Below are 276,952 nucleotides of genomic sequence, written 5' to 3'. Positions count from 1 at the left end.
TCACTACTAATTCTGCCTTAGACCGGTCCCTTCAGTGGCGGCATTTTCTGAATATGATGAAGCAAGGTGACTCCCTCCTGCCAGGTCTCTCAGTTTATGAGAGGACCATGCCTACAGGCTAACTTACTCCAGACTTCCACAAAAATACATTTGGGCTTCAGGTAATGCCTAAACCTTTCATAGTCCTGCTGACTTCATCCGACCACTCAGGGATATTCAATATTCATGTGCACGTGTGTGGACATACAGGCGTGGGGCCTAACACCAGCAGTCCCTCACATCTCCCCTCAGACTAACCAGAAGTTAGTGTGTAATGACAGTAAACCTGTACCGAGTTTTGATTACTCAGTTTACTAATTGCATGTGTCGCCACACCCTCGAAAGCGAGACTCCCAGCGCAGCAGTTGTGTTCGCTACGGCTTCCGGTAGATGAGTCACCAGCAGATATAATGAGCTCATCTCTAATTATTATGGCTTTTTTTTTTTTCTTTTTTTAAAGTGGTTTTCTGTGGGGGTGAAAATGGAGACATCTGGTCTTCTAGGCAGCGGGAGAGTTCACAACTTGAACTAGTCCAGATGAAGAAGATGGGACTGGTCCATTTGGAGCGCCTGACCTAACCCCAGCCTGGGCCTTAGGGCCATGTTGGTTAGGTCCTGTAGAAAATCCTGTGGCAGCACTTTGGTCATCATAGGAAGGTGAAAATCCTATTCCCAGCTGAAGCACAGGCTTCCCCTGGGCACAGGGTAAGGTGCCTGCTGGTCCCTGGAAAGCGGTGCTGCATCCCATGGAGCTCGTGCCTCTCCCTTGCTGTCACGTTGGGCTGACTTCCCCTGCGGGAATGCTGCCTTGCCGGAGGCGGGAAGCTGTGTTTTCCTAACTGCTTGTGTCTGAAGCCAAGAGCCTCCTAGGACTGATTTTTGGTGGGGCAGTGTGGTTTGACTGCCTGGTTGCTCCTCTGCCGCAGCAGCAAGTCTCCTTGAGGAACTCCATTCTTAGCAGGCCTCTCTTCTGCTTTGCTTTAAAAATCACACTTGTTTAAGTCCTTGTGGAGGAAAGACAACAGTTTGGCCCAACAGGTAAGAGAGACAACTTGTTTCTGGCCCTGCTGGACAGGCTTGGGGAATTCACTTCTCCTCTCACCCTTTTTCCTGCCCTCCTTGTCTGAAGTGATTCAAACCTGACCAAACCTTCAGGTGAGGACTGTCTCTGATTAGGTGGTAGCTGCACCCTTTCGTGCTCAACAGGAGAGCAAGGCCCTCCTGCCATGGTGGTAAGTAGATGAAGACAGTGGTAAAACCAAAGAAACACCATCACAGGGTGATGAGGGGAAGCAGAGTAGAAGTGGGGATCAGTAAGAAAAAAGTGAGAGGTTTGAGAAGAAGAATAACAAGATGGAGATGTGAAAGCTGCAGAGGAAAAACATCGACCTGGGGAGGCCAACACAGGGGGATGGCACCTCTCCGGTTGCTGCCTCCCAGGGTCGGAGCTGGAAACTGCTGACCTTGCAGAGCCTGGTGGGGCCAACATGTGAGATTACCGGGGGTGAGGGAAAGGAGAAGTGTGGAAGGAAAGACAGTCACAGGGTGTACCTTGCCCAAAAACTTCCTGGCAAGAGCTGCTCCTGGCGATGGGCAGCTGCTGCAGTATCATTTCCTCAAAACAGCAGGAGATGGATGGGAGAAACGTTGAGCCCCTGTGAAGTCAGTGGCTAAACTGCCCCAGGGTTCTGTGGAGCAAGTTGGTCTCTGAGGTCCAGCATGGGCCAGAAGAGGCTTTGCTGTTCCTTCTGAGGAGGTTTTTTGGGGTTTACTCGAATAAGTTGCAGGATGAGCGATGCTACACGTATGTATGTGACTGGCATAAAACAGACAGACAGCCTAGAAGGAAGAAACACGGAGAAAATACCCTGCGACAGCAATGCTAACTTTCCTGTATTGCCCTGCAAAGGGAGCTTATTTGTTAACCGAGCATGGGAAGTTTTAGCCGTTTACCTCATCCTGCAGAGACATGAAGGAGCAAGCCACGCTGTCCTGGTTATTGTGGCAGCTCCCTTTTGTGCTGCATTTCCCTGGGACTTAAAGTTATTTCCTTACCCACTGTTTTCAGTCAGCCTCTCCGGATGCCTGTTACCTTGACAGCCCTTTTTTCTTTTATTTTCGGGAATTAAAAGGCATCAAAAGCTGTCCTCTCTCCCGAAAACAACTGTCACCAGAATGAACACACCAGCCGGGCTGGTGATGAATGGTAATGACTCAGCCTCCATTGCAGATGCACAAAGAAGAGTCGCTTTGATTCGTTCCCGTTTGCCACATCGTCCCTTGATGGCAGCCTCACCTACATCGCCTGCAGGATGCGATGTTCCTCCAGAAACCTGTCCCCCAGGGGACCGTGGTGCTCTTTCCCTCGAGACGGGATAAGTTAACATGGACAAAACCAGCCCACCTCGCATGGATGCCCGGGGCCCCGCCTTTACCTGCTCCATCTTTGCATTTGGAGTGGCATAATTTTGCCCTGCCAGTTTGCATCCCCGTGTCTCAACCATCCAGCCTAACAAAGTGGCTTCCTCCCTGCTTTATCTTCTAGCATCTCAGCTTTCCCCACCCCCCCACTCTCTGTACCCGCAAGAAGTACTTTTATCTCGTTCTTGTTGAGCTGTTCCAAAACACGATAACTTTTCTTTTCACTTGTTGGCTACTGAAGCCCCGCTCCACACCAAAAAAAAACCCCCGAATCAATTTTACAGTCACTGCAAACTCTCACGTGTGTGTTTTTCATATAACCACATCTGATGCTGCTTTCAGAAAAAAGCCACCACCCATCCTCTAAGAACCTGTCAACAAAAAGCAGGGGAGACTGGGGAAATGTCAAAAACAAGGGCGGATCAAGCAAGAGGAGGCAGCTCCTTTAAATCACCCCAACCTTACTCTTCTTCCCCTACAACTTGCTTTATTAGAATTTCTGACCCAGAGGAAAAAAATCAAGTGTTATGATGTTTTATCGTCAGATACAGGACTAAAAGCCAAGACATTCTTAGTGGAAAAGAAGTGTAAAAAATCGTGCCATTTAACACTCCACAAGCAGCAGGAGAGAGGAGCTGGCCATTTTCTGCCCTGCTGTGCTGGTGCAGAAGGGAGGTGTCTTAAACAGCTTCTGCCCTATTCACATCTCCTCCTGCTCCAGCACAAGGAGGCTTCCCAAGATACAGAAATTTGTGTGTCAGAGGGTTAGTGAGTGTCCTGCTTTGTTCTGGGGCTATTTTGGGAGTGAGGATTGCATTTTGGATGGATAACCTACACAGAAAACAAGGAGGATAAAAAGAGATAAAGGAAGGGCAGATGACCCTAAGGTGGAGACAGGACGAAGGAGAACATAGGAAAAAGTGGTTGACACCAGTTACTGGTCAGTTTGGGAAAGGGAGTGTTCACATGGATTTAAAGTACTTGTAAAAGTTTTGTTCTGGATGTTGCTGCAGTTTCAGTTCTCCATGTAAACATCCTCAGAAACCTGAAGGATGGAGTTACAGTAACTTGTTTAGTTGTTAACTCGTTTGCAAGTTACAGAGACTCCAGGGACTTAGATTATATTTAGACAGTCTACGTCAGTGACTGACTGAGCTTAGTATAATTTTTTTATTTGCCAACTCTTGAAACTTTTTACATTTTTTTCACCAAAAACTAAACTTTTTTTTTTCCCTTTTATTAAATAGGGCTATTCAGTTCCAGAAAAAAACTTGGGAGAAATTCTCTCTTACTCTCCAGGAGGAGAGTCAGCAGGCTAGGACAGTAGAAGACATGACTCACTCCACACAACTTCACAGACTGTAGGAGCCCTGTGCACAAATCTTCATGAGGCTATAAAATACACGCCGTGTATTTCAGAAAGCTGAAAAAAGGGCAGGCTCCAGGACTCGTTCGCCCAGCAGAGAGGACAGTGGTTCCCAAGGACCGCCGTACAGCATTAGAAAGTGGAGATGAGCTGGGTGTATGAGCTGGCCTCTGGGAAAACTGCACTCTTGTGCCAGGGAGGTTATGGTGCCAGTTTGGGATGTAGTTCAAGGCACTTGAGCTATGGAAAAGCTATGGTGGCTGAAGAACCACAGGCTGTTTCCCCTAGACCAGCTGGTGTCCATGTACATCTTAGACACCTCGGTTTGGGGGCTTGGGTGGAGGTCTGTGTACAGCCTTGTACTTAATGACCCAGTGGACACACACATCACAGTGAGCAGGAACCGTGACATACGTGGTGTTGGTGCCCTGCTCTCTCCCTTCATGTTCCCTGCCACGTTATGAGCAGTGAACCCATAAAATGCCCCAGCAGTGAGTTGTATGTGTGTCCATTCAGGCATGTCACTGCAATCCACAACACCCAGCACATCCCGCCAGGCCCATCAAAGGTGACTTTGGCTTCCTTCTTCTGCTAAGAGAGCCATTTTTAATTCCAGTATCACTTGGCCTGTGAAAGTAAATCATTACCTTCTCATAGAAAAATACTATTTCAGTTCAAAGGGAGGAAGCAAAACATCCTGGACGAAAACCTTACAGAAGGAATATAATCTTGAAAATTGTACTCAGTAAGTAGTTTCCAGTGGTTCATTATCAAAAGAGAAGAAAATGGTCAAGTGTGATTTTGTAGGGCTCAGCCTTGGATCTGGCATTATTCAATACATCCTTTAATATCCTAGATGATAGAATGGATATGATCACAGTCATTATAACTGCAGATACCAGGCTGCCCAGGAGTGTACGTACACTGTGGGACAGAATCAAAATTCAAGCTAATATTGACAAACTGGAGAAGCAGCCTGGAAAAAATTAAATGCAAGAGAGCAAACTGTGAAGTACTATGCTTAAGCAAGAATAACCAACCTCATAAATGCAGGCTGAGGGATGGCTGCTTGAGTAGCACATTTTCACAAAGGAGGCTGGAGGCCTCCCAAAAGGGATTCAGCAATAACAGCTGAAAACAGAAGACAAGGTGCCATCAGGTGTGATCAAAAGCAGAGATGCGAAGTAATTTGGTCACTAGGGTTAGCAAGGCCTCCGCCAAGGCAGGACAAGGCTTTCAGGCATCTCAGTTCAAGGAAGTATAGAGACCCTTTGGGGATGGTCCCGAGGGGAGCGATCAGACTGCTGAGAGGGCTAGAAAACAGGAAATTAAGGAAAAGATAGGAGGAACCGGAACCACTTCATTTGAAGGAGAGAAAATGAATACAGGAGATAAGAGCAGTCTTCTTCAGGCCCTCTTCTCCACCTCTGTGGTGCACAGGGAGTCATGGACTTAGACTGCAGAGTGGAGGAAGCAAATTAGGAAGCAAATTAGGTAGCAAACTAGCAGAAACTAGAAAGAAGCAAGTTAGGAAAAAAAACTTTCCAACAGTCAAGACAGTGAAGCAGCAAAAGCGAGTGGTTGGGTGAGTCAGTGTTTAGTGAATCAGAGCGCTGCTTGAACTTACAAAGCATCCGTAGAGCTTTTGAAGAACAAAGTAGACAAGTAGCTATTGGGAATAATATAAGAATAATTGGTTCTGCCTTAAGGAAGGGCAGTGGGAGTAGGGGATCTCTTGAGGTTAGGCTCAATGCTATTTTGTTAGAGAAGCTATTGAGTAATGCTGGATTTCTACTTGTTAGATTTATTTCTCGGTGACGCTTAGCTGAGTGCTAAGTTGTCCCACTGCTTAAGGGGTTCAGCACATTCCAGTGGCTCTTGGCTGGGGTGGAAATGTCTTTGCTGTTACAACCAATTTAAGCATCCCTACCATCTTTCTCCTTCTGTAAGAAAGCTTCACGTCTGGTTGCTTTTGCCTTCATTCTTTCTTCCTAGCTATTTTCACACCTATTCCCCTGTGATCCAGTGAGGTCATTGTCATCAGCAAAGACCAGATGACGGATTTTTCATCCTTTGATAATTAAACCCCATGGGTTTCTCTTAGAAGTATTTCAGATTGACTCCATAAATTCTTAAAGAGAAGCGGTCCGCATAAAAACATGCAAACTAGCTGAGGCTAACCCTAGCACAACCAAACAAATATGCTCAATCCCACTAAGCATCAAAACCTTGTGTCTTAATAAGGGTTACACATCAATTATATAATCTTTTTACCAATTTGAACATATTCTAAAATCAACCAGAGAGGTCTATACCATATTCTAATGCCTATGCCCAAGCCGCAAGACATTCCAAATTTTCTTTACCATAGCGTTTGTTAATCAAATGTTTTTTCCCCCAATACTAATTTTCTTGGGTGTTGGAGGTAATACAGGGGAGAAACTCATCTATATTCATCCATATGTCTTACATCCCAGGCAAAGTACATTGCAAGTTGAGTCACAGTGCTATTTTGTTAATATTTCTGTAGAAATAGGAGTTCCCTTTCTTTCCCTCCAGGAAGACTATTAGAAATGGAGTGAAAGCTCTGGGTCATTTATTTTAGACTCCCAGGTCACATTTGTCAAACAAATGGTGCCTGTAGATGAATGCCTCTCCTTCACACTAAACTAATTCTGCTTGTAGACTATTCAGTTTTGGGGTCTTTGCTGCTCTTTGTTGTGTACCCTGTGTTTCCAGTTTCTCCAGCTGCTGGAAGGAGTTTAGGAGTTGGCCTTCTCAGCTTCTTCCAGCTCCAACCAGCACAGTGTTTGTTGTGCTGCTGGGTGACGGCTCTTGACAGTACTGACCCCAGGCATTTTGCAAGACAATGTTTGGGGTTTTTTTTCTGCCAAAGGAATTTTTGAAGACATTCTCCCGTATTCCCGCAAACTGTGGGTAAGATGGGCAGCTTCAGTTGTGGGATGGCTCGGACCCTGCCTGGGGCAGCTGCAAAAGGAGCAGGCGTGCATTTCTTTAAGGCAGTCTTACTTAGCTGCTTCCATCAGCAGGACACTGTCAAGTCTCAGCATTTCACCCTTGCCCACAACGTATTCTCTTGATCAGTCCCTTGAAATGCTATAAATTACTGTTTAGCACAATTCTGCATCTCTCTTGCAGAACACCACTTAGCAGGGTCTGGCAGACACAAGGAATTCCTGCTGCAAATAATTCAGTTCCAGGCAGAAGTATGAAATTCAGACCATGCCTTTGCCTTCCAAACCATGTTACAGAGAGGGTTCAAACACCACAGGTCCTCTCTGGCAGGGTTTTCTCTATCAGGCTCTGTATTTGCAAGAGCTGGAACAGCCCTAAACCTTGAGCCTCCTGTGTGTTGTAGGGACGCATCACTTCATTCTAGCTCACACAGGTAACTAACTGCAAAGCTGGTGTGACACCAGCTTCACCACAGGCTGGAGACACCAGTGAGGAAGTTTGGTTTCTAGCCCAGTCTGTTTTTTGTGAAACATTTGCTGATACTGGTCCTGACTTTGATGCTCTCTCCCAGGCCGTGTGTCACTCACATCTGGTACCAAGGTCCCAGGGGAGTCTGAGCATTTAAGCCCAAGCTTAATGGCAATACCAACACTCAAGCTTTTGATGCTTCCCCAGTTGCTTGTTCCAACCCATGCCCTGCAGGTGACCATGGCACAGATAGTAGTGGGGCTGTATTAAAACCGGAGCATCTTGGTTTTAGAAAAATTAAACAGTTGGCTGCAGAGGATGGAAAAGCTCTCTTCTATTGCCTGTTTTTCATATGGTGGCAGAGGAGAACGTTTTTATTAAGGATGCAGAGCTGAGATGGGCCTATTCTATTCTGGCTTTCAGGCAACTTTCCGAGAACTTTTTCTGAAACACGTCCCCGCTTTGTCTTTGCAACCTCTTGGTACATCGGTGCCACTCTGGGATAAAGTTCTCCGAATAATTGCAACAGCAGGATTTACTTCTCCTTTTTCTGAAGCCCTAGAATAAAAGCATAGCTGAGAACGGAACCTGTGGTAAAGGAAACTTCACCGCAAGGGATCCCCGCCCTGCTTGCCTTCCTCCTTGAGCAAGCGGTACAGGGCATGCGCGGGGTCTGGATGTGCACAGGGCTGGTAATAGCTCTCCTGGAGGGATTGCTTCATTTTGACTCCTATGAAGTAGGACAGAAAAGAGGATTTTTTTTTAATTATTTTTTTTTTTAGCACAGTGTCTCACTTTCTGCAATTTGTTGAAGTGATTAGCAGCTCAGAAATAGTTTCGTGACCATAGCAGAATGATTTGGCATTTGTGTTTTTGGTTGCTTTTAACTGAAGAGAAACACTTTTCTCTCCCCTGCAAAGCACAGAGGGTCAAGAGAAGGGATGTGGATTTGGGGCCCATGAAAAGAAAGAAGTGAAGAGCCACATCCATATCTTCCAGTAAGAAATTCTAGCAGCTGGGTGGACAAACAATGATAATATTCATAGAGTATCTTAGAATGAGGAAATCCCTGCAAACATTTACATGCATCCGCAATTCCCTACTCCACAAAGGTGCAGTAGTTTAAGATGGGAAGTAAAGAGCAGCTTTTCCACCTTCAAATGATGTATGTATGTAAACTGGTTGCCATTGACCATGGTATCCTGAACAAATTTCACTCGTAAAGCATATCTAAAGCCTTCCACTGACTGTACATGGAGAGGATTTTGGTCCCCTCCTGCTGTATTGCTGCACTAATACTTAGCTGGCTGAGGAAAAGCTCACCACCCACTGCATCAGTGTTTCTTCAGCAGCCTTGATTTTGTTAATCAGACTGTCTTTCATCCTGGCCTTGTTTGCTAAGAGAGCTACTTCAGAGAGAGCTGCACAACACAGAAAAATAAAAATAGCAACAAGAGTTTCAGCAAAATGTGGCGCTCCATGCTATTACTTTTTTTCCTGTTTGCATCTCCTGAATTTTCTTTTTCTAGCAGGCTTAACTCTTCTGTAGAGACCACTCCATGCACACATATTGAGGCTAGTGAGAGGTTCTCCTAAACAGTGGTGGAACATGGAGTTAGCTTCTCAAAGTAAATAAAAAATGGCTCAGTCTGAAGTACAAGTGTTAATGGGCTTTAGTATTTTACACCACAGGCAGTCCAGAAATAATATTCATGGCTGAGAGAAAATAACATGAGCTGGCCGAAGGGAAAATGAGAAACAAACTAGCGTATCCCCATGGGCAGACTCTTTGCTCTAGTATGGAACGGTGCTGTGGTTGATCTGACGGTCTCGGCACAGGCTGCACTATTGCAGAAGAGGCAAGGAATTGGTGATAGCAAAGTAGCGCCTTACACTGAGCGACAAAGCAGCTGCTGTGGAAGACACACCGGCATGCCCTACTTCATGCTCTCTGCACGGAGAGTGCTACAGTCTGTGAAAAAGCTTTAAGGGGTGGGGGGAGGAGGAGTATATTTTATCTCAAATTGATTTGAAGCTGCCCACCCAGTTCTGGAGACAGGCAGAGAGATGCTACCACTCGGGGAGGGCAGCAGGGATGGAGGATCCCGGGTGCGGGGAGCAGCGGGCACTGCCCAGCATGCAGCAGCTCGCCTTTGCCATCGCTGCAGTGCGAGGGCAGAGCCCCAGAGAGACCCTCTCCCCACCTCTCACCGGGTGCCTGCCCCCCACCATGGCACCCTGCCCTCCAGCTGGACCCCGGGCTGGTGGGGGACAGGGATGGGAGCCCTCCTCCCTGCTCCTCTGCAGTGGCTGGGCAAGATGGGAATAAAATACCAAGTCAAAAGAAAAAAGGTTAATTATTTTTTTTTTCACCGTGCGTCTTAGCAACAGCACCTACACGAAGATCTAAGTATAAGATCTTTTACCCCCCACCTTTCCAAGTAATTAGCATGCTGAAATACAAGCAAGAAACAGGATGGCGATGTCAAAACTGAAGCGTAGGAAGCCCATTTCCTTTTCGCAAGGGTTTCACCGTGTGGACCGAGCTGGCTGAGAACAATTTCTGAACCTTTCCCCTCCCCGTGGAGAATTGCCTCCGCAGCAGCTTTGGTAACAGTCCAAACCCTCCTGCTTTTGGTGACTGGCGCTCTCCCGGTAGTTGATGCCCCGAAGGTCTCGCATTTTCAAAGTAAGAAAACCTCAGCCCCCATGGACTGCTCTCCAGCGAAACTAGGTTGCTCAAAAACATCTGAGAAAGAAAGGTAGAGAACGAAGGCTGCCTGTTTGAAGTAGATAGGCTGTCTTTTGGAGCAGAGCAGAGAAGAAAGGCAGCTGGTGACATATTCAGTGCAGCGCTGGCTCCGTCTGAGCCAAATTTTAAATTTATCTCAATCTGGTCTCTGAATCTTGCTGGCAAGTTTTCCGGTAAATTTAAGACTTAGAAGAGGCTAAAGAAAGATGCTAAGCAGACAAATTTATGTTAGGGTTTCCAGGTGTGGCCAGCGGTGCCTGGGAAGGGAAACTGTCCTTGTGAAGCCAGAGGCTGCTGTGGGAAACGTGGGGCGATTCCCTCCAGCACTACAGGTCTCCCCTGCGGGGCAAAGCCCCCCGGCTGAAACACAGCCAGGCGTACGTAGCTGGTCATGAACCAAACCTGGTTACACTCATGAGCTGACATTCAGGGCTTGCATCTTGACTAAAGAATAGCGTGAGTCCAAGCCCTCTGCTTTTGCTGTGTTTTCCTTCCTAAGAGCAAATGATGATTTGATATTTTTTTTTCTCTTAGCATCCAAGCAATGTTATTTCCACCCAGAACGTTTGCCATTCCAACTCGCAGCCGATGAATGGAGCAGACAAGGCGAGGCATCCCCGTGTGGGGAGGGTGTCTTTGGGGGTGGCCAGGAAGCTGGAGGTGGGAAGGAAACACCCATGAGCCTCCTCACCCAAGGGTTTAAGAAACTGAAATCTCCAAGGAGTTTTTCCTCTTAATTTCTTCATATTTATTGAGATTTGCCCTCCAAGTACCTTCCCTGACTGACAGCCTGACTCTTTTTCTTCTCTCCTTGCTCCACGCTGCCTAAGGCCGACTCAACCGAACTCCTCTTCCCAGAGTGCCCACTTGTCCCTGTGCCGAGTCTGGGGACTTGTGAGCGATTAAAGCAAGCCAAATGGTCTTGTCTTGAAGGTTGTCATGAAATCCCCTCCAGGCCCCACTTACTTTAGCGATGGTCAGCAATACATCACTGCTGTGCTTGCAGGCCTAGCTCTGTAAGTGTGCCTAGGTAAGGCTGGTTCCATTTTCAAGGCCAAAACTAAACTTTTGAGGCACGCAATAAGCCTGCAATTAAGCCTTTAGAGTAGATTGCATTTCAGAAGATGCAATAACTTGTGGAATGAATCACCAAATTTGAAGCCGCCAGATATTTTTTTTTCCTTAGTGGTCAAGGTTAAACATGAGAAAAAAGTAACTCAGTGTAGGAGGATCACAAAATATGTTAACGGCATAACAGCAACAGAAGGACAGACCCAGCCCTGTGAATTTGTGGGTTTTAGTTTCTTAATTGCTTTTCTCTCTCTCGGGAGCTATCAGAACAGCAATACACTGAGCTTTTAGCCCATGCTCTCCTGTTCCTTCATCTCAGTCTCACCCTCAGCCACAGCCAAGTGACTCTGCCTTGCCCTAGCAAGCTTGAGCAAGCAAGGGTGAGCAACCCTTGCTTGCTCAAGCCCTGTTTTCTGAGAACAGGGAAGGCAGAGCAAAGCTGTGCTGCACAGGACAGCCTGTCAGACCCGACTGCAGGCAAGCTCTCACCCCTCCATTGCTTGCTCCACAGCCCAATGAGTGGAGAAAAACCATCTGAGGCAGAAACGTGTGTTCCTCGGTGGCTGGCCCGTGCTGGTGGAGAGGACTACTGCAAGAGCTGGTGAGCTTCCTTGACCCAGTTGCCAGTTCAAACTGCTCTTCCTTAGCTGGCCTTTCCTAACAGACACCGCAGTATAATTACATCCATTAAAAAAACCCTCCCAAGCCACAAGCAAACAGGTCACCAAACCAAAACACTCCACTGCACATGCTTGTCCCTTTGGGAATGGGAAAAGAGAAAAAGGGAGCTATGGCAGATGCCAGTGATGCCACCTGGCATGCCTCTGGAGGGGTGCACTTGCCATGGTCAAGTGCCATGAGCCCAGATGTGAATGTCAGCAGAAAATGGAATACAGCTCCTTGCAGGTTCGCACAGTGCTCACTGAACCTGAATTTGAGGAAAGCCCTTTGAGCAAAGCGCCTGCATAAGGGTAGCAGCCCTTATGCATCAGGGTTATCTTCCGTTTCATAGCCAATGCTCAGAAGGTCTGGTGATGGGCAAATTAGCACGGCCTGTGGATGGCTTTACCTCCTGAACTATGTGCAGGAAAGGCATCACAAAGCAGAGCTGGGCACTTCTCTTGCCTGAGCTGTGTTTAGATGATGCTTTCTGTGCTCTAAAAGACAGGGTTCCCAAGAGCACATAAATATATTATAAAGCAGCAGAAAGCTCAATAATTAATTTTCAGCAAGGAGAAGATTTTATTTCAACCAGAACGACATAAAAAAGCCTTTCGGATTCTCACAGTCTGTAAGGGAAAAGCGGACACGATTCAATCCAAAGGTTGTCATGAAAGAAGCTCAGCCAACAAGATCTGATCCCCATGCAGTGACATCCTGACCATTCAGGAGCAAATGCAGTTTTTCAGTGCTATTTCTCAGTAACACAAGTACCAACTCCAACAACCGGCAGATCCCTTTTCAGTCCTTTTATTTTGCGTTTAGAAATTGCCTGCTAAAGTGTCAGAATTGCAGCAGCCCAGAGGGTCATCCCACTTCTTTCCACCAGCAGTGAGCTCTGTGCTCATTTGTGGTGTCACATCCTTCTCATACACAGCCCACTGGTAGCTGGAAATGGAGTATTTAAAGTGTATTGAGGCAGGAAGAGTTGATATATTATATTGTTGCTACTTTGCATGTATTGCAAACAACTAAATCATAGAATCATAGAATCATAGAATGGTTTGGGTTGGAAGGGACCTTAAAGATCACCCAGTTCCAACCCCCTGCCATGGGCAGGGACACCTCCCACTAGACCAGGCTGCTCAAAGCCCCATCCAGCCTGGCCTTGAACACTTCCAGGGATGAGGCATCCACAGCTTCCCTGGGCAACCTGTTCCAGTGTCTCACCACCCTCACAGTAAAGAATTTCTTCCTAATATCCAATCTAAATCTACCCTCTTTCAGTTTGAAACCGTTACCCCGTGTCCTATCATAACACTCCCTGATAAAGAGTCCCTCCCCATCTTTCCTGTAAATAATTCCTTTGATGAATTGTCAGAATACAAATAGAAGCTCATGAAGGACTTGGCCTGGGGACAAATAAATAACCCTAACTGGGGACAAATGACTCTTTTTACAAGGACTTTGGATAGCAAAAGGAAGTGAGGCAGCTATGCTTGTGTCAGGAAGACACAATGCCTATATGGCATAGCTAGTTTAAGAGATGAACCAACAGAAGAGGAGAGATTTGCTGAAGACATACAAAACCCTCATGAACAAGGAAAGTGCTCCAAAGCTAGTTACTATGAGTACTTTTCTGCATACAGAGGTGTATAGGATTCTAACTGAGAGACTTATAAATCACCTGTACTAAATTTTACTCTTCATTTGTTGTCTTTCACTGCTCAAAACCCAACAGCAGATAAATGAATAACCCTATGTAGCGCACTAATGTAGGGTTTTTTTGTGACTGGGTTTTATAATACTCCACTCTGCTACTTTTTTGGTCATCCCTAGCAAACCCTGCCAAGGCAGTAGCTCAGCAGCAGGTTGAGAGGCACAGCCCACGTGGCAGCCCTTCCTTGCGTGGGCAGCATCTCCTCGCAGCACCCTTCCTCAGCTCTGCCCCACCAGACCAGCAGAATGTTCAAGGGGCAAACCCACTTGTGGCCTAAGGGGCTGAGAGAGGCAAAAGAAAGCGGCGATGGCAGTGTAGCCCCCAGGCCACAACCTAAAAATGCCAATAAAACCTAGGCCACCGTTGAGGTTAAAGCCAGTAGGATTTCACGTGAGGTTGGCATCTCCTCACCAGTTTATCCAGAGGGTGTGGAAATTAGAAACGGGGAGGTTCCCCTTTGCTGAGAATGCTGCAATTAAAAGGTAGTAATAAAGGCCTACCTACTGTGTGACCAACAGCCAGTGGCCGGGTTTCTGCCGCACAGCAAGGAGTGAAGCAGCTGCAGGAACAGGGTGAACTCATACCCATCACCCAGTGAATCCACCAGCAGCACCGGGAGCGAAGCGGCAGTGCTGTCACAGTAATGGCTGCCTCTTACACCTGCTGCTTCTGTGGTAGATATAATAGCTTTTTTACACATTGCTAATAGCCTGGTGATGTTCGTGGTGGGAAAAAGGTATTTCTATTATTTCATACCGGCCTTCTGTGAATTATTATGGCAGCTATTTTAGAACTCATTTCAGTGAGTTTCCTCAGATTTCCCCAGTCTGGAATGATGTGTGTTCCTGTAATAAGGATGCCACTCATAGCTAGAAGGAATTTTTCATACATTACTTATTCATTATTCTATGTGATGAATGTGGGAGGCGTTATGAATCCACGGTAGGAGATCTGGAGATACTCATTTGCTTTTAGTACTACATGATTAAAAAGAAACTCTCTGCTTGCGTAGGCAATGAAGGTATTGAATTTCTCTTATCATTGAAATGGTGAAAAACTTGATTTCTTTCATTTCCTCCATCCAGGAAGCAATGACTGCCAGCACAAACATACAGTGTGATCTGTTCAGGAGATACTCAGTTGCTAGACTAGATCTGTTCTCATCACTTGCAAAACAAAGAGCCAGGAAGTATGCATTTAAGGGATAAAATCAGATATTTAGGAGATAAAATCTGCACAGAGTGTAAAATGAAAGATTTAATCTGAGCCTTACCTTAAAGACCTGGGTTTGTTTTCCTGTCTACTATCTACTGCCCAAATCCAAATGAAATGCTAGAAGACATTACGTTTGTGTATAGGCAACGTAGAGTTCAAAATCACCTGGTTCGGGAATGTCCACACTCAGCGTTCTTTTTCTGCCTGTGACAGAAGTACAGACCTTAATGTCCAGGTGGGATGGTCAGAGGTTTAATTCAAGTTTAAAAGGGGACAAGCGTACATAATTTTGATTTCTTTATAGTCCTACAGTTTCACGTTTTCCTTAACACAAAAGACCCCAAACCTAAAGATCCACAAAGCCCAACCATCTGAAAAACCAGCCAGCCCTTACTGAAGGCCAGCATGCAGGTGGCATTCAGGAACTGCAGGGGCACAGACATATCATGATAACGGCATTGGTATTCCTCAACAAGGAGGGCCAGTACTGAGAGTTTTGTCTGGATGTGGAATAGAGAATGAAAAAGGTGATGATGCTCAGAGCACCACCAGGACCTGCACAGTAGCTCAAAGCCACAGAGATGGGAGAAGCGGTCGCATGGGCATGACCCAAAGACCTAAGAGGTGGTAAGCCTCTTAGGCAGAAGACAGTCGTTCTCCAGATGGCTGATGCATTCATGGTGATTCAGTAGTCAGTCACGGTGGCCCCAGAGACACTGGAGGTGTTACACACCAGCATCCTGGGGCACAAGACTGTGTGGATGTACTGCTGGAAGCATGGCTAGAAAACGCCCAGAGTGCCTCCACCACTTGCACACTCCTACTGTGCCCAGCCCTAGGCTTTCCCTCTGCTCCACACACCTCCCTGCCAGGTCCCACAGCCCCGCCACCACCTGCCCCAGGCAGAAATGCATTTCCAAGGGCCAAGGACTCAACAGTAGGTTTTTTTGCCTAGAGCTTTCCTCTGCTTCACTTGCATGGTTTCACTTCTGTTCGTGTTCATAATGTTCCCTTTAATGAATTGTTGCACTTTGTTTCTTAAAATATTATTTGCACAACTATTTTGCTGACTATCTTAGTGACAAGGAGAGGACTGGTATGGGAAGATCCAGGAGTGTAACACGTCCTTTACTCAGTTGTCCCCGGGAAGCTAGAGAGCCTCCAAGCTGGGCATCCTACGCTGCACAGAAAGACCTACTTTTAATGGCTTGATGCACCAAAAATCAATGCTGGCTGGTGTGGCTAGGGGGTCTCCTCTGCTCCCAAGGTGTGGACAGGCCAAGGAACCATCAGACACAAAACTCTGCAGACTGAAGCTGAGGCTCGAGAAAACGCTAATCCCACCAACAGTAATGCGCCATGCACACAGTTGTCAACATTTTGTTTCTGGGATAGCCTCCTGGGTTTTTCTGAGGGCAAGGAAGCTATCCCGGTCTCCTGCCCTCAGGTTTTGCCCTGAGCCCATCCTGGCGCTTGCAGACACTGTGCAGAGTTCAGCCGGCAAACAAATCCCTCGGCGGGAGGCTTTCAATGAGGTCCCACTGACACTCCTCAGGACTGTCGCCATCTGAAGCCTCACAACCCATGGCGGTGAGGAGCAGGAGAAGTTGCTGAGGGTCAGGGAAGGATGAGGGCTCCATCAACATCAGCTGCTTCCAGAGTAGCTTGTGGAAAGCCACAGCATCACATCCTCGACTGGAGCATCCACAGCCACTGGGTAGGAAACAGCCTCATGGTTGACAACAGACTGAAGGTGGGTGGAGAAATAGCTTTTCCTGTTATGGCTCTCGTTATGGTGGGAAGGGAGGAGGCAGAGCACAAACAGTTGGGATATGTGTATCTTTAATCACCGCAGAATAATTGGGAAATGAAGCCTGGGGATCTGCCCAATTAAAAGCAGTGAATGTTTGAACTATGTGAGAAATAAAAATATATTGCTATAGCTTTCTGAGCACATCTTTACTAGTAGAAGTTCCCTCCCCTGTTATTCGAATAGTGGGAGCTGGTGTTTGACTTTGGTGGCAGGAATTGTGCTGCAAAGACAAATTTTCTATTGCTACATTTCAAAACAATGCCAACAAAAAAGGCCAACAAACAACAACAAAAAAAGGACCTCCAAAATGCCCATGGTGGGAATCCAGAGCTGTACGTATTTTTGGTTTACGGTTAATATTCTTATCTAGGCATACAAAACATAACTTTAAAAAAAGCCAAGTAACTAATACAAACCCACTACACTGGAGAGTGAATGCAAATCCCATGAAATCACGGTTCATGCTCTCACAGTTGTGAGTTGGGCAGAGCTGTGCTGATGCCCTGGCTATGACGCCCTATGAGTGATGGCACCTCGGATGGGGGGTGTGCGCACTGCTGACAGCTCTGGCAGGCTCGTGGGCAAGGGGAGCATCCCAGCGGAGGAAAACTGTGAGCACACTTCTTACATTAGCGCACTCTCGTTAGGCAAACACCACCTTGTGCTGGCTATGCAATCACTTAATCTGATTATGGGCTGGAAATAATGGCCGTCAAGAAGACAATTTATAATTTGTAGGTAAGTGATGGGGTTACAGAACTACAAAAGGAGAGTGGGGCAGACCCATGGCTACCCCAGCTAAGCTGTGGGTACATCCATGCAATATTTTTCCCCTGAAGGAAAGGCAAAAGGGACAAGGAAGGAAGGAATTTGGAGAACTAGTCACCTAACACCAGGTAAATATAAAGCCCCTGGCCCATCTGAGAGCTGGCAGCTGGGTAGAAGACCTCAGAGAGCCACTTCCTTCCAGAAAGAGATGCTGAAATCCTAAATGAAAGTTAAAGTTAACCTGAAGTTGAAAATCTCTTGGAGAACATCCCCAGTAACTTTCTGACAGGAAATTTTGTATCTTGCAAAACCATCTCAGTGAAGTTAAGCAACTTCTGGTAGAGGCAGAAATGACCATCAGCTATAAATGCCACTCAGGCTGAAAACTGTGGTCCTGTGTGGAGTTGGTAGGGCCCATTTCACCAGCAAATGTTCAACAGACACCTAAGTCTCATGAACATTTGACAGCTGAGAAAACTGGGGCACAGATCAGGAAAATATTTAACCAAAATCATCAGACAAATCTGTGGCAGTGAATGGAAAAGACAGATTTCTTGCTGAAGCTACTTGGCAAACTGTCCTTTCAGTGTGGAACCTGACCGTGGCGAGTGTCATCTCTGGTAGCGCAATTGCCAGGAGGTCCCTGTGGGACAACAAGTCCTCTGTCTCATGGAAAACACTTTGCTCCTCCCGGCAGTAAGTTGGTCTTTAAAGAGCAGGAAAAATGTTGAAAGATGACACAATAAAATAATTACAAATTATTGCAGCATGTGCTCAGTTGCCTTATGCAAATCCCAGGGTGTGTTCTACATTGTGTGCCCTCTTGTCACAAAATAAACCCTCAGCTCTTTTCCTTGTCAGCGTATTTTTGTCAGACAAGGAAAATAAAGTGCCACTAAAAGCTGACCGTCTTATTAATGGAATAACTTAAAAGGAGAACGGTTTGGTATTCATCTTCATTTTTTAGCATAACAAATGCCTGATTATAAAAGCAGCCCAGCCAGGCTGGGTGCTGGCTGGGATGGGCTCCCAGCCTGCAACGCATGGTCCAGAGCAGCCACATCTCCCCAGCAGAAGACGGTGTTTCTGCCCCCATCGCCATCCCTGTGGCTCTGGGAGGAAGCAAAAGCCTGGGAGCTCCCCTCCCAGCTTCCCCCATACCCCACAGGGCACCTGCCTCCCCCCTTGACACTGGGACGGGAGCTGCTGGTGGGTGACACCCAACACCAACTAGGACATCAGTTAAGGACAGAGGTAGAGAGGGAAAAATCTAGAAGTGTAGAAAATTAAAATAGGTCTGGAAGAGCCCTGCAGAAGTTCATTCTCCTGCCCCAAGGCAAGACCACTGTAGACAGATATTGGCTAAACTGTTCCCTAAAATCTCAGATGATGGGGATCTGGGCCTTTCCCAGCAGCCTGCCCCACTGCTCCATGGTCCCCACCCTTAATAAAGGTTCCCTGAAGTCTAACCCAGCTCTATCCTGCTGTAGTTTAAGACCAAACATCAATGCAACAATTACCTTTTAGCAAATACGTTGAATTTATGTCCATTTTAAAGGAAATATATTGATTAGGGAATTTTTCCTTACTTTTCTTGAGCAAGATATTTGGGAACCCTTTATTCGCAATAATCACAAGTCTTTCCCCTGGATTCCTTGTTGACAGTCACTTGTCAAAGGGATGACACAAAAGCAAAGATTGACTCAGGAAACAAAAATATTCATGTGTCAAAAAGAATTATGGTTGTGAGTCTAACGTCCCCTTTCTGAAGTGAAATGAGTGCTGCGGTTTCATGTCATACCCTCAGCTTTACAACAGGAATGGGCTGCGGAGCAGAAACAGCTGGGCTTATGTCGAGGGGTGGATGTGATGGGTTGGCCGGCTGGGCTCGCTGTGGGGTGGCTGGCTCTGGGACCCCAACAGGGTGGGCAGCAGGTGAGCAGGCCCCTTGCTGAAACCAAGGCATGGCTGCTCCAGGTACCCCAGCCCGGTGCTGCCTGGCAGCCCACAAGTATCTCTCCCCCATCCCCAGTGCCTCTCCGTGCCCTGCCAGGGCCTCCTCCCGCCTTGTCCTGCCCTGACCTCACAGCTGGGTTTGCACCAGAAGACTGAACCACACCTGATACTTGTTGCTGCCGGGAGGGGAAGTTTCAGATGCTTCAGTGTGGCCACAGCCCTCGCGCTTGGCACTGGTTCAGCTCTGCTGGTTGCCGACCACTCGTGCTAGCGAGTATCTGATACTGTGCTGTACATGAGGCGTAACGGGGAAACAAGCTGCTGGCACAGAGAAGCCGTGTCCGGGTGAAGCAGTTTTGAGTTGGTCTTAATGGAAAAAATCTTTGTGTACATGACAAAGAGGGGCAAAACTTACTTGTGGTGGGGAATGAATGGGGTGATTCAGCTGAATAGCATCACGCATCATCTGTCGCTGGTGGTTGTCTAAATAGCATCACACATCATCTGCTGCTGGTAGTTTTCACAAGCAAAGGAAATAATAGTTTACGTAGGTAAAGGCTTATTAAAACCAGTAATAAAGAAAAAAAAAAAAGGAAAGGCCGAGAGGTTCATATCTAAGTCAGCACTCATTCAGGAATGTGCAGTGCCCAGCTGCAAGTGCTAGAGCACTCCAACTACCAGTGCAAACAGATGATGCTGTGTGGTATTGCTTTCATTAATTGCTGCTTAGAAATGTCTCACTGAGAAAATCAAGGGAAGTCATAAAATAGCAGCAAGTTGTTTATTTGCCTGACTGTCCCAGCAGGGGAACACTGTTTTGCACGAGGTTTGAAATCCCAGGGAGGGCAGGGTGTAAACAAGGGAACGCTCACCCAAGATTGCAAAGTACGGTCCAGCAACCCCAGCAGCCTCCAGGGCAGAAAAACTCTCCTAAGTGAACGTTTTGCTTGATTCCACAGCATCACAGGAGGGCTTTGACACCGACAGAGTCATTCTGGGCATTATTAAGATCATGGCTGAAGTAAAATGTTTTTTAAAACTTTTAAAAAGCCATTCCTGCATGGCAATAAGAGACACGACTAGGAATGACTATGTGGACATTTCTGCGGATGCTTGCTTCACGAGGGCGCTATGCCCGCTTTTTATGGGATATAGGAATAGATTTTCCTCACTAGCGTGTGGTATGGTGGAGCTACTGATGTCTTACTGTGTGTGAGTAATTTCTTTAGTTCAGTGACCGGCTGAGCAAGCAGTGCTCACCTTGCCATGGCCAAGTGTCATCAGCGCTCTGGAGCAGCGAGCTCAAATGCTTCCAAGGTAGATAAATGAAGCTCTCTGCTTTTACTGTGCGCTTTTGTCTGGGACCTTAGTACCTCACATTCCTGCCTGCTCCATGGGATGGCCAGAGGTGCCAAAGCTCTTCTCCTAAAGCCATTTTTCTGTAGGTTTCTTGGTTATAGTCTCTGCCTCCATGTACCTCAACACATCTACACAGGTGCATTTTTGCGTAAGACCACTTTGCTGTGTGAAGCGTTTCATTGACCCAAGATATGCTATGGACGTTTCTAAACAGCCGTACTAGAAGGCGAGCTTCCTATCAAGTGTGCCAATCCCGGAAACTTTAACACAGGCTGTGAAAATAAGTCTCCAAGTGCGTGAGTGTAAATGAATCCCTGGGTTACACCACCTGAGCCTCACCAGGACAAATGTGCCACGCAATGTTCTGTGCTGCTGCAGGAGTACCAGGCTTGGAGAGCCTGGATGGCCAAGAAAGAAACCAGAACAGCAGGTGGTTCAGGAAACAAGTTTATAAAAAAAAAAAACCGTCAAACATGAAATCATCTGAAAGTACATAAAGTTCGTTCCCATTAAGGAAGAAGAGCCCCAGGATCAGCATAAAGATTTGGGGTGTTACATGCTGTTCTTCAGCTTGGGACTAAGCTATGTGCGAGAAGCAGAGGCAGCACAGCTGTGCCTGAGCTGCTGCTGGCGTTTCCAAGCCATGTGGCTGGGAGGCACCACCGGGAGCCGTCTTTAGCAGCCCAGCTGACAAGCGACCGGCAAGTTTGTGTGAAGGGAGCTCAAGCCGTCAACGCCCTCGCCACGCATGGCAGGCATTTCAACAACTGCTGAAGAGCAGCTGCCGGGGGAATTCCCTCAGGACACCCTACCTCTACAGAAAGCTTTTAGGAATCAGGAAGGGACATTTATTACCTATTTTTGTCATTGTATCACTGAGGGACACTAGCTCAAAACTTCTTTTTTATACCAATGTTAGTGTGGCTCTATTGGCAGAACTTCGGGGCTTTTAGACTAGAAAATAATAGCAATCTTGCGTAATATTTATACTCCAAACTAGCTGAAGTTAGAGGGGTCACCTAGACGTGTAACACGTGGTCTGTTAAAGTTGGGTGAGCCAAATTCCAGCAGGTGAAACTGAAGCTGGAAGTCTGTACCTCTCCACAAACTGACTTACTGAAGCAGCCCAGGTAACTTTTTCCTCCCTCTTCATGAAATGTGGGAGCTCCAGACTGCATGGCCTGTGTTCGTAGAGCCTGAGTGTAATTGTATGTAATGCCTGACTGCGATAAAGAATCTTTAAAGACAAGATACATCAAGGAAACACAACGGAGATACGATCAAAATAACTTGAAATTGGAACATTTGAAAATTTGGCAGAGAATTTGCTTAGGAAATTTACATGGCAGGGAGGAGTGTGATCCCCCAAATGCTGGGGATTAAATTTCCAAAATTACAGCAAGGATGTGGAATAACAACTCCATAATATTTTGATTAGGAAGGAAGTAAATAACATACTGCAGGATGCTGCTGCCACAGCACACCCCTTGGCAACACCCTTGTTAAAGAAAAAGAAAAAAAAAGGGAAAAAAAAGGGGGGAAAGAAGGAAATCTTCCCATTGCTTAAAGGTACGTAGAGGTACAATTCAATGCTCAGAAAAGGCATTTACAGGCGTTCCTTCCCTTACCACTGTTTTCCTCCCCGAACCCATCAAACAACAATCTGTGTTTACAGAAACCCAGTTGTAGCCAAGTTGAAAAACTTTTCTTCGAGACCATCACAGCCAGTGACTTTTTTTTTTGGATCTAACTAGTCTAGCAGGCTTTACTCTTTTCCTTTTATACAAATTCTTTACTTTATTCTTCACTCCTTGTCAATCCCATTAATGTTGCACAGACCTTTCACTACTCTAGACTCCCAGACAGTGGGATGCAGTGGCCTTTTAAAGTTTGGAGAGGACAACGTGGTTTTAATGATCCACCTCTGACAGTTTTGGGATTGAGGACATTTGAGACTGAGATTTAAGATGCAGCCATAGCAGGAACTGTTCTTGCTTTGTGGGTTCGCTTGTTCTTGAAACCAGGTCTCTGGGTGTTAAGTAGCCCTATCAGTTCCTCTCTCATGAGTGCCCACCACATCACCTAAAATAGAGAAGTGTCCCAAAGGCCTTGTGTCTGCCCAGGGCACAGAAGGAAGGCGGTGCTCCCGCACTGCAATATCAGCACTCTCTGCATTTGAGTTCTGCTTTCATCCCGCAGGGACTTTCTTGTCCTGACATACTCTAAACCTGAAAAACTAAGGTAGGCCCACAAAAATATTTCTGAAGACTAGACCTGGAAGTAAAATTCCTAACTCTACTAATATTAAAAAATACAAAGTGCAACAGAGAAATTAATCTCATGGCACACAATAATTATCCCATTTCTTATCCCAGTTAATGCCTTAAATGTGGTAACTACCACTCACTCTCCTGTTGTCACTTCTACAGGGGCTAATGACTTCATCACCCTTTATCTGTCTAGCACGCCCCATTACTCCATAGTTACAAGCCACATTTTTCCCTTGAGATGTCTAAATTATTAGTATTATTGGAATAAACTCATTAGTTTTCTGAAGATACTCCTTAACTCGCAGCACACGTGACTTGGAGTTAAAGCCTGCTGCTTCCAACCTGAAGAAGAGTTTCTATGCCCAAACACGTCTTTGCATTTTCAGTTATATCTGCCAGCTGAATAAAAGAAGGTCCCCTTTGTTTTCGTATCACTGCAACTATTAATTTGATACTTTCACTAATGACAGAAGTTTTTGAACCTGTTGATTATCATTGCTAGCACTGAACAGTTTTAATATGGAAACTGGTGAGTGAGTGTGTATCCATGTATCCTGTGAGGACTCTTACTTCAGACAGGGCAACTACCTCACAGTGAGAGAACAGACTTAGAAGATGCTGAAATTCAGAAGAACTGGGTTATATTCCTGACCCCTCCATTATACCGTTTATATAACCAGACATAATGACAAAGTTAGTATTTTGTACCTGGCATCCGGTCCTCCCACAGACTCCAGTAACATACTGCAGCCTCATAGCTTTTTCAGGTTCTCCTCCCTGAGTATTTCTATTGCTAAATATTAAATGTCAGCAGTTAGCAAGTAAAACTACTCTTATAAAAAGGATATTCCAGCAGGATGCCTTCTAATCTAAAAATATCTATGGTCTTATTCTTGACACCTTGAAAATGTCTTTTAGCAATAACTAATATACTTGCAGTAGGTCACTAGAAAATGCACAGGTTACGAGTTATGCTGTCTTTATATCATCCTCCAAAGACAAAGAGCATCCAAAGTTAATTTTACCAGTCCTGAATCCCTCATGACTATTGTTGCAATGCTAATGAAGTTGCAGAGGGAGGAGGGAGGAAAGAGGGAGGAAGGACAATATTTTCCAGAATTACAAGAGTTGTTACAAACCTAAGTTTAGACACATTAAAAGACAGTGAGTGAAGCATAGCAGAAACCTATCACAAAGGTCTCAGAAAGTGTTGAGAAACAAGAATTTCACCTGCTCTCTTGTGTGGTCCTGTGTGCTTATGCATAATGGACAGGCTGAAAAAAAACCACAAACCCAAACCAAAAAGAACAAAGCATGTTTGCACCCACAGTGCAACTTTGGTGGAACCTGGCCACCTCAGTCCACCAGCAGCACTGAGACTCAGACTAGCCAAAGCTCCTCAAAGGTCATAGGCATGAAAATTTTCACCAGCAAGTACACACACACAAGGTTTCACTGTGGTCAAAGAGTCAAATAGAGTCAAAGAGTCCCAAATGTCTCAGCACCTCTCAGACCTGAGACTGTTTTCAGTGTCCCCAGGCAGCAGGAGAAGGCTTCTTCACAGGATAAAGCCATTTGTGTGGGCCCTGTGGTGGTCCCATCCACCCTGCTGTTGACATCAGCGCTCTTCTACTCCCACCGTGAGCCCTTTAATGGAGCTCACACAAGAAAACCTAACCTACAAAAAAATTCCCCCAAGCATCTGGGTCCCCTGGCGGTGCTCGTGGTACTCCTAACATACAGACCAGCGTGCGGTTTGGCACAGCACAAAGCAGCTGTGTCACTTTATTATTCAACATTTACAATTGCCAGGGATGCTGGCCATACCTAAATCCTCTTGTAGCTCTGGGCTTTAATTAGCAATATGTTCAAAATACTTTCAGTGCTTCTAGACGAAAGCTATAGGTGCCTGCAGACAATGCCGGATGGTGACAGCAGCCCCGTCTGTAAAGGGAAATGTAGCTGGGTGTTAATGAATGTCACGGGTACTTAGCATCACTCAAACAAGCTAAAGAATTAACTTCTATCATCGTCTCTTTTTATAGAATCTCTGGATATTTAACAAAGGAACAACAGTGGTAAGTTAATAACAAAAAAAAAACCAGGGCAAGGAAATGTTTAGACCATTTAAAACTTGGGTGAAACTATTGTGGCTAATTAGCATGAAATCAGGAACTGAAAGTAATGAGACCGAAGTCAGCTTCCTCCATGTCATGCCAAAGCTTGACCACAGTAATAAGGAGGCACAAATGGAACAAATGGGGAGGAGCACTAGTGTGAGTAACCCTCCAGTTGCATACCTCTGTGCACTTGATTTCCACCTTTGCAGAAAGCCCTTCCCTGTGCAGGGTCAGGCCAGCGCCAACAGACCAGTGACCCTTCCCTAGTACCCAGTGCTGTTCACTGCTCCAAGCAATCTGCTTTGCTTCCCTCATGCTTTTTCTCCTTTTCTGCCTTCTCAAAATGGGTGTTGCTGTGATGTGAGCAGTCCCTGGGCGGTGGGTACCTGCCGGGCTGCCTGCATAGAGTACTTGCTCTGCAGCTACCAGCAGTAGCCATGCTTCTGCTCCAGCCGGGAGCTGTTATCTTATAAAAATCACAACTCACAGAAAAACATCTCACACACGATGAGAAATGCCTCCCTTGCAGGCTGCCGCATTATCTGAATAAAAATGTATTCATTTATCTTATCCTGCATTTTAATATTATGAGCTTCAGCATCTCAGCATGGCTTTTTTGGCTTCAGTTGATAACTGTGATAATTTTTCCATCTAAATTAAGCCACACAATCCTTAGGAGAAACAAGCAGTCGCATTATGATGTGTATTACAGAAATGTTGAATAAATACTATGAGTAAAACCTTTTGTGATGATGGTCAGCTGCATTTCTTGTCGCAAGAAAATATGAAGGCATTGGGAATATGGCAGGACTTTTTTCTCTGCAGAATCAGGAAGCTTGGGTGGCGGGAGTTGGAGTTGGTCTGCTCGGGCAGTGTAGCTTGGAGGCTTGTTGTTGGTAAGGCTGCTGATGGCTTGTCCTCTTGTTTTCCCCAAACATTTTTCTCTAGACCTGACGTAATGGCTCGGGAAGAGCGTCACAGAGACAAACTCGTCCCTTTGAATTAGCGGGCAGGAGGACACGCCATCTGTGAGGAGGTGGGCACATGTTTTGAGCCCAACAGGGCATGAGCCTGTAATGAAAGTGCTCTCTGTAGGAGACAAACTTTGGTGATCTCTCTTAGACACCTACGCTGAAAGGAGAGTCTATGTAGGATTTGAGAGAGGGCTTGTTTCCCTTTAATTTGTTATTTGATGTGGCTCCACAGGAGATACACCCAACGGAGTGCAGAAACCTTGGCAATAAAAGATTGCAGACAGGACTTCATCTGAGTGAAGATCTGAATCTCCTGACGGTGGGCTCAATTACACAGACTCCTTCAAAGGGGGCAACTGTGATCATTACTAAGAAGGAGGTCACAGCAAGCTTAACCTTCGGCAGAGAGAGCAGGATGTTTTAGTCCTTAGTCCTTTTATGGTCTCATCTAAACCAAGGACAGGGGAATTACACCGCTATTCCTCAGCTTTACAGGGTGGTTTGTTTGGTTTGGGTTGTTTCACTTTAAAGGACATAAATGCCTGACAAATTGTACCTAATTTCTGCATAATTTGGGTGCAGCTGAGTATCAGACCTACCTTGCTGAAAGCCCCAGCCTCCAGAGTACCTTCTTCTCTTCAGGAGATCTAGAGGGAAACTTTCCCTTGGGAGATTTTAGGACTTCGGCTGCATCTTTGATGAACTGATTGCAAGTCCATTGGTGGTCCTCACTTCCAGCACCTGGGAAAGGAGACTTGGGCCCTGTATAGGGGGGTGCATGGCCGCAGGGAGGGCAGGACAGGCTGCAGGCATTTGAGCTGCACCCCTTCCTGGGGAAAATAAGCAGTCACAGCCTGTGGTAGGACCCATGGGATCCAGAAGGAAAGGGAGGAAGATTTATCTCACAGGGCAGGTGGCATGGACCGCTCAAACCCCTGATTAAGTGTTTGCTGTGTCAAAAATGTGCCACCGAAGAGCTGTGACCACTGGACTTGCTCTATATTGTGTTAGTAACGCAAGTGGATTTAGCAGCACACATGGATTTATCAGGCATGCAATTTGTTTGCATTTATTGAGACTTATCCTGCCTCCAACTGGATATTTGCAATACCAACCCAAATATTTATGTTCAGACCCACTTTGTTTCTATGTAAATGAACAGTCCTCATGAAGTAATGGAGAAAAAAAAAAATCACCCCTTATTTTTGGCACCTTCTTTCTATGGAGATCTTGATTGGAGGAGGTTGGTATGGTCACCTCAGCATCTCTGCTCCAGCCACATTGTAAGGTCACCATACCAAGGAAATCACTAGTTGGACACACATTTTTGCCTTCAAGGAATACATGCCCCCCAAATGCCATCTGCCACCACAGCAAGAGGGTTTTCAGCTTCTGCTTTTTAATAACAGCAAGAGAAAAACCCGCAAAAGAGAGCAAAAGCCTTCCACAGGTGCGTACGCTGCAGGATGGGCTATTTTGCAGAGCAGAGAGCAATTTCAGGAGAGGGGCTTTTTGGGGCTGTGTAGAAGGGCAACTCTCCCGCTCCTCTCCTGTGGTGGGTACAGCACCCTCCCAGAGCACCCATCCCACAGCAGCACCCTCCGGAGCACCCTGCCAGCCCCCCAGCACGCACAACGCCTGCTGCCAGCACGTCCAGCTTGCTCACATTGCTGTTGTTACATACACATCGAGCCTGTGCTGGCAGAAAACTTAAACTTAGAAGATTTATAAAATCTATTGTTGCTACTGTTTGGTTTTTTGGTTTGTTTTTTTTTATTTGGGTTTTTTGGTGTTTTTTTTTAAAGTAAATTACATTTAATGAAAATGCCTGAGACACAAAGCACCTTGTTTTCATTTTAATTAGCAATTATGGTTGCTAATTAAGGCAATACCAAAATAATTGTGTCATAGTACAAAAGTAATGCACGTATTTCTCTGTGCCAGAAAAATAAGATTATGCCCTGCAGCCGTAGTTCCAGAAGAGATAATGCTTTACTAATACTTTTACAAGGCTTAATTCAACGTGCGCATGAGAGAGAAGAACTGTGTACCTTTTGATGTATGGTGCAGGACACCATGTCACATAAAGATGCAGAGAGAGATGGCAACAGTCCCTTTTCTTAGAGTTGCAACACAATTAGCCAAAGAATCAGCTGCAAGTGATCTCACATTCCTTGCTTTCTTTTGTTTTTCAAATCTTCTTTGTATGCTAAAGTATAATCTGTAATTCTGTTGGTATGGATTTTCTTTGCCTGGTGCCTTCATATAGATAAATCTTTGACCATTTACTCAGGGAAGCACTCATCAGACAAGACTGATTTCCTGCAACCAACTAAATTGTCTTTTTTTAAGAATAAAAGAAAGGCACATCCTCCACAAAAGCTAATTCATGCAGCATGACCCTTTGAATATATAGTCTAGCAATACACAAATGTTGGAAGTGGCACAAAAGATCCTCGAAAATGCTTCTAATTGATTAATTCAGCAGGGTAGCACAGTGGAAATGATTGATTTTAGCCTACCAGACCTCCCTCTGACCTTTTCAGAGACTCTGTTGATTGGTACTCGAATGAACAAATTTGAATACAAATGGCAGTATGACAATAGCACCCAAATTCTTCAAAGTGAATTTTTCCCATCATTTTCATGTATCAAATTGACTGCAACAGGTTAAAGATGCCCCAAAGAGCAAAACATTCTTAAAAAAAAATTATCTTTCAAAGAGTGACAGCATTCTCGGTAGTAATGATTGATGTCAAATGGCTGATCTGATTGACAAATAATAGGTGACTGTGTTCTTCTTAGACAATGATGAGGCGTAACAAACACGTTGATAAGAACTATTAGAAAGGGTAGGTAAAAACCACAACAGCAGATTTTTTTTGAGGTCATCAAATTAGTTTCCTGTTTTAGCTGGATTTGGTACAGCCTTTGCAAACCAAACCAAGGGCGTGTACATCACCAATGCTTACTTAAACTTAAGCTGCCCTTACTTTGCCAATCAGCGAAAAAATATTAGTTACATGGGTCGATATTTCTACTGCTCAGCTGGAGTTTGGAGGGCAGGTGACATACTGATGCACTGCTGCACTGATGACATACAATTATGAAATACTGAAATGAGAAACAAGAAGGATTATTTGTAGGTTCTCGATCCTCCAGGCTTGGCTCGGGCAAGCTCCCAGTGCAGCTCTGGCCCACCTTCAGAAGCCATGCAGACCTGCTGCAAAAAGAGTGGTTTTACTGCCCTTCTTTTGGCAGGGTAACACTTGAACACAGCTCATGATTTTAGAAATAACCATTTCATTTTCCTTCCAGAGTATTCATTTGAAATATTGATGTGCTGATGGCAAAGAAGGCAAGATGGTGGCTGTGAAGGAGCCCCTCGCTTCAGGGGAGGAGGATCACTGCTGTCTCCTGCCCTGAAGGAAACCTCTTCTTGGTGAACTTATGGCTTTTTGGAAGCTCCTCGGCTTCCCTGTGCCCCTGTCCTGAGGCAGAGCTATTGGCGTGACATGGATTTCACACGTGGACATCTGTGGGGGCAGCTGAGCAGTTGAGGGCTTGTCAGGGTAAGCAGGACACAACCTGGCCCCCGGTGTGAGAGGGAAGGCAACCTTCCTTCTTCTTGGCATGCCTGATATAAAATGAAATACATGGTTTACTTGTGTTTGGTGGGACCTCCTAGATTGCTGAGCGCTACAAGAGGGGAAAGCATCCAAACTTGTGCTCATCAGAGGTATTTAGGTACCTTCTGCTGGTATTTGCAAAGGGAATTTGGTATTTTGACATCTTTTGAGGATCTAAACCCACTGACTTGGTTTCTCTTCACAGCTTCCAGTGGTCGCTGGCTTCGACCAGCTCAGCGATCAGACACAACCTGTGCCATCGGACCCTGCAACTGTGGAAAATTTCACCAAACAAGTTACAAGTGTTTCTTCAGATATTGCAGTCGGGTCTTATTCAGGCTGGCAGGGACTCAGTTCTACAGGCATTTGTTTGTCTCAAAATTTACCAACTTGTTCTCCGCAATCTCAGGTCTTATTTATATATGTATTCAAAATCTTTTACCATTATGACTGCAAAGTAAACTGCTAAATTATTCACAGAGTGTAATGAAGAAGCAACATCTGCCCAAGCTATAAGCTGCTTGAGGGATGTGGCAGTACAGACGTCCCCAGCGAGCACCAAGTGGTCCTCTCTCTGCTGCCTGTCCTGCCCCACAGCCTGCAGAAACGCAGAGCTAAGGTGAGATGATCACCTCATATGCACATAAAACATTTCCTAGCAAATGACCTAAGCAGATGGCATTTCACTTTGGAGCAAGGAGTGGCATAGAATCACAGAATCATAGAATGTGTTGGTTTGGAAGGGACCTTTAAAGGTCATCTAGTCCAACGCCCCTGCAGTAAGCAGGGACATCTTTAACTAGATCGGGTTGCTCAGAGCCTCATCAAGCCTGGCCTTGAATGTCTCCAGGGATGTGGCCTCCACCGCCTCTCTGGGCAACCTGTGCCAGTGTCTCACCACCCTCATTGTAAAGAACTTCTTCCTAATGTCTCATCTAAACCTACCCTGCTCGAGTTTAAAACCATTGCCCCTCGTCCTATCACCACAGGCACCTTCTGGAGAAGTCCATTCTTCCTCACCACCAGCTGGCCCAGCAGCCAGGAGGGAAGGGCAGCATGGCAGGCTCACATAGGACTGCTCTGGACTGGGAACCAAGCATCTCCTGCAGGGACTCCTCCCTGTGGTGTCAGTCACCGGGGCAGGGGTGTCCATGAGGCCATGATGCTTTTCTCCTTATCCTCTGTTCCCTGACAGCTTACAGCTTTTCAGCTGCATGCCAGAGGGAGCCCAGGCTTCCTGGGCTGGACTGATAGTTCTGCATCCCACCTGCATATCACACAGAAACATCATTTTTGTGCAATCCCCTTTAGGTCGCTCTTATTAGGGCCACGGCAGCACACCTCTCATTATTCAGCATCTCCGTCTTCTTGGAGTTGCAAGAATTTCTTTTTTTTCCCCCGTTACAGGTACACAGGAGGCACCACTAAAGTATGTGCCTAAGTCAAGTGTTGCTAGACCCTGTTAGCAGTCAGACACCTTCATGAAATTGTACGCAGGGCAATCGGAAATGGCTTAACCAAGCCTATTACCACAAGCAGAACATTAATGAGCAATAATTAGTTCGCTCAGGAGCTGTGGGATTACCTCATGTGTTTAAAAAGGAGTGGGTTTCTAATATAACACCATTTTTCATTACAGAGATATCATCAGCTAATGATCATCCCAGCATCAAGAAGATTTTGCAGTTTCTCAATTCCTGCTGAAAAACTTGCTGAAATGGTTTGGTGTTCCTAAAGAGCATTTAAAAACCCCATACGCATGTGTAGGTAAAATATTAATTACTAAGTTTTTAAACTATACTGGATTCATCCAGCACTCTTGTACTAGGAAAGCAAAGGAAGTACAAGCAATTACAGGCAAACCGAATTGCTCCGTCTATGTTTTCTTAGAAGTTTTTTTTCCACTTCAAGGGGATTTGACATTTTTGGGTTAGGCTTTAGGAACTCAGTGTGGGAGCCTGGCTTTGTACTGCTACTCCAAACAAGACATGATTCAATTATGCATCAGCCCACCCCTTCCCCAAAACTAAACCCTCTCAGATCCGCAGCTCCCTTCAGCGCAGGTTTTAAATAGAAAGGATAAGTAGGGTAAAGCTGGTTGTGGGAGCTACTTTATCTTCCATATTTTCCATACGACGATTCCCCTGAACAGGCTGGGGTCTCAGGTCCCTGGTTGTGTTTTTCTCCTGCTAGGTGATGCCGACCTCCTCGCACTCTGTGGATGATCAGGAGTGAGGAATGGAGGCACTTCTGCATTGCGGAGCTCTCCTCTGTAAATGGGTCTAACCACTACTGTGCCGAGATTTGGCAAATGTGAGAGATGTTTTAGTGTAAGTGTTCAAGTTTTGTCTCAGATTTTATATTAAATACAAGGGCCTAGTTTCGCTGAAGCATTATAAGGCTGTTCATCTTTCACAAAAGTACATAACGAATACTCCTGCTAAGCAGTTTTGCAAACTTGGTGACAAGCTTATTGCTTTTATTTTACTGGACACTGTTTCCTTAGTACTTGGGATATGTTCGTCTTTTTTTCAGTTTTGTCTCAATGGTCTAAAATCTGGATATTAAAAAAAAAAAAAGAAAATTTGAGCTTAATTTCTTTGTTGTTTTTGAATATGCTAGTTTGCATCCGAAGAATTTACCCCAGCAGTCTGATTTCTGAATCAAAGCAAGTGTTGTAACATTTTTGAAAGGGGAGGGTTTTGCTTGTCACATACATGAAAGCACCTTTTGGTGGGTATGTTGGAGAACAATTGATGTGAAAATTAGAAGTGAAGAGCTCACTTCAAAAAAATTGGCAACTCCAAGTTAAACAAAAAGTATTTTTCAATTTTAATAGCGCAATGGTAACATTTCACTGGAAGTCTGTATTCCTCCCAGAGTTTGTGTGATGCATACTGATATTCCCAAGGCTGTCCATCACTTAGAATGTATCTGCATTCCATGATTTAATACAGATGTTTTACAAATACTTCTGTAATTCGGTGTCTCCTCAAGAGAAACACCTAATTCTTGCGGAGGTACTAGAGCTCAGCCAGGGGCGACTACAGCCCACGCCAGCTCTTGAAGGTGACTTGCAAAGAGGACTTCAGGACCCAGTAGCTTTGATGGAAAAATGCCACCAGCACTCAGAAGCTTTGACAAATGCAACTGCAGTTTATGGCACAGGATCATAATCTGCAAGGGATTAAAAACCACTTCATCATGAACACTGTGCCGTAGCATCTATCCCGATGACAAATTTATCCTGCTTGGGTTTAAGTCTTCATCTGGCAAGACCTAGGTTTGGTTCTGTCTGATCTTTTAAAATATAAGTTACATGCTTCTAACTGGACTTCTCAAACCAGATTCTCAGGGAAATGACCAGTCCGTGCCTGGTGATTATACTAATGCTTTTAAGGCTCTTACGTGTCTTTTGCATTTCTTTAGCCCTGGTGTCCTCCACTCCGCGCAGGCATAATCTGTTGTTCGTTTTCATCACTTTCTCTTTGCTTTCCAGCTTAGTTTTCCAATATGTCACTCCTTACTCAGATCGAAAGGATTAACAGAGCTAAAAAGCTTAAGTAAAGCAGTCATTATATTTGGCACAGGTTCACTGGTGCCTATGCTGTGGATGCTGTAACCACTCTGTTTAAATGATCAGCTTCAGACCAGCTCATTATTTTTTTCAGCTGACTGCTAAACCCTTATCTGTTTTGAAAATAAATTAGCGTTGAAGTTCTCTTTAGAAGATCAGTATGAGGGGGATTTATCTTGACTAATTTTATCCATCTAAAAGTTTGGGGACTGTGCTGTTTTCAGGGAGGAGAGTGGAGGAGGTGAGGCTCACCAGAGGGGTAATTCAGCAGGAGGCAGTGGCATAGCAATACAAAATGTCTAGATTGCTCCATTCCCTTCATCTTCAGCGCAGGAGCTGAGGGTGTTCTGCTCAGACCCAGGGGCCATGCTGTGCCCTCTGCTTGGGAGAAGATGCTGTGGGGCAGTTCCTGTACTCCCCGTGTAGCAGAAGGCTCACGCACCTCATCAATGTACAGGCTAAGTGGCATTTAAGTGAGATCGGCCTAGGCCCACTTGGGGATTTAATTCCTTTGGATTTTATGTAAGCAGATACGAAAGTTATTTAGCGCAAGGCATTAGGTAATGTAGCCTGCTCTGAAGACGTGGGGCTTGTGGGTTTTCCAGATACTGAGCAGACAGGTGAAGTCATAGAATCATAGAATTGTTGGGGTTGGAAGGGACCTTAAAGATCATCTAGTTCCAACCCCCTGCCATGGGCAGGGACACCTCCCACTAGATAGGTTGCTTAGAGCCCCATCCAGCCTGGCCTTAAAAACTTCCAGGGATGGGGCTTCCACCACCTCTCTGGGCAACCTGTTCCAGTCCTCGCCTTATGAATGTAAAAATGCAAAAAAAAAAAAAAAAAAAAAAAAAAAGGAAACATTTGGCTTTTGGACAGAGTTATTTCCTTACATTGCCCCCAGTTTTTGGCAAGTATTATTTTATGCCCAGATGAAACTTGTTGTGAGTCCCACAAGTGTCGGGTGAAGGTTAGTGGCTGCACACTTCCCTTTCAGTCAGCAGTTGTCTCCTAAGGTCAAGGCATCTCTGACAAGGCTTCTCAGGACACCTGGAAGCTGGAGTTGTGTAAGAGTGAGGAGCAGTGGTGCAGTCACAAAAGCTATTGCATCAGCGTGATACTTTTTAACTGATGCTGAGCATGAGATCGCTCTCACTCTGCGTGAGGGTTATCAGATTTGCCGATAATTCAGATAAGAATTCCTAAAGTTTTGTTTTATACAAAAGAATGAAATGGAGGGGGGTTTATATGCTAACTATAAAGCAGAGTATAACCCTTCAAAGGAAGGGGAAAAACACAACAAACAAAATAACGGTTGCCACTGGTTTAAGTTAAAAAAGTTTTTGTCTGTCTTCCTCAGGCAATTGCAGTTATCACCCATTTGCTAGGAATTGTTAATATTGGCACCTGTGAACTATTGCATGTTATTCAAACATTATCTACTACGTTTTCATCGCCAGCTGCCCTGTGAGGGGTCTGCTGCAGCCTCACCATTAAGCTGTCAGGTTCCCCGGCTGTAATGAGTAATGGCAAAGCAGCTCCAGCTTCTCTGAAACACACCTAAAAGTGAATGGCTGGGGGTGTGATATTAAGAAAAACGAAACAAACCATGCAAACGTTCTTGAGGTTGTTTTCAAAGACTTATTGATGTGAAATTCTTGGTATTTTAATTGGTATGCAAAACGTACCTAGAAACCTATTATGATTTTCCAGTCACTGAAGGATCCAGTCTAAGCATGGCACGGCTACAGCGCTAACAAAGGCTCGGCGGGAAGAGGTTTTGCACAGCAATGGGTGAACATTAGTCATACTTGCATATTCTTCTTGCCACACATTAAAGGCCCGGGCAGACAAAGAGCTGTGCCCTGGATGGTTTTGAAATCCATCAATCTCCATCGGTCCTGAATGGACCCCTCTGAGTGGAAAGGCTTTTTGCCCACGCAAGTATCACAGCGTTGCACGGGGCGTCATGCTGCCGGGTACATTACACTATGTTTTCCAAAGAACATTTCCCTGAGGTAAGAGGCAAAATATAGCTCTTGTATCCGATACTGCATAAAGTCTACTCCTCTGCAGGACAGCAATCTCCTCCTCCCTTCCCAAAACAAAACCACCTTTTAAAACCACATTATTACCAAGAATGAGCAGGACAAACAGTACACTTTTTCTTTAATTGCCATTTAAGGGTAGTTTGAAGCCAGGCTCATCTATTAACTTATAGAAGATTACTTCCGTTTACAAATATGAACAATATTTCTGTACTGCTTTCCCTAACACCAGTGACTTGTATAAGTACTTTTTTTTTTTCCTGTGAATGAATTACGAATACCACGAAATATGGTAGCTTTTGATATTGCGCGAGGCTATGCAGTTCATGTACAAATTGAGCTTTTGCCATTTTTCTTTTCCGGATGACATTTTTGTTCCTGGTTTCTTGCTTTGCTCTTAGATTTGGTGGCAATTGATTTTTATTTTTTTTTCACTCAGAAACAAATCGAACTGCACAGCAGACAGTTTCGTGTCTAAATTGCACAGCCAGTTTGGAGCAGAAATAACAAAGGGCTGTTCACAACATTACTCTAGTAGGCCTTGCTGGTGAGGAGAAAAAGTGCCTAACAAAGAATACTTAATGAGATGAGATCAAAGCTCACCATCAATTCTTTGCCCTAAAGGTTACGGGCTGTGAAAGCTCCATGAGCACCAGAAGGATACAGCTTTTTAGGCCCACCCTTCCTGGGCAAACACTACGGCTGGACTCCTGATACCTGGCAATGCCCCGGGATGGGTTTGTGGTGGTGACAGACAGTGCTTCCAAGGGCTGGACCCAGACCTGGACCTCAACCTGTACCCAGACCCAAGCCCAGACCAAGACCCAGCACGGTGCTGGGGTTGGCTGGGGCTTGTGGGATGAACATGCAGATGGGTCCCCCCCGTGTCTTGCCTCCCAGCCCCAGCTGGGATTATGGCTCTAAAGAAGCCACTTAATGTTTCTGCTGCAGCTTCCCCACCTCTTCCCTTTCACCAAATGCTTACAGTGATACCTGAAGAGGTACAGACGGGTCCAATGTAACAGAATAGCTGCAGACACCACCCAAGACCTCGCAACCTCTGAGCACCAGGCTGGCATGGCAAGCCAGCAAAAGCCCTCCAAAATGTTCCTCAGCCATACAGCCAACAGAATTTCCCAATTTGCCATCCTGCGTCAGGGACATACAATCCTTTTTCTCTGTGTGAAGTTTTACATTTTTTTTGTGCAAACCCCATCTGTTACACTTCAGGAAAACCCAGAGGAACCTCCTCCCCACAGATCTCCAGGGTTTTAACATGTGTTGGTGGCCAGAAGCCAAGTACATTTTGGGGAGTAGCAGCAAACAGCTGCTTTTCAGACTCTTCCCAACACAGTTTTAAGATTTGCTTCATGCAGTTCATACTATCAGGATTCAAACTCAACTTCCGACCCTGGCGTGAGCAGGACCATTTAGCCTGCTTTCCTAAGGAAACATTGTACATGTGATGACACTCTGATCATTAATGTTTTTTAACCCACTGGCTGGCTTCAATCAAACCTAGCAGCCAGGCAGCAGTCTTGGAGACCCCAAATTCCTACAAGGTTCATGAACCATACATGGCTAGGCCAAGGTAAATGAAAGAAATAGCAGGTCAACCTATATGAGACCCCAGAGAGCCCAGGAAGAAGGAGATGCTGTGGATGCCCCGCTCCAGGAAAGCTTTGCAATGCGGACAGGGGAGCATCCGGCAGGAAAGCAGATTTCATTAGTTCCAGTATCATTTTTTACAGCAGCAGCATGAACTTGCACTCACTGCCTAATGTCTCCTACAGTACTGGAACCAGCCCTCGCTGCGATGTAAAAACAGAGAGTCAATTTTGCAAATGTCAAAAGCCTCTCAGAGGGCTTCTCTGGTGTGAGCTGCAGTTGCTTTCCCTCGGCCGGAGGGACAGCCACATCCACTGAGGCAGCGAGGAAAATGCTGCTCTCCACTTGAAAACATGCCTTTGTTCAAAGCAGCGGTTTTGCCATGAGCACACGTGCCTGCAAGGAGCTTCCTTCGGGAACTCAGCTGTAAAATGGGGCCACAAGGGCAGGCACAGAAGGACTGCAAAGTCCTCCAGCTGTTCCTTTGAATAACTGCTTTAACTAGAAGGTACAGTGGCAGCCTGTGCTCACAGGGACTTCGGAAACCAGCCAGCAGTAGTTTCCTTACTAAATTTTTTTTTTTTTTTTAATTCTAAACTGCACATTTATAACCAGAATAGTAGCACGTCTCCTGTAATAGCAGCAGTTTTGCTGCAGAGCCTCAGCAGAAGGCAGCTAGGGAGGACAAGCTGAGCCTGGGCATGAGGAACTCGCAAGGAGCAGACCCTCATGACTGGCCTCACCACCAGCCACAGCCACGCCAGGTCACAGAAAGCCAGGCTCCTTCACCAATGCAGGCTAAAGCAATATAATTAAAGATGACAGAATTTATTTCTAGTGACAAAGCAAACACACACTCTTCAAACTGATTAGTATTTTTCAGACTCATTTAAAAAAAAAAAAAAAGAACTCTTTATCCCTCTTTTTCTTCTTTTTCAGTGCTGCGGTGTTTCCCTAAGCTAGAGGCAAGATAAGAAGATGGGCAGGGAGAGATGTGCAAAGATAGCACCATTGTCAACCAAAGAAACCTCCTTCAATTATTCAGAGTATCTGCAGTTCTCAGATTTCCCATTCTTACAGCTTGAGCCAAGTGGTGCTGCATGCATTTGGCAGTAGTTCTTATTAACTCAGAGGACAGCCCGAGTAAGGAACATATGGAATCATAGGATAATTAATGTCTAAAGTGAAAGTAAGGAGTTTCCATATACATTCTCAAACTATCTGCCAAATGCATATTTGTAAAGAGTAAAGAGCTTCAAATGGAAAAGGTAAATGTAATCCTAAACAGGCAGGAAACAGAACTGCTTACTTTCTTCTACTTCATTAACAACTAAAAAATGGATCATAAAGCTCTGGCATACTAAAATAATCACAAAGCTGCAAGCATCAAAACCCAGTGAGGACAGTCAACGGCAACTAGGAAAAGCAGACTTTCTGACATCTAGCAGTAATGTTTTGAATTTGAAAGGCAAACTGGAGTTGAATTCGTGACAAAACAATATTCAAGAAGGTAAATGTGAGAGCTGGGTGTCTATGCTGCAACGCTATGAGCTAGAAAAATTCAAACAGACTTTGGTATCTCTGTGGATAAACTCGGATAATGAAATGACGTGAGCTCTGGGCAAAGGTGTTGGCAGACAGCACACTCATTTTATCATATTTATCCTTTTGCAGCATACTCTGCTGGCATTTTCATTCCAAGATCCCTTTTACAATATATCAGCCCCTTGGTAGGGGAGACCATGCTTCAGTTTGCCAGTCAACCCAACCCATCCTCCTGGGCCACTGTGTTGCACACCCTTAGGAGTGATTCGACACTACAGTTGCCTGAACCAAAGAAATCCTCTCTGTTTCCCCAGTTTGTCATAGATGCGTTACCCTTGCTGAGTCTCTGCAGAACCACCAGCAGCATTTCTCTCTAGGTTCCATCTGAAAAGGAGCCTGAATAAATCAGCTAGAAGTGGCTAGATCTCCGTCCAGCAGCACCTGCTGCAGTATACAAGGTCTGTCACGGAAGGCAAGCCAACTACCTCCAGTAAAACCATGGTGAAATGGTGAATAATGTACCCCATCAGCTTGCAGCAAGGCTATATATACATGAGCTCGGTGATGTGCACAGCTTCTACCAGCCAAAGAAGCAAGAAGGCTCAGGACATTCTCTGCACTGTAACATTTCACAAGCCACGGATCTGGTTATGCTCCTTTCAATCCAACCTTTTTGATTCATGCAGCTGGTCAAAAACGGAGGGGCAGGTATTCTGCATTTTTCCATATTCCCCTTCCAACACACAAACCATCCCCTCTTAAAACTCTCTTAGAAATGTGAAAAAGTCCCTAGCCGTGTTAGGCAGGGACCCTTTCAAACCAGCCTCTCCTGAAGGTGGTCCACCAGCCGCAGGGCTTTGCTCAGCAGGGGCTCCCCCATCTCAGGGCTGTAGGGGACAGCCAGCCATGGCCGTGCCCCTGCACTCCTGCCATGCCCTCAGCAGCCAAGCGAAGAGCCCTGGACCTAGGGATGCGGGTGGGCCATGGGAGCCTGGTCCATGTTGGTCCCGTGCACGTGGTGGGATGGGCAGGAGATGGTGAGGGCGAGAGGGTCGACAAGAGGGAAGCGGAACGGAGAGACCGGACGCGACACTTACTGCAGAACCGCCGCCGCCTGGCTCCGCATCGCCAGAGCCGTGTCCGCACCCAGTGCAGGCACGGGGACAGGTCCATGGCTCCAGGGGCTGCCCGTCCCTGGGGCCACCTGGGACGGCCCACTCCCCGCTGGGCAAACCCACGGCAGCCCTGGGCCAAGCCCCAGGCCGCCGGGAGGATGCGGCGGGCAGCTGCCGAGGCCCTCCCGTCCCTCCGTCGCCATGCCATCTTTTATGCATGAAGGGGACGGCACGTAATTTCATCCTGACTCTCCGCACCCAGTGTGTACGTGAGCTCCGGTGGCGCGGAGGATCCACGGCATCGGTCCCTGGGGAGAGTGAGCTCAGGGGGAGGCAAGGAGCCTGTGGCGTTCCCGGGGTGGGGGAAGGCGCCCGTCGGAGAAACGAAGCCTTTTTCATCCTCTGCGGTATCGGCTGAAGTTCATCCATCGGCAGGTCTACAGGTGTTGCGCTCTGCGTGGAGCCCAGAGCGGGAAGAGGTTCAGGGATATGAGGATGCCCTACAAAAATCCATGTGCTGTCTGGTCACAAGACCATGGCCTGTGTTTGAAACCTCAACCCCGCTGCTGCAATGCGAGGAAACAGGGATGCTAAGAGTGTTTGAGAGCAATAAAGCTTTAGCATGTCCATATCAGTACTGCACTGGTAGGGGGCATCAGCATTTCTTACTGTTATTCTAATTTCACTTTTGATATTACAGTAATCCCCAGAGTGCCACTCATAACCCTGTCACTGCTGTCCGAGGCATTTGTTTCATAACCTGACAAAATGGCCTCTCCACCAATGAGTTGACAATTTAGGCCCCTGATCTCATATGTATAAGCTTTGGCTCAGCAAATGCATTCGTGGGTTTTACCTTAAGTGCTCCCTAGATCACATGAAAGAGATTACTGCACACACACACACCCCCAGCACACCCTTTACAAGACAAGAGCAAAGATAAGAAGTGGGTCTGGAGCACATGAGCTGTGTTGTAAACCCATAGACAGTGTCCTGGACAGCAAGATCCCTGAAGCCTTGCCCTGTGGCAGGTCCTGCTGTGAGGCTACTGAGACCACTCTGTTCCCCAGGGGTCCGTACTGCGTCCAATCTTGTTCAACGTATTCATCAACGACCTGGATGAGGGGACAGAGTGTACCCTCAGCAAGTTTGCTGATGACACAAAACTCAGTGGCTGACACACCAGAAGGCTGTGCCGCCATACAGCAAAACCTGGACAGGCTGGAGAGTTGGGCAGAGAGGAACCTAATGAAGTTCAACAAGGGTAAGTGTAGGGTCCTGCACCTAGGGAGGAATAACCCTATGTGTCAATACTCGTTAGGGGTTGACCTGCTGGAAAGCAGTTCTGTGGAGAAGGACCTCAGAGTGGACAACAAGTTGACCATGAGGCAGCTATGTGCCCTTGTGGCCAAGAAGGCCAATGGTCTCCTGGGGTGCATTAAAAAGAGCGTGACCAGCAGGTCGAGGGAGGTCATCCTCCCCCTCTACTCTGCCTTGGTGAGGCCGCACCTGGAGTACTGTGTCCAGTTCTGGGCTCCCCGGTTCAAGAAGGAGAGGGAACTACTGGAGAGAGTCCAGCAGAGGGCTATGAAGACGATCAGGGACTGGAGCATCTCTCTTATGAGGAAAGGCTGAGAGACCTTGGTCTGTTTAGCCTGGAGAAGAGAAGACTGAGAGGGGATCTCATCGATGATTATAAGTATTTAAAGGGTGGGTGTCAGGAGGATGGGGTCAGACTCTTTTCAGTGGTGCCCAGTGACAGGACAAGGGGCAACGGGCACAAACGGGAACACAGGAAAGTCCATCTCAGCATGAGGAAAAACTTCTTTACTTTGAGGGTGACGGAGCACTGGAACAGGCTGCCCAGAGAGGTTGTGGAGTCTTTTTCTCTGGAGATATTCAAAACCTGCCTGGACACAATCCTGTGCAACCTGCTCTAGGTGACCGTGCTCTGGCAGGGGGGTTGGACTAGATGTTCTCTAGAGGTCCCTTCCAACCCCTACTGTTCTGTGATTCTGTGAAGGCTGGATGGGAGGTTGGCAGGCCCTGCCACATGCACCAGCTTAACGGGAGAGCGGTGGCTGGTGGGGGTTTCATGTTGCCTTGCCATTTGAATCTCATAGTAGGGTCATCCAAAGGGCCATTGTCATCGATTTTTTGTGTCTAACATAGGCAGGTAAATCTTGTGTTCTTATTGTAATGATAGATAAAACCCAGGAGGTGCATTTGAGCTTCATGAAGAATTTGCTTTGAGTCTTGAGTCATTGTGCAATAACTTCATTTTGAGACCTGTCAGAGTGAATTAGCCACATACTGTGGTGGACAACACTGCTGGTGTAACAGAGAGCAGATGACACAGGTTATTTTATCCACTGACATGCTTCTAGTATTCCAATGGGATCATCACCTATTTCTGTTCCTATCAAGAAGAACTCATCATAGGATGCTTTGGGTCTGCTGAAACCATTGATGTACCAGACTGGAAGGGATTCCTGGGTCACCACGTCCAGTCTCCAGCCGTCTTGGCAATCCCAGCATATTTCCAGTCTTTAATAAATTGTGTCTCAGAATTAGGCTTCCTGCCCTCTTTTACTTGAGGAATAAGGAAATATGAGTTGAGGGGACTTTAAGTGGTGAAGAGTCACTTTTTGATTAGAATTCAGCACAGCTGTGATCCCAGTGTCATCAGTTACTAGCAGTGACTCAGATGCACATAATTTACAGCAATAAATGAGATATAACAGCAGGTATGTGTGGGCTGGAAATAGAAATTAGATCTGAAATGAGAAAGGTATGATGGCTTTGGTGTATTTTATGCTTAAATAGTGCTTATAATTGTCTTTTTAGAATCGTACAGACAAATAAATAAGAATAATTTAAAAGACTGGCTATGTAGCATTCAATTTTGCTTGTTAAAGGAAAATACATTACGATGACAAGTATATTTGTGCTGATGATAGCTTGTTTTCTTCAGTATTTGATGTTTGTCCTCCTCCTTTTTATGTTCTTTTTTAAACACAAACACACCCAAGCTCAGAATAAGGTTTTGTAGATACATTTTTACCTTAGAGTAGGCAGAAGTCATCATTTTTACACTTGATTGGCTCCAATTCATTATTATTTTCTAAATAACATTCTGGGTGATTTGCATGCAGTCATCTGGCACCCAAGTGCAAAGGAGACATGCAGAAAGGCTTAATTATGCGCATCATTTTCCACACCGTCCCCCCCTCCAATTTTCCTCCAACTCATTTTCTGTAAATGAATGATGACATGTCAGAGTCACAAGGCAGGGCACCCAGTACATGTGTCTCTCTGTATTTTACTTTAAAATCTTGGTGGAGAGGAAGAGACATGCAGTCGCACAGTAGAAATAGGAACTGCTGAGGCAGTTTGCACCTAGTCGTGTTGCTCCTGTAGCTCTAATCAGCAAGAAAAACCTTGGCAACAGCCAGCAAAGACAACAGCCTTCAGTCCTCGCAGAGTTTCCAAGGTTAAATATAACCGCTCAATCCGATGCTCGTCATTGACCTCCCAGCACAATATGGTTTTCTAGCGGCTGCTGCTATTGCTCTAGAAAGACAGAGGCCTCCTGCAGATCGTGATGGCTACAAATTGGTGCCTGAAGCCCTGACATGTGGCTCTACTAGTTTTTTTTCCCTAACATGCTGCTGATAAACACACTTAATTAACCTTTTCCATCAGCAAAGGGGACCTGTTGTGGGGCTATGGTCCCCCACTTTTTTTAAAGCCTTTGAGATACTCTGATTGCAATGAAAGCAACCATTTTTCAAGTTAGCAAACAAAGCCTGCTAACCGTCACAGCGTTGTACTTTGGCATGTCAGATATGTATTTTGATGTACAGTGGAATTCAATCGTATTAAATGCTTGAAAGCAGTTGATAAGGTATAGTGATGTTAGCAGATGTCAAGAGTACACAGTGCACTCAGTGACAGAGTAGCATTTCAAGGAGAATTTCCACTTAAGCCACTCACTCTGCGTGCTTCAGTGCAATGCTTCCATTAGTTAAATCACTGGGTAACAGGATTTATAGATACTGGGGGGAAGGTGAGGTGGGGGGGGAAGTCAGCATTGGTGCCTCAGGGTACAACCCTGGCCCCTCAGCTCTCATGCAGCGCAGTCCTGTGCTGTTCTTGTGCCACCTACTGACCGGTTCCTCCTAAATTCTGATTCATCGTTTCCCTAAACGGAACATTTTCCAGTTTATTTTTAAATGCAAATATTTGATGTTGGATTTTGCCCAAGCAATTAATAGCTAGTGAATACAGTCAGTCTTCATGTCTTGGTAATAAGCTCTAATTTAGAGCTGAACCACTCTATCCCGCACTAGTTGGCTCAGGAGGAGAAGGATGGGATGGGATGGGATGGGATGGGATGGGATGGGATGGGATGGGATGGTCTGTGTTGTCAGATCTGACGGTGCTTTCTGTACTTCAATATGTAAATTCCCTGCTGAAATCATTATGACTGCACAGGTGTTCAAAAGTGGAAGCTACCTGGAGAGTTTGCTGCCTGTCCATAGGTGCTTTTCATGACATGGCTGAGCTACGGCGAGGGGTTGACCTCTCGTTCCCATACCAGGGAGAGATATTGAAATGCAGGCTGCAGGTCCTCACCCACCAGCTGTGCTAATAGAAAAGTGCTTTTCTTTTGGCTTTCCAAGCCCCTGAAGCCAGGAACTACTCTGCAGAACTAAGAAAATACTTTTGGCTTTGTTATCAAAAGTCAAGGCAATGGCTAAATGAATGTGTGTGTCCCACCTGGGACATTCCTGAAGTGCTTACAAGGTGGAAAACACATACCCTATTTGAGCTGCAAAGCTATCTGGTTGCACCTATCTTGGGTAGATAAAACCCAGATTGGCAGGGTGGCCTAACACTGCGAGTTGCTCTGCCAGCTGCCTTTAACACTTGATAGTGCGTTGGATATTGCTATCGTTCTTCAAATGTTTCTGATAGCCATTGTCTTCCTCGCTCCACCTGTGGCAGTCAACCTTATGAAGGGTTCAGGTTAAAAAGAGTTATTCCAGCCCCCATCCGAGAAGTGACGGAAACCTGTAAAGAGCAGCACATTGATGTGACAAGCCTGGGATTGGGGGTCTTAAATGACTGCGGTGCCAATCAAGAATTTCTCCAGGATAACAGCATCAGTGGACCGTGCAGGCTGCTATCAGAGCAATTAGTCCTTACAGAGCTTCTCGTAATGAAATGGCACCCTTTTCAACGTGTGGTCTTAACGGATCACTTTGCTCTGGGGCCAACACAGCCTTGGCCAGGCCAGGGTGTGACACTGGAGAAGTTACTTCCAGCTGTAGCTTCTACCTCCCACTTGTGCTCTCCTCCAGCTGCACATTTCAGTGGGGCCACGACCTCACTGTGTATTTTTAAAAATATGTGGAAAATAAGCTTTCAACTTTCTTTGTTGCTAAATGGGCTGCCTCTTGCAATTCTTTCTTCAGTAGAAAGGTAAAAATCGGAAGATGGGATGATAGGTTTCTTCACCCTAATTTACAGCATAGTGGAAATTTCATATACTCTTTAAAAGGGATGACAAAGGGATCACACACAAATTTTGTGTTTGGGGACACGATGTTTTCTTTTTAATTATTCAAAGTTCAGTATGTGATCTTAATTATTTTTTTTCCTTGAATTTTACTCGTTGGCCTGTGGGCAATTTCTTCTGAGATTAATTGGATTAATCATTTCCAGAAATCTCAACTGGATGATCACGTATTTACTAAATATTTTTAGAAAATATTTCAGCTGTTGGTAAGCGTTTGGATTATGCCACCAATAAACTTGGCACACCATTGTACTGGAAGAAAGTTTCTCAAGTAACTATGATAGCTTTCTTGTTCTAGGCTCAACTACCCTCCAGGTACACCCTCCAGACAAAAAGCATCAAATATTTAGAATTTAGAAATAAACCAACATTTCCCACTTGTACACATAGATTTGAGTCAGAAACACTGCAGGAAGCTCACCTCTGACAAAAAAAAAAAAAAAGAACATTTCAGGATAAATTGCTGAATTGCTGGCCCAGAATAACAGCAGAAGAAGTAACAGTCATACCTCTTCAAATATTTATCTTAGCATTTTCCCATCAAACATTCAAAATACAGCTGCACCACTTATGGGTCAATAAATATTATACTCAAGGCATAATTCTGTTGTTTCCTTAATCTTTTCCTAAACTTCCCTGCTCTCACTTGCAGAGAGCTACCTGGTGCAGTAAAGCCTGCTCATTCAGCTTTCAGGCTATCTAGACTTCCACAGGTGTCAGAGCTAAACCAACTGCTAAAGCCTTTCAGATGGATAAACTCAGGGTGGATGGGATTGTGCTTTTTAACAGAACAACTCCTAAAACAGGAGCTGCTGTGAGAGCAGAGCTCATACGGAAGCTCCCAGCGTGACTTTATTGTTGTCTTCCTCCTTGAAAAGATGTACCCAGGCAAAACACCAAAGAGCACACAACAGATTTATATCTGGTAAGAACACTTTGAACACTTTATTACAGTGATATAGTAGTTATGTTTTACTTAGAGAATTATGTTTCACTATAAAAAAAAAAAAAGTAAGCTTTTAAAGTGATATCCATTCTCAAATTTACTGACCTGCTTTCTGTCTTTTCCTTTGAAGCCTGTTCCCTTACTTTGTTATTTCAAGTATAATTTCTGATAGTCCTTTTAATCATTTCTTCTACAAATTTAATCTAATATTTCTTGGTTTTAGTTCTACTCTGTATTCTCCTAAATGTTTTTCTTTTCTTATTATTCTTTTTAAATATGTGTTGATTGTTAACACATCACTGTTTTCTATTGCCCTGACTGTATTTTTTTATTATTCTGCATCTTTCTCTTTGAAATTACTTTTTGGCAATTGTGACTCCAGCACCAAACATAACACTCCAGGAGCTTCACAAGGACTATATGGACCAGAAATTTATGTTCTTCTTTTGTATAGTTATGCTTTTGCAAGCATTAGGTTTCTAGTTACAAAGGAAGCTCACACCCTTTTTTTCAGTCTTCACAATTGACTTTCTGTAAGTAAATTTATTTCTTAGGATTCTGATTTCATATTTACATAAAAGTGATTGTTAATATGCTTCAATATTTTTCAATAATATCCCATAGAATAAGGAATGGTTAGATATAACTATAAAATATCTGTTTAACTTAAACCAGAAAAAGAGGTAGCACTTAGACTACTAATAATATCTTTAAAGATGAATTATTATTTAACTTCCACTACCCCTTAAGATAAATTATCTCTTTTAATAGTCCTGTCAGAAGGTGCGGCTCACCTCTTTGAATGGATGTAAACAAAGCTATTACAGCTAATATTATATAGAGTCTCGGTGCAGACATGTGCCGTCATGATTTCTGACTTTGTAAAGCTGATAGAGACCCAATGGCATGATTCAAAGCCAAAGAAAATTGTAAACCTGTATTCTAACCTATTGTGTTCTCAAACTGAGGATGCACAAGAGATCCGGTAGGAGAGAAATAGGTTCAAATTGCTCTGAAGTCTGACACAAAATTTCCTTTCCACTTGCTCGTGACTCAGATGCTTTTACTCACTGACTGTCTTAGAAAAGCATGCCTGATGAAACATTTCTGGGCATTGTTTCTCCCCCCTTCCAAAACAAATGACTGTATAAAAACAATCTTCTAGGCTTATGCCAGGGACTATTGCAGAGAATCAAAGACTTTAACTCAGTGTACTGCTGTGAAGGTGCATCAGTGGTCGTCTAGAAAATACAAAAAATCATTAAGTCTGCGAAGTCATGCTGCAAAAGTAGTTTGCCTCGATCCCATAGGCACATTCATTTTTCTCCTGAAACTGTGAAACTTCCAGGCTTCAAAAGCTGAAACTTGAAAATTACATCCCAAATATTTATAATAAAACTGCAAGAGGAGGTATCCTGTGTCTCCAGTGGAGCAGTAGCATTTACATCATGATGTAAATAAACTGTGAGTTAGGCCTGAGCTTCTCTTCAAAGTGAAGATCCTGGTCACAGCTTTATTGAAAGCCTTCTGGTCTGAGGCTTAGTTTGAAATGTTACGCTGGGATAACTGTAACTCAGAGAATGATAGAAAAACTGAGATGGGAAGGGGCTTCTGGAGGTCACCTGGTCCAACTCCATGCTCGAATCAGGGTCAACTTCAGAATCCAATGAAGTTTCTCAGGGCCCTCTCCAGCTGAGCTTTGAAAAGTTTCCAAGGATTAAGCTAAGAAAGCAGTGCCAGCTACCTAAGGTCCTCTACCTACATTAAATAAAGACAGGCCTCCAGATTTTCAGTCCTGAAAACTAGCAATTCCTAGTTATCACAGACCTATTTTTTAAATGCTAAGGCTCTTCCCCCTCCAGGTATGTCCGTAACCAAAATTGTACCCAAACTCCACGTCACTGTGTTTTCCCTGGGCTGGTCATCTAGAGGTGTCTTGTCCTCTGTCCTCCTTTCAGAGCGTAACCGTGTGTGACAAATGGGTGACACCTCTCCTGTGGGGTGCAGTGGCACAGCCTCAGGTGACCTTTGCTGCTGCTGGCATATGGCATAGTGCAGCCTACCAGGATTTATCCCAGAAGGATTTATTCTACAACATGGATAATTTTTTTTGCTTTTTTTGGCTTTGGTCCAGCGTGAGGAAAGTGGGGACACACAGGAGCCATCTGCATGCCAGCCCTTCACCTGTGGCCAAAGCAAAGCCACCAACTCCTACAGGGGTGTAGGAGTATCTCCTGCACAGCAGGGCCAGGAGAGGAGGAAGGATGCGTGGTGTCCCTGCAGCTGCAGGGCCCCTCGTCTGCCCCTTTGTGGTGTCAAATGGGACCTCCTTGTGCCTCTCTGTCCCTTGCACTGGGGACACTGCAACCCCCCCCCCCCGGGCGCATCTGCTGTGAGGGTTGCCCGTGAGGGTGGAGGATAGTTTCTCAGGCCAGGGTTTTGTGACACAATTTTGATTCATGGCACCTAGGACCATATCAAATATTTTAAAGCTGTGTGAAGCAGTAAGAAAGCGTGCTCTCTAAAGGGACACCCCAGAGCCCAGGTAGGGTAACTCTACCTCAGCTGACTTGCTGGGAGGTCAGGTGCCATTTCCATGGCTCTGCTAGTGCAGCTCTGAATCCCTCCAACACCATCTGGATGGGCTGACAGAAATACAGTTGCGCATGCAAGCCCCACAAATTTACATCGACATGGGACTTGGCATGTGCGAAAGCAAGACATAGTGTTGGAAACATCCAGCCTGTTGCAGCTGAATAGCCTAGTGCTGGGATCAGCCTTTATCAGAGCTCCAAAATGTTAATCAGCTCCTGAGCAGAGGTAACTCCAGCCAGGAGGACTGACTTGGTTGATGCAATAGGTGAGTGGAGAAAGAGCTGCCGTCACCTAGCAGAGAGAAAATAAAGAGAATGACGTGCAAGGTAACGCACACAAGACCTGCAAACGGGGTTGTTACTGCTACCAGCCTGAGACATGATTGATGTATACTGGGAGGAGACATGATGTCCAGGAGGGCTTCTGCACAAGCTAAATGCTCACACAAAGCAAATTTTTCTGTACTGCAGAGTTCAGAACAGGAATTGCTCTTAACTAGGAAAAAGTTTTGAATGAGTCTGTCAGCTTTTAGGTTCATAAAGGTTGACACACACCTGATCTTGCAGCCCATATAGCAACAGAGCTGGGAATCTGTAACAGTCTGACTTCAGTATGCTGTACAGCTTAAAGTATCTTTGACATTGTCACCATGGACAAACAGTCATTTGCATCACTGCAGTGGTTACCCATGAAAAAGTCAGGGATTTTTTTTTTTTTTTTTTTTTTCTTTTCCCCTGGGCATCTCCAAGAGATGACTGTTGTACTTTGGGAGAAGTTGTGCGCTTTGCACAAGCAAAACAGACTGACCTTGAATGAGGTAACACTTTTATTGCCCTTCTGTGAACTAGCCCAGTGCGTTTTTGAAGAGGAGCAAGATGCTTTGTATTTTCTTCCTCACTATCCTCCGTTCTTAGGAAAAGCTTTCAGTCAAAATCCGAAGAAGTTAGACACAGCCTCTTTGATATTTCTGCTCAAAATTAACATTTCCCATGCTAAGAAAAACATTGTCATCTGATATCACTGACACTGGATGAGCAGAAATGTCTGTTTTTTCCCTCTTTCAATCTATTGCCTTGTCTTCCCAACTCACATCCCTGCCTTTAATCTGTTTTGCTTAACTGATGCTTCTTGTCCACTATGTAGACAGTGAGGACATGAGATGATGTCTAACAACCCTTTGAGTGCTTTGTTAGTACAAACCTCAGCACACTGAGTTCCTAGAAGTTAGTGCAATTTCAACAATAAAAGTAAATCCCCATGCAGGAGGAAATGCTGGGTTGAAGTGAGGGGTGTTTCAAGCCCCTTCCACTTCCTTGAGCTAAAAAAACTTTTTTCTTTTTTTTTTTTTTTTGCTAAACCAGAGATTTTAAGAGAATCTCAAAATTTACGTGGCAGTTTTATGGTGGGAGCAGAAACAACATACTGAAGTAGCCAAAGCTCGTCCTATCCCCAGATTATGGTGGTCCTCTCTCACACTTCCTCTGTTCACTAGGCTGAAGCTTGTCCTGAAACAGGCTGATGAGGGGCTGGGGACCCGTGGCAAACAGTCTCAGCAATTTCCGCTGCGAGATCACACTACTTGTGCTCACCCAGGTCTTGCAAATGCTTCCAGGGGAGAAAAATTACTCCTCAAATTCCAGCAAAGGGCTGGGAGTGAAAGTCTTCCAGTGAGACGTTCCTTGAGCTATCCTCTCCCTAAAGGATAGTCTGGCTGGAGCAGAAAACCCCTACCTGACTGCTGGAAGAGGAAAGACTCCAAAAGTAGTTTCTCTCCCTGGAAGATGTGAAGTTTAATAATTCTTAACCATATAAAAACATAAGGGAAAGAGAAAAAGTCCATACTTACGCTAATATTTCTGTGATTCTCTAAAGAGCTAAATAAAGAAAATAATAAAGAAATAATAAAGATAAATAAAATAATAAAGAAAATAATAAAGAAAACTTTGCCCTATAGGGAATGGCCAGATGATTCATAATGCAATAGGATTATTTTTTCTTTAGCGCTTTCTGGCCACAAGGTGGCAATCCTTACTCACAAGAAGAACTAATGGCTGGAGTATTATTCTCAAGCAAAGCTGTACCAAAGTTTACGACTCTTCCCGGAGCAATGGCAGTTTTAGGGAGATAGAAAATGAAAAGGCAGTAAATGCAAGGGATGAGCATAAACCTCAACTGCAAAATCTTCTCCTTTCATCTTGTAAGGAGATCACATGTGTGCTTTGTAGTATTAGGCAGGCAGCTGCACCTGCACAGCTAATGTATTAAATCAAAACTCACTTCCATTATTATTTTTCTGCAATATTTCAGTTTTGATGAGATATGTTAAAAAGTTGTACTCTGTCTCCAACAGGTCTCTGTTTAACAAAGATGTTAAAAGATTAAGAGAAAAGAGAAAGCCCTAGAAGCACATACAGAAACATTTAACACTTCTGAATAACAAGTGATAGAAGAAAAAAAAGTGAGAAAAAAGAAAAGGGAAAGCCGGCCTTTCAATAAGCTCAGCACCATTTAAATGCCTGATAAATAGCTAGGTTTTTCAACAGTGCTTTAATAATGAAAATCCTTGCCAACTGATGCTGTATAAACAGCATTTTTGTCTTCAGAAATCCTAACAGAGCACTAATAGTCCAGCTGAAATATAGCAAAGATGTTTTCCTTTTCACCACAGCTAATGGACATTGAATTCCCTCTAGGTTCTCCAGGTGAACTTTGTTTCCTCTGAGTGGCAGTTTGGCATTCAAGTACTCAACCCCGAATGCTAGCAAGAGAGAATAGTGCTGATTTGCTGATGAGGAAAAATACAAATTACACAGCATATGTAATTTAGTGGTATTCTGAACTGTCTCTTTCAGTTCTGCTATATTTTTCTTTCCTGAGAGCAAGGTTGTCTGTGAATATGCATGGATTTATGCTCCATGGTGTACTATTGCTTACTGGAGGGGAAAGGAGGCATATTTGTCTCCCTATAGGGATTCTTTCCAGGGTTGGGAAAAAAACAGAAAGGGGAGAAAACTCTTTCTGTCCAGTCCACAGCAAAATAATCTCCTAGTGCATCTACACGCTGAAATTGACCCAAGACGGTGCGTTTTTACGCCAGTAGGTATCTCCTGACCTTAGTTAGTTTGTCCTCAGTGCTTCTCATGTCTGTTAGCACCCCTCTGCAGCATGCACAGCCACCAGCTCCACCAGCTTCACTGCAGCGAGTTCCCTCATGTGACAGTACCAGAGCCACAGGAGCCAGCAAGCTGTCACTGATAGCATCAACTGATGGCCACAGGGTCACGCAGGCGCAGCCAGGGTCCGGAGCTTGTCAGCAGGACCCATGATTACTAGTGATGATGCCGAAAACGGAAGAAATCCAGCCCAACTGCTGGACACTTGACTGAGTTGGCAGCCCAAGAAAACACTTGGAAACCAAGCCTATTTCATGGGGAAATCATCGTTAGGCAGTAAACATTACAAGCTCTGTGGAGGGTCTCTGGGGGAGAGCAAGAGCTGCACTTCAGCAAGGGAAATAACAAAAACTAGGTGGGACTTCTAAGGGAATGAGAAGAAAATGAGAATTTAATGCCCTTGGAAAAAAAGCAACGAGTGTCCTAAATCTGGTGAAGCAGGGAGTTCCTTCAGGAGGGATTGCTTTTTATAAATGTTGTAGGGAATTCAAAAGGCTTCCCTGGGCAGCTTCCACTCCCTGCCATTTCCCTCTGCCCCTGTCTGGCTGCACTGTCTGTGCTTGGAGGGGTGAGCATCTCCTGCTGCCTCGCAACTCAGCAGCTTTGGCACGCGTTGTACTCAATGCTCTGGCACGTGTTGCATTAAATCCGTCGGCATGTATTGCATCTCCCCAAACTAACTGGTGTACGTCGTGTGCTAGCGCCTGGGCTGGTCCCCCTTCTGCGTGTGGTGAGGACATCTGGCACATTTTCCCCGACACAGAGGCGAAGGTTTTGTGGCTGAACATCTTTGTTTTGGAAATATGGCATCATGGGGGCCTAATTCCTTTGCTGAGAAAGGAAATGAGTCGATCGGGTGTGTGCAACTGGGAAGAGTGAGGAGGAGCGAAGTCTTTGTGTTTGCAGCGTTTTTTCCTCTCTTTTTTTGTTGAATCATGACTAAATAAATAAATCAAACAATCCAGTACAGCCACAAGACAAAATCTAAAGAGCGCTCTTAATGTGCAGGTAAAGCATAAATAAGCTCTGCCAAATCTGTGTTCACCCTGAGATGCTGACAACACGCATCTCGCTGCTTATTAAAGAACATTAATTTCAGATGCCATCCGATGTAAAACCAAAAATAGATACAGCTACTCCCAGGGCAGCAGCAATAAACTAAAGGTTCACGGAGCTCCTAGCTTGCTGGGAAATGTGCCTGCAAGACTGCCCTTGGAAAGGGCTGCACAGCAGCCAGCCCGGTTTGTGTCAGTCTCAGCCAAGGGAGGAGGTGCCTATACCCTCCCAGGGAGCCCCCCAGCACTCCCTGGGGAGGGGGATGAAACCGTGATGGCAATTGTGGCAGCTCTGTTTGCAGCTGGGGTAGGAGAAAGATGGATCTCCTCAACATTTTTAGAATATTTGGGTTTTTTCTGACGTCCACCTCTCCCCCAAACAAACAGGTTTCTCTTCTCCAAACCCTGTCCTTCGAGCGTCCTGCTGTCACTGCCGCAGAGCCCAGGAGTCCTGCTGGTTTCTCCGCCAGGGCCCTGACTGTGCTGAGGTGAATGCTGAATTAGCTCTTCAACTTCTATTTTCACCCCAAACCACTGTTTGCCACCTCGGCTTCCTCCCAGCCCTATCTGCAAATATTGCAGTATGCACATTGTACTGCATACTCACTGCCTGGGATATTTTTAATGAGGTTGTTTCCGGCTCTCATTCTCCAAATTTTGGGTTTGAGTTATTGCAAGGTTTACCCTTTGTGTTTAAACAGGCTGCAGTTGAAAGAGAGGTAGGAAAAACCCAGGACCATCTGTCTGCTCGCAGCACGAAGAGGGGGCGCTGCCAGCTTCATGCTGCCTTGAATGGAGCTGGTCATCCCGGCTCTGCTCCAGCGCCTGGGGACAGCACAGCCCCGCGCTCCCTACGGACCCCTCCGTCTGCCGCCAGGCATATCTAAAGTCAGATTTGTAATTGGCCTGTGCGCCCATCAGAAACACAACTGTGCTCACCGAACAATTTAATGCCAAGTTGTCTGACAAAGATTTTAGGCTTCTGTTACGCTGACTGTAAATGAGCGTGTGTAACGTTGACCAAGGTATCCTGTTATGAAGCTACCTGGGGATAAGGGAACTCACTTGTCTACCCAGATAAGCTCATCTGTACAGAAAACTGAATAAAGCCGTGCCATGTATACAGAAACACTGCAGGTACATATTTTTTCCTATTGAGGTCACATTATAATTTTTTACTGGCCACGTGATGGTGTATCGAGTCAGTGTGAACACCTTGTAGAAGTTACACAGGTGACCTTTACTATTTGCATCACTTTAGGTAGGTCTTGTCTCTGCTAGGATTCTATGCAGACTTTGTAAAACCAGATCCTTTGGCACTTCAAAAAAAGCCTACAGCAACATTTAGCTATCCCTTTTTTTTCTAAGCCAGTAAAAAAAAGCCGGGAGCCTCTGTGTGCATACTGAAGCAAAGAGGCTTTCTTAACAGTAGGCAAAACACACACAAAAAAGGCAAGTAACCAACCAGGCAAGGCCAGTGGTAGACCATGGTCCTCTCTAGGAAAGGCTCTTGGCTCCCTGTGTCGCTTGGTATCTCCCAGCAAACCCTCTCTTCCTTCTGTGTGCCAACTGAGGCAGCAGCCTAGGTATTTGACATCTGAGAGCGATGGAATTTTCCAAAGCACAAAATTTAATGGGTTGTTTCAAAACAAAAAATCGTTTTTGACCTCTTGCTGGAGAACGGGGAGCTAGTGCTTTCTATCAGCAGAGAGCTGTTAACGCGGTGAAAAGATGACGCTGATTCCTTGATGGCGGCGCAAATGAATTAGAATGAGGGAAGGAAAATTGTCATCTTGTACTGAGCACCTCATAATTTTGCTGTCAGTTGAAGAGCTAAGATTACTGCCAGCAGCAGATAATACACAGTGAAAGGAACCAAAAGCATCAAGTTGCAGGGGGAAAAAAAAAAAAAAAAGACTAGTCTGTGTGCAGTGAGGCAAGGAAAGAAGAAAGGGTAATAAAAACCTGTTCTGAACAGTAAATTAACCACTTAGGGGCAGACTGAAGACCACTAAATGCTACTAGATCCTTTCTGTTGAAATGAAGACGAAAAAAATTAAATACAAGCTCATCCCTGACACTGCTTTGTTTTACCGCACATAATCATAATAAACTGATATATTTGTGCTTTGAGAAATTGTGTTCCAGAAAATGACAGCCAAGGCTGACGACTGGGGAAAATGCTTCCAAAAATCTCTAATCGAATTCATGAGTAGATTTTGAGTCCACCAGGGGAGTAACCGTTTCATAATTGTTTTCAGAGATCGTTTGCGCAATTGAACTTGATGAGAACTGGTGCTCATATGCTAAAAGCAAACTTCAGGCTGATTGTGAAATATGCTGTTCTTGTCATGCTAGTTTATTAAGTAAATAATCCAGAGGAGGAACAGAAATAATACCATTTGACCTATACCACTGGCTGAGAAGTGCAGCACGCAAATTGTGAACATTATGGTCAGCCATATAGTTCCCTATTTGCCAACTTTGTGTCCCAGCCTAAAAAATGCAGTCTTGTTTCTGCTTTCCTAGCTGGGAGGTGTCTGTAACTGAGATCAAAATGTAGCTGGAGATTGGAAACTGCAAATACTTATTCGTAAAATTGTGCTTTGCAGATAGCCAATCATTTTCTAAGTATTAGAGTAATTCTTTTCTAGTAACAAGTACATTCAGCAAGCGTGTGGTCTTTTCAATGATGATTTGAGGTTAGAGAAACGGAATAGTCTAAAGCATTCACAGCAAGTTAAAAGATCAGCCATGACTTTTCTGGAGCATCTGCTCTTTGCAAATACCAACTCAATGCCTGGATATTCTGACTTGTTTTTCACTTGGATTTTCTCACCTGGTTTACAGTACAGCCCTGCAAAGAGCTGTAATGGCCCAGTGGTGTGGGTTAACCCCGGCAGGCAGCTCAGCCCCACACAGCAGCTTGCTCACCCCCCCACCATGCGATGGAGGAAAGAATAGGAGGGGCAACGTGAGAAAACTCGTGGGTTGAGATAAATACAGTTTAATAAGTGAAAAAAGGAAGCAAAGAAAATAAATAAAAACAAAACCAAGAAGAACAAGCGATGCAAAAACCCACAATTGCTCTCCACCAGCTGACCAATGCCCAGCCAGTCCCCAAGCAACAGCATCCCCAGAAAACTCCCCCCCGGCTTTTACTGCTGAACACAACATGGGATGGGATGGGATGGGATGGGATGGGATGGGATGGGATGGGATGGGATGGGATGGGATGGGATGGGATGGGATGGGATGTCATGTCCCTTTGGCAATTTTGGGTCAGCTGTCTCAGCTGTGTCCTCTTACAGCCTCTTGCCCACCCCCAGCCCACTCTCTGGCAGGGCAGCATGAGAAGCAGAGGAGGCCTTGGCGCTGTGAAAGCGCTGCTCAGCAATAACTAATGCATCCTTGTGTTATTATCAACACCGTTTTCATCAAAACTCCAAAACATAGCACTGTATGGACTGCTAGAAAGAAAATTAACTCTGTCCCAGCCCAAACCTGTACACATGATCAAGTGACTATGGAATGTGCCAATAGGGTGAGCAGAAACATCTTAGGCTGATTTTGCTGATGGTGTACCACGGAACTGCAAGGCAGGCTTTCCTTCTGCGACCTCCTCATATTTGTGGCTTATCTCAGGAATTTTACAAGTGTTTTTCCTTCTACTGTTCTCAAAGTGCTCCTTTGGCACTGCTGGCTTGAGGTCATTGCCTCTGCAGCAAAACATCCAGTCGTTTCATTGTACTGGAGAAGTCCTCTGAGCACCCTTCATCATGCAGGGGAGGAGACACAACGCATGCTTAGGCTAAGACTATACTCCAGAAATAAACTGTGCCAGTAAGCATACCCAGCCCCTGGAAAGCAAACATCTGCACTAAAAAACTGTTCTCTGGTGTAAGCCTGCCAAATGCCACCTAGCAAAAAACTCTCCATTGCTGCATAGTGACTAAGATGCTCCACATACCCCTTTGAAGGCCAAGGGAGATCATTAGCCACCCCATGCTCATCCTCCTCAGCACTGAGCAACCTCGCTAGGCCATTCAATTTACTAGTAGAAATACAGCCTTTCCCTTCACATATGTGGTGTAGCGGTCTTTCTCCTGCTTTTTTAAAGCTGCTGATGTGAATTTTACCTCTCCTTTGCTGGGGAGCAGAACACTCAACTGGAGCGTGAAGACAGGCCGGTTGGTTGTTGGCGGACTTCCCTGAGGTACCTTGAGGGCCACAATGAATGGCAAGAACTGTTTCTTGCCCCTTCAGCAAACCAGAACCTGTCACCACGTTTGTTTCAGTGGTGGCATTTTGCCCCAGGTACCAGCCACTTCAGGAATTAGAAATAGGGCTTGGAATTAATAGCCTGAGGATACTATTTTTCAGTAAGACTGAGTAAATGGCCATAAGCAAAGGCAAATCTACTCCGAGGAACATATGCATGTCCACTAACAAAAGGAGGTTGCGTGTGTTGGTGATAATCCTATGGCATAGGATTTTTTTTCAGATTTGAAAAGTGATGATTTGAACCTGAAGAGTAGCACTTTTTAAAATAATTTTCTCCAAATTATTGGTGACATATATGCATCCAGAAAAACTGGTGTGACCTCATCTTTGCTGTGTTAGTCAACCCTTATGTTAACATCCTGTTATGGCCAGCCCCGGATATGGCAATCTCATTTTGCCAGTAAATTCCTATTACATTGCAATATCACATCTGATGCTGTTTTGTATTAGGGACATGCAGCTAGGATGTTCTTGCTGTTTGCTCACATTGCTTTCCCTCTTTGCTGTTTCCTCTATATGTTATTGGTAAAACTTTCCTAAGTTGTTCAGGGATGACTGATGTTTTTCACTTTATTTTACAAAACATCTGGGACACTCTGGATACTATGGAAATGGTAAGGAGACCCTCTAGAAGGATCTCATCCTCACATGGAGCTCTCCTGAAGCCAGAGGCAACGAAGGATTTCACAAGGTGGGTGCAAGCCTGAGTGCAAAAATATGAGACCCCCAAAATAGTACTGAACCAAGCCTAAGAGTACCCCAACCTGTGAAAAAAAGAGACCAACATGTTGTTGATCTTGAACACCATTCAGCCAAAGATCTGTAAATGTTTTATCAGCTTAAATGGGTGCAGGTTCTCTGACTGCATTATGCAGGAGAAAGCTTGTGCAGAGGGAGCAGAAGTGTCATACAAAATATTACTGCCACAGATCATATCAGAGTTCAGATCTTCTGGGTGAAAGGAGGAGACTCCTGCATGTTCTAGCCACATCCTAGTCTTTTCCTAATGGTGGCTGAAATTCAAAAAGCTGGTAGCTCAATGTAGCTAGAAAGCTTTTTGGCATTTGAAATTAACCTGTAATTGCTGCCGGTCTTCTCTGTAGTCACCATATATTCAGCTTTTTCTAGTCCCAAGGCGGTACAGTCCAAGATAACTTTTCCTTCACACTTCTCATCCCTTCTTCCCTGTCTCTTAGGCTATCACATTGTGAGCTGGAGGGTTATGTGTCTCACCATTTAGGCTTAGCACGCTCTCTTAAAGGCTCGTGTTAACATACCACATGGTCACTGACCTCTTCAGAATGTGCTGCTTCTGAGAAAGCTTTTCGAGATTTAAAGAACATATTTTTTGCAGTAGAGGTTGCTAGGTTAATGAAAGGTTTGGGTATTGATGGAAGGGCTGTTAGTAGTTTCTGCGGGGGAAGAAGTAAGAATAGTAAAAGCTCAGAGAGAGAAGCTCAAGCTTTTAAAAAGGAGAGAGAGAATCACGTTCATTTTGAAATTTAGGTCAGAACTACTCCAGATTTATTTTTGTATGGGTTCATTTCATCAGCTTCACTGCCATGAAGAAAATCTCTCCTCTTCTTTAGTTATCTCAGACAGTACAAATAAGGTCTATGGAGTGTGTTTCACCACCTCGGTTCCAGAGGACAGTTAATCTCATGGGGCTGACGGAAACCCAATCAAGGCATGTTGTTTGATTAAGCTGGAGTCAATGGTAAGAAAAAGAGGCTTGATGGGACATCGGACATGACGAAAATCTCTAGTAGAGGAGAAATGGGATTTCACAGACTCTAAAAATGGTGCAGCCTGACTTAGTGACAGGTGAGATGAGGAGCTGCAACACTCAAATACCTGTTTTAAATGCTTTAAAATGTTACATTGCCATTTGGTATCTCACTAAGTGTATTCCACGTGTCACTAGTAATGCCTGGAATAGAATAGAGAAAACAAGGATGCCAGTTTAGGCTGCGTGTTTAGGAATTGTCTGCTTTTGCTCTCTAGTTCCACATCTGAAGTCGTAAAGAATTGTAACAGTGTCTAACTAAATGTGATGGGAGATGCAGAGGATTATGCTCTCACGTGAGAGCTAAGTAGCAGACGCAGATGAGCTCTTAAGAAACAATGATCCTGTTTTTATGCAAATACACCTGCTAAAAACGAATGAGGGAAGAGGAATATGGAAATAGATGATATAATAATACAGCAGAGTAACCTGAATTATTCTGAATAGATTTCTCTTATTAAGATTTTCATGAGGCGTCAGCTGCTCTTTGTAATTCTCTGCTTAACACTACCATCGAAGTATGCCTTATCAAAATATACATCTTTGCCGCTGCATTTGTATTCACCCTATTTAAAATCGAGACAAAATATGGGGTTTTTTTGTGTGCAGGGTACTGAAACAATCGTAAGAGCATACAGCAACCCAGAGTAAAGGGTTTGAAAAGACTCAGTCACAGATAACAGCAGACTTCTTACAAGTGTGCCATTTCCTTTGCCAAACTAGTGATTGATTGATGGAGGACATGTATTTTTCCCTATCAATTTTGTCTCAACCGGTGAAATCCAAAGCAGGCATCCAATCATTCAGCAATATAAGGCGTATTTATTACTGTGCAATTAGCTAGCTACTTGTTTGCTGCTCTTCTTCTAATTAATGTTTCATGTCAAAACATCCCTAAGTCCTGGAACATCTACAAGTTTCTGAACAGATGTGATCAACGTGAGGGGCCCAAATACCACATTTAACGGTATCACCACACACAGGCAATGAACACGAAGATATTTATTGGGTAAAAATTATAACAAACAAACAAAAAACTGGAGAGAGTCCAAAATTGGAAGCACGATAATTTTTTTTTAGCCTGAGTGGAAATCAAGATGGGTGGACTTCGTGTACTTCTGAGATTGGGCATAATTGAAAGTGTGTGTCTAGTGCTTCACATACTTCCATAGAGTGGCAGGTTAGCTGCCTCTTGGTCTTTAAAACACCCCTAATAATTGCAGTGATTGAAAAGTAACACTTCCTTAAACCATACCACTCTTGGAGACACCTGACTGGCTGCTACTGTGGCATATGAGACAGTATGGCCACATTCTGTCTGCATTCATCCAGGGCAGTAAACAGTATCTATGGCATCGCAAAGACGTAGCTGGGGAAGAAGTCACCCCTTTGAATTTGTTCTTAGAAATGCCAGAGGGATGGGATGTCATCCAGAGGGACCTGGATGAGCTAGAGAGGTGGGCCCATGCAAACCTCATGAAGCTCAACAAGGCCAAGTGCAAGGTCCTACACTTGGGTTGGGACAATCCTCATTATCACTACAGGCTGGGGATGATGTGATAGAGAGCAGTCCTGCGGAAAAGGATTTGGGGGTACTGGTGGATGAAAGTTGGACATGAGCCAACAATGTGCGCTTGCAGCCCAGAAGGCCAATTGCATCCTGGGCTGCATCAAAGGAACCGTGGCCAGCAGATCCAGAGAGGTGATTCTGCGCCTCTACTCTGCTCTCGTGAGCCCCCACCTGGAGTACTGTGTCCTGCTCTGGAACCCTCAGCACAAGAAGGAAATGGACCTGTTGGAGCAGGTCCAGAGGAGGGCCACAAAGATGATCAGAGGGCTGGAGCACCTCTGCTATGAAGACAGGCTGAGAGAGTTGGGGTTGTTCAGCCTGGAGAAGAGAAGGCTCCGGGGAGACCTTATAGAAGCCTTCCAGTACCTGAAGGGGGCCTATAAGAAAGCTGGGGAGGGGCTGTTTGCAAGGGCATGTAGCGATAGGATGAGGGGCAATGGTTTTAAACTCGAGCAAGGTAGGTTTAGATGAGACATTAGGAAGAAATTCTTTACAATGAGGGTGGTGAGACTGGCACAGGTTGCCCAGAGAAGTGGTGGAGGCCCCATCCCTGGAGACATTCAAGGCCAGGCTTGATGAGGCTCTGAGCAACCCGATCTAGTTAAAGATGTCCCTGCTTACTGCAGGGGGGTTGGACTAGATGACCTTTAAAGGTCCCTTCCAACCTAACACATTCTATGATTCTATGATAAATGCGACTAGCAAGGCTGGGTCATTTATATCTCGAGCTGCTTTCTGTCCTGTCTTTCATGAGACGTTCTGAGCTTTTGCTGCACGCTGCAAGGCAGCTTCGCAAATCACATTGGATCATCTGGTTCCTCCCACCCCGATGCTGCTCTGCAGCAGGATGACTCCAGGGTGTGACTATGTTGGTCTGACACCTGCTGTTGGCAAATGAAATCTTTCCACTGGCTTCAGCCGGAGTAGGATCACGCTACTGATCACATCATAACATTGATGACACCATACTACTGCTTCTCAGGAAGAAAAAGACTGAGATTCCTCAGTGCTGAAGCCACAATCCAAGTGACAGAGAGAAGTTGGCAGGGAGGACACGCAGCAGTTGAGACTACAAATAGCCTACCTTACGACAGTGTATATGGCTTGGCACCAGCTCATATTGACACCTGCCTTATCTGCAAGAGAAGACAGGATTTAGGTTGAGGAGGAGGACAAGGGCAACAGATCAGTTGGAAGACAGGAATATGTTATACCGTATGTCAATAGAGGGTGTGAGGTGCCACGATAAGTGGCACGATAAGTAACACGATAAGTAACACAATGAGTTAGAATCACGGAATCACGGAATCTTCAGAGTTGGAAGGGACCTCTAGAGATCATCTAGTCCAAGTCCCCTGCTAGAGCAGGATTGCCTAGAGCACATCCCTCAGGGCTGCATCCAGGCGGGTCTTGAAAATCTCCAGAGAAGGGGACTCCACAACCTCCCTGGGCAGCCTGTTCCAGTGCTCTGTCACCCTCACTGTAAAGAAGTTTTTCCGTGTATTTGAACGGAACTTCCTATGTTCTAGCTTGTGCCCATTGCCCCTTGTCCTGTCGCTGGGAACCATTGAAAAGAGCCTGGCTTTGTCCTCCTTAAATCCACCCTTTAGATACTTGTAAACATTAATCAGGTCCCCCCTCAACCTTCTCTTCTCCAGGCTAAAGAGTCCCAGCTCTTTCAGCTTTTCCTCATAAGGGAGGTGCTCCAGTCCCATAATCATCTTGGTTGCCCTTCGCTGGACTCGCTCCAGTAGTTCCCTGTCCCTCTTGAACTGGGGAGCCCAAAACTGGACACAGTACTCCAGTTGTGGCCTCACCAGTGCAGAGTAGAGGGGAAGAATGACCTCCCTCGACCTACTGGCCACAGTCTTCCCTATGCAGCCCAGGATGCCATTGGCCTTCTTGGCGACAAGGGCACACTGCTGGCTCATGGATAATTTGCTGTCTACCAGGACCCCCAGGTCCTTCTCCTCAGAGCTGCTTCCCAGCATGTCCGCCCCTAACCTATACTGGTGTTTGGCATTCTTCCTTCCCAGGTGCAGGACCCTACACTTGTTTTTGTTGAACCTCATTAGGTTCTTCTCTGCCCAGCTCTCCAGCCTGTCCAGGTCACGCTGGATGGCAGCACGGCCCTCTGGAGTGTCGGCCACCCCTCCCAGCTTGGTATCATCAGCAAACTTGCTGAGGATACACTCTGTCCCCTCATCTAGGTCATTAATGAATATATTGAACAAAATTGGTCCAAGTATTGACCCCTGAGGGACACCACTCGTTACAGGCCTCCAACTGGACTCTGTGCCGCTGATCACAACCCTCTGAGTTCTGTCACTCAGCCAGCTCTCGATCCACCTCACTGTCACCTCGTCTAGCCCATACTTCCTCAGCTTCCTAATGAGGATGTTATGGGAGACAGTGTCAAAGGCCTTGCTAAGGTCAAGGTAGATGACATCTACGGCTCTCCCCTCATCCAGCCAACCCGTTATAACATCATAGAAAGCTATCAGATTGGTCAGGCATGATTTGCCCTTGGTAAATCCATGCCGACCACTTCCAATAACTTCCTGTTCCTCTACGTGTTTGGAGACAACATCCAGAATGAGTCGCTCCATTACCTTCCCAGGGACAGAGGTGAGACTAACCGGCCTGTAGTTCCCTGGGTCCTCCTTCTTGCCTTTTTTGAAGATTGGAGTGACGTTAGCCTTCCTCCAGTCCTCAGGCACGTCTCCTGTTCCCCATGACTTTTCAAAGACGATGGAGAGTGGTCTAGCGATAACATCTGCCAGCTCTCTCAGCACTCGCGGGTGCATCCCGTCAGGGCCCATGGATTTATGAATGTCCAGCTTGGCCAAGTGGTCTCTGACCCGGTCCTCCTCAACTAAGGGAAAATCTTCCTCTCTCCAGACCTTCCCCCTTGCCTCCAGGGTATGGGATGTGTGAGGGACGGCTTTATCAGTGAAGACCGAAGAAAAGAAGGCATTCAGTAACTCTGCCTTCTCTGTGTCTTCCACCACTAGGGCACCCATCTCATTCATCAGTGGACCTATATTTTCCCTAGTTTTCCTTTTTCTGTTGATATACTGGAAAAATCTCTTCTTGTTATCTTTAACTGCAGTGGCCAAGCTGAGTTCTGATTGAGCTTTGGCCCTTCTAATCTTCCCCCTGCATAGCTTTGTTATATCTTGATAATCCTCATAAGTTGCTAAGCCCCTTTTCCAGAGAATGTAAGCCTTCCTTTTTTTCCTGAGGTCCAGCCAAAGCTCTCTAGAGTTCTCTCTAGAACTTCCTCAAAAGTTACTTCATATAATTAATGGTTAATGTGATCCATGAATGCTGCCATTCTGAGGACATTTCCCCCTCCACACCCCTTTCTGTGTCAAATGTCTCCCTGATCAATGTCTTCTGAAATTCCCAGTTCCCCCCTGCTCTGTTACTGTCATTTAAGTATAAGCTGTGGATGCTGCAACGCTCCCTGCGGCCACCTAACTCACATACGATCCAGCCCACTGCTGTCATCAGCACTTTTGTCACACCAGAAACTACAACAACTTGAGCGGTCTTTAGAGAAAAAATATCTCCAACAAAACCACATAGTTCCCATTCCCGTGGCAGGCAAATCGGTTACCTTTTGAATGACTTTTAAAATGACTTCATAGATCTTCTGCGCTGACAGCAATGCTACTCCACAACTAGGGTGTGATCCCAGCTATGGCACCCAAGTTATCATAGAATCATAGAATTTGTGATCATTCACACCAAGGCAAGTAACGCGAGGCTAGGAGGCCCTGCTAACATAGCAAGGACTGCTCCGGAGCAGCTCAGGGCATGAGCTGCACCTGAGAGTTATGGGAATGCGACTGAGATCAGGCAGGAAACCCAGCTGAGTCTGCCCCGGTTGTCCCAGTTTAGCTTGGGCACCTCTGTTCCCCTCAGCTGTGACGATGTGCCTCTATCAGTAGGTCAGGAGAGATAAAAGACAATTAAAATTCAACTACCGAAATGACAAAAATCCCCTTTCTGACGGCCTTCACTGATCCAGGTTACAACACAGTACCGCAATTTCTCACACTGGCACAACATGGAGGGTAGTAAATGGCCACAAGTGGGTAAGGATAACTTGGCAGTAGGGGGCTGAACTTCTTCAAGCGTCTTTGCCACTGCAAAAGATGCCTGTGACAGCTGCATTCCCGCTGAACTGACTAACGGAGAGTAAGGGTCACTGGGAAAGGAAGAAAATCACACCTCCGTACAAAGACAGCAAACTCTCCACAGTGAGGCTTTGCCTGTAAACTGTGGAGAAAAGTCTCCATTCAGGAGTGTCTAGGAGTTGATTGTTTGGGATCCCTGGGAAGGTGGTCCAGTCCTCTCTGAGCTGGGAGGTGGAACCTTCGGACTGGAAATACCCTTCTTTTCACAGGCCAGACTGACAATGTGATAGCGCCAATACCTAGGTGCTATCTGTAGTTGGAGGAGCAGGAAGCAGCGGCCTGCCTGGGCAATCATGTTCTGCCTCCTGTCCAGGGAATAAGGAATGGGAAACAATGCGTTTTGCTGATTGAACCTGGCCTTGGGGGCACAAATAGTCTGTACCTTCCCTACCTTGAACCAGGTCCGGACTCCTAGGCTTCAAACCAGGAATTATACAGTAGCCTTGGCAGTGCTACTTCATTAGCCTGTAGTGCTGGTGATTAAAAAACAAACCAAAAAAGCCCTGCCTGCTACCATCATTCTTCTTTTTTTTTTTTTTTTTTTTCTTTTCCCTGTACACATGCAGGGCCCGCCGTGCTGGCCAGCCCGTGTGGTAGGAAGCCGGGAGGGAGGAGGTGCCAGCAGTATCCCAGCAGAACACTGCAGGCAGGCAGGCCTGGGAGAAACACATCATTTTTGCAGCTGATGCATGCTGAGAGGCCTGCAGTTGTCTGGCATCAGCCAAGGAAGCAAGGTGCACGCTTCAAACGCTGTTTCAGACAGAACGTGGTTTAGCACAGCTTGTGAAACTGTCATGCTTCGCGTATAAGCGGTCACAGATCCGAAAATGCACATTTTTGGCAGAGCAGGTGAATAGCGATGGAAGAGAAGATATCATTCTGGAAGTTTTAGATGAACACAGACAGGCATTAGACTGAATTCGGAAGCAACTGCATGAAATTACCTGGCCTTTCTTATGCAGATGTCATGATCTGATTTTTCCCTCCTGGCTATTAGCAAAGACATTAACTTCTCAATTCTTTTTTCATTTCCTGCTGAAAGATGCTCGTGTTCCTCAGTGGAAGCAAGCTTGTGTGTATACAGCAAGCAAGAAATGCAGTTTGCTGCTGAGCTGTGAGGAAAGATTGCCAGAAAGGAAAGGAAGAGGTCAGTAGGTATTCTGCAGAGACCAGAAAAGGATGTAGATACAGTGAGGAAAAGAGAGCAGAGGACCATCAATGAAAAAAGAATACAGTGCATTTTATATATATATACATACACATACATACATATTCAGATAAGATTTGATTGACATTGCTATATATTAAAAGCACCCAGGTCCTTCACTGTTTTCTTTTACTACTAAGTTCATTTTTTGTTTATTAAAGGATGTCCTTACTCGTTACATGTAAACAGCAAACTGGAAAGAGAGAGCAAATCGTAGCCATTTCTTTAGTAATCCTGTCTGTATTGGTAAAATCATCTCTGACGTTATTTAGAGAGCTGGCTGGTGCCATGGGGAATCATAATAAAATTGTTTGACAAGTCACAGCAATTTCAAACCGCTAGTCATGAAGACCAGGCTATGCAGTAGTCCCTGAGACACAGAGTGCAGCAATATGGTATCGTACCAGCAAAATAACTCTTCTTGGATTTACACTGTTGCTCTCACTGAATGTATTTCAGGTTCCTTAATTAGACATAAACGACTTTGATATCCCAGATCCGTCACTCACTTGTGGAGTGCTTGAAATATGAGGTCTATGCAGTAATCCACCCCTTTAGAGGATGGAGGGCGACCAATCACAGTCCTGCTGCAGTGAAAATGATCCTTTCACTGAAACTAGGCATCGCTACTAGAAGCAAGCCAGAGGATTTCCAGAGCTGCCGAGCCTCTTCCTTCACCCTCATCCAATAAGCATCTTTCTGGCCTTATTTTCGTAGGCGCAATCAGGCAGCTCACGTGCTGCCTTTCTGTAATTTGGCTGTTAAGGCAGGACAAAAATTCTCAGCAGTAAAGCACAACAAGCAAAAATACTGCTGTTTGTGGGTTTGTTTTTTTTCCATTTGGTCCTGGGCGAGAAGGCACGTTGGGCTGCCTCCCGCCTTGCCCAGGCTGGGAGACTCGCCTTTCCCCATGCAGCGGGTCAGTTTGCCAGGCAACATCCATCCAGCGCCTTACCTCAGAGCAGGTGCTGAGGCGGCTGCCGTCCCTATGGAGATAAGGTGGGGTAGAGGCAGATGAGTGCTGGATCAAAGGTTACCCTCTTCCAGGGCTTGAAGTCACCCAGCCTGGGCCATCCCCTTTCCCAGCACTGGCTTGACGGTGACAACCCCCTCCCCGCCCTTCGTACCACACACCTTTTGCAGCGACGTGAGCCCAGAGGAGAAGCCCCGCCGTGCAGAGCCTGAAGCTGCACCTGCCTAAGGCTGCGGAGGAGAGATGGACGGAGGGTGCTGCTACCACGGACCTCGCTGGCGGCCAGGGCCTGCGGCGGGGCCGGGCCGGGAGAGCGGCGCCACTGGCGGCCGCCGGCAGATGGCCCCCGCCGCCACCCTGCCGGCCCCCGCCGCAGCGCCGGGGGCTGCTCGGGGGAAGGAGGGGCCGGCCTCGCCGCGCTGAATTTCCCAGCCCGCTGCCCTCCTCCTCCTCCTCCTCCTCCTCCTTCTCCGCGGCGGGGCGGGCGCGATGGCTCCCTGAGGGGGATGCTCCCGGCCGCCGCCACCTCCTCCTCCTCTGCCCGCCGGCTGCTCGGTGGGCGCGGGCGGGCGGCTCCTAGCGGCTCTGGCGTGGTGAGGAGGCCGGGCCGGGGGTAAGGGCGCCGGCCCTCCCGGGGCGGGGGCAGCCGCCTCCTCCTCCTCCTCCTCCCGCCGGGCGGCGCGGAGGGGCCGGCCGTGTGAGGGGGAAGGAGGGAGCCGGCGCGGGGGCCGTTCCTCACCCTGGAAATGCCCCTCCTGTCCGCGCCGGCAGCCGGGGGCGTCATGTAGCGCAGAGGGAGCGGGCTCGGCGGGGCGGGAGAAGCCCCTTCCCTCCCTCTTTCCCTTTCTCCCTCCTTCCCTCCCTCCGTCCGCCCTCGCCGCACACAGGCAGCGCAGAGCGGCGCGCGGCCGGCCCTCCTCCCCCGCCCCGCCGGGGTGCATGCCCGCCACGCCTGGCCGAGGGACGGCGCGCCGCTGAAGCAGCCCCCGGGCGCCGGGCAGCACCCCCCGCCCCCGGGCAGCGCCACCATGGCCGAGGAGAGCTCCGACGTCCCCAAAGAGTTGATCGGTAAGGGACGGGGCATGGCGGCGGCGTCGTCCCGGGGGAAGGCGTTGCGGAAAGGCGGGGGGGGGGGGGCAAGTTTGGAGGCCGCCGTGCGCGACCCCGGGCTGAGGTGGCGGGGATGCGGGGGGAGCCGGGGGGGCCGCGGTGCCGGGTGTGTGTGTGTGCAGCCGGGGGGAGCTCCGCGGGGGATGTTGGGGGAGCCGAGGGGTCTCTGCGGGTGTCGGGGTGGTGGTGGTGGGAGAACTCTGAGGAGCCGCCGGGGGGGCGGCGAGGCCGCGCCGGCTCCGCTGCTGCCTCCTGCGGGGAACGGGCGGGCGGGGGCTGCGGGCCTGCGGCGGGGAGGCGGGGGCGAGCAGCGGCCGTCGCCGTGTCACCGTCCCCGGGGGGTGGTCGAGGGCCTGGCAGGAGAGCGGTGACAGTGCCCCGGCCCGGGACAGCCGCACCGCAGGCCGGCCGGGGCAGGTCCGCCGGGCGCCAGGGGCTGAGGCTGCCAGAGCTGCGGATCTGGTCCTTGGTTTTGATCCGCCCCCCACCCCCCACGGGCTTTGCATACTTTAAGACTCATTTTCCTATGTACGTACGTGCGAGGGTATTTGTAATTAAAGTTTTATGGCCGCATGCACGCAAACCCCCGCGTTCCATGGTAACGCTTAGGGAAATCATAGGTGATGGTAGAGGTCCCTGAAAATGCTGGCGTCGCTGTGGGGGAGCTTTCGATAAACGGGTCATTAACGCGGTACGTTGGTAACCGGTGTCCTTTGGGGTAACAGGTCTGAGGCTTTAGGCCTGGTCCTCAGGCCAAACTTCCTTTGGTCTTAGTTGCAGTTTTGCCTGTTGAAAGAGAGGTCTGAGGATGAATGGTTTATTCTAAAATGTTGCCTTAATGACAGATGGAAACAGAAATTTGTCAGGCAACAAGGTACATGTTGCATTGAATACAGCCCTTAGAAACCTCTCCTAGTTCATTTACACTGTTGCATTTCCTTCAGTTTCGTCAGCTGCTGGGGGGAACTGGCTTTAACATTTATAAAATATTGGTAAAAATCTGGATGGAAAGTTGCCGCTGCCACAGAATTGTTTTCTCTGTAGACAAAATAGCTCTATTTTGCAGTCCTTTTAGTGTGCAAACCGTGGGGTTTGCTTTAGTCTACAGCTTACTACTAAGACATGATGAGCTGGGAAGTGTGCTAGGAGTAGCTGTGGTCAAAACCATGAACTTTTTCTTTTTTAAAATGGCCGGGCATGTTGAGGTGCTAATACACGGTACTTACCATGGCTCTGCCCTGTACTCTCGTATGCCATAGGTGAGGTTTGGTGCATATTACAAGGAAGAGCAAAGCGAGCATCTCCACGCATCCCATCCTCTGGTGGCTTTGGACAATTTTAGAAACTATCCCCTATGTCTTGGTTCCCTGCACCCACCCAGCATGCTTTGTCAAGGGCTGTTCTGGGGCATGGGGATCTGTTCATGTAGTTTGGTTTGATATCTATCAATATTGTGGTGTCTGCGCATTAAAATTTAACCTTTTAAATAGACTTTTTGTAGTAACCCTATGTTTTGAGAACAGGATGAAAGGATGTGCCTTAGCACTTAGTGATTGGAGTGTGAAGATTAAACTGGGGCTAGGAGTGTTTGAGCTGCAGTTTTTGTTCTGTTACTCACTTCCCGTGTGACCTTTGTCAGGTCTCGTAGGTCATACATAGTCTTCAAAAAACCCTTTCTTTACTGTTGGCTTACCTGTATCTGCTCCTTCTGAGGTGTGGGTATCTGAAGGCAGGCACTCATGGTCCAGTGTTAAAAACGACATAAAGTAAGCACTTTAAAATACAAGCTTTAATGTTGTGTTTCCGTCTCTCAGTCTGAAAAACGGCTTTGGAAGTCCACTTGCTGCTGATGTGTAAGGAAGTGTCCTCAGCACATGGGGAATATTTATGAAATCTATATCTTAACTCTTTGAAGAAGCGTTTCTAGCCCTTTCCGGCAGATAGAGCCTCAGAGGGAGCTGAGATCCTGACGCTCTGTGGAGTCGTCTCAGGTGCCAGACCTTTCTCTGCCTATCGCTTGTTGAAGTTTGAGCGCTGTAGATGAAGGCTTGCAGTCATTCCCACTGCTGCTCTGTGGGACAGTGAAGGGAAGTGGGTCTCCCCACGCCGGTGCCTCAGGAGGAAGTCCCTTGCTAGGCGCAGGCACTGGGAGCTGTTTGTGTGAGAGGAGAAACCAAAAGGCAGAGGCTGGGGGTGAAGGTAAAGTAGCAGAGACAGCAGTAATACCTTTCCTTCTGCAAGGTGGTAGGACTTGATGAAAAAGACTGCGTGGTCAGCTTGCTTCTGGTTCCCAAGCAGGGACGGCAAGACCAGAATTAGGCATTACCCATGGGAGAGGAAGCCTCGGGATAAGAGTTCATGTGGGGAGGACGGGGCTGGACTTTCCCCCGGGCTTTGCTTACCTGGCTGCTCAGAGAGCTTGCAGCCTGGCTCCTGACCAAGTGGTTGCCTGGGGAGCTGGCCGCGCTGGCCGTCTGCCACGGGGCTGCCCGTGGCTTGGGGCAGGCTTCTGGCTGGGCAAGCCGCTGCTACCGAGGAGCTTTTGTTTCCTGATAGGAAAATTAAAATTCCTGGGGAAAACATGCCGATTCTGCAGAAAGAGCTCTTTCTGGTGGAGAGTGGCTCCGACCAGGCGCATTTCTGACTTGCACACCCTCCTGCCCTGCAGGCAGAACACTGTGGCCTGGGCTAAACGTCCAGGCGTAATAAATGGTGTGTTGTTTGTGCTAACACATGCTGGCTACCAGACGAAAATTGCGCAGAGAAGTGCTACACACAGTGCTATAATTAAAAGCCTTGGGAAGAGCCCATTATCTTCAATTTTAGCCTTTAAACTTTAACGTGCACTAGGGCAAAGTGTATGTCTGGGGAGGGTGGAGACTTGCCCTTTACAGATGCCAGTTGTAGTGTTGGAAATAGGTTAATGTGTTTAAAAGATTCCTTTCTCATTCCTTTTCTGTGGGGGCTGGGGAGTGAAATTTACGGAAGGTGCCAAATTGGCTCTCCTAGATGAACTCCTCTGTTTATCTCCCAATTACATCAGTGTCAGTAGTTGTATAAGCTTTCCGACATGGTTCCCTGTGTACGCTTTCCTTTCAGGCCAGGATGGAAACCTTTAGGGGAGAGACTGGTTCATTTGCTTCTTGGCAGAGACCGCGTATACACATGTATGCCTCTTAAGTATTAAAACATTATGGCTATCAATGTAACTTTGGTGTTGGCACCATGAGGTGGCTACGTTGTGGTTGAGACTTGGACCCAGACCAGCGTTGCCTTCCATAGCATCGACTGCATAGCTGTCTGGCTGTAGTATCTGGAAGTCTGCTTGATTTGCTTTGCAACATTAAATGTGTAGAGTGCAAAATGTGCGAACACTGGCTTTTCCATTATCGGACCCATTTAGCCTCCCTGATATTAACAACAACAGGCTAAAATTTCTGCAATGCAAGAAGCTAATTGGCTTTAGCAAACTTTCACGTACAAATAAAAGCAGGTGAGGAATTCGTTGTATTTTCCCAGAGAGCTAAGCAGTGCTGAGGGTTGTCTTGGGAATGTTTTTGATGTGTAAGTAGTGCTGGAAAGAAATATCAAATTATGTTTAGAATCCTGGCATATGAAATCGATAATCCTATCATAGTAGACATAAACTGTTGTGTAGATGACATACTGACAAAAATTCTACTTGGGTTAGGTTGTGTTTAGCACTGGTGTGTGTGCTTGAGACTTCCATGAGTGCAAGCGGTCGAACAACATAACTCTGAGTCTTCCTGAAAAATTGACAGTGATATCTGTTCCCTTCTCATTTTGATATTGAAGGTATTTAATTAAGGTATTTTTTTTTATTTCAGAAAGCGTCAGGGATGTTATTGGGAGGAAAATTAAAATTTCTGTCAAGAAGAAAGTAAAGCTGGAAACCAAGGGAGATAAAGTGGATAACAAAATACTTGTAAGTATGATAGAATGACTCTGATTACATACGTGAAAGAAAAGACAGTATATTTTCAGAAGGCATTAATTCGCCTCTGGAAGGATTCTTTGAACTGTGTGCGTGCCATAAGATACGCGTATTGCTTATTTTCCTACTTTCTTGCCAGCCTGCATAGCAAGTTCATGCGCAGATGTGTACATGTACATACATGTTTATCACTGAGTTATTCTTCAGAGTTTAGGGTATTGTGTTGTGGACTGATGCTAAAGCAAGCTGTTATTAGAACCTGTTCTAAAGTAATTTGCTGCTTTTGCTGCTTAGGTTTCCCTTTTACATCTGTAGAAATTTTCAGTGGACAAGAAATGCAAAATGAAGCAGGGAGAATTACTTATCTTTTGAGAATCTTCTGAGGCTGTTATGCAGTGAAGAGTAACAGTAAAACTGTTGTGCTTTTTGAACTTAAATGACTATTTGTACTTTTTATTATTCTTTGTTAAGTCATACGTATGCATTTTAAAAGAAATGCTTAATGTGTGGGATCCTCCATTGTCATTCCTAAAACTGTAGTGGAGGAAAGTGTCAAATTAATCTCACTTAAGTATGCTTTCCTGTTTTCTTGAGAATAGTTTTTCTGGCCTCTCTTGATAAGAAAAAAGCTGTAGTAATGAGGTGGTATGCTTGGAACTTTATTTCTTTGTTCTTTTGATACCCCTCTATCAGGACAACTAGAATAACAAACACAAATAACTACAGTGCTGCTATCATATTTTGCAAGATATTTGAGATTTGGTGCTTTGTGTCAGTAAGAATGCTATTGCATAGTTGAAAGTTTCATTGCCAAAGCCGATTCTAGGTGCGTGCCCCATGAGATATTTTATTTTGTCTTTAAAAACCGCAGCTTATTAATCAGTTCTGAATTATCTTCATGAAGTACATGTTGCATATCCCTGGGCAGTAAAGCTGCTGATAATGGTTTACTTTTCGTCGAGAGCAGCTACTTAAAGAATTTGAAATATTTTCTGCATAATATCTATCCATGTTATATGTAGCTCCTGTGTTTACAGTTTGTATTTCTATACTGGAAATAGGTAGAGTATGTGAATGTTGGTTGATTGTCTCTATTTATTTGAACACCATATTTATAGGGAAGGCTGACAGTTTCACTGAAGCAGTAACACTTGATTGACCTACTGACTTACACAGAACCATTACAGTTCTCAATAGTGAAATAGATTGTGGAAATACTGAAATAGTGTTCCGATCTGAAGGGACCAAAAGCATTTCAAGCTTTGAAGTGCCAGTGAAGTTTCTGAGGGAGGTACTACTCAGCAGCAGTGCCTAAATGCGATGACTTGGATTTTATTTTTTTTTCTCTCTTTAATCTTCTGAACTCCCAGGTGGGGGACTTCTACCTTTTATGACTGAAGAGGAACTGAAAGGGAGAGAACCTCTTTAAGGGGTTCACAAGTTAGTGAGCACTTCTTGTGTGCGTGCATGTTGTCTTCAGTGCACAGCATGAGGCTTTCAAGGGGATGAATTGCTGGCGGGGGTGTTGTCTGGTAGAACCATTTATTCTTTGATGCAGAAATGTGGAGGATTTATATGGCAAAAAAAAAAAAGAGGATGTTTTCATGGTTAGAGAAATTGACTGTTGACTGCTGGGGTTGGATTTTGTGTTTTCTTCTGCCAAAAAAGGAAACTGCCCTGTGAAGCTGTACAAATCACTAATGATGAGTTTTTACAACATTTCTCTAATTGCATGTGGGTATGTATTGCAAAACTGTCGAGTATTGTCTGCTGTGGCAGAGGCCAGTGGAGGCTGAGGTTCCTTTTGAGGATGAAGAGTTCTCTGAAATGCAGAGTGCTCTGAAAAAAATGACACCAGCGACACCTTAAGCCGAGTACCTCAAATTAGTGGAGACTTTTTGGCCTTACTGTGTCTATGCAGTCTCACTTCTTACCTGTCAAGTAGAGGAGATATACCCTCCTCTTACCGAAAAAGTGATGCTGAAAATAAATAACCTTGCTTCAGAGATATGCAGGTGCTTAATGCTGTATGGCACAGGAAAGCTGCCAACAAAATTAAGAATTTTTGTACTTCAAGATGGGACTTAGCAATATTCAGTAAATAATGCATCTGGCCACGTTCTGACCAGGGCAGGTAAAACTGAATACTGAATTGCTATGCCTTGGGTGAGCATGTCAAACTGAATGCTGAATGAAGCGTTGGCGCAAACGCAATTCAGTAATTAAAGACTATATCCTTACGTGCATGCACCAGAGGGCTCAAATGTGATTGCACAGGCAACCTTCATGCCAGCACTCCTCGACTCCCGAGGGCTTAGTTTTGAAATGTTAATCTTCTTCTGAGCATGGTCTCTTGAGTGCACGTGTGCCAATGAATTATTTTGAGATTTTAGTTTAAATTTTATTAGTAGTTGGGTGTTTACAAGCAAATGAGGTAGTATGCACTGGGTCCAGCACAAAATACCAGTTACTTTCAGTCTAGCTAACCCCAGAGCCGTGGTGGAATGTGCTCAAGGTTTTAGAGGAGGTTGATCGCAGAGGTTGGCACTGGGCCCTGGCACCCAAATCTGCTCTTTAATTAAATGATCTCTCATCCTTCCTTCCTAGTAAAATCCAGCAAAATCAGTACCACTTTGAGAAAGGGAGATTATTTAAAAATGACTGCACTTTGCAGGTAACTATAAAAACACTTGACTTCTGGCCCTGTTGTTCCCAGTGTATTCAAGGTCCAGAGTACTAGAATCTGGATATAACCATCTACTAAAGTCACTCTGCTCTAGGAAATTCCTCTGATAATTAAGGTGGAAATTGGAATCTGAGACTAAAGAAAAAACAGTGCAAAAAAAATTGTGTTGCTTGAAATAAGGTCCCTATGTTAAAGTGGTGAAATTGGTGGGTAAAGTGCATGCTTGCCATAAGGTGCTTTAGGATCTCAGCTCTGGGTGCCAGAGTTTGGAAATTATGACTAGGTTTTGATGTAAGACAGTATTTTTCTTTCTTTTCAGTCTGCACAACGAGCTTGCCATCTCAGTAATCTCAATTTGCAGTTACTTAGTTTTTCAATTAGTCATAATGATGCAAACCAGTAAACGTGGTGAGTTGCTCAGCTGCCTCTGGTCTGCTGGTACCAGGCCTCAGGTATGCAGGCAGCAAACTGGTAACCAGCTTGAAAGGGCAGAAGATCAGTTTTTTTGAGCAATTAGGACCAAACCCCAGCCCTATCCAAGTCTTCTTTATACTGTAGCACAGCAAAGCTGCCATTAGGGAGAGCAAGGAAACACTCAGGTGTAGAGGAAACCTTGAATGGCGACAAGACACCGAGGAGGAGCTGCCCCATGGGGCAAGGGGGGCAGGCATCGTGGGCCTCCCCGATGGCCAGCGAGGTAAGCAGAGCCCACTGGTGGCAGCCGGGGACAGCCGTGCTCTGGTGATCGCTGTCTGGGCTGTAGTGAGAACGAAGGTCAAGCCAGAGAGTCGGATCAGTGGGACAGGCTCAGCTGAGAAAATAGATGGACACGGGCGTAGCTGTGGCTTTGTTCTGTCTGGGGCCAAGTGCCGGAGCTCCGGAGCAATATGGGGAACGCCAATCAAGGCTTCTCACAGCTTTTTGGGTCATACATCTGCACCATGTCAGAGCTGGCCTTGGGTACAGGCAGACAAACTTCTGCAGAGCCCTTGGGCAAGCCGCCCTGGCTGGCTCCAGGTGGCCCTCAGCCAGAGGCAGAGTACTGCTGCAGGAGCACACCCTGCTGTGTTTGCCTTCAGTATGGTTCTTGCCACAGTAGTCTTACTGGGTTAAAATAGATAAGGATGTCACTATTTTGTAATCTGGTCGAGGATTGCTTTGGTTTTGTGGGATTGTTTCGTTTAAACCCGGTTTCTTAGGAGGACAAGGTTTAAGGCATCATGCTGAGAGGCTGCTGCGTTCCTCCTCGCGCTGATAATTTCTGACCTTCTCTCTAGTTTCAACACAAGCTGATGGGTATGTAGAGGTCGCAGCTGTAACGATAATAGTGTCGGTTTTGCGTATGTGTGTGGGAAGCAGTCAGAAAAAGAAGAAAAACTTTACACCTACTCCCTCCCCTCAGGGCCCCACCTTTTAGAACCACAAGGGATCAGGCAGAATGCCCTGTCCATAAGAGAGATTTCAATATTTTGCTTTTTAACCCAGAGGCCTCAGTGGTTATCAGATTATCACCTACAGACGAACCCTGGCAGGAAACCAGGCTTCTTAATTTTGGTGTTTGTGGTGTTGCTTTCTCCCTCCCCTGCTCCCCAGAATACTCATGGTATCTGTACGGTGCTTTTCTGAAGATTTCCCATGGCGATTTCTTCCAGTCAGATTTGTTGTAATTGGTAGTAATCACTGACAAGTTGAAATTTTAAGATAAAAGCAACATGTTAAATATGCCTGACCAGCTTGTTATGAAATACCAATGTTTTCAGGAGTGGCTCATGACAGGCCAGAATTCAGGATTCTTCTTACTTTTTGTTTCTTTACTATTAATAAAAGGGAATACTCCTAGTCTAGTTGCCTTTGAGATTAGTTTTCCTTTCCAAAATATTATTTTAGGCATCAAAAGTGAGGAAATACTGGCATCACATAATTGCTCTCTATATGGTTTGTCTGGGTTTTTTTCCTTTGTTTATGGGTTTTTTGTTTTGTTTTGGGGTTTGGGTTTTTTTTTTTTAATGTTTTCCTAACCTTAAGGTCATAGAATAGTGTGATGTGATGTAGTGACCACGAGCACTCTATTAAGAAATCGCACTGAGGAATTTCTGTTATGCTGCTCCCCCGGGTCATTTATGTTCTCTCTGTTAAAATATCACAGTGCTACTTCTGGAACTGGGACAGTTGCTTCAGTGGGTGGCTCTCCTCAAAATGTATTCTATGCCTAACATGGATTCACTGGGAGTAATTTGTATGTCCTTGTCACTTTCTTTGGGACATGTGTTTCCATGGGCTTTTAAAACAAAATTCGTGGACTCCTGTCAAATAGGTTTATATTTATTCTGTGCACATGGTCTGAGGCTTCATGTTCTGCTTCTGAAGACTCACTTATAAAGGCTCAAATTCTATTTAAAAAAAATTTACCTGTATTTGCTTTTAATGGAGCAATTATGGCTGCCTTGTTCATTGTCTGTGTGGCCTGTGAATACTGGTTGGACAACCTGACTGACTGTACCGAAGCAGCTGAGAAAAGCGTGTGTGAGCTGCTGCGCCTTTTGAGCTGTAAGGATGGCAGCCTCCGGGTAGAGGCGGTAATATTTTGCACTGCCAAAACTATTTTGGGATTAAAAGCTCTGGCACTTGTTTTCCATTGCTCATCTTTTGCCTTGATCCATCCATGATATTCTATTCAAATAGAGATGAATTTCTCTTATCTATCTAGGTGCAAATGTCTTGCCTTAAAAATATGCACTTACATTAAATCACTAAGAGCATGAAGCTCACAGGGTTGTCCAAGGTTAGTTTTACATAAAATGTGTGCAATCTCACACGTTATATCATGACAGCTGGTGTGTGATAATGATGTTAAATATGGACATTCTTTTAAAATAATGGTGTTTCCTCTTCTTGCCCAGAACACTGAGTGTTATGACATATATCTTAAGCGTGTGTTTATGAAGACGAAAGGAAGTAGGTGTTGGTACATCCCTCATGTCAGGAAATCTAAATGAAGTGAGGTAGAGTAATCAAAAATACTTATAAGTGAAAATGTATTTTAATACATTTACAAGGCGCCTCTTAAAAAACAGTTGAACTGTGGCCAATAAGATTGCTACAGAAAACGGAAATAATAAGAGTACTGCTGGAAAGAGAATTTATTAATCCAGTCATGCAGTTGTATATAGTCCCAAAGTAGGTACTGTTTAAAAAAATACTAACTTATGTGCAAGTTTTACGGAAATCTAGGTTTATGTTATACAATATATGTTACTTCTTAACCGGTGGGAGGATTTAAAGATCTAACATTCTGATGCTGTGATGGTGCATGCAAATGTTGAAAACGAAATCCTCTTTGTTGAGATCTTTCCACTTCTAGGAGGGGAAACTGGCCGTCAGTGGAACTAAGCAAGTTGAGAGGAATGCTTCCCTTTTCTTTGGGAAATACACTTTTTTCTATAAACAATACACTGTAAATAAATACACGTTTTTCTATAATGTATTCTTTGCACGCTTTGGAAGGATGGTATTACTGTTACATCAGAAGAGCTGCTTGCTTGCTCTCCATTTCTTTTGTTTTGGGCAACTGGTACATGTAGGGAAAGGTAAGAAAAGGTAGCTCATCTTTCTGTGCCCTGAAAGTACCTGCCTTTGCTTTGTCTCATGTACTTTGCATGTGCACACCCACCTGCGGGCGTATATATTCTTATCTGTGTTCTGGAAGGAGGAAATGTAAACATTATCTCACCCTTCGCAGCTTCTGGTTTTCTGTTCACAGCTCTAACAGCTATCAGGAAAAAAGGAGTGGTGGGAGGCAGGAATCCACTATGGCTCTGGGATCTTTCCTCCTGTCAATTTTTCATAACCCAATTAAAAAACATTTTTTTAAAACTGTCACACTCTTTCTACTTCTTTTGCTGAATATATAATGTACCAAAGTGGTTTGCTAATGTAGTTTTGTTTCTAGAGGGCCTGACTCCCTGCCACCATTACTTGTGAAATGGAGCTTTCCTAAGCAAGGATTTGCATTGAAATCTGTGTGTAAAAGTGGCAGAAGACTGACTATTACATATAATTTCCCAAAAGCTGGAAATAAAAAATAGAAAATGAACATTAGGGTCAACTTCTTGTCTCAGTCACTTTTCTCTACTGATGGCTTTTTTTTATTCTCTAAGAAAGAGAAAGCTTGGAAGGGAACAGAACATGTATTTGGTAGACCAATATAAATGCAAAAACCTTGTTCATATTTGTTGGCTTTTTGTTCTATTTTTTTATTTTTTTCTCTCATGGCTTGTTTTGTCTGCCTGAAGTTACTTATTCTAACAAAAGACTTCTCATGCAGGGAATGTGGTTCACGTTACTGTAAGTGGTGTGGAGGATGCAGTAAGCTTGAGAAAGTCTGAAAGGGCTGCTAATTGAAAAGTTAGCACAGCGTACTGCGAAAAATGCTGCTTCTTGTTCAGAGCCCCTCTCTTCAGCCATTGTTGTGGTGGAAAAATTGGTGAACATCGCTGATTTGTCTGATTATTAAAGTACTTACTTTGGATCACCTATAATTCTGCTTCATTTTTTTTCTCGTGGTGGTGGTAATTTAATTCTGTGTAAAGTAATTACAGGCCCAGGATGTAAAATTATTCTTTAAATATAACCGCTGCTAACTGCACTTCATACTGCTACCATAGTCCCCAAGCTGATTTCTGCCCTTGTTCCTGTCTAATCTCTCCCTGTGTCTGGAATACCCACTCTGTGGCAACTCACGAATATCTTTTTGTTAATGATAGCTTCCCTAATTTGAACATTTAAGGTAACAAACTACTGGAAATTTAATTATAAGAGCCAGAGTTCTGATAACCAAACACTCCTGAAACAGACCTAAGAAAATTAATTGGCCTGCTGGGTGAGGGAAGAGCTACCCTGGCTTGGGGACTTGGGGTTGTAGAATAAGGTCTAAATAGCTGCGGGGTGTGATTATTTTTTTTTTTTTTTTAATGTTAGCAAACTGAAACAAGTTTGTGCTGGTTGGTACAAAGTTTGGAGAAGAAGTCGCATCACCTGTGGTGAGTGTGGGATAGGTGGTTGCCTGGCCCATTGGGACCAGGGCAGTTGCTTCTGGGAGTGCGATGGACAGGTGGGCTTTTAGCAAAGGGGAAGGTGGGTCCACGTGTCCTGTGTGGCTAATGCAAAGGTGCCTGCAGGATAGTAACTGTGAGCAAGCAAGGAGCAGCTCTCACTTGGGCAGGTTGTGTTTCTGGATCTTCTTTGCAAAGTGACCTTTATTTAAAAAAAAAAAAAAAAAAAAAAAGTTGTGGGCTGGGCTTGTGGGTGCTGGATGTTGTGCAGTTTATTCCCTTGGCTGACAAGTGGCATTTGTATCCCTGCATATAGTAGAAGGCCTGTGTGACAGCAGGATGGGCTTCACAAAGTGTGTATTTGTGGATGGAAAACAGAAGGGGAGAGGCTGGGTCTATTTTCCCCTTAGGATTTCTGTCCTGCATTCCTTTTTCAAGTGGTGTTTGTTTCTGTGCTTTTTACATAGGTCAATGACTGGATTTAATTTTTTTTTCCCCTCTTTCCGCAGTTAAAGCGGTGGTTAGCAGCGTGCTGCCTGCGAGGTGGGCAGCAGTGTGGTTAGGATGTCTGGAAGCACTCTAATAGCCAGGGCTTCAGAGGCTGAGGTCACTTGGAGCAAGCCATTTCCATTTCATGCTCCTAAGTGCTTGAAAGATGCTTGTCGGACGCATGTCTTTATGGATTAAGCACTTTGGGTACATGTCTCTTTCTTTGAACACATCCTCAGCTCCCTGATTGAACAGCATCTGCCCCTTGTACCTAAAACTTTGACAAACCATTGCTTTTGTAGAGCTTCGTGAAATCTGGGGGATTTGAGATAAGTTACGACTACCTACTTATTCTTGGGGCATGTGAGGAAACAAGGTGGTGTAGCTGCTGCTGAGTTGTTTCTACCCAGATCTGATTAGGGGGAGTGAATGGCCATTGACCCTGATCTGAATTGGGAGATGGGGCACCGCTGTGTTTGTTCAGGGTCGACCTTTGAATGAAGGCTTCTCCCTCTCTGCCTTCAAGGCCATTAAGCAAGACCGAAACTATTCATACAAAACTATTGATAAAGGGGAAGCATTTCACAGGCTCATCTCTTAACAAACACTTGAGCCTGATGCTTAAGAATGATACCAACTTACAGCCTTGAATGTGAGCTTCTACTCTGAAGCAGAGCTTGAGGAGCCTTAGATGTGGGGCAGTGAAGGTAGGTCAATACAGATGGTTGGATTTTTAGTGCAGCCAACTTTAACTGAAGATCTTCTCTTTCGGTGTTTACGATGATGCCAGTAAATATTTGAAGAAATGCCTAGCTTTGTTAGGTACTGATGCGCTGTTGAGTAATAATTTCTGCAGTCTTAGTAAGCTTCTTCATATTCCAAATCTAAAATATGTATTTTATATTATTATTACTTTTAAAAGTGTAGCACAGAAAATGTATTTGAAATATAACAAGCATTTTTCTTGACTCTGTCACTGTTCACATTTGCACCTTGCAAGTGTCAGAAAAGCAGAGTGTTTGGGCTTTGGGCTTCCTGCTCTCTCATCTCAAGGTGCTGGAACGCCTGCATTTTTTGTGAAGCATAGCAACATATGCTGTGTACACTTGTTGCGTACACTGTGTGTATGGTGCCTTTCCTACCTTTCCATCTGCCTCTTTGCTCTCCTGCCACCTTCTGTGCTTTAGGAAGTCCTCAGAAACTTTCCTATATGTAACTACTGTCAGGACTAGGGTTTGCTTTTTAGTCTACCTCTTCTCTTACACTAGTATCCCCATTTTCCCAACAGTGTATTCCTCCGCTAATGTTTCCTTTCCCTACAGAGGTAATACAAACATCCCCAAAGACCTTAGTATCCCCACAAATATGTGGGGACAGAACATAATGTTGCTATGCTAAAAAATATTAATGGCTTCCATAAATTTCTTTGTTCTGTATACAATTGTACCTGATCCTGCTAGCCAAGTTCTCTGCTTCCTTGTTGTCTGATTTCATCAAAACCTGTGCTAGATCTATGTTGTTTGTGTCATGGAATCAGTTTGGTTTATGCTGGGCATTATGGGACTGTGTTAGTATAATTGGGCTGTAGGTTCTTTCTGCCTTTGCCAAGGCAGCTTTCTTAGGTAAAGAAAATAATAAAAATACTGCTGGCATCGCAAGAGAGTACTGCAAAAATTACGGTTGCCTTGAGGGGAAGCAAGATAGTATGATGGGCACAACTTGCCTCTGGCATCGCTCTCTCCATCTCTAAGTAGATGAGCTGTTGGGTTGAAAAAAGTGGGGGGGGAAAAAAAAAGTAAAAACAAAACAAGTAAAGAACTGTAGTATAACATGGCAATTTAAATGCAATTACCTGATGTGGATAGTGCCAGAGCAGTCTAAAATACTGTAAAATAGTTTTAAAAGTTAATCTGTGAATACAATGCTGAGTTGCCCAATTTTTATATTTTTCTCTTTGCTTTGGGAAGACGTTTTCTAAGAGATTTGACTCCGCAGCATAATTTTAACTGTTGTCTTATGCAATCTGTACTGTTTCCCTCACAAAGGATTTCACAGCCACTTTTCTACCATTTACTTGCTTAGCTACACCATGGAAGCAAACTGCAGGAGAAGCTGAATGCTGACCCTTCTTAGACTTCTATGTAGGTGCGTCAACTAAATTTTGGAAAAGCCGGTTACCCTGACAAGGTTTCAGTCTTCAGCCACATGCAAAGAAAAGTCTTCAGGAGCGGCTTAATACAGCAGTGATGCACATTTTGTTCCAGTTGTTAACTGTTACTGGTTTTTTGCCTTCACTGAATAATACTAAAAATGGTAAGATGTGTGGGTCTCAACTCCTAAAAGTTGCTTGTTCAACTTAGAAAGACTTTTAGGTGGTTGAAGGATTAATGCTGACACAGAAAACACATTGCCGTTTTGCCCTCATTGTTAAACTATGATCTTTGTCAGCTGCGAAGATTTATTAAACTTAGTAAATACTTGATGTTAGCCTTAGAAATAATTTTTCCCTGTCAAATATTTTGAAAACATGTAGCAAAAAATACAAAACCTAAAGATGAGTTAGTTTCATGTGATATTTCCAGTGTAATGCTATCCTTTTAAAGTATTTCCTGTGATACTATTAGTTGGATCTGGTGTTGTTTATATATGCATGAAATTGTGTGAAATTAAAATCCTACAGGTTTTTGTATGGTATTAATTTATCACAATGTAGCCTTAATACAATTTTAGTAGGTCTTTGTTCAGCTTGAGTGGTTAAGTCCGCCCAAACCAGATTATTCTTCTATTTTATTGTTCCAATTTTTTCTAGGCTTTATTTTTTTTCTATTTTTATCTTCCGTTGTTGACTTACTACACAATCCTTATGTTGTTTTTCCCTTTTGGAGGGTCTGTTTACTCTCACCATAAAGAAAATTATTGCAGACAATTGTTTGAAATCAAGACTGGCCCTAAGGAGATATGCATAATTGAAGGAAACATTGGCAAGTCGGCTTCTCGGCCTCCCCTTCCACCTCTGTAACTGCTCCAGCCTTCCAGTGCTCTCTGGGACCTGATTCGTGTGGTGCTCGTGGTGCCTCTCCCTTCAGACAGGAGCAACGTTAGGCTTGCATGGGTAAAGGGGTAAGGGTTTTAAACTAAAAGAGGGGAGATTCAGAATAGATAGAAGGAAGAATTTTTTTACAGTGAGGGTGGTGAAACACTGGCACAGGTTGCCCAGAGAGGTGGTAGATGCCCCATCCCTGGAACCATTCAAGGTCAGGTTGGACAGGGCTCTGAGCAACCTGATCTAGTTGAAGGTGTCCCTGTTCACTGGAGGAGGGGTTGGACTAAATGACCTTTAAAGTCCCTTCCAACCCAAACTATTCTATGATTCTAGGAATTGTGCTTCACAGAGGGCAAGGGACCTCCTTTCCTCTGCCTTCCCGGGTGCTGCCTGCTGCTAATGCTCTCTGGCTCCGAGCGAGCGCAGTGTAGTGTCAGGGTAGCTTAGATCCTAATGAGAGGAGGAATCGTATTGTGCTCGTATGTTGAGATGTGCTGCAAAGAAAGCCTTGCTGTGGAGTAGCCTGAGCATTGCAAGTTCACAGCATGGCTGTTCCTTGTGTAGCCTTGTTCCTGTTCCAGAGCCCCCCGGGGAGCTGGAAGAGTCTGGAGCTGCGCTGAAGGAGGAGGTGTCTTTACTTGCACAATTCCTTCTGTGATGCTAGACCTCTCTCTTGCCAGATGCAGGAATTTGCATGGTGCTTCTCGACTTAAGAACGTGATGGGAAGAAGGGATTCACTAGCTGTACCGATTCTCTTGGGGCACCGAAGAATGAGAGTAAGGGAGTTGTATCGGTGGGGGACTGCTTGCTCTCTCTAGCCATTTACACATTCTGTGAGGAACTAGTCTCATAAATGTTTTCCCATCTTCACCTGCTAATTTTTTTTACTTTTATTGATAATACTTCTAAAAAAACCAAACTAACCTCAGCTTGTGCAAGAGGGGATATACAGCCTGAGAGAACTGGCAAAAAGAAGAGGAATAACATTCTCCAGCTCCCTGTGTCACTGTTTCTGAAGTGGTAATAGCAGCTTTTCCTGGAACATAAAGAGGAAGAGCTGGCAGAGACATAAGACTCTCAGTCAGAAGCCTGGCAGGAATTAAGCAAGCTGCCTTAGTTGTTGTGTTTTTGTGTTCTCTTGAAGTGTGTTTTCCATGGACCAGGCAAAGGAGCTGGTTATAAATACTGCACCAATTTCACTGGGCTAGTTCTCAATGAAGTAATTTGAGATCCTTTGGTAAAATGTGTTATCTTCATACATTTATTTATTTATGCCATTGCAGTTACCTTTGAAAGAAAAGTTGTTTTATCACAAATTGCATAGGTTTTATTTCTGTAGGAATAGTCTTGTGCTAAATGCAGCAAATTGACAGAGGATTGCAGAAGTGCTTTAAAATACATGAGAGACTTGGTACAATGCATGGACGTTGTTCCACTCTTCCCCAAAACTGTTTCAAGCTGTGCATTAGCCTTGAGGTCCAGTTAAACATGTAAGGTCCAGATGCATCTTTGGGAAACCATCCGAGTTGTTTCTTATCCTCTAGTATCTTGAAAGACACTGAGTAAATTGGATAATCAACTTTACATTCATGGGTATCGGACAACCCTTCCTCAAGGAGCACAGGGGTTTTCATTATTGACTATTGGATAATCTGATGGCGTTGTCTAAGAGAACAAACAAACAAAAAAGAAGTGTTGAGGTAGAATTTGTCTTGTCATGTCATTTAAACTTGGGTGGTGGAAATCCATTAAACACTGATTTGTTACATTTTTAGGCTTTCTGAATAACCCGTCTGTTCAGTTATGTTGAACTGTATCTACTTAAGATGTCACCAAAACCTGATTTTGGTTTCTTAGCTGTAATCTCTCACAGTGTAAGTATAGAGCACTCCCAGGTGGCTTTTGGACCTCACACTTGCAGGGTGAGGAATGGATTGGGTTGTCCTGGTCAGAGTTTCTTGGACAGCCTGAGAATTAGTGTGGTGGAGACAGGCCAGTTGGACTAGGCATTAGGTTAATGTTTAGGGCATTGTGGATGCATTGGCATGAGGAAATTTGGTATCTGGGTTACAGTAGCCTCCAGCAGTAGCGGTAAGCTCCTACTGTAAGAAAAATACTCCTTTTCTTTTTTTTTTTTTTTTTTAATTTCCCTGTAATGGAAAATCTGTCTTGAGCTGATTTTTAGCATTACACGGAGGTAAAAACCCCTAGCAGTTTGCAGTTATCAGTATACTACTCACTGTGTGCTGAGGTTGCTTTCAAGCATCTGTAATGGGGATATTGATGTTTTTCCTCTCCTGTAGGCAGAGTTCATGCGTAAAATTAACGTTCAGCTTTTAAGTGCGTTTAATAATCACCCCTCCCATGAATGTATACCAATGCATATAATGTTGCACATACTGATGCTTTAGATAGGTCTGTGACTGAAAGAGCCAGTTTTTATATATTGCCTAATATATCACACATATATTATATACATTTCAAAGATTATTATGTTATACTGTTATTTTAAGGTCAGTAGAGTAACTGAAACAAGAGGCAATAAAATCAGATCTTCTGAGACCAGCATGCTGCCTCTTTATTCAAGATGTTCAGTTGCTAACTGTGTTTTTCCCCCGACAGAAAGCGCATCTGCAGATTCTGCAATGCCCATTTGTTTCAGCCTGAGCACTCTCCTCTGTTGACACTTGCTGTGAAATACCATAGCCTGGTTCACCTTCTGCGCTGCTGAGTTCTCGTAGCTTTATCTGCTTCGTTTATTCATTATTAAACACATGCTTTCTGCTTGACAAGTGCTATAAAATCCGTTTCACTGTGGCTGAACCCAGGAACCTCCACCGACAGTCTAGAAGGGTTATTAATTTTTTTTTAAATGCAAATACTATGCATTTCTACTTTCCACTGAAGTGCTCTTCAGGCCAGACTACTTACAGGCTGGTAGATTCTCCCCATCCTGTTCTTTAAGCTGTGTAGTTTTATAAAAAAGAAGTGCTAGATTTTTCCAGACTTCTGCTGAAAACAGAAACGGGAGTATTTCATGTGTTTGAAAATGTTTCTAGAGGTCTGTTTAATATATTAGGTCTACATAAAAATGAATGTTCATGCTACGTAGTATGTTTGTTGTTATATGTGCTTCTGTATTAATGTAAGTGCAGTCCCCATTAAGAACAAGCACACGGAACATAAAACTGTGAAAGGTATGCTTTTCTGACATGGGCTACAAGGGTTCAAGCTTTATGAATTTTTAATTTTAAAGTAACTCAGTTTAGACATCCAGCGTTAGGTTTTTTTTTTTATTTTAAGTTTTATGATCATTTGAGAACAACAGACAAACCAAGGCTTTGCATTTCCTTCCTAAGCTCTATCTTGTGTAAGCACTGGCGTGTCTTTCGATTCTTATTAAGCATGTTCTGACTTGGTTTTATTACACTGTATTTTGTTTATCCTTTCTTAGATGAGCATTCCTGTATTTGGGAGATATAAACATACCTGATACTAATCCAGGATACCAACTTTTCCTCTGAAGAGAGAACAACAGAGTTAACCACTAGATCTTGGTTTGATAAGAAGGTATCCTTCCAAATACAGGCTTTTTGGTTGTGATTCTTCTTAGAAAATATAGCCATGGTAGATTTTAGCTTAGTCTTCACCTTGTGTGTATTTCTTTGTTTGCTTTGAAAATAACCAATCTGGGACTGTAAAGTTCTTTTCCTGTAAGATTCACCTCTTGGGTCAAGAGAGGTAGCCTCAGGACTTCTCATGCAGTTGGATGCAACACCAGCAGTGACCTGGGACCACAGTTTTGCTGTCAAGATAGCTAACAGTGGAAGAGCTGACTCTTCCCCTAGAAAAGAACAAAGCAGCAGATGGGAGGCTGTCTGAAGAATATTTCAAAGAAAGGCCAGGGAGAGTGAGATCAAGGCCAGAGGAATTACTCAGACTGTTGAGTGAACCTCCCTCTTGCTTTCTGTACTTGACAGGCTGCAGCTGTGAACCTTGTCCTCCTCCACACAGCAGAAGGCCTGGACAGAAAGGCATAATTTTTTCTCAGAGTAGGGATCAACTAGTGTTTCTCTAATTGGGTGAACAGAAGCTGAAAAGAAAGCGACGTAGCTCGGGTGGCTTTGGGGAACTTGGATCAGTCTACATGCTAAATGTTTTTATGGCCATTATTAGTAAAGGAGTGCAAGGAATTGAGCCTTACCATGCCTCAGACTTGTGGATTTTTATCTCGTCTCTACTGCGATCATCTTAACTGTTCCATAGCTTCACTCTTACCTGGCCAAGGAGCAGTTGTACCTCTATCCCCACTCCTGTAGCTGGTAAAATAGCCATAGGGTAGGCCATGAGCATGGCAGGTGGTGTGCAGGTCTCCTCAAAATGCTGTAAACCAAGCTGGACACCAGAAACCAGTTTCTTCTGACTGATAGGCTCTTGGACCCCACCCATGGTGGGATAATTCCTTCTGGGTCTAGTATCTCCTTAGAGGAGAGCTGCTGGATTCCAGGATAAGTGTGCAGCTAAGTATGCTTGTCTGCATAAAAAGAAGTGTGTCCAGGAGGTCGAGGGAAGTGATTCTGCCCCTCTGATCTGGTGAGACCCCACCTGGTGTACTGCATCCAGATCTGGAGACCCCAACGTAAGAAGGACATGGACCTGTTGGAGCAGGTCCAGAGGAGGGCCACGAAGATGATCAGAGGGCTGGAGCACCTCTCCTATGAGGACAGGCTGAGAGAGCTGGGGTTGTTCAGCCTGGAAAAGAGAAAGTTCTGGGGAGACCTTGTAGCAGCTTTCCAGTATCTGAAGGGCGCCTACAAGATAGATGGGGAGGGACTTTTTACAAGGGCATGTTGTGATAGTACGAGGGGTAATGGCTTCAAATTGGAAGAAGGTAGACTTAGATTAGATATTAGGAAGAAATTTTTCACTATGAGGGTGGTGAGGCACTAGAACATGTTGCCCAGGGAAGTTGTTAAGGCTCCATCCCCAGAAGTGTTCAAGGCCAGGCTGGATGGGGCTTTGAGCAGCCTGGTCTAGTGGGAGGTTTCCCTGTCCATGGCAGGGAGGTTGGAATTATATGATCTTTAAGGTCCCTTCCAACCCAAACCATTTTATGACCCTGACCCTTGGTAGATGTGTAGTCAGTACTGGTTTAGCAACAAACGTACTACTACCTCTTTCTACTAAGCAACGCTGTTTCGGTGCCATAAGTGCAATTAACAGGTGCAAGCTCTTCCTTTTCAGTAACACTGGATCTGCTGAAATGCTTGATTACCAAGGCGTAGGATCAAGCTTTCCTTTTTGTTTTAGTGACACAAAATGCATGGAAGTTGTGGGAGTGCTAATTGGAACCAAGTGTGTCATCTGCAATGAATAAACAATCGGATAAATTTGTATCCTTACCTCCTCTGTCTGGTTATGTGTTTACAAAAATGCCATGGTGTTTGTTTTCTAGGTGGATTTAACACCATTCCTTGGAAATCTCAGCCAGATGTGCAGAGCTCACTGTTCAGAGGCTTGGGTCTGACTTACTGAGTATTTGTTTGAACATTGTTTCCACACCCAAGCTTGCGGATTCTGGAAGCATTTCTGGTGTGAATATTAATATTTGTTTCCTGTGAAGACTCATAGGGGTGAAGTGCCACTGTAATTTCTGTGGGTACTTTTTCAGTAAACTTAGTTTCTCAAACAGTTGTGGACGGAGTGAGTGCTTGTGTGAGAATGCTAGCCTATGGCTGTTGGTGCTTGCTCAGAACAGTGTGTGGCTGTTGGCTTAGCCTTGCTGTCTAAAATCAGTGCTTTCTTGAGGTTCCTACTGCTTTTTTTCTGGGTGTTTTTTTTTTTTCTGCTTTTTGTTGTTTTTTTGGGAATCATTATGAACAAATCTAAACTTGAAAATAATGTGTGTGTGTGTTTTGTTTTTGGTGCTTCTGATATCTCACCAAATAACATTATATCAGAGTACGCGAGGATAGCATTAACTCTGAATTACACTGCATTTTAGCTGTTGTGTTTATGCGTGATGAGTTAGAAAGTTGGGACCTATCATGCAAGCATTTATAACAGCAGTTTCTAGTGACAGAAAGCCAGAAGGAAAAATCTGTTACCTCAGGTCATATTGACAGTGGCGTCTGCTGCCACACTTATTTCTTTGGATTTAAAGATAATAAAATGCCTGAACATAAGCTCTGAGCAGTATATTGATAACTGAATGAATGGTAAGTATGATTATTTAATAGCGTTAAATATCTAGGTGCATATGTATATAAACCTCTAGCCAGCAGCATCCAATAATCAAAAGGGGTTGTCAATTTACTGTAGCCATCACATATATCATCTTACACACATTCATGCTGAGCGGGTACCTTGGGTCTTCCCCCACATCCCCAAACCAAGACAAATCAAATCAACGTTTGTTGTTTTCCCAGATTCAAAAGGTGATTATTTGCATGGAACGAGTGGAGTAGTTTAATGACAGGAGGATAAGATCTTGAGTCCTGGAGTCATAAATAATATTGGGTGCTTTCAGCAGCTGTCTGTTTTCATAAGAAGGCAGATGCTTTTGGAAAGGCTCCACTCCGCAGCTGGGAAAACACATACCAAGCAAAAATGCGGTTTGAGTTGGGTCTGACAAACCAACTTTTTTTGGTTTTTGTTTCAAAATTATCTCATAATCACGTAAGTGATTTCAGTGTAGTTCAGTGCTTCTCAGTTTGTGCTTCCCCAGTGAAGTCTGTGTGATGAGCTCTCCGGGACAAGCGTTGTCTCTTTGCAACTTACTTTGTCCTTGAATTGTATGATGAGATGTGATATCTTGGGAAGCTCGGGGCAAACATACCCACCAACTTAGACAAATAAATAACAATCTGTAGTTAAATAATTTTTTTTTCTTACACTAATGTAGGCTATTCCTCTATTTTGAAAATGCTGATTTTTTTTTTTTAATGACATCTGTATAATTGCTTGCACATTACAGCAAAATAAGTATATTGCAATATATTTGTTATTAAAGGGAAAACCAACCAGAAGGGAATTGTCTCAGACTGGAGATATTCTGTCTCCAGGGAATATCACTTGTAACTGAGATGTAAAGCTCTTCCCTGACGTGAAACTCCATGCAGGCAGCTTTATTGTTAGTAAGTAGGGAAAAACATATTGCAAGGCAACACAGCCATTTAACAGATTTTAATAAATACACAGTATACAAGGACAAGAAAAAATATTTATAGTGTTACAGGTCTGCTAATTTTTCAAACGACCTTCAAAATATGCAAGTGCAGCTGTTCTTGTTAATTTAATGTGAAAGGATGCTTCTTGGGAAAAATGTGAGTCTGGTGGGGGCTGGGTCAGATCCTTGCAAGTAGAAATCTTGACAATGGTGACTGGTGATGTTAGCATCTGGTTTGACTGAGTTGGATTGAGGCAGACTTTAGGAAGGTGTGTGAGGATTTGGGAACACTGCCTGAGTATTTATCTGTTTTTTGATTGATCAGACTGGGAAAGAGAGATCATTGCCAAGAAGCTAGTTTGAAAGCAATGCCGCAGCTTTTAAAGAAGAGCTATTGCTCTTTTGTAGTTAAGTACTGGATATGAGCTACTTAAATTGCTGGAGAAACTGGAGGTTTTCTAACTTCTTAGGCCCAGTTTGGTTTTGGGATTGATTCCTGAAATGCAGGAGATCTAGTATAGAGACTACCAACTCGATTTGTGTAATTCAGTAGAAGGAAAAGACAATATTTACATGGCCAGGATGGCCTTTGCCATAGGGTGAGAATGGAGAAAGGCCATGTTGAATGGTCTTCAAGTGTTTAATTTCTTTGCACTTCTCAGTTGTCTGTGTATGTGCTGAATGAACCGACTGACCTTGAATCTTCATGATCTAGTAAGAAAAGATTGTTTAGTTAGGACTTGTAGAGTGCTGGACAGGATTAAAGTTTGACTCAGTGTGGAAACTCTTCCCTTCTAGAGAAGAATAAATAGCATAATCCTTTCTTTGGAAATTAACTAGTTTCTATTTAAAAGGTCATTAGTGTTTAAAAAAGTAGCAAACAACTTTCCGTATACAGACTTTGAGAAGTCCTATGCTGTAAGAATTTTTCTTCTGAGCTATGTGATTGATTAAACCAAATTCCCTGGGCTCTGTGACAGTTTTGTCTTTTTGGTGAAGAAGCTGCTTCACTCAGTTTGTTTTTTCTCAGTGAAGAAGTTTATTGATCTCTGGAAAACTTGATGCAACAGTTGTTAGTTTCTTTCTGTGAAGAGCTATTCCCTTTCTGGTTGTCATTTTCTGAGCGCTCTGTCCCTTCAAGGAAGGTATTGCACTCAGGTTTATAATTCACAGGATGCTTTATCAAGGGAAAGATGCTGATGGAATTGGTGGTGAAGTGGGTAGTTGTACAACTGTGGAGTGACCTAATGTCAAAGCCACACTTGGTTTTGTGGCTTTTCTCTTACCTGTGTTTAAAAAAAAAAAAAAAAGTGATGATTTATTTGTAAGTCACCCCACCCCTAGTGAGAGAAAGAGCAGCAACAACCTGTGGATGTTTTGAAAGAATAAAAGCACAGGAATAACTGTAATCCCTCTCTCTACCGTGGAATTTCCTTTGTTGTTTGTTATGCTAGCCACCGGTGAGACCCCAGGCTTTTTGTGGTGGGTTTTTATGTTTCATTGGAGGCTGGAGAAGTGCAGGGAAAACGTTTTCTAGCTAGAGAGCAGCTGCCCATCGCTGTGGTCAGCTGTGTTTTCCTGAGTGAGCTGCTGTGACGAGCAGAGTGACAGACAGTGAGTAAACTGAGCAGACTCAGGCTGCTGCAGGGCAGTTTTACCTGTTGGTGTAGACTGAAGCCAGGTATCAAGTCAGAGTACAGTGGAATACCTCTTGCGAGCTGTAGCTAGCGGGCTTCACAGCGCTCAGAAGGAAAAAGCAGATGGAAACCTTCAAATGCATGTCCTTCCTCCCCTTCTCCCTGTCTCTTGGATCTTTTATTTCAGTCAGTAATGGAAATCTGTGCTCTGAGTTTTGAATGAACGGCTTACACTGTGCTAGTGTTAAGTACTTAATGAGCCTCATTTCTCAAAGATCTTGCAGTCTGCCTCAGTTAACCCAGCTGCTTTTTTTAGGAGTACTTGTTTTGGCAGAGGCTTTTCTATGTGTATGAAGAATGCACAAATAAACTGTTGTGCAATTTGCAATTAAAAACGAGGTGGTAGGGAATGGGAGGGTTTTAAGCTAGGAGATCAGAGGCTGCAGAGCCAAGTAAAACAATTGCTCAGCTTCACTTTGTAGACCCCTGTCTCGACAAGACCTGCGTGTCTGCATTGCCTGTGGAAGAGAATGGAAATGTGAGTCCATGCTGGGGGAGTCCAGCAATGCCTGTCAGGATCAGGCCCCGGCAAAGGGATGTGGAAGTAACCTGCGAGGGCCAGGAATTGAATTGATTTGGGTTTATTTTTTTTCCCCTCCAAGGGATAATTGCAGTATGGCAAAGTTCTGCAGAACATGTGCAACAATAATGGTCAGGATTACTGTGGTTAAAAAGAGTGAAAGTAGCAACTCGGGAAGCGTGTACTTTCAAGGAGTGTTTGAAAGGATACAAATACATAAATCTGGAGCTCGTCCACAGCTGTGGAGTTGTTTCAGTTCATAGGCATCAGCAGTCAGCTGTAAGAGTAGCTGTGCTAAGGTTTATCCTTATGCTAAACTCGGATTTCTGCACTGATTAGGTTAGCTTTAAGCAGGAGTAGTTTGGTCTGATGTAAATTTTATTGGGGATGGAATGGGAGGAGGGCTGTTGCCTGGGTAATTGCATCACATCAGCAGTTCCAGTGACAGCTTGCTGTTGGTTAAAATTCTGATTATAAATGAGGTTTTTAAAGATGGACCTCTGTTCTCTTCTTCCTTTCACATAGGGGTCTCCAACAGCTGTCTCTTGGGTGTGCTGCTTTAAAAATCTTTCACCTTTTAGAATTATCTGCAATATCGACACAGGTTAAGAAGGTTAGCTGTGGGTTACACAGACAATTGCCTGAATTGCTGGAGTTTAGATATCTAGAATATTTGCTACAGGTGGTGTGTGCCTTCTCTTACTCTGTGAGAAGTCCTGAGTAACCTACCTGCTCTTGTACGGTGGTCAGCTTTCCATACGTACTGCTATGCTGCTGAGAGGAGCTTTTGAGTAAGGAGCATGCTCTGCATCCAGGTTCTTGTCATGGTGTTTTAACCATGCATCTCCATCTTACTTCAGAGACCACAGCTCAATTCTTTGCTAGTCATCTGGGCAAGATAGAACCTGCTGCATGTTTAGCTGGCTGAAAGCAAAGGGTTTGTTATTGGAGCTACTCAAATCACCAGAGAACAACTCTGGAACAGGTGGGTTGAATGTTAGTAGAGAGGGACCAAAGGGGGTACCCAGACTTCAGTTTAGGATAAATCTCTGTCTTTTAGATAGCTTAAGTTAAACAAAATTTTTCGCCTTGCTTCTCCATGCTTCGCTTTCATGTTTGTGAAATGGAAGAGTGGCTCGGCGCTGCCTTGTGGAATAACCATCCTTTTGCTTGAATGGTATATCCTGCTTGTATGCAGGGTGTCTTTACTGTGATGGGTTTCCACGAATGCGTGGTACTTGGTTGTGGTGTTGATCTCTCTGTTTGTCTCCCTCTGACATGCTGTAATTGTGGCTTCTGGTCTTCTGCTGAAGCCTGTAATGATGGATGGGGATGCCTTCTGTGGGCTGTGGTGATGCATTTGGCAGAAGTTTTGTGGAATCTGCTAGACACCCTTTCTACCTCCTTGTGCTCTTTAAAGTGTGTCCAGTGCTGCTTTCCTCTCTCCGTTGCTTAGAGGCAAACAGGACTGGAACCTGTTGGTCACACAGAAGTTAAACACGTTCAAAAGTGTAGTATAGTACTAGAGTACTATTGTACAAACAGTGTCTTGGATAAAACTAATGATGTGTCATATTCTGGTTGTGAGGAAAAGAAGCTGTTGGGAAGTATGTTCAGAGATGCAGTAGAGCAACCCTGAACAACCACGGATTTGATCAAGAACAGTTGGCTTGAGTTGCAGCTCAGGAGGCTCTCCTTCACCATCTCAACGAAGACCTTTGATGCTGTCCTGGCCTGGTACACGTGGAAAATGCAGTGAGTGCTTTGGAAGTCCCTTTCCTGCAGCCAGGGTGGGGTCCTCTTCTGTGGTCCAGGCATGGCTGGTGTCTCACCAGGTGCTGGAGGAGGGAGGTGTGCCTTTCCCTTTGAGACAAGCACCTCTCATCAGGTGTCTCAGATTGCCGTTGCTCTAGCCGTGATACCAGAAGTTTTCCCTTTGTTTCTGAGAAGAAATTTTTCTTGAAGAGCCAAAGATCAGGATTACTTTAAATAAAACCAAATTATTTAGAAGAGCTAAGGCAAATGCTTTTAAATCAAAGATGAACAGAATAAAGTGCTGTCTAATCCATCACCAAAACATAATTTAACTAGATAGCAGGGACAATTTTGCAGGAGCAGTGAAGTCAGTTCAGGGAATAATGTGAAGTTTGTCGTCTTTTCCTCATGCAGGAGTTTTATGTTACAGTGCTGGTAACAGGCCTCTCAAAATGCAGCCTCTGAACTGGTGACTTGCTTCACTCTGATTTAATATTATCTTGGCAGTTTTTGAAAGTCCAGCTGTGAGTCTACTTTATTATATTAACCATGGGATCCTATTTTGTATTCAGAGAATGCTTGCTTAAACACAATATCCTGGGAAGGGTAATAATCCATTGTAAATATGATGTAGCCACTGAATACCTTATTTCATGGAGCTCCTAGTCTTTCTCCCTTCCCCCAAGAACTCTTAATTATTTTTTTTAGGCTCTTCATGCAGTTACTATCTGTAAACATGTGGATTTATTTCTGTCTTCCCTCCCTCCTTTCCTCCTGCTGTTTGTTGCACAGTAATGTCTGGTCTTAAACGTTGAAAGCTTTGGGGGCTGATGTCTGTATTTGAGCAGGACAGCGGACTCTCAGTTCTAAAAGGGTTTGTAGGTGCTGCTTGAGTGGAGATAATGAAATGTGAAGTGTTTGTGGTAATATGTTTAGCTTGGGATTTAAAAAAGAGGGAAGTTTAATGACTAGCTGTTAAAAAGTCTCAACCTAGTCTTGCAAAAACTCAAAATGTCTGGAATTGAGAGCATTTTTTCTTGTACGCAACGTTTCTGGCATACCAAAAAATGGGCCTTGAGTTTTGCTGTTGTCCAAGGTGGTTGGCAGGTGTGACTGTAAGAAGCAGAATGTCACAGTCCTCTGGTGAGCAGGGCAACTGTGGTCGTTCCTCAGATGATCGATGAGTCTGGGCAGCCTGGGTGACTGGATGCCTCTGCTAAGCTAAGTGAGCCAGGCTTGTATGAAGACTCATGGTGTCAGGATGCTTAGGGTGGTAGGGAAGAAACGGAGCGACTGTGGTGTCTAGGGTTCTGCTTATCAGGTGTGAGAAGCACCTGAACAAAGATGCTTCTCTTCATGGACGGATGTCATCTGCAAGAGTGCCACATAGGTAGGACATTTATATAGCTATTGATTGTCTCTTCTGAGTGCTTCAAGTAAATGTCTGTTCCTGTGGAAGTACTAATAAGCAGCTTGCAAAAGTTTTCTTGTATCTATGCCCTGGTCACAGAAAAAAATTATTACTGTATTAATAGGCCACTAAGACTTTTTTTTATTTGTTTGTTTGCTTGCTTTGTCTTTACACCAAAGTGAGAGATGTCTTTTCTTAGCAATTTTACTTATTGTCTCAAATATGACATCTCAGCAAATGATGTTGGAGTGCTTCATCTCACTTTCCAGAGGATTTGGGTTAGAATCAGCAGGTATCAAAAAACCCCTCAAATCCTACGAACCCCCCTGAGCCCTCTAACCCTTGCAGAAAAATGAGTGTGCAGCAGCTTGCGTGAAGGATTCTTGGCTGCTTCTGCCTGGCCTCTGCCCCAGCAGGACTGCAGTCCGATGGAGAAGCTGTTGCTTGTTTGCCTGCCTTTCTTTCGGAGAATGACTTCCTAAGGGTAGGTTTGTAATGGCCTGTGTATTCCCTCTCTTGAAGCTGTCTAGGGTGATTTGGATCTGTAGATGCCGTTCTTACTGCGAGAAAAAAGCATTTTTCTTCTTTCTCAGTATTTCTTGCATCATTTTGAAGAGATACAAGCTGCAAGTGGTGCTTTATGCAGCTTAGTAGAAATTGAAGGCGGTTCCAAACTGACATAATGACAGACTTTTTTTTCACCATCCAAGTAGTCCTCCAATTAGGACCTGGGGGTGCTGGTGGATGGCCAGCTTAACATGAGCCAGCAGTGTGCCCAGGTGGCCAAGAAGGCCAACAGCACTCTGGCATGCATCAGGAATAGCGTGGCCAGCAGGAGCAGGGAAGTGATTGTGCCTCTGTACTCGGCACTGGTGAGGCCCCACCTCGAGTACTGTGTTCAGTTCTGGGCCCCTCTGTACAAGAGGGACATTGACGTGCTGGAGCGTCTCCAGAGGAGAGCTACCAGGCTGGTGAGGGGTCTGGAGACCAGGTCATATGAGGAGAGGCTGAGGGAGCTGGGCATGTTTAGCTTGGAGAAGAGGAGGCTGAGGGGAGACCTCATTGCCCTCTACAACTACCTGAAAGGAGGTTGTAGAGAGGCGGCCGTTGGCCTCTTCTCCCAGGTGAATAATGACAGGACCAGAGCAAATGGTCTGAAGCTGTGGCTGGGGAGGCTTAGATTAGATATTAGGAGGAATTACTTTACTGAAAGAGTGGTCAGGCACTGGAACAGCCTGCCCAGGGAGGTGGTTGAGTCACCATCCCTAGAGGTGTTTAAGAAACGTGTAGATGTGGCACTTCAGGGCATGTTCTAGTGACAGAGGTTGTAGGGGTTTTTTGTGTGTGTATGGTTGGACTCGATGATCTCAAAGGTCCTTTCCAACCATGAAGATTCTATGAGTCTAGGAAGTGTAAACACACCTGAGATAATGAACTCCACAGGAATGAGCCCTGCGGTATGTCCCTTGAGCGTCAAGTGTGCCTGCCTCTTCCTGGGTATGGTGGGGACAAAGATTTCTAACCCAGTGTTTGTGATTCTGTTATATGTTAACGTAGTCCTAACAGGACAGGTGTCGAATAAGCGCATGGGCATGGTGCGGTGAGAGACGGTGGCTTTTGTTTTAACCTCTTTGATTCTGTGAATGACACAGAAGGTAAAAATGAAGTCAGTAAGCTTGCTCCTTCTGTCCTTGAGTCCTCCTGCCCGGCTCCTGTCCTCTGCCCCTGCCCTGCAGTGACGGTCTCCAAAGGGGCTCACTGGAGCGGCGGGGAACTTGCTGCAGCCCAGGGCAGGGTCCCTGGGGAAGAGCTACCAGGTGAGTGACAACACATAAGCAGAACTGGCGTGAGCTTAGCTAAGCCTGCCTTGTGCTCTCGTAATACGGGGGCAAGAGACCAACCTGGCAGGTGTGTGGGAAACAGAAGTGTTCCTCGCTGTAGCAAACTGGGACGATAACAGTGGGTTTGCTAAAGATTCCACCAGAAACATCGAGTGTCCAGCGGCTCTGTTACAGCTAGGCATAATGTGGCCTGAGCAAGCTGGGATTTATTGGCAGAGGAGTGGAATTGAGAACAAAGATTGAGGCTGTTATACCACCCTAAGTTTAGAAAATAAATAAATAATAAAAATAGAGAGTATATAAGCAGTTAAGCAGCGCTAGTAGGCCTCATGTCTGTTCTAAGGTGTGATGCTATATAGTCTCACTAAAATTAGCGGCCACCTCCTGTTGGTTTCTGTGATAGAAAATTTCATCTTTCAAAGTTGTATACAAAGGTGCTGTTTTTAAACCCGAGTTAGAAACGTAGTACACCTCTCCCATTTTGTTTTAAATCTGGAATATCTTAAAGGAAGAGAATGCATCTGGTGTCCTCAAAAAGCCATAGTTAAGAATGAATAGTAGACAAATTTTTTAATGCCCCATCTCTCAATAATTTATCAATACTTACCCCATGGGAAGACCTTAAAGTATTTTCTTGTTTGTCACCTTACCTCTCTGAGTGCTGGTTAAATCCTACTTTTCTAATTTATTGACATATTATTTTGAATAGATAGGTATATTAGTTTTAGTGGAGCAAACAAAGAGGATCAGTTTCTTTTCTGTAGAAATGTTTCCTGTAGAAAACAAAGGGCTACTAACTAAGCAGCGATATTAGCTAGGTGTGGCAATGTGTGTGGATAGGACTTTGATAGCAATTCCGTCTGTTTCTTTGTGCTTTAGTTATTTTTTAATATAAGGGTAGAATTTTCAGACTTCTAAAGTAAAGGGCATTCTGGACCTAACTTGTCTAGAACTTTTGAAAATCTGGCTTGTTTCATTGCTGCATTTATAAGCCTCTGAATAGCTTTGAAAACCTGCTCGAAGGCTGATAAGGCCGGTAACTGCTGGAAAATTAGAGAATAAATTCCATTAATTTGTATTCTTTGTGAGGATTGACGAAGTGGAAGATTTTTTGGGGAAACAGCATTTTCTGAATTATTTTTACTATTGTTTTGCAGCCAATACAGTGGAATCAAGTCTTGCAGACCAATATTTATTATTACCAGTTACTTCTTTATTCTTCTGAGATATTTTAGAAATTTTGTACATCTTTCTGAAAATATTCACATGATTGTGAGAATCAAAAACCAGGAAAGAAAATGAATGTGTTTGTGTTAGAAGGCTAGAGCAGGAGGCATAAATGAAACCACTCAACTTTAGTCTGGTGAGGCTCCCTCTGTTATCAGTGCAGAGATATAGGGGCTTCTCCAGACAGTGATTGTGAGAATCCAGATTAAGCTCTTCTTCTGAACCTCTTTGTGGAGACTGCTGTATCTTTCTGTTGATTACAGTTTACCTCTGAATTGAGATATTTAGTTACCCGCCTACACCTAAGCAATATGAATATCCTCTGCTGCCATGAACCTGAAGAACATGATTTGGAAGGGGTGAGGTTGTTTGGGAGGAAATAAAAAAGGGAGCATTTCTCTACCACTACACAAATTTAGAATTTCAGGATACAGTAAGGAATAGGTATAAAAAAATTTTCGTGTGGTGTCAAGTACGGGGGCTTTAAACTTTCCTTGGAATGTTTTGCCTTGACAATTAGTTTTATTGCTCCAGTTTTGGCAGGAACCCAGACATGGCAGTATTACGCCTGTGTGGATAATGAAGACTTCATTTATAACTGTTAGAATAAAAAGCTATCGGTGTAATTTAAACGGGCTGTGTTGGTAAGTGCAGTTCTTCATCTCTGAAACTGCTTGGTGGATCTATGTTAACCCACCCATCAAGTCCTTTTAGAAGTGTGTCTTTTGCATATCACTGTGCTGCTTCCAGAAGGTATCTATTCTTCTAAATTTGTGCTACAGTATAGAAAATATTGTGAGGGGCCATATGTGTTTGATTTTGGCACTCATTGCACTCACAGTTGACAAAACGGTCACTTGTCAGTATATTGCTGGATGACCACATCAGAGAGGAATGCCGCTGCAGGGGTGGGGGAAGGATGTTCACCAACCAGCAGTGGCAGAAGCGTGGGAATTTCAGAATTTAAGAGAAATAGGCTAGTCCAACCACCCCTTTTCATGTTTATTGTATTAAGAATTGAAGTAGTCCCCAAACACTGTAAAGTATATGAACTATCTTCCCAGCATATTAAATATTGTTTATTCTCCCTCCTCCTTTCTTCTTCTGTTTTTATTTTTTAACAGTTAAGAAAAAGTAAATTGCATTGACTGGCTCAGTGGATTTATAATGAAAAAAATTAATAGCTAGATAGGCCCTTATGTAGTATTCCTAGTATGGTGTTTTCTAGGAAATGAGATTAAGCTGTTAAAGCATCCAAAGAGGCACTATATATTTTTTTTTTTTCCTTGTGACTTGCGCTTACATTTAATTATGTATTTTTATCCTTTCCTCTAAGTATGTCATGCATCTCCGGCCTCCAACTGTATCACATGAAAAATTAGTTATTATTTCATGGCTGATGAAATCAGCAGAGGCAGATTCTCTCCGGCTGTTGAAAACTGGTGATACTCCCTGCCCTGTGTAAGCTAAGGAGACTGACCTAATCATGACCCATCAAGCAGTATAATGATAAGGTGTTGTGTATCCCAAAATCTGAGGTTTGTAGCTGAACTGGGTGACTCATGGAAAGGGCTGTGGGGTTCCTCTCCTTTCCCAGGCTCTGCCCAGCAAAGCATCACGCTGAGTTGCTACAGTGGACGCGGTGTAGAAATGTTACCTTGTTTTGCAGCTGAGATGCTGTCATTTACATCTGATAAAGACTGCCTGAAATTGAAGCGTTGTTGAGGGTGATGCTTCTAGTTACTTTTTCTTTCCACATTTAATTAGTTATGGGTAGGTGTTGAAACAGTGCATGCTTCTAGACTAGAAAAATTAATAAAGATGGGGAAAAAAAACCATAATAAAAGTGAAAAACAACAATTTGCTTTTAGAAGGTGCAGCAGGTTCTCTGTGATGGCTGGAAGATAGCAGTGGGTTACTGCCTGATATGCACGGTTGAAGATAGGAAGAATGATTGCAGTTATCCAGAAGGATGGGCTGTTGGCAGATGCCCAGGAATACTCTCATTGGGTCCCAGGGTCCCAGCAGCATGCTAGGAAGGGGACCAGTTGTGCCACATACAGAAACAGGCAAAACAGAGTTTTGCAGGAGAGCACCTTGTGGGGTGTATGCCCAAAGCTCTTTTACCTGCACAGGGAGAAGAAACACAGTGTTTGTTTAATTATTTATATTATTTTTTTTTTACCATTGAGATGTGTATTTATTCAACTGGAGGAAGGTTGGATAATGCTCTTCAAAAGGAATACAATGCAGCTGCCACTGGTTCCTAAGCCCTTGCCTTTTCTAATTCACAGAAATATCTGTTTAACCAGTCAGCTTCCTGGCAGTCCTTCAGTTCTCTATCTCTTGCTTTTAATAGCACATTTCTGAGTTTACTGCAGCGAAAAAAAATAAAGATTTTAAGGCTTTGTTCACCCCAGGGTTGCCAAAAGGTTTAATGCTGTAAGGGCAAGGACAATTTCTTATCCTGATGATTAGTTATAAGGCTAAGCTGTGCTATCTAGGAATTGTGTGGGTTTTCACTTGATTTCAAGGCCAGCACTGATGCTGAATGCCGGAGGCTTGCGCATGACTGCCATCCCACAAAATGGGATTGTTTCATGTAACTCTTCTTTTGTAAGATTGTGCCTTGCATTTTGTAGGGTTACTGCCTTGTATTCCGTAGGGGGTTCTTTTTGCACTCTTATCGGTGCTATAAAACTTCTGGATGAAGATGTTTGTTCATAAGTTTGCGTGGGCTGGGTTAGTACCTGCGAGTTGGGGCCCCAGAGACCAGCCGGTGTCAGGTACCTTGTGATTACACGTATGCAAGCATGTAAGAGGAAAAAAATCCCCCCCAAACATATCTGCTCCTGTTTTGTCCCACCTCTCCCAGCAGCCGGGTGCAGGAATGCTGCCCACGCTGCTGCGGCGACTGATCCACCAGGAAGTGACGCGTGACGATGATTAACACCAGGCAGCCAGAACAGGACGTTCGGATCACGAAGGAACACGAACTTTCCTACCTTTTTTTACTTTTTTTTTTTTTATCTGCTATTGTTTAAAACTGACCTGTTGCTTTCTTAGCTGGTGTCATTTTTCTAGAGGAATGTGAATTCCATTATTTTAACTTCGCAGCAAGGAAACAAGTAATTATAGCAATTTCATAATGATGGGGAATCAAAACATTTAAGATGAGGAATTTTGCCCCAACAAGGGGGCAAAATGTGTCAGTAAGTTGGAGACTAATAATGTATTCACTGTCAGGTAACTGAGCTGAAAGCAAGTCTCTCTTTATGCTTTGTTTTCATATTGCTGGATTGGCTCTTGATTTTTTTTTACCTTTCACTCATTAACGTGTTAAGCTAGGTGAGTTTGTTTGGCAGTTAACTCCCTGTTTTCCATCACTTTGGAATACGGATGTTCATAGTGCTCTTAGGAACACCCTATTTCAAAGCAGGATTTCCCCATTCTTAATTAACTTTGCAGTGAAAATCACTACTTATTTATTTGCAACTCCTGTTCATCTGTATGCACTACTTTTCTCTTACAAAAGGAAAAAAAAAAGGCGTATTTGTATGCCTTTTCACTTTGTATCTTTGCAGGTGCTTCACTGTTAAATGCTTCTGTTGGAATGCAAGTAAAAATCAGGGAGTTAAAAGAAACTTGTATTTGTTTTATAAAGGTCTCTGGCTCCACGTTTAAAATGTGGCTCACGCTGAGCAGTTCATTTTTACTTCATTTTTGTCAGTAACAGGGCCATTTTTATGTAACATTAATACAGCAGGACTAAAGTGATAGCATTGCTCTAGTACTGAGATGCTGTAGTCATTGGACAATAAATTTGTAAAGTGAAGGTCACGTGTTTATGAACTTTATAGTTTCAGCTCTAAGTTGTGATTTAATGGCATTATCTCTAAAGTAGAGTGACCTACCCCTTCTTAGCTTTGCGTGGTAGGTTATTTCCCTGCCCCATTTTGTGGGGGACTCTCACCTATGCAGTGATATGGCTGCTACTAATTTGTTATCAAATCAGTGGGTGCAGCGTATTGTTGGGGCGTAAACAAAGGTTGAATGACATGCCCACGAGCATGCTGGCAGGGGAGAATTCAGGCATTGAGGCCTGGTCGACAGATGAAGATGGGAATGGAAGACACTGGTTCTGCCTTGGGACGGGGTAAACTGTTGTGAGATGGGGAAAGATGGGTGTCTGTCTGGAGGTGAGGCCTGTGGCACAGACTTAAGTGACCTGTCTGGAGTTACAAAGGGGGAAGTCTGAGACAGTTCCATATTTTGAACTAATGTCTTAGTCCCTGGTGTCTGGGACTCCTGATCTGGATCCATAAAATAAGCAGTATTTCACCACATTGTTTGGTTTTGGTTTTTTTTTTGGTAAGGTATTTCCTCTCTGTTTTCCTCTGCCAGAATATTATTTCCTGGCAAGTATTGCAGGCACAGAAACCAGTATCATAACTGCTTGTCAGCACTGGCTACTGCTGCAGGGAGAGAGTGGTACTGGTAGTTATGTGAGGAAAGAAAGCATATGGAGTAGCAACCAGTGCCTGAGCTGGGCTGACTGGAGGCTCTCGTGGTTCCGTGGATCTGACTGATGAATGTGGCTTGCCAGAGCAAGGCACTCTGAGGTGTCAATGGTCAGCGTTACCTCTCCCAGCTTTGCAAGCTGGGCGTCAATGAAGACAGTCCGCTTCACACCACTGAGCCTGTGCTGAGGAGCAGGCAGCCTCTGGGCTGCTGCTCCCTGACTGCCTCAAGTGACAGTCCTGGCCTCTTTGTGCCTGGGCTGGGCTGCTCCTGCAGGAGACTGCAGCCACCTTCCTGCGGGACTCCTCCTGCCTCCTCCTAACCGTGTGTCCTCCAGTGCTCTGTGCTCAGCCACAGCTCACCTTATCACCTCCCAGGAACTCTTCAGGGAAAGGCTTCTCCAGGAGGATGGCGCTTTCTCATTATTAACTTAATCAGCTTGTATTTATTCAGCTGAGAGGCCGGATTGTAATAAACGCTTAGAAGACTTCAGCAGAAATGCTGTCGACTCAAAAGCAATAGGAAGAGCTGATTGCTTATGGGCAATAACTATCTATGGCATAAATTATTTACAGGGTGCTTAAATTGTCAGAGCTCTTGAAAGGGAATGGGAAGTTAGTTGTGTCCTAGAGCAGGGCTGGCGTGTTCAGCCTTGCAGGGAGAGAGGTAGAGCCGAACACAGCAAATATGATTGATTTGAACAAAACTAGTGTGGGTACTCACTCCTAATACATACAGAGTTTCTCCTGTCACGCTCTGGCAGTTCATGGCCATCCCAACTTCACAGGTTGGTTTTTGGTAGTTTTTGCTGGAGCAGCAGTGCTTGCTTCCCATCCTTAACTCTGGTGGGGAGCTGCTGTGAGAAGTGCTGTGTTTTCAGAGCAGACTGCATGTCCACGACAAAGCACAATTTTACGTATTTGGGTCCCAAACATGTGCACGCTGCCTGGACTAAAAATACATTGAACTCAGTGGAACTATGTGTGCATGTGGTCTTTATGTGTATGTGCTATGTGTAAAACACAGCCTGCACTTAAATATCTTCTAGGATTTGGTACGCACGTAGTTAATCAGTTTGTGAAGTACTTGGTAAATGTACAAAGCATTGTGGTTTTGCAGAACACCGATGTGACTATACTGTGAGACAGGGTAATGAGGAGGTCATTCTTTGAAAATCCAGGTGTGTAACATCCTGCCTGTGTGCTTTGTAGCTGGTGGGGGTGGAGAGCTTAGAAAACCGTTCATAGATCTGTGAGATGGCTTGAGAAACTACAACACTGGAGAGTTTTAAATCTGTACAGAGGAGAAATTACTTTTATAGAATCATAAATTGCCTAGGTTGGAGGAGGCCTTTCAGATCATCAAGTCCAACCATCAGCCTAGCACTGACAAAAACCATCACTAAACTGTGTTGCTAAGCGCCATGTCTACCCATCTTTTAAATACCTCCAGGGATGACAATTCCACCACTTCCCTGGGCAGCATGTTAAACGTGTTACGAACATGCTTCTAATGGTTCTTGAGGTATTTGGGGAAAATACAGTGATTTCCCCTGCCCTATTGAACAAGATATAGCTATGTAACAATGTTTTACACAAATGTTTTCAGGTTGTTTTTTAGATGCTGTTATTACTGTACTTTAGTATCCGGAAAGCATAACTAAGCAGTTACATCATATTTTCTGATGTGACTGGTACTGTACTGGTAACCACAACATCCCATTAACTGTTTAGCTAACCTAGAGTATTTCCTAAAGAGGAAAGGGTTACATGCATAAATATTTTCCTTAACTGTACAAAACAGAGGCCTCTATAAAGAAAACAAATGCCATGAATGCATAGCCAAAAATTGAAAGTGCATGTAAGTTACTTAAAGGTTAAGGCAGCCAAGTGCTGTCCAGGAATAGGGCTCACAGGAGAATTTTACAAAGCACCTTCTGCTTGAAGTGCTTCGGCCTTCGTAGGCTGCTGCCGCCTCTCTCTGCAGAGTCTGGAAACCTGTCACCTTTCCCCTCCTTTTGGAGAACATAACACCTTCTGCATTAAATAATGAGACATGCGCTTTGGATGCCCATTCAGTAAAGAGTTTGAAGATTTGACCCAGAGCGCAGAAGGCTGTATACTATGGGAGCAAGGGCAGCATCAAGGGATCCAGGGCTTTGGTGGGTTACGTGACTGGTAGTATCGCTCACTGAAAATTTAATCTCCTGTTTTGAAGCTGGAATAAAGCAGTGAAATGAAAAGCTTACACTAATGAGTTATTTTTAATTTTTTTTTTTTTTTTTTAGGCATTGAGAGGGTGCTGTGTAAAATAATATGCAGCACTTCAGTTTGGATGTTTTTGAACAGAAGAATACATACATCAAGGTTAAACAAAGCTTGCTTTTGAAACGAGACAGCTGTAATAGTAGAACTTTGGGGAAGAATTTGTGCTGTGATGAGCTATGACAGAAATGTTTTTTGACTTCGGTGACAAAACCGAACATACCTCATGAATTAATGTCCGAGGCATTACTGCTTTTGCAACGGTAATGCCTCAGATAAGGCAAAAGGAGGTAAAGTATTGCTACAGAAGGGAATGATGTGAGAGGGAGCATCCCAAAAGTGAAGAAGAGTGGTTGTAGGACATAATGGCTGCATGTGCTTAATACAAGGTAAAAGATAGCTTGGGGAAGTCTTCCCAGTTCCATTCTTACAGTAACGAGGCTGATGCCTCAATCTTGCTTCCTCTTTATCCACTGAGGGTCTAAACATTGTCTGGAAGAAATGAGCCCAGCCTAGGAAGCTAGCTCTAGGAGCCCGGGCTAAGAAGGACAAAAGAGAGAAAAATTGAGCCCACGTGCTGCAGGTGACATGGAAAAATTGGGTGAGGAGTTTCTACTGAGCTTACTGTTTGAGCTTGAGTATTCTATATATGGCAGTGCCGATTCAGCACACTGGGGTGGCTGCTCGTGATAGACCACTCAGCTGCTGCAGAAGTGTGTTGGGATTGCTGTGAGGCGTGGGGGGCAGGCACCGGCTTTTGCTGTCCCTCTGGATCAGAGGCGACTGGGCAGCAAGGACCGTGTCCCTTCCTTGCTGCCCTGCCGGTGTGTTGCCTGGGATTTGGTGATTTTCTTTAACTTTTAAGTTTAAATGCGTTCTTTCTGTTTAGCTGAGCTCTCCTGCATAATCTGAACAAACACCCTCGTGCAGCTCTGTGGGGAAAGTCTGGCCTCCGAGGTGGCAATTAGGCATTTTACTGGCTTCAGCAAAGTCTTTGAATGCCTCTCTGAACAAACCCAAGATAAGCATTCTCATAATAAAGCGAGCTGAAATTTACTTTGGTTCCTCCTCTGCTTGTGTTTTCTGAAAGTGTAAAATAAACCTTGTAAAGATGTGCAATGTCATAAACCCCAAACCCTTATTGTCCCATATCTCTCCAGAAAATTCTCTGGTGTCTGTAATCATAGGATTATCTAATTGTTTGGGTTGTAAGGGACCTTAAAGATCACCTAGTTCCAACCCCCCTGCCATGGGCAGGGACACCTCCCATTAGACCAGGCTGCTGAAAGCCCCATCCAGCCTGGCCTTGAACACTTCCAGCGATGGGGCAGCTATGGTTTCCCTGGGCAACCTGTTCCAGTGCCTCACCACCCCCACAGTAAAGAATTTCTTCCTAATGTCTAATCTAAATCTTTCCTCTTTCAGTTTAAAACCATTACCCCTCATCCTATGGCTACATTCCCTCATAAAGAGTCCCTCCCAATCTTGCAGGCCCCCTTCAGATACTGGAAAGCTGCTATAAGGTGTCCTTCCCGTCTCCAGGCTGAACAACCCCAACTCTCTCAGCCTGGTTTCTTAGGAGAGGTGCTCCAGCCCTCTTATCTTTGTGGTCCTTCTCTGGACCTGCCCCAACAGGTTCATGTCCTTCTTATGCTGAGGACTCCAAAGCTGGACGCAGCTTGGTAATATTTGATGGCATGTGCTGAAGGCCAGGAATAGCAGAGAAATGAGCTAGCTTTTGGTGGTTTGCTCTGACTGTTCCTTATCATGAGGTTTACTAGTCGCAGTTAATGCCATTCATCAATCATCGACTTTTCTTTAACAGTTCATTCACAAATCTGACATCAAGTTATTAATTTTGAGAACCAGCCTCCTCTAGTTTGTACATAATACATCCAGTGACACTTAGCATTGTTTAAAAAGCCAAACTTAAATATTTCAGTGAAGTATTTCTAAGCTATGGGAGAGACAGCAATGTAACTCATAATTTAAAAACTGTTTTAAATAATCTTGTGCTTGGAGTTATGTGCTCTACTGACCTTTTCGTAGTTATTGCTACATTATTAGCCATTACTAGGAAGTCTTTCAAATATCACAGTAATATTTTTTTTTTCATACTAGAAAGCTTTTCTCAAAGGGTTTCAATGAATTTATGCCTTACAGAGGACACAGAATGAGATTAGCAAATTTTGTAGAGCATTAATGTAGTGTAAAAGATTTAAAGTTTTAATTACGGAAAAGAATTAGTTTCTATAAACCACAATCGAAGAATTTCTTAGAATTCAAATTAGGTTTCACATTTTCACATAATTTGATAAAACTCATAAAATAGACATGTCATCAATAAAAACAAAAAGAAAGAGAAGACCATGACCAGATGATTTTTCAGATACTAAAAATGACATTATTCCAAATTCAACTACTCAGTGACTTTGAAAATTGTGCTATAAAACATGCATGTATTAGGGGGTCAACAAGTAATGCTGCATTAAATACTGTTTTGGGGGTTTTTTTGTTGTGGGTTTATGTGTGTTTCTTCTTGTTTATTTTAGGTTTGTTTGATTTGGTTTGTGGTGTGGGTTTTGGTGTGGTTTTTTTTTTTTTTTTTTTGAAATGAATTGAATACGTATGATTTGCTGAGAAAAAGTGATTTTATTGCTGAAGTTTTCTGAGTCTATCCAAGGCTTTTCTTGACAGGCAAGTTTTCTGGGAGGTGTCAGGCTTGATTGAGGTCCATCTGTGTTAGATAATTCCTGTCCCTTGTCTGTGAAATATCATTCGTTCCTGCTCTGTGGCTGCCCTGGAGTCCTTTCTTCATTTTGTAGTTGACTATACTGGTACTGTTTTCTGATGCCCCTTGGGATTAAATTATAAACCTTTATATTAATTTCCATTGCATTCCATTCCATGAAGTTCCCCATAAACATTATTTGATCCTTTTTACTTCACTGCAAAGAAAGAATATTTTGCAAATGGGCAAATCACCTCTGCAGCAAAGAACAAGGCTCCTCTTAAACCCAGTGAGTTGGTCACGCTACCCATCCAGCCTTCCTTAGCAAACAGTCTCTGTCACGGTCATTGTAATGTTTGGTAATTACTCAGTAATTTAAAAAAGATTTAAAAATCCACAATAATTCTGGGTGTTCCCCCTTCTTCTCTCTCTTTTTTAAATATAGTCTTTATGATGTAGCTATGCTGAACATGTTTAATCTGCATCAGAGGTTTCTGTGCAAAGTTGTCTGAGCCATGCAGCTTACAGGCGTCAGTCTGCAGCAGATCCCAGACTTGGGCTGCCCTCCAGCAGTCTCCCCTTCTGCCTAAAGCTGATGTGTCAGCAGTGGTAGGCTTGATTTCTGAATTAATTAGGTGTCCTACTACTGGGCTTGTGGGGTTAGTTGAATTCATGAATTAATAATTTTGTGATTTCTGTGGAGGGAAGAAGGTGATGTTTTGGCAGTCCAGCAAGTTTTTTTTTAATTTTTATTTCTTGCAAGATTAAATTACTTGAATGGATGGCGGTAAAAGCACTGTTGTTGGGTAACTATCATATAACTACAGGTTTTTGGTGACTTTTTCTGAATTAAGTTTCTCCTTTTAGCTCTTTTCCCTTTCTGTAGTAGTATTTCTTTTAGAGAGTTTTTCGGTGACTGTTTCAGTGGAGATTTGATTTTTATGTGGTTTAATTGTTGCAAAAAGTTCAATACTAAGAAAAAGCCTTTTTTTTTTTTTTTTTTTTACATCCCTCTTCCTGTTGTTTTTTTTTTTTATACTCTTTACACTAGCATCCAGTGTCTGCTTTTTGAAAGCAGAAGAAGAGAGTGAAACACATCAGGCTTAGGGCATTTTCAGCCTGGCAGGAGAGAGATGGGGGTGTCAGGGAAGGATGCACTGTTTGGACAACAGGTTTCTCGTTGCTGTGGCTTGAGGGTGTTGCACTGGAGAAGCTGGACATGGCCATGGGCCTTCTACTCTGGGACCCTGTTTTCATGTTTTCAGAATGGAGAAACGGGTGCAGGCATAGGGTAACAAAGACTAAATCACGACTGCACATCTGAAGACCTGTTTAGTATATATGTGTGCCTGTAGGAATACATAGTACAAAGCTAAGGAAATAGGGAGCAGCAGCAAAGTGCTATGATGTACAATTATTATGGTTTATTTTGGAAAGTGTACATCTCTTTCATGTTCCTGCACAGCCATCCCAGACTTTTAATATAAGTTTTTTTTTTTACTGTTACACGTCATGTTGTTTAGATCTTTAATTTTCACAACCAAGTGGCTAGAGCGCTGCAAGAAACATACCAAACAGGCTTTCAGTTAAGTTCATCTCACTGTAAATTTCTTCCATACTTCCAGTTCCTAGCAGGTTGTCCGCTGTGACAATAAAAGCAAATATCTTGCATTTGAATCCCTTAGAATAAAATCATCTCTTTTAAGTGCATCTGGACGGCAGCTTCATTTGCTGGGGTTGGACATACCTCCAGTAAGGCTGCATGTTGAATCCCAAAGAGTGAATGATGATTGATTTTTATTTGTTCAAGTTTTAATAGTGTCTCCTTCCTTCCTGCCACCCAGCTGATCTGGAGTGAACTGCCTGACTTTTTATAGATGTATTTTGTGGACAGACCATAGTCTTCACTTCTAAATTGAGCCTTTATTACAGAGGTTTTACAAGGAGGAGTAAAAACAGGAGAAAGCCCTGGAGGATGCAGTGAAAGAGAAGATGATTAAGAAGGAAGTTTATTCTTAAAGAAGGTGGTAGGTAGTCCTGGCTGGGCAGGACTGGGATGGAAATCACCTTGCTTGTCTTCCTGTATTACAATTTTCTTCAATGAGTGGCAAGCCGTGACAACTTATGAAGTAACCCATGCTGGCAGGTTAAAAATAATCAGGAAATACATCATGAATTTATTGCAATGGTAGTTTATTTAAATAGAAATCATTAATGAAATCAGCAGTTCTTAAACTTGTTTTGCTGCTTTTCAAGTGCCTTTTTTTTGAGGCAGGAGTCCTGCTTTTTCAGGCTCAGCATTCAAAGCATAAGTCTTAAAATATTGCATTTCTGCCAAGGCTTGCGGCCTTTTCGTGGGAATGGTGGCATTGGATTGAAGTGTTTTTTCCACTGACTTACGGTATGTTTTTCCATATGGCCTAGGTTATTTTTCTATTTCTGTTTTTTAAGCAAGCAATAATGTTGAGGAATGATTTTAGGGAAGCTGAAAACCAGGTGAACTGCCTGAATAGAAAATTGGTATGGACCCTTAAGGTATTTCTTTGGTTTTCATGGCTGGTACCTGTTATTGCCAGCAATGGTTAAATGGCCTTTAGCTGACCTCCTTCATTTATTTGAAGGGTGTTTTTAGACTGTTTTCTGTACTGATATAAGAGGAAGTTTCTGAAGAAGTTTATGTGGTTTACATTGTGCTACATATCCCTCCTTGTTTCTTTTCCCTAAAGCTCAGACTAGAAGCATGTGACCTCATGGGGTGCAAATAAGTTGCAGACGTTGTAAATCAGCAGCAAGTTAAATGTCTGCTAACATTTCTTAAATGGATAGATACCTCTTTTAGGTCTAAACATAGGAAGCTTGGGTGTCTAATGAAGTACATGACTTTTATGCCAGACAGTTGTTTACATAATACGGTATAAAAAATTGATAAGTTATCTGGGTACCATTTCAGCAAAGTAGGTTAACACATGCCGAAATTCAGCTATTCAAGTAGTACCTATGTTTCAGCATAGGGTTAGGTAGGTGTTCAAGTGACTTTTCAGTCAAGAGCTAAAGAATTTTGAGCCATTTTTTTAAATTTGAAAAGAATTTGTGTAACTAGAGACATAGTTGTGCTATATGAATTGTTTTAGGTTTATTCTTGATGTCTTACTAAGTAATGTTTGTTTGTGGTAATTTTTTTTCTTGTGCAGTTATTATCTGAACGTTGCCAGTCGTGTGTCTTAGTTAATAACTGATACTTTGTAATTGAGCAAACTTACTCCTGGACAGTTGGAAAAAAATCATTTGTTCTCTGAAGTGATTGAAGCTATTTGGACTTGTATGTTTAATTACTTTTGGATGGACAGGAAAGGTGTGTTGGGTGATCCTTTACTGGAGTTCCTCTATGAATTGCTTGACGCTAGGAAACATCAAATACTGCCTAAAGTGTGCTGAAGCATATTTCCATCTGCTCTGGGCTTTTGGTGGTGATGAAAACCAGTATATAACCAGAGGTTTTCTTTCTGGCTCTGTGTCAGAGGATATCAGTGGTGTGAATTTGCACTAAGCTGCTTTGTCTCGGCGAAACTGTTTCTGAGGCACAACGTAAACCCAGAGAAAAGTGGGCATCCGGGGGTTTCCCCAGATAACTTCTAAAGAGACGAACTCCAGAGGACTTTGCCTGTTAGCATTACAGTCTGGCAGGGATCAGACAGCTCCGGGTGATTTTTGGCAAGCCTGGAAAAGAAACTCTCAGGAAGGGAAGAACTGTCCCAGCCTGGGGTATACTGATGGATGTTTTGTAGTCAAATGGTTTCTTTTGAACATTTGCATCTGGAGTAGTTTCGCTGGGGTACTGAAGCTGTTCACAAACTTACAGTATCTGGCGTTCATCCTTATCCTATTTTGTTGAATGTCTGCAACATTAGGTCTGATAGAGCTGGGTTGCACCCTAAATGCCTGTGGGTCACGTAGCTGCATCAATTGCATGAAGTTTTTCTTGTTTGCTGCATGTGTGTAGCCCTTGGCTTTGCACCTTTTTTTTTCCCTGACGTGTTAATATCTCACTGTGTAAACAAGCTGTAGGGAGAAGGAAAGTTGTGCTCTGCTGTCAGAAACTTTGATGGGAGCTACTGTCTTAGGGAGACATGCGCAGCAGGAATGACAGGTTGCTGGAGAAGTGCTGCAGGGCAGGAAAGGTAACGGTGGCACCAATGGCTTTATCCTGGCCATGGCACATGCTGTGCGGCACTGGATCTTGCATCCTTCAGTGGAGCAACTGTTCATGAGGTACGTGGCCATGTTCACCTAAATCTTAGTCAGCCAAGGCTGAAAGCTGTTAACAGCAATTTTATTAACCGCCTCACATTCAAAACCTGTCACCTTTAACTCTCAGTGAATTGGCTGGGATCTCTTGCACAGACCTCTCTCCCTTGTGCGTCTTCTCCAGCGGCCAAGCCTTTTGAAGTGCTATGTTGAATTCTGACAAGTCACAGGCCAATCCGTTTGCAAATATGTGAGGTACCAGGTGTGATTTCAGTATTGTCCAGTTTCTTCTCTGTGCTGCTACTTTTTCAGCAAACAGAAGACCTGCAGGATTTATTAAATATTCCTTAGCAAAGATTCATATCTGCAGTTGTATTTCGAGAACTTCAGATTGGATTCTCATCTCTGTACGTGAAAGTACTCTTTCTGTATGATAGGAGAGAATCTTGTCTTATCACCTATTTGTTCAAATTTCTCATTGAAACAATCAGTGTGATAAAATATGAAGCAAATGACTGTTGCAAGAAGAAAGCAAAACAGTAACTAGGTAGATCTGGATTGAGAACTTTCTGAGATAAAATTTTATGTTAAATTTGTCTTTGGGGAAAGTTTCTTTTAAAGACCTTAGTAAAAACCCCTCTTTTTTGTGAGAAATTCAAATGGTAAATGCTTGCAGGAAGCCATGCTGTCACACCTCAAACGTATCACAAAGTGATCTGATAACAGATGAATAGGTTTTAAGTTCTATCTCTATCTTAGTATTGCTGAAGTTTATAGGAGCATGAAGAGAAGCCATCAGAGGATAAAATTAATAATATCTGCCATAAGTCATAATTTTCATTTTGCTTCATCAAACAAAGCACTAATTAGATACAATCTCAAAAAGACACGATTCTCTTATTCTCATGGTAGCTTTTTGTTTCTTTTAACACCAACTATGTACTTGAATTGATTACAGTAGAGCAAGAACAGCTATGGTAATGCTAATCATATCTTACTACTTTTAAACCCAGTAGTACTCATGTGACAGAAGTCCTGCATTTATTCAGTCTGCTTCCTCAAGATTTAGTTCACGTAACAATTTGTAATGTTTACCCAGGGAAGTATGACAACTTGAAATATACAGTTCCAAGATAAAAATATACCCCCCCCCCACCCCCCACCTCCAGTCTCATTCTGGTTATTCTGTGCCTATTTACTGATTCACTATTATAGAATTTAATAGGAAAGAAATTATTTTGAACACCCGTCTTGCAAAATCTCAGTGAATGCAGGGGAGAGAGAAGTAGGCTCGCTATTAATTATTTAAAATTAGTCATATTTGTAGCCTGTGGATTTAGAAGGTTGTAGGTTCAAGACATTCTGATAATGTGAGATTGGAAAAAATAAAGTACAAAACCAAAAAGTGAAAAAGCAATTGTTTTGTATTAAAACACGAGTAGAGAATACCCTTAACTTCATTCCTAGTTCTTACTGCAGGAAAACTTTGCTGTTACATCCAGTGACTGCTGTTACATCCAGTGACTGTGTCATCCTAAATAGAAGTTTTTCTCTACTGTCTTGTCTTTCCAGAAAGATAGCAATATTCTTAAAGTTGTGAAGTCATTGCTTTAGTGGGGAAAAGGGAAGACTCAGTGAGACATACAGTTTTAAAATACATTAAAAGATGGGGTTTTTGAAAAGGGAGGAAGGGCAGGTTCACAGTTTTGAACTTTCTGCAATCCTTTGATTGGAGGTTACTTTGATGTTTGAAGTTGGCAACAGTGTCTCCAGGATGAGCAGACTGGTTTTAAAGGGATTAATTTACGTGACAAGTGTTAATATTGAAGATTGATTCTGTGCTGGATTTATGCATTTGCTGATGTATTAATTCTGACAAGGCTTAAACAAAAACACTAACTAGCTAAAAGGCTTTTCATCCTTATTTAAACTCCCAGAGACTTTAAAGTGGCTTTCTCAGTGAGTGACTTCACAACACGTAAAAGGAAAAACACTGTGCTAAGAACGGAGGTATTCTTAATGCTAACAGAAGGGTCAAATTAAAAAAAACCAACCACCTCAAACTGGACGTAGGCACAGCCCACAACTGCAGCCAAGTTTTAAATTCCTTAAACTAAAAAAAATGTTTATGACGAGAGTGCTGATGTAGACCAAACTCAACAGCTCTTCCATAGCGAGCGATAGATGGTAAAGCCAATGCTGTAGGGCTTTCTTTGAGATAGAGCTGAATTAGCCAAAAAATATTCCCTCCCTCTTCTGCAGGATAGGCCTGCACAGCTCCTGCCCTCTTACGTTTTTCAACTGTGCTATTTTAATTTCTACAGGCATGCTGATATTCAGCTGGTTACAAGTGTCTAATTATTGTGATTATATGCGTACCGACTTCATCACTTTTTTCTTTTTTTCTAATGGAGCTGGCAGCGCAAGAGAAGCTTGGTGTTTTATCTACTGTATAATTTGCTTGGTTTTATGCTTAGTGTAACAGCTTGCTGAATGAGTGTCGGAGAGAGACGTAGACAAACAACAAGGGGAGGGTGAGCACGCAGACGTGCGGTCTGGAGTGGTCGTTGCACGTATCTGAGAAGACCTATCAAACAGGTGTTGGGAGGGCCAAAAAAGTGTGGGGAAATTCAGAAGCAACTTCTGCTGCTTGCGCAAGTGCACCTATTGGCACCTGCCTCTTCAGATTTTATCCCTGGGAGATAATTTCTCTGTGGGTGAATGACATCTGCTACTTGAAGAGGCCCCCGCGGTGGCCGGGTGTGTGCTCAGCTGTGGGTGTTTCCTCATGGGTACAACAATTGCTGGTGGCGGCTCCTCAGGATGTGCAGAGGCGCGTGGGCCGGGGGGGGACTTCCATTCCTGGAGCTCACGTGCCACCATCCATTGTTTCTGGGGTGGAGGAAGCCAGGGACGGTGGCGTTACTCCACGAGCAGAACCTGGCCGCTAGCCTGCCACCAGTAATTTATTGGAGGCCACTGCCATGTTCATTTTAACAGCTTACCTCTCCGGCAGATACCGAATGAGAGGTAAGCACTAGATGCCAAAGGCTCTGGCATTGGTTCCGAGCCCCACAGACAGCTTCTGACCTGTCAGCATTGATAGATGGGAACGTGCTAGAAGCAACTCAGGTCAGACCAGGTGTTAATCCCAGCCAGTGCCTCAAATAGGTGTGAGGGATCTCCATGGCCATGCTTGCTGCTGCCACCCTTGCTCCTGCTTCAGGGAGTCTCCTTGCTGCTTCTCCACTGATTGGACTCCTCATCCACCTTCTCTTGCATACGCCGAGGCTGCGGGACGATGCAGGGGGATCTGGGTTGTCCCAAGACTTGGCCGAGGTGTTTCCAGCCTGAATCGTGACAGGCAAGAATTCTGTGTGGATCAACTTACTCCTTGAGAAGCTGGCTTAGTCGCCTGTCATGGTGTCTGTGGCAGGCCAGGGGGCAACTTCCATGACCTGCGCTAAATGCTTTCGTACGCTGCTTGGGTGGTTCAGTACTGCTTGGGTGCTTCTGTACCGGACCACGCTCTAAAATAGCCTCCCAGGGCTGTTAACAATCAAGTGACGGCAGAGGACATCGCAAAAACAGCACATTTTGCCTGCTCTTTTTGGACATGTCCCTTGTAGACGGGCTCCATCAGAGTAGATGAAGCTGTGCAAGGAGCCTTCTTTCTATCACCAAAGAGAAGTAAAGATTTCAAACCTGTGCAGCAGGACCTCCTGAATTCTGTTTCTCCACTTGACCTTTGTCTGGGTTTTGAGTTGAAAAGTTTGTGTTGTTTGTGGTTGTTCTTCAAGCGGTGGCTTGGTTTTATTTGTGTTTTGATTTTATAGCTTTTCGAGTGAACTTTGGTAGCATATCCAAGTTTTTCTTTGTGAGCTTGAGATCCGTGCTCAGGTGCTTTGGGAGAGTAAAATGGGCTCTGATATTACTCTGATATTGACATCAGGATGTGGGATTTACAAAAACCACTAGGTATTACAAGACTTGGCAGTAAAATGGTGAAAGGTAGGTTAACATGCCTTCACAATTCTGCCTGAAGTGAGCTCATGGAAATTCTCAGTTACCTCTAAAAGGTCACTGGGTTGCAGTAGGCACCATTGGCTTGTGAAAATAGTGCAGTTTATACATACTTTGTTCTTTTGGAAATTTTAGCATTGCAACAGGAAATGAATGTTTCCTTATCTAAAATAGAAAAAAAGGCAACCCAATAGTTTGGGAAGTATTCTTAAAATGAAAATTCTGAAATCTGTTGGGGAGGCATTGAGATGTTGAATTTTAATAATGGTGTGCAATACTTTTTTTGTTTTTAATGAATAGTTTAAAGTACTAAATAGAACTAAGGCACATGTCTACTCCTGTGAATAAAGAGATAGAGGGCAAAGTAACTGACATAGAAATGTCAATGTCATTTTAGTTTAAAATGCCTGCATGCCTCTACACGTTTCCATGAAACACTGAGCTCATGACAAAATGTTTTAGTGTGGGGTTTTTTTTTCTTTTTTTTTTTTTCTTTTTTGGTAAAGTATACATTTGAAGTATTTTTAACAGTCAGTCTCTTTCTCTCTCCTGCCCCTTCCTCTTTTTTTGTTTTTTCATCTGCCATATGCTGCATGTCTTCTTGCAAGATCCCTGGGGATAGATGATATCTAAATATACTTTTTCTCAGTTTTAGCACAATGTGGCTCTGATCCTGACTGGGACTTGAATGTTCTTCAGGGTAAAAATGTTAAGGAATATGATGCCATTTGTGAAGTGGACCCTTTATGAATATGGGAGGTGCTTTGAGCCTTCCACAGAATCAGCATTTCTCCAAAATGTCCCGATATTTCAGCTGAATAAGATATCAGCCAAAACCATGAGATATTTCATATCTATATATATATCTATATATATATTTTCTCACGTTCTGCTATGAGTTGTACGTCCCCTGAATAAGGATTTTAAGACAGACAGATACATGTTTGGACTATATTAAAAAATACAAAGTTGAAATAGGAAAAGAAAATGTAAAGAAATACGATAAACACATCCAAACTGCTTTTTAAAATTTCTTCCATACCAATAAAAGCAGTTCCTCCCATTACGTATGGTCTCTTAAGTATCTCTGCTGTGTTTCAATGCTGGCACGTTGAAGGAGCTGTGTCTGCAGGAACTGTTTGGTTTAATGGAGACTGCCGCGTGTGTTTGCGCTGTGCTGTGTTTTGATCCCAAGTAGGACCTCTGGCCACTGTGGGTCCCTGAAAGCAGGTGAGCAGGAGTCATAAACTGAGGCAGCAGTCGGAATTGATGGGTGAAATCAGAACAGCGCACGTACGCTGCCTGGGTATTTCCTGGGTAGATAAGAGTAAGCAGGACATTGGACTGAACTCTCTTCTGTCCTGGTCTGAAAAACCCCAACGTTTTCCAGTACGTTCTGGTCTTCTGTCATTTTTTGCTATAATGGGGTCTGGAAATTCAAAAGCAATTATCCACAGTATTCAATGTAATGGGTAGGGATTCTTGGCCAAGCCTAAACCACGCTAGCTTGGATACTAGAAGCTGTATAGTACAGAAAGGAGGAGGTGATAGCAGCAAACAGTGGCTTCATAGTACCATAGCTGGGCTGCTCTAGTTCAGGTTTTTCTACGTGCCATCTAGACATAACTACGTATTGCCCAAGGCGCTATCCCTTTCAAAAGCTTTAAAATGGGCAAAGAAAGGAAAGATTATGAGACCCTTTGTAGCTTGTTCCCTAATCAACCAGTACACAAAGGACATGGATGTAAATAAAGTAATGCAGAAAACTATAAGCCTCTTGACAGAGTGGTGTGGATAGTAGTTTGGCGAATGGCAAGCAAGTTTCCTTTATCCTCTTGTTTTTTGGGGTGTGCTGCAAATCGTAGGCTATGGAAAGGAGAGCTTCTCTGTGAGATCCCAAATGCAGCCAAAAATGGTTTAAAATCTCGACTACGCTTATTGCAGCAGGACAGAGGGAAGGGCAGTATGTACCTAGCCTTATGACTAATGTAGTATTTCTGTGTATGCAGAAGCACTTACATCTGGCAATTGAGTTTGAGAATGCACAGTAACCTTTCTTTTGCAGGTCTAATAAGAGATGGACTAATAAGAAACAGAAGTCTACCTGTACTTATTAGATGAGCATGATTTTCCCCTTCTTTACCGTCTTGCCTTTTTACTTCCTCTGTTAGAAAATGTGAACTATTTTGGATTTGTAGGTGTTTATTTCATTATGTTACAGTTTCCTGGCAGCAGTTTATTCTGCAGCAGAGGAATCTGGAAGTGTAGCAGGTTTTTGTTTTAAATATTATTAATTAATAAATAAACAAAAATTATTAATTTCTTTTTAAGTACACATTATTACAATGTAGAGTTCTGGGCTTAGTATTTATATAAAGTAAATAATAACTTCCAGTTTGGAAATGTTATTGTTCGTGTTGCTGCAACTTACTGGAAGAAATAACATCAGACTTACTGACTCATTGTAAGGATATTTTGATTCTTTTTTTTCTAAGTTGAGCAACTGTTGAGGGTTTTTTTTTGTTGTTGTTGATTATATTCTATTACTGCTCACGTCTTACTTGGCAGCAAATTCTGTGTCCCTTACATACCATGCTGTTCTGGATCCGTTCCTTGTGGGTGGGTGTTTTTTGCTAGCCATTTTTTTCATGGCTCATACTAAATCTTTTTTCCATCATTACAGCTACCTTTCTCCATCTATCCAGTGAGATGCGTTAGTGGGAATGCTCTTGTATAACTGCATTGGGATAAAGAAATTTGCTTTTTATATGTATTTGGCATGAATTTTGTAGATTCAGGAGGCAGTTTGTGAGAACTGAGTGCACTGCTGGACCTACCTGCATCGAGCTGGGGCTAGTCACACCTACAGACCTGCAGAGTCTCAGGTGTCTGGTATGATTGCACAAGAATTTAGTAATTCCACTGGAATTCCTCTGGCTAGTCGTAAGAAAGACAGCCAGATAGCAATAGGAAAGGCCGGTCAGCGGAGAGTTAAGTACTCTGGGCATATAAGTAGAATTTAGGTGTTTGGGTTTTGTCTTGCAAGAGAATCCAGGCATTATAGTGGCATTATTAAAATTTACTTTTACTAACTTTTACTAACCCTCACTTTTTCTCGGTGAAGTCTGTGGTTGTTGCATTTCAGCTGTATAACATATTATTAACTGGACTAGTGCTACATACCCTTTTTGCTCTGCCACTTTGAGGAGAAGGTGTGCCGCATGTTGCTGCCCTGAGTCCAGTCCCAGAACTTGTTCCTGCAGAGATTCTCGGTTGCTCAGAGCGAGGAGGCGTAATGTGGTTTAAAACAAACAAAGCAACTCTCATTCCCCTCTCAAACCGTGGAGCTCCTCTGGCTTTGTCCCAGTGTAAGAATATTTCACTGAAAAGGCAACTGCAATCTTAGTCTTCTGGCAAGCTTTATTATATGACTACCTATTTGAGTTAGCTCTTGTGGAAGAAGAAAGAGACGCCTGTATCAAAATCTTTTAAAATACTGGTGAATTAAAGAAACCCTTGCAAGAGACGACTGGTTCACTGAGTCCAGTTCCTGCTGTAGCTGGCACCCCACATCATATAATAGTGCTTATATATTAACCAAGCTCCATCTTTAGGGTTCTTGCCTGTGCTGCACCCATCTGATGTCTTGCTTTCCTGGTGGTGAGGAACCTTCCAATTTCTGACAGAGTTGTTGCCATAAGTTTAGCCATACTTGGTTCTTGTACCAGTTAAAATCATTGTAAATTTAAATAGTTCTTGTCTTTTTCAAGATTTACTGAATCAGTAAGAGGGGCACTTACAGTCCCCTCAGAATGCAGATACACCGAGCTCTTTCTGGCGTCCTGTCACACGAGTAGTTGTCTCTCCCCTCGACCATTTACTGGTGAGGACTTTAGACTTAATGCTGAGGATTTTTGTCTCAGTGTCCTAGGTGAAATGTTGACTTGTCCAGTAGTTTGGTCTTTGTGTAACGCTTGTTTTGGACCTCATAGCTAGTTTCCTACTCACCCTTAAGTTCTTAATTCCCACCTCCAGTGCCCTAAGCAACGCCGATGCGTGCTGTAGGGTAGTCAGCTGTGTTGGAGCTAACATATTTCCTTCATCTAGAAAATGAGCTGCTATGTTGAGAAAGAATGTCGTGTTGGTCTGGTGCGTTTTTCTTTCTGGTGCTGGCAAATTGGTGTTGTATTTTATTCTGTTTTCCTTTAGCCTCTTTCTTTAATTATGCCTCCCTTTACAATGTGTTCTTATGCCATATGTTTCTACTGAGGTGATTTTTATGAGCAGTAGTTGCCTAGATGACTTGTTTTTGTTTGTCACTTCCTCAGCCTGTTTGGTTTTTTCTTTTTTTTTTTTCTTTAAATCTAGTTAACTGTGTTTGTTGAATGTTTTCAGATCATATACTGCCTTATACTTAATAGTTTCATTAAAGTCCTTGCACTTAGCTCTGCAATTTCATTTGCCAGTTCTTTAAGAATCCATAGAGGGAGATTATTGAGGTTTTTCTAGCTTTGAGTGGATTAAGCTCTGAGTTTTGCTTCTGTTTTCATGCTCTCTGCCTCATAGGCATCTTGTATTTCCCAGGCTGTAAAATAAGAAAGTTAATACCATTTGGAGACTGTTGAAAGTTGCCTGTAAGGCATGTTGATGTCAGATGCTCTGCACAAGTGTTGTGGAATGCCCAAGTGAAATTTTGGTTTAATCGTTTAAGGATAGTGATGCTATGGAAAAGTCTAAAATTGTGTCTTGATTTCTTTTTTCACCCCAGTGGAGTATTTATCCCGCTCCTCCTCTACACCGCTCTTTCATGCCGGCTGGGAGCGGTGGTAATTCCCCTTCCCACTGCTCGTGATGTACTGTCTGACAGTGGTTGTTCAGTGATGCACCAGCCCACAGGCAGCCCTTCCAGGCACCTTGTCCTTTTGCCCAGGAGGAGGGTTGTGCTTGTGCTGCTGTTGTGCTGAACTCTGTCGATAAAAAAGGAGCAATTTCTCCGCTACCCCTCAGGATTTTGCAAGGACAAAAGAGGCAGAAGCACATGGGTGGGTAATGAAATGTGGTATTTCCCAACAGATGATAGACCCCAAAAGACGGTCTCTGAATGTGAGTAGTAAAGCCAGGAGTGGGTTAGACATGAATGATGGAAAGAGCCAGGTGGACTCGTTTAGGTAAGTTTAAATGGTTTGTGCAGTTTCCAGTTCACCGCGTGTTAGAAGTCCATTCATATTCATAAACAGCATTTCCCCAGCTAGTGAGGTGAGTGAACCCATCTTGTCTCTGGTTTCACAGGGGAACTGTAGAGTGGAAAAGAACAGGTAAGAAGATAAAGCCACCACCAAAAAAGTGTATTTGAGGAAGGGTTGTGACTTTGCATGGTGGTTCTGTCACTGATGACTTCTCTTAAAATAAAAACATTTAAAAAAAAATTGAGGCTCAGCAGATGGCCACGTAATCTGTTGTTGAGACTGTAAAGATGGAGGCTGAAGGGACTTCTGGAAGAACTTGCCACACCCAGACAGGGAAACAGCGCGTTTCTCCTTTCCTCCAGTCCCACCTTGCCTTCCATCTGCCCTCCTCAAGCCCTAGAGAGCAGATACAAACCTCACTAAATTCAGGCTGCTGTTTGCAGAGGGAGGCTAGAGGGCTTCGAGTAAGTACGCTTTTTGAAGCTCATGAAGCATCAACTCTCTAGCAGTGGTGTTTTCCTCTTCCTTTTTCCTCCTGAATTCCTCTGGGAGCTGGGACTGAATCTTAAAAACTTTACAATTTTAGAATTTAAGATGTTAAAACGTAGAGTTTTAGTATCAGCAGAACTGAGGAGGCAAGGGCTGTCGTTCTGAACAGGAGAATTTATGCAGTGGGGATGATGCTATTGCTTAAACAACTGCCTGCCCCTAGACCCTTCTGTTTGGATTGCTGTTGGAGAGGCTCATTTGACTCTAATGTTTTCTGTCATTGCCAGGCCAACTTCTTTTAGCCTTTCACAGAGCAGAAAAGGAAAGCCTTGCTCACATTTTGAGGAGTATTTGAAACCTACCGTTGCCTCAAGCTTTAGCTTCCTGTGCTGTGCGGTAGAGTGTCTGATAATGAAAGATGAAAGCTTTCTATTTTTGTCTTGTGAATGTAGCTCATGTTTCATGGGCCAGATTGGTTGATTTTTGTGTGTTCCTTTTCAGTGCCGCCTTTATCTTGGGGAAGGGGGAAGGAGGGAGTAGCGACTTCACTGAGATTTCTAAATTTAGAGCGGGTAGAAAAAGTGAGGATGTGTATCCAAGGTCTTTCCAGCTTTTCAGACTCGAGGCACCTGAAGAGGCTGATATGTGACCAAGCATGTCAAGTTGAAAGGACGGGGCCTGGGCAACAAAAACCCCCTTGTCCTTCACCCCAGTGAATATCACAAGTGGCAAATCTGTACACCCTGTGACACATAGAGACGATCTTTCTCTGTTTGTCATTTGGAGTATACACCGCAGAGATAGCTGGCAGTGGTCTGTTCTGATCCAGACAAGCTCAAAATACACATTTTAAAAAATTACAAATAATCCTGGGTGTGTTTTAGTTCTGTCTGCTGTTATGTCAGAGCTTGATATAATAATTTTTATTTACATAACATTATTCTCAAAGATGGGGGACAGCAGATTTGTGGTTTTTTTTCTACCTATGCAAAGTACAGAAATGATGTTAAATGGAAAGGGGAGAGTGCAAAAAGAAGACCTAGAGGACAGACCATGATGTTCTGTGCCTTGGATGTCACATATTTTCTGCCTTAGATTTATTGGTGAAACTTCGTTACCTGAACGATAGTTATCCAAGTGTTTTTACTGTATGAGTATAAAAGCAAAATATGATTTGTATTTTCTTTCTCTAAGACCTATAGCCTAGCTGTAGAATTAATATTTTTTTCATTAGAGTTGTGTGTATTGGGTTGTTCTCCCACCTCACTTTGCTCTCAGATGTTGATATTTCCACATTCTTTTTTAGGATGACGGATACCTTCATTAAAAACATGTCTACACAAGTATTGCAGAATGAAATACCATGTGTATTCACAGTATGTTCCTGCTGTAGGAATTTTTCTGCAGACACAGAAGCCTGCATACTTGTGTGTCCAGTCTGAAGTGCTCCAGAGCACATGCCACCCATGTTCTGCAGGAGGCTGTAGTCCAGGATGCAGTTCTATCTGCAAACCCCAGCCAAGAAGTTCTATGGCTCAGCCTTCCTTCTCTTTCCCCCTCAGCTGTTCACTGCTATTTCTTTCCAACCTGCCAGTGTAACTTCTCAGCAAGTGTGTATCCACGGGAGAAAATAACTGCCTAGGCTGTTCTGGCAGAATTCAGGTTAGGTGACTGCTTCTGGATTTTACCTGCTTCTGAGCACCGACACACCTGGATGGCATTCCATACAGAGGATGGCTAAGATCCCCTGCCAAATAGTGCTGGTTTCATTACAAAACAGTTAGAGTTGTCAACACTTATAGCAGGTGATGTTTTTTGTGATGATATGCCCGAACTACAGCTCCAGAGTCAGAATGGCTAAGTTGTCCTGTACCATGCTGCCCTCTTCATTATGAACTGGCTAGCATTGTTAGCATATTTACAGTAGGTGGTCCTACTTTTTTTGTGATGGTGTTATCCAAACTACTGTCTTGTGGAGCCAGATGTCAAGTTTCCTTTTTTTAAAAAATCTCCTTGGTGCTTCTGAGGGAAGGCAGCAGCTCCAGGTAAATCTGCTGGCTTGCAGCTGTGTGTGAGAAGAGTTCAGCTTGTGTCTGCTTTCATACAGCTTTCATATAGCTCCTTGCCAGGCCCTGCATGTGTAGTACGGAAAGAAGCGCTGGGCTGCTTGGGCAGCCTTTCCTGCTGAGAGAGGTGTTCTTCTGTGGAAAAAGCTGCATCTCACATGAAAGCATCTGAGAAGGCTTTATTCAGCTTCCTAAGTGTACCTTATTTTCTAGAAAGCAAGAGCTGCGCTAGTGCACACACAGTCGTCAGAGTTTTCCTTGCTTTGAGTCAGTGAGAAGATCCACAGTGATTTTTTTTTTTTATTTTTTTTTTTTACTTTTTCTGTGAAAAGCTCCCAGGTTAGGAAGATGAGAATAGAGTACAAATGATGAACAGTGTTGCTTTGTACGAGAGCTAACTTCATGTTTGCTCTGCAATATGAGCTTAGTGCTTTTTTTTTTTATCTGGTTATGAAAACCTAAGGATTCTTAACATTTTGCTATTTCATACTCATAAGATACCATCAAGGGCATCTTACAGGGTATCCTTTGGATCCTGCTTGTTATAATTCAAGGTACTGTATTCAAAAGACATATAAAAGTACATTTTAATCCAAAACAAAATGACAAAAAGGAGTATATGTTAGAGAGCTGCATTGGGGGTATACTCGAAGCTTGTTCTCTGTGTGCTCTGAGGCAGAACAGGCAGTTGCTGTTACACGAGACCTTTGTACACTGATTCCCTGCCTCTCCCCAGCAGTTTAGGAAGCTCCCGTACCCTGGTATGATACACGCTTGAATTGGTACCTTGGTAAGCAAAACAGGTTACGTGTAAGTGACTGACGGGAGCTTCAAGCACAAGCGCTGTGGCTCGTGTGGAGGATGCAAATAAAGGAGGCCCTTTGCCCTGCTCTGGAGGGACCGTGTTCACGAGTAACTGTGTGTGCACGAGTGTGCACACATGCTTGCATCTTCACGAGGAATTGTCTCCGTGAAAGGAGTTGCAGAAAGCTGACTAGATGTCTGTCTAAATAATCAGTTGTTTTCACAGAGCTTGTTTAGTGGGAGACAGGGAGCTGTTTTGCAGTGCATTGCAGGCTGGTTTTGTTCAGCTTCATGCCTGCAGCTCTTACTTTTCCACATATGCAAATTTTTTCAACATTGCTGGAACTAAATGGTTTTTTTAGTCTTAAATGAAATACGTCTGCAATTAAAAAAAAAAAAATTCCTCGGTGAGCCAGGTTCCTGGTGGCTATGGGATTGCTGGAGAATGGCCAGTGGGGCTCACTGACTGAAGGTAAGAATGGGAAAGTGGCACAATATAAGTCTAGAAATGGGAAGTACTGGTACTTGGCTACGCGTGGCCAGAACCGCTTTGTGAGCAGAGTCTGAGCACCATAAAACAGCTGGTGACACATCTCTATTTGAAAGATGGTTTTGGCTTACAATCCACAGCCACACTCCGTGAGTTACAGAGCAAACTTCAATTAACACTTGCATTTTGTTTGGTACATAGCTCTTTTTTAATGTTGCGTGGGATAATTTGTAATCTTCCCTTTTTCCTGCCTTCCTTCCCTCTGACGGTACGTGGTGCAGTTATTTCTCTGCAGTCTTACTGTTTTCTGTCGGCTTTCTTCTTGTTCTCCTGCTTGCTGCTTAGGGCCATAGGGAAGGAGATTCAGCTCCTCCACCTTTATGCTGTGTCAGTGACCGAAGCTGCCTCTTCAGAGAAGAGCAAGGAAGGGAAACGCTGGTATCTGTAATGGTATCTATAAACTCAGAAGTCAGCAAGGTCCTATGCTGCGTCAGTGTGACGTTTCCATTGTTAAAAAGGGTTTCCCAGAGAGGGGAAGAGCCCTGTTGGAGTCAGGTTTAGAAGCAAAAAGGGCTATGTAAAATCAAAGGTGAGTTCTTAGCAATCAATACCTGTTTGTTAATGGTTCCATCTTTATGACAAGGTAGATTTGTGGAGAGAGAAATGACTATAGGAATCAACTGGGAATTACTTTAAGTGGAAACACCCACAATCATTAATGAATTTTCAGTGTAACATGTCTTTAATAAAGAAATCATCTTCCTTTTTTGTGTTGGTTTTTTTTTTTTCCTAGGAGGCAATAATAATGGGCAGCAGTACTTGCATAAAGAGTCTAAACAAAGGCAAAAAAACATGTCCAGCAGTAAAATTACTGCTTTATTTTTATATTTTGGTTTTTTTGTTAGCTTTTTTTAGTGACTCCCCTGATCCTGTTTCGTATTGCGAATCTCCATTGCCGTTTAAATGGTTTCCCATAGAACTGAGAGACACATCATGACAGTTCGTCAAAAATTAACGCATGAAAAAATGGAAATGTGTAAGACCATTGGAAGACCAATTGTAAGACCGTTGCTGCCTGGGATACTGGTGCTCTCTTTGTAGGAAGGAGATTTTGTTGCTGCCCTATTGAGGAGTGAGGTTTTCTAGGAATCATCAAGTTTTTGAGATAAGTTTTGCATTCTGTAATGCACAGTGGCAAAAAGAAAAAAACTGAAACATTCTGATGATAACATTGTATAGTTCATAGAGGCACTTTATTTCATATCCTTGCTTAGCAAATGTAATTGTTGCTGATGAAAATTGGGAAGTTAATATTTACATGACCCAAGGCAAGCAACTTTGAAACAAGCCCATTCCTGAAGTTTTAGTTTTAGCAGATGCCTTATTTCAGACAAAACTTCAAATACCCATGACTCACGGCCACCAACTAGAAGTGTTTTGTTGTTCCTAAGGGTACAAAACAATTTCTTTTGTATTTTGGGTAGTGAGTCATGGCTGAAAAGCATGTCAGTAGTGCTTCTAAAGGTAAATTGTATACAGCGATGCTGTGGGCAACATCTGGAGTTGAAGCACTGTTAGTTATTTGTGGGGTTGGACTCTGGTTTGCTGTCATGGATTTACTCATAAAAGATGACCAAGTGGTTCATAAGGTTTATTTTGCTGGTGTCTTTGACTTCCTCTGGAGTCACTGTTGACAAAGAACTATGAGTTTCCACAGTTTGATACTGTTACAGGTGGATAAGACTGTTGATGGTTACGATTTAATGAGGCATGGGATTTTGCAATGAGCTGATAAGGCCTGGCCTGATTCAGCATGTTCTCCTGTTGTGCATGTACCAGGATTTGCAAAACACTCAGGCCACTGTTGCCGCCACAGTGCTCTGTCATACAGTCTTGTGGGGTGAGTGGGGTGTCCAACGTCTCCAGCAGGCTAGCTCAGGATCCGTCCCATCAATTACTTTCCGTGTGCTTTCTGACTTCTCACTCCATTTAAGGTAAAATGAAAGTGCACTACCTTCACTGCGAGCTATCCTGAGAACAGCTCAGCCTCATGAAGTTACAGGTGTTTTTAAAAGTAAAAAGACCTATTTCCTCGGCAGTAAGGAAGGGGATGGCAGCGGTTACTCTTGCGCGGTAGCTGTGGACATGGGAGCGAAGCGTTGTTCTCGCCTTGCTCTTCCAGGTGAAACACTTCTGCCTGTGCGTAGTTGGCAGCGGCAGTCACTGATTCGAGCTGCCTTGCCCGCCTGCAGGTCTGAAGTTGTTTCTTCCTGTGTTGGACTGAGTTTTATGCTCAGGGTTAGGTATTCTGGCTGCACATGTGCGACTGCCTCTCCATGCTACCCTCAAGCCCAGAGGTAAGTGGGGCATTCAGCTTCCTGAGCTGCCGCACGTGGGGTTTCTCTGGGTTTGGTAGCATCAATATGCAAAGGTGTGAGGATTCGCACAGATGATTCCAAGTCAGGGGTGGAAAAGCGTAGCTGATAGCTGGCATGTCTTTGGAACTTCTCCCTTCTCAGGGGTAGCTCTTCTCTGCTCAGGGCAGCAGGCATCAAACAAGCAAAAGGATGGAAGTTACCTGGCCTCCAGAGTGCAAGTATGTCACCATTTGTGGGGTGGCTGGGCAAGTGACTAAGTTGCCTGGCGTCTCCTTCCTCAGAGGCATGGATTTGATGCTGTGAAGGGTGTGGACTGCAGCTGACTTCCCCAGTGACTGCACTTGTCTGCTGAAGGTGTTGTAGATGGAAGATAAATTGCTCATCACTGCAGTCTGACAGCTGCCTAGAGAGCAGAGTAGGATTGATTCCTGAAGTTCTTCCTTAACTGTTTCATTTACCTGGGTGGATGTTCACTACTGAGTTTCTAACTCCTTTACAGTGTTGAATAGTAATATAATTATCTGTCGTGTTCATTTTGTGTACACTTAGCATCCTAAATAATACGGCTAGTATATTGTTATTTATATCTCTTAGGAAAAAATCTGGATTGTTAAAATAAGCTGATAATGTAGTCTTACTGTATTTGGTAGAGGCTATTGCCTTGGGGTATGGCTTATCTCATTAACCAGCCATGAAAACCTTGCAGTTTTCCATCTTTGCTCTTCATCAGGTATATTACCATTCATATTATGTATCTACAGTTTGTTCAGGGCAGTAGTGAGTAGCGTATTTGTGTATTTCTGGTGTATTTACACAAGGCTGCTCTCTGATGATTGCAGGCTCTGGAGTTGAGTCCACATGTGTTAATGTACAGCTGTTCTGTAATTAAGTAAGAAAATGCCCTATTCATTCGGCAGGGAGGTTTTCTTACCTTCTATTGTGCCATTCAGTTACCTATTGAGGGGTTAGCCTGTGAATGTGCTGTAATAACAAACAGGCTGTTGGAAGAGCAGGTAGCAAAACAATAGCCTGAAATAAGATACCTTCTGGGGGCATCTCAAGGGTGGTTGATAGACAATTCCTGAGCTTTTAGCTGTTAGAAGTCTGCTCTGAGCTCCAGCCAGGTTACAACACATGTTTTGTCTGGCACTAGTGTGGATCAGTGAACCAAAGGGTTATGGACAGTTAAAAAAATCCTTTCTGACAGAGTTTGAACCCTTGTTTTGGTAAAGCTGTTGAGAGAGCATGAAGGAGGTAGGGTTTCTCCAGGGTCTCCAGCACAGGAGTTTGATAGTCACTTAGGTAAGCGGGGTTTGCAGTATGTATTTGTTGTTTCAAACCCATATTCCTCTAGTTCTTATTTTCTATGGATAAAATTCAATATTAGTTGGAGAAGGCTGCTTAGCCACTCGATTTAGCATTTAGCCTTCCAGGAGGGAGAAGACTTGGGTCCAGGGAGCTGCAGGCACCATGGAACTGGGACAGGGTTTGAGCAGGAGCAGGCAGGGACCCAGAGATAAGCTTGGGAGCTCAGAGGGGTGCACTGACAAGGGCTGGAATGCCACCCAAACATGCAGACACCGAACAGTGACACTCTGGCCACCTTTGCTATTTTTATTAAAATCGTATGTGGTGCTTTGCGAATGTATAAAAAAGAAACTCTGGAGAATGCCAAGTATTAAAATGTCTAGTTTAGGTTGCAATTTAGTAGAGTATTTTTCTGAAGAGAAGAGTCAGTTGGGGTTTTTTGGGTGCCTTTGCTTTGTTTGGGACCTTGAGAGGGAAAATTATTTTGTAAAGTAAAAGCTTATAACTGTGTACAGTTCTGAGACAGATGCTGTATGTTGTCATGTTGCTTTCATTGGAAAGCAAACATAAATACAGCTACAGCACTGTTAAATGCTGTGACTAACCTACGATACTCTAGTACATACTGTTTAGGATTTTATGCTGCCAAGCATGTTATTTTCTGCTGAAAGAACATTTGCTGCAATTTTATTTTAGTAATCTGTAAGGGGTTGCTAAGTGTACATGACAAATGGATTGCTACCTGCAGTATTGTGAAGAATATTGTAAGAAAATCTTGGTAATGTTTTCTGCTCCTTCAGTGCCAAAAAAGTCCTGTGGAAAAATGTCTGTATGCCTCTTTGTGTTTTTTTTTTTTTTTTCTCTCCAATGTCTACCTGTATGCATGTCTCTCTCTAAGGAAGAAAAAAAACAAACTGAAAAACATCTTTATTTCATTTTCCTCTGTTTAATTGCTGATTACTTTAGAAGTAAGAGGACTATGAGGTCTTATGTTTTCATGTTTTCGCTTTCTATTTCATCAGCAGAATAGCTAACGTATAGTTTTCTTTTTATTAGGTAGAGGTTTTTTTTCTTCTGTTACTCTAAGTAGATACAATGTCTTCTTCCATGGTGCTGTGGAGGTTACCGTGTAGGTGACCTCTGCTTTTTAATTTGCAAGCAAAACAAACTTTGTGAGCATGGTCAAGCATAATTTTTTTCTGATTACGGTTTATTTTTAAAAAAAACGGCATGAACCTTTTAGAAGACTGCCTTAAGTGTGAATGTACTTATCTTGGCTGATGTGATAGCTAAATCTAAGCTGAAAGGGCTCTTCGGAAACCACTTGTGTTATCTGTAGATAGCAGGAGTGCCAGAATTATAGCTGGCTTGACCAAAATGACATGCTTTGTGTATGTTAGGGCATATGAACGAAGCATGCTGCCAGCTTAATTTGCCCAAACTGAGAGCTGATTTTACAGTCAACTCATTTCTTTGCTTCAGTCTTCTTCAGTTAGCTTTTCAATTCTGTGAATTAGCATCAATACACGTGGGAGGACATTTTCTTTGGATCCCGTGCTAAATTATTCGGAACCATGTAGAAGCCCTGACAGTGAGAGGAGTTGAATGTCTGTCTCCTCATCTATCCTGTTAGTGGGCTTTTCCACTGTGTATTTTTGCACCTATTTGAAGCAGTGATGTTAGTCTTCCAGTTATTGTTCAAGCTCTTTGACTGTGCTGATGAGTAGTTATGCAACATGTCTGAGTTCCTTCCTTTTTCCCAAGAGTGGCCAAGGACCGGCAGGACGAGTATTCACTTCGAGCATTCACTTCTACGTGCAAGTTAATTCTTGAACTGAAATTCACAGCTTGGGCTAGAGATGCTCTGAACAGATCCCTGATTAAATGAGGATGAGAGGCTGCTACCTATTAAAAGAATGGATGCTGTGTTGATAGCACAGTGTCAGGAGAGCTGGATTTTGGTCTGGTGCTTCTGAAATGTTGAGTGCAAATTCATGTAGCATTTTCATCTTTCATCCATTGTAGGAAGTGGTGACCCTTTTTAAGAAATCATTATTGATTTAAGGTTAATCAGCCCAGATGACTGCTTGTTCTAGTGTAGTGGTTAAACAAATATATGAACCCTTGTGTGTGGGTTTGTTACTCTGCCGCTCGGTGTCTCAGCAATCTGCCATACCAGCTTCCAGCATCTGTTTCTCCTTCAGGGACCTCCACCATGCCTGTGGCACTGCCCCTTGAATGTGGAGCAGCTTTGCCAGGTTTATCAGTGAAACATCTCCAAATGAGGCTCTTGTGTCTGGTAGGATGCTTAGGGTTGAACTGCCAGGTGGTAATTACCGGAGCAAAGGGCTGCCAGGGCTGGGTCTATATACCCAAATCATGAAATGACTCAAAGTCATCCAGCTGTGGTGCGTCACTGGCTTGTTTAGATGCTTAATTGCATTGCCCTCCCTCTTCTGCTCTTTCCTACAATAATAATACCCATCTTATGTCTGGTCCTTTCTGAAGAAAAGTTAGGCTAGGATTCTCTTCTCTCCTTGGGGGTTTTTCCTGTTGACAAAAAGCAAAAGGGTGGCAATCCAAATTGTGGAACTTGTCTAGCTTCGAGGGAAGGCCCTTCTTCCAATATGAGATGACCAGCAAGCTCTGGCTGAGTCAGCTGTGCCAGTTTTAGGAAGTTTCCATTTCTGTTGGCCACCTGCCCCTTTGGCAGAGGTTACCGCCCTCGTGGCTGGGTTGGCGGTGTGGACACGGGCATGCACACCTGCAGCGGGTGCTGGAGAACTGATTCCGTGTGCGCGAGCCACCCGAGCAGCTGTGTGGCATTGCGAGTGCTGCGTGGCAGGGTGGGATCGGGGGGAGCGTGGGCTCAGCCTCTCGGGGGTAGCCCTGTGGTTATGCTGGATTAGCCGTAGTACGCAGCTGCATCGTAAGACGGCATTTTGGCACATGTGCGGAGGCTTTGTGCTTGTAATCGATTTCCCTCACTTGCTTTCCTGCTTCATGTAAGTGTGACCTAGAACACGGGGTGTCGAGGCTGATTCAGTGCTCCTTGCGTTGCAAGCAGTTTGATGTATTATTATTACAGGGTATGAATTTACTTCCCTTTTTTTTTTTTTTTTTAATTTGGAGATTTTTCATCTTGGGTTGAGTGATTTGGATTTCCTGCTGCTTATCAGTGTTGGAAGATGGCAGTTCATACACATAAACAAGGAAGAAAGAGGAGGTGGATCCTGCTTCTAGTGCTGGCGGCTCATCTTCAAATATTTCTGCTTGACTATGTGGTTAGAAAAAAAGGCACCATATATTTGTGTGACTGTTGCAAAGCTTCCTGTCTTTTTACTTAATATCCCAAATTGTGTGTATCTTCCCCCACTCCTCACCCCCCCAATCTGCTTTATTCAATAACTAGGGTAAGACGGAGATGACTCCAGACTTTTTTTTGTGTTTGTGTGTGTTATAGATTTGCTGATTGTATTTTGATAGCAAAATTAACTTCTGAAGACATACCGGAAATGTACCAGTTCTATGGACTGGTGAGATAGCATTAACTGTAAATTTTTTTTGTTTGTTTTTTAAAAGGCATTAGCTTTTAAGTCTTATTCTTTCCTTCATAGTTTTCAGAGAGCCTCATTTGTTTTAGTTCCAAAAGATTTCTCTCTTCTTGAGGAATTAGCAAATTAAACACAAAATAAAACAGTATGATTTTGTTGTTTCTTTAAATTGTTGGTTGCCTTGTATTTGTAGTCTCTCTGCGTTTATTTGTTGCTGTGAAACAGAAAATACTTGCATTAAAGCTTCATTACAAAAGCAGTACTAAGTTAGGCAGATAAATGACAGGAGTATATGCAGTGCAAGGGATGGTATTTTGAACTAATAATCTGGAATAGGACAGCACCATCTTGTTTAAAGGAAGTGTGGTTCTGCAGCCGACTGTACATTTGCTGCTGGAAAGGGGTATGTTTATAACATCAACAGAGTGGATTTAGAGAATCAAAACATGTTCCATGGTAAAAGTGACCTGGAAAGAATCATTTTCATGCAGTTTTATGTTGTCAGTGTTTTTCATTCATTACATATACACATATCCCTGGCTGAGATGTTCTTCTGTCTTGTTTGTTGGTTTCAGGAGCTTCCTGGCTCTTCCGTAAGAATTATTTCGTGTCCCAGATCTGCCAATTATGAGCTTCTCAAGCTATGGGCGCAGGAGCAGAGGGGTGAACCTCCAGGCAGAAACCTGGTGCAAATAGCTCTGAAGCAGCTGCAGACAAAAGGGCAGGCTGCGCATATGATAACATAAGAATTGAGTGCACTGGGATTGAGATGTAGGCATATGAAAGGTGACAAATATAGCCCAGGGTAAACTTGCCTTTGGGAGAGAGCTCAGTCCCTAGGAAGTGTCAGGTTTTCACAGCTTTTAAATCAGGACAGCTTGACTTGGCACAGATTAACCCTTTTGTGAACCCCTGTCCTTAGTCTCTACAACCCATACGTGTTTGGGTTTCTCTGGTTGTGTTATCTGTTTCTGCTTGGGGGGGGGGAACGACAAAAAACAACTGGGTGAAATGTTGAAGATATGGTGCATTTCTTCTGGATCTCCAGGCCTGTGGTGGTCCAGATGAAACCGTGTTTCTGAAAGGATGCTGGAAATCTGGAGATCATGGTCACATCTACTCTAGGTATACATGAATTCAATAACCAGAGTCAAATGGGGCGTGCATGGGTTGCATGTCAGGAAGCATAGCATGTCTCAAGTATGTTGGTTTATTGAGGTGAGCAGAGTAGCTATAATTTTTAGGCAGTAGAGCAGCCTAGACTTTCCAGAAGCATTTGACTTGCTGTGTATAACTGCAATCTTTCTTGTTTCTACGTAGAACAAATCTTCCAGAGCCACAACTGAAAAGGTTGGTCAGCCTCAGCCTAATTTTTGTTCTTCCAAGTTCTTTTTCAGTATCTGCATGTTGCCAACAAGTAGCAACTTCAGACAGTATAAATAAATATCACTGTCCTTACCGATGAAGGTTTCTGCAGGATATTGTAGTCTTTGGACTGGTAATGCAGCCTTCCAGAAGGAAAAACTTGGCAAAGACTAGAAATTAAGCGAAAAGGAAAAATTCAAGTCCTCGAAATTGGATTACCTTGACATTTGTCACTTCTGTAGTGTTTTTGCTTTGCATTAAAACCTTTTCCCAGTTTGATTGGAGGGAAGTATCCACGTTCCCTTCTCCAGGAATGATACCCAGATTATGAAAGCCAAGGGTTGGCGCTGCCTAGTTGTGTCTTACATCACATCTCCATGTGGTGACCTCACTTTTTCAAGGTTGCTAAGCCTGTTTGTTTGTGGTGGTCCTGCCAGGCTGTTGCAGCACTGGCCCTGTGCAGGGCTCCTGGAAGCCTGTGGCTTTGACCCCTTTGGAGGGAGCATTATTGAGTACCAGTGTTTCCAGACAGCTGTGATTCATTCAGCATGTGTTTTTATGAACAAGATCGTTACAACCAGCGTCAAATCATAAATTATGAACCTTGAGGAGGAGGAGGGCAAAGTTGTGTTTCCCTAGCTAATTTACTGGCATTCAGAGACTTCATAGAATTAATTGATTTGTGCCACGAGTGGGTCAATGATGTACTTTGAAAGCTCTTATGGATTTTCATGCGGCTCCAGGAAAAGTGGAACTGCCCCTCCTACCACTGTTGCGTATTGTAAAGCAGAATTCTTCTCACTTTTTATTAACAACCACAACAGTTTCCGAAAGTGCTCTGAGGCATCAGATTGAGGAGCTGAAGTTACAGGCCCTGTGCCGATATGGTTGGATGAAGCGCTATGGTCTTTGTCATGCAAAAAGTGGGCATAAGGATATATTTGTATTAATATTAATTTAAGCCCCTGGTATTTGGCATCTTTTCTTGAAAGGGTTATACCTACTTGCTTCTGTGAGCTGCATTTTAAAATTAGGGCCTTAATCACCCAGCTGTGTACAGTAATAGCTTTTAGGGTGGCAGTGGCCTCATTAAAAATGGACTTTTTGATCATGATAATGTGATTGTTTGAGGTGAAAAGCCAGTTTTTATTATTTCTTTTAAATGTATTGGGTAGTGAGTGCCCTTGATTTTTTTAGCTTGAGCAAAGTAATATCTCCAGGAGCTTCATTTTTCTCAGCCTGGAGTAGATCTCAATAGAGTGTCCCATTGTTTGCATCTTCCTTGACTGCTACTTTAGGAGAAATCTATACCTGAGGACAGAAGATCTCTTAAGTTCTCATCTAATTTATGACCAAGAGGGAAGTAGTGGCCCTTTCAGAATTGGTGGGAGCTCTGCAATACAACTGAATTTGAAAAGTCAAAATTCCACCTCAGAGAAGTTGATGTGAATGCTGCCTTCTCCTTGTCTTCATTTCTTGGTGCACTTGCTGTGTGAGAAGTGATGGGATTTAGGAAAGGGAAAGAGGAGGCATCTGTAACCAGTTTGCAAGAAAATAAAAAACGGTAGTGTAGACAAATTGAGTGGTCACAGGACCCTGACATAGAAGAAATGGAAGATACAGCAAGGCTGTGGGTGTTGTTTCAGTGCTGCAATTATGGTGGGAGGTTTTGTGTTTTGATGGCTGTGATTTTCTGACATCATTAATGCTCTCATCTGAATAATGAAGTTAATAGTCCAATAATATGAGTGTTTGCGTGTGGGCAGAGTTCAGATCTTCAATGTGTCTGATGTTCTGTTGGGTGCCATTTTCTGCGCACCTGCTAACAAGACCATGATCATTCATTTACGGTGTGTTTGGGAGCTTATCCGTGTGATTCAAAAACTTTACAGTGATTTTTTTTTTTAACGTTCTAATTTTACTTGTACAAAATGTCTGTGTTGATGTAAGTATCAAAGCTCAACAAAAGGAAAAGAAAACATATTTAGAACTTAAAGGAATGAAAGATCTTGAGAAGAGATGATGATAAGCTGTAAGCAGGTTGAAAAGTCATGATTACATACATTGATCAGCCATTTACACAGCACAAGTGAATGGTATTTTCCTCTCTGATTTATGTGAGAAGACCGGCAAAATTGACCGAATCCAGGTGAGTTTATTTAAGTAGTTGATGGATGATGTATAACTCCAGCAACAGTAAATCAATGTTATTGTGAACTTAATTAGGCTAAGGATGATAGTCACATTAGAAACAAATTAGTTAAACTGGTGAGTGTAAATTAATACCATACTCTGTAGCTGGCATAAACTTGAAATTGCACTTGGAAGCCTTGCTTTTGTGAACTAAACTGGACTGTCCTTTAACCAAACTAAAATGTCACTTGTGAGATCTTGCATTACCTAAACTAAGTATTAAAATCCCACCCGAAGTTAATAGGTGACAAGGAAAGGCAGCGGTAGCAACTGGATGGAATCCACCCTGGAAACTAAACATTTGTAGTTGTTTTTTGAAGGATAAGTAGTAGTACATTGTTGTGAAATATAGTTACCAACATTTGGTTTTGGTTTGCAGTAAAAAAAGCCTGTTCACCAACATTAAGAATCTAAGAAACCACAACTTAAACAAAAAAAAAAAAAAAAGAAAAAAATAACTGCAATACTTCTTTGAGATGATTTTAGCATGGGTTTTGTCTCACTTACATTGGCTTTGGAGCCATGACGATAACACATTGGGGTTAAAGTTGTGCTTAAGGGTCTCTCCGTAGTAGGCTGAAGGCCTTTGGGGTTTTGGTTTTTTTAGGAACCGCCTACTTAAGAACATAATAAAGACACAAATTGTGTGTGTAAACACCCTGTGTCAGAGTCAAAAAGGTAAAGCATTGAAAAGATCCAGCATGAAAAATTTTGTCTATGCTGTGTTGAATTTCAGATGAAGGCTTCTCAGCTTTATTAAAAGCAGTACATCTCTAGTGGTAGGAGAGCAAGTGGGTTTTCAGACATGCTCTCGAATAGACAGAGATAATAGGCCTGGGGACCCTGTGCTGAAAGGCATCCTGGCTTCTTAAAGTTTTGTCTGGAATAATTTTTCTTTTTGTTTTTGTCACTAGTGGAGCTGTGTTGATGGCAAGAGAGGATGGTGGTGTTTGAGAAAACAGAAGCCTAGAAAAGGGCATGCTATAATCTGTATCCATGCTTCAGTCAGGATACCTTCTGAATTGTCTTGTCTTATTCAAGGAAGCCTTAAATTTCCTTAAAACCAGGATAACTTCAGTAGTGTGGAGCTCAGTCAATCCTGAAAGACCTGCCTGTGGGATGGGGAAGTTGTTAGGCAGTTAGCTCACCTAGAGCACCGTGTTCCTGTGCCTTTGCTGGTAGCTGGGCCATATTGGCTGCTAAGCTCACCTAGGTTTGTTGCGACGAGACATTTGCCTGTATAAGAGGCTGCCTTTGGCTGTGCTGGGCCCATCTGGTGGCACGTGGGGCTTAGGCCATGGGGGAGCTGGTCTCACCGCAATGCAAACTCTGCTACCGAGCTGCTGAGCCAGGTGGGTGCTCGCCTTCCCTTCTTATTTGTGGCCCTGTGCTAGCTTTTCCTGTTAGAAGTCCCTTTAAAAACAAAACATTGATGTCTTAATTATGGTTTTTGAATCTGTGTTCTATCTACCCAGGATGATTTTTAGGGTCTGTGCAAGAGTGACCTCTTGAAATTGCTGCCTGGCTCGCAGGAAGCTGATCTGACAGCTCCAGAGTTAGGAGAATTGTCCTTCCAGCTCCCAGGGGCTGCTTGGCCCGGCTGGTGCTGCTGCTCCTCATGTTGCTCCACGAGCCCCCCGTGCCTCATGTACCCAGCAAAAGCCTGTGGAGAGCGGCTTTGCTTGGTCAGCAGAAGAGCTTAAGCAGTTCCAGAAGGGACGGGGGAAAGGCTTGGCTAACGGCAACCAAAGGGCTTGGCTAGCTTTGGAACGGGGCGTAGAGTTTCCTGCAAATCTACCATCTAAAAAGAGCAAAGGCTGTTCTCAGATTTACGTTCCTTTTTTTGTCAGACTGTACCTCCATAGCAAAACCTAAATGAATCTGCAAATTGAAGAGCTTTTAAGCTTTTCATGATTCTAGATAAAATGATAAATTCCAGAAGGATCTAGTTAGCATTACACTTTTGTAGCTTGCACTGACAAGCCAAGTCGGTTAAGTTTGCAGTAGTGAAGTAAACCTTTAAAAAGCTCTCTTTTCTGAGACTCTTGTGCCCCAGTTTTGAAATAAACAACGATTAAGCCTCATTAAGCATGTGGCTCAGTGCTTCCAAAACCAAAATTTACGCACCAAGTTGTTCTGAGAAACAATTTGACTTAGAAGACCTGTGCATCAGAATCACGTGCAGGTTTTTTTGGAAAGCAGGTTGAGGTTTTTCAGAGCCAAAGGTGGTTTACAAACTGTTGGAATCTTCTGCATAGCTAGGAGCTGACTCGTGTTTGGTAGCAACTGTAACAGTTGTACTTCTAAGTTTGAAGAGCAGAATTATTTGTTGCTTTTGCATTCAGTGGATTGTAATTTCCTTTTTTTTTTTTTTTAGCATGGTTTCTGCCATTTTTTTGAAGTTTAGTTTCCATTTGGCTGTTAGAAATTGGTGTTCTTGCAGATAAATAGGAATATTTTGTTATTGCACGCATTTTGTCAGGTTAATATACTGTATAAGAAGCTGTACAAGTAAAACACAGGCAATATTAGTGTGATACATTTAAATAAGAATCCTCACAAACCAGAAAGTATTAAAATAGCTTTTATATTGGACGGGAGCATATTCATTTTCACTAATGAACAGCATTAGATAATTGACACCATATGACTTTTAAAAATCTGCACAAAGACTAATAACCCTCTGTCAATGGTTACTTACTCGTTTTTACTCGGTGTGTGCAACTTGTACTACTTAGGCAGACAAGGCAGAATGTGTGTTGGGAGTGGGGTGAAACTGCAAGTTTTTTTTTTTTTTCAGGATGTTGGAGGCAAAGTTGCTTTCCTGGAATGTGGCAATTCCTGAATTTCTGTTGTCTGAGGGGAAGCCAGGCGCAATCAGCTGTGTCACTGCCCAAAGCCGGCCTCGCCTCTGGGTTTCCTGCTTCCAGCTCTCCCTGTGCTAGATACAGAGTGGGAGCAGGGGGAGGGACAGGGAGCTGGGATTCATCATCTGGTGCAGAATTTCGTAAGAAAGAAATCCATCCAGCAACCTGCACCTGCATGACGGGGGAGTGGGGACATTGTTCACCCTTGGTTATTTGGCTGCCCTGGCTGTAAGAGTCTTTACTGCCTGACAGAGAAGCTTTTGTGTGATTTCCCCAGGAGAAATCACGACTAATCAGCTAAGCTGGTGGGTGGGTGGCCGGCACTGGGTAAGCCAAGAGGATGCCTCAGCCATCTTCACCTCCCACCCCTTAAATAATAAAGTATGGGAGCTATGGGAAAGGAGTTGCATGCAGGGTTGGCAATGGGCAGTGAAAGGGAGGTTCCCTTCCAGCCCTGCCTTCTTGTGCAGAAACAGGGGACTAGTTTGTTCTCTTCTTCCCGTTTCTGGAAGATGTTTTAAAGCTGTGAAAGAAAAGATTTCTTTAGCAGAGGGGAAATGTGATACCCTAGAAATAAAATAGCTGTAAAAGAGATCATCTTATAAAACGTAAAACAATATAACAGAAAATCCAAATTCAGGGATTAGAATTATAGGGGTGGCTTTTAAGGATTTTAAATGACCAAGTGGATGGTTCTGGCACTTAAGCGCTATTCCTCTCTTGAAAGATTGATATTGATGGTCTTAAGATATCAAAATATAAAAAGATGAAGACTTGCAGCATACCTTGGATGATTAGGGATGGAGTGGCTGTCACAGTCGTGTTAGTTCCAGAGTGTACTTTGTATTTTACAGATGATAGAGATGGAAAAAGCATTCTATTGGGAAGCAAAAGGAGGAAATGGAAACTGGAGTGTACCTGAAGACTGCAGTGGGACTCCTGAAGTGGTGTAGAGGAGCAGATCTTGAGTAATGCACTCTGGACCTAATGGGGAAGAGTGTTTTGTCTTGCACCTATAACAGTGGTTTCTTTGTGAAAGAGCTGCCTTGGCTTGGAGGTTTTCATAACTCTCCACCCATCGATTTGGTTTTGAGTTTCAATTTGTATATGCCATGGAGAGGACAAAAAAAGATTTAATTCTACACGTTTATTAAGCTGACATCTTTCTGTGGCCCTTCGCTCTCGGGGCTGTTCAAGGTCAACATTATTGAGACTGGTTTGTGGCAGTGGGTACTGAGGAAAATTGTTTTACCGTGCTTATTTATTTTATTTTAATATTAAGTGGAGCTAAGTGCATTGCACTTTACTAATTGAATCTTCATTTAATTGTTGATAACTAAAAGCAAATATGAAAGGTTGTAGAAGAGTTTCTTCTAAAATGCTTGCATTATGGATCAAATTGCATTTCTTCAGTCCCTGAAGTTTTTTGTTTTGTTTCCTGGTCTTTAAAATTTTGCATTATGGTTGCGTGTGACATACTTACAAAGAGAGCAATCCCATCACTAAGGAACACTGCAAAATGTTTAATCTGGCATTTCTAAGTGATTAAATTAAAGAAGATAAGAATAAAAGTACTGCAACAGCAAAATCTATTTCCAGCTGCTTCTGCATAGAGACAGCGTCATACACAGCACACCAAAATGCTTCCAGTCTTACCTGCTGTCCGTAGACCCAGGAAGAGGCTCCATGTAGGAAGAGGGAAGGTGTACGGATGTTTCTTACTATTAACACTAGGGATAGGAAGTGGGAGGACTTTTCTAAAGGGTGCCTGTACGTTCTTTTATGATGGAGAGAAGTAATGTGAGAGCATGAAAAACTGTTGCACAGAAGATGCTGGAGCCCAGGGCCTTTCAAATTACAAGTCTACTGAATGTTTTCAACCTGTTATTTAGCCCGAGTATCAGGGCTAGAACATCGTAAATGGCTGGTACATGGGGAAGGTATCCTGCTGCGGCACTTTGTAACCTGAATTGGAGCAGTGAATCTGTGTAATGGCTGCATACAGAGGAGAGCGAAAGCGGGGGAAGAAAATCTGAAATAAAGGTGTATTAGCAGTCATGTGCTAGTGACCTGTTTATGTGTAAGGTAGATGCAGAGAAGAAAAAACTCCTTTGGGGTTATATGCCTCATTGATGAGTTACAAATGAATGCATGTGGTTCAGCCGGCACCCTCCTGCTCCCCTCCTTCACCCCGCTGGGGTTAGCCCAGGCCGGGTCCAGTGCCACGGAGGGGACTTTGTATCGGTGAAATGTTGCTGCTCTCCGTTTCCTATGTTTATGGCTCAGAGCAGGCTTAAATAACGTGGTAGTTTGATCTTCAGGTATTCAGTGCTTTACAGCACTAGGGTTTTTTCTTGTGGGGAATTGTGCGGTGGTGAGAGGAACAGCAAGGACGTTTTGAAGTCAGCTGGGGGTTGCCTCAGCTTAAGTGCTCTGTGTTGGACATCTCTCGCAATGAAAATCTGTTCCATGGCTGACTGGTTGGAAGAATAAGACCCCTGTGTGCATACACAATAGATGGATGCCCTTCCAGAAGCAGGTCTGCAGTTAATGGAAACGATAGGTTATGATACAAAATTGCTGAGTGTGAGTACAGTCTCTGAATCAAGGGAGTCCCGGTCTGCACCACTGGTGACCACATCACAAGGTACTTCAAGCAGCAGGAGCTGGATGTTGGGGCGACCAAGGATCTCGTTGCTGCCATTGGCAGTGTCTGGCTAAAGGTGAACCTCCATCTCAGCTTCTTCTGAAATCCCACCTTTACTGGAGTAGCTGGGACATTTGCACATTGCAGACAAGGTTATAGCAAGTGTTTGTATTTATTTGTGCTCCAGGCTTAAAGAAGCACAATTTGATTCACGCGCCATTTACAAACAAACAGTTTGCTGGGCTAGGACACTGCCTAAAGGTGATAGTAGTACCTGTTGGAGGAGCTAATGAACATATTTGGTTTAGGCAAGAGATTTTGGTTTAATTTGCTGATAAACCTCCAAGCTCAGTTGTTTCCTTTCTTACTTAAGAATTAGGAGCTATTAACTCCAAGCTTCTGTTCCAAGCTTTCCGCTTCATTTTACCCTTTTGTTTTAGGCAAATCTCTTGGCATGTCCATGCCACATTTTTTGTCAGTTTTAAAATGAGGATACTTTTTCTTAACTGTCTTCTAGGGAGGACTTGTTCATTGGTGCCTCTGAAGGAGAAACTTTTCTGAATATTGGAATAGCTCTCCAATAGCTAAATAGACCTTTCTATTAAAAGGGTCCTCAGTAACTTAGACAGAAAGGGAAGTTTGTATGAAGCACGCCATTGTGCCATCTTGTGGTGTCCCCTGTCCTGTTCAGTAAAGTAGTTTGAAAGCTGCTTCTCTTCTCTTGAAACACAGCAGATTTATTGACAGCAATTCTGATATCTGACCCTACTTTTTTCGTAAAAACCTATTTCAATTAAAAGCTGTTCCCCGTACCATCATTGGCCCTCCAGAAAATATGGAAAATGGTGGCCCATAACAAATGAGGCTTGAGTTTTTGATGCAGTACAATGGTAGTAAGGACCAGTGGAAACCTGCGCTCCACACAGCGTGCTGGTGGCAGAGCAGAGGCAGGTGGGCTCTCTGTTTGGGGCGCCAGTGAGGGGACCTTGTTGAGGAAGCTGTGGTTGACTTCAGGAATGACCACAGAGAAACATGCAGCGGAGCAGTCCTTCGTGGGGATGGCCAAGGTCATTACTTACGCTGCAGAGCTTGCCCCTGTCTTGGGCAGGAGAGAATCACACAGATGCACATAGAAGCTTTCCCCTTATTGCTGAGGGTCTGCTCTGGGATGTGTTTTGCATAAGTCTTTGGCCGGCCACACAGGCACTGGTGACTTAGGCAAGCCTGGGAATGTGTTCAACTTGGCTAAGATCAGCTCAGGGAGGGAGAAATTCTGTTTCTTGTGTGTGAATGACAAGAACTGAATTGCACTAACCCTTTCCTGAAGGGTCTTCCCCAGCTACAGAAGACTGCTTTAGTGTTGGTGGATAAATAAGTAGGCATTTGCAATGGGAGCGATTAAGGTTTGTCAATAGTTTTATCATAGATGATGCTTTAAAAGTAGCTGAGACCAAATGATCAGTCTCAAATTAAACCTCAGACAGCTGAGAGGGCTGTGGGTGAAGGTGGTGGTGCTGCCAGTCCTTAGGCTGGGGCTAAACTGGACTGCTTTGCTGGCGGCAGCACTGCAGAGAAACCCACCATATGCCAAGTGATACCACCATTTCAGGAGCAGCATACGTATTTGTGTTGTGCCCGAGCTAATTAGCCCTCCAAAAAGACCTCCAGGATGTCAGCTAGCCTCTTTGTGTAGGGAGGCTCAGTGTTTTTAGCAGAGACCGCCTCGCTCGAAACCAGCTCTAATATCTCTAACGTGGTGCTGAGAGGGTCCTTTTATCTAATCGAACTCCAGCCGCTTCAGGATGGAGCATTTACAACATCGGGCATGCAACCCAGGAAATGAACGGTCAATCCTATAGGGACTGAGAGAGACGGGATGCTCTAACATGTATTGATTCATCCGTATTTTAACAAAACAAAAACTGTATTAGTGCTGCTGATTTACCTCACATTACTATGTGTCCATTAGACACTGAATCAGTAGTAGTAATGGAAAGCTTATGATTGAAATCATAAAGCAACTAATAAGTGTGGAAACTTAAAAAAGAATGATGATATTTGGGATAATAATGGTAATGAATAATGAAAAAAATAGGGATGGTGTAACTTAGAGGTATATAAAGGAAGCAATTGTCTTCTGGACTTCGAGGAATTCTCCAAATGATGGACATCTAAATAAGAAAACCTGTCATGAATGCTTCTTTCCTCAAGTAAATTATCATGGAAGAGATCAAAGCAGTTTTGAGGCTGACAAAATGGCAAGTGCTGGGGAGAAAAGAAACTACAGTGGAAGGAAAGGATCGGAGTGTATTTTAAGAAGTAAGACTGCAACAGTTGATCAAAAAAATACTAAGCTTTTTTTTTTATATATATATCTGTCAATCAGTTTCCAGCAAGAGAAAAACATTTGGCTAATCCATCATTTTTTCGAGATTTTAGCAGAGGGAAGTTTCAAAACATCTGTGCTAGTGAGCGGAGCGACCATCACGCATCTTCCCAGGGCCCACGAAGTGCTGAGGTGGTTTCATTTTGCTTTATATTTAATCACGAAGCTGTGTACGCTCACTGTGTTTTCCAGAGCTCTTTATGCCTGGGAATTTTAAAAAGGGTAGTAGTGATTTTTTTAAAAGATTTCTTTCATTTGCTTGTGAATTTGAAACTGCTTTAAATATAGATAAGGTGGCTTGATTTGCTGTGGTTTGTCTGGCAAAACACATGCAATTAACACAGAGCTGTGTTGCTCTAATGGTTTTCCCAAGACTGACTGCTACGTAGGGTGGCTGGGTTAACCCAGTGCAGTCCTGTTAATTTAACTTACCATGCTAAAATGGGTAATAAGGCTAGGATTTGACAATAAATCACGAAATGCATCTGTATGTTTATGTTTTGTTGATATACTCGCTGAGGATCTGTGTTCAAATTAGTTTTATTTACTGAAACAAATTATTTATTCTGGTAAACAGAAGATGACCTTGTGGGCCACGAGCCTCTGGAGAAATAATTTGTGGGATATATTTTTGGTGAACGTTTCCAAATTAATTTCCAAATTTTAACTTGCTTCATGTACATTGTGAGCAGTGTAGGGAACATTATGGAATTCGGAGTGATAAAAGTGTTAAGAAATCATCAACTTGCATATCTGTGTGTGAGTGGGAGTCATTTAACATTCAAATGATAATCCTATTTTGTGCTTGAATAAAGGCAGGGTAGGAAGACAGACCGAAGCTACAGTAAACTAAATCTAATTCTCTTTTATTGTCCCTTCAATGGAGCAGCAGCCAGGTTACATACCCTGTATAAAGTTCGTCTGATGTGCTTGCTGCCTTCACATCGGTCACTTGCAAACCTTTTGGTTTACAGCTGTGTTAAAGCATGAATCCACTCCCCAGTCTCTTTCGTTACCCTGCATGTGTTTATCTTTTGATGGGATCTTTTAACTTTATTAATGATTGAATACTACATGTGACCAAACAAAATGGTTATGGAGGAATGGGGCTGCGACTCCTTGAGCTGAACAAGTGATCGTTTTCTTATCAGAAGATAAGGTGGGTTATACACCATGCCCAGCTGACTTTCCTGATGGGCTGAGAGCGAGGGAGCCCTTTGTTCAGTTGTCCCTGGTATAAGGCTCTGCTCGTCCGAGTCTCTGGTTTTCAAAGTGACTTTGGCCGTGACACTCCTTCTCCTGTACTCAAGGTTCCCTGGTGCAAAATAAGTTTACCAGTGGCAAAATTTTCTCTGTAACGTGCTTGAGAACTGCTAGAGAGTAACTGGTGGCTACTTCTGCTTTTTAGTTTCTTTGTAGGAAGAAATTAAAAACTCCCGGAAATCTAGAACCTGCCTATTCATAAACCCCAGCGCTCCTGGATACTTCTGAAAACCCTAGACAATTGTGCAATTAAGCTCCTACTCGTTATTCATGTCAGAGGAATGCAACAGAGTCTGGGGACTTCATTCACAAATACCAGCTTGGTGCTTAAAAGGGGACTTGAACTGTCAGGGTGGAAACACCTCCGGTGCCTCTGCCTTTGGCGCCAGCATCGTATTTCACAAGGGAAGGAATAGAGTGATACGTTGTTTTAAGTAGTCTATAATATACGTTCTGTTGCCCTTGCAAGTACTAACAGCCATGCAGAATCCTATTGACAGAGCCGTGGGTGAGCCGGTATCTCAATAGCTATTATTTGTTTCTCCACTGCAGCTTTATAGAGGAGAAGGAGGTCACACTGAAAACAGTTCATGTTTCGCAGCTTATCTATCCGACAAGTCTCAAGCTGGTTTGGGGTAGAGGCTGCCGTGAACAAAGGCTAAATGTGAACAAACGTGCAAAATGCAGATGTCGCATAAAATTTTGACAAGATTGGGAAAAGAATAATCAGAAAGCAGTAAACTAAAGGTGATTCTGTCAAAGGTCACGATGCTTACTCATGGATTTTAGCAGCTAAAATTGTGATAAATGCCGTCCCTCCTCTTTGCCAATTCTGCTATTGTCCAAAAAAAAAAAAAAAAAAAAAATCTAGTACTGCTGTTGTCAAGATGCGACACTAATTTTACAGTAATAATTGGCCTTGTTTTCAATTGACTTTATGTAAAAATCAAACTCTTACTTGTTTGTGACAGTCTCAACTATGAGAACTGTAGAAATCTCAGTGTTATTGGATTAGAGGGCTCAGGCTTTTTTGTACCATTTTATTGCTCAAGAGTATTTTATTTACTGGCTGAGTGGAGAATCTCATCTTACAGCAGCCCTCTCCTTTGTATGTAAATGCATCTTATTAAGATAAGTGGGTACTTCAGCTTTGTTGGTTTTAGCAAGATCACTTTGGGAGCCCTGGTACCTCTATGATGCAAAGATACACTGACACGTGCTCTGGTGGAACATCCTTTTCCAATATAATTGTGTTACCGCCTTCTGCTACCTGGTTTGCGTTTAACTTTGTTATTTGCTGGTGTGTACCGTAATAATGTTTAAAGGGACCCTGTCAATGCTTTAAAGTAGCTTGAACCCCATATGTACAGGCAAATGTTTTATAATAGGGCTGTGACATGATTTTCCTGTAACCAGCTGTCCCACTGTGGTGGCATACACAGGAACACTGATCTCTCTAATGTTGTAAGCCACTACCTACGAGGTAAATATGGAAAGCAGGTCTGCAAAATCCGTCCTTTCCCCTGACTATCTCACTGCTTCACCAGAGATGTGGTGACCAGAAGGAGATGTGGAGAAGCTGTTGCAGCTGCTCTACCTACTGCTCTGGAGGCATTTAGCTGGTGGTGCTGGTGCAGGGAGGGTGCCTGATCACCTACCCCTCTTCAGAGCTGGGCAGCTTGTGTGTGGGTGCGATGATGGGTAAGGTTGGGTTTTCTTCTTACTGATAGCGAAGCTTTTCTGGGGAAACTGTGCAGTGGTAAAACCACTCGAGTTGACCCTTCTTAATGTGTCGGATTGCCAAAGGTGTACTTGTGATGGGCACAGCTGGGAGGAGAGCAGAAGAGACTATTTCTCCCCCATGCCTGAGTGCAAGGGGACGAGGCAGGTCTGTCTGACAGCACCTGGACATGCCAGCTGAGTGGCAGCAGTGGTGTTCCAGCCAGCATAAGGGGGCTTCAGTGTTGGGGTAAGCCATAATGGAGGCAATGGTTACTATTCCACAATGGTTTGGCTCTACATCTGTGATAACCAGAGAACTAGGTCTGATTGCATCAACCCTGAAACAATCTGCTAATGTCCAATGTCTTTCCTCACTACAGGAAAGACATTGAAGTGCTGGAGCGAGTCCAGAGAAGGGCAACGGAGCTGGTGAGAGGTGGTCTGGAGAGCAAGTCTTATGAGGAGCAGCTGAGGGAACTGGGGTTATTTAGCCTGGAGAAAAGGAGGCTGAGAGGAGACCTTATCGCTCTCTATGACTACCTGAAAGGAGGCTGTAGTGAGGGTGGGCATCAATGTCCCAAGTAACAGGCAATAGAAAAAGAGGAAATGTCTCCAAGTTGCACCAGGGGAGGTTTAGATTGGGTATTAAGAAAAAATTTTACACTGAAAGTGTTATCAAGCATTGGAACAGGCTGCCCTGCCACCACCAGGGAAGTGGTGGAATAGTCATCCCTGGTGGTATTTAGAAGACAGGTAGCTGTGGTGCATAGAGACACAGTTTAGTGATGGTTTTTGTCAGTGTTAGGCTGATGGCTGGACTTGATGATCTGAAAGGTCCCTTCCAACCTATGCAATTCTGTGATTCTATGATTTTAACACTAGTACAGCACTCGTGTGTTTTGATTTTAGCAAGATTTGGTTCAGCTTAGATAACTAAAGCTGAAATCCAGTCTCCAAAGTGTTTGAATGGTGTTTGGAGCTGGGTACTGCGTTGCCTTCTCAGGCTGGTTCTCCCTCTCTGAGTGAGGAATGCATTTCGTGTCAACCTGCTCGCCTGGAGATGGATATTTACGGAGCAGAACTGGCTTCAGGAGGTTCCAGATGTGTAAAAAGCTCTGCATGTGCTGCAGGATTTTGATCCATATGTTCAAATTAAGTTTGTTTCAGTCTTTTGTCTGGAAAAAGATGGATCCGTCTCATTCCACAGGCAGATAAACCAAAAAGCCACACTCCGGTTTTTCAAAGTGAGTCATCCCTTTGCAGAGCCTAAAATCTGAGAGTGGAATGTGCTACTGGAGATTTTATATATCATTGTATTTTGATTGGCAATAACTTCTGAAATATTTGTTTTGTTGTGTTTTCTCCCTAAAGTCACTGGTCTCACTAATCTAATTGCATTTTTCCATTGTCCTTGCTGGAGAAGAAATGTAGGTGGTGTCAATGAGAAATCTTTGCATTGTTACTTTAGAAATACACTGAGTGTGTCCAAAAGAAAATGTTTGCTTGTGGTCTCTTATATTAGTAGTAATATCATGTTTATCTTGTATATTTTTGTTATATTTAAGTACTTCATATGTTTCTGGTAGGACTTCTTATCCTTGCTTCTTTTTAAAATTTCACTAAGATTGGTATTGGAATTTCTTGAGAGATTGATTTAATACATTTCTTCAGTTTGACGCTGTACTAACTAGCTTATAGCTGATCAGATTGCAGCAGTCTCTTCACTATGCTCTACTGGATCTGAGCCCATTTTTGCTTACTTCAGTGTATGACAGCAAATCGAATTGGCAGTCACTCTACTAGAGGCTTTTTCCCCTCTGCTATCAGGATTTTCCTGGAGAAGAATCTTTAATAATATTCCTGATAAATTAAATATTTATCACAAATTCTGTTCTTTTTTTTCAATAGGTGTTGGCATCATGTCGGGCATTTCTTTTAACATCTCGGATTCCCACCAAGGTAAAGCCACTGTATTTCTATAAATATTCTGGTTTTCAGATACAGATGTAAGTTGCTTAAACTAAGTTGCATAAACTTAGCATATTTTATACTTGTGCGTCTGTTTAAAAATATAATAATTGTGGAATGGTATGTTGCATGGTGCTGAGTTACAGCAGTGCTTCTGTTAGTGTCTGTCTTAAATTGATTTGTCAGTTTGTATATACAGTTTCAGAGGAATTTTAACTTCTAGAAATGCAGGCGGGTGAAGAAGTATGTTGGAAACACCGACTTGAAGAACTGTGAGATGAGCCTGATGACCTTTGTAGTGGGACTGTTTATGTCTAAACAAGCTGATGGCGTTATTTCCTCTAGTGTTCATAGTGTCATATTTGATTTGGAGACAGAAATTACATTGAGGTTTATTAAATTAATCTGTTTTCTGGTGATTTCTGTGGTTCACTTTGAAAAGCATCTTGCCAACCTGCCTTGCCAATGACAGTGAAGTATTTTATCTACTCCTGTGACAATTTGTAATGATTGTTGTAGCAGAGAAAGATAATTTCCCTGTGAAAGAAAAGGACTGATGTGGAAGAATATTTCTTGCCCAGCTTGGAATCAGTGAATGGGAATTCGGCATATATTCTGCTTTGCTGTGTTTTACACATAGATGTGTGTGTGGGTGTGTATATGCTTTGTAGAAAAAAGAGGATCGATAAAGGGCATGATTGATATCAGATTTTCAGTTATGGTCACTGGTAAGTGTGACTTTCCCTTACTTATAATTTTAAGATGCTGACCGGCAGGCAGGATGACTAACTTGAATTTCTGCTGAAATTTATTTTCCTCAGTTATCACCCTGTCCCTGCAGCAGAGATATCTTTGGTTGTCTGTTGGCTTCTGGATCGCTGCGGTTTGCAGCCTGTTTTTTAAGACAGGATTTAGTGTCTGGTTGCATGGAAACATAGAGCCAGTTGATGAACAGCTCAGACACGAGCGCAATGGCAGTATGATGGACAGGTGGTGATGGTGATCTTGTTAAATAATAGCAAAGCCATTGTAATTCATCAAAAAGCTCTTAAAGGCTAGAGCTTGGTGTACTAAGGAATAACTGTACTTCTGGTTTAGCATTTCAGACCCTTCTCAAAACACCTTTTATTAAATGGATTTATTTAATTGAAAAACTTGTTTCTGTTTTCATGGAAATCTGGAATATGTATGCTGTAATAACAAAGTTGTTACTTTAGTGATAACAAATGGAGGAAATGTGGTCAGAAGAAACTGCTTCTGCTCGTGGTTTATGTCAAAATAAAACTTTGTATATCTGAACAGTTATTAGGATGGTTGAAAATGCATTTGTTTTTTAGAAGGATTAGTGAAAATGTCTGAATATTGTAAAGTCTGTACTATTTTCAAAAGCTGCTCAGAAGCTTTCTCAACCCGAGAACTTACATATAACTGCACACAGTAACTGCTAGCAGTTACTGAGAACATGCAGCAAAGACACTGGATTCTCTCACAAAAATGGGTATGCTGAGAGAAGGCCAGTTCTGAGTGACTCTTGTTAATACATCTGATTCCAAGCTTCACTTTTCCTTAAACAATGCTGTTGAGATGTATCTACTAAACAAGGATCAAAGTTAAAAGGGATAATACAATATCAACTCACACGATTATCCTTAGAGCAAGGATATTACAATGGCCACCTCCTAACTTTACGCTCTGGTCCAATCAGTTCATTTCCACTACTCTAGGTAGATTGATAGGAAAGGAAGTGCTGTGCTTAGAGCCTCCTAATCCTTGTTATAGTCTATATAAAATGTAGTTACAACATTAGTAAATGTTGGATGTGTCATCAACCCCGCAGAGAAGCGTATGAAATATTTGTGGGAACATAATTCAGGTTTGTGAACATATTTCTAGTGCCAGCTTTCATTAAGTTTTGATTGAAAAAATTGGAAAGTGTGAAATTAGCTGTATTGGTAATTGAAGGGTCCCTAAATGAGAGGCACTCGTAGCCTTTTAAGAGGATTTTTAAAAAATATAATTGAAGGGAATAAATGGGATTATACTTATTAAAACCTTGTAAGAAAATGTTCATAGTTTGACGTAGATGATATTTAGAATATTCTGTGTTTTTCCTGCAAAGCAAGGATTGTAAATCCATGTTTTTAAGTAGGAAACTGAGTCAAAGATGTACTATAGGTGTGCTGCCACATTTCCTGGTATTTGTTAATTCTAGTCAAGAGGATTTTTGCAGATTGAATTCTTGAATCTGGATCTGTGTAAACTTTTCTCAGGACTAGAAAGATATTTTTGACTGTGTGTACATATATATATGTTTGCACGTACAAAATATGTTGGCAAAAGCAGAAACTTCAATCTGGTAGGTAAATAATTTGCAGAATAGGAAGGATTTCAATCATAGAAACTTTTCCCAAAAATTTCGTTATGATTTGGGTAAACAAATGTTAGATAGTCTCATATGTTTTTTTAATTTGACCAGCGCTGGAGAAAAAGAACCCTTCACTTCTATACGTGCAGTCTGGCTTACTCCAGTAGCCAACAAGAGCTGCTATGGTATTTTATTTCTTTTTTTTTTTTTTTCTGGCCTGAATGAACTAACGGGGCCGTGTCCTGTCATCACAAAAGGTTGCCAGTCTTAGCTTAGAAATAAGGCGCTGAAGAGGCCTGAAGAGAAGTGAATGTCTTACCCTTGGAAGAATGCAAGATGCTGGTGTGGGCACTGAGACGATGCTTGTGTTGGTTCTGCCTCTCCTGCCTCGCTTCCCTGTGCGCACTTGCTTCATAAGCAGCTGCCACGGCACCCCTGTGGTCTGAAACTGTAGGGTGCTGCCCCTGCAGCAGAATAAGTGAAACGAAGCGCGTGAAGATTCAGAGTAAAGTTTGGCCCCTGAGCTAGGTCTTTGGTGGAAGGTGAACCTTGCACAGAAAAAAAAAAAGGAGTGCTTGTATCTTGTGGCGCTGTCAAATCACAAGGGTAACTGAAGGGAAAAGGATTCAGAAAATAAGCAACAAAGAACAAATAGACAGTAATAACACCTTCAGTCTCTGCAGCTGTGAGTGGATAATGTAGCTCAGTGCTTAAAAAAAGGTCTTCTATTTCATTAAATCCCTCTAAATTTCAGTGTATTCTAAATCATAACTATTTTAACTGGAATTTTTTTGGGCAGCTTCATCCTGCGGTAACACTGTTGGTGACTACTTACAGATTTGCCGGTGAGACCTTGGCATTTAGGAGCTCTCCCTACTATCTTGCATCTCGTTGCTTTCTGGAAAACTTTTAGCTGGTTCTTATGATTGGAAACTGGCATATTCCTGACTTCTGTGCTGTTGCAGCCTTTGCGGAGAGGGAGTCTTGAGAGCTGCATCTGGCTTCTGAGCACTCCAGAAGTCATTCAGGGTTGTCTTTTTAAAAGATTGCCACAAATACAGAAAGAGAATAATATGGTGTTTGCCAGTTAACCTGAGAGCACCCTGACTGTGAACCTAGGCTGAGATAAAGTACAGGAAACTGTGCAATTCAAACAGACTGCTCAGTTACAATGGTTTTAATGATAAATAAAAGGAAATGACCATGATAATGTCTTACCCTGTAGCTATGATTCAGTCCAAGAGGTTTGTTTCTTTCTGCATATCTCAGCTGTCAAAATGTTTGTCTGTGTAGCTGTGAATTCAGATCTTGGCACCCTCCCTGTAGCCCTAGGTTTGTCCTTGGAGAAGGCGGCTTTCCTGCCTTCTTCTAAGCTTCCATTTGGATTCAGTATGTTTGTCCTTCTTCCCTGCCTATCCTGACTGTCATCCAGATGACCCGCTCAGGCAAAACTAATGTATTATTTCTTCTTATGCTTTTAGACATGCTAAAGCAGTACTGAGCATTTATATATCTCTATCTATCTATCCATCTATCTATGATACTTTTATTTATACACATATAAATAAAAAATTGTGTGCATGTCCCTCCAGCTTCTGTGCAGTAAAATTTTTCGCACCTATGGTCAGTGTAAATAATGAAAGAGTAATATGTGATACTGTAAGTATTATAATTAATAATTATTCAGTCACAAGAGTACGTATCAGTAGGGCATTTATAAACAATGCTTTTTATAGTAAAATTTTTCATAAATTTTATTATAAGCTTATGTTCTTATAGCTTACGGTAAAAGGTCCGGTGTGGTATTCCTATAACCTCTAATAACCATTTGAACCTGTAACAAGCAAATGTAAGTGTTCTTTTAGTGTAAAATGCTACCAGATAAGATATTAACAAGTACTTAGTGTCAATTACAGAAACTGATGTAAAATAACAGTAGCATCGCTCAAGGTTTTCTTAACCTCACGCTAAAGTGTAAGTGCTTTTTAAAATAAGATATTTGCACTAATGTGGCATTTTCTTTTTTAACTACAGTTAGAAGTAACTTTCAGCTACTTGGAAATCCAAGGAGTGACTTCCAGTAAACCGGGTCAGGTGAGTGTATTCTAGATAAAAGATACTTGTTTACTCATTGCTAAATCTGTTCCAGTCAAGGAGGTACTGCTTTCACATGCAGGTGTCCCCATCCAGTGAGCACACTGGATGTTTGCATTCTTATATTCATGCTGCTTTAAAATCTTAACAATAATTACAAGAATTTAAAGAGTCAATTTTCGGAATGGGTTGTGCAGGTGGGATGACGATAAGAAATGACTTTTTTCCTAGTTCAATGTGGTACAAATTTTCATTTTGTCTCGTAAGTGAATATGTTTCTCAGAGATGACAGAACCATGGCAGCTGGTATAGAGTCATCACCACACAAGATTGAACGGCTTCTGTGGCATATACTTTTATGGTGAAGCCAAAAGCTACTGCTTACATTGCAGGCAGAAACGGTTTGCTTCCAACTATTCTTGGTGCCATTATTGTATACAACACAAAGTATATTTGACAGCAAGTTATGCACCCAAAACAGTGAATGTCAGAGAAGGTGCTGAAAAGAAGAATGCCTTTAATACGTTTTTCATTCATAAGATGAACTTGTTGACAAGATTTGACAGTTCAATTGTATCAAAGTCTTCATGTGTTTCATGTGTGTTTGGCTTTTCAAGAGCTTTTTAAAAATAGGAGTGTCTGACACTTTATTTGAACTCTGAAAAGCTCTCTTTATGTTTAACATGTCATCTTTTTAACCTGGCTTTTGAAGCTTTCCTTAAAAGAGAAAAAAAAAGGTCCAGATGTTTATTATTTTAAAGGGGAGATGTTTAGTAAATTTTGTGTGTGTTTTTGTGGCTATATTTAAGGTACTAACATGCCATGCTAGCCAATGGTAGTTATTTTGGAGGCATAGACAGTCACTGTTGTAACAGGGTTTACAAGGGATTTTCAGCAGCTTCACTTAGCATACCATTTTCCTAAAATACTTTTTAAGGTTTTGCATGTTTACATTAATTTGTGTTTTAAACGTCTAAGGCTTATAGCTGAAGGCAGGCAGAATCCCAGATTATTGCTTGCGGGGCAAATGGTATTGTTGCAGTTTTCCTGCAAACAGCATGTTATACCTGTGATACCTGAAGGATGTAGTCTCGTGCTTGGCATCTCGCAGAAAGCCATGAAGAGCTTCCCACTGTAAGATAAGTGAACGAATAGGGAAGTGTTGTGTTAATATCAATGACAATGAAAAACAGCAGTAACTTGCCCACTCATTCATCTTCAGGGAGTGACAGCAACAGGTTCAAAAAGGAGTTGAATTGGTAGGAAAAGGTGTGAAGATTCTCGGTGTGCTTTTGGGATAATGAGGGTTATCCTGGTGATGACCCTAGACATGAACTGGGAACCAAAAGAGCCCTTGGAACAAGTTTCAATAAAAAACAATCATCTTCAGCATATTATGCAGTGTCCCCTCTTGTGTTGTCTATCTATACTTCTTATTTATTCCTAATGTTAGCTCCTTGCTGCGTATGCACAGTTCCTCATCTAAAAGAGTTTATAACTTGGGCCGTGCTACATATTTGCACTGGAGAAGACAGAAACATTACATTGCTTCCTACGATGCAGCTGAAAGCAGAGCAGACCTGATGTGTCAGTCATACAGCAATCTGATTTGATGCTAAACACTCAATATATGATAGATGAGTTGCAAAAGGCTTTATTTTTTCCCCTAGCTGAAGCACGTATCCCCCAGTCAGCAGGACAGTTATCTGAGTTACTGCTTCGTCTGAACCGAGACAATATATTACCATAACATTTTCTTAAACGACATAGATCAAAGCATTAGAGCTTTTCCAGAGGATCACAGCCATTAAAGACTTTTACTTTTTGCTGGAGGAAGCAGGCCCTGCTCGTTCAATAGTTTCCTGTCAGGCTGCACTCGCTTCTCCTGGTGTTCTGGGACGTGTTTCAAAAGAGGACAATGCTGTGAAAAGTTCTTGGTTTTCAAAGTGTCAGCTGAGGTCAAGATCCTTTGAAACTCTTATTCCCGTGGGAAGCAGGGCACTCTTAGGAAAAGCAAAGTTTGAATATGGGGATCTTGTACATTCCAGAATGGCTTTCAGAAACTTTACCTGGAGCGTTGTCGTGTCATGTCTTAAAGAATAACAGATTCCTACTGGCATGCAAAGCATTCAGCTGGCATTCAAAATGCTCTCCTTTTTAAATGGACATGAATTATATGAGAACCAGTTCCTGCCCTCATGCCCTTTTATATTTACAGTTGATTATGGAAACTGAGAAATGCAGCATCTCCATGAAGATGGCATCTTCGGAGGATGTAAATGAGGTGCTGGCGCACATCGGGACCTGCCTCAGGAAGATATTCCCTGGACTCTCCCCAGTGTAAGTGTCTTTTAGGGCACCTTTAGTGGCAACCGATTATGTGGAAAGGGTGACAAGCCACTGCTCTTTGTCCACTGGTCTCCCACCCTGCCCTCAGAAGTGCACTTAAAGGGTACGAGTAACACTTTGAGGCAAGCACTAAGCTTTCATACAGGTACATGACAGAACCAGGAGGCAGTGCAGAGTGTAGGTAGGCTATGCACGCTCTGTAGGGTCAAAAGAGCCTTCATTTTGAAAGGGCGATGCAGGTATTTGGAATCTTAAGTTTTCGTTTTACCGTATTGCCTCTTCAACCTCAGGTATAGCTTAGGTTCTGGCTTTTTCTTGCGATTTACTCCTTTCCCCATAAACAGCTGTGATATTCAGTGGGGTTTTTTGTTTTGGTTTGTATTTTTTCACCAGAAGTAAAATCTGAGTTGGGAGAGGAGGGAAAAGTTCTGTTTACTTTCAGTGTTTGTGAAATAACGCACATAACTGGGAGCCTTGTTCTTCAAAACTGAGCCTTGGGCAGTCTTGTCATATAGCTTCCATGGTGTAACTGGTTCTTTGCATCATACATCTTCTTCTCTAGCTTTTTTGCTCTGCTTCTTTATGTGTTGTTCTTGTCTTTGGTTTTTTTTTCTTGTGTCTGTGCCTCTGAATTTTATTATCTTGAAGCAACTCTCAGTAGTTTTTCTTCATTTTATTTTACTTCTTCTCTCTGTCCTTGCCTCATCTTCATCGCTCTCTACCAGATCATGCAGCTCTACTATGACTCTCTTCAGCTCCTGGTTTTCAGCAATATTAGAGAAAGTGAACTATGCAAAAGAATTTTCCAGGACGCATTGGTCTTTCTAAGTGAGCTTTTGTAACAGGCATTAGATGTGAACAGGCTAAAATTACATATTTTATTTTGGGTGCATGTCTTTATTATTCACCTTTCCTGTAGGTGGAGTAGGAAATCAAGTTCATGAACTCTGGCTGGCAGTTTCTTTTTTTTACTTCCAGTTTATCTCTGTGGCAGTATTATTAACTGCTTGAATGGACATCAAGCTCTCCCTTCAAAAAGCACACATACAAGTGAATATTTGTAAGTGTGTTTGCTGTAAAATCTCAGTAGTGATGTGAGAAATGTAGGCAAAAAGAGTAGAGTCAAGAGGGCTGCAAGGCTGTGCGTGTTTGTCTGGGTGTCTGTGAAGGCCTTGAGACAGAATCACAGAACGGTAGGGGTTGGAAGGAACCTCTGGAGATCATCTAGTCCAACCCCCCTGCCACAGCAGGGTCACCTAGAGCAGGTTGCACAGGAAGGCGTCCAGGCGGGTTTTGAGTGTCTCCAGAGACAGAGACTCCACCACCTCTCTGAGCAGCCCATTCCAGTGCTCTGTCACCCTCAGGGTACAGAAGTTCCTCCTCATGTTTAGGTGGAACTTCCTATGCTCACGTTTGTGCCCATTACTTCTTGTTCTGTCACTTGGCACCACTGAACAAAATACTATCCCCATCCTCCTGACACCCACCCTGTAAGTATTTATAAGTGTTGATAAGGTCCCCCCTCAGCCGTCTTTTTTCCAGACTAAAAAGACCCAAGTCCCTCAGCCTTTCCTCATAGGAGAGGTGTTCCAGTGCCCTAATCATCTTCGTGGCCCTTTGCTGCACCCCCTCCAGCAGTTCCCTGTCCCTCATGAACTGAGGAGCCCAGAACTGGACACAGTACTCCAGGTGCGGCCTCACCAAGGCAGAGTAGAGGGGGAGGATGACCTCCTTTGACCTGCTGGCCACACTCAGTACGTGTTTTCTCTGGGCTTTCTTGAGAACGTTGCTGGAGCATTTGGTGTAGCTGTGTGGAGAGCTTGGGTCCCGGAAAAGAAATCAATTTTCTTGCCCTCCTCTCAAGTGGCATTACTTTCCAAAATGAAGGCATTGGAGTTATGCAGGTCATATAAGACCAGAACAAGCAAAAAGGGGTAAAAAGGATTCTCCCATTAGTATCTTTGATTAATTCTGTCCCTCTGTTTTATGGAGTTCTGCAGTTTATGAGGCAGTCCTGTCATTCAGAAAAACAGAGAGTTTAATTTCTTAAAAGGGAGGAAGGGTTTTGTTTAGGGAAGGTTTTGTTTAGGGAAGGTTTTGTTTAGGGAACGAAGAACACTAGCAAATTACAAAGATTGGAGCTGGTTATCTAGAGTGCAGCCCAGAGGCCACATGTAGCTACTCAGCATGCTCTGTGGCTCTTTGCACCATAGTGTTTTTACTGCATAAAAGCACTGTATAAACAGCAGCAGTTTCAGGGTAACAAGTAATACCATGTCTCACCCCTATTTTGGGCATCCTTGTGTTGGTTGAGGGCCACAAGTCTCCTTAGGTTGAGTGATCCTGTCATAGAAAAGGGCTCGGTTGCTCCAGTAGTCCCAGGCTTAATCATTAGAAAGAAAGAAGAGACAAATAAAAGTTACTCCTGCTGGGCGGCAGGAGTGTGACTTTTAGGCAGAGAAGTGAGTTATATTAAAGATGGTAATTCTTCCTATACACTCGTTTAAAATTGTACTTGAAATAGAGAAGATTTATGAATTTAAAAATATTTCAAAGTCATGAATGAGTATTTTTTTTTCCCCCTTTTGCATCTAGGAGGATTCTGAAAAAAGTAACTATGGAGCCTTCAGAAAGACTGGCTAATCTCCAGGCCCTGTGGGACAGTCAGACAGTGGCAGAACTTGGACCTTGTGGTGAGAATGAATTCAAAGGCTCAAATATAAAAAGGCTGGAACTGCAGTGTCAGGAAGTTTAATTCTATTTCTGGCAGAAGCTTCTAAAGGTGTAATTAGTTTTAAGGTGTAATTAGTATGGAGCAGACTTCTGATTGGTAGGTGAAGGCACTATTTTAAGCTTTCCTGCAACCTGCTGGGCAAAGATAGGATAGTCTCAGTTTCTTTCAGCAACACAATGGACAGCCTTCTGAGAGAAAAAGAGCGTGAGTTTTGAAAGACTGAATCTTTAAGTATAAGTATTAAAGTATGCTTTTAGATATTTGTTTGTTTGCTCGTTTTATGATTATGTTAAATACTCTCTTGGGTTGTTTTTAGGAGGCTTTTCGCAGATGTATGCCTGTGTTTGTGATTGGCTTGGATTTCCCTATAGAGAAGAAGTACAGTGGGTAGGTACATGTCTTGTTCTGGAGCTCTTTTCAGCTATCTGTGCAAATGATGAAAAAGCAGGTAAATCATACCACTTAGAAAAAAACCCAACAGTTCTGTAAAGATGCATTTCTGTATATATTTTTAACAGGATGTTGATACAATTTATCTGACACAAGATACCAGGGAGTTGAATTTGCAAGACTTCAGTCACCTTGACCACAGGTAAACATTATGCAGTAATCGTGCTAGTATTTTGCAAAATTTCCTTGTTTCCCCCTCACAACAGGGCTCACCTCCCCTTGCTGAAGTGTGATGGTCCTATAGCTGTTACTTGAATGTGTAGACCTCTGAAATGACCATCTGTAGCGTTTTTAGTTTTCAGCACAAAGCTGCTGTTTTTGCACAAAAGCCCCATGGAGAGCACATTGCATTGAGGAGCCTGAGATGATATATTTTGCTATTGGAAGCACTCCAAAAAGTTAGCAGATAGATACTTTTCCTGTGATGGCGGATATAAGAGCTCAAATTCAGCAGAGAAAACATGCAACTACATCTGGTGGGCAAAGCGAAAAAGGAAATTATGCAGTCTTATGCAGAATGTTTTTCTCATGGTGTACACAGTAAAGGAAATTATTTTTGTCAGCAAGTCAGTAGAAGGTTTAAGTTGTTCAAATGAATCCCAGCCAGTAGTTTCTCCACTTACAATAGATGCTATCAAAAATGTGTACTTCCAGAAAGGAACTAATTGTGGGTAATTTAACTATGAGATGCTGAAACTTAGCTAAGTGTTGTATTTGGTTTACTGAATTTAGCTGGCTGAGAAAATTGGATTCTAAGAAAGTTGAATCTGAAGATACTTAAGTAGGAGGGAATGGGAGGAAGTCTTAGCTAAAATCCATCATTATACAAGGAAAATGACAAATTTAAGACACTGTAAATAAAATAGAGAAAGCATTTGTTTCTTTGGGAAAGCCTAGTGGAAAAATTAAGAATCTGTCAGAGGTACGATGTTAAAATATTGTAACAGGAAGGCTGAGCTTGGAGGTAGGTAAATAAGAGTATTTTGCCAGCATTATTTGCAGCTTTAAGCTATCTAGTATGTAAACTTGCAAAAAACTCCACTCAAATACTTACCCAGCTTCTGTGGTGGGTTTTCACAGTCTGCACTGAATCCCATGGCAGAGTTACCAAGTTGTACCTGTGTTGGCTAATTCAGAAGTGAATCCAACAAGACTACAGGGCTGCAACTGGTGCATGACGGATGTAACCAAAGACCGTTTGGTTGGTTTAGCCTTGCTGAGAGAAGATAAGGAAAGGAATACTATTCAGCACAAGCGAATGTGGGACAAGAACATAAGAATGCTTTAAACATGCTACAAGGTGGAAGTGCAGAGAAAACCACGGGGCTTTCTTGAGAAAGTCACGGATACCCAGCTTCAATAGAAATCAAATGTTTGAACAATTTATTGTACAGGTGAAAAATATTACTTTTTAGAAAAGAGTAGGTAGAAGAAGTGTTTTAGGTATTTAGAATATCTCAGCTGGTTCAAATGAGTTGGCTTTTGGAAAATGGAATAACGGGTTTGTTGCTTCACAGGAGCTTTTAATTGAAGTATACCTTACAAAATTGATATCAATGAGGAAACATATTTGTGTTGTTAATAAAAGTCTTCATGAAATTTCTCATGACTGTGTAAGTCCAAAGATTCAAAATAGTTTTGGAGCCATTTACATGCCATGGAATCCATCTTGTGATGAGAGTTTCTACATGTTGAGGACTGAACTGAGAAAAACGATTTGGATTGAAATTTCAAGAAAACTAAATTTTTTTAGGAAGTCAAAACCTTATGATATTGATTCAAAATACAAATTAGGATCTGAGATCCCAGTCAATTCAAGAATGTATGTGAGTGTTTTGTGATACATTTAGCACAGTGACAGTACTATAAATTAACAATATGCCATCATGCTTTGGATTTTGACAGATTGCTGTATATCTTGTCCACCTAATTTTTGGGATTGCTAAAGCTATATGCTTCATGTTGTGGAGTAGCTGTGAAGCGAGGTAGGATGGGTACACCAGTTCTCTTGATGCAGGGGCTATGCATTGCAAAAATAAACAATTTGTGTTTTTTTCCTAGTAAAGCATTTCTGGTAGAGGTCAACATAAGATGGCATGAATTATAGATAAATTCAAGTTCCTGGAGTGTCTGATGCTTAGAGTGCATAGCATGGCTTGCCACATAGGAACATGACTTCTGAGGTTTTATCTGGAGTTATGTTGTGCTGTGAACCATATAATTGTTTAACAACAAAAAAAAAAGACTGAAAGTGAACAGGGCTTATTTAACCCAGTAGCATAATTTTCATCTGGGTAGCATATGTTTTAGCATATTTGGACATTCAAAAAATGGTCAGGAAAGCATGATTGGATAGATAATTTTTTCCTTTGCCCTGGTTAGATTTCTTGCTATCTTAAATACAGTCAGGAACAGAGATCTTGAAAAAACGTGATGGCATTAATGAAGCTTGAATGTTGTTGAAGCTTGGAGAGATTTTCTGCATTCCAGAAGAACAGAATCTGTTTACATTTTAAGGCGGCACAGATTTACATTTTGTAAATTTTAATTTATTCTGGATTAGTAAACAAACTAATAAATATAAGCAATTCAATATAACTCAATGAAGGAAAGTTATGAGAAGGCCCTGCTTTTGGAAACGGTCGTTAGTGTTCTTTCATAGCATATTGCAAAAGAATTCGGATCGCTGTTAGTACCACATCTAGAATTTCATAGAACAAAGTGAATAAAGCAGTATATAATTTTGAAGAGGAAAACTCAGTAACAAGTGCAATGAGGTTAGGCAAGCTCAAAGCAAGAGCCAGTTACGACTGGGTGGATAAGCCAAAATTAGACCTTATGACCTTAACGTTCATTTCACTTCCAAGGCAAAGGCACTGGCAAGAGGGACTTCAAAGCTGCTAATTCATTACCTTCTTACCGATCGCTCCAGGGGAGGGCAAAGGAGGAACAAACCTCTATGTGGACGTTCCTTATTCCATAGCAAGGTTCCTGCCTGGCCAGCTTGAGAGGAAAATACCTCTGGGTTGTTTTTTTTCCCGCCCTAACATTTCACTAGTCAGTTACTGCTTTACATGGAGATAAAGTGTGTGTGTGTGTAGGAACAAAAACAATGTGGTGGACAGAAATAAATCTATACGCTTCATGAAGCTGATAAGACTCTACTGTGCCAGTGGAAATGAATTCACCATGAGGCTTGATGTGTGCTGTGAACAAGATGGAAAGCAGGCTTAGTCCTTGAAGGGCACCACACGCTAGTTCCTCTGCAGAAGTGTGAAAACGGTCTATTTGCATGAGCTTCACAGTTGGTGGGCTACAGTCTTTTGCTGCGAAATGCTGCACCTTCTTACTGTTACCTTAGTGATGGGCTTCCACTTCCAAATCTAGCAACTGCAGTTCCCGATTTAGCCTGCTGAAGGCTGGTCCATATGATGCTGCCTTTTGTCCTGGCTTTCCTACATGTTTAACAAACACCCTGAACCGTCTAAGTGTTTGTGGAGGAAAAGTAAAAGAGAGGAAGAAGGAAAAGAAGATGTGAGAAAGGTGCTGCTTGTTTAGTGCAGAGCTGTGCCTACCTGCGTATGTCCTGAATGAAAAGCTGGGAGGGGTGGGACTAGCTTATAAAACCCAATATTTTAAAATTTCTCCCTGCAAAAACAGAGGCTCGGATGAAACTGTTTCACTGGTTGGATAATTTCATGTATGTTACAGCTCTTCTATAAAGACGAGGGGTTTCTAAGTAAAGTCCAAGCGTAGATGTATATATGTATTTAATATGCTGTGTCAAAATGATCCAAGTGCTGCGCTGCTAAATTGTATGCTAGTGCTTGATGGATGATTCTGCTGGGGGGTAGTGTACGGACATGACATTTATCAATGTCTGTTATTGGAGAAACTCAACAGAGGGAGAGCAGATCACATTAAGAGGCTTGGAATGAAGAAAATGGGAATAATTTAGAATTTCATTTGTGAAATCCCTTTTACAATTAAGGAGGGTTTGTGCTGTCAGTTGCATTATCCTTTTGCAGGTCTCCTGCTTCTTGGGGGAATTTAACTATAGAGATGAGACAAGGAGGTGTTCTCTAGAAGCATTCAGTCATGGATTTATATTAAATCATCAGACTGCCAAAAAAGCTTTTTAGTGTCATGCTCAATTATAATTAGAGGTGATTAAGAAGCTTAAATATGTCACAGGCTGAGGAAAAAGTAATGCTAAAAGTAGGAATGGCATCCCAGACAAATTCCGGGTTTAAAAATTCATGCGAGAATGGATGTCAGTTGGCTAGTCAAAAATTTGTATTAAAATATGAGAAAGACATGTAGCTGCTGGTGATGCTTCTTTTTTAGAATGTAGAGCTTTCTGTAATGGGGATGGTAGGCAATTAGCATTGCAAAAGCATGGGGAATTAAATACGGAAAAACGCTTAAGAGATTGTTTCAAAAGACCAAAGCCGACAGTTATATGAAATGTGTGTAAAAGTGTTTTTCTTTTTCTAGAGACTTAATACCTATAGTTGCTGCTCTGGAGTATAATCAGTGGTTTACAAAGCTGTCCTCCAAGGATCTGAAATTAGTAAGTAATAAATTGTAACAGTATACCTGCTTCTACCAGGCTGTGCTGTGTTTTAGAGGATGCTATTACATTTTTCAAGGTGAACTTTTTTAGGCAAGTACAAATTGCAATCTGTTGAAGTTGGTTTTTTTTTTTCTCCTTAATCATATCAGGAAAATATAAACTGTTGGATAGTTAATTCATGCCGTAGAAACACTGCTGAGAGTCAGGTCTTGTCAAAATTTCAAGTGAATAAGGATTGAAAACTTGTTGAGCAATAGCAGTAGCCCATAACACTACTTTATTAGGCTTTGCTAGCTCCCTCAAACAATATTGCGTGACTAAATAGGAAATTAACTCTAAAGCAGACAGAAATCTCAGTTGCTTTGGGGAGATGTAAAGAAAATATGAAGATTCTGGTTTTTTCTAACATACAAAGCAGGTTTTTCCTCTTAATTTTCATTGCAACTTGATGAATTTTTCTCCGAATTGTTTGAAGCTAACCCTGTGTAGTAATAAGTATGTAGTGATGTGTGACATCGATACTCTTCCACATCAGTTTTCTTTCTAAAAGCAAGAAGGGGGCAAATCTAAGTGTGTTGGACTGCTGAAGAAAGGGCCGAGAAAATCAGTCACTAGGTGACTTTTGAAAGATATCAAAATACACTATTTCTTCTAAACTTGAAAGTTTATAGTCACAGGTGGAGCTAGTGGTTTGAGAAATTGCTTTAATTTACATCCATAAGCTTTTGTTCTTAAAAATGAAGGTTGAGTCTCATCTTGTTTAAATTGATGCAATTTTATTGATCTGAAAATGCTCTTATCACATTCCTAAGCTATCATTTTCCATGAAAATTCAGTAGAAACTAGCTTATGTGATTCTTGGCAGAAGAGTAGGCAAAAAACTTTTCTTTCTTGCTGGGACATCTTACTCAGAATTATGCACAGAATGAAAGTGGACGCATTTTTAATCCTGTTGTAGTTTGCTGTTAAAATCACAATTGTTAAAAGGTACAATGCAATTAATCAGTTTCTGCTTCAATGAAATGAGATAGTTTACTTAGTTAGAAGACTGGCCGGTGTAGTTTGCTTAGAACAAGAACTGGCTGCGTTATCCGTCTGAGATACATTTATGTGAAAGTTTTTGGAAATTCTTAGCAACTTTTCTGTGGAAAACAAACTTCGTCAACCTTCAAAATGCATCAATTCCTTTAAAAAAACCCAAACAAACACACAAACAAAATAAAAAAAAATTATCTTACATACATTTAGTTTTCAGTCAAAAGCACCAGGAAAACATAATTTGTTGGGCAGTAAATCCGTGCCGTAGGAACACTGCTGAGGGTCGGTATGAGGTCAGACATATCCGGGGGCCATTGAATGCTTTGTGCTTCATGAGTCCCGCTCTGACATTGTGTTTGATAGGTGGTATCCATAGTGTTTTTATAGTATATGCATGAAATTTTCCACTTTGCAATCACACTGCTGTAGAAGCATTGTGGTAATATTCTGAATTGCTGAAATATGGAAGGCAAGGACAGAATTGCGAAGATAGCTGAGTTGACAGTCTTTCAAAAAAATTGTCACCTTTACTGTGTGAGGAATTAATAAGATTTTATATGTGTGGTAGATCAGGTTTTTTTTCTTTTTAGGAGATTCAATTAGTTTAAAATTTAAAAAATCCTAGAAAACGTCAGGTTGTCATTAGAGACACAGATGTCCCAGGTATGAATGTCACATTGTTTTTAAAGGTGGATAACACAATAGTTTCAGCACTTCATGATGATAACTGAAATCCAGCTTTGGACTTCACATGAAAATTGGTGACAGTGATGTGGGGGGAAAAAAAAAAAGGCAAATCCAGAAGCGAAATAAAAGATTATAATAAAAGGTGATGACGTACAGAGTTCACTGTATGGCTTTTGAATCATTAAGGTTTTATCTCTCTATTTGAAGGAGCACAGCAAACAAACGCTTTTGTTATCATGTTTTGTTCATGGTACTTGCAAATGTCCATGCAAATTCTAGAATCCAACAACAGTAAGATCATGAGATGGGATTTACTTCTCTGTAAACTGGGAGAAGTCGTACTGAAATACACTGAACCTTAAGCCGTAGTCCTTAGCAGCCTTTGGAGGACCTGTAGCTAGAGTGCTTTTGCTCTTGAGTTTTTTTGGCGTTTTTTTTTGTCTGCCTTATGACATCTTTCTCTGTGTTTAGTTATTATTCCTGGTCAGGCTCTATTCTTCTTTGCACTAGTTGCCACTTTGTTCTGAAGGATTATCATGCATATGAACAAGATTTCTTTAAAAATTAAGTGAGCATTTTTTTGAATCACAGGGTTTGGATTTTTCACTATCATTATAAAAACTCTGCCCCCTATGATCAGGTGGCCAGCTTTGTAAATGAGTTGCTTTTAGTCTGCCTTTTGCTTCCCGGAGTCTTTTCCAGAAGTCCTCTGTTGCCATCTGACTCTCTCTCTGGGATGTTCCTGGTATTCTTACTTACCATTTGTGTATGACAAAAAGCTCATCACAGCCTGGATCCCATTACTATGTACAGCTTATAACTCAGTAACCGTCTGTTCCATGTTTGTGTTCCTTAACACTGTTCTGTCTTTTCTGTGGCAGTCCACTGATGTCTGTGAGCAGATACTGCGAGTGGTGAGTAGGTCCAATCGATTGGAAGAGCTGGTATTAGAGAATGCCGGGCTTAGAACGTAAGTAATTCCTTTGAAATGTTGCATTACTTACTGCTTACTCCCATCAAAACGGATGTGTCATGCGTGTTAACCAGAATAAGCATTACAAAAACTTATGCTCAATGTCTGCTTTGTCTGAGGAGCCTGTAGTCACAAGCTTTTTGTCAGGTTTTCCAGAGGTTCCTTAAGTCCAAGAAATCCCTTTAAACTGATTTTTTTTTTTTTTTTTTTAAGAATCTGCCTGGAGAGTTGGGTTAAGTGGAACAAAATAGATTGGATAAGAACACAAACCCCAAATCAACTTACACTGTTCCTCTCCAAATACGGTTGCCAATAGAAGTATGAACACCTTTTTATCATTTAAAAAACAGTGTTTGAGGTTTTGTTGAAAAAGTGTACTATTCCATCTCGCACAACAGATTGCTTCATTCCCAAGAGAGCTGTCTTATCTTACTGTGAATTGCAGTCTGCTCAAATATAACAGGACATCTACATTAGCAGCTTTTTTAAAGAAGCAAGAAAGTAGATAATTAAGTTTAATGCCTTGTCATAGCCTTAAAAGAAAGGTACATAGAGGTAAGCCATGCAGTTTAATCCTTGTATATATAGGTATTTGCTTTTTTCCTATCACAGGAAATAGAAGCAAAGTTCAAATTACAAACTAGCTCAGTTGGAAGTATTTGTCCCTTGTGTTAGTGTTAGAATAGTATCCAAGACCATGTAGAAAAGATAAACTCTAGTGCTGATGAATTTTTATGTTAATAAAAAAAGCAGTGGAAAGGTGAGAGAAGCAGAACACCATAGTGAATTGCAAATAAAGACGGGAAACAAGCACAGGGGAAATATTTGGTGTGCTTTACATTATCTCCTCTTTCATTGTTTGGATTGTTTTCCCCTTATTTTAAAAAGGGTTTTGCATTGAAATACCTTTAAAAGAGAATTGCCTAAATGACATGGGGAAACTTGAGGTGGAGTTTGGAATGACACCCAAACTTTCTGATCACTAGCGTGCTGCCTTTAATAGCTGTCATTCAAACATAAGCACCTGATTGTAATCTCATTTTTCTTGCAGTATGTGCCATGAAATCCAGTGATAATTATTAATATTAAAAGATACGTTGACTACCTTTGCACATGGCCTGCCTTAACTTATCATAATTGGATTAACTGGTTTCAGTTTTAACAGGACTTGACAGATAATCAGCCTGTGACTTTGGTTTTCATGTCTCCATCTACATGCATAGTGTTTGGCATTTTGCCTTGGTGCGTATCTGCTCTGATCAGCACTGTCTGTCTGTTTTTGTCAAGGACGCATTCGTCACTTTTGCCATTTATCATATCTGCTTCCTAGGAGGAAATCCTGTTGTTGCTGGGTGTCTTCCTTGACATAGTTTACAGACCAGTCATTTTTAATGAGCTGTGACAGACTGCTGGACCAGGGTTAAGAAAGTGCTACCAAGAGCAGTGCTTTCAGAAATACCTTAGCAGCTGCAAGAGCATATTTCTTCCTGCAGCAGAGTCAGTTTAATACTATTTCATTCTTTTCTACCTCCAGCTATTCGTTTCTGTGATTTGGTTTGGGCCACGGCCCCATAAACACTTGTCATTGTCCCAGCTGATGAGACAGCAAACTATTGTGAAGTAGTAGTTGTAAGGACCCAGGACTAGGGAAGTGTGGACTTGCCCTTGGGGAAAACAGGTTGTCAAGTGAAACTCCATGTCTGTAAGATTTGTGCCAGTTTAGATGCTCTTGAAAATTTTATCCCCACTGCCATTTCTCTAACAGACCTAAAGGGTGCAGTCTAGGTTATGCTGCATGTCTTTAATGCATACAGCAAACACTAATGTTTTGATAAGTGTGTTAACTGAGGTCGGTGATACCCAGATTTTGAGGAAAGGAGAAAAGTTCAGGATGACCTGAATAAAGGAGCTTGAAAAGAGAGTTACATCCCTGAGGTGTTTTAGAGGAATGGGGGAATATCTGATATTCCAGAATATTAATTTCCATGAAACTGCAGGATGTGTTCTTCAGTCTGCAAAGGCCTGATTTCAGGAGGTGGTGAAAATGATCTATTTGTTGTGCTTATGCATTCTCTGAAAGCTGGTGGGCAGAATGTCCCTTCTGCCATCTACGTGGGCTTCTGCAGCCCTGCTCCAAAGGGAACGGCTGGCTATGACAGAGGTGGGATAACAGAGTTTGCTTCTGCTGGCTCCCAGAGGGCCTCTGATGTTGCATCTCATCTGTCCGTGCTCTGAATGTCCTTAGACCTAACCATGTTAGTTCCTCCCACGCACATCCTCTTTTGTCTTACAGGGATGTTGTCTTGACAGATCTTGAGGAATTGTTTTGTTTGTCAGAGATTTTCAGATCTGTGCTATTCTTACCCTTGGTGAAATATTCTTACTCTGCCGTATGAGTAGTTACAGTGGGTCTTTTTTGGGCTTTACCTCCAAGCCGGAATATCCTCAGTTCAGGCAAGTGTGTCTGCACAATGCATACAGAGTGAATTTGATGCTTTATAGAAAGTGTCAGGCTTACATTGCATGCTCTGTAGTTGAAGTGTGAAGCCAAAAAAAGGAATAAATTTTAGGACTTGAAACAAAGAGCGGAAAAAGGAGGGGGAGGGATGTCACCCAGGTGCCTCCATTTATGGTAGAGGCTGCACAGGGAGTGGGGAAGTTGTGTTAGGTTTTTTTCCAAAATGAGCCTTGGAGCTCCATGTGCCCTACAAAGGTAATCCGGTGCTTTCTGGTGGTAGTGCCTTTGCTAAATAGTTCACGCACATCCCAGTTGTCCAAAAAGTTCTGGTAATCCTGCTTATATTGGTGGCAAAAGCTGGAGCAGGGTTTGTAAACAAGCCTGGAGGTGGAGGCAGAACACTGTAATGACAGGAATCCTCTAGGGATGAAGGAAAAGGAGGAAACTCCCCATGAAGACAGGTGGGTTGTTTTTGGTTTTGTTTTTTTTTGTTTTGTTTTGTTTTTGAACTCAAAACGTCATTCTTGGCTGCACATGAGGAGCTTGATTCAGTTGCCTAAGCCACAGGCATCTAGTGCCATTTGAAATGCTGGAGGGTATCCACAGAGTGTTGGCAAAGGTAACTGAGGACCTACAGGAGATATGTAGTCTTCTGCAGCAGCAGCTGGTAGCAAAGCAGGATACCCTGAGGCCTGTCAGGTGGCATAGATTCAAGCCCAAAATGTCTTTTTGTTCAGTGTTTGTACTCACACGCTGCTTGTATCTTAAGAAGAGAATACACTTTTCCTAAAGGCAGCCCGTCATCATGCATTTGCAGCACTGGAACCTGTCCTACCCCCAGGGGTCCATCTAAGGAAATGGGGTTTCAAAGGGAAACTAAACTTCCCTGGAACACGTCTGTACTCAAGTACACCTTGCAACAGCAGATAACGAAAAGCTATTGAGACTATTGCTGTCCAGTCTCCACTCTTCCAGAGCCTGGAAAAGGGTACTACCTCCACTGCTATTCTCAGCACACAGGCTGATCATTTTTATGGTAGGCAGTATCTGTCCCGAGGAAAATGGGCGGTGTTAATTAGCACTCTTTATCAATGTAGCTGATGGCTCTCCACCGCTGGCATACAGGAGGTAAGATATTGTACTTCAAGGCAGAGATAAAGGAGCTCTGTGAAGGAAGCTCAAGGAATGTTTTTGATTTCTACATCAGTATCTAACTTAGATGAAGTAAGAACATTGAAATTATAATCTTACTGTAACAAAAGCACACAGTAGGGCTAGTCCCCTAATACATGACAGCTTCCCAGTAGGTACAAGGACAGAGGATTTGTGTTAGAGCTGCTACTGGCCAACAGCCTTGTGACTTAATTCAAGGAACATGCCTCCACCTGACTCAAGAGTGTGGTCATGTAGGAAAACCCAAGCTAGCTTTGAACTTAGGGCTGTGGGTGGTAGTAGTCCAGCTGCAGCAAAATGCCCTGAGATAGGGCAGTGTTCCCTTGCCTCTCAGGTGGATTTGAACAGAGGTAGGTCATGCTACTTACAGCTACCTACCATGGTTGGTTAAAGTGAGTTCAAAACTATCTCTGCTACCTGGCCTGGCTGTTGTGAGCATTATAGAACTGATATACCACCGTCTCTCTTGGGACGCGTTGCTAGAACTGTGGTCAGCCAGTTATGTACTTTGATGCTTCTCACTGTAAAAAGAAGCAAGCAAGGACCAGTTCATCAGTGTGCTGCTGTTCTTTGAGAGTGTTATTCCTGCTGTTTTACAAGGTCAGGAATATTCCTGGTTTGTTGACCTTCTGGATATGCTGCAAAGCCCTTCTGTTTGGGTGACTGTTGGTAGAGAGCTGCTGCAGGTGAGGGGGTTGGCTTGTGAGTGAAGGAGGTAGTGTTAGACAAGTTGATGTCTATATCCCACCCATGCGTAGCATGCAGGAGATGGAAGATGTTTTAAGTTATTTTGTGTAAATCCTATTTTATATCCAGTTCTTTATCAAAAATAGTTTGAGCTTTGATTGAGTTCCCTTCAGTCTCTTAAGACACCGAATAAATAAATTATAAAATACCCTGCTTTGAAAGATAGCAGATTAGCCAGATAAGCACTGTTTAAAACTGTGAAGAATCAGTTACTGCTCTGCGGTAGGATGGGTCACTTCCATCTAGTAATCCCTTGACATTTTTAAGCCTCTGAATGTGCTGTTGATACAAGAGATAACAGGAGTCTTTCTTCCTCTCTCTTCTTTTCTTGCAGAGATTTTGCACAGAAACTAGCCAGTGCCCTAGCCCATAATCCCAACTCAGGACTCCATACGATCAACCTTGCTAGCAATCCACTTGAAGACAGAGGTAATGTAACATTGATATTCTTCTCTTTCTACAAATGTAGTAGGAGGATTACTGCTGCTCTGTTCAGCTTTGCCTGAATAATAGGTTATTGTTCTGTGTATAATGCTATTGTAAATATCTGCTTTTCACAAATGACTGAGAATCACTATTCTTTTTGATTTATAGGTATCCATTAGCTTGTTGAGAAATATTTAAATGTCTTCAACCAACCATGGATTTCATTAGATTTCATTACGTTTTTTTAGAGGTCTCTTTTAAAGGAAGATAGAACACAGTGACTGTTTAGGACTAGAGCGTAAATGAAGTGGTGTGCATTTTTAAAGGCAATGTAATCAGTTGAAAGATGAAGCATGAGGCAGCTTTGTTGCTTGGATTGTGTTTTCCTGGTGGTTTTGCTTTTTTATTTCAGAACATGATTCCATACATATTTCTAGTATTGAAACTATTCGTTTTTTCAGCTTTGTTGTAGTCCATAGCATTGCCAGTACTTGGCAGTGTTCAATAATGCTGGCATAACTGGCATCCTTACGGAGCAAAGTGTTGTTGACTCCACAAGATGGAAAATCAAGCTGAACAGCTCAGCTTTTCTCAGACTAGGCACCGCTAGGCATGATTTCAGTACATATCGAGTCAAGTCATTCCCCTCCCTTGTCTACTCTCTTTTCACCCGAGAGGCATTTATTTTTAAAATAAGGTTACATTCTTTCAGTCTGGAGTTGACCCTTCAGCGCTGCCCATGTGAGATTTCCATTTGCTTCACTTAATGCATTCCAGGCACACAGTGTTCTGGGATCAGACTATCTTGTGCTCCTGTAGGGCCAGAAGAAAAATAAGAATTTTATACAGTGAACCTTTTCTTATTTTGTTTGGTTTGTTTTGGGGAAATTTTCCAGTCAGTCTGCTGCCATGATTCAAAATGGAAAAACTGTTTATTTTGATTGCAACCTGACTGACTCAGAATGTTGTTAACACAGAATTTTGCATGTGTCTCTCCGTTCTTGCTGGTTCAGTGAGGAAAAAAAGATGGGAAGGATTTTTTTCCTTTCCTCTTTTGTATCTCTCTTGCTTTTGACTAGAAACAAGTATGAAAATATTTTTGCGTTTGACCCATTCAGAGTAGTTTTTTATTTAAAATTGTTCACATGAATTGCTTTGACTCTTCCGCTGATTACTGCTTTCCCTCCTTAAGAATCTGTGTCACGTGAAAGCCAATGTTTTGCTGAAGAACGTTATTATTACAATGTGCCGTAGGCCGAATTGCGTTGTACAAAAATTTGTCGTAAGTTGGAAAAAAGCTGTTAGATTGTTGATTCTGCTTTTGAAGAAGTGTATTTAGATTGTGTTATATGAAAGGGTTTTTTTAAAAGGAATTCATTTTCATCTTGAAAGCAAAACAAATGACTGAAGCATTTGGTAGATATTCTACAGTGCAGGGGATTTTTTTTTTCCAACATATCAGTGTTTTTTTGCAACGAACTTCCTTTGCAATAAACCTATAGATTCAAACCATTCTGCAGTATCCACGTACAAGATACAAATGAAATGCAGAAAGTACAAGTTGGAGAAATTAGTAGGGTTTTTTCATTATCTCAGTCTCTCCTGTCACATGTGCAATTAAAATGTGACCTTTTCATTAGAGAATTATGTAAGTTATATGAGTACTTAAAGAGAAATTAACTGTAATTGCAATGTGCAAATATTGCAGCTTTTCAGTTTAAGAAAGGTTTACATGTCCTGTAATCTGATAATCACGGTGTGCAAGGTAGAATCATAGAATCGTAGGGTTGGAAGGGACCTCTGGAGATCATCTAGTCCAACCCCCCCCTGCCAGAGCAGGGTCACCTAGAGCAGGTTGCACAGGAAGGCGTCCAGGCGGGTTTTGAATGTCTCCAGAGTTGGAGACTCCACCACCTCCCTGGGCAGCCTGTTCCAGTGCCCTGCCACCCTCAGGGTACAGAAGTTCCTCCTCATGTTTAGGTGGAACTTCCTATGCTCAAGTTTGTGCCGGTTACCTCTTGTCCTGTCCCTGGGCACCACTGAAAAGAGCCTGGCCCCATCCTCCTGACACCCACCCTTTAAATATTTATAAGCGTTGATAAGGTCCCCCCTCAGCCATCTTTTTTCCAGACTGAAGAGACCCAAATCTCTCAGCTTTTCTTCATAGGAAAGGTGTTCCAGTCCCCTCATCATCTTGGTAGCCCTTTGCTGCACCCTCTCCAGCAGTTCCCTGTCCTTCTTGAACCGGGGAGCCCAGAGCTGGACACAGTACTCCAGGTGTGGCCTCACCAAGGCAGAGTAGAGGGGGAGGATGACCTCCCTTGACCTGTTGGCCACACTCTTCTTGATGCAGCCCAGGATGCCATTGGCCCTTGGTAGATTTGCCTTTATTAAACTGAAGGGGCAACATGAATTTCACAAATAAAAGCTGGCATAATGGAGATTCAATATAAACGTATGAATTTTGGAAAATATCTCTTGAAAAATCACCTCTGCAGGAATTGTAAATTCAACCAGATTACTTTGCTATTATAAGGGAAATAACATAGAGTTGTGTGAATTATGGGGAAGAATATATTGTTGTGCCTTTTTTGAACAAAAAACCACCTTAAGCTATTATATATTATTGAGTACCAATAAGTAAAGACATTATATTATTACATTAATGCAAGTTGTCTGTATTTCAATAACACGGGAACTGTGTTTAGTTTAATTAAGACGTAGGACCTGGCTTCAGTTCAAATACAATGCAGTGTTTATATGAAGTGATTTATGCTGAGACCAGTCTCTTAATTTGTGATTGACCTCACTTTATGGTACTGTCAATATTTGTGAGACTAACACCTGGAAAGTTTATTATCAATCTTGGCTTTAAAATCTAGCCATGCTAAAGTGATGGGAGTTTTGCTTTTGGCTCCACTAGGATCAGCATTTAATCTCATCTTTTTTTTTTTTTTTTTTTTTAAATAATGCAAAACAAAATACTGAAGACTAGAAATACTTAAATTCAAAGCCGTGTGCTTTGATGCAGTTAAGTTTACTTCTGCCATTAGAGCTGTCATCTCTGTTATGAGGTTAGCAAAAATGGGTGGCTTCAAGAGGGTTCAAGGGCCTGAGTGACCAAAATCCCTTTTTCTTTTCTGCACTTGGTTCCTGTGGCTTATAACTGGGTGGATCCTTAACACCCAGCGCTGGTAAAGTGTTAAAATTGCTCAGCTTGGCTAGAGCGATAAGTGGTCTATAGATCGTTAGCTAAATGCAAAGATGGAGAGGTAAAATTATTTGCCACACGTCTTACTCAAAATGCTTCACAACAAAAATTTAATTTGTGGTATCTTTAATGATTCTGATTGTACTCCTTTTTCTCTTCTTTTGCCAGCATAACTCTACCTCGATTTTGAAAGTATATATTGGGACTAAACCAGTTTAACAAGTGTGGACAGTCAGCTACAGAATATAAATTCTGAGACCAGCTTAAGACAGATCAAGCCTCCTGCTTCAGAGGAGCTAAAAGATGTATTTTTTTTTTTAATATTAGAGCTATGAAAGAAAATCCTATTAATATGACTTGATTCGTTCTTGCTGAAAGTTGTTGAAGACATCCAGTTACTATTGTGTTTTATAATAAACCATGCCAAGGCATCATCGGTCTAATATTTTGACAATATAAATGGAATACAGTATGTTGTTTTGAGCTGCATGGACATTGCACCTATCACCAACATACACAACGTGCTTTTACAGAGAGCATTAAAAAAACCCCTACAACAGTATCTGCAAGGTAGCTGCTCTTTCATGATCAATGCTAGGTAAAACATCATAAAAGCAGAGTAAACGTATGTGTATTGCATACTAGCGGACTGTTTCACATCTGCATATGTGGAGAAGCGTATCAGCTTTTTCATTTACCGTGTTTTGAAACAAGTAAAAGGCTTTACCCCCTTCTCTGCCCTTTTCTCACCAAGTGAGTTGCTGTAGAGGACTATATTTCACACCTCAGGTTAAGCCTGGAGTTTCTGTGTTGATTTATTCCTCTAATAAATATTTCATGGATTGGTTCCATTGTTATTTAGGATGTGCCCTCTTAATCAAATTTCAATCTTTTGCTTAAATGGGAGGATTAAATTTACGGAGTGTGGAACTTGGATACATCGAGAAGGGACTTTAATGAAAAGTGCTTTTTTTTTTTTTTTCTTTCTTTTGTTGGATTTGTGCTGATGTAGTCCAATCCATGTCAGCATCTTAATAGGTTTTTACTGTTTGGGATTGCAAGTGGTTGTAACACTTCCAAGCCCGTGTCCTGGCTCGTAACCTGTAGGCTGCTGTAAGGGAGTTAAGTGGCCATTACGACTTGGTGCCGGTTTCAGACTCTTAGGGTTTACCTCAGAAAAAAAGGGCAATGTTAGCTAACATGGGTGTCCTTCCTTTTAAAAGAAAATAAAAGTAGTCTGAAGTTTTCATGTGAAGTACCGTTGTTGGGTTTTATTTTGTGATTGATTTTTTTATGTTTTTTTTTTTTTTTTTGTTGAACCATAAAGCTTCCAGATTTCCCAAGTGCTGACTGTTTGACATGTGTAATATCTTCCCTTTGACTCCTTCTCAAAAGTATGTGTGCATCATGTAGTTTTTACACTAATTAAGGTGGCTTACTGATCGTTAACAGCAACATTCCCTGTCTGTTCATTGGTCAGCAAAGAAGGGATCTTGACTACGTCAGGCATTTCAAAGATTTATGGCCATAAAAAGACAGGGTAATTTTGGGCCCACCCCCACAGTGAGTGCAGTTCCTCCTGTAAGAGCATTTGCCCCTGGTGTGATTGCCGGGAAAACCTGAGATCACACAGTTAACCTGAAAATGTCCATTTTCTCTTCGCTCCCCCAACAGGTGTGTCATCTTTGAGCATCCAGTTCGCCAAACTTCCAAAGGGACTGAAACATTTGAATTTATCTAAAACCTCCTTGTCACCTAAAGGTATGTTTTATAAGCATGCCTGTTTTTCTGTTCTAAAAGTTTCAGGCTTCCATCCTAATAATACCTGTTGATATCAGATTATAGAGTAATTAATTCTGTAATTGATTTACATGTGTATTCTCAACAGCGCAGCTGCTTTTTTGGAGTCCTGGGTTGCTGAACTGTGGGCTGGGTTCTGTGTCCCCTTCAGCACTTTGAAAGACTCTTACTCACTTCTGTAAGATTTGAGCTTGAACCTGTACTGTAAAGAAAGACTGAATTTAGAGTTGGCGTAAATTATTTGTTTCATATACTCTCCAAAGAGATGTCTGAAGCAAAACTGTGGAGGGAGTTTTCCAAATGTTTTGCACAATTATTTTATGAAACCAACTGTTGTGACAACAGCTGTGAAATGGTTTGCTCTGAGTAAAGACTTCTTTGTTTTATAATTTACAAATTTCTGATTTGATATTGTAATTGAAATGTATGTATATTTTAAAAGCAATAACAGTACTGAAACACAAGTCGGAAGCTTTCAGGGCTTCTTGCATTGATGTTTTACAAATAATAGATGCACTGACCTCTTAAACAGACCACACAAACCCAGGGTCTCCTGTATGTAGAACATGACTGTTAAAAATAGAAAAAATGCACTGACATTATTGCAGCTTTTTCACAGATGTTGATGACCTGGAAAAGATGAGTGAGTTACAATCTATAAAGGACATTAGTTGACAACAGATAGGAGCCATGCTCTTTTATCCTTTTAATTATTGCTCTGTGAAAAGCAGATTCTGTGTTATCTAAGCTTTAAGGGTTGACCTGGGGAAATGTGAGTGGGGAGAGGGGTTTTTTGTTGGTTTCTATGAGTGTTCTGTAGCTCTTGTTATGCTTAAATAAATAGTAAACCCTTAGCTGAATTTATTCAATCATCAGTTTCATTAAAAAGACTTTATTACACTCTGGGGTTGTTTTTTTCCACTGCTGACTCCATTTTTGGTGGCAAGCAATTGATTAAGAATCTTGACTAACCTTACATGTACTTTTGAGATTAGATGTTCATGAATTTGACAGAAATTCATGCAGTTCTGGTATGTTCATTCACCCTGTGCTTTTCTTCATGTGATCTGAATGATTTCAGCAAGTTCTTGCGCTCGTTCAGGCAAGAGAACATTCTAGCTACGCTTCTGTCCTCATAAAGAGTAAATGCCAGCTTGATGAAGTTCATCCACAAAACTCTTGTCAGTAAAAATGAATTCTGAGGTTATGAAAAGAATTTGAAAGGGTTTTAACACACTTTTTAAAGACAATCTTTTCACAAAAGCTGAAAATATATTCCAGTATATCCAATACTGACCTCATGTGAGTCCTGGTCCAGACTGGATTGCAGTAACTGTCGGCTGTCCGGAGAGTAACATATCACCATGAATGTTGCCTGATGGCAGCACCTCAGAATTACTTAAAAAAGTGTACGCAATGTCTCAAAATTGGAATTCTTATTACTCCCTGGACCTGAAGAGACTCAGCTTCACCTCTCTGGTTGTCTGCAAAGCTGTCTGTCTTTAGACAGTTTTCCTGTAACATAAGAAGACAGTACTGAATTGGTTTTAACTTGGGAGGTTGTTTTTGAACTTGTAATATTGAGGGGGGAATATCGTAATGTTTTCTGTAGGGAAAGTCTAAAGGAGACCTTAGATCTTGGATTCATTAGAGTTCAAGGTGCATGGATGTTTTTTTCCCAGCCCCTTTTTTTTTTTTTTATTTTTTTATTTTGAGCTTTTAAGTTTCAGAAATTCTGTACAAACCCGCATGGGTTTTGACCTTATTTAGAAAGCGCTTTCTATTCGAGATAAGTTTCTAAGATTGAGAAGTGAAGTTCAGGTCGTAACTTCCCAGCTGATCTTTCTTCAAATATTGTATCTCTAAGTTCCGGAGAGCTATTAACAATCTGAGCCTCCTGAGAGTGGTAAAAGAGCATGAAAGATTGTCTGCAAATGAAAGTGAGATTACTGTTAGAGTATAGCATGAGGTAGGTGAAGTTCAAACAAAAACGTATTGATTTGAAGATTCTGGTTAAATGGAAAATTCTAGTATACTCATTCAAAGATAGGGCTTGCTTTTCTGAGCCTGAGCAAAAGGCTAATTAAAAAAATCCGTCATTCTCATTGTTTGCCTTCAGTGATGTGGCTGATTTTGAGCAGTTGACTCTTTTTAAACGTGAAACAAGCAGCAACATAACGGATTGTTTGACAGCTCTTATTGTCCCCCAAACTCAGACACTGCTTCTGAATTCCCAGAATTGGTTGCCAATAGTATATGCTGAATTGTTGACAGTATAAATTACATTAATTTCTACTTCTTGTTGCTTGTAAATGCTGTTGAGAAGACTCAATAAAGTGAATACAGAGCTATAAGCTCTGGTGGTTAAAGAGAGCTTTTAGGTCTTTCAAATTTTCAAAAAGTATTCACTTGCAGTTTACTTTTATAGATAGGGTGTGGATTCAACAATGCAATGTTAAGATGAAAGAAAAATCACATGAACGAAAAAGCTTGGAGACTTGACAAAGGTGTTACTCTGCTTTGATTCTTTGCAATATCAAAAGCCTCCTGAAACAAAGAGCCATACTACTAACATGGCAGACTTTCTTAATATGTGGAAGCTTGGAAAACTAAAGCATTTAATTGGAGTATTTTCATCTCCAGTGGCTTTCTAGCTGCTTCTTTCATATCTTCACTGATAAATCCATTTCATAATAGTTTTTAATTGAAGAATGGACATGTTCCATCCATTGAATGCCAGTCCATTTTCACTGACCGGTAGTTTTGAGAAATTGCCCAATATTATGTAGTAGATCAAAACACCTGCCTGCTTTATAGCTTTGGCCAGGCACTTACAAAACACACGCATGTAAGAAACACACGTGTACTGCTTGAAAGGCAGCAATAGCCATCTACAATAAACTAAAAACTTGGTGATAAGCTACAGGACTCTCAGGCAAAGGACAGATTTTCTGGAGGTAGCCACATCCTAATTTCTATTTGGAAAAGCTGAAGAATTTTCGAAGCAAGCTCTGACTGGTTTGTTCCCAATGTGAGCTTTTTAATTTTAATATGAAAAATATGTATTTTTTCTGATCAAAAATTGTCAGTCTTTATGCATCTCTTGATATTTTAATCAACTTTTTTTTCCTGAAATTACAGGCAAATATGTAATTGAAAGATTATTAATTTCTAGGCCTCATCGGTTGCTTTTGAAGTTCTGGCAATTATAATTGTTAATGTACTTGGTCTTCCACAGATACTTTTATCTAAATGTTATTGTTTGCAGGAAGGCACTGTCTTAACATTATGGAGTCAATTGTGTTTTAAAAATCTGTTTCAAAATGGGATTGCACTGTTAAAGCCATTGCAGACTTTGCAAAAACATTTCTTCCCTGGATCCAGGACCTATAACACACTGTGGCTCCATCAGGGAGCTCCAACAGCCACAGTCCGGGCAAATTCGGGCATGCTGTGGCAAGGAAGAGTCTCTTATCTTCCTGGTGGTCTACCTTCCTGCTGCAGTACAGTGGTGGTAACAGGAGGTCATTAAACATTTATGTATGTCTGTGTTCACTGAAATTGTGCACTTGCAGGGTCTGGGCTAGTTTTGTCTAGAGTTTGCTAAGGTGAATACTAACATTATTTTTTTTTTTTTTTGGCAGGGGTGAATAGCCTTTCCCAGTCACTGAGTGCCAACTCGCTGATCGCGAACACGCTCGTCTATCTTGACCTCTCAGGGAACGCCCTCCGCGGTGATGATCTCTCAGTAAGCACTTTCTTCTCATTTGTCAGTTAATGAACGGACGTTTTAATTTCTTGTTAAGAGATGGGCAAGGCCATTTTGTTTAGATCCTTTTTTGCATTTATTTCAGTACAGTTATAGTAGGGGTAGAAAATAACATTTTGATCTTTACTTTTCATTATGTAGTCAGAGAATCAAATTGCCCCACACGACTAAACAAATCCACGTAATTTTAGTTCATGCTTTTAGTCCTTTGCTTCTACTGATAAATGAGAAAACTGTAAGTGTGCCACTTGTTTCAGTGGGCATATCATGCTCCCTGAGTTCTGTTTGAAAGTGACCAAAACAATTAAAAAACATCCTGTTCTTTTTAGTAATAAATGTATTACAAATTTTTCCTTGGAAGGTTGGAAACAACTGAATTTGGATTTGGAAAGACTTAATTTCTGGTTTTCAATATTCTTTTTGTAAAAATAAATCTGTGCACCTTCTTGACACATGCCATTGAAGCTCGTGATTCTTTGAAGAATGTAATTATTATTTAAAGTCCTTTGTTCAGTTTATCAGTTGCCTTAGAGGTACAGCTCTACTTTCTCCATAACAAAATCCACTTAGTTCTCAATTTGTTATGTATTCACTTTTTGACTGTTACATCCGTATTTTTCTCTCACATCAAAAGTTGTATGCATGTAAGTGTCAGGTTTTGAATTCTTTAAGTATTGAGCATCTAAAATATGCAACAGTAGAGTCACCCAATCTTACCATTTAAAGTGCAGACGTGACAGTGTTACTTTTTCACAAATCTTACTAGTTTCAGAATCATCAGCACATTCAAAGAACTAGTCTTTTCAGACACAAGGTGAAAGTTTTAGTAGGACAAGGGGATTTAAAAGATAACAAATACTTAAATTTAAATAAAGACACACAGTGAATTAGTCTTGAAGAGAGAATAACACAAAATAATGTAAAAACAAAAAGTAAAATAAAATGTACAACTTTGATAGGCAATGCTTAAACGTGATGTCTACCTACCATATTTTAAAGGACATAAATACAAAAAGGGGGGCTTTCCTTATCCTGTCAGAGAGAGAAAGATGGTTCAAATAAAAAGGTTATTAATACTGGGATCTCTTCATCTGTGGAACAGTTTTCCAACAGGAGTAAGGAAATCCTGTTATTTAGTATTTGACATAAACCCCAGCAAAGCACAGGGATTTTTAAAGCAGGGACCTTTCTTGCACTGTAGGTATAGGGGCTAAATGACCTAATTTTTAGAAAGATGAATCTATTTTAGAACTGTTGAACATGCTCTGTTTGGCTGGATTTCATGTGGAGTTGAGCGTTCCACGTTCCTGTGAATTAGGTCATACTTTTATCTTTCTGTGTTGTTCTCTGAGACTAAAAAAAGCCCAAAATAAAACAGAGTATAGTAAGAAGTTTTACATACACTAACATTTGCATGACATATCCTATGCATTACTGAAGCCATCAATATTAGAATCTTGTTACCTATTCTGTGTTCTCCCTTAAACCTTTAATGCGCTGCTGATGTTAAGAAAAACCATCGGCTTCAGATGCAAATTAGTTGCTTCCCTCATGCTTAAAGGGGCTGGCTTAAACTTACAAACCAATTAGCCGTTCTGAATTATAACAGCAACTTGACTGACATTCCAAGGTATTTCTAACTAAATTAATTATCATTTGCTGTGGAAGTAAATTGCAAAGAGTAATGTTCAGTAGGCGTAGTCTGAGCACTGTTTTTTCCCCTATCGTTTTAAAAAACGATACCCTTCAGAAGTGAAACAGGTTGTATTGATTAGGTGAAAATAAGTTTCAGACACAACTCTCATAGTGCAACTTTATAATAAAAGCCTAAAATGTAATGAGAAATAGCGATCCAGTAATCAGTGTCATAATACCAAAATTAACATGGATAATTATTTTTTTTCCCCTCTATTAATTATAGAGCCTGTACAATTTTCTGGCCCAGCCAAATGCCCTTGTTCATCTGGATTTATCCAACACGGAGTGTGCGCTAGATATGGTAAAGATTTTTTTCTGTGAAGATTCAAATACAAAGGAAACATTCCCCACCTTCTATCCTTAGGTACTTTTCTGGGTTAATATAAAGTAAAATCAATCTTCTTTGTTTTAAACCAGGTGTGTGGAGCCCTCCTTCGTGGATGTCTTCAGCATCTAGCTGTCCTTAGCCTCTCTAGGACTCTCTTTTCTCACAGGTACAGTTTAAATGTCATTACTCTTAACTCCTATAATATTTTGTCTTATAATTTCTTGCTCTCTTGTTGTGCCTTTTTTTTTTTTTTAAGAAGAAATCTAAGACTTTATAAAAGTCTTAGAAGTCTTATTTTTCTATGAAATAGGTATTATTTATTCCAAGCAAAACATTTTCTTTCCCTTTCCGCTCTTAGCTAGATGGCTGTAAAATAAGCTACCTTGTCTTGGTAGACACAAGACACAAAAATATGTTTTTTGTGATACTGATGTAGCAGAAAGTCTATATATATCGTTTGTCTCTAAGAGGCATAACATCAGGCTTTGAAGTCTGACTGACTTAACTCCTCTTTAAATTTGGTTTTTAAAGTTCGTATTTTTCATGACTTGATGATGGTTACAAATGCTTTTTTTCCTTCTTTGTCCCTTTCTGGGAGGAAATCCCTTTGAAATGCTTGGAAGACTGAACATTGACTTTGTAGAATACTTGTATTGTAGGAAATATTAACATTAGCTTCCCTTTTCTTCAAATTAGTGTCTTGGGTCCAAATCAGGGATGATACCTAATTGGGGGTAAGCTACTCCAGCATTGAGTAATTATTTCTAGTGGTGAAAAGGGAATTTCAGGGTTTTTGTAATGTCCTGTTTGATCTTCTACTCATAAGATATGAGTATGTTCACTGTTTACCAGACCTAAATGATCATTCTTCGTATTTCACCAAACAGAAGCTAGATAGTGATATCTTCTGTGCAGCAGTGCAATGCTGAGGATTGTTTGTTGAATCAACATTTTGATGACATTATATTTCTAAGCTAATTGAGATCCACTGATTACAAAGCTGTTGAAGGTAGAGCAAATTAAACATGTAAAAGATCATTACAGTTCTGACTGCTTGCGTTCACTATTTATCGGAATGAGGAGTGTCTAGATGCTACTTCTTAATGAACTTGTTTATTTACAGAAAAGGAAAAGAAGTTCCTCCTTCCTTCAAACAGTTTTTCAGCAGCTCACTTGCTTTGATGCAGATTAATCTTTCGGGAACTAAACTCCCTCCTGAGCCTCTAAAGTAAGAATTTCATTTCATTTTCTCCTGTTGCCTAAAACCTAGTTTGCATTGTTATTATGTGGGTGCCTCATATTAAAAATGAAGGGGAAAGGATTTTGCTTTTTTTTTTTTTCCATTGTACATTATTGATATTGCAAGAGTGAGTTTCATAATGATCACACATTCACAAATGTTGTTTCCATCTCACAGTTGAGACTATTAATCATATTTTGTTCTGTGGGAATGCCACAGCTGTTTAGCTTCCATCAACATTTTTTGTGATATATTTTTTATTTTGTGGCTGAAGGGCAAAACCGTTTGCTTCACAGTAAAATGGGATTATGTACTTGTGTGAGTGCCATTCCTTTGCGGCTGCAGTATTGTAGTAGCCATTGTGAAACTGAACCTGTTGCAATGCTTGGGAGGAGAGACCCATTGCACAGAGCTATGCCCTCCTTTTAGAGGGAGAGTCGATGGCAGCAACTTCTAGGAATGCGAAGTGTGATACATCTCTTTGCTATGTGTCCTGTGGCTAACAGGTTCTGGTGATGGATTGGACACTTCCATTGCCCACCCAACACTGGAGAGAAACTCCTCTTACAGCCTGACGCAGGCTGAGGGAAATTGTGTAGCACCGTGTCACCCTTCCTCTGACGTATGCATTTTTCAACTGTGTTGAACTTTCCAGACATAAAACTTAAAGGTGTGTTTTAAAGTCAAGATAGGCCTCTATAGAAGGGTCTAATCTAGATAGGTGATTCTGTGATTCTGGCAGAATCCTTGTGTGTATTGGGCTAAATTAAAGAAAGGTCTCTTTCCAGAGTGTCAGCTTCCTAGCTAATATGCATTAAAACATACATAGCCCTATCTGTAGTAGACGCCCAGGCATGTTCACTAACCATTTTGGGGAACACACCTCCAAAACCCTAATCTGGACACAGATATAGATATAGATGCATATGCATGTACACTTGTGTGGTGGGGAGCCTGCCTCCTGAGGGAGAACAGGGAAGGGAAGAGGGCAGTAGCTCAGCAAGGGAGTAGCTAATGAATGGGAGTTGATGGGAAAATTAGAGATGTGGGATATAAAGAGTAGTTAATGAGTACTGGATGGAAAGCTTTTGATACAATCTGGGGGAAGCTAAGGGAGAGAAAAGTGACAAGTGCCATGCAGGTAGGAGTAGTGTACGTCGTTTTGGGATATTTTTTCTTAATGCAATTTGACATTGAAGAGGGCAGTACAATATGATGGTTAAGTACGATACGCTGGATTGAAATTGATATTCAACTGCAGAAGCCTATCATTTTAGCTGTGATTTTTCACTCTGTCTGCATGATGCTCTTGGTTGCTGTCTTGCTTGCTTAGACTTCTCCAAGATTAAGAAGGTATGGTACTGATATGTTTTCAAACAGAAAGTGATTATTGAGAAACACATTGGTTGATTCTAATTAATTAGTGCTATTGATTCCATGGTGGAGGGCAGCAGGGAGCTATGTTTAATGAAGCAAGAAGAACGGAGGATGCATGTGACTAATACACAAGACAATCTTATCAATGCTACAGGAAAAAAATAACGCTGTGAGACATTGAGTATATCTACACAGATTAGGAAAGGTGAGAAGCCCCAAACACTAAGGTTTATATTTAGCTCTTCTCCTTGGTGTGTTGAGTACCTCCTGGGGTGTGAGGAGTTTTGGCAGGTGAGTGCTCTACAATTGTCTGTGCTCATGGAAGATGTTACTGTGTTAATTTATCTCAAATATTTGTGACCCCTTGATCTGCCAGCTGTAGAGCAAACAAGATCTTCCTTGTCCTTTTCGGCCAAAGTGATCTGTATTAGCAAAAACCTACTCTCTTGATAATGTTTAAGCTAATCTGGCTCAGTTTGGGTGAATTGGGTTAGCGGGAGTTAACTTCCATGACTGGTGTTGGTGGAAGTAAAGAGGCAGTGGTGGGTAGCGTAGGATGAGCTGAGAGCAGTAACCTCTTTCGTCAGCACATACAGCTCCACAAAGGAGCATCTGTACAAAGTCCAGCTGGACACAGATGGTCTCAGAGAGTCCATGCCACTCTCAGCTGGATGACATTTTGGAATGGGCTTCTTTTGTTTTGTTCCGATGGCAGTGTTCACCTCTGCCTAGGAGGTAAGAGTTCTTAATACTTTTTGGTAGTTTCCTTGACGTGCTTTTTCTCTGACCTGATTTTTTTCTTCAGTCTGAGCTGAGTGTATTTCACAGCAGTACACCTTGCTTTCACTCTCAAACCCTGTACAGCTTGACTAAGACACTTGAAAAGCATCCTGTGGAAGTTAATCTGGTGTTAAAAGGACTGAGAATGTGCTATATCCCAGGGCAGCCTTTTGGCCTTAACTGTAAGAAATTACAAAACTTCTACGGAACAAGCAAGATCACAGGATTTGTTAAAGACAAGATGGAAATACCTTTTTTTCAGATAGGGTTATTTGTCATTGCCAAGATTGCAGTAGCACATGAGGGAAAGAAGGAAAGTGTACAATAGTAGTACTTCTCTGGCATCTTTGATCAGTGCATGTCAAAAAGCTTTTGAAAACGTGGCACTGTCCTGTGACAAAGGAGAAGTTCCTGGTTTGTGTCCGTGAACCAGAGGTCTCAGAGTTGGATGTGTAATTAAAGACTAAGCCTGCCTACAGAAAAAAATGCAGATAAAATGCAGGTACCTGACACCCTGAGTCCCAAATTCCCCTGATTAATAGTTAATTGATTTCTTTCTTATCAACTTCCTTTAGATCAACAGTTGTGGTATGTTTAATCGCATATGCTAACTTGGTGAGTTTAAAGATACTGATAAATCAGTGCAATCAGGGAAGGAGATAAACATGCTTGCATAGTGATGGACCTCTTAATAAAGTCAAGCCTTTCCGGGAAGAGGGTTGCTAATAAAGCTGTACTGTGCAGATGCCACATCGTGGCTGGGGAAAGGGTGCTTTTAGTTCTTCTACATAGTTAATATCGTTAATGTTCCATCATAGCTTGATATTTTTTTGCCCTTTTTTTTTTTTAACTGAGTGAACCAGTTTATACTGTCTTTTCCTTGTTTAAATGTATGTTGGCATTTTTCTTCATTTACAGACTTTGCCAAAAGTTGTATTTTGATCTGTCAGTGGTATAACAAGACAAGTTTCCGATACGCTTCTCATGCAAATGCTAATTACAAGGCCATTTCTTGCATTCTGTGTGTACCACAGTTGACAAGACCTTCCCATGTATTGCCATGTGTGTGATTTGAACGTAGTGGCTAAGTATAATTATAATACGTTTGCCTTCAGTGCCTTTGAATGCTGGTGATTTGTCATGACAAAGAAATGAGAAATCATGAGATTTTCTTAGGATGAGTTTATAGGAAAGAGGTTAGGAAAAAAACCGACCCTCTTTTCTTCCTGTTAAGAGAGTACATTTGAAGCAGCGCTGTGTGTCTTTTTTAATGTGCATTTTTTATGGTTGCACTGTATTTTTTCAGTTGCCTCAAGATGCTTAGGAAGTTCTTTGCAAAGTTATCATCAGCCAGACTAACTTTGAATAAAAGTATGTTTGGGAAGGAAATAGAGACAAGCATCATCTAAAAATGTTTAAAAATTTTTGCAGAGCTTTCGCATTTTTCAAAGTCTGCATGTTAATAGCTTAAGAAGTAAGTAAGTACAAGATATCTGTCTTTGTTAACAGAGAAAGTCTGATTAACATTTATACCTGCAGGGCAGATATAAATAGGTTTAAATGAAAAACCTTCCTGGGGCGCACACATTTTAAATGTGGCTTTTACACACTACTTGCATAACAAGTGTATAGGCAAATGGCTCAGCAAAATTGATTGTTTTTTATCTCCATGCATGAGTAGTTTGGATTCCGTTAGCTTGCTTTCGGCCAAAATGGGGAGAAAGTCCTTCTGTTTCTATGTTCAATTACGAAGTCAAAGCAGCATCTATTCTAAAGATACTAGAAGATATACACAGATTGTGTTTGCTCCTTCTCTAAGACACAGACAGTCGTGCTTTCTGATTTGACAGTATTAATACAAATGTGATATTAACACTAACTTTTATATGTGGAAACAAACTTCTGTAAGGCTTTAAAGGTGGATTTATGAAAATCATAATGAGTCGTTGCTACACTTGTCTGCCATTCTGCCTAAAGACAAAGGATACCATTGTCTGGGAATATCATTTTGAAATCTGTAAATATTTATTGGGTTGCAGAAGTGGAGAATTGTGTGATACTTGAACACGATCCAGCATTTGAGCATTATGGGCACTGTGCCTGGCTGAAATGGCTGGCTGCACTGCCTCTTGCATGTATTAAAAACCCCAATTTTTTCCTGAGTTTTTGGAAAATCAGAGAGTTAGTATGATTGTACAACAGAACACTCCTTTTATAATCGTTTGGTACTCTTTTGAAAGCAAATGTTGAAGAAAATTCATCTCTGATGAATGCTATTAAATGTTTATGTAGCATTAGCTTTACAGTTTCTTTATTAGCCTTGCATCCCTGCAGTTTTTGAAGCTGCTGGAGTGTTCTAAGTGTGGCAGGTTTGTGCCATTGTCATTTAAGAAATAACTGCTCAGCTGGTGTGTTTTTGATTTGAAATGGTTCTTTACATTATAGGTGTATTAACCTGTGATTGCTTAGATGATGATGATGTATAGCTGCCTTTTTTTTTTTTTTTTTTTAAATGGTTCTAAAATTGATCTTTTTCAGAGCGCTTTTATTAGGCCTGGCTTGCAATCACAATCTGAAGGAGGTGTCTTTAGATCTCAGTAGCTGTGAGGTAAGGAATATTTATCAGGATGTGTTCAAAACATGCAATGATGTGGAATGAGCGTTCCCATGAAATCCACTGAGCGAGATGTTCTTTGTCTGTAGTCAAAAGCTGTGGGAAAGGTAGAACTCAGAGAAGGAGTTGTGGTAAACATCAGCTGCGGTGTGTTACAGCATCATCCGAAGTAATGAGCACAGAGGTTCAAAGCATTTGCAGCACCTGATTGGCAAAACCCTCCTTGCAGTGTAGCTGCTCTAGATTCTGAGCCAGCGCGCTGTTTGCTGCTTGGCGTCTTCTGCTCTCTGGTGCTGGGATTGTACAGGACCCTACAGCAGGTCTTTCGGAGCTGCCCAAATTTGAATGGGTCGCAGGAAGCTGCATGCCCTGAAGGCATGTCTGCGGTTGGATTGTCTTCCTTCAAAACCAGAGACGTGCTTCCTCTTCTGCAGGTTTGCATTTTAACCTTGGGAGAAATTCTGCTTTCCTAATCAATTCATCAATTCGGGCCAATAGGGAACTTTGGTTAAAGTTGACTGAGGCATGCCATTAACTTAAGAGGCACTCTGCAAATGGCTTTAAATATCTCAAGAATAAATAAAAAACAATTGTGTCAGCTTGATATGCTTTATCTTGTTCCCTCTTGTTTCTTCTCTGTGCTTTGCTGTGCACTTTGTTTCTCAGGATTGTCCACACTCTTGCAGGATGATACCTGCGTGGCTGCAACCTACGACAAAAGATCAGCCAAGACCCTGGGGAGCCAGTGAGGCAAAGTTACACAGAGAATAGTGTGGACTTTTGCCAAAAGCACCACAAACCAGCTTTGGCTCAGGCCTTCTGTAACTGAGCAGCCACCCTTTTTAAGCTGCAAAGAAAGCCTCTCACTGGTTAGGCAGCTCTTTCCAAGTTCATCACCTGAGTATTAAGTGTTCTGGAAGTGCCTTTCAAACGCAATGGTTTGCCCTTAAGTAGAAAACATGCAATTTGATGAACATGTTGAGGTGCAGTAATCCTTGCCTTAGGTTCACAGTGGTCGATTGCTTTTGGAATGTGCACAGATTCACTTATGAAGGAAAAACCAGATCATCGTGAATGCATTTCATAGTTTGTTTTGATATTTTATACTTTTTAAAAAAATTGTATTTCTTTGAAGAGCATTACATGTAAATTCCAAATAGAAAAGCTTTCAAGTCAAGTACACATGCTTCTGACTTCGGAGTAGAGAGATCAGACGGATGATAATTTTTCTTTCAGAGGGAGGAAGGAAAAGGGAGGAGTAATTAAAGTAACAAAAATGAAGTCCTGTAATCATAACCTTAAAAGAATAAATCAATAAAACACGAACGTAAGTAATGAGAGTATAAATTAGCATGTAAGTCAACCAGGGCTGACAGGAGTGACAACTTTAAATCTTTCATGAAACAACGCCCAGGATGGGACATGGAGGAGCATTGGAGGGGTGATTAGCAGTATTGGGCACCAAAGCACAAGTGGTGATGGCTGACTCTCATGACAGAAAGGAAGGAATCATGCCCAACTCACGGTGTAGCGTTCCCATAGCTGGTCCCTCCAAATTGACAACACTTCCTTAGGTCCTTCCCCTAACATTTTTTCACCTCACTGAGCTTTATTCATTCTCATGTGCTTTGGAAAGAAGAAGTTATGCTTCCACCAGCAGGGGAGTTGATGTGCCAGGAGCTGGGAGTACTTTCAGTGGACCCAGCACTGCAGGGTCCTGCTCCACCTCTCCCTGGCCCTCTGTGAGCTGGGCAGGGTGATCTGCACCCAGAAATGAGCCGTGGGAAGCTTGGAGCCCTACTTCGACCTGCACTACTCCCAGTTCCTGCAAGCATACGATGTTAGGAGGCTACTAAGCTGATGCTTCAGCTTTGCCCTCCTCTTTCCTACATCAGGCGAGCTGTACTCAACTATGGAAGGATAAATCTCTCTGTTCCTTCCCTCTCCTACCACTTTTCATTTGCTCCCATAATTTTCTGGTGTATTAACTCCAAGCTTAATCATTTTATATTGCTTGTTTGTTTTTTTTATTATTTTTACTATGAAAATTACATTTTTATTTCTACCTGCTCAGCACTGATGTATCTCACTCTTTTCCCTTCTGCTTCCCTTAGCTTGGTCACTGTGTAAGTACCCTCCACGCTTTACCTTAATTGTTAAATCAGTAAGCAGCTTTGTTTGCCCTTCCCATATTGGTGCCTCACAGCTTCAAACACGCGTGGCATTTTTAATTGTTGAAGGGTTGTTCTTCATTTTCTGAATAGGAGCTTGTATTTGCAGTCTCAGAAGTATGTCATGTAGGAGATGTTGCAGAGATGGGGGTTTTTTTCAGTATCACAGTCCGAATAGCCCTCTCTGCTTTTTTTTTTCTCTCTCTATATATATTATTTTAATACACTCACAATAATTTTTATCCTAAAAATCAAGTTGTTATCATCACCCTCAGATTAAACAGATATCACCATTCCTGCACATGAAATGTTTGTGTATTTAAGATTTTGAATATAGTTATTGTCACAAGATTAAAAGCTGCTCCTGAAAAATTGTCCACTTCCACCCCCAAAGTATATATAGCATAAGGATACAGATTCTATTGTGAGTATAATTTTAGTGTATAGAACTTTTACCATACCAACAACCAGTCCAAGACCACATATTATCTGCCAGTTCCATAGATTCTGCAATAATAGATGTGACACTGTGTAAAATACTTGTCTTGTGGTGGGCCATGTTGAGGGAGCAGCACAGAGCAAAACTGAATGATTTAGGCATTCATACAGCAAATACTAAAAATGCTTTTACAAAAATAAAGTTGAGTTAAAATTGCACCACTTCTGGCCCAAATACAGACTTTAATCTGACCACTTCTTGAGAGGATAGGGTGAAGGATAGGTAGGCTTTGTTTTACGCAGGAGAGGAAAGGTGCCTTACGTTCTGTCTCTCGTACACTTCCAGACGTGACTTACGATTTAGATGTTGTCTTTCACCACCCCTGTTCTTTAAATGCTCAGGCCAAGTTGTCGAGCTGCTTGTTAACCAATCACATATCTCAAACTTTCTAAAAAGTGCCAAAGCAAGTCTTTATTGGAAAATATTTCTGAAGGCATTTGTGGTTCCTTAATTATAGCATGGTTAAAAGAGACTATTCATAGAAACATCAGCAGGTTCATTCAGGATATTTAGCCAAGTAAGCTGACTAAGTAAAATATTGCTCATTTTTTATGCACAAGAGGTGAAAAGGCTATTTCATGTTTGAAAAAGCTTTCCCTTTTTTTAAAGCAAGGAAAGTGAAAACAGAAAATGCAAAAATAGAATTTTTGTAGAACTTTTCCCCTCTTCTACTTAAGTTGTTTTCTGGGGGATGTTTGTGAAGTGAAATGCACCTTACATAGTTTGTGTAGCTGCAAGAAATAAGAAAATGCTTTTGCTTCATTGGAAAAAAATATGTTGCGTTGTTTAATTCAGTAGCATTAGTAAATAAGTGTGTAAGTTTTTAATAAGTTTGATTCTTAATGTTGATGTTTTCTCCAAGGCCATTTTATTGTTTTTTCATTAAATCCTGACATTTCTTTTATATTAACTTAATATTTCAGATTAATAATATCATAATTGATACTTGCCAGCTAGGCATTTTTGTTATTGTTGTTTTTCTCTTTTATGCCTATTTTTAAATTAAGAATAAGGTAAATTACTGATTTCTCTTGTTTATGGTCTTCTGTGGCTATTTTACAGCTGGATTATTTAAATTTTCTTTTCAGTGACAGGGAAACATAATTTCATTGGTTTTTTTGGTTTGTTTTGTTTTTAATTTATTTATTTGCTACTCATCTTTGATCTGGGCATCCTAGCATTTTGCTAAGAGCTGAAAGTTGATGCTCACTATAAGCCTTGACTGTAGCGGAATCCAAGAGTGACAACATACTTATAGGCTGGGCTAAGTTTGGGTTTTTTTCCTTTCACTGGATGTTGGAAATGTCCTGGCCCTTTCACGTAGAAAACCTGCACCAGAGTCCTGCAGTCACTGCCTGGCACAAGTGCTAAAGGATTCACTGTGTCTGCACCATTTAAATCTTTCCCTGATTTAGCTCCTGAGCGGTAGTTTTAAAAGAGAGGGCAGAGAGTCCCTTTTCTCACTTATATGCAAATAGTGAGAGGGGAGGATGAGAATAGTAAGAATGTGCGCATAGGCTGTCATATTGATGTGCGTAACTTCTTCTGTTGCTGCTGTTGTTGCTGCTGGTAGTGCCTTCTGTATTCAAAAAGCTCCTACCACTGTTTTCTGTGTGATCTTGAAACCATAACTAGTTTGCAAAAATGGATGATGTTTTGTCTCTAGTTAAGATCGGGAGGTGCACAAGTCTTGGAAGGATGCATAGCAGAAATACACAATATCACCAGCCTAGATATTTCAGACAATGGTAAGTACACAGAACAGGAACGGAGGGTCGTGCGAGTCCAGAATCTGAGAAACACTTTTTCTTTCAGCTCACAGTATAATCAAGGATGGTCACTCTCACTTTATGATTATTGGCCATATTGGTTATGGGAATGTCTCAGACCAAGAACTCTTACTTCTTTAAAGTATATAAGAAATGTTTATAGACTAACTGTAGCCTCAGAAGTTTGTGTCGTTTGAGACAAATGTAACACAGCAGAATAAATTGATGGTAGTAAGCGTCATATTAGGTCTAGAGGAAAGTGGGTTAAAGTACAAGGAGATGAGAAGCTAAATGACAAAAGTGTAGTGAAAGAAGAAAGGGAAAGTCTATAGATACAGAATGAAGCTGAGGTTGTGATACTGAAGAGCAAGAGAGGGAAACTGGGAGCAAACAGTTAACCAGCGTCAGGTCAGAGAAGGCCTGTTTGAGTCTTTGGAAAAGTCTTGGACTATTCCTGCTTTGGAGACTTTCTGCGTCCTAGCTGGGAATACTGGCTGGCTTCTCATCTCGCAAACTCAAATTGTAGACGTACGGAATGGAAGAATTCACCTGCTGTGTTTGCCCCTCTGACAGCCAAATGTGGAAGGATTTCAGAAAGAGATTCCCAGTACAGTTGAATGCCCAAGAAAGGTGGGATGCATTGGCAAGTGGAAAGCTTTGGGAGCTCCTGACTCAGCCCAATTATGTAAACTGATTGTTATAAATATTTGACATCTAAATTATCCTGGGGATCTGGATCCTAAGTCATTGCAATCTTCAAATACATCACTAGCTTGGGGACACAATACTACAGCAAATTATTTTTCTTATTCAGAAGTAGAATAAAATTTGTCTTGTTTTTCAGGTCATTTTATTCGTAGCCTGTTATGTTAGCCTTTTTGCACTTGAAGGCTTTGAGACCTTGTTGGTACACAGCTCTACTAAGACTAAATAGCAATTAGCGTGGTCTCAAAATTCTCAAAGGAACTTTAAACTCTGCCTGACACTGCGAGGAACTACCCTTGGGTAGTTGGACTACAGATAAGGGACTACGTTTGTCTTCTGTGTTTCTGAGAGGTGCCTTCAATGACTTATTAGGATGGAGATTTAAAGAGCTCATTTTAGAGAAAGCATTTATTCTCATAGAAAAGCAGGCAAAAAAAAAAAGAGAGAAAAAGATTTAAAAACAGAAGAATGGAAACTTTTTTAGAACTCTTGGAAATTAGTAAACTGATATACTAATTTGAATAGATTGGACCCTGTCTGGGTCTTTTGTGAAAATGTGTTTTAATTCTTAATCTAATCTGATTCTTTACAGGCCTAGAATCTGACCTCTCAACCCTTGTAGTCTGGCTTAGTAAAAACCGATCGATAAGACACTTGGCATTAGGCAAAAACTTTAACAACATGAAATCCAAGTAAGGCTTTTCTTTCTTTTAAATAACAAGAGAATGGATGAGGAGAAGCTGCTGATTTCATCGTCTTCCTAACTTTTCTTCCCTCAGAAATCTCACTCCAGTACTTGATAATTTAGTTCAGATGATTCAAGACGAGGATTCAGTGAGTATCTTTCTGACTACTATCATCATGTGTATTTGTACCCTCACAGTCTATTTCGGATAATTTTCTTCACTGTGTTAATTTGCTGTATAAGATTTGATCATGATCCTGCACAGGTACATCCAACTTTTGTGGTTTACGATTTTTCAAAAAGTAATTTGGATTATGTGTAGCATGTAGGCAAATGTTTCTTAGGGTAGTTTTAGGATCTGTGCTTGTTGAAAAAAATGTTGATTCTAAATAATTGGATGTGCTTAACCTAGTTGCTTTAGGCCTAAACTACGCAGCCCTGAAGGCACAAGTTTCCAAAATCTCTGTATCCTGACAGGAGATTACAATGGTAGTGTTCTCTGGATGGTGGTACTCCTTCAATAACAGATTTTTGTATTTTTCCTTTTTTTTAATTAATAGAATGCACTATTTCCTGATAGCTGTTCTTGGGTATTTGCATTTTTTTTGCTTGACAAAATGCAAAGTCACTGCAGTGATCTCCCAGAACTCCTTTCTCCTTCAAAAGATGCAGATAAACTGTTCACTGTGCTGTTCTTTACTTCTCCTAGTACAATAATCACAGGAGTAATTTCATAAAACCCTTTCAGTGTCCCTTGCTGGAATCCTTGCCCACTTCCTTCATTTCTACCTTCTCTCCTGATTCTGAAAGACTTCTGTGGTTGGGTTCGTGTTCTTGCCTTACTTGGTGTCCTGATTTTGTCTATAAGGGAATCTCAAGATGCTCATGCTTGTCAATCTTTATTCATCTAGTCTTAGTTCGTTCTTTCTTCTTCATTCCCTGTACAAGTAACGAGCAAGCTCGGCTTTCCTTATTCTCCAGGAATAGCAGGCTGTAGACTTCAGTAGTCTAAATACCTGCTATTCCTGTTGTCTTCATTGTCTCACCTCTAAGTTCATGGTCTCCACACTTACTGCTTTCTTATTTTCTCCTCCTATCTGTGTCTGTCCCATCACCCTGCAATTCGGTGGAGCAGTTTTTACCAGTGTTTCCGATATCTCCTTCCATACAAGGTCATTAGACTCATATTCTACGTTCATCTTTTCTTACTGCTTAGTTGCATTTGAAGTGATTTGTTAAACTAGTCCTCTCTCTTCTCTGTGTCCTATTTGGGTTAGTGATACTGTTTTTTTCTTGATTCTTTGCCCTCATCCTCACTTTATTCTTTAAAACATGGGATGTCAGTGTGACACGGTGAAGTGCTGTGTATGGATACCTGAGCTGATAATTGAGCTAGCACCTGTAATGAAAGCAGTAAGTCCTTGTTTGCACTAGTCAGATGGAGCATCGTGCCAAGTGTATTGGTAGATCTCTGTACTACTACTTATACCAAACTAGCCTTTTCTTTTTCTGGTGTGTGACCACCTCCTTCTACTCTCTAAAGGGAATGGTGCAGGGCTGTCGTCTTCTCTCCTTTTCCTGTTGATACTGTTCTGAGGGGTGGTATCATTTAGTTCGATAGCACCTGCTTCTTCTGTTTGGACATTTGCCTGTGTCCTGCCCTGTATGTCATGCTTAATTTTTCACAGCTATCCTGAATACTGTTATGTCAAGCCAGATTAATCACAACCAAATGTAATTTAGTATGTTTTTTCCCAATTTCCTTCATCCCTTTGCTCTGTTGCAGGCGAACGTTTCTCCCCACTCAGACCGTATCCTAAAACACCTCTTCAACACACTCTATGCATCCTTTCTATATCCAAACCATCTTCTCAAAGACGCTGTTGGGTTTTTTTTTCTATTTATATGACTGTCGTGTTCATATTGTCTATTTGCAGGGACAAAAATTCCAACTTTCACCTTATTGTCTCTATTAAGTGTTACAGCCTTCTGTTTATCTTTCCTGGCTTCTGTTTTTGAAGCTTCCAGATGCAGAAAATGTAGCTGCTAATTTTTGGATATATCATTCTCACAGATCTCCCTCCTGTGCATCATCAGCCTCAACTTCTCATGCTCATTTTCTTTTCAGCCCCTAGGCAATGTCAGCCATCGTTCCACTTTCTGCCTTTGCCACAGTCCAGTGGTCAGATGTGTTCCTGTAGTTCTTACTCACTGTGTCTTTCCTGAGCTAACCTACAGAACACACTCTGTAGTCTCATCCTGTTTTCAAACAGTGTTACAGTCAAGTAATCCACCAAAAGGTTATTTTATTTAGGTACTTAAAATAACTGTCTCTCCTTCATGTCGTGCGTTAACCTTTGGGATACAGCATGTGATCCTGTTGGTGTTAACCTGTCTCTTCCCTCCCCATGTTCTTTTCCCTGTTAATCCTCTTCAGAGAAGGAATCTTGTTTGTTTCTGTTTCATTGGGTGCTAAAATCAATTTGAAGCATCTCCGAGCAGCTAAAGACTTGAGGACGTAGACTTTGTAGCACCGTGGGAAAAGCATGTGTTGCAGACAGCTGGATGGTCCTCACTCTACCTTGAAGACAGTACAATGCTTAGAGCATTATTTTAAGGTTCTAGTTATTTTGGTTTGGTTTTGAATCCTAAACGGGGTAGTCCCTGTTCTGCCATTACTATGCATTTGCTGCCACAGGACATTAAAAATAAGGGTGGAATTGGAGAGACCAGGGTATGATGGTGCCCAGAGTGAACGTCGTGGTCAGTGTTGCCTGCAGGCTGGTGCTTTCTTGGGGGCATCCATTATCTGCATGGAAAGCTGAAGCAGGAGGCTTTAATCTAAAAATGTCATCTGCCAAATGCTTCTTTGTGTATTTATGCACACTTTAAATAGATCTGTTGCTGTGTTAATATGAGTCATGAGTAAAATGATTTAAACAATCAATAGCTTGGGTTTCTGTCTGTAAAAATACAGCTAGATGTAAATGTAATTCTACACAGTTTAAAAGCAGTAGTAGTAACCTAAACATCAAAATTTCCAGGTGTTTAATATAAACAAGAATGTACTATTTAGATTTGGGTTTTTGGTTTGTTTTTTTCTCTTTTTAAGTAGATGCTGTACTGTGCAGGCTATAATAATGTATCATTATTACTATTGCAGGAAGTGTCTGAAGGTGTATGCTTACTGTGCCGTTTCTTTTCTTCTTGCAAAAATAGATGTTACGCTGCAGGTGCAGTGTACCATTACTCAGAGCGGTAGTCAGTCCTGCATATGTGCAGAGAATTACTACAGCACTGAATAGCTTTAGTCCTTAGTTCAGTGTTTGTTGCAGAATTGGCCTTTCGAGGGCTTTTACAGCATTTTTGTTCGTAGTAGAACCAATTTAGCTTGATTTAATTCTTAAATGTCTTCCAGCAGGTGTATGACAAAAATCAATGGATACAATCCTACGATTTCTAATTCTGTTTTTTACTTTAAGAATTCCTCTTCCTCAATAAGATTGTGTTAAGACATCTTCACTGTATTGGCAAAGTACCTGTTTTCTGCAGCAGGGACACTGAGCACTTGTCAGACTTGTGTTTTCTCAATATCCAGCTAAAACCATTAAGTTGTTAAAAGAAGTAAATGTTTGTAGACTATGTAGAGTATTGCCCTGTTTGTGGGGGATATGGTTTTGGTGGGATTTTTTTTTTCTGTTTGTTGTTGTTTGGTTGGGTTTTTTTTAATATAATAGTCAGATAATTTCATGAATATTTAGCAGCCTGTACATTTAATCCCACAGATTTACATCCTAATTGTAGTTTGCATTCAGGGCACCAAGTGAGTCCAGAGGTTTTTGCTTCTTGCTCATTGAGTAAATGCTAAGGGTGGCTGTGCAAGAAACCAGCAGTTCATCTGCTTCAAAGACAGTGCTAATACAGCAGGTGCTTTACTGCGCTGTATGCATATTTCTTATGTGGTAGTAATGATGTATAGGTGCCAGTCCTTGCAGAACACAGTGCAGAAGCGTCGTCAGTCATAAACTGTTTTGTCAAGAGTATTGGAATGCAAAAGGTGAGAAATCCTTTCCTGGGAGGACATTTGAGGTTTAGAAAAACTGGTATGTGGGAGGGAGCACTTCCAGCTAAGTTACTTGAATGGCCCTTTCTAAAGTGACACATGAGAAACAGAAGAAATTTCACTTTCACAAGCTTATTGGCGATTTCTGCCCAAGTGCTGCGCGACACTGCCCTTCTGTGAATCTGTTGCAGCAAGTCATCTCATCTCAGACTTGTGCCAAGAGCTCTAAATGACATTCTAATGCAATGCTAATATTCTTTAGGGTACATAACGTAATAAAATGGGGAAACACAAATTAGGGGCATTAACATAGTAATTTAATAACTTCAGTTTAAAATAAAACCAGCATGTTGCTTGTGTTACTGTTAGACTTTTTAATTATAAACCTGCTGTGCCTCCAAATTTTTATGCATTTCCTCTTTTACAAGTGCATTTCTTATTGTTGCAAGCTTTTTGGTTATCAGTGAGTGTAATTCAGTGGTGTCTGGAGGCTAGAGTCCCAATGTATAGTAGGTACCATGCAAGCATCTTGGACCCTGGAAGGTGTGCACAGTTCACTTGGTTTATTTATATTAATCTAACCTTTAGGCATCTAATGTAGGTGCCATGATTCATCCTTATGAGATGTTGTTTTTCCCATAATGGCAATTTGGAGATTTTATGGTCCTAGAATTCATCCTCTAATACATGTCTAAGCGGGTGTATAATGGCGCTCTGTATGAAGTCACACTTGAGCAAGGGAAATGTTTTGTGGAGTACTCATGCATCAGGAAAGGCAAATGACAATTTTAGCAGCTGAAATACGTCTGCAAGGCATGGTGATGGATAGACTGTAGTTCTTGCTCCTGACATGGAGAGTTGGAGGGAATGCAGGCATTTTTAAAAGGATTTTCCTTAAGGTTTAGAGTGAGACTTGCAGGAGCCCTATAAAGTAGTTGCAGCTTAACATAGTATAGCAATCACAGGTGTCAGAACACCAGTGTGAATAATATCCATTGGCTTACTCATTTTAACAGATATCCTTCTTACTGTTTTTCATTTCAGACCTGCTTCAGTTTTCTGTCTCTTTCCTCCCAAATGTCCATGCCCTTAGTTGAAAGGACAGATACACAGCATCACGCCTAACTTTGAAGTAACAATAATAAAACAGTTTAAAAGAATTGCTTTTGTTTTAACAATGTCTCAGATCCTAATTTGCCCTTGGATAAAGCTCTCAGTCTGAGGGAGAGGAGGGGAGTACTAGATATTTTTATTTCTCACTGACAGGGAAGCATGCTGGTTAAGCAAGACCCACTGAATACTAGAGTTTGTCTTGCAAAGTTGGTTGTTGCTATTTTGCCTCTTTTCAGATTCCCGCTGTGTTCTGTACTTAATAGAACACAGGAAACTGGAGGCACTGTCACTTAAAAGTGGTTTTATTCAGGGTGTTGCAACTTTATCTCTGTGTGTGCGTGTGTGTGACACCTGTGCTGTAAGTCGTTGGCTCCCAATTTGTCGTGTGATCTGCAGCAAACACAGAAATAACCCTTTGATGATGCTTACTGCTGTCTCCAAGAGTTTGGAGAACTTTTTTCTTTTGGTTGATGTTTGAGGAATGAGTGCATTGTCAGTTGCTGTTATCAGTGCCCGTTCTGTGCTCCACAGCCTCTGCAGTCGTTGTCCCTCGCAGATTCCAAGCTGAAGACTGAGGTTACGATCATTATTAATGCCTTGGGCAGCAATACTTCTCTTACAAAGGTGGATATTAGTGGAAATGCCATGGGAGATATGGGAGCAAAGATGCTGGCAAAAGCCCTGCAGATAAACACCAAACTCAGGTAAGGGAAACGTATTTGCAGTAAAAGATAGAATGGCTTAATAATCCTGAAGCTATTGGCTTATTCTCAAGCTGTTTCTTTTCAGAACCCTTTGAGGTACAGCCGCTTTATTTGGAAAGATTCTCATCCTTTTTTCTTTAAAAAAATATATAAAAAAACAAACAAGAGAAGCAAATTGTCTCTGCAAAAACATTTCCATAACAAACTGGAGAAAATTAAATTTTCTAAATTTGAACAGAAAGGCCTCTTGTTGGAATAAGAGAGCTCTAAATTTCCTAGAATCATAGAAAAAAAAAAAAACCAACCAAAACCACTTTGTTATAGAGCTCTGGATGTCATCTAATCCAATGTCCTTCTCAAAGCAGGGCCAACTTTAAAGCTATCCAAAGTTTCTCAGGGCCTTGTCCAGGCAGGTTTTGAAGATCTCCGAGTACAGGGATTCCACAGGGTCTCTGTGAACCCTGTTCCAGTGCTTAGCCACTCTCTTCTGTTTTGCTCTCTTTTTTCTACTGAAGGCCTTCCCAGTTGGAAACTGAAGTAAATTATTCTTTGTCTTCTGGAGTAATCAGTTTGTAGGAGAACTAAGAGTGTGTGGAACTCAGATGGGTAGCAGCATGGACCTTCCCTCCTTCCCCTCTCCCCTGCCTACAGTGCTGATGAACCTTGGCATCTCTTCTCTGTAACTTCATCCGCCCAACAGCTTTTCTGCTTTTTAGCACGTCTGGCACTGATGACTTGAGAGTATCACTTTTTTTTCTATCCAGCATGTGATTAGCAAACAGTAAAACCTTCAATCAGCATGAATCTGGATGGGGACCTCTAAATATGTCACCATCATCAGGAAAGCTAATCTACACTCCTCCTCTTGTCAGACTGTCCACATGAACCTTCCTCGGTGTATTGTCTATGTGAAGAGACCACTTTGTGTTTGGTCTCCAAGCATTTGTTCCCTGGGGGATAAGAAATTCCCCAGAACAGTCCTGGCTATTTTGTTCAGAAGGAGGGATCCTGGTCTTTGCGTTGCTATGCCCAAACTAAATATTGAAAATGTCAGGAAAACACTGGAGAGGTGGCTTTGGTTTATGGGATGTATTAACCTGAAATGGCCACAGTACCTGAAGAAATAAAGCCTTGATGGCTTTCGGGCTGGCAGACTGAAATGTTCCACAATACACTGAATGTCACAGTTGACATAATGTCATCACAGTCTGTGGTGTGATTACAAACTGAATAATGCAATGGTAACTGGCTCCGCTTAAAATGTTATAAAATAACATCCAGGTAGAAATATAAACACGCTTTCCAATGACAAAAATATCCAAGATTTGACCTTAAGCATATCTGGGGATCTTTGCAGAGTGGATGGAGAATCTCTCTTCCTCTCTTCCTTACCTCCATCTTTCCATCTAAAAAACAAAGGGATAATTCTGCAACAGCAGAATGGTGTCAAAAACTGTGAAACCCTTCCATCTATCTCTTTTTTTTTTTTTTTTTTTCTTTAGCAGCAGAAATCTTTGTTTGGTTTTGTGCCTTTTTTTTAAGAAGAGCTATAACTAGTGCTCTTGCACAAGCAAGATTTATCCGCTTGACTGTCTCTTCTGACTACTAATGAGATCTTTGAGCACGTGTTCGCAAATTGCCAAGCAGTCTGCTTGAGTGGTCTAAATTGGGGGAGGAGGGGGAAGGCTTGATCACTCTTATCACTATTGTGTATTCAAAAGAGCTGCAATTTATGCACCTAACCTAATGACTTATACTGGCAGCCACGTATGCTGCATGTGGAATCATAGGCTCTGTGTAATGAGCTAGTATAGGATTGAATATACAATAGCCTGCAAATTTTGACTACCAATTTTTTAAATACCTTTTTCTATTACTGTAGCCATATAGCCTATGTAGAACAGAGATTGTTCACGTACTACAATTTTCTTGTTTTTCAGTGTGGGCTTGCAAAGCAGACATTTGAACTTTATTTTTGATGCTGTTCCTGGAAAAAGCTGGAATTTTATCTCCAATTCTTTCTATAAACTGTATTTTATAAAAGTTATGGTTTTATGTTAATGATGGAAAATATAGTACAGAGTCCCCATTAAAGAAAGGGAAACTGAATTTTGTAGTATCTTTGTCCCTAACTTTAGCACATAACTAAAGACAGTTTTTAAAATGTTGCCTTCCCCTATACAATTTTGAATATACAGCGCTGTGTTATTTCAATACGCAGTTTCAATATAGATTTATTTGGTGGTTCTTGTTTAACTTTTTTTTTTTCTTTCCTCTCCCTCCCATCTCTCAGAACTGTAATATGGGACAAGAATAACATCACTGCGCAGGGCTTCCAGGACATAGCTGTGGCACTGGAAAAGTAAGTTCTCAAGCAACTGGAGGACTGATGAATAGGCCAAGGACTTAGATCCTGCACGATCAGAGCAGCTGCAGTTCTCACCGCAGTCAATATGAACTGAAGATGCTGAGTGCTCTCAATTTTAAGCATCAGGGTGTTTAATCTAAAGGAAAATGTATGAGTTCCCATCCGTCAAAAGGATGAGCAAAGGCTCTGTGGCTCTTTCATCCATACTCTGCTATCAGCATTAAGGCCATTGAGTTCCGCTGTTAGCATTAAAATTCTGATTTTGAGAATATTTTCCCTTTTCTTCATTCTCTCGTGTTGATAGCATGCAGAAATTCTATTCTAGTCAGTGAATGAAGCTGTGTATAATAACAGAAAATTACTGAAGCATGCCTTTGTAGTCTGACTTTTTTTTTCTTTCCCCCAGCAAGTTGAAACCAATAGTGATGATCTCAGGAACTGCAGTTTATTGTAATCGCTATGGTCTGGGTCATTTTGCTTCCCTGAGCTTACTCACAGTTGCAGCCCTTACCAGTGATAGATGCTAAATGACTCTCATCTCTCTCCATCACATTTCTTTATATGTTATTATTACTTTTCTTAAGAGGGAAGAATTACAGATTTAAATTAAGAAGCAGTTGCAGTTGTTTCACGTCATTAAATCCCTCAGACAGGAACAAAGTCTCTTTTTAGAAGGTGAAGGTAACATACAATTGCTAGTTCCTAGACAAGATGTCTTGCAAAACTGTATAACTACTTAGGGGAGCATCTTAAACCTTGGAGGGGTCATGAGGCTGGAGTTTTTAAAGTTACTTGTTTTATGAAACTGTTGTAGTTTATATACTTGGATTCAAAATGAATTCAGTTGCACTGATGGGGGAAATTATATAAATGATGTATAATTAAGCAAATCATCTTGGAGTGATTCCACTGATAGCAGTGAATAATAATTTGCAAAGGTTATTTGTCAACTTGCAGACATTTCTCTTTTAGAGAGCAATAGCATGTACATTTACGGGAAAGTCCTGTAGAGAGGAAAATATGCTTGTTTTCTTGTTAGCATCAACTTTACTTTTCTGTATGAAGTGCTTGGATAAGTAAATAGAAAGGAGGGGGGAAATTCTAAGGCAAAAGCAAATCACCTTAAGTGGAAAAAAAAGAAACGCTACAGATAATTGTGTGACATTGCCCTTTGTTGAGGTGACATCTCGTTTATTTAGCTCGGAAGCTGAAGTCATTTTATGTCTCCTCTGACATTTTAAAATTTTTAAGGCCATTGGTAATATCACAAAATAAGCCACAAGCAACAAAGGTTTAAACTTGCAGGAGAGGGACTGTCAATACTGGCTGAAAACAATTAGCCTTCAAACAATGCATCTTGAAGACATATTGAGAACATCCTCCACCATATGTTTCGTAAAAATACATGAAGCTGTCAATATTCCGTAGGAAAGAATTGTTGTTCAAAATGGAATAAAATATACTGAAGATGCTGGGGGGTATGAGTGTTGCGTGTGTTGTTTTCATTTTGTTCTTAAGAAAAATAGCCATATACTAAACGACAAAAAAGAAGACAGCTAGGCTTTCATAGTAAGATGAGGAGGCTGAGGAGAATTGGGAGGGATTGTAACAGACTTTAAAACAGGCTGAAATAATGTGAAGATTGTTCTTTTCCCCTCCTCCCAGCTTTTCTTCATCTGTTTATAGTTGTGTGAAAATGTTGCTCCTGCAAGGGAATTCCAGAAGCATGGCTGCTGGAGGAGTTGCCCCAGGGGTGTCCCAGCCAGCTGATGTGAGATACTGAGCGGATCTTCTGTAGAGTCTGGTACAGGCGTCAGTTCAGGAGAGCACTTGAGAGCAGTGGGCATCCTGTTCAGCCTGGCTATTAAACAAGGAATTGTATCTCTGTAACTTTAATATGAACATAAGCGTATCCTTGTGTGCTTTGTCACCCAGAGCCCACGCTGTCATGGAACTGTACAGTATTGCCCCATATTAATTTCTAAAAGATATTTTTTCTGTATGGACTGACTGAAGAAATAGCTCAAGTTCTAAAATCTGATGGGAAATGCCGGGATTTGTTAGAGGGCTACAAATTCGTCTCTTAGCAGTGATTTGAAATTTGCATGTCCAAGCCTGCAAAACAGATGATCGTATTCCTGTTTTTAAAAAAACAGCCAGTAAAATCATTGGTTTGCAGCAGAGAGTGTATGTTGTGAATGGAGCAGAAGTTACTACAAGGTAAATAACGTGATGAAATGTAGGTCCATACTGTTGTCACACATGCTGTTTGTAGAAGGAGAGACAAGAGGTTTTTGAGACACGCTTGCCAGTCTCTCAGCACCTGTCTGAAATTTAACATCCTTTAAATATAGGTATTTTGCTGAGAGTATTAATGTTTTATGAAATTACTGGATTATTGAGTTGGTAGAGAAATGTACTGTCTTACAAAGGACAAGCGGACTGTTAGTAAAAAGAAGAATAGAGGAATATTTTAGACTTCAAAAGAAACAGAGAAAAATGAAGTGTGAAGATAAATATTGCTCTCATGATCAAAGTGGAAAAGCAAGCTTTAAATTCTTGATTTTTTGCCCATAAGAGCTGGTTAATTCTTAGATGAAAATAAAGTAGCATTCCAGTACAATGCTGTCTGTCTGGAAGGAAACCAAGTATGGAGCCGTCCTTAGGGTAGTGGTCTTCTAAAGTTCTGCCTCTGTGACTGTGCGTCCATGAAATCTCCTTGCCTTTCATTTCCCCCTCCTTCCTCTGTGTGTGTGAGAGAAGGTGCACTAAGCCTTTGGCTAAATTGAATTTAGCATATAATTACTAGCATGAGAGTTGGCAATTATAGATTTCAATGAATGGGATGTATTAAATGTCAAACAGCTGCAGAGATCCTTGGAAATCTACCTTTGTTTCTTTTTAACTAAATAAATACCCCACCTGCAAGGTAGCAGTCAGGCAATCAGCAAGTTCTGTAATTATTATGTCTTTGAACCTGGTATCTTTGACATTTAAAAATTTCCCTCATGCTGGTGGACAGCCAGTTATTTGCTGTTGAGTATTACATGAGGACGCATAACCGGGTCTATATAGTTTGTGCAGTTCTTTTGAAGGACAAGACAACTAGAAAGAAAAGTTAATTTTCTGGCAGTTGGACACTGTGGAAGGACAGGGACCTTGCTGACTCCATGCAAGTAACTAATTGCCTGCCACTGACAGCTATACATCACCACATTTACGTTGGGGAAGAAATACAGAAGTCTTACATTATCATTTAAGGTAAAAGCGTTGGTTAGTATCAATGAGGAATGAGTGTGTTTGGCAGTTCAAAAGACCTCTGTCCTTCAGAGAGTGATGTTTCATGTGGCTAAGCAACTGGTGGGAGAGGAGGTGAAAGAACCTTGGAGGTTCACAGTAGGTAAGGTGTCTGCTGTTGGAGTTTGTGCGTTTAGTGAGGGATGGGTCCATTCAGGTCAATGGAGTTGACTCAATTGAAATTGTCAACTTTAAAGGGCTCAAAAATAGAGGGTTCCAACCATATTTATGTAGCTCTGGATGGAACAGGAACAGACGGTCAGTGGGATGTTTGCAGACAGCTGAAAGAGGAGGAAGAGATGTTTGCAGAAAATTAAGGCTAATTGAAAATAGGAAGAATAATTTCCATTCCAGGTTTTAAGAACTTGCTCTTTTTGTTTTCATTTATGCAAATCTGAAGGTGTGTGGACATACCACTGCAGGTAGCATTTTAGGTTTAACTGTGTCATGCTAGCCAATTTATGTTCTCAAGAGTTTAGATACAATTTTGACTCAAGACCAAAAACCCTCTCTTTATTCTCATATCACAGCAGGTGGACAAATACACGGAAATATTTTGCAAACAAATAAGTACAATGCAGGGAGCAATTGTTTGCATAAAGCAATATGGAGATGCTACGCTTGTTTTGTCAGCTTTTATTAAAAATTCAGCAAGTGTCTTCAAATTGTTGTAGACACAAGAATTTATTAAATAGTAAATTTTCAAAACTCAGTCTCTTAGTCACTATCAATCTGTTACTGAATATTTCCATTTAGACTTAGATCTGATAGAATTACCAGCAGGCGCTGACACTCCCTGTTCTGTTTTGATATAGGAAAAAGTAATCCAACCTTGTGCCCAAAGGTGCAGAAGACAGCTAGGCCTTTAATTGACAGCCACTGGGTACTGGCCACTTAACTGCATTTTTTTGCTTTTCAAAATCTCCACCTCTATCTAGTGGCAAAGAAGGATTAGCAGCAAAAAGGAGCATGCGTGCCTCCAGTTAGTCCATTTACAAATGTGAAAAATACGTTCCTAGTACATTCCACAGACAAGCTAGATGCATCTTATTTCTCCCTTCTAGTTTATTCTTCATAAAAAGATACAGTAATTAGGTTAACTTTTACTATTAAAAAATCTTTTATTTTTCTTTAGGAATTATACTTTGAGATTCATGCCTATACCAATGAATGATGCTTCCCAAGCACTCAAAACAAACCCTGAGAAAACGGAAGAGGCGCTGCAAAAGGTACTGCATACACCATGAATGTATAGAAATAAAATCACCAAAAATAAAGTAATAATTTTAAGTGGCTGTGATTTCATGCTTGGTTGAGTAAGAATTCTAGGCTAGATTCATTGTTTGAGGACATATATGTGGTAATCAAGTGCTGCAAGAGCACGAAAGGCTTTTTATTCCAAAGAATGGTTGGAGGGAAGGGTGAAGGAATGCAACGGTGTAGTACCAAGAAGTCATAACTAAATAAGTGCAAGCTAGACCTTGCGTTGCTGTATGTATAACTATGAAAGCGAGAGTTAAAAATGGCACGTTTGTTACATATGTGCTTGTGCGTATTTCCATATGCGTAGAATTATTGGTACGCGTTTTTTATTTTGTCATAAAAAGTGCAGTCAGTGCTGTACAAGACAAAGGATGCTCTTTAATTTGGGGGGAGGATAAAAACATTTACTGCCTGTGTTTTATATTGTACGTATAAAATTCACACACTGTGTTGCCCTAAATAAACAGCTGCGGCAACGTGTTCTTTTGGATGAAGAGGTGTTAACGGGTATCTGTAGCTGTTCCACTTGCATGAGTTATGAAATTCCCAGCCGAGTTTTAATGTAGTAAATCTTGCAAGCTCCAAATGAGCCTCCCGCTCAATCAGAAAGCATACAGTTCACATCTCTTTAATGAGCAGTTTTTCCTTCAGCCAGGGTAAGGTTGTAAAAGCCTTATAAATAGTTCTTACAGATAACTGATTAAAAAGCAAGTGTCTGTGATCCTTATTAGTAAAGAAATTTTTAGTAAAGTGATTCTCACAGGGAAAAGTGCTGGTAGTTAGCGCCTTTTTCTTTGATGCATGAAAATGACCTTAATTCTGCTTTAAAAAATCTGAATCATGGGAGATAGACATATTTCTTATATTTTGTTTAATATAATTGTAGATGGGTTCATATCTAGAATGGTAAATGCATCTCTGAAAAAAATATCATGAAGCTTCTGGCCATAGGGATTTAAAGTCTGCGTGTTAATTAGGCATTATGTACAAACAGCATTTTCTTTTATTCATTTCAAACTTGCTAAGCCTGTTTGGCCCTGAGTTTGTTTTAATATGCGTGGTTCAGGCTTTCTTTACACAACATGAGGAAGTTCTCTCCAAAAAAAGGTAACAGTCTCGGGAGCAGTGCTGCGAATGCAGCTCATCCCGCAGGCAGGAGCGCCTGCCCGCGCAGACAAAGCTCTCATGCCCGGTGTAGGGACACCTGAACTGACTGACTGACGTCTCAGGAGGGTCCATAAGCTTCAGCACACCGCAGCTTGAGTACAGCGAGAGTGCTCCTGGCCCTGGTCCAGCACCAGATGGACGTAGTAGCCAGCCTCCTGAGCTCTGCTGTCTTTGCAGCACGCTTTACTTACAGCGTGGGCAAACTGGATAAACCCTGCGTTGCTGTGGAGCGTGGTCAGACTGCTCCCGTTCTTGCTGCTGATGCAGGTTTTGAGGTGATCTATTAGTCCCTATAGTCTCTGCCTCAACCTGCCGGCTGCCCTACCTGTCCTTTTCCCCTCTCTTCCTTTCACACCAGATCCATCAGCTTTGATGAACCTTAAACAGTTTACTAGTAGGGTTTTTTGACTTGTCTAAGTTTGATAGAGCCAGGTTAGGGGATTACCCTATGTTCCATTAAGCTGGCTGATGGTAGGTGTTTTCTGCTGGTGACAGTTGTGGTGCGCTGTGACCAGCAACTGTGGGTAGGAATCACTTGTCTTTGAAGAGCACTTACGTCCTGCTTAGCCTTAAGTAGTTTTTGAACTGAGTATCCTCTATCAGTTAGGCACTTTTATGTATTTTATCTTCTCTCCAGACCATCTTGCTATTTGAATCTGAGTCTTCACAGCGGGCCAAATGCATCTAAAAGAAATGAATCATCTATCTTGTGTCATCATGGTCTCTACAACAGCACTTTATGGATAGAGTCCCTTCAAATATTTCTCAAACCTGGATCTACTCCTTTGTCAGTGTAATTTACTAAATTGCTCAAAACAGAAGCCTAATTCAGAAAACACTGGCAAAAGCACAGTGTTTAATGATGTTTCACTAGTCCATGAGTGAATGAGTATTTGCCAATGTGATTATTAAGTGTTGAGACACACAGAATAAGGTTTGCAGATAACAAACAAATTCTTGGGCAGTTTTTCCTGTCAGTCCCCATTTCTGATACAACAGCAAAATTGAAAAGCAAATTACAATGGGAAGAGTTGAATCAGTTTCCTAATCTGGCTTTGTTTTTTAGATAGAAAACTACTTGCTTCGTAATCACGAGACCAGAAAATACCTGCAGGAGCAAGCGTACCGGCTGCAGCAAGGCATTGTCACTAGTACCACTCAGCAGGTGAGAACTTGTTCCTTACTGATACTTCTTGGTGTCTAAAATCTGCCTGGGGACAGAATTCTCTCGAATTCTCTCCAAATAGTTTAAAGCAAGATGTGCCTTGCGGGGTACTTCGTTTCACAAGAAACAATAATTATCAATGAAGATATTTTTGGATGGAAAAAAAGCTTTTGTGAGAAGGGAGGTCCTATGTATAGTAGTACTATGTAGAGAAAGACCTGAGCTATTTCTGAGTGAACTACTGTTGGAACCAGGACAGTTTCGTGCTCAGGAGTCTGACTTTTCAGCAGGCTCTCATCAGTGTGGCTAGCATCATCATGAGGCTGTACCAATTCTGGGCTCTTGAGTCAGTTCCAGTCTCTTTGCCTAGCACTGAGCAACCGTGTAAACATGCCCTTATATACCACCAGAGCAATAGCCTTAGAGAGTAAGTCATCATCTACCTTACACCTTCAGAACCGTGGGTTTCATGAGAAGGTTTGCTTAGAGGGAAGGAGCAAAGGAAAGTAGAAGTCTTCCATCCTCTTTATAGTCTGGTCAGCTGAAAAGGCTTTCTGTCTAACACAGCCCAAAATATTGCTTGAAGCTGGGAAACTTTTCTGTTTTGTCAACCTCTACCAGGTTTCCAAAATGCCATGTGTTGTTCTGTTTTTTTGTTTTGTTTTTTTTTTCCTTTCTCTTGGGTGGACTACAAGCATTTTCTGCTCTGATGCATTTCTTGTCAGTAGCCCTCAGGGCTGTTTTCAGCTCAAATACACCACTGAAGCAAGGTGGTGTAAGCAGAATAAAACTTGTTATGGCCTTTGTTTTAAATTTGCTTCCCTGTTTGTTTGCACGAGTAGCGTTCCAATGCAAATGGGAGACTCCAGCAAACAGGATAGAAATATCTGATTTGCTCTTCACCTGAGTCAATGAAATTCCTGTCTGTTCTCTGCATTATTTTTTTTGGTGAAACTCAATTCTAAGTGGCCTTTTTCTACCTGTGTTATTAAATTTAATGGGACAGTATTTTATTACTGGAACCTGAAATTATACTCTAACCTCGCGACAGAGAAAATGGTACCTGAAGATGTACTGGCACTAAAAACTGCAAAAGCAGCATCACTTTATTTTATTTTAGTAATTTATCCATTCCAATGCCACTTTTTTTTTCCCAAAGCTAATACGTATGAATTAAGTTTAGATCTTTTTATAGCTTGGTGGTTTTGGTTGTGCTTTTCTCCAACAACCACACGCACATCAGGTTTCAGTAAATGTAATTCATTGTTATTTTCAAAGTAGAGTAAAATTGTTCATTTCTATACTAAATCGTGTCCAATAAGGATGGATTTTAAAAAAACAGGTTTAAAAGAGAGCTAGAAAAGATTCTCTAGTTAGTATGGTGGAATTGCATTACTGTTCCCAGAGTGTATTTTTTTTCAGTCCAGATGTCCCAATGAGACTTTCCACTGTCTAATAATTAATTAGCTTTTTGTACTTATACAACAAAAAACACCCAAAACCCTTTGAAGAGGAAGAGTCATGTGGAGCAGGAAAGGAGCATGCTGTGAAATTATTTCAGTTCTCGTTGCTAATGATATAAGATGCTAGAACTCGACTTTATGTGATGATGACACGTGCACTCAGATGTTGCTTCAAAATGTCAAATAGCCAGTTCTAATGAACCCTATGTGGGCTGATAAAGACTTTTAACTATTATATCTCCCTGCCCCGTATAACTTAATCAAAACTGACTATATGTCAGGCATTCTTATTGGTTTGCAAGGATACAGATGTACCACCTGCCCTGTATTCGCAGCATGTTGAATGAATTGCATTGCAGATACAGATTAAGTTCAATTTATCCCCCTGTGAGAGGTCTGATGGAACTATAAAGCAGAAGTTTCCCTTGCAACTAGGAATATTTACATTTTGAAAGAATACCCCAGAAGCCTGTGCGATCGCATTTTGCTTAGACAGGAGAAATCTCTGTTGGTGTTTGAATGGATAGTGACAGAGCTTTCTTTTACTGCCTGAACTTCTTAACGATTCAGGGACCTTCGTAGCTAAGTGTTTTCAGCATTAAATTTGCTCTAAAAAATGGAAAAACACTTGAAGTGGGCAACTTGTTTGTTCTTTGCAGTTATCCTGGAGGCTAACTGTGGGGGAAATATTCCAAAGCATTTGGGTTTTTTTAATGGTAAAGTCTTATTTTTCCAATGTTTAGGTGTGTCTTTATGAAATATAATGGTTTCCTTCAACAGCATTGGTATACTTCCAAGCTGTGATCGTGCATTTCCAGATTGTTATATTGTCACTACAAATCTCATCATGCTGCTATTGATTTGCTACCTGGACTGAATTCAGTTTGTGTTTGACCAACATTCTGATGCTTTATCTTTTCGGTTTATTTTGTTCAAGTAGATGATTGACAGAATATGTGTAAAAGTGCAAGATCATCTCAACTCTTTAAGAAACTGTGGTGTGGATGCTGTACAGGAAGATGTCAAATCTGCAGAACGGCTTATGCGGGATGCTAAGAACTCCAAAACAGTAAGCCTTTCCCAGCGTGCTGGTAATACTGAGAGCAGCTCAGTGTGTGCTTGCGGCTTTTCTCTTTTTGGGGAACTAAAATACCAATGTGTCACAAAAAAGTATTTTCTTCAGATGGTCAGCTGTAGGTAGTATTTAAAGTGATAAAATAATTATAAAGACTTTGACTTAGCAGAGAGATTTCCTCCTATTTTTCCAGATTTGAAGACAGGTAGTGACAAGCCTACTTTCCGAAGATATTCTTTCTGTCTTACAGCTCTTACCAAATCTGTATCACCTCGGTGGAGCATCTTGGGCAGGAGTGAATGGTTCACTCTCCAATCCAATTCAAGAGACACTGGAATCCATGGCTGGAGAAGTCACAAGGGTTGTGGATGAGCAACTTAAGGTCTGTGAACAGATGTGTTACCATCTCTCACATACAGAAACAACTTTTATTTTTTTACTTATTTTATTTTTTCACTTCTCAGTATATTTGTACGCAAGTTATCTTTTTATTATTTGTTTCTTGTAACTTTGTACCTTATTATCTGGATACTTGCCTGGTTGGAATGAAAAAAATTGCTTTAGTGTTTGCAGTGGGCAGAAGGAGTGTATACTGTTTATTATCGTTTTATTTTATCTTCTACAAGGGGAAGACTTACCAGTTGCTTCTTAGGCCCTTAAGTCTCATGCCCTGGAGGAAAAGTACTCACTACTCGAGGTAGCCCACTGGAGTGAAAGCTGCTTTTCTGTAGACTGCATCTCAGATTTTTTTTTTTCCCAGTGACCACTTTTGAACCTGATGCAGAACATCCACTTTAACTGTTTGGTTTGGATAACTTGTATGTATGGAGAGTGCCCCAAGAATTACTACAGGCAGCTTTACAGGCAATCTTTTCACAAGTTGCCTGTCAAACCTCAGTCATTGAACTAGATATCATTGATCTGTAAATATTCTCACCTGGGTATTCAGCCAGCTCTTGCTCAGAAAATTCTACCTTCAATTATGTTAGATCTTACCGTATAATAAGCAAGGAAGAGTCATCCACGCAGCATGTGTGAAGGTATCAGTCCAGGAAGAAGTCAAAGTGGGAAAACTTTAGCAACTCTTAGGAGCTGTATAGAAGCTGATGAATTTAAGAATATGGTTCTGAGGCAGTTCAGATCAACTTAAGATTATGACTGAGCTACCTTGCCTGTGTTTGCTTTGTTCTGCAAGTGAAGGTTGAACTTTCAGTTGAAACAACATGAAAATGCTTCCGTCAGTGGGAATATAATGGAGAACAATAATAATACCACACTACTAATTACTTTTTCAAAATTAAAAAGTTAATGAGGAGGAAAATGGTGCTGAATTTTTAGTTATTTTCTTCCCTTTTCCCATTATATGAAATAAGGTGAAGACTCTTTATCACTTTTTTTAATTTCTGCAGAAATGCGATTTGTCCACAAGATTCTTCCCAGCGGAGCTTATTCGCTATTATTGGGATAGGAATAGTCAGGTCAGCCCTTTGTGCAAGGACTTAAATAAGTCCTGAGCATTTTAGAGAGTCTTATAGAAGGGGGAAAAAGGCCTCTTCAGCATTTTGAATGTTATTTATAGTTACTGGCATAAGACTTAGTTAATGGGTCTTCCATTTATGCTTTTACACATTTACAGCAAAAGGCACTTTAGCTCAGCCGTTCTTACTTTTACATTTACTTTTGATTTGTGCAGCATTTAAGTGCCTTATAAAAAACTATAAAATCGTAATGCTCTTTGTATATTGTAACACTCATTTTTATTAATTTTGCACTCGAGGCTGAAAGGTTTTCCTTTAAGTTCTATGGTGTTATACTTTGTGTGGAGGAGAAAAAGTTGAATATGGATTAGGACTGGGAGTTTTCCACTTGTTTAGGTCAATTCAGAAGATCATACGCAGTTTATTATTTGTGAAGATAGATAAGGGAGCTCCCATAAGTACAGTTCTTTTTGTGATTGCTGGGGGAAAAACATTCTGTGTGCCCTAAGTGGAGTTTTGATTTTTAGCTTCCATAGCAACCAGAAAGATACGTTTGGAAATCAGGTAAAGACAACGAACGCTCTTCAGGCAAATAGAAGATTTTTATTTTTTTTTTAACCTTAAAGAAGGGAAGTGGGGGGAAGGAAGAAGTTAGAATAAGGAAAAGCAACATCTTGGAGTGAGTTGGCCAAAGGAGAAATTATAGCAAGGCCCTTGCATTTGTCTTCTCCTGCTGGTGTCACTGTGGACACATAGAACCCGGAGATGCAAAGGCCCAATGGAAAATTGTAGGCAAGACGATGGTGCTTACTTAGGCAAAAGAAGAGTTTTTTTGTCAGGACAGGAGTGCTTGAACTGTTCCTCTTAAATTCCGTCGTAGTGCAAACAGTTTGTTGGCTCCATCACCTGTTCCTTTTTTTCTTCAGATATCATCATCCTCCAGTCCTTTTACTCACTGTACTCTTGAATGTTAAGAGACATTAGTGGTTGGCAGGACTTCCTTCTCCTCTTCTTTCCGCATGCCGGCTGACTGGCACTTGTGGCCTTGTGACTGAAATGTTTGCCCCTCCACAGTCAATATCAGTAGCTGTGAGTTTCCCCCACTGGAAGGTTTGGGGATGGAAGTAGGGGTGGGGAAAGTCTTCTGTAGATACGATAATAGTCATGTGAAATCAACAGGTGAAATCCAACACTGAAGAAATTATGTTCATTTGTGCACTTAAAGAAGAGATCCAAACTCTATTTAACTTTTAAATTGCACATTCTCTGAGTATTCCGAGTAAAAATTAATTTTCAGGTAAATTTTAGTCTTTCCTTCTGCTTCCCACTGACACCTTCAGGCAGCATTTCTTCACATGCTCCATTTTGGAAGACCATGCTTAGACTGTAATTGTGATTCAACATAGCAAGTCTTTTATAACTTCTATGATTGCGATCCATACCTGGAAATCACATATTGTAAAGATCAGACTTATCTGTATGCTGTGGCTGCTTCATGCTGTTGTGTTGTCCTCATGAATCAACACTTAAAAATCAGCCAGCTAAGAGCTGCAGACTGAAAAATACTGCTTTGAATCATTAAAATTATTATGCGGTAGCATTGGGTTTGTTTCTTACTCAGTATCTACATACGAAAATTGCCAGTTATGGTAGGGCTATGCAAAGAGAAAAAAGCTGTGATAAGATGGAGTTCACCTGAGGTCACTTACCTGCGGAGTGAGATTGGGAAGAAAAAGGAAATAGGTAGAATTTTCGAGGGGTGCAGTTCATTATTTTTGTACAATTTAGAAGCACCTAGGTTAGAGCTAGGCTTACCTAATATACCATTCCAAACAAACATACGTTTTTGTTTATTTTTTTATTTGTAAGTACATTTTTCTATTTGGTTATAAATCCTAAGTCTTACTGGAGATGACTTGGCCCATTTCAGTAAACTGGGCTCTGTCCAGTTCCTCTTCCTCTCTTCTTTCCACCTTCCTTTGGTGAAAGCATGAACCAAGGACAGTGTCTCTATTCTACCTGCCATTTTGGAAGCACCGCAGCCCGAGGAGACCCCACAGTCACTGGAGTGCAGCAGCGTGACAGCTTCAGCGTGCAGAGGGACCAGCTGTCGGAGACAACCATCTCCTCACTGATCCTTTCTAAGTAGCGCTTCATACTGGGAATGGACATAGAGAGTTTGCTTTCAAATCCCATGCTTATGAGCTTTGACCTCTTGCAATCTCTGAAACAAGTTATTAAATGGGAAATTAACTGATGGTTGAACAGCCTTCCGAAGATACCTAAAATAGATTTCCTAGGTTGCTGGGACTGGAGATGCAGTAAGGTGGAGAGAATTTGAACAAATGACAGTTTCCAGTCTTGTCAGAAAATACTGCTTTGAGTTTATAAATAAATCTGTTTTACTGTACACAGGGTATATATCAGCATGTAGATAAAACCGTGTGAATTTAAAATTTAGTTTTCCAAATGACCAGCTGATTGTTTTATACTTTCTGTGGTCCTACCTAATCTTTTTGGATATGAAAATTGAAAGCAATTAGAGGAAACACGGTTCAGTGACACAGGGCACTAGTAGCGTTTCTTTGTCTCACGCTGATCCCTGTGTGTGCACATTAGAGCTCTCCTGCACTTTTCGTGACACAAGTTCATGCACGGATGATTATGTGAGGGGCTGTGAGGCCCCACCTGCACCTGTAGTGACAGATCTTTAGCCTTCTAGTCAGAGCTGGGATTTGGAAAAGAAACCAGTAGGTGATGAAACAGGATTTAAACCAGAATTACCTTTTCTCACAGGCACAGATAGGAGATAAATCTAATGCGATTGGAAGGGGCTTCGTAACGTAACTTTGTAGCATTGAGGTATATATGAAAGATTTTTCTAAGAGAAAGTCTAAGAGGGAAGAAATTGGCTCTCTGCCATCATCAGGGGAGATCTTGTTTTAAGAAAAAGAAAGTTTGAGGGTGTTGGGGTGTTACACGGTCCTGTTTCTGAAGTGCGTATGGTTTTCTTCTGTCCTGGTTTGGGGTTTTGATCAGTTATTAAAAAAGAATAAAAATTGTTGACTGCACCTAACATCCACTATGGACTTCCATGTATATAAATGAGATCTGTATATTAAAGGTTTGTACGCCTACTGCGAATCGTGCTTGTAGCTTCTTAATATTTGGCTCGTATAATCCAGCCCATTACAGCATGCCAAGTTCTCATGAGTCGTCTTTCTTCATATACTGATGCCTTTTACAAAATGTCTGAAGCACTGATGAATATTGCTGATTCAGGTCACCGTTTAGAGCGGAGGCAGCTGCAGCAGAGCATCCACTGCTGCTGTAGGGTGCAGAGGCAGCAGCGGTGGGTGCACAAGGGAAGCTAATTTGTTGTTCTGACAGTTAAGTGCACAGAAATGTAAATGTTTCATATTTGAAAGATTTGTGGTACAGGCACAGTTGTGGGTCATTTTCTGAAAAAGTATGTTGTTCCTCCTTAGCTTTATTTTGTAAAATGCCTTTTATATTACAGCTGGACTGCAAAATGGATTGGAAATTAGGAAGAAAACTTGTAAAAATTACAAGTCTAAAAGTATCATACTACTATGCACCAGAATAATGCTGTAATCTTTCAGCTAATTAAATTCTCAATACCTGATGTTAGCTTTTGCTTACTGTGCTGCAGACGCTCCTAGAGTCTATGGTGGATGCAGCGGAAAACCTTTGCCCAAATGTAATGAAGAAAGCTCGCATCCGTGAAGACCTGATTGAGGCTAGCACTGAGAAGATTTCCATCCCACGCACTTTTGTGAAAAATGTCCTCTTGGAGCAATCTGGAATTGATATCCTCAATAAAATTAGGTACTTTAAAAGACTAATCTAACAAAATTGGTTATAGAATTTGGATTTTGAGTTGCATGTATGTGTGTTTGTGTAGTAGAAGATTTTTGGAATGCTTTTGTGACTCACGAGAAATCATATTAAGGCATTCAAAGAGCAGGAAATTGCCCTACAGGTCTGGTGTATGTAGTTCAGGGGATTCAAATATTTGGAATATCCAGGAATGTTGACTTGATCATTAATGCATGTCTTTCTGTTTTATTTTGTAAGAGTTTTGGTTTATGGTGCACAAATAACATTTTCATGATTGATACATTTTTATTTTTTTTTAAATCTATTGATGTTCTCAGGTAACACTGAATTACAGTAATAGAAGGGAATGGCACTTATTTGCTTTGAGTGTTAATAGTGCTTTGTCTGTCTTGTCTTGTATTTAGTCTTGCCCTGTAGCTGTAGCAATCACTTTAAACCTTTTTGTTTGTGTGGGGGTTGTGCACAGCAGACAGACGTACTTAAAAAATGGAAACTTGGACATTGAAACCACAAACAGGGAGCAGAAACAGTTACCTTAAACAACTTCAGTCTGCTCTCTTAAAAAAAAAAAAAAAAAAAAAAAAAAACACCAAATGGGAAAAAAAGAAGGCTTTTACCTGACCTTTTACTGCATCTTTTTTTCATATTAAATGTGTACCAGAGAATGTATTTATGCAGTATAATGTGGTTGACCTGTACTTAAACTGTTGCGGTTGCCATCATTTGGCTAAGGAATCCTTTCTGCTTGATGGAAAAGCATGGCATTTTGCATTGTGATGCTAATATCTTTGCAGAATAGGAAAACAGTAAGACTTAGAAATTAGTTTTGCAGAGTGCAACAAAATTGGCAGGAAAAGACGTTAAAGACTTTAGCTATGCCTTCAGAGTGTTTAAAGTGGTTCAGGGAGTGAGTTTTCTTCACTTCAGTCCTACCAAACACATCTTGACCCTGAAGACAATAATAATGCCCCTTCCGCCTGTAGAAGCTGCAACTGTCAGTGGGGTGAGGCAGCCAAACCGTCACGCTTCCTGTCTTATATTATTTGAAATTAATATGTAGGTAACTGAGGGAAATCCCTTCACTGTCATTCTCTTCCCACCATGGCTTGGCCACCATTCTACCTCCCTATGAATTGCACTGCCTTTCCAAGGAGTTTCCTACCTTTTCCCCCACGCTTTTCTGCAGCAGTAGTGGTAGCCCCAGGTAGAAATAGCTTTGTTAATCCAATGCAACTCACTCCACACATAAAAACTTTAAAACAAAATAATGTCCGTTGCTGCTCCAAGTGTCAGTTGAAGCAATTGGCCTTGAAAATGTAGAGGCGGGAGAGATGGAGCTTCGGGCTGCAGCTTGGGCATACGTGCTTGTCAGCTGCAAATCAGCAGCCCTCCACAGCCTGACCCTTTTGTATTGTGGCCAAAGACGGGACCCCAAGGGAGCAATTCAAGGCACACATTTCCTTGATAGGAATTCGGCAGAAACACCTCAATTCAGTGTACAGGTGTGTCGGTGTTCCACGTACATCTGTGTAATGGGAATGGCTGACATGTTCTTGAGACAGAAAGTGGTTACTTAGAGCAAAAAGAGGAAGCAAAGTTGCAATGGCAAAGACTGGAGAAATAACAGTGTACAGTTGTCCTTCAGCTGGCAGACAAATGCAAAAAGGAGTTGAGGAAATGAGTGGATTGTAGTTGTTCAGTCCAGTACTGTTAAACAGGCAACACTTTCCTAATCCTATTCATCAGAGATTCGTGTTTCTCCAACTTTGATGGCGAGGTGAGTTTCACATGTGGTTTCTCTTCAGCTCTCTTACCCAGATGTTTTCATTTCAGCTCTTAGAAAAATGTTAGAAGCAGGATAAATATGGTACAGAGGCTCTTGTGTTTACTGTGTGATTCATGAGTTTATTTCTGAAACCTGCAGTCATGTATCCTGACACCCTCTAATGTTTTATTTCAAATAAAGTGACAGCACTGTGGATAATCGTTGCACTGTTGAACACGTAATAAAGACAAAATCCTCCTGCGTGAATAAAAATTTTCTCTGTCTCATTTTTAACTCTCACACAGTGAAGTCAAGCTGACAGTGGCTTCTTTCCTGTCTGACCGAGTTGTAGATGAAATCCTGGATGCACTTTCCCACTGCCATCACAAACTGGTGAGTATTTGCATGGTAGATATTTGAATATGCTGGGTATCTTAACAATGCTATTATATTCATAACTTGTTCAGTTTCTCCTTAGCACACTTCTATTTTGAAATTGGTCTTGTTTTCATTGGCCTCACTGACATCATATAAAATATGATCACGGGACTCTTGCCTCTTTGCTTTAAGGAGGATACAGCCTCGGAAGAGGCTGCATTATATTTTTGTGTTATGATCTTTTACACAATTATCAGATCTAAAACTAAAAATGCCATCAGGATGCAACATTGAGTCATTACTTAAGAACAGTGCCGGTACTTGTCCTGGTGAGATGTTAAGGTTTGGTTGCTTGTGAGATTAGAGGTAAAATTTCATTCTTTAGAGAGAGACTGCTGGGATCTTGAATGAATACATGTTGAGGTTACTTCAGAATGTAGGTATCAAGTTTGAAGAGAATGGAGTAGAAATGTCGGAAAGGAAATGCTGTTTGTTATTTGAAGGTGCTGAGCTGTCAGGAAGCACAGTTATTTTTTATAAAGGTACTTGCTTTATCAAGAGTAGAAGAAATAAACAACTGTGTATCTACAGAAAAACATTTTTATTTCTAATGCAATTCTCTAAGGAGAATCCAATGCTTTTTTTTTTTTTTTAACAAGCCACTTGGGTGGTCGTTCTCCTGATTGAAATTGCTCTTCGTTTCTATTTGAAATTTCTCTGACTTAAGTTTGCGGTTATGAGTTTATTCAAAAGGTTTGCTCCACAAGATAAGGAAAACATATATATTTCTCTTTATTTCCTCTCTATGAAAGTCCTCATACACAGAAAACAAAATCACTCTTCACCCTCTTTTTTTTTTTTTTTTTTTTTTTTTTTTAAATAAATGAAAAGACTGGGTTATTTGAGGGTGTGTCTTCATGATACAGAGCAGCATTGTGTAAAGATACAACCTCTGGTCTCGGGAGCTATGTAGCAGCATCAGCCTGCTGCGTGAGCAGCCACGTTAATTAGCTGCAGTTGGTCCTGGTGCGGGCTCAGCTGGCATCAGCAGTGGGCTGTCTCTGCCCGGTGGTATTGCACAACTTGGACATACCCTGACTCTCGCACAGTAAGTCATTTTCTCCTGCCTTTGAGTCACTTCAGTAACAAACCTCTGCACTTTTTGCCAGCTGTTTTTAAAGCCTCTTTGAAAATTATGGTCCCCAGAACCAGACAGACTATTCCAATGTTTTAATCAACACTGTTTATAGGAGTGAAATTGTTTTTCTCCTGATATTCTTTACTCCTCGTATTTACGTAGCCAAGGAGATAAGAATTCCTTCCTCTTGTCAGAGTTTCAGTGGCAGCTCATTTTCAGAAGTGGGTTTGCTAGATCTCCCTCCCAGTAATGGCTTCTGGACACTTGACACTTGCTGCTTTTCAGGATTGTGTCCATAGCTAATTGCCAGTGCGCTTAGTTCCTAAGGACTGATTGTCCATACATTTGATTTGAGATTATTTACTTGGGGATCTATTTTGGCCTGCATTAGTAATACATCCCTTTCCCTGTTTAACTCTCTTATGTTTCTGTTAGCTGCAGATTATTTCGGATAGTATAGCACCGATGAAAACATTGAAGAGTACAGTTCTCAAAAATGCTGGTAGAGGAACTCCTGTCTAATTTGTCAGTGTTAATCTTCAACTGACAGCTGCAATAGGAGAGTTGGCAGCTAGTTCTTAATACAGCAAAGATTAAATGCACTGATAGAGTTCTGTGCCAGCTCCTTAAATTGGAGCGTCACGTACTACTAATTCAGCCACCTACAAATGTCTGTGTATGTTGCATTGACACAGTAGCATTTGAGGCAAATTGGAAAAAAAATCCCCTTGTTTGACAAGACCTGAGTTTGTCTAATGTGATGATGATTAGCATTAATTATTATTCTAGCCATTTTAGTGTGATTAAAGATAAATCTGCAACAGCTTTCTGGTTGTTTTTCCTGACACTGGACTAAGTGAGCTATAATTGACTCAGGTCATCTGTTTACCCTTTGTGACGGTTAAGAAAATTACAATCCACTGGTTGTTGTGCTGATGTTAAGCAGTAGACTGCAGCTCTCCTTAGCTGCCTCTTTGAAGGCTTCTGTGACTAACTGATTTGGGCCAGCTGATCTTCAAATACTTGCTTTTAAGAGATGTTATTTAATATTCTCTTTAGTTACCAACAGAGCTAGAAAATATTTCATCATTTTCCTGACAACATGAACCCACTCCATTCCAAGTACAATCCAGGGTGGTTTATATAACATTCTCTGCGTTGTTAGTAACAGTTTTTGCTATGCAGGTCTAAAAATGGATTTTATTATTGTTAAGAGTTTTTCCTGTGTGATACTTTAAAAAAAATGTATCTTATCCCATAGATTTATCAATAATGATTTTTTTTTCTTTTTATGGCAACCCCTACCTATTTCTTCAGTGAAACAGAACTGAGGCATTTAAAAAAGCTGTCCTGTTTTTTGAATAGCAGATGATAAAATTTTGGCCGTCTAATAATTATGAAAATTATATTCACTGAAATTATACATCTTTGTGTTATTTAATTAAAAAACAAACAAACAAACAAAAAACAGTCCAGAACAAAGCTTCTCTTACACCCCTTTATTTTCTTTATAATAAAGACAGGACGAACGCTGAGGAAGAACCATAATAAGTTAAAAGTAGGGTGGCTTTTTATCTGACCTTTTTCCTTTTCTTTTTTCCTGTTACACTTTCTCCCTTCCTTCTTAGAATGTGTGATAGAAGGAATTTTCCATTCAAAAAAAAGAATGAAAAAAAAGAACCAAAACAAAACAAACCTTGTGTGAAGATTAACACACAAAACTGAGCTTTGCTTTTGTACTTGGTCTTCTAGGAATTGTGATCACTTAAGTTCCGTAAGCTTTCTGGTTGGGTTTGGTTTGCCCTTTTTAACAGTTTGATTGATGAGTTCCTGTCTTTATCCTTCTCTCCAGGCTGACCATTTGACTAGACGTGGCAAGCCACTTCCACAGCAGGAATCAATGGAAATTGAGTTAGCTGAAGAAAAACCAACTAAACGCGCTATGATGACGGTTGAGGAGTTGACAGAGATAGAACGTTTGGAGGATCTGGACACTTGTATGGTAAGACACATTCCTCAGCCCTTTTGGTTAAGCATGCAAATAACTGGAAGAAAAATGCTTTTCAAAACATCACTTTGTAATTTCATGGTATCAGGAAACTGAAGTTAGGAATTGACTTCTAGAAAAAATAAATGTTAGCTTATGAACATTTTGTCTGAGTTGCGTATTGCTGTTCAGCAAAGGAAAATCTCTTCCCTTTTCTTCAGTTCTCCTTTCCTGGTACCTATTCAAGGGCCTTTCCTTTGCATACATGGCTACAATCAGGCTAACAGAATAAACGTCCTTTTCACTGGCCACAGTTTCACAGAGGTTCAGTTGCAGTAATAAATTGGACCATGCTATCCTTTGACAACATGCTGCTTTCTGCCTTTGTCTTCATTCTACTTGACACAGATTCTTCTGAGCCATGACAAAAAATGTTTCTGCCTGGAATTTATATTATTGACCATGAACAGAAGTTGTTGTTTGGTTTTTTTTTTAAATTAGCTTTTGAACGTACGGAAGAAGTCTTAAAACTTTGAGACAGGGCTGCAAGTGATCCTAGAGGGCAAGCTTTTCAAAAGTAACTGAGTTAGGTGTGTGAGATTCAGGAAAAATGCTGAACATAAATCACTGAGTGCCTTGTAAAATCCCATGTGGGACTTTTATTATAAAGATGGCTTCATGCCATATCATGATTGTTTACAAGATGTAAATCCACAGAATTACAAATAAACGTGTGTTGCTAACTGTTTTCAACCTCAAATCCTCCTCCACCCAGCTTAGTCTGTTGAGGAACTCTAACGTGGACAGGAATTTCAGGGAGCGCTTCTCTATTACGACTTAGTCAGTCTAATAGGTGATCACTGCTGCAAGGGGTGGGCTTTCTCCTCTGCCCCCCTACCAGGCTTTTTGGCCATGTGCTTTCACAGGAAGCTAAACTGGCAGAAAAATTGATTGCATCTTTTTGTAGAATAAATTTTGTTGATTCAGCTCCCGAAATAGACTTACTGCAGAGCCAGAGAAGTACAGCTCAAGAGAAGGAACAGCAGGGTTGCTCCTTTCTGCAGCAGCTACCTGTTGGTCTTGCTTAGCTGTAAAACAGAAGCATGCCTTCCTTGGAAACATCAGCTTAAAATAGCGCTCTCTCCCTTCTAAATCTCCTCCTTCACCAAGATTCGATTTGATGCAATATTTGTCTGAACATCACAAATCCCTGTGAGGCGTGTGATGTTGATGGCATCATCTGGCTCATGACTGGTACTATCAAGTTCCAGAAGCTTTCTGCAGCCAACATTCAGTAATCATTTTGAGCCCTAAATCCTACGGGAGAGAGACATCCCAGTAAAATATGTGGCATCTCAACCCTGTACCTGTAAGTTTGTTTTTGCGTACTAGCTTGATATATAGGAAAATAAGCTGAGCGCTCATTTGGATGCCCCACCCTCCCCCTTTACATTTATTCCTAAACCTGTTAGGAATAATAATACTGGAAATTTAAAAAATAGCTCCTGTCTTTATCTCATATCACTGTGGTTATATGAAAGGATCATATCGCTGTGCTGTTATCTTTCACTTTGGTCATATTAAAATAATGGAAATGTGATGATGCTTACACTCTTTAAAAGATGCATTAGATGCTAACTGTACTTATCTTCAGAAGTGTTTATATCTCTTTTCATTCTCTTTATTCACCCTCATCTTGCACAGAGATTCAAATAACTTTGTGACCCAGATTCTCATCAGTATCTAATTTCTGAAGAGAATGAAGCATCAAATAAACACGGTGCAGTAATCTTACTGCTAAAGAATCCATTTATTAAAAACTGTAATCCATTTTTAAGAGCTGCTTTTTGTATCCTGAGTGCAAGTGATATTGGTTGCTGTTGTAAAAATATATAGATAAATAGATAGCCCCAAGAGGCTGAGGAATACAGGGCTTGTTACTGAGCTAGTGTTCTTACTGAGTTTTTTTTGCAACTAAAAGCATCTTAAGAATGGATATCTTGCATCTTCTGGGTGGAGTAAGTAGCTTCAAAGATAGCACTTTAAAAGTTATGTACTTTAGCTATAGGAAAATCCTACAGCTTTCAGATATTGTCTTGGAAAAATTAACCTGATTTGTGTCAGCTTTTAAGTGTCCTACAGATATTTGCTTGGAAATGAGGAACCTTCTGAAAGGGGGCATCAGTGAATGTTTTGTGAGCTGGTCAGTGCAGGAAACAGATATGTCGCTGAAAGATTTTACTGAAAAGAGAAGCATATGGTTTTGTGTATGGTTTTATGAACTATAATTATGAACCTAATTTCCCTTGATTATTTTTAATCTTAAATGAGAAATAGCTATTTAGATCCCACCAAAATGGCATTAGTCCAGAACACTGCCTTGTTTAGCCATTGGAAATCCCTAAGCATTACAAAGTGTGGTGATAAAACAATTCTTAACCTTGTGAGTCGATGATACACCTGGCTGTGTGTTCTGCAAACCTCAAACCTGAAACTTTGAATTGCAGCTTGGTGTTGTGCATGTTTGGCAGCCTAATCTCCTATTGCCAAAAGAATAAGGAACGTGGGATAAGGCTGATTGTGTTTCTAGGATGCCAGGAAAAACTCATCTATTCTAAGCCCTGCCTATCCGTTTGCTCCAGCTAGTTGTCAAGAAGTCTAGGGAAGGAGAGATTTTGATCTTATAGGAGAGACACTGAGCTTGGACCACTGTTCTGAGGGAGCTGGTTTTTTTTTTCCATTTGCCAAACTGGATTCACTTTGCAAACCCTTTATCTTCAGCAAGCTTGTTTTCTTCAGCAAGCCTATTGAGGATCAGTATTCTGGCTGAGGCGATGTGTACAACAGTGTATTGTTATTCACCAGTCTCCCTTGAAGCTGTATTTGAACAATTTGGGGAAAACTGGATCCGGGTTCAGGTTACAGGTAGATATATAGCACTGAAGCTAGGTGGATGACTATGAGTGGGTAGATAGAATCATCTACGTTGGAAGTGACCTTTAAGATCATCGAGTCCAACCATCAACCTAACACTGCCAAAACCACCACCAAACCATGTCCCTACACACCACATCTACCTGTCTTTTAAATACCTCCAGGGATGATGATTCAATCACTTCCCTGGGCAGCCTGTGCCTATGTTTGATAACACTTTCAGTGAAGGGGTTATCCTAAACCTTTCCCTGGTGCAACTTGGGGCCATTTCCTCGTGTCCTATTCCTTGTTACTTGGGAGAAAAGACCGACCCCCACCTCACTACAGCCTCCTTTCAAGTGGTTGTATGTATTTGTAATATAATGCTTATGAGCTGTTTGTTCTTATATGAAGATTGAAAGTGGAAGACAAGGAGGTTTGTGTACAAAACTTGGACTGGCAGCATAGGGATCTGAAACCTCCAGTGGTGGTGACAGAGCAGACAGGCAGGCGCTGCTGCGTTTCGCAGCCGTCCCACCTATCCTCAAGCAGGGCACAGAGTGGCTGTGGCTGGGAGGATTCCCCTGCCGGGGTAGAGAATTGCCATCCACCCACCTTGAACTTTGATATGTGTAAACAACACAGACAAGACAGAATCAAGTACCACAAATGGGCCCATGAAATGCACCACTGAAAAACAGACTCCTGAATGTTATTTCTAGGGTTTTTTTTTTGTTGTGGGAATTAGGACTTACTAAATACTAAACTGTGCAGTTAAAGCTTATTAGCTTCAATTTAGAATATGATTCTCATTCAGCCTTTAACGGTGGCCTGAGAGCCTGTAATATGAAAGATTTGTCAGTCATACCAGAATTTGCTAGTCTGTTAAATGAGTTCTGAAGAACACTGGGAGTGATTGAGTGGTCCAGTGTAGGATGCAATAGCTGGAACATTACAGACCCGAGAATTTCTGATCTCCCTGAGCTGCAATATAGTAAATTGATGCTTCCCTAATCTACAGCTGTCTTAGTTGTCTATGTTTAATTAGAGCTACATTGATGGTAATAAGTCATTAGATAAAAGTTGCGTGCACGTAGGATGGAAAGAAAAATCTTTATGCAGAAAATTACTTGCTGTTCTCAGATTAAAGGAAGAACCATGCCCTGCTTTTCAGAGCTTAGACTCAATCATGAATTAACTTCATAAAATAGTACGCTTTCTCTAAATTTTTCTGTGCATATATGAGAGGAGTGACACACTTTAAATTAATGCATGCATTTTAAAATTAACTTTAAATAAAGCACCCTTTTTTACTGAGATTGAATATCATGTATCTTGGTATGTGTAATTGTGTAGGTAGATACTTATTTGATTTTGTGTAATGCTTCTAGTTGTACTTTATTCTTTCATAACCATTAGTTCTTTGCAAGAGTAGGAGATATTAAACAGTGCTCAATTCCCCCCACCAAAAGGTAATGAAGCATCTTTATTTGTTTGGGTTTATCAGTTATATTTTAAAGCTTTTTTTTTTTTTTCAGCTATTTGAATGCTAGTTTGGTTTCCAGAATACTAAAAGGAGATCACCAGAGTTGAGCCACTACTTAACGAAAAGTTTTGAGAGAAATAGCTTTTTAATAGAAACATGTGTACTCATCATCTTTAAAATATCCATTTCAGGAATATAATTTTATTACTGTAGGTAGTAACAAGCATACAGACAGGATAAGTAGTGTTTTTAGAGCAAAGCAGAGGTTATTTGTGTTATGAAGAGGTATGCTAGGAAATTGTCTGAAACATGTAAAGGAATTGTAGGTTGTAATATACAAGTCTGCTTATAAATCTTCTTTAAAGCATTTCAGTGTAAGATAGAAATGCTTGGATGGCAAATTATGTGTTTGCCAAAATGCTTGTAGTTAATAGAAAAGGACTGCCTGTGATGAATATTAAATCTTAGCCATTTCTCGTCTGTTTCTGATTTTAACCATAGAGATGGTTCTATGACTTTAATGGAGGAAAAGAAAAAGAATAATAATCCCATGAGCAATATATTAATGTTTTAGTCTGTATTAAGCAATAGATGTCACTTGTACAGTAGAGAAGAAAATTTTCAGAAGTAGCAGAACGCTTGTAGATTGGTGCTGTTTGTTTTTTTTCCTGGGAATGTACTAACTAGCCATTGTCAAAGATTTATCAGATTAGTCCAGTATCCAGGTGAAAACTTATGAACCCATGGGTTCTGAAAAGCAAGGACTGTATGGACCTCAGTGTTTTCAGAGAAAAAGGAGAAACTGCATTCACAACAGAATAATTTTTTTTTTTTTTTTTAACAAAAAGAAAACTCATAAAGCACCACCTGAAACCTTTTCTCTCCCCATCCCCTCCTCCAAAACCAATTGGAATTAAAACAACAGAAACCCCTTCCGTTGCTTTCACTGGAGGAAGGAGAAAATCATGGTACAAACTCACGTATGTGTGCACTGATACTGTAGGAAGACAAATTAAAGTAGAGATTCTCTGGTATGCCCTGATGTACTACCACATCTGATTCTTGTTGCTCTGTATTTACCTGCAGCAGAATTGTCCCAGGCATAGATAATCAGCTTTTTGGATGAAAGACTGAACGCCTACTGCAATAAAACCCCAGTTCCTGTTGGACTCTCTGTGTTCTCCTGTGCTATAAATAAAGCTCTAGCTCTGTGATGGGCTTAATCCAGCAAAAATCACTGTTCTTCCTGAAAAGAGCATTTCCACATTCCCCTGTACACAGCTCGCTCTTTCCTGCCCACACCCTCACACTTGCACTGGTGTTCACACAGCCTCACTACAAACTGGGTGTGGGAATTGATTCGGCTGAAAATTAAGGTTTTTACAGGGGATTTCTTTCGCAGGTTAGTTTACAAACTGACTAGTCCTCTGGTTGGGTTCACAAAACAAATCCTGAGCGGCAGAAACAAGCAGGCAGGGATGAGGGCGAAGGCAGCAGCCTGGATGAATGCCGGATTAAATTGATTGTGACACTTGAGTTTCTCTCTTGTATGCGTTAGCAGAAATGGGCCTTTGATGTGTAGTAAATACAGCACTCTGTGGGAAGCCAGGAATTGGCATTATGGTATGCGAGAGTATTCTTGGCTTCTGAAAAGGCTCCATCACAGGCGTGCGAGCAAATCTACTTCAGCGGGAGTCCGGTAATATTCCTGACTCACCCCTAAACTAGGAGAGTTTATGAGAACGTCACCAGGAGGGTGACGCTGGCACAGTGCCAGCGTGGTCCCTAAGCCCTCCCCTACACATGCGGTGCTGTGGCTGAGAAAGCAGGAGACAAAGGGAGCCGGTGTGATAATTTTGAAGAACCTGTGAATATCTTGTTTATTTGCAAGCTGTGCGTTTATATGTTAGCCTCACCATTAGTATTACAATTACATTAATTTTAATTGTGAATATTTGTTACCTGTCTTTCCCTGGGTTCCTTTATATAAAGTTTTGCAGCAGCATCACTGCCCTTAGAGGTCCTTATCTGTGTTTATTCAATGCTTGTTACACGTATAGACGACAGACTACAGTCTCTGTCAGGCTCATGAAGGGTTCCGTGTTCCCAGCTGACACACTTTAAAAGAAACCTGGCTTTCAGTGTCTTTTTCTTGGCCTTCTGAGTGGAAGGAGGTGATGGATAATTGATATATAATATGGTTTTCTTAAACCAACTGAGACTTCGTAGTCGGAGTTCAAAGCTGTTTCTCATAATGTGAGATACGTTATTGGCACAACATGAAGTCTATGAAGAATGTGATAAACTGCTCCTAGTAACAGCACTGAATGCTTGGTTAAGAAAAAAAAGTAGTGTAAAATTGGAGGCTTGTTTTCTGCTTAGGTTAAAATGAGAATTGTGAAATGCAGCTTCTGGGTATTCTGTTTGCATGGTGGCATATCTGTATCAGAAACTTGTCTTCCCAAAACTTGTTTTGCGTTAGTAGATGGAGAGTTGTATTGGGGGTGGAGGGAAGGGTGCATAGTTACATCCTTTGTGGTAGCAGTTTTCTTATTGATACTGAGTTTCCATCATTTTATTTCATGTGTCGTGAAAAAGCCACATTGTGAGGAGAGTTCAGTAACAAAGCACTCGCTGAAACACTGGTCTTGAGAGTTTAACTTGCTTGCAGTGGTTTTAAGAGGGAGTTTACTACTAGGAAGTTAGTCTGTGGCAGACAGAAAGGTCTTGAACATGTAGCTATGCAGTCTATAGGTAGTGCTAGCCCCAGCTGCTCAGTCCCACCATTCACTGCTCTGCTAGCAAGAATTTGAATGCCCGGGCTGCAGGCGGAGTCATCTCAGCAGGCACCAGCTACCTGTTTCAAGCTATAGCGTGCTGGTGGACACCCATCCACCTCTGGGTGAGAGATGTGACTAGCCCCACCTGGGTTCGCTTGCCCTGCCAGCCAGCACTGGCCCATACAGCCAGCAGCAGGGATCACCCACGCGCTCACGTACCTACTTCAGGTAAAGTTAAGAGGTTATAAGGACAAAGTCCCTTTGCATGGGCTGGATTGACGGGCATTTGTGTAATCCCTTCTGCCAGCAGAGCTGTGGAGTCAGTTGATGTTCAACATAAATAGATGCAGAATTCATCTTTCCACAGCCTCTGTTTACAACAACCTACTTGTTATTTCCCATGGCAGATTAGCAAGAGCTTCTTTGGGGGAGTTCTTGCCAAAATCTAGACTCTGTAACCTTTGGCAGAGGGACAACAGCAAACAGCATGAGAATAACCTCTAATAGTGCTGTGTCTGTAGCACACATCTGTCTGCAGCCATAATGCTTCTTGATTCAATTAATATCTGGCTAGTTGACCTTCTCAAGTGGTTGAGGAATTTTCTGTATAGGTTGCGTGGTCCTTTCTTCTGCTTTTTGATTCTTCCAGTGTCTCAAATAAATAATTTGGCACAACTTACTTATCTGTGTCACATGGGGGAGTCTTGTTTACTCTGAAATCTGGAGAACCTACTGAAAATAGCACATGCATGAGTCTGTCTCACTAAGAGTGCTTCGTGGTTCTCGCTTCACCCAGAAGAACAGGAGGCTTGCGATTTTTTGCTCTGCAAATTGATACCTCGTATTGCAGGGATAAAGAATAGTTGCTCACAGGAACAGAGGAGAGGAATTCTGTGTTAGGGCAGGTGATTATGGAGTACCATTAGATTTTTGCTATATTTTGTCAAGGAAAAGGAGCTTAGGACGAGCTAGGTTACTGGAATAGAAACTTTTAAGTAAATAAATAAGACCAAGAGTACGTAGTGCCAACAGGCTAGAAGACAGCTTCTGGGTCATCAAATCTCATCCCTGCTATCACTGGCAACTGCACACACAATCCTATTCATAAATTTATCAGGCTTCCTCTCAAAACATCTCTCTCTCAAGCTAAAGGAGAACGTAGAGGTAAATAGATTATTTCTTCTGCTGCTACTCAGGTCAGCTAAAGCCTCATTGCAAAGTGGTGGGTGTATCTCTACAGTAAGGTCTTACTTCATGTGAGTAAAGATGAAATTAATGTGAATTTTTGAGGTCAGTACTGACAGGATTGAAATACTGATCTGAAATGAAAAGCACTTGTGGAAAAAAAACCTTCAAGTGAGCAAATGTTAAAGAAAACAGAATGAGCAGGATAGAAAGACAAAGCAATTGAAAAGTCAGGGTAGTTTCATTCAAAGCTGATCAGAAGAACCTCTTTTTATCTCGTGCATTTTAGCTGTGGGTCATTTCCAATACCATGGTATCTAGATACTCCAGGGGAAGTTTGTGTCCATACTCTCTGAGAAATTGCTGAATCCAGTGCTTTGTTGCCAGCCAGCACTTAATGCCACGCTTGTGGGTGAGCCGTCCTGCTCTGTAGGGCATGGTTGGGGGTGAGCACTCCTGCTTTGCAAGGTAGGCATCTTCCTCTTCTTTCATGGTGCTTGTGTCCTTCCTAGGCTCATATGCTGCCCATGACTGTCTGACCAAGCAGTGTTATTTAAGTTATGTATCACACTTAGATGTTTGCACTCCATAGACCAGCCTTTGAGTTTTGTCATCCTCTCTTGGGTAATTATGATTGACCCTTTCTATCAGTTTGTTTTAGAGGAGAAACTCAAACACTCTACTTAAATATTTCTGTTTCCCATGCCGGGTCTCAGAATACTTGCTAGTTGCCTATCAGGATATCTCCTGGTTTTAAAAGGGAGATATCTTGATATAGTAGTTCCTGACAGGACTTAAAATTCAGAAGGTTGGTGGTGTTATTTTAATGTTTAAGTTCACAAAGCATATCTCAAAGTATCTGAGGGGTATAAAGCTTTACTGTACATGCTGGAAAGATGTCTGAAACAAACTTCAATGAGAAAAGAGCAGCAGCTCAAGTATTCCCGGACTTTCAAGGGTAAAACCTCCCATCGTAATTCTGAGCAGGGAGGCTACTAGTCCACTTCCCCGCCCAGGGTAAACTATATCTGATTCACTATTAGGAGTCTCCCTGTAGCGTTTCTCCTTTGAAATGTCACCGCTTCAGCACAAGCGATGCATCGCCTGCCCCCAAAGGGTCTAACGATGGTGGTAAGATGACTGCTGGTTTTTGCCTGGATGACTACTTATCCTTTTGGTAGCTGTTTGCTTCAGGTTGTCAGAAGGATGGAGAAATGCAGAAGCTGTGTTAGTTCTCAGTCCTGGGAAGCTGTAGGGCAGGTAGATACAACAGTTCCTTTTCATAAAATCATAGAAAGGGTAGGGTTAGAAGGGACCTTTAAAGATCATCTAGCCTACGGCCCTGCCATGGGCAGGGACGTCTTTCGCCAGATCAGGTTGCTCAAAGCCCTGTTCTACCTGACGTTGAACACTTCCATTCAGGAGTACCTTACCTCAAACTTGCTTTAATGACGTAATTGCCCAGGGCACCTGATACATATGGTCTTTAAAGAATTGCCTAAGCGTATCTTAAATGGCTGTCCACCCCTCTATATTTGCTGAGTTTAAGAGCTTTTTCTTCTTACTACATGGAAGTTTAGGTCATAAACAAAGTAATTTTTACATCAGCATTTGCTAGCTGAAGGTAATGGACAACGACAAGCAAGCAGGTCATGGTGGCTTAAAGAGATAGTTTGTGCCATCTGACCTGCAGCAGCTCGCTGTTCTACACTTACTCTGTAACTAAAATAAATTAGTTGGAACCATCCTCTTTGTTCGTCTTAAAGCCCAGCTGTTGTGGAAGATGCTGCTAGCCTCTTCACAAGCAAGTAAAAACCAGAACTGATGATACAGAGAATTGCTTTTTCTCTTGCAGGTGGTAGTTGCAGGCAGAGTTCCTTGCAGGATACTCATTCAGAACATGAAATAAAAAAATCAGTTTAATAGTTTTAGGAACTGCTCAGTTTAATTCATGCATCTGTTTTTTTTTACTCTTCATAATAAAAGCTTTGGTTATTTATATGCAAGAATATTTATTAGCAGGAATTTTAAATTACTTGAAAGATGTAAGTGCAGAATTCTGAATTAAAAGAATATATTGAAATACTTGCTGAAATATCACAGAGTACATGAGCCACATCTCAGCAACTAGAAAAGCAAAGGTTTCTTGGCTAGTAAAATGAAACGAGCTCAAGGGCAAATCTATTGAGCTAATCTTACTGCCGCGCTACTCCTTTTCTTTCAGAAAATGTTGCTGTACAAAGTAATTCAAAAGGTCAGGCTGGTTTAGATGAGACTAATTGAATTAATTCTGAACCACAGCTCGTTCCCTAGAAATTCAACTCCTGAGGAAGGGAAGGAAATAAACAATCATACGCCTTAAATTCATGTATGGATTATTTGTATGCCATATTTATTTAAAAATCTATATTTATATATAGTATTTCCATATAGAGGACAACACTCTGAAATAGAAGGTCAGGACTAGGTCCTCTGCTGGTGTTAAAATGCATAGCCACTACATTCAGGACAGTTGTATAAACAAACAGCAGCCTATCGCAGCTTGGCCATCTAAATGATGTGTTAGTGGCCTTATTCTCCTGTCCCCTGTAAAATACTCCATTAGCTGTCATGGATTTTAGCATTGCATTTAACTTTCCAAGGACAATGGCACTCGAGGGGGACATTCTAAGGATGGTGATTCAGGTTACCATTGCTGCTAGTGGGAAGTACATAGCTAAATATCTGCAAGCCATGCTGAGGATTTTACCCTGGAAATCACGTTATAAAATCTTCAATCGTTGAAGCAAGCAATAGCCAGTTTCTAGTTTCTAAGGCTTTCTGTACAGATGGCAAGACACCCGTGTGTCCAAAGATTCATACGCAAAAAAGCAAAGTTGGTCAACTTCCTGCTGGGCTTTACAAAGAATACCTGAAGATTTTTTTTTTAGATTTTTTTTTTTTTTTAAAATGAGAACAGATGTATGACATCTCTGTCAAAGGCCGTTAGGAGAATATAAGCAGCGTGGGAAATGTCAATTGACTGAAGTGGTGTCATGATAGCTTTACAGGTCAGGATTCCTTACAGCGAAAGAAAACAGCAGTACTTGTGATAAAATGCCGTGTTTTCTTATGCCTCTTTCTTAAAAAGGTATACCCCACAAAATACATATAGCTGAAACAATTTAGCACTGGCTGAAAATATTCTGAAAGATCCTTGAAAATGTCTTTTCTGACAGCCTATTCCCAGTTGGCACATCGTTATGATTCCCCAATCCAATGTCTAGTTTTGTTTGGGTTTAATTTGGTTGGGAGTTTTTGGTTGTGGGTTGGTGTTTTGTCTTTAGCAAAGGCCTGTGTACAGTGGGAGGCAGACCCCTTTATTTTGCAGTTATGCTGAGAGCAAACGAAGGAAAGGGTTGGGTGGCCTCGCGGTCCGTAGTACTTCAGGGGTCTGAAGACTGGCCCTAGGTTCCCTGCAGAGCAGCCAGATTCCTTGGTGGCTTCAGGCAAGTCCCTTAGTCTTTGCTTTGCTTAGTGGTGCTTCCTTGTCTAACCTATCGCCTGCTGTGTGCCTCCCTCTCCTCCTGCTCCCTCCTCACTCCCCACCCACAGGCTGTTTAGCACCTTTTAACTTTAAAGGGGCTCAGTAGTCACACTCACTTAGGTGTGATCACTAAAGTGTGGAAGGCGTTTCCACGAGCCCTTGCTGGATCAGGATCGTAGCCATAAACTCCCCCAAATCCTGGGATTGCTTCCTGTTGCTTTGCACTTTGGTCCTAATCATGTTTCCAGCTGCTTGTATAATACAAATTCAGTTTCCCGCCTATGCGTTAAATACACAGAACGCACTGCAGTACTACCACGAATGCTGTCTGAAAGAGAAAGCGTGTTAGAGATTGATTTTTGATGTGTGCTGGAGATTTATTAAAATGGCTTCAGTTTTCGAGATGTTTCTCAATGGATTCTGCAGTCTCTCCAGCAATTTCAGAGCAGCCCTAGTGAACGGTAGTATAGAAGATCATAGAATCTTCATGGTTGGAAAGGACCTTTGAGATCATCGAGTCCAACCATACACACACACAAAAAACCGCACAATCTCTGCCACTAGAGCATGCCCTGTAGTGCCAAATCTAGACGTTTCTTAAATACCTCTAGTGATGGTGACACAACCACCTCCCTGGGCAGGCTGTTCCAGTGCCTGACCACTCTTTCAGTAAAGTAATTCCTCCTAATATCTAATCTAAACCTCCCCTGCTGCAGCTTCAGACCATTTCCTCTGGTCCTGTCATTATTCACCTGGGAGAAGAGGCCAACGGCCGCCTCTCTCCAACCTCCTTTCAGGGAGTTGTAGAGGGCAATGAGGTCTCCCCTCAGCCTCCTCTTCTCCAAGCTAAACGTGCCCAGCTCCCTCAGCCTCTCCTCATATGACCTGGTCTCCAGACCCCTCACCAGCCTGGTAGCTCTCCTCTGGAGACGCTCCAGCACGTCAATGTCCCTCTTGTACAGAGGGGCCCAGAACTGAACACAGTACTCGAGGTGGGGCCTCACCAGTGCCGAGTACAGAGGCACGATCACTTCCCTGCTCCTGCTGGCCACGCTATTCCTGATGCAAGATGGGCAAGAGGAAAATGGAGTAAGAGTGTATGTGTCTGTGGATAGCGTACAAAAATGAGAGTAATGAGGAGGTTTGCCTGAATCGCTGTTAGCTGAGAACTCCTGTATAAAGCCAAAGTTTATGAAGGTAAAAGAAAATAAAAATTAAAAAAAACCCAACACATAAAAGAAACAAAACCCCTGAGGACAGTAGGAAAATAAAGGAGTGCAGCTATGTGCAAAAACATTGTTCTTGCTATTCAAAGATAGCCCATTGTATCTTTAGCTACAGTTAAGCTTAGAAGTATGAACCGTGACAAGTGGATCGTTATTGTTGAAAATGTCAAAGCATTGAAAAACCAACCCTAATATCCCTTCAACAATTAAACGATGAACTTCGTGTTATGCGCAGACTGTTTTCACTGCTGATAATTAAATGCCAGTGCAATATCCATTTAAAAAACGCAGCACTTCCTTGTCGAGAAGTTTAATCCAGACCATAACTATTGACTTCTGCCACAAACACTCTGCTAATACCTGCGGTGTTGTTATAGCAGCACTTCCCATGCAACTTGAAGACAAAACCGCACTTCTAATAATTGTTTTTTCTTACTCTAAATTAAGGAGGAGTGTGATTGGTTAGGTGCCACACAAGAGACGCGATATGGCATTGCTTCACTTCATATGATGCCTGTGCTGCTTCCTTTTTTCCTTTAATTTTTTTGAAGGGGAGAGGAAAGGTTGTGCTTTATTAATGGAATAGCAGTCTTATAATGTGCCAAAAGTGCTTGAAAGCCTGCGCCTCTAAACCTCCTTATGGGAAGGAGAAATATTGTTGCTTTGGATTAGATTTATTTAAACCTCAGGAGAACAGACTTGCATCCCTTTTCAGTCTTTCAAGAGAAGCTTTGTTTTATTTTCCTCGCTTTCCTGCTTTCCACAACAAACTGCCGATTTTTAATTCAGAAGCTTCCTTCAGACTAGGAAGTAACAGAATTATAGGATTTTTTTTTTCCCTGCTGGTGACAGCAAAATGAAAAAACACAGTACGTTGGGACAGCAGGTGTCAGGTTGGCAGCATTGGCGAGTGACATATATTGGAAACGAAAGTCTGAAAATCTGAATTTGTCCCAATATAGGAAAAACAAGAGCGATCACACCCTTCTCTGGTTATCTTCTGGAAACACAAAGTGTATAGTACCCCAAAATGCAAGGGACTTTTACCTCATTCTTGCATGGCACCTTCCCTGCTAAGACTTCTAAGCATTTTGGCTTTAGTTTTCTTTATTTTGGTGACTTCTGGTTTTGCCTCCTTTCCTGAGAACTGCTATTGCTTTGTCTTCCCCATTCATATTCTTTTTTCTTTCTTTTTTGCTGCATGGAGACTCTCTGCTGTACAAGTGTAAGTATTTTTTTAGCTCTGCAGTTTCTGGCCTACTTGTTTACGTTTTTGTGTTCCATTTGCCTCTGTACTGCCTTGTGAGTCTCCTGGGAGACTGTAGTGCCATCCGTCTGCACCTACAAATGAAATAGGCAGCTGTTCAGGGATGAGAATGGATTTTATAAAAAGGTTCGGGTAGCATCACATCTGAATTTAAAGCATCCCTTGGCTTTAAGACCAAACCAAAGCAGAGTGCTGATGTCAGAGGTATAAGCACAAGTGTTACTGCTCAGAAAGAAAATCTGTTGATTTGGTTTTATATTCAAGCGTCATCCAGCTTAATGAAAGAATAGCTCAAAAATGGGCATAAACTAGGGCTTTCTTGCCACTAGGATGGAGGAGAAGTCAGGGGTTATCTCAGTTTAGTCAGTTGTGTTTCCTTGAGCTTTTGACTGCTGTTCTCACCTTTTTGTGCTGTCGCCCTGAATGTGTTCCGGAAGCTGAAAACACATAACGTTGTTTTGCAGAAAGGAGGGTTGAAGGGAGACTGGTTGGAGAGCTGAATTTCAAGAGGGAGGGGGAAGTTATGATTTCATTAGTTTGTTTGAAATCTTTTTGAAAGGGAAGTGACAGGAGGGCCACAGAGCATCTCTGTATCTAATAGGATTGAATATAAATTACTTTGGAGGAGGATGAGGAGAAAAACATGGAAACGAGCATATCCCTCGGCACTGACAGTAATTTCAATTATCTGTATAATCAAGGAATATAGAGTATATGAGTCCCCTTTGCTAAAAGCACATTGTTTTCTAGCACTCAAAACAAACTGATTTTAGTTGTTGGTTTTAATTCCCAAGATACTAGTGTTCTTCCACAGTTGGTAATATAAGAAAACTCAAGAGAGCTCATAGTTTTGTGAGGAGCAGAGTCAGAAGGGAGGAATCTGGAAAAGCAATTGTGGGAAGAGATCCTGGGAGTTTAAAGTTAGCTTGGACATGTGAGAGTGTCTAACTCTAAATAAGCCCTTATTTGGGAGCGTGGTGGAGATTTGCTGGCTCCCATCTGTTGCAGAAGGGTACCTTCGTGTAGTCATTTCCAGAGATCTCAGTGGCATAGGTGCAGTCAGACTTTCAAGAGGGCCTCCCAAGACCCAGAGATGCAGTTAATTTTTTTTATCTTTTCTGCCAGGCAGCTTACAGTGTGCTCACGGAAAAGTAGGCAAAACAAGGAAGACGTTCAGGAGGTGGTCTGCTAGAATGGAATGTCCCTGGAAGACGTGGAAGAAGTGAAGGAGGGGAGGTTGATACTAACAGCTGTTCCCCTGTAAAGGCCACGAGTGAAAAGACAGGCAGGAGAGTCACATGTGTGAGACCTTGTGTGGCCAGAGGTGCTGGGAAGGCAGAAGATGCACGTCTGCCAAACCTGAGCAGCTCCCATGATCTACGGGAAATGGGGCTCAGGCCAGAGGTCTTTCCCTAGGAGTTCAGCTATCCCCTCTGGTAATGACATGTGCTCGGCTACTGTGGCATACTGCACAGTGGCTGAGATACTAAGCTGAGATTAAGTCTAATATTTTGTAAAAAGAGCACGCTGGCCTATTTAAATTAATGCTTTGACCCATTTTGCTCTGCGTGTGATCTAGAAAGTTCACTTGGCAAGAAGCCTTTCATCTGTGCACTTCCTAAACAGGCTAGAAAACGGAAGGTTTTCAAATAAAAGTGTGTGTGTAGCTGTTATTCATGCTGTTAAAGCAAATGGGAGGCGTCTCTATCCCTCTGCCTTTATCCCCAGCAACCAAGCTGCTGATGGATCATGCCAAGCTGACAGTAAGTTATAGCAGTGATCCAGAGGCTGGCTTATGGTCATCAGCACAAGCTCTGCAGGGTCATCTGGCGACATCTTCTTGTCTGGGAAGGAAGAAGAAATTATTCTGTCCCTGGCTGTTGGTGATGTCTTGGAGCGTTTAAATCCCTGCACAGGAACCTCAAAAGTTGCCCCAGGCTGTTTTCCATGGGTGCCCTGGGCTGGTGCAGCTCTCGGCTTGTCTGCGTTCATCCAGGAGCACTCGGAACGCTGGCTGTGGCTGTGAAGCCACTGAGCAATTGGAGGTCTCCCATCATCCTTGTTTTCTGTCCTCTTTTCTCTTTAGCACATGAGTTGCTGTGTTATCCTACTAGATGTAATTTCCAGTCGCACCAGCGAAAAAAAAAGTGGCGAGCAGCCCCAAATGCATGCAAATATACATTAACAAGAGAAATGGGCTGTGGCTGAAAATAAAACCATGGAACTACTGACAGTGACTCCTAATTGCTGTTCCCGAAATGCTGAGCTGCTACAACTCTTCCTTACATGAGGGGTGGATGCCTTTGGTTGTTTCAGGTTTGGGTGACAGATTGGCAGCTATTGAGATGTGCAATTCAGAGGCTTCCCAGCTGCCTACCCATTGCACCATCCACTGCAATTTTGACTGAAAAACTTCAACACTTCTCCAGCCACTTGCCGTTGAATCCATTGCATTTAATTTATTGGTAACTCTGAAAGTAATGTCTGACCTTTCGATGCAGTAGCGCTTTGCCTGCTCATTAGTTTCAGGGTAAGTCTGCTCAGGTGACAAGCTGTTTCCTGGCTGGGCTTGAAACTATTGTGTCATTTACTGATGCTTGTCAAATGTGGAAGTGGAAACCTGCAACAACTGAAGGTATCTTTTATTCCCGGTGATGTGCGTGGCAATAAAAACAAAGCTCCATTGCCCAGACAGTGCTATGACTGCCCGCTCTGTAGTCCGCAGGTCCTTTTTTGGTCTTGAGAAGATGGGTAATAACTTTCCTGTTAGGAAAATCTGTCATAACCCCTGAGCATATGAACAGTGGCATAATAATCCTCCTGCCTGCTTTGGATGGGAATATGAATTCAGTACATGTAAGTCTGTGCACTGAACTTCCCATACATAAAAACTGGCAAATGTTTACCTTAAATAATTCATGATTTGTCTGAAATGTCAATGACAACTATGTCTTTTCTGGCTTGTATAAAATTGATGCTACTAAACTTGACTAACAATTCTGTTAATGAGTTGTGAGCCATAACAGCTTCCTGACTGACACTCCAGATTTGAAGCCACTAGGCTTCAAGACTAGCAAGTAAATGGAAGCGTGTGGATGTCACTAAAGCCAGCACATACGACTCTACCACAAAAGGAGCCCATCTTTGCAGAAGCTGAGTCATTTAAAATTAACTCTTTAGAAAACGTGCAGATCGGCTTTTGGTTTAAAAGTCTTACAGTGCTGAGCTCTGTTAAGAGGTTTGGAATTGGTGACGCATGCATTTCCTGTAGCAAAACTGTCTTTCTTGCCATGCAAACTTTCAGGAGAGTTCAGGCAAGAAAATAAGGGCAACTTTCTTCCAAAAATAACAAACTCGGGTCCTAATTCTGGGTATTTGTGCTCTTAAGGCAACATATTCCTTTTTTTCTGGGAATGTGAATATGAGAAGAATAATAGCGCGTAACTTTCAGTAACTACATCGAATTTATGCCAAGGTAACTTTCCACCTATTCTCAGCGTATCTAAAGTCCAGGGAAGTCATGTGTTTGCTGGAGATATTGCTAACACTGACAAGGTATTTTTGCTTTTTGAAGAAGGGCCGTGGGCTCCAGGACTGCATTTTCCTGGGGAAGTTTGGTGAGCTGTGGGGTGGTGTCCAGAGGCATAGATATCTGAATTCCAATCATTCTCAGTAGCATGTCACTAACAAACGAACTGAGGAAGTGTATTTTGTATGAAAAATAAAAGCCAGAACCAAGGGAGAGACTCTCCCTGGTATTGTCATTAACAGTGCAGTACTGGATGCAGGAATTAATTTTTCTGTGCCTCATGATCTCAGATGCGGAGGTCAGGTTTTAATAGTTCCCCTTGTTCCGCAGTTGGGGATCAATGAGTTAACGCTTGGACAATTCAAACAATCATCATGTGTACAGCCTATGGTATTAGTGGGAAGAATAAACTACCTCCCTGGTTCTGATCAAAGTCAGTTGAACAAAATGTCAGTTTAGAAAAAAATTCTGAATATTTGAGAAGGGTAGGAAAAAACCCCATTCCCTCCTGGTGTTCAACGCAATCAGATCTTGAAATGATACATAGGCTTGAAGAACTGATTTGCTGGATAGAAAGGAAAAGGTGTTCTTTGTCATTTCCTCTGTCCTCTAAAGTAATTTTTGTTTTGTTTTGTGTTGATAGATGACTCCTAAATCAAAAAGGAAAAGCATCCACAGTAGAATGCTCCGGCCGGTGTCCAGAGCTTTTGGTAAGTTAGAATTTTTAAAACCTTTTTGCTTCTTTGCTTGCCTGAGATTCTTCTAGGTAGTTCTTCATTGAAAAGCCCAGATGACTCTCCCTCCCTCTGGACTGCATTTGAGGCCCCCACTGGCTGCTTTGTTTTGTGACTTTTCTAGTGTGTTTGGTAGTAAATACTTGCTCACGGTGCTCTGTCTGCTCACAAACATGCTGTGGCTGAGTTTTCTAAATGTGTTTATAGTTATTTACCAGAAAAGAGAGGAATGGCATTGTCTTTTGTTTTAAATAGCATTTTAAGTCTAATTAGAAAGTTTTGATTTCTCTTAGAAATGGAATTTGATCTAGATAAAGCACTGGAAGAAGTACCTATCCATATAGAAGACCCACCATTTCCTTCCAGCAGGCCAGACAAACGAACTTCTGGATTCATTTCAGAGCTGCCATCAGAAGAAGGGAGAAAACTGGAACACTTTACAAAATTAAGACCCAAAAGGAATAAAAAGCAGCAGCCCAGCCAAGCAGCAGTGAGTCTACATTAAAATATTGCTGGCGATGTCGTCTCTTGATTGCGTTTTGCCATGAGTCAGGTCTTGCAATGTAATGAGGACAACTGTTAGAGTTTTAAAAGCCATAAGCAACTACTTAATTTTTCTTCTGGTATTCATGTCTTTCAGTGTGCAATCCCTATTACAAGCTTTTTGTCTTGTTTGACACAGCCTAAAACCAGGATATGTTTCATCCTTTTTTAATTTGCTTTTGTTTTTTCTTGGAAGTAGTTTCTGGAGGTACTTGGAGCTTTCACAGGAAACGCACAAAATATCATGAGACTTTTCAATTATATTGCAAGGTTTTGTTAAGTCTTAATCCTTTTTTCTGCCTGCATTAAGATGTGGCAACTTGGCATGAATTCTTATTTCTATCAGCTCTCAGAGGAGCTACTCTGTGACACCCAGCTTCCCACAGCTCCTTAACTAAAGATGGTGTTCGGGCCAGCAAATCTGCATAGTCACAGATCTGCTTTTCGTGCTGGAGCCTGCCTTAGAAAAGCAAAACAGAAGAGCAGTGTCTGTCTACGAAAGGCATTGGTGTGAACCCAAGTATACGTGTGGGGGGTTCCCACAGTTCCGTTTCCTAGGCATACCACATCAATAAAGATTTATTTCCGTGATGGTATGTCCTCGGGGCATGTGAGGACAGATCTGGAGGAGTTACAGAGCTATCTCGCAGCAACAGAGCACAGCTGATATGATAAGTAACCCTTATCAAGGGGCAGCCATTGCTTCTCTGAGTTATGCTGCCTACTAATGAATGTCTGTGGCCTCTTCTGCTCCCTGAAGATTGTCGGTGGAGAGGACCCTCGAAAATTTCCCTAATGCTGGGAAAGATCGTATCAGGCAGCAGAGTGCTTTTTGCACCACTTGGAAATGGAGAAACCTTCAAGCAGAGGGGATATTCTAGCCAACTTTCCACTCCCTATCACAGGGAAGGATAGAGGTAGGAGGAGGATGGACTGGTCTCTGCGTCGTAGTGAAAACACATCTGTGTTTACTTCTTCCAGTTCCAATTCTGCAGAACGCACATGTTTTCCCAGTTGCTAAACTTGCCTCTCTTCCAAACTTACTCAGCGCATCTTGTGCCATCTGCAAAGGGGTGTGGAAAAAGTGGGGGCAAGTGCTTCGCTACCAGGCATGGAACTGGGACATACAATGTCTTGCTCAACAGAAACAAAAGCTTACTTCTTGCAGAGGAGAAGTGTTACTTCCCAGGATAGTGCACCGCTGTGGGAATGCTCATCCATATTCAATTAATTAGGAAATTAAGGGTTTATTTAGTTGCAGAAATTGAAAGGAACTTTTTTACTTAAACTCATTTGTCCCTGCCTTGTTTTTATGGACCATTTAATTCCTTACTAGTTCTGACCTCGTTACAAGTCTAAACAAATTTTTGAAAGATTTAAGATGTTTGCTTTGATGCTTCCAAAAATGAAACAGTGAAATTTTGAAGGCTGGAATCATGAGTGGACTGTGGCATTGTTTGCAGAAATGATTTGTTGCTAGTTTTGTCACTTTGAGAATACAGAAAGCAGCGGTTAAGAAAAGGACTTGGAACATGAGATGCAAAATCTTGACTTTTTCTACCGCTTAAAGCAGGTCTGTTGGGTTGTTTGCTGTTCCCATTATTTCCATTTAGTAATTTAAGGGGTCTCAGGTGATCATAGCTTTCCTTCTCTGGTTTTGCTGGAGAACAGATTTGTTCTTTGTAAGCTGGATAATGTAAGAAAAAAAGGGAAAAATGGAGTGGGGGAAAAAAGGGAGAAATATAAAGCTTTAACTTGGGGTGGGTGTGAGGGCAGAAGAAAGATTCATAGTTTTGTCAGAGTTTTTACTGAAATGAGTGTTCAGAGGGGAAAAAAAACCGGGGCGGGGGGGCGGGGAAGAAAACCTCAGCACCATCCACCCCCAAATAGCTTTGAAGCAGTGTAATGAAAAAGTTGTTTATCAGTTAGATTTTTGTGAGATCTTAACCTCATGAGTTCTTCCGCCAAGTGTGAAGATTTACTACAGCAGGGAGGTGAATCTCTAATATATGAAAGAGATTGTGATTCCTTTTTTTATTTCTGCTTCCAAGCCAGTTTTTCCTTAATACAGAAATATAGAAGGCTCACTTTTAAACTTAGGCTAAAGAAAAATAAAATTGACAAGTGAAAACTTAGCTAGCTTTTTTTGCTTTTTTTTTTTTTAGCTTAAAACACAAAATAAACCAGAGCTCAGTCTTTTACATTAACGTTGATCACTAAAAGGCATTAGAGTAAATATCTGTAAGAAAATCCTGTGCCTTGAGGACCTTATTAGGCCCTCAACATTTGTGTATGCCTTTAGTACATTTTTAGGAACTTGCTGCTTTTTCAGATGCAAACTTTTTTGAGGTAGATCTTCTCACTTGCTGTAGATTATTGGATTCTTGCATCTTTCAGGAGATGGACTTGCCTTTGATACTTACATGTTTGTTCCTACTATCTGGAGGGCTCCGGTATCAATATTAAATGGCTTCTCATTTGTGTTGAAATGCGTCAGCCACTTTGGTTGAGACGTTTCAGTTGAAATGTCAGTGTCAACTATTTATGACTGAGAAGGTAAATATTTACATTGAGACAACCAGCACTGCTGTGACCAACCCAGTATATGCAGTCAGTATATGTGTTGCTGTCTAGTGTCAGATGTTCCAGCTAAGAAAGTTCTCTACAGAAAAAAAACAAAGGTTGACAGAGTTGGAAGTCTGAGAAGTCATTGTGCTGCTTAGAATAAAGCTGGTTTTTATGGAAAATATGCGGTTTGACTGGCAACAAAGCAGTTGTTACCAGGTGGGCTCTTTTCAGATCAGCATTACATTACTACAGCAGGTATCAATAAAATATTAGCTATTATCTTTTATAACAAAGTAAATACTAGGCTTCTAACAAGGTTCAGCCACTGGAAAGTAAGAAGTTTCATGGATGTGTCAAAGCATTGGTTCAGATGCAATCCGTTTTCCCTGGCGTAATGAGGCTAGGTTTGGTCTTAACAGCAGCTTTTAAGAGTATTTATTTTTCTTTTTAGAGGCATAGAAAAGAGTGTGTATTCCAGACGAAAACGGAAGATGGGATTACTCTGAGTAATCGTGGCAATTAGGAGATTCCTTGATTTAAATTATTTCAAATTATGAACGCTGCTATTTTGTGTCAGACTGATTCCTGATAGGTAGCACTACCACGAATACAACTGGGTTGGGTCTTGCAGAGTCCTCTGTAGTCCCCCAAAAGGTTTCCAGATGGCATTTAACTTGAAGGAAGTCTCTCTACTGGTAATGCAGCTTTTTCAACATCAAAGCCATGTACAGGAGCTAGACCACATGAGAAATCCTCCCAGGAGAAGGCATGTTTCTTCTTCAGGAGGCCGCAGAATCACCAGGTAGTCTTCACAGGGCCTTTGTGGTTGGCAGGTATTACTAAGTCATCCTGGTTTAGGTGCCTCCAGTCACCCATGTTCAAAATGCGGGCATTGAAACTAGAGAAAGGGAGCAGGTTTTCCATTTTCAGACACTCGGTGACAATATGTGTTCGGTTCCTCAAGTGAAACACCTGATTCTGTATTTAGAGTCTCTGCTTTTGGAAGTGCTGGATCGAATGAATTATTAAAGGCTCTGTTAGCCTGCTGAAGTTCTGTTTTTAAATCCAAATTCCAGAACATACGTTTTTCCCTGAGCAGGGCAACAGCTAACTGTTGAAAATACTTTCTCTTCAGGTCACCACCTGATCAGGATTTAATTTTTCTTTGACTTCTTTTTTTCTTCTCTAACTGAATTAGTGCTCTATTCTCACAAGCCCAAGGCATTTTATCCCTGACCTCCTGCATTGCAGTATCCAATTTATCACTGGTGGTTTGGGTTATTTGGCATTTCATGTAATGCATCAACTGGCCTGACTAAAGGGGGAATTCCAGTGGTGATTCCATCGTCTGCACTGAGATTTGGTTGGCACACACAATTTTTATGATGTCTTAACTCTTATCATTGAAACAAATATGCTTAGATTATTATATACCAGAGAGAGTTTTTTTTTCTGTCAGGTGTCTGCTGGAGTGCCTCCAGAAGGGGATCAGAATGGCCTCATGGGGAGAGTGGATGAAGGCGTGGATGAATTTTTCACTAAGAAAGTGACAAAAATGGATTCGAAGTAAGTTCAAATGTAATTTTTTTTAAAAATTAAATAATTTATCCTGATAGCTGGGTAAGTAGCACTTCTAAGTTGTATTTGACTTCTGTTTCCAATATCCAGGGTTGCTGCTGTCAAAGTCAGAAAACACCTTAGTAGTCAAGACATTGTGAATTCAATTACCCTCCCTTAAAAATGACTACTTTGTAATAAATTGCTTTAATATTCCACGTGGAGGGGATTATTGACTAGTGTGTATTTTTATAATTCAGTTGACTTCATTTTACTCTTCAGTGGAGCTCATTAGAGCTGCGAGGCTCTCTTCTCCAGCGCTGGTGGTACACGCATGGGTTTCTTTGTCTAGTAAGGACTGCTGTTGGGCACAGTGTTTTGAGAGATGACAGTAGATTTATGTTGTTTTAGAAATATGTTGAAGACATGTTTGACCAATTTGTAGTATTCTAGATTTAGGCAATACATTCATCTGAAAGATATGACTCCTTCAGCTTTGTGTAAGGGTTATACAGCTTATACAATTGCTTTGTAACTGGCTGTATATTTACAGAATCAGGCATCTAGATATTCTTGCATTCATGCACGTTTGTGCACGTAACGCACACAGAGACACACGCACACACAAATACTTACATAAATAGAAGGAATACTTACATAAATAGAAAGCCAGGGCAGTTTCCAGGCAGCTTGGAATGACCTCTTCTGTGCTGTATGTGACATCCATTAAGGAAAATGGTAGGTGTTAACTGGTAGACAGCTGTGTCAGGAAAAGCAAATGTTTTAAAGTCACTGTGAGTTATAAATATCTGTAGTGACATGTGAAGCCACGTGTGATATACTACGTGTAGTTGTAAGATTATGGTAGCTTTGAAAAAATGGATTAGCCAGGCTAAGTTCAGGGTGCTCACAGACTACTGCATCCTCCTGTGCTTCCCTTGGGCGTCTGCCACCTGCTCATTTCAGATGTCCTCGTGAACTTGCACTATCCCTGTGTGCCCATCCCTGGCCATGCCCATGGCTGGGGATCTTTGCTCCATTTGCTGCACCGTTGGCTCTTTCTCCAGTTGGGGTGCTCGTATGCAGACATGTTATGCGCCTAGCTTTCCCCTCAAATGTGAATACTTTCTTCATAAGATGCCTGTAGAAAATCTTACTGTGAGGTGGGTTGGTTTGGGGTTGTTTTTTTTATTTTGAGGATAAGCATCTGCACTATAAAGGTGACCTCTCCTTGTTCCTTACTGAGAGAAGATGGCTGTGACAACTAGTTCCTATTTCAGGCAGGCTCTTTAACAAACCAGATCCCCCAAAAGCTCTGTAAATCATGTACCTGGATCAGTTGTTCTCCTTTTACTAATGGACAGATACAAACCGGAGGTAGCTAGCTCTGGAAACAGAGCAGAGTGAAATTGTATGTGCATAGACAGCTTGGGCAGAGCTCCACTGAAGCAGCACCTTGTTGGTGTTGGAAACGGCTTGGTGCCCAGTGCAGATGGAATGGCTGCCTCTCTTCATTATACCATGCACAAGGCCAGCACTGGAATTCTCAAGACAGTATGATCAATGTTAATTGTCCAGTTTTTAATTTAGGGACACCAGCTAATGACTGAGCCTAGGGCAACATATGGATCATACAAAAGATTGGCTTTGGCCAGGAGAAGTCATTTGGTACTATTTAAAAGCGAGGGAGGAGGGGAGTGAAGAGTTTAAAATGTCTGTGTCTTTTATTAGGAGACCACCAACTAAAAGTTCAGACAGCAGTGAGCCCAGTGAAGCAGGTGATGAGAAGAAGAAAAGGGACTCAAGGAAGAGTGGCTTCCTTAACTTAATCAAGTCAAGAGGCTCCAAATCTGAACGTCCTCAGACTGTGTTGGTGGCAGAGGAGCCCTCCTCACCCAAGGTTGCTGCAAAAAGTCCAGCTGTGGACACAAGCAAGAAGGAGGTAAAGCCTGCAGAGCAGAACGGTGGTACAGAGCGATCCGAGGAATTAAAGACACCAGACTCGCTGGAGGAGGCACAGCCAGACGATGCTGCAAAAGCTGAGAGGGGTGACAGCAAAGGAAGCCCACAAGGGGGCCGGAGGTATGGCGTGCAGGTGATGGGCAGTGGACTTCTCGCAGAAATGAAAGCCAAGCAGGAGAAGAGAGCAGCCTCTGCTCAAAAGGTGAAGGCAATTTGATTTCTCTTGAGTTGTTGAAAAAAATAAGCAAGAGCTAGGTGTCTTCAGGGGGAGGTGGGTTGGATCTACAAGGGTTGGTGGCTGGGGCTTGAGATATCAGCCCTGCCTTCCACGAGGGATTATGGTGTTCCTGCGACAGGATTGCTCTCTGCTGTGGTGGTTGAACATGAATACCCTGGCCAAGGACTAGGCTGCACATGTGGAGCAGGCGATGCACCCTTAAGGCTCCGCTTTCTCTCCTCTGGTGGAAGAGGTGACACCAGTGCTTGATGTCAGGCCATCACAAGCACAGAAGAGGACACGTAATTGTTTGCATATATTACAGAGTAATTTTGGGGCGATTAGTAAGCATAGTCTGGATGTCTCTATGTGATGTGTGGTTTGTTCACATGTAATGGGAGCATGCTTTATAAAAGGTAAAGCTAGGACAAACTCTTACTGTGTGCCTCCTGCACACTGGTTCCTCAGGTGTTCGGCAGAGTTAACGACAGTGGTACCTATCTGTACTCTTCTCTTTTGGAAGGTAATGTAGAAAGGTGGAGAGATGTACTGTATTTTAAATTATATATATTCCATGCAGAAAAGTAAATCTGGCTTCCCAACACTGTTTACAGCTATTCAGCTTATACTTTTCTTGTTGCACTTTTTATGTTCTTTTGTACCACACCTAATGATTTTTATGCCTTTGATTTCTGTATTTCAAATACTAACACTCAAAGAAAATAAGCATAGCCTAAAAAAAATTAATCTGTTCCCAATTGTGTGTCCAGATTCCCTTTGCTCTATGTAATTTTCTCCTCTGTGAAGTGCTGATGCTGAGCTGGAACCCTGCTTCACTTCACAAACGTGGAGTGGAATATCCTTGTGTTGCTCTAAAGCATTTTGTGCCAACCTGTTTTGCCTGATGCCCATTTCCCATTGTACTTACCCATTATCAGCTCCTGCTTCCTTCCAGCTGCAGTTGGCATGTTCTAAAATTACCAAAGACCAGCCTTTTTTCACTCCTCCTCTCTTCCTCTTCATCGTGCAGGACACTCGGATGCTATCCATTCCCCAGTGTTTACCCACTGTGATTTGGAAGCTGTTGCCTTATGACAAAGCTCATTGCAAGCTCTGCTCTGTTTTTCCTCCTTTAACACATTGCAGAATTGTCTTGCTGTGACTGAGCAAGGCACACAAAGTTCATTTTTACCTTTCTTCCTACTCTGACAGTGCCTGCCATGATCATAGACTCATCAAAGAATAGTTTGGGTTGGAAGGGACCTTTAAAGGTCATCTAGTCCAACCTCCCCTGCAATGAGCAGAGACATCTTCAACTAGATCAGGTTGCTCAGAGCCCTGTCCAACCTGACCTTAAATGTTTCCAGGGATGGGGCATCTACCACCTCTCTGGGCAACCTATGGCAGTATTTCACCACCCTCATTGTAAAAAATGTCTTCCTTCTATCTAGTCTAAACCTTCCCTCTTTTAGTTTAAAGCCATTACCCCTTGTCCTGTCGCAACAGGCCCTGACAAAAAGTTTGTCCCCATCTTTCTTATAAGCCCCCTTAAAGTACTGAAAGGCCACAATCATGTCTCCCTGGAGCCTTCTCTTCTCCTGGTTCAACAACCCCAACTCTCTCAGCCTGTCCTCATAGGAGAGGTGCTCTATCTGATCATCTTTGCGGCCCTCCTGTGGACCTGCTCCAACAGGTCCATATCTTTCCTGTGCTTGAGCTTTCCAGAGCTGGACACAGCACTCCAGGTGGGGGCTCACCAGAGTGGAGTAGAGGGGCAAAATCACCTCTCTCGACCTGCAGACATTGGGGTCTTATAATAGCAGATTCAAATTAACATGATAGTCTGTGGCTCATTAAAGGCACCCCCAGCATAAATTTTTTTTTTCTAAAGAAATGAGCAATTCCCACCTTTCTCATTGGTGCTGACTAGTGCCCATGAATAGTCTCACTGATTTCTAAGACACCAAGTTTTCAAGTAAAAGGCCATGTGATTTTAAATAAAAGTGTTATGCTCTGCCCGTAACTTATAAAATACCTAGTTACTCTAGATTATATAGATTTTTACAACTGATAAACTGCGTGTGCTAGGTGCTCTTCAAGTTCTTAGCACTTGTCATCTAAAGTTAGTCAGATCTGGAATGATGTGTCTGAGGCAGAATATTACCATGCATAATAGTTTTTTTTAAGAGAGGAGAGTAAAAGTCTGATTCCATTGATTAGCTTTCATAGCATTGATTGAAAACTTGAACTTATTCTAGCAAAAAGAAAGGTTGTTGCCTTTTCCCAGTATTTTTTTTCCACCCTTTGCTTTTTTCTGGTTGTAAAGGTTACCTCTCTTCTTTGAGGTTTATTATTAGTTTCCTGTTCTCCTTAGGTTGTTGGTGTATGAATATAAAAAGGAGAGGCTGTTAAGAAATTATTTGTTTTGGAATTTTTTAAAAAATATTTTGTTGATCTCATTTTTTGTTATATTTTGTAAAAAATTATATTTATGTAATGCAACAGTAGGTATTTTTTTTTTTTTTTGAGTGACAAGAAAACTGAATTGAAATAGGAATATGTACGCAGCAGGGCACTGAGTTATCCATTCATAATGTTGCCCAGACCACACAAAATCGAACTGCTGTTCAAAAGAATTTTTTCCATACTTCATCCTAGATCACAATATTGAACAATTTATTTTTGCACTTTTATTCATGATATTCATGAAGGTGAAAATCATATGGTATCCTGGTGGTTGAACTACAGAGGAAAGCATCCCACTGCTGTTACATTGATTAGGATGGGTATGACATCAACTTCCCTAACATCTTCAAATTTATCAGAGTTCCAGTAGGATAGAAAATTGTATTTTCCTTTAAGGTACAGATGGCTGCTTATATTCTGAGCTATTTTACATGAAAACAAAGCCAGAAGGAATTTACTATTTCATTCATACCCTACCGCAGTCTTGTTACAGATACAAGTGACGAGCAGGTGCACAGTAGATGGAAAGATGGTAGATGATTTTTTTGTTTTCTTTTGCTTAGAATACAACGTGTGAATTGGCATTAATCGTAGAGACGAGTATTTGCAGATTAGTGTTGCCTCTAGGCGTGGGTAAAAAGATCTTTTAGCTCCATCTAGTGTTCACAGACTGACTTTTTAAATACCTCGAGGAAGACTGAGCAGACCAAGGTCGTCTGTAACCTGTTTATTCACTCTCAATGGCACCCAACTCTGCAGTATTTCCCAGCCTTGCATGAATTCCTATTAAAAGTGGAGCCTGGTCATTATTTATCTGATAAATCCACCTGCATTTATCTGACATGACTGACAGCTTCTCAGAGTAAATTTGTGCAGCAAGTGTTTAGTGTTGCCTCAGGACCATAAGCAGTTTGTAAGGGGTGTCCAGTTGGTAGCCAAACATACAAGCATCCTAATTGCATTTTTAAGTACTACACTACTAGATGCCAGCACTGCCTTTTGTACTTGCCTCTGTACGTGGTCATATTTCCCCAGCAGACCCATAACTGGGAGGGAGGGAGGAAGTTGTGGTGATGAAATTAGTTTTCACATTGTTGTAGAGCTCTCTTAAAAGTTATTTAAGCTAAGTGTTATGCATATATCTTCAATATTTATATAGGAAAATGAGTGTTTTGGTGAAAGTTCATGAGGATTCATGTTCCATGAAGAAATTGTTGGTAAATTCAGTTCTCAAAGTGTTTTTTTTCCAAGGTATGGAAGAAAAATGCAGTAAGCGGAAAGTGGTATTCCCTTCTAAAATATATAGCCAAGACAGTCTTACAAAGAAACACATGGCTTTAGGAGGTGGAGAGGTGAGAATTTAGCTAAAAATATCAATGACAGTCAAGAAACGGGAATAAAAATGTGAGTTTTCACCCAGTGGTACAAAGCATAATGTTCCTCCTAGCTTTGGAGGGGACTTTGTGTTTTGTCCGTATGGGCACCGTATCTTACCATTTTGGCCCTACAAGTCATGGCATTTCTAGAGTGCTTCTGACCAGAAGACTTTGTTGTGTGGCTTACATGTGGTTTTTAACATACAAATGATTTTATAATTAAAACCTGTAGAAATATAATCCTTTAGAGTGGATAGTTATATCTGTATAAGGGTAGTTTTACAGTACAGGAAGTTTAATGGTGATTGTAATAGCATCCTCCTTAACGCAGTGTGCCACTTTAGGTGCACATCTGGACTTAGTGGAGAGGTTGCGAGGTAGCGTTACCCTGCCAGGTCTTATAGAGGAAGGGCGGGCACTCAACATCTCCATCCTTTTCGTTGTTGTATTAAAGAAAGTCTTTGTTTTAGGAGCTGTGAGATTACATGAGTGAAATGGAGGTATCAGTAAATCTGTAAGGCCAAACACACTGTATTCTGCATCGCTCCCTAAAATCTGCTTCTCTGGAAATGTCTGTGTTGAATTACCACCACAACGGAAAGACATGTGGCAGCAGGGATATTTAGAGATTGTTCCTTTATGTTTACATTTTAAATACTGTTTTCACTCTAAATCTGTCAATTTTTCTATAATTAGTATGTGCTTCTACTACTTTTAGCCATTTTCTTCCTTCCTGCATTTCCTGTTGTCCAATTTTTATCTACATGCTATACCTAGGTGTCTTTTAGATTGTAAGCTCCAAAGGGCAGTGATCGTGTTTGGCGTACACTGCATGGCACATGGTGGAGGTTTCTAAATGCTATGGGACAGTCAGACCCCAGCACGAGTCGTGCAGAGTGGGTGTTGCAGCAGTAGTAGCAGTGTCCTGAACGTGTCAACATGACTTATGCATGGGTATGTAACCAAGCGCAGTGGTCATCAGCATAAATCCTGTGCTTTAAGCATTTGCCACAGTCTTGAAATAGCAAATGAAGGTCAAGGCTGAAGCTGCCTGCAAAAGCCTATCCCCACTTTTTTAGTTTAAAAAAAAAAAAAACAAAACCGCTTTTTTTTTTTTTGCCTAGTTTATCTTTATAAGGCTTTCTGTCATAGTATATCCTGCCCTAATTCCTATGCACTTTTTGTATCCTTCCTTTTATCCATTTGCTTAAGCTTTGGTAGCAGGTAAGACGGTAAAAGGAGGATGGTTGTTTTACAAGCACATCCCCTGCCTATCTAAATTTCTCCTGATGAATGCACAGGTTTCAAGCTCACTTGGGCTAGACCTATGATATGACAAAAGTCTTTGCACCATTTCGTTTGAGGCCAGGAAGTTAGGAAAGCTATTCTTGAGAATAAAAGACTTAGCCTTATCAGCAAGGTACACAAGACTTATCAGCATGTGAACAAGAAGCCTCCTTTCTTTAGAGGTGCTGAGCGTCCAGCAGCCCTTGTGATGGGTAGCTATAAACACCTTTCAAGAAGTAAGGCCTATTTGTTTGAAAAGCAATCTGGTAAATATGTGGGTGCTGCTGCTTCTGTAGTTGTTATTTTATCTAAAATGAAAAGTTAAAAGTTATTCTCGTATGTGGAAGAACACAGGATCCATTCAGCAGTCCTATACTCAAAATGTAGATCTCCAGAAAAACACTTCTTGTTTTAAACCTTAACAAGTAATTTTTAAATATGGAGCTATCTTTGAAGGAAAGACTGTTTCCAGCTGGCACCTTTAGTTTCAACTCCTGTACAGGAGGAGACCTGTTGCTTAGGAGGCAGGGTGTCATTGCGGCTTTGCGAGTTGTGTGGCAGTATTATTATCAAATCAGCATAGCTTTTTTCCTACTTAAATATCCAAGACCTGAAAGAGAAACAAGCAGAGAGAATCCACCATTTATTATTATCATCACTGCTTTCTCTGACTTACAGTTTCCAAATTAGAGGGGGATTTCTAACAGAATGACTAAGTTGTATTAATTACAGATGTATTATTAATAAGAGAGCTTTTCTCACTCTTTCAGAAACTTGGGAATGACACAACTCCCAGAGAGTCTTTTGACACAGCGATGAGCTCAGAGCGACTGGATGGAAGTGGTACAGGTACCTTTTGGTTTTCCTGGTGTAAACTCTTTACAGAAAATGCAAAATGTCTAACCCTTAAAATTTTACTTTCCTCTCCAGATTGTGTTCCTACAATTGCTTAGGCAAAGTGAAAAAGATTAGAAACAACCTCACTTTTTGTATTATGTTTGACAACACTTCTCATGAAGTTGGCTCTAGGGCCGAGTTGACGGCTCGGCTTTTTACTCTCGTGCTTCACCTTTGTGCTTCGTGTTGCACAGGAGGGAAAGTATTTGGTGCATGTGCCTGGGGCGCCTTCAAAAGGGTGCTGAACCCAGCAGCCAGCAACAATGTTGACACACGAAGAAGTGAAACTCCTGAATACATCTTATCACCTAAATATGACCAGTTTGCAAGGTTTATAGTAGTCAGTGCAGGTACCAGCTTCAGCAGTCCTGGCTTTCAGCTATTAAAATAGAAATCTCTTAGTCAATGGCATTTGGCTCTTCCCAGGGTTTAGGCAGCTTGACCAAAGCCAGGGCTGTCTGCAAAGCTGCGGAGGTCTTGGGACACTGCACACATGCACAAAATGACTCCCCATCCTGTACAAAGTGGAGTCCAGCCTTGTAGTGCTTATGGCACCGATTCCCTCTGCAGCTCGCCGTGCTGTGCACTGGTCAAGGGGCCCTTGGCCAGCTGTAGTCCTGGGCCCTGACGCGGCAGTACCTACAACGCAGCCATCCAAGTACAAGAGGAAGGTCTGGTCTCTGTGCATACATGCACACTTTCGGGACTGGCCTGTGAAGTGTTCAAATGGGATTCACATCTGGTGATTTGTGCACACTACATTCAGTGGACCAAAGGAGTGGGCTGAACTGGGAAATCCAGGTCTGATTTCTCAACAGTGGTTCTAGGTATCCCACAAGCACGGCATGTAGGGTCGCCACAATATACAGAAGCACGGCTGAAATCTAAATCCATCCTGGTTGAGCACTTCAGAAATCCATTTTGAGTTTTTGTACCTTTCAAAAAGCTAGTTTGAAAAGACAACATATTCAGAGCGTGCTGAACTCTTATCAATCAGGGCTTTTAAAGCCTGTTTATCTTTTGAGGAGGACTTTATGTGCCTCCCAATATCATCAAACTGAAATCAGAGGAGCAAGAATAGTCTTTGCTTGGGGCATTAGAGTACTTGTGGGTGTCTGACCCCAATTTTTCTCAGGTCCTTGTCTCTGTATGTGACACATTTCACCCCCACCTAACTGCACAGTGCATACTTCTTCCTTTTGGCCTATAGCTGTCGGTTCTTTCTTCAGCGCTCTTGCTTGAGAGCTCCCCGAGGCTGTTCTTAGCTGTTGCGATTGCAGTTTGTCTTTGTTTTGGGTTAATTTACTTTAACTTACTGGGTTCTAATAATATTAGCAGGCCTGAGGTCAGGAAGGCAAGAAAGAGAGTTAATGGAAAATTGCTGGATGTTGCTACAGGAAAACTATAGATAGTGATGATGAAGGAGAATAAGGGTTTTTTCTATTCTTTGCTTTGTGTCTGGATATTGTCTGCTTTTTTGTATGCACACACGCACAGGTGGGGAAGGTGTCCTGCTGTTTCGCTTGCAGCATGAAGGTCTGTTGCATGCATGCAGACACGAACTCTCCCTGTCACGCACTCACACAAATATATATGCGCCACACAACCCTCTGTGGTTTGCCAGAGTTTAACTCCAGCTGGGCTGAAAAACCACTAAATAAGCTGGAAAAACGTATTGGAGATTGGCTTGCAGCAAACTATATCAACACTCCCCTCCCTCCTACTGCCATTAAAACTCTGTGCTCAGCACTTTTGTAACAAGCTGGATTTCTGAATGGGAATAGCGGGTAGGTAGGTCAGGCCATCATCTGTGAGCGCATACTTGGTTTTGCCAGGTACTAAGGCCACCAGTCTGCATTTCAGTTAGTTTATAATTCTCTTCTAAGAAGAAAAAATATGACAATTGTTCAAAGTCCCCAGCTAACATAAAAGTTACGAATTTATCATTATACCTGCCACATATAACCCTTCAACCTTCTGAAAGCTGCAAAGTAGGAAAGTAGAGCTGGCATTTTGCTTGTTTGTAACCTAGAGTCCAGCAGGCTTTCTACCAACTTGCACAGCTAGATAGGACTGATTTATTGCTTGGAAGTCAGTGTAACTTTATCTATAAATACCTTGGTCTTTGTTTGGGATAAATACTATTTTGATAAACTTGCTAATGTGTGGAAACCATAATCCACATACAGTTTTATTAGATAAATCAAAATACTATATAAAGAATACTTTGATCTCGGCTAAGTTTCAAAATCTTCTCTAGAGCTTTCTAAAAGCAACAAATAAAAAAGATGTAGCCTGCTGATCGCACGTTTGGGATTTATTTTCTGGGCCAGGATTTCTCTGTTGATCTTGGATACGCAACGTTTTGTCTGTAGAGGCACAAAACAGCCAAAGGCTGCCTTTTCCACTGATCCATCGCTGCTTTCTCAGCAGGTAGGCTGTACCATCTGCTCCCAGAAATATGAAGGGAGCATAAGGTCCAGACAGCCGTCGCCCCAAATATATTAAAAAGGGGGAGATGCCATCACCTCTGAGGCAATTGAATTAGGAAGCTTAGCACATGTAAGAGCTAGTGGTTTTAGATGCTTTTCTTGCAGTGATTTTGAACGAAATTTTTAGGGGTTCTCTTACACACTCACACAGCAGTGCAGCAGTGATATGGGAGCTAATGACGGTATTTTCCACACAAGCATATCTGTGCACGGAGCCTTCTGTGTTGCAGGAGACTTTATTTTATGTGTCTGTTTATTCTAGTGTCTAAACTCCAGCAGACCCTTCCAGAGAGTCGGTTTGCCTCGAATAAAGGTGACTCCGTTTCAGCAGCAGCAGAAAAAAATTCAAAAGCTGAACCAAAGGCAGAAGCTGGTGCAAAGGCAAGAAGTTCTTCCAATACACCGACCAGCCCAAAACCCCCACTGCAGTCAACAAAGCCCAGCCTGGCAGGACGACCCACGGTGCCACAGAAACCACGCTCTGCCTCTCGTACTGGTGAGGAGCTCTTCTGGGCATTTGTTATCCTCAGAGTGGCGTTTGTGTAGGCTGTGGAGGAGAAACCCATGGCCACATCCTGAACAGAAGCTAAATGTAGAGGGACGAGTTCTTCAGGCACTTGCTTTTGACTTGCATCCTTCTTTTCCACCTCCCGCTGCCCTATTTCAAATGAACTTATTAAAATGGTTTAATGTGTGATCCACAATAGTAAAGCTTGAGGAGCTGTTTTGAGTTAGCCTGCTTTCACGGAAGAGGAGAGCATAGAGAGCTACTTCAGCATCAAAGCCCTGTTGTAGTAGCACCAACAAAAATAACTATTTTCTCTAAACACCTGGCTGTAAATACTAAAGTCCTTGGGGTTTTCTGGCAGGCTGCTCTTTGGCCCCTCAAGGAAATGCCTCTTGTTCTTAGTAACTTGCACAAACCAACCGTGTCTGGCTCTCTTTTTCCTTGTTTTGCCTTTGTTTCTTTCCTTTTTGCTTTTGACTGGAAATAATTGTAACTGTGCTTTTATAACCCTGCAAGACTGCCAGTTGAGTGACTATTAACTCCTGCTCTGTCCTAACCTTCTGCCTGGATATTATCTCAAGGTTTCCAATAGCGGGAAATATTTCAGCAGATCTCTCATACATTTGTCTGTCTGCTATTTAATAGGCCAATGTCACAACCCCTCTTCCCAAGGTACAGACGCTGCAGCTGAGGGGAATTAAATGCTAGTTACTGACTCCCCCAGTAACTACGGCAAATACAGCTTATTAATTGCTAATGACTGAAAAAGTGTGAGCATAGCCACCTGTAAGAGCTCGCAGACTTCTAGGCTTTTCCCATACTCACTGTTGACCTTAGAAAGATGTCATTTCTGCTGAGGACGAGGGAGCAGGGGGATATTGCAGCCTCCTCCCTGCGCTCCCTGAGCATTACGTAGTCTCTGCAGTCCAGTGGGTAGAATATTGTTTAAATACAGAATCACCTTCAGGTTGTAGATGGCTTTAAATTTATTTTATTGACCATTTTGGAAGTGGTCATAAAAGTGAGAGGTGTCGGGTAAGATGCTCATGAAGATTAATACAATAGGAAAGCATGGCTTATTTGGTGATGTTGTATCTGTAAAATAGCGTGTTATCTCAAAATCTTAGGTATCAGAAAGACCTGAGCTATCTGTTTCTGCCAGCTTGTATTTCCTGCAGAGAGAGCATACTGTGGGTTTAACACGGAGAGTAATTAATATTTACTGATAATAGGCCAGCTCCTTGGGTGGCAGTAAAAGCAGCACCATCTCTGTTGCAGTCTAACTTCTGTTCTAGTTCTTGTAACAACCTGCTGGCTAAGCACGACCAGGCGATGTGATGAAGCAGCCAAGCAATAATCCTAGTTACGCTCTTAACTCCCACTGTTGTTTCCAGTGGTGTGGCCAAACGAATGGCAGGAAATTTTTGCTAGGTAAATCTGAGGGCAAAGGAGCACACCTCAGATGTCCACAAATTATCAAAGACTGAAAATGGTTCCTCAATAAAGCACACAACAGCTTTAGTTCAGAATACATAGCTGTGTTTGCCAAGCGCTGTGCTCATCCATATGTTGATACCGAGCTCCCCAAAGCAACTGGCCTTGCAGGCCCATCAAAAGCATGGAGAAGGTCCAAGAACTGGTGTATCTGTTCAGATCAAGTTGCATTTGGAAGGTCATTGCTTTGCTGTGCTGGAAGTAAAAAGATTGTCTCCTTTGCAGTGGTTCCTCAAGACTGAGATAAATTCCTGTTAATTTCCAGTGTGTAACTGAATTAACTCATTGTACAAATATGCAATACAGATGATACTCTGAGTTCCTTTTTCCTTCTATCAGTACTAATATATCTTCCTAGTTCCTCTGTTGCTTACATACAGCACCGTTTACTCCTTGGGAAGCAAACATACAAGCAGTTTAAGTAATCCATTGAAGCTGTACTTCCCTGCTGTCCAAACGAAGGCTCTCTAGTGTAAGACTGAAAAAGTCTTCCTGTAAGGACTGGAAAGATGGTAGTCAACTTGCCATACATAACGCATATCCAGCCTTTTAGAGAAACAAGATATCCAGATGGTTTAAACTATGGACTTGAATTTAAATTCCAGATTTCCTCGCAGTGTAGAGGACAAAGTATTTTTTCTATTTAGAAAGTCTTTGCAGATGCTGTCATGTTATGTACTGGCAATTTATTCCTGGAAGTAGAGAGTTCTGTAGGCTATTTATGAAATTTGTTTCACTGGTTCATTTTTATGCCTTATAACTGTGAAACAGGACATCTAAGTTGATCAGTTCGTTATGTTTCAGGACAATAAAAATATAAATAGAACAAATATTTCCAAAAAATCTATCCAAAATAATTTTCAGCTGTACTTTACAAATTGCATACTTATGTCTTGCGGGAAATTCAGTTGGTCCCATCAGATTTCTATTTGTGCTACAATGGCAGTACACACAAAAAATGCTGGAATTGAAATCTTTGCTTCGACTTATAAAATTCTTTCACCTGGACTGGGGGCCATCATGTGTTCTCTTGACATAATGTAAATCCTGAATCCTCCTCCTTCTGACACAGATTCTAGCTGTTTCTTGTTTGTGTGTTGTGTTGAGGTTTGGCCCATCTTAACAGCACCATCTCTGTGAGCTACAGCACAAATAAAACTTCTCACCCTTTTTTTTCATGGTACTCTACAGAGGATGCTCCAGAGTCTCCCTCTGGCCCCAGTTCCCCAAAAGTTGCCCTGCTTCCGCCAGTGCTGAAGAAAGTTCCTTCTGATAAAGAAAAGGATGGTCAGAGCAGCCCCACAGTCAGATCGTTTTCTCAAGAAGGTAGGAGTGTTGGTATAACGCTTGTTCCAGTGTGCTTGTCTTCTACTAGAATTCAGTGTGTCATTGTCCCCTGATTTGTTTTCACTTGGAATGGAAGAGGGTTATTCATTTGGAGGAAAAAAGAGCAAGCAAAGTGTATCGGGTCACCTATTCCCCATCTCCTCCACCCACGGGTTGGTGCTCTATATTATCTTCCTTTGATCAAACCAAGTGAAAGATGAATCTCTTGGTATTAATAATGCAACTGAACAATTAAGGGACTCTTGTCTTGTGTATGTTATGGTTTATTTTGGTCTGGATTGAGATGCTGATTGGTACTGGTCACACACAATAATGTGAAATGCAGCTCTGTGGTTCAGCACATTCCCAGGGGCGCAGCCGTGATTTTGCTCCTTGCAGCCAGCCTCTTGCTCTGTTTGTACTCCTCCCTTCCGTGGGGTTGCTGCATGTGACTGACTTCACCACCTCCTCGGGCAGTGAGTCCCTCTGTGCCAGCGCAGGGCTTGGTACCTTTTATGCACAACAGCAGGCTGTTGCCTTCTCTTCGCTGCTTTTCATGTGTGCGCTGGATCTCTGCTTTTGCTGATGCGTTTGCTTGTCCACGGTTGGCTCTTAGAAGAGCTAAGGCTTCCTCCAATAGCATAGGATATGTTGAGAAGTAGTCACAGAAATATTGCTCAATGCGGTGGTAGCTGGCACGAATGACAAGGTTGGACATCTCGGGGTGAGACCTCTTCCTTCCTGGGACTCTTCTCAAGAAAAACAGTGATCCCCATTTCCATCCCAAGGTGATTCCCGTCACTTGAACTGTGAGACAAAGGGGTGCCCTTTCACACTCTGCCTGCAGTTTTTCAGAGTGTAGGATGGGGGCAGATGAGTCAAGGCAGATACGTTAACACTGGGTTGTGAAGACTGAGCAGTTGTGCTGCCCACAGATCCCACTCCTACCCTCAAGATGGGAGGAGGGGCAAAGCCATCCCCAAAGCGGGATGGTCCAGCATCCGTCCATCAAAGCATTTTGAGAAGCTTCTCCCTTTCTTTCCTAGAATGACCGTTTCCTTTATGATGCTACTTATCTCATGATCTGGATTTTGCTCTGCTTGGAAAATTGCTGCTGTGGTGGCTACCGTTTGGTGACTGCGTGTCAGCACATGTGCTGTATCTGTTTACAGGTTGTGGCTCTCACTTCGGCCACCTGTATGATGCTGTTGGGCTGGTCTTGTGCCATAAAGGTAGCCCAGCAGAACCACCACACTGTGTTATGTAGAGCTAGCAGGACAGAGCACACCCAAGGACTTCTCCTGTGTCTGGAAAGGACTGAGGGTTCAGATGGTCCATATTGCCAAAAGCTGCCGCAGTCTGTGGCTCGGGGTCCCAAAAAGACACCAGGGGGTCTGAAGTGCCTCCCAGTGGCTGTGGCATTGTGAGGGCTGCAAGGCAGAACAGAGCCTGTTTAATCTCCTGCCTTTAGTTCCTTCAAAGCCTGTGTCGAGACAGGTGAACTGGGCTACAGCTTAGGGATCAGGCTTGCTACACTGGTGCCATCATGTTGAGAACGGTTGCAGTCAAAGGCTTTTGCCACAAGACGACTCTCTCAGCTGCGGTCTGATAACTGCATATGCTAGTGTCATAGAATCTGAGCACAGAATCACAGAATGGTTTGGGTTGGAAGGGACCTTAAAGATCACCTAGTTCCAACCCCCCTGCCATGGGCAGGGACACCTCCCACTAGACCAGGCTGCTCAAAGCCCCATCCAGCCTGGCCTTGAACACTTCCAGGGATGAGGCGTCCACAACTTCCCTTGGCAACCTGTTCCAGTGTCTCACCACCCTCACAGTAAAGAATTTCTTCCTAATATCTAATCTAAATCTCCCCTCTTTCAGTTTAAAACCGTTACCCCTCATCCTATCACTACACTCCCTGTTAAAGAGTCCCTCCCGATCTCTCCTATAGGCCCCCTTTAAGTACTGGAAGGCTGCTATAATGTCTCCCTGGAGCCTTCTCTTCCTTGTTTTCTCATCAGCTTTTCACCAGAGTGCAAGAGAACTTGTTACTACCTAACTAGAGAAACACAGTGTAATGGGACTTGTTGCAGGAACGTTTTAATGTGAGGTTAACCTCACCGTTTCTCTGCTATATGCATTCTCCCGCTCCCTGTCACGAGAGGGGACATCTTGGAGAAGCAGGGAATATTGGATCGTAACTACAATCCTTTTGTGTTACAGCAATCTCTAACACAGCAGAGGTTTGACAAGGTTTTGCAGTTTGTGGTTGTCATGTGACAAGAGGGATAATCACTTTATTTTTAAAACGTGTTTGCTGTTTGCAAATCCTTACACAAAAGGGGTCAGACGCCGTGCTTTCCTCATTCCTTGCTCCCTTAGACAGACCTCCTCCACAGGCCACTTGGCCAAACATAGGCTTTCCTAGTTGCTGCCATATTGCACTGTACAAATTTTATCAATAATAGTTTAGAATGGCTAAAATTGTGTTTCCAGGTCCTTACGGAGCTGCTATGCTTTGCATAAAATTGTTTGGGAAAGAGTAAATTCTCTTCCTTTAAATTTTTATTCTTTTTCAGATTTACCTTTTTCTTTATTACTGTTCTGCTTCCTTAGTCAGTCATTCCTCTGTCCTTGCTTTCTGCCACCTTTCGGACTAGCATGCTCAATTTATTTCTGCAACTGGTAAATCACTGCAAATCTGCCTAAGCTGGTAAAAAAAAATTATATCTCCTGCAAAACAAAGCTGCAAATTAGATCATACTTGATTATGAAATGGCTTTATGTTAATGAGTTTAACTGTACTTTGTGGGACAAAGTGCACCTCTTTACACAGCGTATCTGTAAGATTGGGCTGCAGTTACCAACATATACAAATATCTGGACTAAATTTAAGCAAGCATCTGGCATATCGATTACTGCTCTTTGAACAATTGATTAAATGGGTTGGATAAGTGAAATTATTTCTCTTACCTTCCGTACGTGGGTCTACAGAACGGCTTAGGCGTATAAATGAATCCTTTTCCCCGCTAGAGCAAACAGGAGATTGTCAAAAAAGCGATACCGCTCATGACTGTGCCAAGCCATCTGGCAGCGTGAAAACCACTTCGGGGCAGTATTCTACCAGTGCAGAAGAGGAAGCTAATGTGCTTGGGCAGAGGAAGGCACAGCCCACTTCTGGTTAGAAGTTTTCATTTTTCATCGATACGGTGCTCGATAACTGGCACTAACAATCGTTAAGAAACGGTAATAGCAAAGAAGCCACAAAAGTGTGTGGGTTTGTCATTGCATTATGCGAAAAGTAGAAAAATCTCATGGGATGCTAGTCATCTTTCTGTCCCCATGGGGACTATGTGGCGTGAAAAAAATTCCAGATAAGAAACGTGTGTGTGATTTTTTTTTTTTTTCCTTGGTGGCAACGCCAGTGACGGGTCCCACGTAGCACCTGCAGCCCTGCTGCAGAAGAGGGCTCATGACAAACCGTGGTGGCTCATGGCAGTGACGCTGGCATGCTGCCCTGTATGTACGCTGCAGGTGGGCTCTCTGCTGCTTGGTGTGCTTACGCACCTTTCCCTTTTAAGGTGCGTGCACTGAAGTATTTCAAAATACATTTCAGCCTGAAGATCGTTAGTGCCAGTTTCAGTACATCACTCGCTCGCAAAACCACTTGAGAACTGGGTAAATCAGATTATTTTGACATAGTGCTCTGATTTTCAGATGCATGAACAAAGAAAAAAAAAAAAAAACCAAAAAAACAAACCAAAAAGAACGCACACCCAGCACTGGCTGCGCTGCACGCGTAAGCCGCGCTTCCTGAAGAGCAGCTTTGACTTACAGAGAACTCATTCAGTAGGCCATAAAAATGTTTGGTTGATTATGTGTTTTTAAAATATAAAAGCTTCTGTTCTCAAGTGGTGCGTGTTTACATGCTTCTCTTTACCTCTTAACTGGTTTGTTTAATGATTCATATTGATTGTTTAATGATTCACGGTTACTTTTTTCCTGAAATATTTTTATATTATACTGTTTCATTGAACTGCAGTTTTTTCTACTTATAATACATCATGTCTCCTTTTTGTAACATCCTCAGCCCAGAATGCATAAACTGATTTCCTTTTCATATTGTAGAATCAAACTTAGCCCACCCAAACTTGGAATCTCTCCTCCCCGTCACAATCAAATTATTATATTTTAGTTTCTTCTAAGATATCTCTCTGATAAAGTCAGTTTCAAAAGCTGCGATGCTGCCACAGATCTACACAGGTCACCTGTGTATGGTTTCATCGGGGCAAGGGTAAGCTCTTGTGGCAAAAGCCGGCAAAATGCCTGATATATTTTTCAGGTCTTTTTGGGGGCAAACCCACCTGTCCTGATGTATTAGTCCATAACCTAAAATGGCTGCTGCAGGATGTGCTCTGGGTTTTGTTTGAAGAGTGAGTAGAATCCAAGCAAAAGCCATGTCATTAGTCGGAGGTACAAGCATCAAGAATGACTCAAAAACTTCCAGGCACCTATTTCTTTGAAAAGCGGTGGTGTTTGGGAAGGTGGAAATGCCTGAATTGTTGGGGGTTTTTTGAGAATTTAGGTATGTTAATCCTGCCCAATTCCATTAAATAACTTCAAAAACCTTTCTCAAAATCCTTTCCTCTTCTTTCCCAACTTGCAAAGCCGGCATAAGAGTGCAGCGAGTGTGTAGCTGCTGGCTGTCACTTTCTCCCATGTTTTGGCTGGCACAAATAAGGAAACAGGTATTTTGGACTCGGGAGAACTATTTGTGTAGCGAATACGCCATGTGTGCGGAGGTGGGTCTCTGCAAGATGCGTGCTGCATGTGTCCGTTCTACTTTCATCACGGCAGAGATCCAGAGCTGGAAAATGTCTGTGCCAAACGAAAAAGGGACAGGGCTTTCTGCCCCCTATTTCATGCAGCAGCGCTTGCCTGGGGAATCGCTCTGTATCCCCAGGGATACAGGGAGTATCCCTGACATCAGCTCCCTCAGGATTCCTCTTTGCATTTTTCCACGTTCCTGGCAGACCCGAACACCTGCTGGCACAATTTGAAAGGGCGGCGGAGATGCGTCAGTGACAGCCTTGCTCCTTGCCAGCCCCTGCTGCGGCCGGAGCTGTACGCCGGTGACAGGGAGGGAGGGCTGTCCCTTGCGGCGGTGAGGCTGTCGGTGGGGAAGGGGAGGTGGTGCAAGGATCAGTGCCAGTCAAAGCCGGACGGAGGTCCTTATCCGAAATGGTGGAGCAGAGAAGGTCTCGTAACTGTAACGTATAATTTTGTGGGGGTGAAGTGAGATGGCTTGCCAGGTCGTCCCGCTTAAGGGACGTTGTGTGTTTAAAGGTTCATTTTAATGGGAACTGTGAGATTTCTAAAGCTCTTAATGCGGGCATAATGTCACCCCCATCGGTGTGTATAATAACTCTCTTGTTACCATAGCAATTGTAGACGACCGGTTAGATCAGAAATCTTAACAAGGTTTTACAACCTTCTTTCCATTTTATTTCAAAGCTTGTAGGTTTGGGGGAAAACCCTGGCCTTACCGAGATTTTGGAGTGCTGGGCGAACAAAATGGGTACTGTTTGCATTTAGATGATGGGAAGTGTGTCTGTCCTCCTGCTTTCCCCGCTGCTGAGCACCGTGAGGTGCAGAGCTCGTGGTCTCAGCTGCAAGAGATGCAAGTGGGGCTCAGAGCCATGGGTGTTCCCCCCCATCAGGGAACAGGGAAACCATCGGGGACCTGGTGGGGCAGGGAGGAGCAGTTCAGGTGACTTGGGTGCCAAGGTGAATGTCTGTCCTGATTAAGGCTGCTGAGTCAAAAGGGAGAATATCGATGTGTCCTGCTAGGGAAACGTGCCCGGGATGTGCGCCACTGGTGTGAGGGGTGCCAGCAAGGATGTCCACCTGGGCGGTCAGGAGTGCATCGTATGAGATCCAGCCCAGCTGGAAAAAAGAATGCTGTTCTGGTTTTGAAGTGGTGGGATGAGAAGAAAGTCTCCAGGCCGGTTCTAACTGTGAGGTTTATCCGTGTCACAGTGAAGTACTGAGTTTCATATTTCAAGTTTGCCTGCTTGCCAACCAACAGTGGAATAAAATTTGCTCAAACTCTCTCTTCTCTCTCTCCCCTTTTTCTGGGTTGAAGAATTAATGGACCTATGCTACTCCCACCCAGTACAAATGAGTTCAGTGGGAGCAGGAGCAGGTCCTGTGTGCGTGAATGACTCTTTTTTTTTTTTTTTTTTTTTTCATTATTTTTCTTCCTGTCTCTTCTACAATCATTAGTAAGACCTATTTCTCTTTTATACAGCTGCAAAAAGAAGCCCTGGGCAGCAGTCTCATGAGTTCCAGGAACTGAAGCAGAGGTCCTTAAGTAAAGACGGCCATCAGGGAAGCAAGTCCAGTGACTCTGGCGAAGAAGCAGATAAAGATTTTATTTTTGTTTAGCAATCAGTACAAGTGCTTCGTAGCACAAGAGCTTTTTATAACAATCAGGGTACAGCAATCAACAGCCCTTCTAGCCAGCTGCTCTTTCACCACAGGTACATTTCCATGTGGAAAACCTGATCTTCCGATCGTGATTTACAATACACTCACTTGTCATTGATTCGGTCCTTAATTTCTGTTCTGTACAATGCAGACGTTCCTTTCCATGCCTTTGCTAAAGCCAGCAATTCTTTCGTGTATTCTACTTGAATTTCTCTGAAGCAGCTACAAAGAGTGCCCTGCGTTAGGGCATTTAGGAAGCAAAACAAATTAACTGGACGCTGTCTTACACTAATACACTGTACAGCAGGTAATGTGTTGTACTGCTGAATGTAAATGTGTCAAATCTGCACGTGACTTACCTATAAATATATTCTTGCGGTATGCAATTGCACATTGTAATTATATTAAAAGAGCACACTAATAAAATAATTTGTATAGATTATATATATTAAAATGCTTGGGTATGGTTTTTACATTCTCCCATAGGGAGCTTCTTTCTTCCTGTTCTCGTACTGTACATAAAGCTCCAACGCTTACATTTGTGTACCGTCAAAAAGCACAACAGAGAAGGATTTGGATGATGTATAATCATGGTATGCTTCCACATTCATATATTAATGTATATAGTTGATTGGAATGAGGGCAATTGAAATTTTATTAATATTGGTGTTTTCTAGAGGCCTTCCTCAGTTCTGTCTGCATATTAGCTTCCTCTCAATGTGTAATTCTATGAGAAAAAATAGTTTGGCATCTGTAAAAATATTTCAGCTTTTGGGGGAGGGGGTGCAAATTTCACAGCTACCCACTTACATTACAGGTCGAAGGGATTTTATTCATATGTATATTTGTAACAATAAAAAATGATTTTACAACTGAAATACTAATCTTCGTTTTTGTGGCGCTATTCTTGGTCCAATGATCTCTGCTCTTTGAATGATGGCTTTGTGTCAGGTAGACAAAGTGTGCAGTTAAGACAAAACCCATGTCATCTTTCTGCTTCTAGTTAAAATGCCTGCTCCTGCTGAAAGGGACGCACGCGTTTCATCCTCGTGAAATTACTGAAAGAAGATCTCTTTGCTTATCTCCTTCCTTGGGGTCTTCAGCAAAGCAGCCTTCACATGAGCCAGAAATGCCTGCTATCGAAATTCTCTATTGTGGTTCCACAGGACAGGACAAAATGGTTTTGGGAACTCTCTCCCAAGAGCAACTGCCCTGATCTTGCTGGGGCTTCTTGCCTGGGTGGAAATGCTCAGATACCTCTCTGTCAAGTGACCTTCCATCTAATCCCCGTGCACATACTCACTATCACCACTTCTATTGCAGAATAAAGGGCTGCTATGTCAAAGCAGTAGCCTTTTATACCAGGACCTTTTAGGAACACTTTGTAGAGGTTTAAATCTCAAAAGTAAGGTACGAGGCAGTGGGGAAAAGAGTTCCTGAAGGCTGGGGACTCGTACCTAAGTACCATGGGGTTTGCACGGTCTTGAAATTCTGCACTCGTCTATAATCATTAAGAGACAGTTCTGCATTTTCACATTCTTGATTTATTGGGCATCAGTAAGAATAAAAGCAAAATGTCAAAGGAAAACTTGAGATGCTCGTTATTAGAAAGGAAAAATAATCCAGTCATAAGTCTGCTGCAATTTTCATTCCCATAGGACATGGAAAACACAACTGTCCAAGAAGTCTTAAGTCTACAAGAAAGGTTGCCTGATTTTTGTTGATTTTTGTGAATTTAAGACAATTAACAGCAAGGTCTCTACTATTAATTAAAAAAAATAGACTCTGACTTCCAGCTGCTGAGAATTTCTCCTATTTGTGCTTGACGTCCTTCTCACCAGCCACTTGCAGTATTTATTCTACTGGTCCCACTGTGAGAAAGCACGGCAGTAGTGTGTGCCTGTCACCCTGGGGTCAGTAAACCAAATCTGGGGATGTCTGAAATGCTGTGGAGAAAGTTAAGTGTTTGTGCTGATAAACACAGGGAGAAGAAAAGCTGCAGTGCTCTAATAGTTGTCTGCTGGAGTATAAAGATTTCCTTAGAGAGCAATGTTTTTCTGTTATTAGTTATGGAAAGCCTTTCCAGTCTTTATTCCAGCCATCAGCGTGTTGTGGGCAGGCTGGGTGGTGGAGAAACGACTTTAGGGGTGTGCTCGTGTGAGCTCTTGGAGACCTGGGGCTTGTTTTTGTCTGCGTGTGTGGTTTTGGGTGTGGGGAGGAGCGATAATTCTCATTTCTTTACTATCTGTCTGCCTGGCGAGCCCAGCGCTGTCGGCCCCATTGCAAAGAACTCACGTTGCATCCAGAGCACCCCCGTTGTACCTCTGCTGCTTTTAAGAAATAGTGACTTTTATTTTCAATATTTTTAGCCCATAGAGACCTTGGGTAAGTGCCGGCGTGTATCGGGGAAGTAGCAACCACCGTACCCTGGTGCCAAGCCAAGCCAGTTGGGAGGTTTGGGGGGGTCACAGCTCCGGGGGACAGGGGAAGCATTGCCTGGCCGTGGGCCCTCTGAAGCAGATGCGCGGCTGGGGGAACCCTCCTCCTTTCCCTTGTTGCCTCCCGGCTGCCTGAGCTGCCCTGCGGATGCTCAGCGGTTGGTCGGTCCCCCGTGCTCTCAGTCTGTCCTGGGCCATGCGCTGCCCTGGGAGGGTGATGGGCACAGCCCAGAAGCCATGTTCAGCTGCTTTGGTGGGACACCAATGGCAGAGATGGCTGGAGCTCCTGGGAGGCTGAACAGAGAGATCAGCTAGTGGTGCGACTGAAGAAAAGTGCTGTTACTTGTTCTCTCAGGGCATCCATAGCATCTTTGAGTACCACTGATGCTCTGCGTTCCTCCCAGTCCCACACTGGGTGCTGCCTGAGCACCTCCGTGCTTTGCGGGTGGTGGGAGCAGCAGAGGTTGGCACAGGAGGAGAGGGGGGTTGCTCCCGGGCATGCCACTGTGTGGTCTGGACACTCGGAAGGGACTCACCGGGTCCAGCTGGGGTTATGTCATAGAGTTATAGCATCGTCTAGGTTGGAAGGGACCTTTAAGATCATCGAACCATCAACCTAACACTGCCAAAACCGCCACTAAACCATGTCCCTCAGCACCACGTCTACCCGTCTTCGGAATACCTCCAGGGATGGTGATTCAAACACTTCCCTGGGCAGCCTGTGCCTATGTTTGATAACCCTTTCGGTGAAGAAATTTTTCCTAATATCCAATCTAAACTTCCCCTCGTGTACCTTGAGGCTGTTTCCTGGTTTTGTCCTATCGCTTGTTATTTGGGACAAGAGACTGACACAATGGTTTAGTGCTTGGACCATGACTGGTCTCAGGCAAGACAGTGGCTGCTTGTTGCATACGCTGGTTTTGGAGGTGGCAGTGAGGGGGGGTGGCAGCACCTGAGGTGACAGCAAGGGCCTCTGAATCCCTCCATGCACACAAGCACACGCACTGTACAACTGAATTGGAGCAAAGGACCCAGCAGCCCTGGTCACCCGGTTAGAAATGCTGCCGTGGAAGGAGTCCTAGTGCCAGCATCTCTACTCAGAGCTGCACCTACTTGATCCAACCTTGGAAAAAAGGGGCGAGAAGCTCTTGGAGGATGCTGCCCAGGCTTTTTCTGCTCCTAAATTTGGTTTTCGGGTATCACTGTTGAAGAATTCCACTCGTGATGTAGGTAGCAGGAGCCACCTCCCCGTCTGAGATGGGCTGGAGAAGGGCTGTGGCTGCCTGCATGGACTCGGACAGCTCTACACCACGTCTGCAGGGCCCCACTTCCCACCCCCTGCTAAAGGAGGTTGAAATCAGCCTGATTGATAGATTTTGAGCATTTTAAAGTATTCCCTGGCGGGCAGTAACAACAGTAAATAGCTGCTTCCTAAGATGGGAACAGCAATCGTCTTAAATCCGCCCCCCTCCACCAGAGCCACCCAGACAGGCTGAGGCGATTTGGGAAGCGATGTGGCCCATTAGTCACAAATCTGCGCGACCCACTGCACTTAACCGGGAGCTGCCATCGGCACGAGCTCTTGCTGCCGCTGCTTATTAATTGATTAATGCAGAGACAATTTCTCTCTCCTATTGTGTAGAAAAAGGGGGGGGGGGGGAAGCTACTGAGAAACATTTTCTAGGAAAATACCAGAAACACCAGAAAGCTCTGCTGTCGTTTGAAATGCTGTTCGCATGTGGTCATGAGACAGCCGTGCTGCTTTCCCCATGCCCAGGGATGCGAATGCTGGGTGGGCTGTGCCCAAATCCCACCTCTCGGGATTATCCGCTGCTTGTGCTGAAGCTGGGGGAGGTTTCAGGTTGCGACACTGTCCTTCGCTTCTCCTGCAGCTGTGGCCCAGGGGATCTCTTACAAATACAGCACAGGTGAGTACCAGAGATTATCATTTCATGCCAGACTCTTGCTAATCGGGCCTGGAAAGCAGAGCGGTCTTTCCCTGTCCTAAGAAAGTCTGTAAATGGGGAGGATGAAAATAGCTATGTGAACACATGGTGATGACCTTCTCTTTCTTCCAAAAGTTGTCTGAATCTTTCCCTCCCAGAGCCTTTTCCGTAGCTCCGGGCAGGGAGCCAGTGAGCTGGTGCCTAGAGCATCGCTGCTCTCCCCATGCCCAGCCGAAACCCTCCTAATGCCTCTGGATGCCCCAACGGCATTGCCAGCAAGTCTCTCCAAGGTTACAAACTGCTCACAGCATAATTAAAATGCCTTCAGTCTGTCACCTAAACATTAACTTTTGTCCTGCTAAAGGGAGAAAAGCGGTGCCTTGGGTTGACCTCCACCTCCCCATCCTGGATATGAGAGCTCATAGGAGGACCTGCCAGGCACCTTCCCAGCTTTCCTCCTCATCCCTGTGCCCATCCTCATGAAGTCCTTCATGTCTCATCCCAACATGAGCGTCTCACCAGTGCCACGGCAAGTCATTCTCCACCTGAGCCTCCGACAGCATCTGACATTTCCAACGCCATTGTGACCACAGGCAGGGCAGGAGCCCGCAGGGTGACTTCCCCAGGGGTCAGAGAGGGGTACGTTCATTTCTGGTTGAGAACAACCCTCTTCATCAAACAGGTTGCGCTCCCTGGCCCTCAGGCCACGACTGCGCCTCACTTCAGCAGGCACTGCCGACAGCCGGCGGCTTAAAACACTGCTCCGATCATTGCACGTGGAAATCTTCTTTTCCCTTTGTGAAACTGAGATTTCCACAGCTCTGAAGGGCAGTTTTCCAGCCTTGAGGCTTTGCTGGCAGGGTCGAGGCTTCAGTGGATTTGGCCGTGGGATTCCTGCCACCTCGTGCTCCCCTCCCGTGCCCCATCCTAATCCCCTGAGACACAAAAATGGGTGGAAAACTGCCCAGAGCACTTCAGCCGAAGGCACTGGGGCTGCAGGCATGTCCTCAAGGGGGTGCCCCTCATCCTGGGACGTGGCTGGGCTGTAACAAGGGCAGAAGGGCTGTGGGGTGTTGAAGACAATTGTTCGTTCTGGAGGCAGTGGTTTGTTTCAGTCGTTTACTTTGGCTGTTTATTTGTTTGGGGTTATTTTGAGAATCGCTGAAAGGCTAAACGCTCCTGGGTTGTCCTTCTGAGGCTCTGAAAGAGGAAGCTAAGCGGTGCCAGCTTCAGCAGCAAAGGATGTGGGTCCATGTGTGACACACCATTGGGATGGGAGCTCCTCAGCAGGGGGAACACACCTCCCTCCCACACCTGGGAACAGACATCTGACGTGGGTGAAAAAAATGCCAAAGTGAGGTCTCACGGTGAGCTGCGGGGCAGTGAAACAAGTCAAGGGGTGTAAAAGCTGATGGCAAGTCCCTAGAAAGTGGCCTGGGGTGTGTGGGGGGTAACTCTGTCCAAGCATCCCTGGGGGAACATGAGACATCCTGGAGGCTCTGGGGTCATACGCGGTGAGGGGAGAGGAAACCAGAGCTGGTGGCAAGAGGTACGCACGGCCCCGGTGCAGAGCAAGGGCAGAGACTCTGCCCCTTGTGTGAGGCTTGGAGGAAGAGAAAAGAGGGAAGGGATCAGCTTCTCTGCCTCTGCAGGCTTAAATGATATCTCTTAAAACCAAGTGACTCCATTTTCCACTGTGTTTGGGACAGATTGGTCCTTGGGATGAGGAACTTGCCTGGGTGGGAACCGGGACCACCATCTTTGCCCTGCCCTGGGCAGCCTGTGGCAAGTCCTTTTGCCCCACCGTACCTGGGGCTGCCGGCTCGCCCCCGCCCCAGGACATCCCACCCCTGGTTGCTCCTGCTGCACTGCAGAGAGCCCGCAGGGGCAGGGGCTGCCGCTGCCCTGGGGGTGCAAATTCCCCCCGTGCCAAGCGCCACGGAGAAATTGCTGTGAGAGCAACGATGCTCATCCGCACCAAGAAGCTGAACAGTGAGACCCTGTATTTTCAAAAAGAGAGAGAGAAAACAGTGTGAGTCTCTCTGCAGCAGATGAAGGGGAAAATACATTTTTTTTTTAAGATTAAAGATGTCTTTGCAAGGGCTGTGCTATCGCAAAACTTAATTTCTTATGCCATATCCCGCAGCAAACTGAAGAAGAGGCTCCTGCGGATACAAGAAGAGTCTCTTCCTGACATGAAATCCACCCTGCCTTTGACACCCCTACACCAGGGGTCCTGGAGATTTATTAGATCATAGAATCATAGAATCGTAGGGTTGGAAGGGACCTCTGGAGATCATCTAGTCCAACCCCCCTGCCAGAGCAGGGTCACCTAGAGCAGGTTGCACAGGAACACGTCCAGGTGGGTTTTGAATGTCTCCAGAGACAGAGACTCCATCACCTCTCTGGGCAGCCTGTTCCAGTGCTCTGCCACCCTCAGGGTAAAGAAGTTCTTCCTCATGTTTAGCTGGAACTTCCGATGCTCAAGTTTGTGCCCGTTACCTCTTGTCCTGTCCCCGGGCGCCACTGAAAAGAGCCTGGCCCCATCCTCCTGACACCCACCCGTTAAGTATTTATAAGCGTTGATAAGGTCCCCCCTCAGCCGTCTTTTTTCCAGACTGAAGAGACCCAAATCCCTCAGCCTTTCTTCATAGGAGAGGTGTTCCAGTGCCGTCATCATCTTGGTAGCCCTTTGCTGCACCCTCTCCAGCAGTTCCCTGCCCTTCTTGGCACGTGGGTTCCAAGCACCCGTGTTTGAGAAGCCTGCTGTGAAAGCAGGGATGCTGCCACAGTCCCTCCCAGCCCCGTGGCGGGGTCCTCGCTCCGATGCCACTGTGCTGATGCTGCTTTGGGAATTTGCGATGAGCTCTGCCAGCTGACCCCAGCCCTGACCCTTTCAGGGCCTGTTTTTTCTGCTTTTCCAGTAAGTTGAATTGAGGAGAAGAAAAGCTGCGTGGGAGAACGAGCATTTAAATTAGATTGATACCGGCCAGAGAAGGCAGGAGAGGGGCCGCTAGCTTGGCAAATCCGATTTGGTTTAACTGAATGGAGGAGTAAAGTTAACTCTGTAATCTCTGCTCAGCTCCACTCTGGGGGTGCCTCCTTCCCTTCCTGCTTGCTTAGGTGGGTGAGACCCATCGGTGGGTGGAGGAGGGCCCCATGGAGGCTGTACAGCCCCCACTTTATTCAGACGACTTTAAATTCTAGCGGAAAACTGAAATAATGAAAGTCATTAACTGTAACTGAGACTGCAGCCCCTGGCTGGGCAGCATTGAGCAGTGTGTGGCTGGGGGAAATGTCAGCTTTTCCTTTGGGAAATCTCTTCTTAGAACCCATCTGATGGCCTCAGTCCCAACCTCTCCTTTCCAGCAGCATCTCAGTGAGAAAGGGGTGGTTGTTCTCCCCGTAACACTCATAGGATCCCCATTTCTGGCCCAAAAGCAGGGAAGAGGACAGAGGACTTACTTATGCTTCTCAGTCTTGGGGGAGGCTGCACAAGGAAGGCTTGGAAAAACCTGGCCGTGGTGGGAATCTGTGGATGGGAACATCTGTGGGATGGTTGTCCTCATGTCACATCACATCTGTCACTACCGGGACCTGAACTGTCCCCTGCACCCCCACACCCTGCACCAGCTGAGACAGAAAGGATGGAGCCAGCATCCAGCCTGGCACAGGGATGTGGGATTTTCTGGGCAAAGGGAGGGAGGGACGGGGGAGGGCATCTACACTGGAAGGTGTGGGTTGGGATCTGCCGCTAATAAGCAGCTTGCGCCCATCTGGGCGTGGGGTTGGAAAAAAGAAAAGTCTATTTCTTTTCTGCAGCAGACAGCTTTATCTCGAACTTGATTTCCACACAAATGGTAGGGGGATTCACTGACTCTGTTATTTCCACTTTGTTTCCCTTTCAGTTTGTCTTTCATCTGCTTTCCCAGCATTTTCCCTTTGCTGGGATGCTCACAGACCCCTTGCCGGGTGGCAGCGTGTTGTCCCCACCCTCCGCAGCCCCAGCTGCGCGCAGCCGCAGGTCTGGCACCCTCGCCTCCCACCACGCTGGGGCAAATCAGGTGCTGGGGAAAAGGGGGTCGCACCAAGGACGCGGTTTTGGTCTTCCTGCAGGACCCAAACTACCTGCAAAGCACACGCTCAGCACGGGAGGAAACGCTGGTGGGTGCCAGCGGTGGCTTCCTCGGTGTCTCCAGTCAGTGCGAAGCTGCGGGTAGCTGAAGCCATTTGATAAGGGAAGTTATTTCCATTTATAAATCCATGTCTGCATCTATTGGAATTTTTTTTTTTTTTTTGGTTCCCTATTCTGGCTGCAGAAACCCAAATGTGTGGTATCAACACTTCAAGTCCGGCCCAAAGAATGAGGCATTTGTCAGCTGCCCCTTTTTCTGTTTCCAAATCAACAATCTGCACTTTAATGCATGTTTACCCGTTTACAGTTGCTTGATTAAGCCTTTCTACAAAGCTAGCCCAGCCTGGGGTTTGGCCATGTGCTCCTTACTCCGCTCCTTACTTAGGAAAAATTGCCATTTTTAAGTTTGTTATCAGTATCAGATAAATAATACAGCGTTGCTGGTGTCCCCCAGCTGGAGGAATCCCCGACCCGCAGCGGCGCCATGTAATGGCCATGCAAAAGCTTCCAGGATCAAGGCACCTACTGAAGCACCATCATTTAAGAGCCAAATGTCACCGGAGTCAGGGTGTATCCAGGGTATTTTCTCCTCTTGCAGACGAGAATGTCTCTACGGGACTCCTCAAGGCAGGATTTTGGGAAGGGTGAGGGGCGCTGTGGAAGAGAAAGGCCTGTTGGGGAGCCTGGGAAGGTGCAGAAGCCGGGTTGGAAACTCCCGGAGCGGGAGAGCGAGGGCTGGTACCCACCAACACGAGACTGCCTGAGCTGAAAGCAGGGAAGAGTTACCAGGAATAAGCTGTTCGTTTCCACCTCCTAGTGAGTCTTACTTCTCTATGCCCCAAATTTTTGGTTGTATTTTTAAGGAGCCTTGCAGATCACAGAGGAAACAAGTTTTCCAGAAAAATAGCTATTTTTATACTTTTTCAAAGCTATTTTGCACACACAGATTCACATGGGAAGAAAAAAAAAGGGATATTTTTTATTCTTTGATGCCTAATTGCCATAATCTGAAAATAAACCAATAAAAGAAACATCTGAACTAATGATTTGCCATCACAAAGCCTTAATGGAAAAAATCATCCTGTCAAGTATTATTACATTAAAGCCATTTCTGAACTTAGGGAAAAAATTATGGGACAATGGTGTGGTTTTCAAAATATGTATCTTGAAAAATCCATAATGCTCTGAAGCAAAATAATTCGATTTCCTTTTTTTTTTTTTTTTTCCCTTCATTTTCAGCTTTTCAAAACACGGATTTGAGGTCTCCTGCCTCGAGTGTTACTGCACACTGCAAAAACGCAGCCAAAGGAGAAGTCCTTAATCAAAAGCATTCCCTACTTTTTAAAATACTGCCCACCTTCAATTCTTATTTATTCCTTTAAGGAAATAAGCCGAGGCAGAGCGGTTGCTGGGTTTGGTACGTGAGCTGCACACACAGCGCTGTCTTCAGTTTGGTGCTTTAACACTAATGGCAATAGATCCACGGTTCAATACGCTCCTCAAATTTACGGTACCCTGCAGAAAGCCCTGCCGAACCAGTAAAACTTGCTTTCAGCTGGTTTGTTGATTTTTTTTGTTTGTTTGTTTTGTTGTCTTTGGGGTTTTTTTCTTTTCATTAATGCTTTACCTAAAGCAACTGGAGAAGCCAAACGCCATTTTAGCCATGCAGTGGGGCGGTCATGTCCTCACCGGAGGCTGGGGTTTCTCTCAGCTTACCTGGTTCCCGTCACTTTGAGCTAAATTTTTGCAATTCCATCCCTAAGACCGCTAAATCCATTTTGTGGGATACAGGGGGATGGCCCCTACATCTATAGGATATGGTGGTGGAGGGTTTTTTTGGGGAGGAGCAAAGGCGTCGCTGGTGCAAGCAGCAGAGGAGGACATCATCTCTGCTCCTTTTTTTCCCACTTTGCAAGCATGCTCTGCTGCTGTGTGAAAGCAAAGCCTCTCTCTGCTGGGGCAGACAGCCAGCACTGAGGGCGCGTGAGGACGGGGATGCTTGTCCTCAGCACGAGAAGGACATGGACCTGTTGGAGCGTGTCCAGAGGAGGGCCACAAAGATGACCAAAGGGCTGGAGCACCTCTCCTGTGAGGACAAGCTGAGAAAGTTGGGGTTGTTCAGCCTGGGGAAAAGAAGGCTCCAGGGAGACCTTATAGCAGCCTTCCGGTACCTGAAGGTACAAGAAAGCTGCATGTAGTGATAGGACGAGGGATAATGGCTTCAAACTGGAAGAAGGTAGATTTAGATTAGATATTAGGAAGAAATTCTTTACTCTGAGGGTGGTGAGACACTGGAAGAGGTTGCCCAGGGAAGTTGTGGATGCTCCAT

General features: G+C 42.5%; 2 protein-coding genes across 5 annotated transcripts; one reads left to right on the top strand and one right to left on the bottom strand.

Moving 5' to 3' along the window:
* Positions 1–66,041: 66,041 nt before the first annotated feature.
* LOC134511823 (serine/arginine repetitive matrix protein 1-like) lies at positions 66,042–67,632 on the bottom strand. The gene is made up of 2 exons (XM_063326388.1): positions 67,010–67,632; positions 66,042–66,861 (listed from the first exon to the last, which is right to left on the bottom strand). Exons 1-2 carry the CDS (start codon positions 67,630–67,632, stop codon positions 66,657–66,659), a joined length of 828 nt encoding a protein of 275 aa, XP_063182458.1. The 3' UTR covers positions 66,042–66,656.
* CARMIL1 (capping protein regulator and myosin 1 linker 1) lies at positions 67,524–266,990 on the top strand. Of its 4 annotated transcripts, XM_063326384.1 has the most exons (39): positions 67,524–67,916; positions 71,807–71,904; positions 149,213–149,263; positions 153,672–153,731; positions 155,950–156,071; positions 158,676–158,773; positions 159,131–159,201; positions 159,333–159,406; positions 163,762–163,837; positions 166,447–166,535; positions 171,251–171,345; positions 176,228–176,314; positions 179,998–180,101; positions 182,044–182,121; positions 182,238–182,314; positions 183,272–183,376; positions 188,084–188,153; positions 192,496–192,577; positions 193,896–193,995; positions 194,083–194,137; positions 199,696–199,868; positions 202,162–202,230; positions 206,669–206,762; positions 209,030–209,128; positions 211,532–211,660; positions 211,917–212,048; positions 216,818–216,993; positions 219,076–219,163; positions 222,139–222,288; positions 236,597–236,614; positions 240,829–240,895; positions 241,213–241,409; positions 245,490–245,596; positions 247,319–247,751; positions 253,666–253,744; positions 256,547–256,780; positions 259,478–259,612; positions 262,649–262,795; positions 265,926–266,990. In XM_063326384.1, exons 1-39 carry the CDS (start codon positions 67,877–67,879, stop codon positions 266,060–266,062), a joined length of 4,296 nt encoding a protein of 1,431 aa, XP_063182454.1. In that variant the 5' UTR covers positions 67,524–67,876; the 3' UTR covers positions 266,063–266,990. The 4 variants fall into 4 exon arrangements, with proteins under 4 accessions (XP_063182454.1, XP_063182455.1, XP_063182456.1 ...); XM_063326385.1 differs by lacking the exon at positions 236,597–236,614 and having other exon boundaries at positions 67,527–67,916; positions 265,926–266,989; XM_063326386.1 differs by lacking the exon at positions 262,649–262,795 and having other exon boundaries at positions 67,527–67,916; positions 265,926–266,989.
* Positions 266,991–276,952: the final 9,962 nt, after the last annotated feature.

The sequence above is a fragment of the Chroicocephalus ridibundus genome, chromosome 2 (assembly GCF_963924245.1).
Source record: "Chroicocephalus ridibundus chromosome 2, bChrRid1.1, whole genome shotgun sequence".
Lineage (NCBI taxonomy): Eukaryota > Metazoa > Chordata > Aves > Charadriiformes > Laridae > Chroicocephalus > Chroicocephalus ridibundus.
This window is presented reverse-complemented; position numbering and strand designations above follow the sequence as displayed.

Bases quoted from the DNA above. Each gene is read 5' to 3' on its own strand.
- LOC134511823 (XM_063326388.1), bottom strand. From the start codon at position 67,632: ATGACGCCCCCGGCTGCCGGCGCGGACAGGAGGGGCATTTCCAGGGTG. The intron at 66,862-67,009 runs GTGTGTGGTACG...TTATCTCCATAG, and splicing joins GGCTCACGTCGCTGCAAAAG to GGACGGCAGCCGCCTCAGCA.
- CARMIL1 (XM_063326384.1), top strand. From the start codon at position 67,877: ATGGCCGAGGAGAGCTCCGACGTCCCCAAAGAGTTGATCG. The intron at 156,072-158,675 runs GTAAGTGTCTTT...TTTTGCATCTAG, and splicing joins TTCCCTGGACTCTCCCCAGT to GAGGATTCTGAAAAAAGTAA. The intron at 256,781-259,477 runs GTGAGGAGCTCT...GGTACTCTACAG, and splicing joins ACGCTCTGCCTCTCGTACTG to AGGATGCTCCAGAGTCTCCC.